The sequence below is a fragment of the Sceloporus occidentalis genome, unplaced genomic scaffold (assembly GCF_023333645.1).
Source record: "Sceloporus occidentalis isolate IW3139 unplaced genomic scaffold, rSceOcc1.0.p SCAF_4, whole genome shotgun sequence".
Classification (NCBI taxonomy): domain Eukaryota; kingdom Metazoa; phylum Chordata; class Lepidosauria; order Squamata; family Phrynosomatidae; genus Sceloporus; species Sceloporus occidentalis.
In genome coordinates, this window is record NW_028316984.1 from 2,784,783 (window position 1) to 3,073,140 (window position 288,358).

At 43.0% G+C, this 288,358-nt stretch overlaps 2 protein-coding genes across 4 annotated transcripts; both read right to left on the reverse strand.

Annotated features, from left to right (window-relative positions):
• Positions 1-246: 246 nt before the first annotated feature.
• On the reverse strand, positions 247-52,136 carry LOC149313426 (opsin-5-like). 3 transcript variants are annotated; one of them, XM_089523196.1, is made up of 7 exons: positions 51,896-52,136; positions 36,753-36,905; positions 16,630-16,749; positions 11,111-11,281; positions 9,436-9,770; positions 4,532-4,776; positions 247-508 (listed from the first exon to the last, which is right to left on the reverse strand). In XM_089523196.1, exons 2-7 carry the CDS (start codon positions 36,889-36,891, stop codon positions 442-444), a joined length of 1,077 nt encoding a protein of 358 aa, XP_089379322.1. In that variant the 5' UTR covers positions 36,892-36,905; positions 51,896-52,136; the 3' UTR covers positions 247-441. The 3 variants fall into 3 exon arrangements, with proteins under 3 accessions (XP_089379322.1, XP_089379323.1, XP_089379324.1); XM_089523197.1 differs by lacking the exon at positions 51,896-52,136 and adding an exon at positions 41,241-41,262; XM_089523198.1 differs by lacking the exons at positions 36,753-36,905; positions 51,896-52,136 and adding an exon at positions 23,355-23,433.
• Positions 52,137-81,883: 29,747 nt separating this feature from the next.
• LOC149313427 (CD2-associated protein-like) lies at positions 81,884-177,415 on the reverse strand. Its single transcript, XM_089519092.1, has 18 exons — positions 177,241-177,415; positions 157,854-158,014; positions 144,434-144,587; positions 140,384-140,484; positions 135,589-135,709; positions 129,229-129,416; positions 126,211-126,319; positions 123,906-124,000; positions 122,416-122,520; positions 120,868-120,904; positions 119,680-119,742; positions 113,740-113,899; positions 111,377-111,519; positions 95,400-95,515; positions 92,797-92,886; positions 92,051-92,223; positions 86,277-86,340; positions 81,884-85,829 (listed from the first exon to the last, which is right to left on the reverse strand). Exons 1-18 carry the CDS (start codon positions 177,242-177,244, stop codon positions 85,788-85,790), a joined length of 1,926 nt encoding a protein of 641 aa, XP_089375218.1. The 5' UTR covers positions 177,245-177,415; the 3' UTR covers positions 81,884-85,787.
• Positions 177,416-288,358: the final 110,943 nt, after the last annotated feature.

The following is a 288,358-nucleotide window of genomic DNA, read 5'->3' on the forward strand; positions in this document are numbered from 1 at the left end:
TCTTCACATCCTACTTCAGCAAATACTAAGGGTGCCTTCCTGTTTATGTGCACATGGCTGTAGTTGAGTGGATTGAGGATATTTGAATAAATGAAAGGTGAGTGAGCAGGCCAGGTGTCAACATTGACAATACGAACAATGACAAACATTTAACACAATTTATATAACAAACTTTATGAGGTTGATTTTCTTTTTTTTTTTAAAAAAAGTATGATTCTTAGAGCAGGTCTTTACATATTTCAGATATCTACAAATAAATCTGTGACATTTTGAAAAGTGTGAATTTTCCAATTAACAGGGAAGCAAATGCATTCTGTGCAACACATCAGAATAAGAAAACAAGAGCAACAGTGAAAAGGAGCTGCCATAATTTAAAATGTACTTGTAAAGGAAGCAATTGAGAAGAAAACAGTTGACTGGTGGGTTAACTGTTGAAGGGTTTCACACACTGTCCAGTTGGGTTTCCTTCATTACCTCAGATTTTTTGTCTGTAGCTATTATATACAGCCTGAGGGAAGAAATAAACACATATTGGTGAACTCAACTTCCTTGAAATTATTAGTCTGTATATAAAATAATATTCTTATTAATTCATACAAATTACATAAAATCTAGTGACTACATTCACTTCTACTACTCTAGTGTTCATACCTTTTATGCAACATTATAAGCAGGTTTGGGGCAAAAAACTTGTCAAACACACCATCTGTTTCTTACTCAAAACTGTATAGTGTAGTGAGCCCTAATCTGAAGATAAGCCTGATTATTATCTTTTTTAGAAAAAAATTATTGGTTAAAATAACATCACATCACATTCATCACATAAAACAAATTGATTGGTCCATAGAGCTTTAAGAAGACAAAAAAGTAAACTACATCTGTTGTTGAGTTTTCTTCTTATCTTCATATTCCGGACATCTCATGCACGTTTACTGGTGTCTTCTTTCATTGTCCTTCTTCATATTGTTCTTATCCTTTCTCAAACCTTCTCCTTACATACTCCAACCTACTTAAAGTCCTTCTTCTCCTTAGCCTCTTTTACTTCGCCTTTTCTTTCTACCATCATCAACTAAATCTCATTCATTCTCTTCCTCCACTCTTACCTTCTTACTATCTTTCCTTTATTTCATTCAAAATTCCTCACATACCAACTTTCTTCTCAAATCTTGACAGTTTCTTAACCTCTGCTCTTATTGATTTCCTAGATTAGTATTATTTGGCTAACTTGTTTTTAATTCTTTGTTTGCTTATCTTTATCTTTTAATGCCACAATTGATATCTTTGCTACTATTGTAAAAGAAAAGAAAAAGGTGGATTATGTCCTTATTCAGTTATATACTATAATTGTATAATCATTTGTTTACATGTTTATTGTAACACAGAAGACTAACTAGACCTATAATTCTTCATCCATCCATACATATATATATATATATGAAAAGTATGTGCTAAAATTCTCTCCCTCATTCTCTTGTAGTTTCTTATGTTTAATTACCAACAAATTCCATTGATTTTAATAGTGATTTTATACTACTGTTTTAATATCTGTCTGGTTTAATCTCTTTTTAATATTACTATGTTTTTATACTAGCGGGGAGGGATAGGGGTTTTAGAATTTTAACTGTATCCTCTTTTATTGTTGTAATCTGCTTGGATTCCAAGTGATTAAGCAGAATATAAATTATTATTATTATTATTATTATTATCATCATCATATTGTTCAAATTTGCAAACTGCTCTTCATTTAATTTTACTTCTTGGAGGTCCTCTATATATCTTTCAATTTTGTCTGTTTCAATTTCCCTGTTTTTTAAACAAATTTGTATAGAAATTATGAAAACATTCCTTTATTTTTTCTTGTTGTGTATGGGTTACTCCTTCCTCTCTGATCCTGTTTCTTGTATGTTTCTCTTCTTCTTTTCTAAGTTTCATAGATAGCCATTTCCCTGGTTTGTTTGCGAGTTCAAAATTGTTTAATCTGGCCTTTTTCAATTTGTTTTCTATTTCGCTAATAAATTCTATGGATATCTTTCTTTGTAATATTTTTATTTCAGAATTGAGATCTTTGTTTTTTGGGTTTCTTTTTAGTTCCATTTTTTTGTTTTAATTCTTAATTTAAGTTTAGTAGTCTCTCTTTTTTCTTCCTTTGCCTAACGGAGTTGTGTTGTATAACAAATCTTTTTATGGCCGCCTTTCCTGCATCCCAAATTGTTGCCATTCTTAAACTCTCATCCATATTTTCTTTGAAATAATTTTTAATCACGTTTTTGGCTTTTAATATAATTTCTTCACATAATAAATTTACAGAGCTTTATAAATAAATAATAATAATAATAACAAATCCTCATTTATCTTCCAATTGTACTCTTTTTTCCCCTTCTCTAAAATCATAACTAAAGGATTATGGTCAGAGAAAGTACATGGTAGTGTTTCAATACTCTTAATGTTGTTTGATAAACTTTTAGAAATCCACATCATGTTTAATCAGGAAAAGGATTTATGCCTATCTGAATAAAATGTATAAGATCATGGAAGTGGAAGCCTTTTATCAATGAAAGTTGAGTAAATGATGAAGAAGCATGTGTGATATGATCCTCAGAAAGGATTATCATATTACAGTACCTGGTTGGCCACATTTTAACTGGACTCCAAGCATGCTAGTTGGTGCTCATTTGTACCATTAGCTGCGCTGGATTGCAAGGTTCCATTTTAAAAAAAATGTAGACCACCCTGATATCTAAATCTTTTTTCCAAAGGATTCCCCAGGGTAAAAATTTTGGGAAAAGGCAAAATAGACTCTCATCTAGTAATACTAAAATGTTTATTCTGCATCTTAGAAGGAAATTACATCTTGATTTCCCCCTGCAATTACTGTTGATTGTTCTATGCACTTTTTGCTTTTAATACCACAGAAATGCCACAGGAAGCCCCTGTCATTCCTGGGGGTTTCCTTTGGCATTTCCATGAATCTGTAGAGGGTTCCCCCCCCCCTCAATTAAAAAAAATGATGGCAAAAAACCTACAGTGATCTAATGAGAAACCCCCACTGGAGGTTCATGTGAATAACATTCTTGTGAATAACATAACATATTGTTATGATGATCCTTGTTTTATTTGTGCAGCACCAGGAATGTACATGACCACCATATATGGTTGCCCTCCCCTCTTTAATCTCAACAAAAACCCTTTAAGACAGGTTTACTGAAACATAGTGATGGCTTAAGATCACCTGGAAAGTTTCATGGTCAAGCAGGAAACTGAATTTGGGTCTCTATGTTCCAACTTCAGCATTATACTATTCTCAGATCAGTAGCAATGATAAAAACAATATTGAAGCTTCAACACAGTGGTAGAAAAAAAAATGCAACACACACACTATTATGCCAGGCAAATTAGATACCTTGATCTGAGGAAATGGAATAAGTCAACCCTACCCACAAAAGAACTCTTATGAAAAGACAATAGATATGTATCTTATGGGAACACACTTCTACAAAGCCCATGTCTTTTCTTGTAGATGGACTAGATGTATCAGCTGGAATGATGGAATTCTTCTCAAAGGAAGCAATGAAGAATTTTAGCTATTTTCTTCCTAAAAGACCTTCTTGCAGCAAGACTATTTACAATTTGGGACTTAGTGTGCATAAAATGTACATATTTTTACACAGAAAACAGCATTTCTTACATAGGAAATAATATAAAATGCTGTTTCCTACATATACAATGCTGCCTGGTTTTTCGCACCAAAATATCATGTGTGAATTTTTTTTACAGAATAAATCCTGAAATGCCAAGATTCTTAGATATAGTCATGTTAGTCTGTAGAATCAGCATGCAAAGGGATCTTGTAGCACTTTTGAGACTAACTGAAAGAAAGAAGTTGGCAGCATGAGCTTTCATAGACTTCAGTCTACTTCTTCAGATGCATCTGATGAAGTAGACTTAAGTCTATGAAAGCTCATGCTCCTAAATTCTTTCTTTCAGTTAGTCTCAAAGGTGCTACAAGATCTCTTTACATGCCAAGATGCTTGTCAGTCCAGGATTCTTTTAGTCAGGGGTGGGTGTTGTTGTTTTTTAAATGAGAAACATGGTTTAACCATTTTTAAAATATTATCTCCATCCCTAATCAGCAGCCATTTTGTGTCAAAAAATAGAACTGTGCCAATCACATAGATGTGAGTGAATGTGAGAAAGATTCTAAAAGGCAAAAGGTACATGGGTTAAGAATGCCTCCTGTCTCCCCTCACCTTCCTACAACTTCTCTCTCTTGTTGTTTTTCCAAGGCACCTCCTCCACCTTGGCCTTTTTTTAATGTCACCTAAGCTGTGACATGAAAAGCATAATCAGCTGGGAGATAAGGGTTTGAGAAAAGGAGCTGCAGAAAGATATGTGCCTGGCGGTATTTTCAATACTTTGCAGTTAAAGTTAGAATTCTATTTCTGAGTGACTGGAACTACCATGATTTCTAGTTCAGTCCTTGAAGACAGGACCATGTTATTTTTGTGTGACATTTCACTCTTAGAAAATATACCTGGATTTCTTCTCAGAGTTTTTCTTTTCTAGTGTCTTGAGGTCACGTGGCCTGCAACAGGCAGATTTGCAGTCAATGACCTGGTAAATAACTGGGTTGTACATAGCTGCTGATTTTGCAAGCAAAGTCGGTATCACTGAAACTTTGATAGGGACTGAATCTGGTCTTCCAAAAGCTGACCATACAGATACTACAGCATATGGGATCCAAGCAATCAGAAATCCTGCGCAGATCAACATTGCCACCTGGTGAGCAGAAGAGGTGGAAAAGTGTTGTTACTTTGAATAGTCAACATATTTCATGCTACTCAGTCTGTTCTGTTTACTATTAGAGATACAGTTACTGCAAAGCAGGGTGCAAAGAATACACACATTCCAGTTATTAATATCAAGCAAACCAACACACATTCAACCTTTTGACATTTACTTTTGCACTGAATCCTACTCGGTATAACATAGATAACCTGTCAACAGATATCTTTCTCTCTCTAAGGCCAGGCCACTTATAGGAAAACAACTGTACAATACAATACACACACAATGTACACACACACACACACACACACTCAAATTCCAAATAGCAAACTTTGGTTTTCCATTTTATATAAGGGACACCATTTTCCTCTGTCATTATATTTATTTTGTTATCCATGAATTTTGTTATCCACAGGGATTCCTGGAACCAAACCCCAGCGGATAAGAAGGTCCCACTGTAATAAGAGCATCCAGCTGCCATTTTGGCTGATTTTTAGGTAGTCCTTGGAGGGCTCTGAAGAGTTGGGGAAAGAAACTGTTACTTCTGGCTGGTTTTGGATTTTAAAAAAAATAATAACCTGCAAATTCTATAAAGGGTTTGACATGCTTTGGAGTTGTCAGGGAGGTTTCACAAAAGTGGGGTGAATGTAGACCTACAGCCTGCACCCCATACAAGCAGTTAGGTCCCACTGATTCAACAGGTCTTGCTCACAGATGAATGTATATAAGACTGAAATTTAAATTACAAAAAGAGATAGTGCAGGTTGGGCAGTGGTGACAAAGAATTAGGAGTGGTACAGTCCAGTAAAGCTTAGAGCCAATTAATACGAAAACTCCTTTTCTGAGGCATAGCTGTAACAAATCACATGATTGTTTTCCAAGAAAATGTCACCCTTCCTAATGACCAAATGGGAAGGAACCACACCATACGTCCCATCCATGCATAATTTATGTGATTTGCGCAAATCCTGGAGCATAATTGTGCAAAATATCCATGCCTTCTGCCTACCTGGAGAGATTGGGCAATATCTTGATATGTAATAATCCTTTATTTTATTCCACCCAGTGACCTGCTAACATAGGTGGCATTTCAAGAGGATTACATCAATAGAGGAGTGCATTTTGTGTGTGTGTGTGTGTTTTTAAATCTATCCATGTGTACAATACTAATTTTTTGATAATGCTAAGAATTAAGTACTAAAAAGAGAAGTGAGGCTTTCTGAAAATAAAATGAGGAAGATGAAATACGGACATGGAATTGCCAGAAATGAGTTCATATGGCAATCAGTATTTTGTATCTGGCCACTGTTTCTATATTATTTTGTTCATTCTCTTGGAACATGAGCAGCTCCAATGTTTACCCTGAAGGCATGTCATTGTTTCAGATGAATTACTGGCTGAGATCCTGCATCACACTGGCAGACTGTAAAGCTCCACCAAGCATAGCTACACGCCTTACATGTGCGCGCACACACACACAAGGACAGGCTCAACCTACCAGTTTTCCAGCTGGGGTGTGAGGAAGGAGAAGGAGCAGTGAGCCAGCTCTGTTCCTAACATGGCAGCCAGCAGAAGGCATTGTCCTGGACTGCCTGAGGACTTCTAGGAGGATGCATTTGCCCTCCTTTGGGCAGCTGTAAGAATGGCTGCTCTTCATCCTGCCTCGCCCCCTCCTACTTGGCCACTGAATGGCTTTGGGTGGGTGTATTCAGCCCAAGAACATGTAGGTGGCTTGGGGATGAAGCTGTAGTAGAGGGCAGTGCTGAATGCCTCCATCTGTCTTGACAAAATAAAGTTAGACATGCAGGTGTAGCTGAGGCATGGTACAGACCTCTCCAGAAGGGTGGCCTGTAGCCGCTCCTTTTTCCTCTGGTTGGTGTTAGGGCAACCTCACCGGCAGCCCTGCAGCCCCAATCTGGCATTTTTCCAGGCCAAAGAGAAGCGGAAAAGGGGTGTCCTTGGGGCTTCATGCCCCTGGACACTTCCGGCGCTAAAGAGGAGAAAGGAGCGGCTGCTGCAGCCCCTTTCTCTGCTGCATTGTTGGGGCAGCTGTTTGGTTGCCACACCAATGATGCACAGGCTGTGCCTGGGGCAGCGCAGAGACGTCATACACATGCCACCCTGTTTGGATGCAGTGCATGCATGCCGTCATTGTTACGTGCCCCATGTAGATGGTGCCATGTAACAATGGCTCTGTCCACATGTACTAGGGTTAGGGAGTGTGGGGTTGGTACACGCTCCCTAACCCTAGTATCATTGGGGGCATGGCACATCTGGGCGGTCTGTACTGCACCCTAGTTATTAGTTAGTGCATGTCACTAACAGGATACCAGCTACTGTTTTTGAGGTGTGGGAAGCATTTGGAAGGGAAATACGGTATAGGTAAATCACAGGATCTAATTTTTAAAACTTTGTACCAGAGATGTCAACCAAATTGAAATGTGCTGGTTTGGAGTATGAATTTTCACATTTGAAATTCTTGTTATTTCCCTCAGAGATTATCTACTATCTGAAATACAGATGGCGGCTGTGTGTGTGACCAAATCCAGGTTTATGTAAGTGGAATAGGGCTGTTGGTGCCATGCAGGCCCACAGCTGCTGCAACCAACTTCTGTGGAAATGCCAAGATAATAAGCGGAAAGCTGAGGTGAAACAAGTCTGAAGCACCAGTCTTGGATGGTACATCTGCATCACCATTAACCTGCTTTGAATGATGCTGCACTCCAGATTCTTCCCAGAAGGACTAGGTTCATTGTCCCAGAACATTCTATCATCTGCCCTTTTCACTAAAATCATTTCTCTGGCTGGCAGCACCTCATACTAGCTGAGGATGAGGCTAGCAAATTACTTCTGTGGCTGACAGTACCTTATACAATAATCACTTCTGTGGCTTTACTAGAATCACATGAATCACTAGACTGAGTAGTGATGCTTCAATCATCCATGTAATAATGTTTGCACTGTTGTTGTTACTGTGTGCCTTCAAGTCATTTCTGACTTATGGCGACCCTATGGCAAACCTATTATGGGCTTTTCTTGGCAAAATTTCTTCAGAGGGGGTTTGCCATTGCCATCCTCTGAAAGAGTGTGCATTGTCCAAGGCCACCCAGTGGGTTTACATGGCCAGGCCAGGATTTGAACCCTGATCTCCATAGTAGTCCAACATTCAAAACACTACACCACACTGGCCCCTTGGTGTTTGTGGAATTGCCTTTAAAAATAATCCAAGATCTTCTGTTGTTCTGGAATACAACAGTGAGATAATAAACTGAAAACTTGCAGTATGAGCAGATAATGCCTCCACAGCTTCATTAGTTCTGGGTCCAATTCAAAGTACTTCTCTATATGGCCTCACCAGATGAAGTGCAGTAGTGAGAACCTGTTTACTGAATGGTCTCCCTGGAGAAAGATACTCCTTTCGTTATGTCAAGGCAAAATACATTTTCTTTAATACACTTTAACATTATGTTTTAGCCTGTTAAATCTGTTTTAATCCACTTTTTATTCTTTTATTTATTTAATTTTTATTTATAAATGATAAATGAGAAGCATATTTTTAAAAGAGTTTGTTTGTTGTTCTTCTTGTCTACATTTTATGCAAATTGTGAGCAAATTCTCAATGTCTTATAGAAAACTTTTATCTCAAAAGGTTTGCTTAGAGGATCATGGCATTATAGGACAGGGAGGGAGTTAGCAGAAACTATAGCAGGAGCTTCTATGTTTGTTTAAAGTGGTGGGATGTTTTCCCCAGAGCTCACTTATGAAGCAAGAATCATAGTTGGAAGAGACCTCAATGGCCATCAGATCCAACTCCCTGCCAGGCTGTGTCACTTCTTTTTCTGGTAGCTTGGGAGCATCACTGAACATCTCTGTAACTCCTATTCGGGTGGTTGGCTTTGTCTTGTGTCAGCAGCAACTTGTCTCCAGGACTTGGGACTAAACGTATAGGACATTTTACATTAATTTAATGCAACGCAAGTAACAATATGAGTTATTTAAGACTATACAAGTGGGAGTTATTTCCCCCCTAAAAATACTGATTCCCTTCCAGAATCATGGTGCAAAGTGCAAGCCAACTGCAATCTTTTGCCATCTACAAACTTTACTTCCCCTGCCTATTGTCCGAATTCACCTTTCCTTTGCTTCTACATCATATATACCGTATATACTTGACTATAAGTCGACCCCATGTATAAGTCAAGGACGGGGGTTTGGGGTCAAAATTATGGATTTTGATATGATTTGTGGATAAAATGAGATTAAAACTTAGGGGCATGTAACAAACAATGCAAAGGAAAATAGTGCCAGAAAGCATACAAAATTCCAGCAGGCATAACTGTTTGTGCTTGTATTAAAGTCTTTGTGTATGGGAGAATATATAGAGGGTATGAGTGTTTCCAGAACAGATGACACTCTTGCCTTTCACCAGGAGATGGTTCCTTTTTAAATAAGAATTAATGTACAGTACAGTATTTACATTGATCCGTGGATAAGTTGACTCAAGTTTTTGGAGTCAATTTTTTGACTAAAATTTTTAGACATATACATGAGTATATACAGTATGCTTTTCTCTATATATACTAAATTGAGCCCCTCCCCTCATGCTTTTGTTCATTCCCTTCTAAACACCACCAGGCTTCCTATACCTACCTTAGTTAACTTCATTTCCAGTACATGTGAGTTTTGAATCCTGGTGTCATAGTGAGCTACTTCTTTGGTGGATGACTTGACTTTTGCTATTATTTTAACATAGCAAAACATAATCACAGCAGTTGGGAGCAAAAGACAGAAGAAAAGGATATTCAGAATAAAAGCCTGTCCAGCCACTGAACCTTGAGCCAGCCACCAGTCCAAAGTGCATGAGGTTCCAAATGGCTCAGGAGCATAATTGCCCAAGCCAGCATATGGTATTGTTGCCCAGAACGTAGCATAAGACCAGATGATTACTAAACAGATGAAAGCATGGTGTCTCTTCAGCCAGGAACCTAGAAGAGAATGAACATATCTCATTGTCAAGTGTAAATGCTACCTACATACATTTAAAAAATCTCACATGCAGATTTTATTCCTAAAGTTATTGTGATGCTGGGGGGGGGGGGGGCAGCCTGGAAAAATGAGGAGGGGGCAAAGCTGACCTGCCTAGGGATAATAATTTTGCTCAGTGGGATTTAGGCTTTCATTCCCCTGCCTGACTTCTCCTGGGAGCAAATCTTCAAAGCAGCCTCCCTAGCAAAACAATAAAGAAACCTATGAGTTGCTTTGCTGGTAGACCAAAAGCCTCTTTAAGCTAAGAAGGTCCTCACACATCTCTCAAGCAATGTGACAGAAATGTTTCTTTGGTGTGAAGTACTGTTCTTATTTGCTTGAAAATTACCAAAATATTCTCAATTCATGGGAAGAAAGAACTCTGGACATTTCTGAGTAACTCCATTACCTATCTCTACACATTAATCGGAGAAGGTATGTGAGGATTTAAACAATGTGTGTATGTGTGCATGTGTGTGTCTTTCCATGCCTCAGAAATCTTCATACACTGATTTTCTAGGAACAATGTTTCTAATAAGAATAACAAAAGGTTTTTGCTTAATTCATTATGCATGAATATGCTCCTTTCGTCTCTTGTGCCATGCCATGCATTTCTGGAAAGCTTAGAAAGTTATGTTTAAAAAGAAAGAATACAGTAACGTTAATTACATTCATGACTGAGCATCATCCTATCACTACTCAGTTATGGGTGGCTTCTGCAAGACATTATTCATTATTTTTAAAAGTATCCTCCCAAGTTCTGCTTCTGGGAATAAAAAGAAATGAGATCTGCATTGAATTCCTTTTTGTCTAGTTATCATATGTAATGCTATGCCCTTACACAATCCATAATTATTCAAGATTCTTGTTGTTGAATCTATAGTGAAGGTGGGCAGAAGTTACTGGTAGTGTATCTTGTTGATATGCAACATATGAGAAAATGGAAACTCAACTTAGTTCTGGTACTTAAATCAAATTTCTGCACTCACCAGCTAGTCCAAGGCATCAGGCTCTTTCCATGATGCCAACAGGTGTACTGGGCTATCTTCCAATATAATCTTGTCTTCTAGTACTAAATGTATTGCTCTATCCATGGCTTTAAAATATTCAAAAAAAGTATAAATTTCAAGTATCAAACCTTGATTTGTCCATTTTATATAAGGGACACCATTTTGCTATGCCATTGTATTTAATGGAACTTGAGCATACACAGATTTTATTATTCACGGGAGTTCCTGGAACCAAACCCCAGTGGATAAAAAGGGCCCACTGTATTATTCTTTTACATATTTTAACTTACCATAGGATAAATAGCAGATTTTGAAATATCTATCCAGGCTTACTGCTGTCATGGTAATAAGACTCCCAATGCCAAAGAAGAACCCAGCCCATCCATACCAACGGCAACCACTCCAACCGAAAATCCAGCGGTGGGAGAAGAAGGCAATGATGCTGAAAGGCTTTCCCACCACTGTAATGAAAAACACAGTCAGGTAAATTTGCTGAACTACCATATCAAAACCATATTTCAAGGAAGCATTTCTTCATATAAAATAATACCTAACAGCTAACTGAACTGAGGGCTATATTGGCCACACTGGAACCCTCTAAGGGTCACATCCCCTCCCCACAAAAGTGTTGCCAGCTGACTGATGATCACAGCTTCACTTAGGAGAGGAATTATGGTGTGTCCAGTCCTTCCTGTAGGAGAGAGAGGAATACCTGTGAGATGGCTACAGGATCTCTCAAGGCTCTATCTTGACCAACATGCTATTAAACATATATATATATAAACCCTCTGAGAAACGTTGTGTGGAGCTTTGCAGTGTGGAAGATTGTACCCAACCCAGGTCTATTTTTCCTTTCCATTTAAAATCTAGAAAGTTGTATGGATTCTACCAGTATCTGGAGTTAGTAATGAACCTGATGAGGGTGAACAAACTGAAGTTTAATCCAGATAACACAAAGCTGCACCTTGTCAATTTAAAGACAGATCAAAGAATAGGAATTCTGCTGGATGGTATTATACCTCTGCTTCCTGAGGACTTATCTTGGGTGTATTCCTGCCCTCAGCCCTGCACCTGAATGCCCAGGTTTTGATAGCAGCCAGGGTAGTGTTTACATAGATAAATCTAGCAAATCCGCTGTGCCCATTTCTGGAGATGTCTTATCTGACCACTGTGGTTCATGCCCTACTTGCATCCTGTTCATATTGCTGTAACATGCTGTATGTTAGGGAAGCCTTAAGAAAGGACTGAGAAAACTGCCACTAAACTTAACTGGGACAATTAACATGGAGCAATTTGACATCTAGAAAAAAAAAATAGATATTGAGACTAGGTCAGTTTACAACTGGCTAACTTGAATAGGGCAGTCTAAATCCTTATTCCGCTTAATTTTAAATTCATTAAAAGCAGACTGTATACTTTAAAATATACACTGATAAATTACAATAGTTGGTTTCAGTTTCTCAGAGGATGCAATTAATACTTCCTACACAGCCAGAGTAGTTGCACTCTTCAATGATGAAGGCCAACATATGGACATGATGAGGAGTTGCAATTGCACATATTGCCCCAAAGCACCAGAAAATGAATGATTTATTGATTGCAGTATTGAAAATGACAGAAATTCTTGATCTGGTCACATCAATTGGCATAAAACACAACTCCCACAGTCGGGCAATGTCTTCTATAAAAAAGATTGCATAGCTATTTTCAAATCAGAATTACACCATAGGGTTAATTTACCACGAGCATATGGATCACATTGTCATTGATAAGAGGGGGGGAAAGGAACCATTGCTTTTTTCCCTGAAATGAATGATTTTTAAATTATGCAAACAAAAAGAAACGTCAAAAAGGCTGATTCCAAAATCACCCAAGGATTACTGTGTATACTCAATTGTTTTGGGGCCAAAGTTATGGATTTTTATATGACCTGTGTATATGTTGAGGATAAAATTTAAGGGCATGTAACAAAGGATCTAAAGGATGACGCAAAGGAAAGCCATGCCAAAGAACTTACAAAATGTCAGGAAGCATAACTGTTTGTGCTCACCCTAAAGACTGGAGGGATAGGAAAGGAGGGGGGGGGGAATTAATGCTTCCAGGACAGATTACACTCTTACCTTTCACCAGGGGATGGTTGCCCTGTTTAATAATAGTTAAGGTACAGTACTTACATTGACCTATGGATATGTTGACTTAGTTTTGGGGAGTCAATTTTTTGACCTGATTTTCTGAATTTATACAGTATTTCAATCAAATAATAGTTGTCATCTGTTTGCACAAGCAAAAGATCGTTTTCTGGTGTAAACGTAAGACTGGGAAAATATATCCACTATGGAAAATTACAATTGCACCTTCTGAGCTATAAACATGGCAGTAAATTTCCTAAAAATCATACTTTCTGACATTCATTTTGAAGAGTGCAGTGGAATGTGATGGAGAATATACAATATCATGTAAGAGTACTTCAGTCTATATTATCAAGTATAATAACATTACCCCAAATGCATGCTTGATTATTTTATATCCTCTATCCAGCCACATCCGTGGTAGAAAAAATTGCCCCTATACTTCTAAGATCACATGAAAAGGCTGCTTTGACTCTTTAAGTCTGAATCAACAGACCTACTTTCTAGGTCTGCCTTTCTTCAGGCTTTTTATCCATTAAAGCCAAGGATTTAACATAGAATATATCTATAGTTAAATAAAAGCCTAAAAATAGCCCATATTTAAATAAAACGTATGGTGTGTAGTGTGGTGTGGTTTAGTGATCTGAGCATCAAACAAAGATTCTGGAGACCAGGGTTCAAATCCCCACTCTGCCATGGGAACCCATTAGGAGACCTTGGGCAGCCTCAGAGAAAGGCAAGGGCAAACCCTCTCTAAACAAATCTTACCCCAAAAAACCCATAAAAGAAAAAAAACACCTTAGGGTTATCATAAGTCAGGAACAACTTGATGGCACATAACATCAACAACAGATCATATGTGAAATCCCACTCGTATCTAAAGCAGGACGGCTTGGATAGGTAAATAGCAAAAAAGCTACAGAATTAGACAGAAACCAAGTAACAGTTCATTAACTGTTTTTACTACCATGTTGTTGTTATTGTTGTTGTTGTTGTTAATAATATTATTATCATTTATATCCCACCTTTGTCTCAATAATGAGGCTGAAAGAAACTAAGCAAATATTTAAAAACAGATTAAAACTATACAAAAACTTCTTTAAAAATATAAATAGAAAAGTTTAAAAACAATTAAATGATAAAGTTAATACATTAAAATCTATTAAAAGAGAACACACAAATCGTAAAACACCCTTAATTGTAAAATAAAAGCCATTTATGTATTTATTCTTAAGGTCTTTTTGTTGACATTACAGATACATTTGTCAGTTGAGATGCAAGTTATATTAGTTGGTTCATTCATTCAGATAGCATCATAAATATGCACTGATGGAGAAATAGTATCTGTATAACACCTTCATAGGAAACAGAGGTGAGAAAGAGAGTAAAAAATAGAGAGTTCATGGGTTTTCAAGAGTTACACAGCTTTTCTTCGCAAGATGTCTCCAAAAAACATAAAAGGAAATAAGGAGGACAATGATGAGTTGAATAACCCTGCATCAGTGCATATAGTACAGGAAGTATTTTAATTTCCCAAGGAAATTAAAAGCATATGAGAGAGAAAAAAAACATTTAGAAAGAGAAGCAAAATGTTAAAATGCACATGACAGAAAAAGATAAGAAACTAGGCAATTATTCTTGAAGCTTGAAAGTAATTCAAAGAGAGAAATAAAAACAGAAGAAAATCTAAGCAGTTTCTGAATTTATGTATGTATGTAATTTTTTTAAAAATTGTCTGAAACAAATATATTGCCATCACAACCAGTACAGACAGCCTTATTGTCTACAAATTGTATTAGGCTATATACAAGATTTTTTAAAATAATAAACCAAAAACAGCTGATACATAACCCAAAACAATCTGAAAAGCATTATTTTCTACACATTCAAATGAGTATGTTGAACAGTCCCTTATCATTAATCAGCAGCAACATTGGAGTTTATCAAACGGAAGAAAATTGGAAGTTTAAACAGAGTTTATTCTGTGAAAATCATGCAACTACCTTTAAATTGCACACACATTGGTCATTATGCCTGGAATAAGCAGGGAATAACCAGGCAATAAACAGCAACAAATCATTCACTGGATTTTCCAGTGAATGATTTGTTCCTGTTTATTGCCTAGTTATTCCCAGGTTAATGGTGCTTTAATTGCTTTTAATCATTGTGTGAATAACTTTATTGCAATTGCACGATTTTTGCAGGTTATTCCCAGGATAATGGTACTTTATTCATGACGTCGTGTGAAAATCTTAATTGCAAATGCACAATTTTCAAGGGATAAACCCTGTTTACACTTCCAATTGTCCCTGAATGATAAACTCCTCTGTCTGTACTCAGTGGCAGGTTATAGTTCATATCCAAGGACGCACCATCAGTTTTTATAGTGGTTGAGATTCCTCATCAGAAATTTTTGAAAAAGCAAAACTGTCATATGAAAACAGATGAAGGTCCCATTCCCACTGGGCAAAAAAGCAGCTTATTTTGCTGCGATTCTGACTCGGATATTTTTTTCCCAAGTCGTAATCGAATCTGACCCATCGTTCCCATTAAAAATGGGTGCAAACAGACCCGGGATTTTTTACCCCTGTTTTCGTTCCCATTGGTATTTTCCCTGTGGTAATTTGAAGTGGGTTATTTTGCTCCCTGTTCCCATTGCCCTTCTGGGACCTCTTTTTTTAAAAGCAGCTGTCAATCAAGCACCTGAGCGCTTGACGTCACAGCCAATCAGCTGCTTAGGCGCATTTCCCCTCCGGAAAAGGAAGAAGGAGCCTCTATTCCCCTCAGATCTATTCTCTGGAAGAGAGAAGTAGCCACTATTCCTCCTAAACCCCTCTGCATCCACGGCTCTTCTGTGTCTTCCCAGACTCCCTCTGGAAGAGAGAAGTAGCCACTATTCCTCCTAACCCCCTTTGCATCCAAGGCTACTCTGTGTCTTCCCATAGTTCCTCTGGAAGAGAGAAAGAGCCTCTAATCCCCCCCAAATCCCTTTGCCTCCCCCATTGTTCCCTGGGCTGTTTGGAGGGCGATCAAGCAGGCATGTACTGCAAAGCCCATCTGCTGCACAGGCGCCCATAGTTTAAAATGGTGTTCAATGGCTCTCCTCACACGCTGGTCTATTAATGTGGAGCAGGGAGGAGGTTGCAGGGGGAGTAATGTGTTTACTGCATTTGTAGCGCGATCGCCTTACCCTGCTTCCCACTCCACCAGGGGAAATGCTATACGAACGGAAGAAAATAGTGCCGGTAATGCAGGGAAGAGAACAAGCGGGTGACACCCCCAGGCCAGCCCCTTGAGCACTGCTCCTCCCATCCTCAAGATCCTGAATCAGACAACCTTTTGTTCCCATTCATTTGCCCCAAATCAGACTTGGGAGGCACAGGAAAACTCGCTAAAAAGCTGCTATTTTTTAAAACCGCTTTATCAACCTATAATTCAGATTTTTCAAGATAAATGAAATCAGATTCGAATTTCAATGGAAACGATAACGGAGCAACATGGATCGGATTCGCGCTCAAATGGAAACGATGCACCCATGATTCACATCCTGATCCGCATTATAAGCCAGTGGGAATGGGGCCGAAGATATATCACTTTGCATACAGTGTCCACCCATACTGACCCACCACTGCTTACCAGTCGCAATATTTTCATTCTCAGCCCATTTGAAGTTAAATTACCTGAAATTCCCAGGTCACACACTGCTAAATTGACAGTCATTATTTCAGCAGGCTTCAGCTTCTTTTTCCGTTGGATAGACATGTATATAACATATCCATTTCCCAAAGTTGACAGGATCCCTGGATTAAAATAATGATATAAATTATATAAACTACATAAAATAACAATAGATGGTGTTAGAATATATCAGAAGAAGATTCCAGACATTTCCTCCCTAATACAAAAGATTGCTGTTTCAGCTCCAAACACTGAAATCCTTAAAAAGAGAGACCAGGACTAAAACATCTGAAAAAGTAACATGTAGAATATGGATGCAGAATATTTTAAAACCTGAAGGCCACAGTCACTTTTAGCTATCTTTGGGACTGAGGAGTGGACAGGATCACAAATCACAGTTTTTGCACACCTCTACACCTGGTTTGTACATACCCATTATTTCTCTCTCTCTCTCTCTCTCTCACACACACACACACACACACACAAAACATACACTGGCACATTACACCTGGTTTATACATACCCATTATTTCTCTCTCTCTCTCTCTCTCACACACACACACACACACACACAAAACATACACTGGCACATTACACCTGGTTTATACATACCCATTATTTCTCTCTCTCTCACACACACACACACACACACACAAAACATACAATGACACATTACACACAGAGAAATACATTAAACTTTTCATTATACAGTATGTAACCCCTTCATTATATTATATTATATACATTATATACCTTTGTACATTATAAACATTTGTACATTATACATTATATGTAAATCCTTCAGTACATTCTTGTCATCCCACAGCATATTCATATAATATATCCAGGTTAAGATCATGACATGGAATCATAGACTTGGAAGAGTCCACAAAGAGTCCACAAGGGCCATCCAGTCCAACATCTTTCTGCCATCCAGGAACTCACAAAGTACCCCCAACAGATGGCCATCCAGTCTCTGTTTAAAAACCTCCAGAGGAAGAGAATCCACCACTCTCCAAGGAAGGAGTGTATTTCACTGTCAAACAGCACTTATTGTCAGGAAGTTTCTCCTTATGTTTAGGTGGAATCTCTTTTCCTGTAGCTTGCTCCATCCTCAATGTGACACCCCTCCAAATACTTAAACAGGGCTATCATATCACCTCTTAACCTTCTCTTCTCTAACCATACCCAGCTCCCTAACTCTTCTTATAGGGTATGGTTTCCAGACCCCTCACCATTTTGGTCGCCCTCCTCTGGACATAATCTCATACCTTCCAGTTGAAACCATACATAGTATAATATCTACAGTTGGATCATAAACATGATACATAACATGGTCCCCCAACACAATAATCATGGCAGGATTAGCCCAATCCTGAAAGCCTTCAGAAGTGTAAACCCATCCAGCACAGTCAGAAATCTCTGCTGCCTGTTCTGCCTTTCTAACCAAGAGCAATTCATCTTGTCTGGATTGTTCACCTTCATCCAATCCATTAATAAACAAGCAGTAATTTAGAACTTCATTGGAGTTACTTGGAAAGTGGTACAGTGGACTTTTACCATCCACAGGTGTTTGGTTACAGGCCTCTTCATGGAGGGCAAAAAACGTGGCTGGTTGTACCCCATGTTATTCAGTGTCAGCAATGTATGCACAGAGAGAAGGTCCTCCCCAGCAGATCTCAGAGCACTGACTCATAAGGGAGACTATAGTCATTCAAATAACCTGGGCCTGAGCTGAATTATGCCTGGAAACAGACTGGCAGCCAGTGGACCTGTTGCAACAAGGGAGTTGTGTAATCCCTGCAGCCAGCCTCAGGTAGCAATATGGCTGTGATTCTTTGGACCAATTGAAGTTTCTGAACACTCTTCTAAGGGAGCCCCATGCAGTGCACATTGCAGTAATCCAACTGGAATATAATTTAAGCATGTCTCACCATGGCCAGATCTGAAGTCTCAAGGAACAGGTGTGTCTTGCGCACAAAATTTAAGTGTGCAAATGGACTCCCAGTCACTTCTGAAACCTGGGCTTCCAGGCTAAAAGATGAATCCAGGAGCACACCCAAGCTGTGAACCTGTGTCTCCTGGGAAAGTGTAACTCCATCTAGCACAGGTTGAATTCCTATTCCCTGATCTGCCTTTTAACAGACCAAGAGCACCTTCATCTTGATTAGATTAAGTTTCAATTTGTTCTCCCTCATCCAGTCCATTACTGATGACAGGCACTGGTTTAGGACCAAATCAACTTCCTCGGCTTGTGGTGGAAAAGAGTAATAGTGTTAGGTGCCATCTGATGGCATTGAACATCAAAGTTTCAGATAACCTTTCCCAGTAGTTTTATCTATATGTTAAATAGAATGGGTAACAGAACAGAACCCTGAGGGATCCCATAGGGCCAAGGGTTTGAACTGAAATCCCCCAAAACCACCTTTTGAATTCACCCAGTGGCATCATTAGGGGGGTGCAGATCACACCAGGTGACACCCAGAGGGGTGATACACCTGAAGGCAACCACCACATGAGACTCGGAGGGCCTTGGGTGGACACTGCCTTCCACGTCCTGCCCAGCAACTGCCATACAAGAATCAGAAGGCCTTGGGGAGTACCTTCTGAGAAGGCCAAGCACCATGGCAGCAAGGTGGGGGCATACCCTTTTGCCCCGCCTTTGGAAGCCTCACCCCTATAAGCCCTGCCCTCTGCATCAGGTGACACCCCAGGTAGGGACACTACTGGGTTCACCCCTCCAGAAAGGAAGCCACTATAAAATAATGCCCCAAGTCCCATTCATGCAAATCAACCCAGAAGGATACCATTGTTCCTGGTATCAAAGGCTGGTGAGAGGTCAAGCAAAACCAGCAGAGACATGCTCCCCGTTGAGCTCCCAGTGTAGTTCGTCCAACAGGGCTACCAAATCTGTCTCTATCCCATGACCAGGCCTTAAACATTAAAATGGATCTAGATAATCTGTTTCAACCACAGAACAACAGGAGTTGAAAGGCTACCATATATTCCAGAATCTTTCCTAAAAGTCAAATACTACAGACTAGCCAGTAACTACCCATAATAGTGGGTCTAGGGATAACTTCTTTAGTAACAGTTTTATTGCCTCGTCCTTCAGGCAAGCCAGAACTCTGCTTTGTTTTAATAAGGCATTAGCTCTGTGCAACCTCTCCCAGCTGTTTATACAGTCATATAGTTGGAAGAGATACAAGGGCTATCCAGTCCAACCCCTGCAGGAATACCCAATTAAAGGATTTCCGACTGATGACCATCCAACCTCTGTTTAAAAAGCTCCAAAGGAGACTCCACTCCATTCTGTGGGAGAATCAATTAGAACGTGTCTATGCGGCTTGAAAGTGCCTGACTAGTTTGTATTTCATATAGAAGAGATGATAATAGAATTCTTGAGTTTCTCTCAACTCCCCAGGGAAGATCTGCCTCACTTCCAGAACCTAGCCACAATAAAACACCAGATTTTTCAGGATGCCAAAATCCTTCAGAAATGGTCTTTATTAATGGAGTGAATTTGGTTCTGTCCTATAGTTTAAATAAGACCCTTTACAGAGTAGCCTGAAAGGCCGGCATGGGGGCAGAGTTGGGGGATAGCATCCTCACAACGCACACCTGACTCCGCCCTCCCGACACGGTGCCCTGATGCTGTGCGCCGCTCCATATGATACATGGTGTCATGGCACATGCTGATGATGCAGCGCCAAAGGAGTGCCATATAGCCGCCGCAGCTATGGCACTCTTTCTAGGGCACAAGAAGGACCAACTTTTTGCAGCTCCTTTTTGTGCCTTCGAAAGGCTGGATCAGGCCTGAGGTTGCCACGGCCCTGATGTGAGGTTGCCACGGCCCTGATCCGGCTAGGAAAAGGGTGGCTGGAGGCTACCCCTTAGGGGCGATCTATTGAGCTTTTAAATCTTAAGGCTGCAGCTGGCTTTGGTTTTGTATGTACCAGTTGTGAGAACAAACAGCACATCATCTTTACACACATCAGCAGGTCACAGTACTAGGAAAAACTATTAATAAAGTCATGAGACATGAGGCTCTACAATAGATCCATTCACATTTTGCATGAAATGTTAAGTGTTTACAGAAGAAAAACTCAACAGGGAATAAAGTCCCGTTAAGTGAAAATGCAGTTTAAATGTAGAAAATTTATTCTCATTTGGTGGTTGTTTCATTCAAAAATTTAGCTACATACTAATGTTTTTCCAGAAAGGGACTGGAAATTTTCACTCTTCATATCTTCTATTCCTATACAGTATAAGATAAAACATGTATATATGTATACATACAGAGAGAATTGTACTACAGTATTCTGATGTACTTCAGGACACAGCTCAATTGCAATCAACTCCAACACATATTCAAATCATAGAAGGAATGCTATGAAAGCAATCCTAGACTTAATCAACATGAATGCCTGGTGCAAAGCAGATCTCAGATGAATGATTCCCCATGGGAATAACTTAAAGACATGATATAAAATATGTCCAAGACAGACAGATAGATGTTAACTATACATGCGTGCATCCATATGCACACAGAGCAAATTGATATGATAGCAATATTGTGGTGCTATGAGCTTCATTTAGTATTAAATGTGTAAATAATATAATTCCAACACTGAAATGCCACCACTGCAGTTGCTTTCCTGGCACAAATCAAAGTGTGGATATTAATCTTTAAAGAGCTAAATGGCTTCAGGTCTGGCTATCTTAGAGACCATCTGACTTGTTATGAATCTGCCCAGCTGTGGAAGTCTTCAGGAAAGACCCTCTTAAGAATACCATCACCTGAGGAGGCTTTCTTGGTGGGTATATAAGAGAGGGATTTCTCTATGCAGCTCCCAAGCTCTGGTATGAACTCCCCATAACTTAGTTATGATTAGTTCTCACTATCAAGGCTTTTAGGAAGGGTGTGAAGGTTTTATTATTTAATTTGTTTAAGTGATGTTGCTGCAACTCCCACTCCAACTTCGCTTTGCTGATGGGAGCTACAATAAATTAAAAAAAAACAAAACCCAAGCAGGAGGCCTCAAATTGCCCATTCCTGCTCAAGGCACATCCAATACATACAGACATCAAAGTGAACCATGATCAGTCAACACAGGTTCACAATTATGCATGCACTAAAGGTCAAAGAGAAAGGTTTTTTCTTGATAAGATAGTCTAGTCATATCTGACTGTAGGGGGCTGTGCTCATCTCCATTACTAAGCCGAGGGAATCAGCGTTGTCTGAAGACGACTCCAGTGGTCAGCATGACTGCAAAGAATGCTGTTACCTTCCCACCAAAGTGGGATGTATTTATCTACTTGCACTTTTACATGCTTTTGAACTGTTGGGTTGGCAGAAGTTGGGACTAGTGATGGGAGCTCACTTCGTTACACAAAGTTTGGGTCTTGAACTGCTGACCTTGTGATCATCAGAGTCAGTGTCTTAACTGCAGAGCCACTATGTACCTTACACTACTTGAAATAAATCCATAACCTGCACTACCTAAAATAAATCTAGCTCATGTTTTTTTCAAAATTATTTTAACCATCAAATTAACATCAGATTTTACTTTAGGAGAAATTTTGTGACAACATTTGTTGTTTTTCAAATAAAGAAATATATGCCTCTTCTTCTAGTGCTTGTGCACCACTCAGAACAGTTCATGACAATTTATAGCAACAATGAGAAGGATGATAGAAGTGAAAAGCCAGGCAACAGATTTTGGTAATAACAGCAGAAATCCCTGATATTATTAAACAGAAAGGGTAGTTTCTAGCATGGGGCTGAGGAGATGAGAACTGAATGCACAAGTACACGGTCCATATAATATGAAGACATGAACAGTGGCATTAAAATCATTCCCATTACAACATTTTAATCATACAATATTTCAATCCTTTTACTTTGAAACACATAATTCTGAGGAACGCATTAGATATCATAAAAGAAATCCTGTACAGCATATCATTTTGAACTGTGAATTGCTTCTGCTATGTAAGCACAATCTTAAAAAACAGTAGCTACAACTCTTTCCCACTAGACAAAGAGGATAAAAATCAGCCAAAAATATACCAAAAGAAGTTTCATAACAGCTGAACATCTTCCATCAAGCTATTTTATTGCCCAGAAGTAAAACAACAAGAGTGCAGCAACAGTCTTGCAATTCGTCTTTTTTTTCTTACTGAATCAAACCATCATTAAAAAATAGAACCTTCTTATTCTCTGAACATAATCAGAACAGTGAATTCGAAGACTGAATGGAGGTAAATTTCAGTTTTTCCATGTATACTTTTTTCCAAAAATAGTTTTACCTCCACAACCAAGTTAAATTTACAAAGTCCTATTTACAAGGAGGGACAAAAGATACTACAATATTTTGAGTCTTTCACACAACCTTTTGAACCTGTAGTGGATGTGGTTTTTGGTCAGCTACAGATCAGCCATTACTGTGGCCTCAAAAGGTCATGTGAATAAGCTCTGGAAACAGTAAAAATAGTTTTACAATAATTTTCACATGTGTGTTTTCCTTTAATAATTTTTGCAGACATTGAGCTTTGGACCCAATGTGCTAAGCTGTTTCAAATTGCACAACTCAAGTCAAGGCAGCTAATAACAAAAAAGAAAGTATCAACCACAAACTGCAAATCAATGTTCCACAAAACCAAAAAAGTTTGGGATGTCACATAGATCCAATATAAGTGTAAATTTGTTTATTTGCTTACTTACTGTATTTATGTCAGGATGGTAAAGCAGACTGAGTTGACAGTTGAAGAAGCAGCTCATCCATACAGGTGCCAGCTGAGTGAGCATCCCAACTGAGGAGGCAGAGAGAGAGCCAAAACTAACAGAGCTGCAGCTTCAAGAAGTGTTTCTTGCGACCATGGCACAGTGGCTCTCTTACATTGGAGATTATTACACACAGACGGGATAGGGACGGGATTGCTCCCCCGTCCCTGTCCCATCATTAACCCATTCACGACTGCAATAGTGCAAAGGGCTTTCAAATTGTAGTGCCAATCCTGCCATTAACCCATTCTTAAAGCAGCATTGCAATAACACAAATCTCTGTTAATACAAAATGCCGGCCAGTGTTACATTAATGATAGGTTAGTGACAGGATCTGCATGATGTCATCTGACAGTCTTTTGTGTGATTGTGGTCAATCACGCTTTTTGGACAGGTTAATGATGGGATCTGCTTGACACATCATCTGAATGTCCTTCCCGTGGTCGCATGGGAAGGATGGGACAAGAACAAGTTAAGGATGAGTGTAGCCAGGAGGGGAATGGGAGGGGTCAGGTTGGTAGGGCTACAGCTCAGGAGACAGAAGAGGAACCCGAGCAGGGAGTAGAGGGGTTACAGGACCCGGGAGAAAAGAAGGAGGTGGAAGCCAAAACTGAGAGCAGGAGGATAAAAGGAGAGGGACAGGTGAACGCGGGGAGGAGGAATCGATGCAGAAGAGTTGGGCAAGGAGAGTTAATAAATAAATAAATAATAAAATTTTTATTTATATACCGCCCTTCCATCAGATCAGGGCGGTTTACAGCAATTAAAATACAATAAACAATAAACATTAAAATCATACAGCAGATACATGAACATAAAAACAAAAGGCCCCAGGTTAGCCAGTCCCGTTGCCAGTGCGGTGGAAGGAGGCCTATAGGAGGACCTTATTCAGGGAATGCAATCCCAAACAGGAAGGTCTTTAAGTCCCGTCTAAATTGGGCCAGGGAGGTAGCTGAGCGGAGCTCTATGGGCAGCGTGTTCCAAAGGGCCGGGGCGGCGATGGAAAATGTCCTCCTGGTAGTTGGGACAGAGACTGTGGTTTGCAGCCCAGGGAGAGACGGCTGGCCAGTGACCCTGCAAAGAGGACGATGTAGACCTAGGGTGGGACCCCACATGGAAGTTTGACTGCAAGACACAAGGTGGGAAGGAAAGCTTCTGGGGCTGAGAAGCTGAAGGTACCATCTCTCCTGGAAGCTTGAGTTTAGAAGGGGTGTGGTGGGACCCAAAAGGACAGATGTGGGAGCAAGGACCCAGCCTGGAAGAGGCTGACTGGGAATGCCTGGAGAAGACCTACACGTGCCCCGAGAGACCCACTTCTAGCCCTCAGTGATGCAACTGAGGAGAATCGGGGGGAGCCTGGCTGTGTGAATGGAGTTTCTTTGGTTGTTGGTTTTAGTTTGTGAGTAAACAGTTAAAAACATTTGACTGGTTGGCGTCTTTTTGGAAGGTAAAGTGAAACTAAGGACACACACAGAGCAGCCGCACCTCTGGGACAAGGATAACCCCTGTGTGATAATCTCTATTATCTTCTTTCTAGAAGGGCACAGGATTTCAGATGGGCCAGATGGGGTAGTCTTGGGCCAGACGGGGTAGTCTTCCAGGTCAAATTCCAAGTTCCCCATACCTGCCCTGTTCCCATCTCCCAGAGTTGCTATCTGGCACGGGGAGAAAACAACCCTTGGCACCAGTGAGAGCTTCCCTTATCTGCCAGAGAAGGGGTCTAGTTTGAGCAACAGATATTCAACAGGGCTGTGATGTCAGAGGAAACTTCTTCTCATATTCACACACATGTGTTTGACTCCTGACTACTGGTTGTTCTTAAAACACAAACACACACACACACACACGTCCAGTGCCAAATTACATCCTCTCTATGTAAGCATGTTTTTTGCAAATCTAATAACAGCTCCTTGTTTGTGGTGTGGGAAGGAAAGGGTTATGTTTATTTATTTTTTTTGTAGGAGCTGTGAAGGGTGAGTGACTATATTTTTGTAAGGAAAGAATGACTATATTTAAAAGTGACTGAACAACATCCAGCCTTGTGGATGAAACACTAAATTACAGTCTTCAGCAATTTCGCCTAGATGTTAAAGAGAGTGGGAGCAAGAGTAGAACCTAGTGGATCATCAGGGTATGATTGCTAAAGGGATGAGTGGTGATCTACATCAAACCCAAACTTTTTTCAAGCTGCCTGAGGAGATTCCTACATTATGAATTACAGTACACACAAGATAAAATTCTAGCTTCTCCTGTCACATCAGATAAGAGATACAGGTATTTCTTGGGTCTTGGATGGAACAAAATGACTCTTCAAAATAAAGGTGGAATTGGAAAACCAGGAGGCAGATAGTAGATTTAGATTTTAAAATAATTTTAAAAAATACACCACATGATTATGCAGGAAAATATATCAGTCTAAAGCTGTTGCTTCAGATTTCTCTTTTTGAAGCAGGAGAGTCATAGCAGTTAACTTTTTCTCAATACATTCATGATGAAAATGTTAGAAAACCCTGGGGCTACTTTGGAGGAACTACATTTCAGGCCATCAGATGGAAACCAGAACTCTTAATGTTATTTTTACTATGTGGGCAAAGTCATTCTGAGAAATTTTAACTCCAGCGTTAAAAATATGATGATGAAGGTGGTCACATTCTGCAGTATCTGTTGTAGATGTTTAAATTATATATGCAGATTTTCAAGATTTGCAATTTTGTATTGCAAAAAAGACACACAGATTTTCTTTAAAAAGTTAACTTCCATCTCTTTCCTTTCTGGGTCAAACTCTCTTTCCAAAGATACACTGAGGCTACCAGTAAAAGTGGCATTGATTAAAGACAGAAACTAAAACAAAAGATCTCCTCAATACAGACTACTCACCCCTACGTAACTTAGCAACTCACCCCTTTAACTAGAAGTATCCAGGGCAATGGTGCTCAACTGCTTCTGCATGGGTTGCATTCCCCCTAAAGTAACAGTCAGGACATGAGGATTGCTCCTAGATCCCACATTGTCAATGGGGGCATATTGCCTCTGTGACAAGAAGCCTCTCTCCCCAGTATCAGTGGCTGCATCAATTGTGACCCTTCCTGGGACCCACTCTATTCTGCTTTGGTCAGACCTCACCTGAAATTCTGTGTCCAAGTCTGTGCACCACAATTCAAACACACTGAGAAGCTGAAACATGTACAGAGGAGGATGACCAAAATGGTTAAAGGTCTGGAAACCATGCCCTATGAAGAGCAGCTTAGGGAACTGGGTGTATTTAGCCTGAAGAAGAGAAGCTTAAGAGGTGACATGATAGCCATCTTTAAATATTTGAACAGATGTCATATTGAAGATGGAACATGCTGGTTTTCTGTTTTTTGCTGGTGCAGAAACTAGGACATGGAGTGGCGGTGGATTCAAACTACAGGAAAAGAGATTCCACCTATATGTTAGGAAGAACTTTCTGATGGTAAGAGCTGTTCAACAGTAGAACATGCTGCCTTGGAAGGTGGTGGCATCTCCTTCTTTGGAGGTTTTTAAAAGAGGCCTGATGGGCATCTGCCAGAGGTGCTTTGATCATGTATTCCTAAACAGCATAGGGTTGGACTGGATGGCCCTTGTTGTTTGGCCCAACTCTGATTCTATACTTCTAGCATTTAAGAGGGCTAAGTCTTGTAAAAACAGTAATTCCAGGTGCAAAGATGTAAGGCAGCCAGTGTAGTGCAGTGGTTTCAGCATATAGCTACATCTCTGGAAACCAGCGTTTGACTCCCTACTCAGCCATGGAAACCCACTGGGTAACCCTGGGCAAGTCACACTCTCTCAGCCTCAGAGAAAAGGCAATGGCAAACCCCCTCTGAACAAATCTTGCCAAGAAAACTTTGTGATAGGTTTGTCTTAGGTCACCACAATTTGGAAATGGCTTGAAGACATACAACAACAATGGTGTTCAGTGAGGTGGGTGTCCCTTTACCTGTATCATCTGGCAGAGACCTTCCAGAAAGACATTTAGAATTTCTTTCTGGATGCCTTGCGAGAGGAAATTGAGGTGGTAATCACCTGCTAGGCATAAATTGCTGCCCTATACTGTGAGCGCTCAGTTTCTAGGCAAAAGGCCAGAGTGAGGCGACTGAAGTTGGGTTGGCTTACTGCCCGTTCCATCAGAAGGTCTGGTGTGCAGTAAAGGAAACTTATGAATTGATAGGGACATTCTAAAAACCAGGACCAATGAATGGGTCACACCTCCCAAAATTTATCAGAAAACCATAGGAAGCCAAACAGTACAGCATTTTCTGCACCTCCTTGCTCCTTTTCTCAAGCAAGACAGAGTAGATGAGCATGCTGTCTAAATACAGGTGGAATTGTATGTGTTTCAGTTGTTGGTGGGCTACTGGATGAACACCTTCAGAGATGACAAAAGGTCTAATGGCAGGACCTTTTACTGGAAGTACTTTTCCTATAGGTGAACCAAATGAACTGCCTATCTTAGTGATATGTTGGTACGCTAATACGTCCATTAAATCTAAGGACGCTATGAAGAAAGCAGCCAACAAAACTTCCAAGATTGTATCTAGTGTCTTCAGTCTGAATTTTTCCGCTAGACAAAACAATTTACTTGTTTCAAATCCAGTATCACCCTTCACTGACCATCCCTGGGCACAATGAAGAAAATTAAATAGTACCTTTAATAACTTTTTGAAGATGGAATAAGACATCCTCTTCAATATGATATCCCTTCAAGTATTTAAGCAGGGCTATCATATCATTTCTTAATCTTCTCTCCTCCAGGCTAAACATCACCGGCTCCCTAAGTCGTTCCTCATAGGGCATGGTTTCAGACCCTTCACCATTTTAATCTCCCTCCTTTGGACACGCTCCAGTTTTTCAACATCCTTTTTGAACTGTGGTGCCCAGAACTGGACACAGTATTCCAGGTTGGGCCTGACCAAAGCAGAATACAGTGGCACTATTACTTCCCTTGATCTAGACCAGTGGTTCCCAACCTGTGGGTCGGGACCCCTTTGGGGGTCGAATGACTCTTTCATGGGGGTCGCCTAAGGCCATTGGAAAACACCTATTTAATTACAGTTATGAAGTAGCAATGAAAATAATTTCATGGGTTTGGGTCACCACAACATGAGGAACTGTATTAAAGGAAGGTTGGGAACCACTGATCTAGACACTATACTTCTATTGATGCAGCCTAAAATTGCATTGGCCTTTTTAGCTGCCGCATCGCACTGTTAACTCATGTTCAACTTGTGGTCTACTTGGACTCCTAGATCCCTTTCACACGTAGTCTCGTTCAGCCAAGTGTAGCCCATGCTATATCTATGCATTTTGTTTTTCCGCCCTAAGTGCAGTACCTTACATTTCTTTATTTTGTTAGCTTTGGCCCAGCTTTCTAGTCTATTCAGGTAATTTTTGAATTCTGATCCTGTCCTCTGGGGTATTTACTACTCCTCCTAATTTGGTGTCATCTGCAAATTTGATAAGTATGTCTCCAAATCTCTCATCCAAGTCATTGATAAAGATATTGAATAGCACTGGGCCCAGGACAGAGCCCTGTGGAACCTCACTGGTCACTTCTCTCCAGGATGAAAAAAAAGCCATTGTTGAGCATCCTTTGGGTTTGGCCAGATAATCCAATACAAATCCATGTAATAGTTACTTTGTCTAGCCCACATTTTACCATCTTGGTCTGTCTAAATTCTGTACTTGCTGTTTTATAGAGTGAGCATATCTCTATTTGATATTTGATCTTAGGTCCCCTATTTTCTCTTGGTTTAATGCAGGAGTGAGAAGAATGGAAAGAGGGCAAGAGTTGCTCTTATCCTCTTTCTTGAGAGGTTGGGCTAAAGCTTTCTTCTTCTTTTCTTTCTGTCAAAACTGGTTCTATGGGGTCACTGAATAGCTTTGTTCTCCCAAAGGGGAAATAAGTCACATTTTTCCTTGCCCTGTCATTTGCCTATTAATTGGAATCACAGCTGCCTGGATCTCAGGTAGAAACTGTATAGCATTCACTGAAAAGACAGTAGGCTTGAGTAATTTGTTGATCTTTTCTCTAAAGTCAACCTCCTTCTGAAGAATCTCAGCCAAAATTCTTTAGCCCACAAAACATAGGCTTGAGCCATGATGGAAGCAGCTGACAAGGCTTGGGTGGCTAGGCACAACATCTCAAGTGATATTACAAAGGTAGACTCTTCTCTTTCATCCTGAATATTTAGGGAAGGAATAGCAAACTTCAGAGGGGAAAGGGGGACGTTTTTGTCTCCATGCCCTTGCCCAGAAGGCTGCACAATAGCCCCTAGACCCCCTAAACAAAACTAAAACAGAACAGGGTGCAAGGAAAGATTCATCCTATCCTATTTCTCATGCTGACTGAACATCTTGGGGGAGGATGTATCTTTATTATAAATTGGTGGTGTGTGTGCTCCAGGATTCTTGTATAGGTCTGACATGGGGGAGAGGGGTTATGGTTATGGGAGGTGGGTTAAGTTTGTCTTTCACTTAATTCTTGAGAGACTGAATGAGCCATGAGTCTCTCTAGAGAAACAAATTGTTTTGTTCATCTGGCAAGCACCGGTTGCATGATTTAGGAATGGGTGGAGAGGAAGGATCTATGACCTTCTTGGTGATACTTAATGTGATGCACTCTCAATCAATCAGATAAGCTGTGGGATCACTGAAGTGCATCATGTCTCTTGAGAGATTGGAGACTATCACATGGGAGAGGAAAGTGTCCTTCTCCCATGCTTAATTCATGTTATTAGCACGATCAGGGGGAAGATTATCACACACACACCACATTTATCCCGTTCTTCTACTGTCTGTAGACAGTAATGGACCTGTCATTGGGTATTGACGTTAATACCCAATGACAGGTCCATTACTGCTCACAGACAGAGAAGAATGGGATAAGTGTGTGGAGGTGTGATTGCACTAATAACACGAATTAAGCACGGGAGAAGGGTGCTTTCCTCCCATGTGATAATCTCCATTGTCTCCATGATGCTGAGCAGAGGTTGGAAATAAACTTGTTCTACGCCAAGGAAAGGAAGAACAGAGAGTCCCTTGACATAGCTGTATTCCCTTCTTCCCTGTCCACTGATTGCTACTGAGAAGTGTGGTCTCCAGCTTTCAAGGTAGTAGAAAGATGGCATGGAGGAGTGTGTGGAGAGAGACAGGCTGAATGAAATATTCAGGGCAGCCAATCAGTATCCAGCTGACAAAAAGTTGGGGGCTGTCCTGATGAGCAGATATAGAAAGGTGGAGGAACACTTGAGAGTGGGAGAGTGTGCCATGATCCTGAGGGATGAACAGCCAAGAAGGCTGGGTGTGACAGGAACGCCCTGTGGAGCAGTTGAGATTTAGGTTCCTAGATAAGGAAGGATAAATTTAAAGAGGACAAGGGAAGTCCTAAGAAACTAGTTTAAAGTAATAAGTTCTGTGAGTAGTGGAGAGCTAGGGAAGTGAAGGCTCAGATGCACAATAGTTTTGAAGAGCTGTGAATTGTGTATAAAGTCTCATATTCATAGGATTCATACTCCAATACAATAGGTTGTAGGGAAAAGTGTATGCAAACAAATATAACACCACTGAAGTGTAACTGAAGATACAGAAAGAACTGAAGCAGTGATAATTTTATAAACCATTCATAGAATTATAGAATCATGGAGTTGGAAGAGACTATAAGGGCCATCCAGTCCAACGCCCTGCCATGCAGGAACTCTCAATCAAAGCATCCCCGACAGATGGCCAACCAGCCTCTGTTCAAAGACCTCTAAGGAAGGAGACTCCACTACACTTTGAGGGAGTGTGTTCCACTGTCAAGCAGCCCTTACTGTCAGGATGTTCCTCCTATTGTTGAGCTGGAATCTCTCTGAAGTAAAACAACATTTTGTAACCACAAGCTTTAAGAACCAGCTGCGAAGAGAAATAATATCATAAGCTCCTTGTGTAAATAAAAACTATTTTTCTTCTTGTTCACAACGCAGTGGCTTGAAGCGACTGTTTAGTAGCAAAAGAAACACACTACCAAGTATTTGAAAACATTTATTAATAAAGAGGGGTAAAGTGTAAAGTTGAGTGTGGTAGGACCCAGGGATAGATAGTAGTTTTTATTTCAATGTTTCATTTTAAAATGTTTTATACACTTTTATCTTTTTAAAATGTATATTATTCTTTTAATAGCTATTCCTTTTTAATAAACGTCTTTTCTATGTTTTTAAATGTATTGTTCTTTTAATATTGTGAAACCACTCAGTTCTGGGAAAAAGAGTGGGATACTAATACTAATAGTAGTAGTAGTTGTTGTTGTTTCTGAGAGAAGAAAAGCCTCAAACTACTTTAGGGAAAACAGTTGAGGAATCCTGGGACACTTGGTCTCCACAAGGGGAAGTAAACGATTCAGTAGAATAAAAATAAAGCAAAAGAAGGTATTTTTGCAGCAAAGAGAGAAAAGGAGGAAAAATGGAAAAGGAGAAAAAAGGCAGAGCAAGTGAAATAAAGTTCAGGACCTAGATAGAGGACAATCTAGTCACGATGGACGTTTTTATGATCTGCCTTCTTACACTAAAGGAAGCCACAAGCAAAATGAAAACCAGTATAAATTAGATTAACCAAATAAATTAGATCATATTAACCAAATATTGACCCGGAACAGACGGGCCAAATGCGCCATGCTGGCGCCGATATTAGGGTTAGGGACTGCACACCAACCGCATGGTCCATAGCCCTAGTACGGCACAGCGGTGGAGTAATGACAGTGTCCTGTCCATACGGGTGCTGTCATTTTGACGTGATGCGCAGCATCCGCACATCGCCGTGTGTTGCTTATGTCATAAGTGTGCCATTGCCGCACTCACAATGTCACTCTGGCGCTGCAAAAAGAACCCGGAAACACCAGGTTCTTTTTACTCTGGAGGGATGGAGCGCGGTTTAAGGGCTGCGCCATCCCACCAGAGCTAAAACAGGCGAATGCAGACCACTGCTCCATTATTAACTAAATAAGTTAGATTATACTCAGACATATATAAACTAATTTCCTCTTGAACATTAGCATTCCAATGGTGTATAAAATTGGCCACTACTCTATAAAATATGAATCTTGTTGCCTGCCTTATCAAATTCTAATTCAGTTCATCAGTGCTACCATACCAAGCCGTGTCCAATATTCTATATATTCAGTCTCCACTGGATATGAATTAGAAATGCATATTTGTGTAGCTGTTTAAAAGTATACAGTTCAGTCTATGACTTCCAGTGAGTCTATTTTAAATGCGTGGCATTTTGCTGCCGTTATCTGCCAAAGTTCATATTGTGTATTGTTTTATTGTTATCTATGCAATCTTTGAATTTTTTGGAAAAGCAACAAATACGTATTTAAATTTAAAATGTAATTAAACAATTGTGTGCCTTAGTTTGAAGAAAAGAGAGCTCATGCATGGAGGTGAGCAGGTTTACCCTAGACATATCATCAACCATGGCGTTGCTAATATTGGTGTCGCCCAGTGTGGGAGGGTGAACTATTTGCCCTCCTCCCACCCACCTGCCCACCCAGAACACTGCTGAGACAGCCACCGTATCCCAAGATATTCAGGGTCCAGTGCAGCTGCAGTTGCAGGCACACTAGACCCTGAAGTCACCACCACCCCCAGTGGCTGCCTCCGCTGAGGGGTGGTGCTGCAGTCCCCAGAGGGCCCATTTAGGATCCAGTGTGGCTGCTGGGGAAGCAAGAATGTGCCCTTTCTCACCCAGTAGCCGGGCCAGTCCCTCTGGGTGTATTATTATTATTATTATTATTATTATTATTATTAACCTTTATTTATAAAGCGCTGTAAATTTACACAGCACTGTACCACCCCACTGGGTAACATCCCGCTCTGGGATGTCACCCTTTGCGGTCTGCGCTCCCCTTGTGACACGACTGGCCATCAACCTTCTGGGCAGTGTTCCCCACAGCTGGCATCTCATCTAAAACTGGACTCTGGCTACTACATTTGCAGCATGAATATGCCAGCATAGTCTGGCCAAAGCCTCAATGCATGGACAGACAATCTAAGCAAATTTAAACAGGACACCTGCCAAACACAGTGCCACATTTATAATTTGTGTGATAATAAATATAATGTTTAAAATGGACCCCAGAGTGTAACCCTTTTCAGATATAGGAGTTTATCACATGGGATGGATCCTGTGCAGAAACTGGATTTAAACTGAAAAAAATTTCAGATGACGTTTGGGGTTAACCTGAATAGAAAGTAGAATAACCCACAAAAGCATGTAGTTAGACCACTCTTTAAAAAGTCCTCCCTGGACCCCCTGGATAGAAATAACTACAGACCAGTCTCACTACTACCATTTTTGAGCAAGGTGATCGAGAGAGCAGTCGCCAATCAACTACAAGCAGTCTTGGAGGAAACGGATTTTCTGGATCCATTTCAAACCGGATTCAGGACGGGATACAGAGTTGAGACTGCCATGGTCGCCTTAGTCGATGATCTCCATCTGGGCATCGACAGGGGAAGTGTGACCCTGCTGGTGCTCTTGGACCTCTCAGCAGCCTTCGATACCATTGACCACGGTATCCTTCTGGAACGCCTGAGGGAGTTGGGTATTGGAGGCACTGCATTGCAGTGGTTCCGGTCCTACCTCTCGGGGAGGTTCCAGATGGTGTCACTTGGGGACAGTTGTTCAGCCAAAAGGGAGCTCAAATCGGGTGTCCCTCAAGGCACGATTCTGTCCCCAATGCTGTTTAACATTTACATGAAGCCGCTGGGTGAGATCATATGGAGACATGGGGCGGGGTGTTATCAGTACGCTGATGACACCCAAATATATTTCTCTATGTCTCGGACTGAAGCAGTGACTAAAGATGGCATCTCTCCTCTGAATGCCTGTCTTGGGGCGGTAATGGACTGGATGAGGGAAAACCGACTCAAGCTGAATCCAGGTAAGACGGAGGTACTCGCTATAGGAACCCCAAATCCAGGAATGGAGTTGTGTCAGCCAGTTCTGGATGGGGTCACACTTCCCCTGAAGGATTCTGTTCGCAGCTTGGGGGTGCTCCTTGACTCGTTGCTCCAACTGACAGCTCAGGTGGATGCGACAGTCAGGAGCGCCTGCTATCAGCTTCGTCTGATACGCCAACTGCGCCCCTTCCTGGAGCCGAGGGACCTGGAAACAGTAGTACATGCACTGGTAACCTCTCGATTGGACTTCTGTAATGCACTCTACTTGGGGCTACCCTTGTGCCAAATTTGGAAACTTCAGTTGGTACAAAATATGGCAGCCAGATTGATCACGGGAACTTCTAGGAATGTCCATATAACACCGGTCTTGAAGTCCCTGCACTGGCTGCCTATTAGTTTCCAGGCAAAGTACAAGGTGTTGGTGATCACCTTTAAAGCCCTACATGTCCTCCCCGCACACTAAAGTCCTCTGGAAAAAATCTACTACAGCCAAAAAAATCTAGGTTAACATCAGTTTCCCAGAGGGCCTTCTCTACTACTGCTCCTAAACTATGGAACGACCTGCTGGAGGAGATCCATCACATTTCCACTCTGACAGCTTTTAAGAAAGCACTCAAGACAGATCTCTTCCGGCAGGCCTTTCCAACTTAGTTACCCTCCCCAGATATAGAGATATTGTCCCCTCATTTTTCTATTCTTCCCCACCTATGTTTCTGCCTTTTTTAAAATGCTTTTAATGTTTTTAATGTTTTTTATACTATTATTGTTTAATTCTGTTTTAGTACTGGGTATGGGGGGGGGGGGCGGTAGGTCTAGGGTTTGATTTTTAACTCTATTGTAATTGATGTATTTTATTGTTGTAACCCGCCCGGATTCTTTGTGATTGGGCAGGCTATAAATAAATCATTATTATTATTATTATTATTATTATTATTATTATTATTATTCAGATGATGTTAGCATTAATGACAATCCTGAAAGTAAAAAGGGGTCGGTTTTGTCACATTAACCTTGTTGTGTACAAAAAAATACCCGCTTTGGTGGTTTTTTCCCCCTGTTTTTTTAAATCCCGTTTCTGCACAGGTGATAAACTCCATAGCCTAAACACATGCAGGACAAAGTGGTGGAGATGGTACACAAAACCCATCACCACCATCTCTGAGCACCTGAAGCTAAGTTAAGAGTCTTATTGCATTTGAAAAGAAAAACGAAAGCCAGCTAGACAGAAAAGGTTTCTGGATTGCCTCCCACATGACATCATAGTACTTCTGTTCCCCCTCCAGAGGGAGCCAGTGGTAAATGCATGGCTTTTGTCAAACAGATATTTCCAGCAGAACAAAAACCATGTATTTACAATGGTCTCCCTTGGCTGTAGAACAGAAGTGTTTCATAAGTGTGTGGGAAGATAAGACAGAAGCTGCTGCTGTCTCACTGGCTTTTGCTTTTCTTTCCAAATGTGATAAGGCACTTAGACGTTTGGATATAGTTCACAAAGCCCTTTAGTAGGATCTGTATTCATGTTTGGCTAAATGCAGGTGGGTGGATAGCCAATCTTACAACTGTACCAGGGTTTACATGTACTTGCAGTGTCCCCAGTTTAAGCCCTATGAGTGTTGAGCCAAAGGGCTGAACAAGGTTAGTGACAAGGAAGCATAAAATGTATTATGACTCCATCTACACTACATTTTGGATTCACTATAGTCCTGTGCGGGTATTCAGCTGCTCACTTGAGGGCAAAACTGGGGACAGGGACACATGTAAGTCCTTGCCACTGAGCATAACTACATGCTCAGTAGCTTCCCAGACTTTCATGTATTCAGTAGTATTAAGTTTGTTCCCTGTGACTGAGTAATAAGCTGTGTAACTATGGCCTGCATTTGTGATGTCATTGTTATGCATGCCATGTGGACGGCGCCACGTAACGATGGCACCCCCCACACATACTAGGGTTAGGGAGCATGCAGTTGGTGTGCGTTCCCTAACCCTAGTATTGCTGGGAGCACGCCGATGTTTAACAAGGCCCTGCACAAACCTTTGCTGTCAATGTACAAAGATCTGAGAAGCTGCTGGGTGTCCAGTAATGGCTGCCACTAGGATAGGATAGGAATTTTGCCACAAAAGTCTCCTCTGTTTAATTATTTAAAAATAAATATTTCTCTCTCTAATGGAAATTCCCTCTTCCATTATTTCTAACACTTTCCTTCTGAACTTGTTAACATTTCTTAATGAACCTTTGGATTAGGATAAAAATACAATTTTAACAACTGCAATCAATTCCACTGCAATGTTACATACATCTAATCCATGCATGTTGGTTTTATATAGATATCCAAAGATAGCACAAAGAAGAACACTCACTTGAAGAATATGTCAATCTTACCAATCACTAATAAATAAAATCCAGCTACTATGTCAGCTTCCTTTGAGAGTTTTGATGCAAAAGGGTCTTCGTCTTGCTGGTAGTGGGGAAGATAATCATCTTGAGATGAGATATTTTGCCTTGGGTCCATTCCAGTCATGCAGAGATTAGTATCTGAGAAGCAAAATAGTATTCAATGAATCACACTTGACACAATGTTTCCAATATTAAAAAAGACCATGATTCATTAAAAAAAAGTAGGAAACACCGAATCTCCATTATTATTATTATTATTATTATTATTATTATTATTCATATCCCAAACCTGGGGTTCACAGCAGCGACAACATTAAAAACATTTTTTTAAAAAAACTACAATTAAAAGTATACAAAAATAGTACATTAAAATAGAATTAAATTATTCTCTCTCTGGCTTTGCTTCGCAAACAAAGATTCAGGAAGGACTCATCCCGCACTTTCTACAAGCGCGTTGGTGACTAAAAAGGCCAATCTGGGATAAACAGAAAGCACAGCGGAAAGTCTCCTTGGGTGATGTTTCCAGGTTGCGGTTCTTTCTGCGTTGTCGTTTCTCTTCGAGACTCATTTGGTGTGAGTTTTCGAAAAAGGCTGCAGCATCGTGGATAGTGCGTCTCTATGCCTCCCGGTGCAAGGCCAGGGCAGACCATTGTTGCTGATCAATTTGGCTGAGCCTGAGATGTTGTTTCAGGAAGTCCTTGTATCTTTTCTTTGGGGCACCCCTCTTACGCTGACCTGTGGTGAGTTCACCATAGAATACTATTTTGGGGAGGCGATGGTCCTTCATCCTAGAAACATGTCCTGCCCAGTGCAGCTGCGTCCTCAATAGCATGGGCTCAATGCTAGTGATCCTTGCTTGCTCAAGGACAGCAACATTTGTCACATAGTCAGTCCAGTGTATATTTAGAATTGTGTGTAAACAGCGCTGATGAAAGCGTTCGAGTCGTAGGTGTTGGCGATAGGTGACCCATGTTTCAGACTCATAGAGGAGAACAGACAGTACAATGGCTCTATACACACTGATTTTTGTGCTTCGCCTCAAGTGTTTGTTACTCCAGACTCTTTTGTGAAGCCTTCCGAATGCACTATATGCCTTTGCTAATCTGTGATCAATCTCTTTATCAATCTTGGCATCTGAGGAGATGATGCTTCCCAGGTAGGTGAACTGCTGGATGGACTTAAGCACAGATGTGCCTACAGTGATGTGGGGATGGTAGTGTTCTTCCTGAGGTGCCAGCTGGTAGAGAACTTCCGTTTTCTTCAGACTGACTTCCAGTCCAAAGAGCTCTGCAGCTGTTGCAAAACAAGATGGAAGCTTCACCAAAGCTGCACTCCAGTCCTTAGGACTGGAGCGTGGCTTTGGTGCGGCCTTTGGACTCTTAGGACACATGTATCATTGAAATACCATACCTCCAAAGTGACTCGAAGCTGCTTTATTTTGGCTGTCTGTAACAGGCCATAGAGTCCTTTGTTCTGCTCTCTACATTTCTCTTGCAGTTGTCTAAGGGCAAATACCATGTCTGTAGTGCTCCTATTAGCTCTAAAGCTAATATTATTACAATATTAAGTATCATGTTAAAAGAATAAAATACAATTAAGACGATTAAAATGTTAATATCCACAGGTTAATGAAAGGTTTTTTTTTTTAAATTAGAGTATTCATATTGCTTTTGTGTTTGTATGTTTCAGGTGATTCAATGTCAGACAGAGTAGGTTAAATGCAGGGTGGAAAATGACTTACAAATGACTTCCAAACTACTTTCACTATGTCCAAAGCCCTAGTACAGTGATGGTGAACCTTTTAGAGACTGAGTGCCCAAACTCAAAGGTGTTCCCACACCAGGTGGGGTGATGGTGGGACATCTGGGGTGGGACTTCCCCGGAGAGGCAGCTAAACTGGCTTCAAACTGGCTTCAGGGTAGGATACAGAGTTGAGACTGCCTTGGGCATCGACAAGGGAAGTGTGACTCTGTTGGACATCTCAGTGGCCTTCGATACCATAGACCATGGTATCCTTCTGGAACGCCTGAGGGAGTTAGGTATTGGAGGCACTGCACTCCAGTGGCTCCATTCCTACCTCTCAGGCAGATTCCAGATGGTGACACTGGGGGACAGCTGCACTTCTAAAAGAGAGCTGACATCTGGCATCCCTCAGGGTGTCATTCTGTCCCCCATGCTGTATAACATTTACTTGAAGCCGTTGGGCAAGATCATCTGGAGAAATGGGGCACCGTGTTAACAGTACACTGATGACACCCAAATTTATTTCTCTATGTCTCCGACTGTTGCGGTGACTAAGGATGGCATCTCTCCTCTGGATGCCTGCCTTGAGTCAGTAATGGGCTGGATGAGGAAAAACAAACTCAAGCTGAATCCAGACAAAACGGAGGTACTTGCGATAGGTACCTCAAGTCTGGGGATGGAGATTTGGCAACCAGTCCTGGACAGGGTCACACTTCCCCTAAAGGACAAAGTTTGTAGTTTGGGAATACTCCTGGACTTGTCACTACAATTGTCATCTCAAGTGGATGCGACAGCCAAGAGTGCTTGGTACCAACTTCAGTTGATACACCAACTGCGCCCCTACCTGGACCAAAAGCACCTGGAAGCAGTGGTACACGCACTGGTAATCTCTCGTCTTGATTTCTGTAACGTGCTCTACATGGAGCTACCCTTGTACCAAGTTTGGAAGCTTCAACTGGTTCAAAATGCAGCAGCCAGATTGGTCACCAGTTCGTCCAGCTTTGACCATATAACACCTGTCCTAAAATCTCTTGCGGGCGCAATATAAGGTGTTGGTTATTACCTTTAAAGCCTTACATGGCTTGGGCCCACGTTACTTGCAGGAATGCCTCTCCCTACCACCCGCACTCTCAGAATAACTGGGAAGAATGTGTTAGAATATCAATCAACTAGGCTCATATTGACTTCCCAGAGAGGCTTCACAGCAGCTGCTCCAAAATTGTGGAACGGTCTTCCGGAAGAGATCCATCTTATTACCTCCTTGGAGGTGTTTAAGAGGGAATTTAAGACAGATCTCTCCCGGCAAGCTTACTCACCTGACCTTATGTAAGAGACAACTTCAGACTATTCTATGAATCTACTGCATTACCACTTGATGATGAGTTAGCTTTTAAGATTAATTGTATTTTTATATGTATTTTATTACTGGTGTATGTGTTTTAGCAGACTGTAATTCCACCTCGATCTATCTGGGAGAGGCGGAAAATATAAATAAATTATTATTATATTATATTATATTACAGTGGTGCCTCGGGTTACGAATTTAATTCGTTCCGCGGCGCCGTTCGTAACCCGATACATTTCGCAACCCGAAAAGCCGCTGGAAAGCCGCTAGCCGCTAGCCGCGCTTTGAATTTCGCGCCGAAACGCGCCGAAAAGATTTTCGTAACCCGAAAAATCCTTCGTAACCCGGAACAGTTTTTTTAAATCTAACTTTTTCGTACCCCGGAAATTTCGTAACGCGGTGAATTCGTATCCCGGGGTACCACTGTATATTATATTATATTATATTATATTATATTATATTATATTATAAAGGCCTGGGAGGATGGGGGAAGAGGAGGAACAGGCATATGCCTGTTCCTCATCTTCTCCCACCCTCCCATTTCTCCATGTGCTCTCAGAAATGGCTTTGTGTGCCAAAGAGGGCATGCATGCCATTGGTTCACCACCATGGTCCTAGTAGCTTGTGCTAGCCAGGCACAACTTCTTTTAGAATTATAGTGCAACAGTGCCATTTTAACTGCTTTTAACAATAGCTCTTTAAACAATTTAAAAGAAGGAAGGAGAAGAGTAGAAGACATCTTTATTCCAATATGTTTCAGAATTAAAAAGAAAATTAGAAAAAGAATAAATATTGCAGTTGGTGTTGGGAATTGCCAGAAAAAAGTCTATGACCAAAGAAATGTTGTTTGGATACTTAAAAAACCATTAACACCAACAATCAAGAACCACAGCAACAAATGCTTAAATCTGTTGACACTCTTGCCCTATCAGGAGGAACCCTATAACTTAAAACAAAAAAATCTCTTACAAACCACAGGGCCTCCTTAGCAACCGTCCTAAGCAAATTCTGGGATTTGTAGCTTTGTGAGACATTTAGACTTCTCTGTGAAAGAACTCTGGTGTCACAACAAACAACAAATCCCTACAAATTCATAGCAGTGAGGCACGGCAGTTAAAATTGTGTCTAACTGGATTATTTCTGATGTGCAGATGCAGCCGTTATGAACGACAATTCCTAGAATTCCATAGCACTGAGCCATGGCAGTTAAAGTGGTGTCAAACTGGACTGTTTTCACAGTGTAAATACAGCCTGAGGCCCAAAAAACAGAGGCAAAATGATGCAGTTTCAGACCATGTTGGGAGCATGCTGTTTAGACAATGCACGCCCTAAACACGGCCTGATGCTGTGCCAACAAAAAATAATGGGGCAAGGAGGAGCAGAACCTGGTAGAAAATCACAGCAGCAGTCTGGATTGGGACCAGGCACAAGTGGTTGCTGAGGTCCAGATGCAAACGACACCAGCATGACCTTGCACCTCTCCTTTGGGCCTGTCTGTTTCAGGCCTTAGTAACTTTTCCAGTGAGCACAATCCTATGCTAGTTCCACCAAACATGCTAGGACTTATCCTGTATCATGTAGCTGAATACATTTAGGAATAATGGCTTTAAAAATAGTTAAAACCTATAGTTGGCCCTCCTTATCCACAGATTTGTTATCCATGGATTCAAGCATCCACAGCTTGAAAATAATCCAAAAAAGTATACATTCCAAATTGATTTTTCATTTTATATAAGGGACACCATTTTGCTCTGCCATTATATTTAATGGGACTTGAGCATCCATAGATTTTGTTATCCACAGGGGATCCTGGAACCAAACCCCAGCGGATAACAAGGTCCCACTGTATTTCTTATTTTCTTTTTATTATTAACTGTCCTCAAGTTGACTCTGTCTCACAACAACCATATGGCTGAGACATCTCCAAGACCTCCTATTTTCCACTAGCTTTATTTTTTTACTGGTTGTTAACCCAGAAGGTTTAAAACTGGAACAGGAATGCAAACCAGAAAGCCTTGTATGAAAGTGTATTCCATTGCCTGTGAATAACTGTACTGTGGTATTGATCACAGATCTGGGTATAGGTTATTTGTGTTGAATGTTATATGTAAAAATACCTGTTTACACATGTAGTAGACCAGGGGTAGGCAACCTGCGGCCCGCGGGCCGGATGCGGCCCGGCAAACTACAAGTCCCACTCCCAAGCAGGCATAGGATTTGAAAGACCACAGGCTCCCCCTTTTGCCAGTGCAAACTACATTTCCCACTCCCAAGCAGGCATAGGATTTGAAAGACCACAGGCACCCCCTTTTGCCACTGCAAACTACAAGTCCCACTCCCAAGCAGGCATAGGATTTGAAAGACCACAGGCTCCCCCTTTTGCCAGTGCAAACTACATTTCCCACTCCCAAGCAGGCATAGGATTTGAAAGACCACAGGCACCCCCTTTTGCCACTGCAAACTACAAGTCCCACTCCCAAGCAGGCATAGGATTTGAAAGACCACAGGCTCCCCCTTTTGCCAGTGCAAACTACGTTTCCCACTCCCAAGCAGGCATAGGATTTGAAAGACCACAGGCTCCCCCTTTTGCCACTACAAACTACATTTCCCACTCCCAAGCCTTCTTAGCAATTCCTCCCTTCCTCCTTTTCCTTGCCTCCTCCAACCCCCCCCCCCAAATTCCCTCACCCCCTCTTTTCCCCCAGGTACGTCTCAACTTAGGGGGGATTTATGGGTCAGATCCCTTGCAAAGTCTTTTTTCTTTTGTAATGGGGGCAAAGCCTTGAGAAGCCCTGGACCCCTGAGAAGAAGAGGAGGGGGGCAAATAAGAGGACTAGAGGCAGGGTTGCCATAAGTCAGAAAGGAGTTGGGCACACAACAACAATAACAACAGCAACAGCAGAGGAGGAAGGGGGAGGAGGAGAAAAAAGGGGAAGGAGAAAGAAGAAAAAGAGGAGAAAGAAGAAGAATAGGAACAAAGAGAAAAAGATGAGGAGAGGGAAGAAAGGAAGAAAAAGGAGAGGAGGAAGAGGAGGAGAAGAGGAGGAGAAGAAAAAACGTAATAACAAGAAGAGAAAGAGTGAAAAGAGAAAGAGAAAGAGGGGAAGAACTAAAAGCAGCTTGCCTGAGTGCAAAGCCCTCCCTCCTTGGAGTTGGAGCAGAGGAAGCAGAGGGCTGGCCAATAGGGGCAGGGCAGAGAGCAACAGACCCCGCCCCCTGCTAGCTCCAGCCGCTGCTGCTTCTCCAGACATGCTGCTCAGCACTGTATGAAAGGGAGGCAGCAGCTCTGGGAGCCCTGAGTCGGGCAACCACCCGGGAATGGAGGGAGGGCGGGGTGGGACCGGGCACGTCCCCCAGGAGGCGGGAAAGTCCCGCCCACTGCCGTGAAATAGCAAGCTTAGGTCAGCATATAGATTGCTTCATTTGCCCATGTTTACCTAGGTACAGACAGTTTGAACTTTATCACACGGGCCCTAGAACGGGCCCATCGCTTTCCAAAAAGAGGGCATGACAAGAACCGGATGGGACGAGGAACACATCTTACTGCGCAGGGGAATGCCGTCGCTGCCGCTAGACGTTCCCATTGCATTCCACATCCATCCAAGAGGGAGCGATTTATGAGAACTGTTCAAAAGCATTGTCAAAAATGGCTCCCTCTGGGACAGATGTGAAACGCGATGGGAATATCTGGCGGCAGCGGCAACTTTCCACTGTGCGATAAGATGCGTTCTTCGTCCAATTTGGTTCTTGTCACTCCCCCTTTTTGGAATGCAATGGGTCCATTGTAGGGCCCGTGTGATAAAGATCTTTATGTAAAAGTACACTTACTTTTGGTCTTGCTTGTTTGATTTGATAAACTGCAGGATCTGTATTGTTTTGGAAGGCACTGTTGGAATAGGCAAGAAATAAAGTGCCAGCAACATTTTAAAACAATCATGGTTAGAATACCTTTCCATTCAGTTTGCTAGCCTTTGTGAGCAAAGGAATGTACCTGGCTTTGCACACCCATTACAACATTATTTACTTATGATATGAATAGCCAGTTAGCCACTACTTGCTGTTCTTTGCCCTTCCTGTAAAATACTGCACCTGATTTTCTGAACATACCAAAATATTCCATGAGTGCATTCCCATTATTAGAATGTAATCATGCTGTATATTTATATATTAAATATTTAAATATTCAAAGCATATAATGTTTGCTAAGAATACTGTCTACAGACAGTACAAACAACCTCCTGGATTCAAAGGAAGAGTAAATTGTTGAGAAAGAATTCATATTCATCCTTGTTTCTATCTCTTCTCCCATCTTTTGGTGAGTCTTTCACTGTTCTGTCTTCCATTGTGTATTATGCTAAACACTGCATATGCCTCATGACAGGGACCTAGTTTTGCATTATGCTGCAAAGTACCAGGCTCAGTGACAGTGCTATAATGATCATACCACAACCACAACCTCCAATCCTAGGACCTGTGGATAAAGTCTAATTGTAATCCACTGTAGGGGGTGGTGCTCATCTCCATTTCTAAGCCATTGTCCGAAGACTGCTTTGGTGGTCATGTGGCCAGCATGACTTCCCTAAAAGTCATGTACCTAAAAGTGGTACCTAAAATAGGTACCACTTCCCGCCGAAGTGGTACCTATTTATCTACTTGCATTAGCATGCTTTTGAACTGCTAGGTTGGCAGAAGCTGGGACTAGTGAAGGGAGCTCACCCCATGAACTATCAGTCAGGCCTCAAACTGCCAACCTGCCAATCTTGCAATCAACAAAGTCAGCGTTTTAACCACTTGAGCATCATCTGTGGGTACTGGGCCATAAACTCAGAGAGCATGATGTTTTTGAATGCAGCTGAGTGAGCCAGTTCCCTAAGGTTGTGGAGTGCTGCAGGTGGAAAATTCACACCTCGCCTGCCCAGGTGGGGACCCTGCTGCTCACCTTTCCTGCCACCCGAGAACTGCAGGTGTCCACTCTCTCTCCCTCAGCCATTTGCCACAGGAGATAGAGGATGCCCCCCAAGAGATGAAGGCAAGGGCACCCATTCCAAAAGGGAAGGCAATACCATGATGCCCCCATTATGTCATCATGCCAGAGGCAGCCTCTGAAACTGGGTATTCCCTGAATATCTGGCACCAAGGATTTTCAGAGCCAGGCTCTCTAGGAATGGTTACCTGGAAAAATCTTTGTTTTCATTGCATTGGTGATGTTTCTGGTACCCTAATAAGGAGCCAGAATCATGTGCTTTGTGTCAGGGACAGCCCTGATATGTTGGGGGTAAAGGAATGCCAAAGTTGTGTCCTCCTCCATGTGGGGCACTACTGTAATCTTCTTCTAGGAAATCATTTTCTGTAGCAGTTGTGTATAGCAGGGAAGGTGAGACAGGGAGTTATCTGATGATACAGGTAGCTCCTCTTCCTGGTTGCCACAGCAGCATCCTGCTGCTCCAACTCTAGTAATTGAGCAGGGAGATTTGTGTGGGTGATGCCATCACACAATCTTTTTTCTTTTTTGTATCAAGGCTGCAGGGAAGGTGGAGGATTACACAATGTCCTCTTCCTTGAGCTGTGGCATTGGTGGATGCAATGCACTTTGGGAGTAGCACTTCACTTCCCACTTCAGGTAGCTGGTAAGCTTTGGTCATTCCTGCATGTGTTTTTATAAAGCCATAGAAATGCACTCATAACTATATCCTGATATCTAGATGCCCCCAAAAGTATCTGCTTTTAAATTTTCTTTAATATCTCCCCCCCTCCCCGGTTCCTGGCTGGTAGGAATTCTTCACCTTAATTTTATATTTCTTACAAAATTCTACATTCTTCACCTTAATTTTATAGGCCCAGGCACCATGTGATGGAGTGAGCTCTCGTCACTAGTCCCAGCTTCTGCCAACCTAGCAGTTCAAAAGCATGTAAAAGTGCAAATAGATAAATAGGAACCTTTACAGTGGGAACAGGGACGTAGCAAGGATGTTAGGAAGGGGGGGGGGGGGTCCAGACTAAGTGCACCATTATAATGGGACTTGGGTGAGGCGGCGCAGCAGCACACACCATTCGTTTTTCTAATGGAAGGGGGGGTCCGGACCCCAAGAACCCCCCCCCCCTTGGCTACGTCCCTGGTGGGGAGGTAACAACATTCTGTGTAATCATGCTGGCCACACAATCACAGAGTTGTCTTTGACAACGCTGGCTCTTCAGCTTGGTAATGGAGATGAGCACCACCCTAGACAATCTTGTCAAGGGACAAACCTTTACCTTTAACCTTTACTGGCATTTAACCACTGTGAGACCAGTGCTCCTACAAAAATTAATATGCTACATAAAATAACTATAAAATAAAGGAGAAAATATATGACTTCCAACTTACTAACTAATGATTATACAGTGGTACCCCGGGTTACGAAATTAATTCGTTCCGCCGCCGCTTTCGTAACCCGGAAAACTTTCGCTAGCCGAAAAGCCCATAGGCTTTAATAGCGAAAGCCGCGATTTCGTGTGAAATCGCGCCGAAAAGCACCAAAAATTTTTTCGTAACCCGGAATAACCTTCGTAACCCGGAAACAATTAATTAACTGGATTTTTTTCGTAACCCGGAAATTTCGTAAGGCGGCGCATTCGTATCCCGGGGTACCACTGTAGTTGCCAAATTATTCTACCTCCCCCACCTTTTGATACCTAAATTTCATGAGACCCTGAGAGGGCACCCACAAATTGAATTCAATGGGGAAGTTCATGTATCTCACTCAATTTGGAGCTGTGAGAGGGCCAGGGTAACACTAGCTGGGATTTTCAGCTTATGTTTACTGGTTCTGAAAAACTAGAACTCCAGAGTATTAAGTACAACTCATAGAATCATAGAATAATAGAGTTGGAAGAGACCACAAGGGCCATCCAGTCCAACCCCTGCCATGCAGGAAATCCAAATCAAAGCATCCCCGATAGATGGCCATCCAGCCTCTGTTTGAAGACCTCCAAGGAGGGAGATTCCACCACACTCTGAGGGAGTGTGTTCCACTGTTGGACAGCCCTTACTGTCAGCAAGTTCTTCCTAAAGTTGAGGTGGAATCTCTTTTGCTGTAGCTTGCATCCATTGTTCCAGGTCCGAGACTGTGTTTGACTAGCAATTGATGGAGTTTTAGCTGGAATCCAACAGCATGTCTTCCTGACTGCAACTGAGACTGGAATAGGAGTGCCCAACCAGGGGTATTGTGGGCCAAACATCACTTGATATAGTTTGAGTTGATTTTCCATTAATCCCCAAAACAACCAGATTCCCACCTGGCTGATGATTTTGACTTCAGAGTTACAAAAGGAATATTTTTGATTGATGACAGTGGCATTGATTTAATCAAGCAGGAATAAGATTGGGGCAACCCCAGGGAGTTTGAGAGAGGATCAGATGTGGGAAAGTACAATAGGGGCTAGCAGAAAGATTGGCTTAGGCTGACAAGCCTTTGTCCTGTGACCTTCAAGAGGAAATGCACAAGGCAAGGTATGGGGAAGCAGCAATATTCTCAGCCATAAAGCTACAGGAGTCCTTTCCACACACCTTCAGGTAATGTGAGCAGTCATCAGTTGACTTAAAGGTTGTGTGACCTTTCCAAGTTCAGGGTCTTTGGCCTCTCTGTAACTGGTATTATAATAAAATATAACAAAATATTTGTACCCCAAAATAATGTAGGGTATGCAGGGTGTGATAACAATATAATGTACTTTTACATGTTATTCCATTCTACTATTCCTCAAATCTTAAAACTGCAATCCCCCCACAAAAAAATATCTTATCATAAAATCAATTGTCAATTCCTAGTCTTTAATTTTTTTAACAGACTTCTGTCTACTGTAATCAAATTCGTCAATTTATCCATCTTTGCAAGATCATACAGTTTTATCAACCATTCTTCCTGTGAGGGGATATTCACATCCTGCCCCTTCTGTGCATAGGGTGCATTCATATGCTGGACAATTCCTCCATATTTTTTCTCTATCTGTTCATCCATCATCCCCAATGAAAAATGTTCTGGCTTCAATTAAGAATTGAAAGTTTAAAATGTTTTCCATAAAAGAATATATCTGAAACCAGTATTTTCTCAGCTTAGTGCAGGTCCACCACACATGATAAAAACGTCTCTCTTTTTGATTACATTTATACATCTTTATACATCTTGGACAATCTCTCTGGTGTTAAATACCATTAACACCTCTTTTTATCAAAATTCTTCTTAAGATCATAATGGCTGCATCAGCACTGCAGAAATAATACAGTTTAACACTGTTTTAACTGCCATGCCTCAATGCTATGGATTTGTAAGGATTTGTAGTTTGTTGTGGCACCAGAGCTCTCTAACAGAGAAAGCTAAATGTCTCACAAAACTACAGTTCCCAGCACTCCATAGCATTAAGCCATGGCAGTTAAAAGGGTGCCAAACTGGATTATTTCTGCAGTGCGGATGCAGCCTAAATCTACCCAGACAGTTCAACTGTTTCGTATTTATTATTAACATTTTTAAATGTAATCAAAATGCTAATGGAAATAAAATCATTTGCTGACAAGTATTTATTTATTGGGAATAACATGTTTTCAAGAAATGAACGGTGAGTGCGCACCTCCAGCTTTTGATCTGTATGAGTGTTTTAACATATTGTTATCATTACATTATTAAATTGGAGCTGGGAGATAATAAAGGTTAAAAAAAATATTGAAAATGCAGGGAATGGGAAAGCAACAGGAATAGTTTAGCTAACCATACAATTTAAGTCTCCAAAGAAAATAAAAAGGGGCAGGAAGGGCCATACACAAGAGGTTCATATAGGGGCTCAGGCCTGGGCCAGAATGCAGTGCTAGGCTTCATCCTGATCTTCTCTAGCTTCAAAGGTGCTGCTGGATGAGGACTGCATTGAGGATATAAGTTGCAGATCCATCCTCTACTGTCTTCTCCAATTGGTACTTTTAATTCATACACTGTTTCTGAATTTTCCTGAGTCTCTTTCTCCAATCTTCCACTCTCCCTGAGACAGGACCTAGACAGATGGGGAGAAAGGGGCAGAGAGACGCCGCCTCTTTCTTCACGGGATGGAGACCGTGCCAACCAAACAGCACGGCCTCGGGGAGACCTAAAAAGAACCCGCTCCTAGCAGGTTCTTTTTAGAGTGCGCCCCACTGGAGAGCAAGGACAGGATAAGGATGGGAGCGAAGCGCGATGCTCCCGCCCTTATGGTGCAATCACACAAAGATTATCAGACACGTTGCACTTATCCTGCCATTATCTAGTCAGTGAAGTGGCATTGTCCCGTCACTTTGGTATTAACAAGACAATCCGTTAATGCGAAATGGAGGTAAATGATTGGAGAATTCCACTTCATTAGCAGGATTAATGACAAGATAAGTGCAATGTTATCTGATATTTGCACGATCACACCATAAGGATGGGAGCATCATGCTTCGTTCCTGTCCTTGACCTCTGTGTGATAATCTCCTCTGTCAGAGAGCTCAGTGCCACAATAAACTAGAATTCCCAGGATTCCCTAGCACAGAGCCTGCCCTGTCTCAAACTGGATTATTTCTGCAATGTGTTTTGGACCATGTAAGCTGTAGGGGGCTATTTGTATAGCTTAATTCAATACGTGTTTATCAACTAGGGCTGTCAAGAAAAATAAAACTACTGTATTATTAATGGTTGAGTAGAAGAGGGAATTTCAGCAGGTGCTGCTTGTATGTGAATTTACTCTTCTACACAACTGTTAAAGATATTTCACCTATCCACTCTATCATCAGTTCACGCATTCATGTGTTCATTTTTGCCCAGGTACAGCTGTTATATTTGATGTGTACTCTGGATTTAAGAGGATTCTTTTCCCTTAGTACAAATCAGGAGCAAACACAGATAGGAGAGATTTTCATAATCACTTGAACATGTAACGTTGAACACACAATGTAAACTGATATGCAATGCAACATGTGAACACCCTTAGAACAGCAGTCTTCAGCATTTTAAAATAATTAATATATGTACATTTCTGAAAGATCAATACAATAATTAGTCTAAAAGTCTCGAAAGGCTTTCTTTTCTCCTATTTCCAACAATTTCTTCTGCTGTTGGCATATGTAAACATCTGAATCATTCAGCTCTTCATCAGAAAAATATTTTTCAACTAAAGAATCTAAATAAAAGATATTTTATTTTCAGGAGGTCAGATAAGTATTGACATAATTCAAATACCAATCCTATTATAATTTATCTGGGAGTAAGTCCTACTGTCAAGAAATCAGAAGAAGACTTGGAAGGGCAGCTATGAATGAACAAGACAAGTTCCGGAAGCGTAAAGATATGTCATTGAATACTGAAGTTAGGATTGTCCATGTCATCTTTCCAATTTCTATGAATGGTTGCTAAAGCTGGACAGTGAAAAGGCTGATAGCAGAAAAAAATCGACTCATTTGAAAAGTGGTACTGGAGAAGAGTTTTATTAATATCATGGATTGATCAAAAGACAAATAAATGTGTCCTGGAGCAAATCAAACTTGAACTCTCCCTAGAAACTGACTAAACTGAGGCTGTTGTATTTTGCCATATTATGAGACAACATGGCTTACTAGAAAAGACAATAATGGTTGGTATGGTAGAAGGCAGTAGGAAAAGAGGAAACACACATTACAGATGGAAACAAGGAAGCCATATCCCTGAATCTGCACAACTTGAGCAGGATAATAGATGACAGAACAACTTGGAGGTCTCTCATTCATAGAGTTGCCACAAGTCAAACTCAACATGAGGACAGTTAACAACAACAAAGGTCTTATTGATCCGGATACTCCAATCGAACTTACCACTGAGTACACACTTCTGGGACTGCCTTTTAAATAAATACAGATTTGAGTCCATGAATCTGGGCTGCCATAAGGAAACTTTCCTGTCCCACGCCTTTCTATGGCTAGGCCTCCAGCTCCCTGCAATCCTACACAGATGAATGGGCAACACACTAAATGGGGTGAACTACATTGCTATGCAGCAGGGATCCCTGAAAATGGAGAAAGAAATTTTCTATTTCTGGAACACAAATCATGACTCTAGCCTAGTGGTACTCAAACTTTTTACCCTTGGGATCCTCCCCTTTATATCTACTTGCGGACGTTGCACATACAGCCTGATGTAGTATATGAATAAAAATATTAGTGTATTTTCTTTTGCACTTGCACATATATTCATATTTTTACATTCTATAAGAAAAAAGGTTCAAATTAGAAAAGGTTTAATTTAAGTAATTTCAATATTTAACTTAATGCATGTGTAAATTTTATACATAAAAAGTTGGGAAAGAAAAGGAGGAAGGGTTCCGCCCTACTATTTGAGAACCACTGCTAGCAAATGATCCTTATTACTACATTTTTTTATCAATAAGCAAGTAAATATATGCATACATATATAACTCTTCATTTAAAGTTGCTTTTCCTACTGAAATCAATTGAGCGCCCAGTTTTGACTGGGCCTCTGCCCATACTCTAAAATTATATAGAAAACAACCAATACAATTTTTTAACATGAAACCTATTTGGGAGCATTAATTCTATTATGCAAGCTTCACAGGGGCATTCATAACATATCAAGAACCCATCAAACTTCAGCTGTCTTCTTGAGTTGCCCTTCTGAGGGATTGTGCAAAGATCATCTATAGAAACACACCTCATTATTGAATTGTTTTAAGAAATACAAACAGTGTTACGTGTAACCTGTGGCCCACTTCCCCACCACCAACAGAGATTAGAATCAGTACTCTGTTTACATTCAAAAACCTTCATTCAATATAAGGGATATGGATTTAATTCCATTATTAACTTTATTGTGCTCCAGTACCCTTTAACCTTCTCAAGGCAAAATAAACACACCTGCTTAAATTAAGACCTGTGGATTGAAACATGACCCAAGTTAGCCATAAAGTGACTTCAATCACACTCCTGGGGGGAAATAAAGTAATCGCTATGCATACTCCCAGAAATTCCCATGTATTGCCTTCAAGACAAAACTTGAACAAGAAACTGAAGTACCTCAGGTCTTGGAGTTTGGTGCAGTACATTCCTTCCAAAGCTCTGTTCTTGATGTTCAGATCAGACTCAATCCATCTGCTGTTGCATCTCCTAAGGGTGGTGGTGTCCTTTGCAGCTACTTGTAGCAAAGGGTAGCTAAATGTAAGAGAGAGGGATTGTTTGGAAGGCTTCTCGAGGCTCAGAATACTGCCCACTGCCTTGAGTCCCTCTTGCTGGCTGCTTCATCCCTTCTCCCTCCTTGTCTGCCTGACTGCCTGCTTGTCTTATGCTGTTGCAGAGAGCCTGCTCTTTTAATGCCTGGAGCTCTTTCCTTTTCTGGATCAGGAGCCAACCCTCTGGAGAGCTCCCCACTTTGGCTTCTGGAAAACCAAGCCCTCCTCCAAGGAAACACAAGGCTGCTGGCAGTGGAAGGAGGGAGGGGATAGATGCTGGGAATCATGTGCTCTGGACAAAAGGACTCTTTTCTAGCTTGTGCTTTGCCAACACCAAACCTTTTTATAAGGACCTGCCTTAAAACCGGGGGGGGGGGGGCAATATTTTTTAATATAAAAATATAGTAGCAATAGCAAGTCCATATCTATACCACTTATCTGTGCACCTAAGCACTCCCTAAGCGATTTACAATGCATACGCTATATAATATAGTAAGACAATTTCTAGCTTTGAAAACTGGTCCTTGCTTTTTCTGCTAGCTTGTAGGCATTTACCGGAGCACACAAGATGCAAGATCAACAAAGTAAAGCACACTTGCTTTATTTATTTATTTTGTTGACCTATATCCTGCCTTTCTCCCAATAATGAGACCTAAAGGAATCAGAATTAAACACCAGACAGAGTCATTAATAAAAGTGTGTGTGTGTGACTTATTTAAAAAGTGATTAAGCAATTTCTAAAGCTAAAACATGTAACATGAAAATTCATTAAGAGGCTACATACAAACCTTAAAAACAGCACTGCCAGTGTGGTGCAGTGCTTTGGGCATTGGGACAAGGGTTTGAATCCCAGCTTGGCCATGGAAACCCACTGGGTGACCTTGGGCAAGGCACACTCTCTGAGCCTCAGAGGGTGGCAATGGCAAACTCTCTCTAAGAAACATGCTAAGAAAACCCCATGATTGGTTGTTGTTATTATTATTATTATGCTTTATTTATATAGCACTGTAGATTTATACAGCACTGTACATACAAACAATAAAATTGATAAAATAAACCTGCCCATGGCGTACAATCTAAGAAGTAATAGCATAATACATATAAATAATACATAAAAATACAGGAAAGGCTACAATAAAGCATGCAACAAATTAAAAACGTCAAATAACAGATAATACTCATGCAATGCCTGGGAACGCTTTTCTGAACAAGATGGTCTTCAACTCAGTTTTGAAACTGGTTAAAGAAATGATGAGCTGAGTTTGTGGGGGAAGGAGATTCCAGGACTGAATTGCCGTAAGTCAGAAGCAACTTGAAAGCACACAACAACAACAACAACAACAACAACAACCAGCATTAAAACCCCACCCCAGTTACCTTTTGAAAACCAAACAGCATAAAAATGTTTTGACTTGAATTTTCTTCTCACCATGCAGTGTTTTATAGACTTTCATCATGCCTACCACCACCATCACCCCAATTGTTTTGCAGGGTTGTCATTGTTATTCCAAGTCCCATGGAAAGCAATGATCACTAAGAGCCCTCTAAAGCAACCTAGAGAAAATGAACAAATGATGCTATGAACAAATGAAGTTCCTCCTTAACTGAGGCAGGTAAGTAGGTTTATAATTTATCAGTGGTTAGAAAGAGGCATATTTTAACCAATAGGTTCCAACAAGAATCTTTTTAAAATGATGGTAGATTTAGCATTCTTGAGTGCTGTAAAATATTATAGAACTTAGTGAAACCTAAGACCCTGCCAGTCTCCCACTCCTTTATTTAAATAATACTAATACTAATAATTATTTGTATGCCACCTCTTCCTGTATTGGATTGAGGCAGGTAACAACAAACAAAAACAATAAAATCAAACATGACTATCAATAGATAAAAGCATAACAGGACATATTAGATCCTAGTTCCCCAATCTCCCTCCTACCCTAAAATACCATTAAAAACAATTCCCAATAAAATGGTTAACAAAATAAATTGAGATCAAGGTCCAGTGGGTATAGCTAAACAAATGGAGAGTGAAAATTCTGAGGAGATCAGTTTAGGAAGGCCTGCCAGAAGAGATCTGTTTTTATTGCCTAGCTTCCACAAAGAGGTGTGTGGTATACCCCTATGCAAATACATTCAGATCACACATCAACCCTCATGCTAATTCTAAACATAGGCATGCTGATGGATCCCCCTTGTATCTTGGCATCTACTCCATGTAAACACTGCAGAATAATCCCAGTAGCCAATTTGCTCCCTACTACAAAGTGCATCACCACTGGTGCAGAAGAGCTTTAATTAAACATAGGCCTTGATAGTGTTAGCATCTACAAATGGCAGATTTGCAGTGTCATCCTATCCACCATATTTACTAGTCTTGTTCAATTTGTCTGTTTTGTGGGAAGGAAGCCTTATTGTGTCTAATGGTCTCAAGTAAGCCAGCTAGGATCTCACATCTGAATATGCAGTAAGGATCATACTCTTTGATTTGAAGGGTCTGTTCTACTATCCGTTCTATTTCTGTTTTCCTGCTCATCTGAGACATTCAGTGACATATTCAGCAATGCTAATGAAAGCAGTGCGTCTTACTCCATGCCCTGAATCCATACTGTGCCTTTCTATTTGTTTCACGGATTATTTCATAAATACTGTGCCACACCACCTGTACACACCACAATCTGGAAAGTAAATAATCCTCCATTTCTGAAGCTGTGAGAGTAGATCAGCACTGAGATATAATGGGAGGAATAACAGTGCACAGTAGGAGAGACTGAGGTGCCCCTCTTATGTTTAGATGAAATGGAAGTTCAGGTGGAATTAGGGACCATGAATGTGCCCATGTTTAGAATTTGCTTGTCCCATAGCTGTGGTAATCCACAGGGCCCATGATAACTTTGTTTTTTGTTGTGTGCCTTTAAATCATTTCCAACTTATGGTGCGCCTAAGGCAAATCTATCCCAGGCTTTTATTCACATGCATCATCAGAGGGGTTTGACGTTGCCATCCTTTGAGGCTGAGAGAGTGTGACTTGCCCAGGCTCCAGGGAGTATTGTGGTCCATGCCCTAGTGGTCTCACAACTTGATTACTGTAACGTCCTCCTGGCTGGGCTTCCTCTTTCTCACCTCCGTCCTTTAATATCTGTCCAGCACTCAGCTGCACGCATTATCACATCCACCTACCGCTCTGACCATATCTCTCTTGTGTTGGCATCCATTCACTGGCTCCCCCTCCCTTTCCACATTCAGTATAAGCTCCTGCTGTCGACATTTAAAGCCCTCCATGGACTGGCCCCTCCTTACTTATCAGACCTTCTTTCTCCTCACCTTCCCACTCGGGCCCTCCGTTCTGGTAGTCAAGGTCTGCTGTCTCAGCCCAGGATTTCCTCTGCCCCATCTCAGATTCGCCCCTTTTCACTTGCTGCCCCTCACTCCTGGAACCTTCTTCCCCCACAAACAAGAGCCATCACTTCTTTAACCAGCTTCAAAACAGAGTTGAAGGCCGTCCAGAGAAGCGTTCCCAGGCCTTGCATTTGATGTCGCTTACTATTTGATGTTCTTTTAGTGCCTGTTTATCGAACCATTTCCTGTATTGCTATGTACTGTATATGTAATATCCTACTTGAGAGTATGTATTTTCCCCAGAAGAAGATTAACCATCCATTATGAAGCCAAGCCCTCCCTCCAGTCCATCTGCCTTGGTCCAGGCCTTGGAGGTAGAGAGGAACTGCTGGACCTCTTACCCTTTCCCTCCACCACTCCCTTTCTCCTTCTGTGTCATGTCTTTTTAGATTGTAAGCCTGAGGGCAGGGAACCGTCTACTTAAAAAGATTGTATGTACAGCTCTGTGTAAATTTACAGCACTTCATAAATAAAGGTTAATAATAATAATAATAATAATAATAATAATAATAATAATGGCTGAACAGGCATTGGAACAGTGCAGTCAAAAGTCACATCCCTAATCAGAGCCAACTTTCAGAAGTGGCCATGGTCAAAGAAAGAGATTTTAGGAGGAGGAGTAAGAGGATCTAGAATTCTTTTAACTCCTTAATGAAAGAATAATTTACCACATAATCCATGAAGCAATTAGAAAGGCACAGCATGTATTCAGGGCATGGAGCAAGACGCATCTAGTTAGGTCAGAATGCTCGTGGGCATCAGTGAACTAAAAGCTGTTCCACATTTCCTATAAAGTCACTGGTGGGGAAAAATCTAGTTCACCTTTTTCCAGCCAATGTATGTTTGTGCATGCGAAGTGAAGCTTGGTAATGCACAATTAAGCTAGAGGGATAGATAGCAAAATGGCAGTGGCATGCAAGAGATGTCACAAATTGTTTAATAACCAACTCTTGAATTAAAATCTGAAATTCTACAAACACTTCAAAGAAGCCCTACAGTTAATCCCAAGGCATGTCGGTTCAGGAAGCTAGCAAATGGATAAAAAGTAGTTCAGACAAATTTACTGCGGACAGGACAAACACCCTGACACAAACATGAACACATACAGGTAGTCACAAAACAGAATAAAAATGCATAGGTATTACAAATAGATAGGAAAGCAGGACTAGTAAAAGTGTTAGCTGGCAATACACAATGCCAGCTAAGCAAGCAACTCCCTGAAAAGGCATAAAACCTATGTCAGGTTGACTTGGGGTGTGTCAATACCAGCCAAAATACTCTGGGATGCTCTCAAAATATTCTGGCCCAGAAACTGCCCTGAATTCCCCCCAATATCTCCACACCTTGGAGTGGTGCCAGGCAGTGGCCTATGCACACATCTTACTGTGCCATCAGGTGCCACAATCTCTGGTGTGAGTTGTTCACTCTGAGGCTGTTAACAAGGTGCCCAGCATCAATCACATGGCTTGGCACTTCATTTTAATGTCAGAGGGAGCAACTTATGCCAGCAGCCATGCTAGGTGGCACAATGGACAACATGTGTAGACAACCACTCAGGATTGCACCAGAGCGCTCCAGGTTTTCCTGGGGGGGGGGGGGGGGGACAGAGTAAAAGATAAATGTTTTTAATCTGTTTTAAGGTGAGGATGAGGCAAATTTGGGGCAGAACTAGGAACAACATTATATGTGAGGGATATTTTCATCAGTGAAGAGACCTTGAAGACAGGTGGAGAGCATCTGGATAAAAATCAAAAGGGAGGGAAACAACAGAGACATTGTTGTGGGAGTCTACGACAGACTCCCAAGTCAAACTGTGGAATTGAATGGTACCTTTCTAGAACAGATGACAACACACTCAGAAAGGAGAGATGTAGTAGTGATGGGTGACTTCAACTATCCTGATATTTTACTGAAAGTCAAACTCAGCCAAATCCTTAAGGTCTAGCAAATTCTTCACTTGCCTCAAAGACAATTTCATTGTCCAAAAGGTGGAAGAGGCAACAAGGGGGTCATCTATTTTCGATCTGATCCTAACCAACAGGGATGACCTGGTTTCTGCCCTTACAATCAGGAAGTTCCTCCTAATGTTGAGGTGTAATCTCTTTTCCTGTAGCTTGCATCCACTGCTCCGGGTCCTAGTCTCTGGAGCAGCAGAAAACAAGCTTGCTCCGTCCTCAATATGTCATCCATTCAAATATTTAAACAGGGCTATCATATCACCTATTAACAGTCTCTTTTTCAGGCTAAACATCCACAGCTAAAATGGTAAAGGGTCTGGAAACCATGCCCTAAGTCGTTCCTCATAGGGCATGGTTTCCAGACCCTTCACCATTTTAGTCGCCCTCCTTTAGACACACTCCAGTTTCTCAACATCAGAGTGCGGCAAAGGCACATTTTAGAACACACTGGGCCCATTTCAGTGCCAGTGCGATAAACTTCATCCTTTCTGAATTGTGGTGCCCAGAACTGGATACAGTATTCCAGGTGGGGCCTGACCAAAGCAAAATACAATGGCACTATTACTTCCCTTGATCTAGACACTGATGCAGCCTAAAATTGCATTGGCCTTTTTAGTGCCACATCGCACTATTGATTCATGTTCAACTTGTGGTCTATTTGGACGCCTAGATCCCTTTCACATGTAGTTTCATTCAGCCAGGTGTCCCCCATCCTATACTGTATCTGTGCATTTCATTTTTCCAGTACTTTTAGCAAAAAAAGAGATCAGATTTGTCTGGCATGACTTGTTTCTCTCAAAACCACGTTGACTTTTTGTGATTGTGGCATTGCTTTCTAGATGTTCACAGACTCTCTATTTAATTATCTGTTCTAGAATCTTTCCTGGTATAGGTGTCAGACTAACTTGATGATAATTGTTGGCATCCTTTTTCCCCCTTTTTGAAGATGTGGACAATGTTTGACCTCCTCCAGTCTTCTGGGACGTCTGTTCTCCAGGAGTTTATTGCCAATGGCTCCGATATTACATTTGCCAGTTCTTTTAATACCCTTGGATGTAGTTGATCTGGTCCTGGAGACATATTCTTTTAAATTAAAAAGGTATTCCTGTACTATCCTTTTACTTATTCTGTGCTGAATTTTCCCCTATTCTGTCCTCATGGTAGATGGAGGGAATACTGTGGATATAGCATATCTTGATTTCAGTAAGTCTTCAACAAGGTTCCCCTTGACATTCTTGCAAACAAGCTTGTAAAATGTTAGCTAGGCAAGGTAACTGTTACATGGATTTGTAATTGGTTGACCGACCGAAGCCAAAGGGTACTCAACAATGGCTCCTTTTCATCCTGGAAAGAAGTGACTAGTGGGGTGCCACAGGGCTCTGTCCTGGACACAGTGCTGTTCAACATCTTTATCAATGACTTGGATGACAGAATTGGGGGCATACTTACCAAATTTGCAGATGACACCAAACTAGGAGGAGTAGCTAATACCCCAGAAGACAGGATCAAAATTCAAAATGGCCTGAATAGACTAGAAAGCTGGGCCTCTTTGTGCCCTTTTCAATTGTCTTCAACCTAACAGTTTCCATATGGTTTGGACTACAAAACCTGCAATTCAGTTGTGTGATGGGGGAAATGGGATTTATATTCCAAAACATCTGAAAACTACTGGAAAAGCTATTTTAAAGCATTGTGTCTATCAAGCTGTCAGTTAAGTTTTGCCTGAAACTTTCTTCTCTCCTTCCCCAGTCACCACTCCTGCCAATGTGCCTGCTGTTTTCTCGCTCATCAAGCTAATGTGGAACATTTGTTTGTATTAAAGAACACTGATAAAGAATTAAGAGGTGAATAAAATTATTGTCCCAACTAGAGCAGACCTATTGAAATAAATGAGGGTAAATTTAACACTGATCCAATTGATTGGGAGTAGCAACTGTCTATACTTCAGTTAGGGGACACTGATCCAGTGAAATATGGAAGCACAACTTATTCTGCTAGATTTCTGCATGCAATAGGGTTTTTTTTTTATTTGTAGGGAAGTATTAGAAAGCAATCTGAAGTTATGTCATCCCAGAAACGGTATCACCATTCTTCTATCCCTCATGAATGAACTATCTCCTGGAGGTGCAGGAGCTGGAATTAAAGCGCAATAATAAACACCACCACCTCTTCAGTTTTACTCAACTGTGTCTATTAACTGAGCCTTGTACTGAGGTTAGATCTCCCCACATTGATATCTCTTATTCCCTTCCCCCTTTCACATTTGAAGAAAACACAACACACAAATATTAAAATACCAAAATGATTTTTGATTTCTGAACAGATAACTGATTTCTGAACAGATTACTGTGAAATTATCTTTGTGGTATCTTTCCTCAGACCTATGGAATTTGTCTTCATAATCACTCTGATATTCATAATCACACTGACATTATAGCCAGTGTAATTTTATAGGATGGATGTAGGCCTTCAATGAAGCAGTGCAATGATCATTAAAGAGAATTTTCAGTCCCTTATACAGTATTAGACTGTTATTAATGAAAGCAAAGTATGCATTCCAGATTTTCCTTCTTACCACCATCCAAAAAACAAGACTGTGTGTATTCTCTGCAAGAGCAGAGACACAAAGACAATTTTCATTATTTTTACGTATACCCTCAAGGCAGCCTGCGCCTTAATCCAATTTAAATTATATCCTACAAAAAATGAACAAATGGTCTCATGTCTTTAAAAACATATTTGATACATAACGTTGTATTCCTACATTATCATATTGTTATATCAAAGCTGTCTTTGTTTAAATGGTCTGAGCCTTCTATTATCTGACAAAAAGAATTAAGCCAAACTGCCTGAGGTTAGATATCAGCTGCCTCTTGTGTTAAAACAAGTGTGAGGATGTACATAGGGTAGTTATTTGGGGAGCTTAAATTTCTTACATGAGCTTTCAAGAAACACTTTGACCCTCAAGACACATGATCTACACATGCCCATCTAGATGTGATGTTTATTGGGTCACTTACAGCAATATACTCACACAGGCCCCATACAGACAGGCCAAAATAAAGCTGCTTTGGGTCACTTGGAGGTATGTGTTTAAATGATGCATGCGTACTAAGAGCCCTGAAGCCACGCCAAAGCCACGATCCAGTCCTAAGGATGGGAGTGTAGCTTTGGCGCAGCTTCCGGACTCTTAGGATGCATGCATCATTTAAATAGCATACTTCCAAAGTGACCCAAAACAGCTTTATTTTGGCCAGTCTGTATGGGGCCACAGAAACCAATTCATGTCTGGGATTATTTGGATTGGGACTACAGTGCATGGAGAGGAAAGGTTTAACCCTGTCCTTCATCCTCAGCAAATAGTCATCTAAAGAAAATTCCCATTGGTTCTAATCTAATAGAAGCTTGTTTTGCTGTTGCTGTCCAGACTGGAGAACAAATTTATTTTCAGTTTGCAGTAATAATAATAATAATAATAATAATAATAATAATAATAATAATAATTATTATTATTATTATTATTAATGTGTACCCCACTCGTCAGCCAAAAAGCTATCAGAGCGGCTGCAGTAGGGATGGAAGGAGGTTACACTCACTCCCTACTGGGAATACCAGGGATGGCCAAGAAGACAAACAAATGGGTTCTAGAACAGATTTTTATATGGCTTCTATAAAAATCCTGCTGGCTGGCATCTTGTGGGGAAGTTACAGCACAGTAATTTGATTTACAGTTGATTTACGATTGTGCAATGTTGGTGTTCTCAAAAGGGAAAACATTGAGGGGGCAAGACTATTGTACAAGCAGGATCAGCAGCATGGCCATTGCAGTAGGTCTCATGTTGCACAACAGAACACTGTATATGGCTCCCTGTTGCACATCATTGCAATTCACTCAAAAGGCTGCGTAATTGTATTAGAGATGTAACTACATCATCATAAAGTTATGCACCATAGCCTCTGATCTCAGCCATTATATGTGAAATGCTGCTGAAAATAAACTACAGAGCTTATCGCTTGGCGTTTTAAATTGGCTCCAGCCTCCTGGACTGCAGCCAGGATGTGGGATGGAGGCGGGGATAACTGCATATTAAATCGCTGCCGAATTACTGGCTGTCATCAGCCCAGGTCCAATCTGCACTCCGCCAGCAGTTTTTAGAAGTCAGAAAGCTTTCCGACATCTAAAAAGTGCTGATGGAGCATGGCTTGGACCCATCTGGGACCCAGGCTGATGGCGACTGGCAATTCAGAAGCGATTTAGTGTGTGATAATCCCTGTCTCCATTCCACGTCTCAGCTGCAGCCTGGGTGGCTGGAGCTGAATTAAAACGCCAAACGATAAGCTCCTACATGAATCCTTCCCATCTGTGGGGATTTGATTCTGGGCCCCACTTGGATGGTAAGATATATATCTGATAAGTATGCAAGAGCTGAAGCCAGTCAAATGCTTGGGCCTCATGTCTGTCTGCTTTATCACACTAGGCAAACAGGATTTAAACGAGAGTTAAACTAGAGAAAACCAGGAAATGCCTGAAGTTTATCACATGACATTTACTGCTTTTCTCTAGTTTAACTCTCATTTAAATCCCATTTGCCCACTAGTGTGATAAAGCAGTAAGTTTGAACAGCCAGGTAAGCACTTTAAGGAGCACAGTAGAATGAAGACTCATCTCTTCACAGAGTGATTTGAAAATCACTTAGTTCGTGGGACGTAGAACAGTCCTCATCTTCTTTGTACAAAAATACATAATAGATAGTATTTTCTCCTTTTGACTATTAGCAGAACCGAAGACTGTACCTTCTCATTGTTTTGCACTACTACAGTGTTAGAACCCTCCCAAGAAATTCCTGATGATCTGACAATATCTACATCAGCTTTTTATTGTGCTGGTTTTCAACCATTGATCCATATCTGGTAATACACAATTTAAAATTGAAATTGAAAAATTAATTTTAAATTTAAAACAATAGTATGTTTTTAATCTATTTGCTAGAATAGATGTATAACTTTTGTAATCAGTATTGAGGAGCGATATGGTTCTATAGTTTGCAGTTAGTTTTTTTAAAGACCAAAATTATTACCTTGCTGTGAGATACATGAGAACCAACATAAGAACCCTTTTGAATATAACAAAATATTACCAAACAAACAATGTAAGAAAGATGGCAATGATGTTTGTAGATGCAGAAAAAACCTTTGACAGTGTAAAGTGGGATTTTATGTTTGAAGTGATGCATAGGATGGGGTTGGGATGGAAATTTATTGCAGAAACAAACCAGATCTAATGACAACAATCCACCCAGCTGATAGTAAATGGAAAAGTAACAGCTGAATTTAAGATAAATAAGGTGACCAGACAAGGCTGCCCACTTTCTCTGCTTTTATTCATCATTACCCTGGAAATACTTAATGCAAATACTTAGATCAGACAAGGTGATTAAAGGAATTAGAGTCAATAGTCATGAACACAAACTAAAGGCTTTCACAGACAATCTTGTCATAATATTAGAAGATCTCTTAGAAAGTATGAAACAACTTTTAAATGAAACAAAAATCTTTGGAAGCTATTTGGGATTTAAAATGAATAAAGAAAAACAGTGATTCTCACTAAGAATATGACTAAATTAGAAGAACACAAACTAAAATCAATCCCAAAATGTACTATTTTAAAGAAGGTTAAATACTTGGGAATCTGGCTAACAAAATGTAGACTTGTATGACAACAATTAAGGCCTAATTTGGAAAGAATCCCAAAGGGATTTTCAATGGTGGTCCAAGCTACATTTATCTTTACTAGGGAAAATATCTTATCTAAATTATTATTTTTTGCTTCTGAACTTGCTACTAAAGGAACAACTTTTTAAGAATGGAACAAAGTACAGTTGGCTCTTCCTTGCTTTCCTTCTGCAGATTGGAGCATCTCAATGACACATTGCACCAACACAGTCACTCACATGTTGCATTGCCATTGAGAAGAATGGGACTTGAAGTCTTGCAGAATTTGCTTTCTGTGGGGGGTCTGAAACAGAATTCCCACGGATACAAAGGGCTGACTGTACTGAGGAAATTCTTGTGGAAAGGGGGAAAAACAAGGATCAAATTGGAAATTTTTAAAGATACAAAGAAAATGGGGCCGCCCGGCTTGAGCGGCCCCAGAAGCCCCAGTGCAGGGCTGCTCGAGCCATGATTGGCTCTAGGAGGGGGCGAGAGGTGGGACTTCCGCTCACACCACTGGGACTACAGGTCCCTGCGGGCCCTGCGGGTGGAAGTGGGGTGCTGCAAGCGATGCGATGTTGCCATTGCGGGGGCATCACCAGCACAGCGTCCCCCGTTGACAAGGGATAGTTAACTGATAATCCCTTGCCATCCCGAAGCTTGGCTGTGACCAAGCACTTTGGTTCATCCACTCAGCACTGGGCTGATGGATGGCAGATCCAGACCTCATGCATTGGAGCCAACCCTACATTTTGTGTTTTGCTCTGCCTTTTTGTTATGCTAATAAAGTTGTGGCCTTTACCTCCAACAAAACATTGTTCTCACTATGTCCGTGGCGGCATCCCTCTTAGCAAAGGGGAGAATGTGCCCTTCCTGACCTTCAATTGTACCATCTGGCTTGTAGCCTTTGGCTACAAGATTGGCTGAAACTAGATAATAGGAAAATGCTGAACTTAGAAGGGTCTTCAGCAATCTTCCCCAGCACCACATTTCAAATGAATTGATTTTCTTCCTATCTGCTTTCTTAACTATCCAGCTCTTGCATCCATACATGATAATAGGGAATAGAATGGCTTGTATGATTCTAACTTTTGTATTCACTTGTATATCTTTACATTTTAGTATCTTTTCTTGTTCTTTCATAGCTGCTCTTCCCATTCCTAATCTTCTTATGATTTCTTGGTTGCAGTCCCTGCTCCAATCAATGTTTGATCCTAGGTATGGGAACTCTTTTACTATTTCTAATTCTTCATTGGCAAGGTTGAATTTGTGTAGATCCTCTGTGGTTATTATTTTTGTTTTCTTTCAGCAGTAAGCCTGCTTTCCCACTTTCCAGACCCTCCACCCTCACGGCTAGGAAAAAATGCAGGACCTGAAGTCCCGTTCTTTTCAATGGGTGCATGTGCATGCCTGCACCCACTTGCACAGCTATGTGCATGCATGACCTTTTAAAAAGCTGGGACTTGCCATCTGAGGAAACTCAGATCCATAGATGACAAGTCCACGATTGGTGCAGGCATGCTGTACAACAGAAACAATATCTGATGCAAAAGGCCTGTGACTATACCAGTGTCACCTTTCTTCTATTGTATGATTTTTTAAACATCTTTTGCTTGATGAAGACGCCAACTGAGTAAAGAAAGCTTGCATGATGTATTTTGTGCATTTTGGTTGGCCAATAAATGTATTGCTGTTTTGTAGATTTTGGGTTTTGTTGTACTTTATTGAATGGCCAATATAGCTGAGTGGCTTGCTTCAGATTGTGTTGGGCCAGATGGGGTTGCCTAGCAGGCCAAATTCAAAATTCCCCATCCCTCCCTAAAGGATTTCCAATAGGGTTGCCAGAGTGAAAACAGGAAAGGGCACCTATACATTTAATGGCTGTGTAAAAGAGGGAATTTCATCAGGCACTGTTTGTTATCTGGTCTCATAACAGTTAGCTCCTGCTAATATTCCTTCTTCTATACAACCATTAAAAGTACAAGAGCCCTCTCTAGTTTTCCCTCTTGCAAATCTACTTTCCAATCTATCTAGCATGGAAGGAAGCCAACCTTGGCACCAGTGAGAATGTCCTCCTCTGCCAAAGGGGAGCTTAAGGGAAAACTAGCAGGGCTGTGGTTTAAGAGCAAAGAATTAACTGCCCCTCCACTGAACCCTCAGTCTTTGCATGCATGCACCATACCCACACATCATATATCATATATTAAACTCTTTTTTGTAAGTTACTCTCAGCTCTTACTTTGTAGTGGTGATGGAGAGTTGTTGTTACACCTATTGCCTTCTGTCTCATTCAGCTGTAGAGCTCCACAGTGCATGCTACACATTTTAGCATTTGGATCAAGATGCTTTAAATCTCCACAGAAATGCTGGGTGCATTAGAGGTTTTACAATCTATTTACTTGAATAGCGTGAAAAAGAGGAACCACTTAGGGAATAAGCTGCCCAACACTTTTGAATGAAGGACCATCAAGTTCTGGGATTCTTTCATAGTTTTTTCCCCCCTTAAAGCCAAGAACTTGATATGTGATAATGTTCAGTCATTTTTTTGTAGTATATAATCTTGATAGTGGAACTGTCTCAAGAATGAAGTTAAAAGAAGACACAGAAACATACCTGGAAAATACAGTGAATATGTGCATGTTAGATTTTCAAAGTACAAAGAACATTCACAAGGTAATTTGTAATTTAAAACTATGATACTTTTTTTCCTCAGCAGTACAAAACGATGATTATGGGTTGTTATTAGCTGGATCTGTGCAGCTGAAACTTTGGGTCAAATATTGACTTCACATTTGTGCAGAGCAAAATTTAATTTCTCTTGTCTGCTTACAGCAGGAAAAAGCAAGAAACTGAGCTATCACAATTAGTAGATTTTAGAAACATTATACCTCAATAATCAAAGGAGAAATTACAAGAATTGGGCTGTCTAATTCTTTACCAGCTTCTAGCAGGTCTCAGAGGTTTCACTACAGATTTCAGATCCAGTCATTGTCTTAAGACTTTGATTTTGCCTATGAATATATGAAAACAAAATTTTTGAAGCTTTTAATTTTGGGGTTGCCAGGTCTGGATCATTCAAGACTATCCAATCTTGTGGCATTCCCTCAGCTTGGACACCCTATTGTCACCAACTTGGGATCATTAAAGCACCAAGTTAAAGCTTGGCTTTATATTGAAGCTTCTGGGTGTAAATGATTTTATCCAGACTTCACATGTCTTATGGTTGTACAATTTAAAATAATTTTAACTGACTGGATTTTAAGTTGCCTTAAGTAAATAATGGTGTAGGGTTCCAGGGTGTATTTTTAATATTTTAAAATTAATATTATTTATTGTTTTAAATTGGATTTATTGGGAGCAGCCCTGGGTAACAGTGCAGAATTTAAAGACTGAGGACCTTATCGCACACACAAATTTAAACGTTCTAGGGACGGGAGGAGGACTCTCGTGTGCACGCGCGGCCGCCCAAAAACGGATTTTATCGCACACAATTCAGTCCTCCAAGAGGCCCCGTTCCGTCCCCCATCGCGCACCTGTTCGCGTCCAGTCCTGATGGGCGTGATTTTTGCCTGACGGATTACCTTCCGTCGGCAAAAAATGGCGCCCGTCAGGACTGGACGCGAATGGGAGAGCGCCGGGGTACGGAACGGGGCTCCTTGGAGGACGTCTGCGTGTGCGATAAAATCCGTTTTTGGGTGGCCGCGTGCGCACACGAGAGTCCTCCTCCCGTCCCTAGAACGTTTAAATTTGTGTGTGCGATAAGGTCCACAGTGTTGGACTCTGGAGACCAGGGTTTGTGTCGTCACTGAACCATGCAATCCAGCTTGGGCACGTCACACCCTCTTAGCCTCAGAGGATGGCAATGGCAACCACCCTCTGAAGAAATGGCAACCTCATGCCGTGGCCCTGCTCGGGCCTCTGGAGCTCCTTTTTGTGCCCTCCAAAGGGCACCATAGCCACGGGGGGGCGGGGGGGCGGGATATGGTGCCCCTTCAGTGCTGCATTATCTGGATGCAGTGCTGGAGGGGTGTCATGACACTGTGCACCATCTGGAGAGACATGTGGCATAATGGCACCCTGGTGGCATCATCAACAGCATGCGTCATCTGGATGCGATGCCCTGAGTCCGCCCCAGGCCAGCACAAAGTGCCGATTTGTACAGGGCCTAAGTAAGAAAATTGTAGCTAACACAAAGAGGTCTCTGCCTCTGTAATGATTCCATAGCAAGCTGGGGTTGCACCCTGCAACTTCCAACAAGCACAAGCCAAGAGCATGCATGCATGGAACCAGCATGATGTCTCCTATATGCAGTAGTAGCCCACACTTTGAAATTAATTGATGCTTGGTGTTTATACCCATATATTTACAGCCCATATATGTTCTGGTAATACTGACACCTGATGTATTAATGGCTGGGCAAAATGCAAGGCCCTGACCAATATGAGGACCTACTTTTTATGTGCTAAAACTCTCAACACTATGTAATTTGTTTCTTAAAACAAAATAATCCCAGTATTTCTTAATACAATAAAGAGTGCCAGAATTTGAAACAAAATAAGTATATTTTAGATAATAGCAAATCGTAATTCCTTAGTGCTCATATTTTGCTTTTTCCACACTCAACAGAAGTGAGATACACCAAGATACACCATGATAAAAGGCGGGAGGGGCATCTAAATTATCTCATTCTTAAAAGGAAAGGTGTACAAAAGAATAATAGTTTCATTGCAATTTACCTGCAGTTTTTTTTTTTACAGGATAAGTAATGGAATTAGATTTTTTGTTCATTCCATATTCGAGGTTCTTAAGAGATAATATCAGTTTTTTAAAAAAGTTTAGCATTACATTTTGCCTGTTACAACAAAATAGAAAGTGTTTCACACAAAAATCTCTAAAGTCATTTTACAAACCCCCAGGGCCAATGCATACTGTCATGAGAGGAAAAACAGCATCTTACTGAAATGACAGTTTGCATTACATTTGCACCTTCAGTGGATGTCTGGAAGAAAACAGCAATGTGTGAATACAAGGAGAGTGTTGACCTTGTGTGTACAAAAAGTGCCTGATCAAGGTCACAGAATAACTCAAACTTTTAAATGAGCACTAATAAATATATGGTGAGCCTGCCATGGTGGTTTGAGCATTGAATTATGACTCTGGAGACCAGAGTCTGCCATGTAAATCCACTGGGTAATCTTGGGCAAATCACACTCTCTCAGCTTCAGATAATGAAGATGCCAGATGCCACAGATGCCGGCGAAATGTCAGGAATAAACTCTTTTAGAACATGGCCACATAGCCTGAAAAACCCACAAAAAACTTTAGTGACTGGGATATTTATTATTTTATTTTAAGTATTTGTACATTGTTCTTCCTTAAAAGAAAATTCAAACTAATGTTTTTATAAAACTTTTGTATGTTTTAAATTTTAACTTTGTAGTGTTTTAATTAGGCTATTTTAATTGTCTTTTTTAAAAATTGTTTTAATGTGTTATTATATTGTGGGACACCTTGGATCTCCTTTTAGGAGAAAGGAGACATAGAAATAAAATAAAATAGCGTACAATTCAAAACAGCAATAGCAACAATACAATAACAACAGCAAATAACAGCAAAAAGACCCAGCAGAGACTTTGAGCCTGTACAGACAGGCCAAAATAAAGCTGCTTCAGGTCACTTTGGAGGTATGCTGTTTAAATGATGCATGTGTCCTAAGAGGCCGGAAGCCACACCAAAGCCACACTCCAGTCCTAAAGACTAGAGCGCAGCTTTGGCACATCTTCTGGTCTCTTAAGATGTGTGTGTCATTTAAACAGCATACCTCCAAAGTGACCTGAAGCAGTCACAAGGAAGGGTAACATTAAAATTCCTCAGAGGTCCACAGTAATTCTTACTATCTTTCTAGAACCTAAAGGAAATGTTGTGCAGGGGGATTTTGTAGTTCCTTTAAGACTCAGGCCCTGAGCAGATGGGTGAGGAAAGCACAGGCTAAGTCCATGCTTTCCTAGTTTGGGTACTAGCCTAGATTGGTCCCCAGGAAGGTGTGGGGATGGATAGCTGTTTTCTTGCCTGCCCATCCCTGTGCCATGTATCCAGTACTGCTGCGCTCCCTTTATCTTACTCTTTCATTGCTGCTAGTGAGGAGACTGCCATTAGTAGTAATACTTAAAGGACATGTGTTTTCAGTAATATATGAAACACATTTTTAAATGTCCAGAAATGTTTAAAAATAATACTTGTGTGCTACATAAAATCTATAAATCACTTTTGTTTTTATTTTAAGAGGTATGTGGAAATAGTGGGTCTCAATTCAATCATATGAGTTTTGAAGATTTCTTAGATATAAAAGCATCCAGTATCCAGCATATACAGTGGCCTCCAACTATCCAGTTTGGGCAGGCACAGTCCCATTGAATCCCCTCTTGTCCCATTTTTTCTGCTGCTTTTAAAATGTCCCATTTTAAACCCGAGCACCAAATTATGTCACCACCACAGGGTTACAAAGGATTCTTCTCCTGTCTTACGACAGTTTGACATTTCTTTCACCTCAGAACTATTTCTCTAACCCTTGGTTCTCTTTATTATTACATGTTTTTACTATCCTTGGTAACTTGTTAACAAAAAGAAAATAACGTTTATTTACGGGAAGAGCTTAGGATGGTACCTCTTTTGATAGTTGGTTCTCAAAGCTTATGTTTACAAAGTGTGTAATACAGTCAGCCCTCCATATCCAGATTCTTTATCCACCGATTCAAGCATCCAAGGCTTGAAAATATTGAAAAGAAGTATAAATTCCTAACAGTAAACCTTGATTTTGCCATTTTTTATAAAAGGCACCATTTTACTATGTCATTATATTCAATGAGCATCCACGGATTTTGGTATCCATGGGGGGGTCCTGGAACAAAACCTCAGTGGATAACAAGGACCCATTGTACTTCACAGGTTACAAATTGACTTTGTTTCAGTTCACTCAAGGACTTCAGTTATTCTTCAACTGTGCTTTAGTTCTTTCCACACACTTTCCACTAAAGCTTATCCAGTAGGAGTATAAATCTAGGAATCTCTAGCTTTATTCATAAATTGAAGTTCTACAGAATAAGGTGGATCTGAGTTTGCCCTGCACTGGCTCAAAGAACTTATCAATTTAAACTGAGTTCACAGGACTTCTTCCATCTTTCTGAACTCCCACCTGCCTATATGGGAATCTGAACCCCCCTCAAAGCTAAACCCTTTGTTCCAACTGCATGCTTGTCAGTTCTAAGGAGCTTATTGCATTAACCAATAAGCCGTCTTACCTCTTCCAGTTTGAATTCAAGATCTGGGATGCCCCTGGATGTTATCGTACCTAAATCGCCACCGATCTAGGTGGGATGCTGCCATCCGGATGTATCCTGAGTCGAAACCTCGCTCAGCTGGCCAATTTTTGAAGTCAGAAGCTCTGCAACTTGGAAAAAGTGCTGGCTGAGCAAGGCTTTGACCCAGATGAATCCAGGCAGAGGCATCCCACCTAGATCAGCAGGATTTAATGGCAATTTAATCACGGGAGGAGGACGCTTGCCTCCCATGTGATAAAGTCCACTGAAGAAGGTATGTACTTGTTTTCTGATGCTGCCCCACAGGGCTTGATCTAATGAGATTAATGTACAGACAGTAGATTTGGGCTAAACATTAGAAGACACATCTTGATGGTAGAAAAAGGGGTGGTTGTCTCTCTGTTGCTCTTTGTTTTCAACCAGAGGGCTGTCAGTCATCTGCTGGGAATACTCTGCTTCTAGATTTTATGCATGTATTCAACAATCTTCAATAGAGGTAGCCAATTTGGCACTTTTCAGATATTTTAGACACCAGGTTCCACCAGTCCCAGTAATGGCCATAGGTCAAGCATAAATGGAATTCTAATACATCTGGAGAGCACCACATTCTTCATCTGTGGCTTACAATATTTTAAAGCCTTCCTCAGTCATCATGTTTGCATCATCACCTCCTACAACAGCTATCAGGTGGTGTATTTTTGTCATGTTTATTTAAATAAAAATATGGGGAAATGGAAATACAGTGTGTTCACAGGGCAACAAGACAGGAAATAAGCAAAAACCTCAGAATGCCCTCGAACTCTAGTGATGGCATGTGTCAATTGTGGAAGCACTGAGTGAGTTTCTAAAGAATGCACTTTCAAATATCTCTCTTATCATGAGACCCAATGTTGATCCATGTTAACTGTCCTCATTTCCTAGGAACAATGAGTGAGTTATTCAAAATCACATTATGCCAACTTCAGCTCATGCATCGGATTCACCATACCAGCATAATATGGGGGTTTGTTTAAGTTCCCTTTTCCAGCCACATGACCCAAATGGCCATGTTTCCAGGAGTACATGATATTCCCCATCACTGGCTTAATAAGCCTGGCAATGTAAATAATGATGTTGTGTACTGCTTGCAGAAGTGATTGTGAGAGTCAGTGTGAGGCAAAGGCAAACCCCTCTGAACAATGCAGTACAGATTTCATGAGGTTTTCAAAGCAGTACAGATTTCATGAAGCTTTGAATGCAGTCATGATTTCAGGAGGTTTTCAATACAGTACAGATTTCAGGAGGTTTCCAATGCAATACATATTCTGGGAGGTTTGATAAGTTGTCTACCAAAGCTCTTAGCAGACACTTGAGCTGCACCTTGTGTCTCAGTCTTGGGGGAAAGAGTAGAAGGTACAAATAAAGTGACAAGATAGATATTTATATGTAAATCGGTGTTGCTTGATGGATTGCATATTCAAGCAGGAACTAAAATCAAAACATAATTTAGCAACAAATTTCCTTTAATTCATTGAGCAACTCATTAATTTGAAAACTTAACCCTTTTCATTTTAAGGGCCTGAAAGATGTAAGTCAAACCAATAGTCACCTTGGGTTCTCTAACACCATGATTGCAGGTGTCTGTGGATTGTGTTCTCTGTGGACTAACTGATTTAAAAACAACTCTGGGATTAATGCATGGATTGGAGTGCAGCTATACAGTAAATCTACCTTTCTGGTGGGGCATGCTAGAATTACAGCCTTGCATGTACATGAAGGAGGTTAAAACCAGACAGAGGAAAAATCATAATTAGGTTACAAAATTCCTGCTTCAGACCAAATCAGTCATCTCCATGAAAGACTACATTTTGACAGGCAGCCATAGCCCAGTGCACTAGCAAGATATTGTTAATGTCCCACGGTAAATACTGTGATCTTTGTGCTGTTGGCAATATAAAATTAAATTTTAAAACTCTACATGATTAACAGTGTCATTTCTCTGTTCAGATTTGGAATCCCCAGTTAAATTTGCACAACTCTACTGTAGTTGTGTTTATGCCTTAAAGACACTGTTTTGTAACAGCTAAGAAAATTGCAAGCCATTAATTAGAACAAAATCTTATCAGTACTCACACTGCACTGTTAAGAAGACACATCAGGGTTGTGCTTATGTGGCATACTTATTCAGTTGGAAATACCACTGCCCTAGGAGCTCCACAGCCTATTTAAATGATGGTAACATTTTGTGTAAATGAAAGAGATAACCAAGCAACACAACCTTTCTGCTTTCCACCCCAGGGGGCAACTTTTTCTCAGATTCCAGTTGTGCAAAGCAGCTGTGAAGAGGATTTTACATCAAAGGTGCTATTTCCTAAAATGGACAACTGACTGATTTATTAAGGTTTATTGGTTTAATTAAGAACCTACAGGCTTGTATAAGAGAGCCAAAGAACAACTGAAGACCAGAGTTGATTTTATATCTCCCATGCATCTGATGAAGGAATAGGACAATTGCTCTCTTCTCTAGGTGAGTGTTACTAACAGCTGGTAAAAGTGGTTTGGGAGCTACTTTCCTATTGGCCACTTACATCTAATTCATTAAAAAAAAACAACCTGAAATTTCTCTCACATCACCTGTTAGGTTGACACTGTTGTTGGACTGTCAGTTGGCCTGTTACCTCCAGTGAAAATAAGATTAAATTATTCAAACTGTACTGTGAAACCAACGGGATGTATCAAAGATCTGAAAGTATTCCAGGATACTTTTTCCCCCCCGTAGTTGACGAGACTACATGTGAAAGGGATCTAGGAGTCCAAGTAGAGCACAAGGAGTCAACAGTGCGATGTGGCAGCTAAAAAGGCCAATGCAATTTTAGGCTGCATCGATAAAAGTATAGTGTCTAGAACAAGGGAAGAAATAGTACCACTGTATTCTGCTCTAGTCGGACACCACCTGGACTATTGTGTCCAGTTCTGGGCACCACAATTCAAAAAGGACACTGAGAAACGAGTATGTCCAAAGAAGGGCGACGAAAATGGTGAAGAGTTTGGAAACCATTCCCTATGAAGAACGACATAGGGAGCTGGGAATGTTTAGCCTGGAGAAGAGAAGGTTAAGAGGTGATATAATAGCACTGTTTAAATACTTGAAGAGATGCCATATTGAGGAGGAAGCAAGCTTGTTTTCTGCTGCTCCAGAGACTAGGACCCAGAACAATGGAAGCAAACAACATTCGGAGGAACTTCCTGACAGTAAGGGCTGTTCAACAGTGGAACACACTCCCTCGGCGTGTAGTGGAGTCTCCTTCCTTGGAGGTCTTTAAACAGAGGCTGGATGGCCAACTGTTGGGGATGCTTTGATTTAGATTTCCTGCATGGACTGGATGTAGTCACTTCCAACTCTGATTCTATGATTCAGTATGTTGAAATTTTACCATGTGATGCATGTCAGAGCAGAGAGAGACAATGGTTTCTACGAACAGAGAGATGGGGTAGCAATGCCCTGTGATAGCAAACGTTTACATGGAACACTTTGAAAAGCAAGCCCTGGAAACAGCACCGAAAAAGCCCACAACTTGGTTCTGATATGTGGATGGCACTTTCACCATTTGGAGCCACAGAGAAGAAGATCTGGCTGTGTTCCTGAACCATCTGAACAACATCCACCCCAACATCCAATTCACAATGGAAAAAGAAAAGGAAGGAACACTGCCATTTTTGGATGTCCTAGTCATCTGCAAACCGAACCAACGTTTGGATCACACAGTATACAGAAAACCCACACATACAGACTGATACCTGCACAAGAACTCCAACTATCACCCAGGACAAAAAAGAAGTACAATCAAAACACTGGTAGACTGAGCAAAATGCATCTGCGAACCCCACTTCTTGGAAGATTAACTGAAGCACCTGGACCGGGCTCTACAGGCTAATGGTTATTCCAGCTCAGACATCAGAAGGGCTGCCAGACCCAGGAAAACCCAGAGGAGTGAAGACAAGCAGCCACCTAAAGGGAAGGTATTTTTACCATACATCAAAGGAGTCACAGACAGAATAGGCAAAGTGGTGAGGAAGCACAACCTTCAAATGGTTTACAAACCAACGAAAAAAATCCAGCAAATGCTTCGCTCAGCCAAGGACCAGAGAGACCCTCTCACAGCTGCAAGAGTTTACCGCATACCATGCAGCTGCAGACAAGTCTACACAGGGACCACCAAACGCAGTGTGCAAACAAGAATCAAGGAACACAAGAAACATTGCAGACTGAAAAATCAGCAGTAGCAGAACTTGCCACAAACCATCCTGGGCATAAAAGACTGTTTGAAAACACTGAAATTCTCGACCATGCCAACCACTACCATGTCATGATGCACAGGGAAGCCATTGAAATCCACAAACACCTGGACAATTTCAACAGAAAAGAGGAAACCCTTAAAGTAAACAAGGTTTGGCTACCTGTCTTGAAAAATAGCAAGATAAAGACTCACCGAATGCAAATGAGAAAGCTCCCAGCAGACAATGAGCACTATCAAGCAGACACTAATCCTCTCTTGCAGACCCTCCCACCCTGAGGCCTGCCATTAGCAACAAAACAATACACATGCAAATCACTCCTGCCTTTCCAGGCAAACATTCTCTGAAGATGCCAGCCACAGATGCTGGCAAAACGTCAGGAAGAAACTCTTCTAGAACATGGCCACATAACCCAAAAAACCCACAAAAACTACAGAACGAGACAGCTTGGTCCTCCCAGTCCTTTCTCCCAGTAGAATGACAGTTTATGTGTCTGGCATGCAACAGTGTGATAGGTTAGGAGAGGAGTCATGGCCCAGTGTGCTTTGGAATAAAGTGCTTAATGCTTTGTGTGCTGAAGGTCCCAGGTTTGATCTTTGGTATCTTCTGGTAATAATAATAATAATAATAATGATGATGATGATAGGTAGGCTTTGCAGACAATTCTGCCTGAAACCTTGGGGCGCTGCTGCCTGTCAGAGTTGACAATACTGGGTTAGAAGGCCTGACTAGTGTCTTATGTCCCTTTGTGCTATAAGGGCTGACATGGAGAAGCATCTTTAAAGTGCCAACCATTGCCTTCCTAGGATATCATTAGTTGGTAACTGAGCTCTTGTAGTCATTTGTTCAGAGATAAATTACCACTGGGAGTGCTTATTCTTAACTATGGGAATATTTATGTATTTGAAATATTTAAATACCCAGCTTCTGTAATTACGACAGCTTTATTGGAAAATAATGAGCTGACAACCATTGTGCCAAATTATCGACTGAGAATGAGAACTGGGAAACCCCCACCCAGCTTACTGTGTATCTGTAAATATGAAGACACAGTTCTTTTCAACAATTATACAGTTCTTCGACAACAATTTAAACATCTAAATATAACATATATTAAATAGAATGTTAACAAATCAGTTTTGGTTGTGTTGCTGAGATGTTGTTTGTGGCTATCTATACAGGCTCACAGATCATTGTAAATACTGTCCCATAAAATGAATAATGTATGACCATGGTAGAACTTCACCACAATAGAAACTTCATTGTTCAGAAAAGTTAGGTGTGAGGAGGCATATGCCGCAAACCAACTTCTTGAGAACTTCTCTTTAGGTTAACAGTACAAACTGAATAATAGTAATGTGTCTTGGCAATACAAAGGTGAGAGAAAATATCCTCCCAAGCCAAGATGTGAAGTAATCCTAGGGCTTCCTTGGTGTATTACCCCTTTGGTAATGTCAGCCTTCATTACAGTTAGCTCTGCTTCCTTCACACTCACATGTAGAAGTATTCTCTTTCATCATCCATGGATTTCCTGCAGGACATCATCCTCAAAACCATCCAGTCTATACTGATCCACATCCCTTGAGTATACCTCAACATTCTCTGCTGCTCTATCCACATAGGAGATCAATATTTTAGGCAGCATCAATAGAAGTATAGTGCTTAGATCAAGGGATGTAATAGTGCCACTCTATTCTGCTTTGGTCAGGCCTCACCAGTGTCCAGTTCTGGGTACCACAATTCAGAAAGGATGTTGACAAGTTGGAGTGTGTCCAGAGGAGAGCCATCAAAATGGTGAATGAAGAGTTTGGAAACCAGGCCTTATGAGGAAAGACTTAGGGAGCTGGGTATATTTAGCCTGAGATAGTTAAGAGGTGATATGATAGCCCTGTTTAAATATTTGAAGGGATGTCAAATTGAGGCTGGAGCAAGCTTGTTTTCTGCTGCTCTAGAGTCTATAACATGAAACAATGGATGTAAGCTACAGGAAGAGAGATTCCACATTAGCATTACAAAGAACTTCCTGACAGTAAGAGTTGTTTGACAGTGGATCACACTCCCTCAGAGAGTGGCGGAGTCTCCTTCTTTGGAGGTCTTTAAGTAGAGCCTAGATGGCCATCTGTCAGATACTTTGTGAGTTCCTGCATGGCAGGGGGTTGGACTGGGTGGCCCTTCTGGTATCTTCCAACTCTATGATTCTTTGATTCTATTAAGAGTATGAGGAGACACGGGATCAGAGCTTGGAAAGATACATTATACAGCCTCAAAATGCTTCATTACAATTTGCACTACAAAAATAGTTTAGTACAGTAAGCCTGCACTCTGGGCCCATCATAGGTGGCTTCCAGCTTACCTGGAAGCTGCTGGGGGATTGGGAGAATGACGTGTGCGCCCGCAGTGTGCTCACACAACCACGCAGCATGCACAAGCCCCATTATATCTAATGAGGCTTGAGCATATGCACTTTCTGCCTTATGCGCGGGGGTGGTGGTTCCGGAACAGATCCCCTGCGTAAGGCAAGGGTGGACTGTAACTCATACTGTTATTTCTTACTTTTTAGATTCTGTAACCCCATCTGACCCCCAGGTTACTGGTGGACATCTAACATGGACCCTTTTACCCCAAGGATCCTTGCTAAAGACAAGTTTGGGCTGAGAGAGTGGGTGTAGTGTGAGTGTCGTCTATTTCAAGTGTTGCGGGGGGAGACAAACACTAGGAGGGTTCCAACACTAGATAAACCTGTTGTGAGTCCACAAAGATTTTTTTCCATCCTTAATGCACATACATTACCTAGGTATATTTGCCAAATACCCATGTCCTATCACACCCAGCAGATAGCTGTAGCACCTCTGAGCTTTTTTTCACTCTCCCTGAAAGTTGCTTGACTATAGTATACCTTTGAGGGAGGCAAACCCCCACACAAATACTGAAACTTTCTTTATTTGACTCACCTTTGAATAGACCTACAATCTTTTAAAATACGCTACAAATGCTGGAGTTTCTTCCTCCATGGCTCAGACTTGGAAAACTTCAGCATTTGTAGATCAATATTTGTATAAGAAGCTTTGATAAATAAGTTGAAAGGAAAACAAGAAAAATGGAATATGCTCTCTAGAATTTCCCTAATGATTGTATTGTGAAACGTAGGATCTGAATTAAAGGCATTTTAAACTGAACACAGTATTTGCCTACACTGGGATGGTGGTCATAAACTAAAAAAAAAAAAAACCTTTCCAAACAATCAGATTTGTCCCTGTTTCAGGCTCAGAATAATCAGCCATATGTTCCAGCCAAAACATTACACTGTAATTTGATACCAAACCCATTGCCACAGCCACTGAGGAAGACCAGCCAAAGCAAAGACCAGCCGGCTCGCCGGTTCCCTCCCCGTTCTGCCCCCAACAGAGGCCAGCGGACATTATTGTTGCTGTTGCTGCGCCTCCAGGACTTGGTTTGTTCTGTCGACCCTGCGCAATTGCAGAGCCTGGAGGACATCTGCCCGGACCAACTGCAACGCCGCAGCTACGCAACTGCGCAGCTGCATAACAGGGATAGGAGGTTGGTGCTTGTTGCTAGCTGGGTTCCATTAACAGGGGAATGACGTTGTTTTTTGTCTTCCTCTGCCTTGGGTTTGTAATGTCGCGGGGGGAGAGATAGCTGGCATGGGGTGCGGATTGCTTGGGGAGGTGGTCGGTGATTGTGACAATGTAATAGGAGCTCCTATTGGAGTAGTGTGGGGCAAGGGGAGATATGGCGGTAGGAGCGTGGAACTACAAGGAAGGTGAGATTGATGCGTAATATCCATCTCTCCTTCCATCCACCCTCCTAACCAAAGAGAACTGAGGGTCAGTCCAACTGTACCACAAACCCTGTCTCTGCTCCTGTGCAATGCCATCTCTGTGAGGAATAAGACACATAATTTATGGCCTTCTAGAGGATAAGAACTGCGACCTGGCTTGCATTACTGAGACTTGGCTGGGGCCTGAGAGTGAGGCAGTGTAGGCACAGGCCCTTCCAGCTGGGTACTCAGTTAAGGACCAGATCAGGTTAGTTGGGTGGGGGGGGGGGGTGTTGCCTTGATCAATAAGAACACCCTTCCCTTAACCAGGAACCATGTCCGGAAAACGGACTTCATTGAGTGTATTTACCTGACCCTGAAGGCTAGGGACAGTCTGGGGATTCTGTTGGTCTACCGTCCACCCCGTGCGCTAACAGACTCCCTGGCCGAGCTGACACATCTGGTCTCGGAACTGGTGTTGGAGTCTCCCAGGCTTCTCGTCCTGGGAGACCTCAACATCCCTTTCGAGGTCAGTCAAGGTCCAACAGGTGTGGCTCGGGAGTTCATGGCTACCTTGACTGCCATGGGCCTGTCCCAATTGGTCTCAGGGCCCACCCATTGCACTGGTAATGCTCTCGATGTCGTCTTTAGTACGGACATGGATACTCCATGGGCAGAGGTACTCAATATCTCTGCCCTATCATGGACGGACCATTTCCTGGTTGAGGCTCGGCTCAAGGCTTCTACCCAAATCCCTCCCGGGGGTGGAGGACCTATTAGGATGGTCCACCCTCGAAGGCTGATGGAACCCAAAAGGTTCCAAGAAGCCCTAGAGGGTTATATGGTTGGAACTGATGGCGACTCTGTTGATGCCCTAACATCTGGGATAAAGATCTCTCCAGGGCTATACACAGTATCGCTCCCAAGCGTCCTTTCTGGCCTGCTTCCAACAAGCAACCCTGGTATACGGAAGATTTCAGGGAAAGGAAGCGGGCTGTCCAACGACTAGAGCGCAACTGGCGAAGACATCATCACTTAGCCGACAAGACACTCCTTGAGTCTCTTTTGATGGCTTACGGAGTGGCAATAAGTGCAGCTAAACATTCGTTTTATGCTGCACGTATTACGTCCGGCAGAGCTGTTCAGGGTAGTGAGGGAGCTGACTCAACTGCCCCCCTCCCTGAACCCGATCTTAGAGCCATCTAAAGCCTGCTGTGATGAATTTAACAACTTCTTCGCGGATAAAATCTCTTGGATAAGGGCTGATCTTGACGCCAGTACTTTTTCAGAACCTATAAGAGAGGTGTCCGGAGCTTCCGTGGACTATTAAACTGGATCACTTTGAGTTTGTGACTTAGCCTGAATCCAGAGAAAACGGAAGTACTAGTGATAGGTTCCCCGGGACTGGGTAGTGAAATCTGTCCACCGGTCCTGAATGGGGTCACACTCCCCTTGAAGGACTCAGTTCGCAGCTTGGGAGTGCTTCTCGATTCGTCGCTCCAATTGACATCTCAAGTGGATGCAACGGTCAGAAGCACTTGTTACCAGCTTTGGCTGATACGCCAGCTGCGTCCCTACCTGGACTGGAGGGACCTGGAAACTGTAGTACACACTCTGGTAACCTCTCGATTGGATTTCTGTAATGCGCTCTACATGGGGCAACCCTTGTACCAAACCCGGAAGCTTCAATTAGTGCAGAAGATGGCTGTGAAATTGGTTGCTGGATGTTCCAGGGCAGACCACATAACACATATCTTGAAAGAACTCCATTGGCTGCCTATTCGCTTCCGGGCCCAATACAAGGTGTTGGTAGTTACCTATAAAGCCCTAATTGGCTTGGGCCCAGGGTACTTGGAGGACTGCCTCTCCCCATATAATCTGCCCCGCACACTCAGGTGAGCTGGGAAGAATTTGCTGAGGGTCCCAATTGTGCAATATGTGGTGACCTCGCAAAGGGCCTTTTCTATTTCAGCCCCAAAATTGTGGAACAATCTTCCCGATGAGCTCCGTTCCACCACCTCCCTCTATCTTTTTTTAAAAAAATCTGAAGATCTTTTTCTTTCACCAAGCTTTCCCTCCATGAGATGTGATATTTCCTTTCCCCCATTTTGTAATGTTTTTTCGCAATGTTTCATGGATTTTTAACTCAGCTGGCTGTGTAATAGTTTTTAATGATATTTTATATATTGTTTTTATTGCTATGTATGTATTTTGATGTTGAAATTTTAATCTGTACGCCGCTTTGATCATCGCGGAAAAGCGGGATAAAAATAAATTATTATTATTATTATTATTATTATTATTATTATTAAAGAATCATAGAATCCATAGACATATTGAGATGGAACAGACATGGACCATTCACTCCAACCCCCTGCCATGCAGGAATACACAATAAAATCACTCCTGACAGACAGCCAACCAGCCTGTTTAAAAACCTCCAAAGGAGGAGATTCCAGCTGAGGCAGCGTGTTCCACTGTTGAACAACTCTTGCTGTCACCAAGTTCTTCCTAATGTTTTGGTGAAATTTCTTTTTCTGTAGTTTGAATTCTAAGATCCAGCTCTATATTTTAATCAGTCATAAGGCTGAGAGCCTCTATCATGCTTCTAAGCCATCTTATCAAAGCTATGGACAGGTGTACGAGGATCTGGGGGTCCAACTATCTGTCCAGGATTCTCCGGTGCCTAAACAGGTGGCCTACCCTGTAAGATGCCAACAGTAACTCTTCACAAAAAAAGTGAAAGGATGTTCATTTCTGCAACTAGCATCAGTTGGACAAATTCAAGATTTTTAATGAATCTTACAAAAACCGGAAGCATATAATTTTCTCAAGGAGTTTATGCAAAGAGTAGGGAACGTCTCCCACCTTAAATCTCATTGTATAAGAAAGGTGGGATATAAAGCCTTGAAATAATAAATAAATAAAATATGAAAATGAATTAACTGACAACAATGCAGCACACAAACCTTAAGATTATGATGCTTTTTGCCACTCCTTTTTTCAATTGCTCTAAATATTTCATAGGGTTTTTTTTTAAAAAAAATATTGTATGCGAGATTTAAATAAGGACAATCACAGCTCCTCTTCTCAAGGGCAAATAAGCACAGCTGTTCAATACTGTACAATGTATTGACTAGGCTGTCATTCCACAAATGATCTACAGTCATTAGAAATTCTATTAAATATATTTATAGTCTTTCACTTTCTCAGCACATCTTACTTACTACAAATATCAGCATCAGTGGTTCGTAAAGGCATCCTTTTTCATGTATGTGCAAATTATTTCCATTTTGCAGTATGGACTTTTAAAAAAATATTATATTTATTCTTTGGAATACCCAACAGAATTATATCAAAGAAGTCTGAATCCTTCCAGACAAAAATACACCAATATAGTAATAACATACAATTTTATTTGTGGAATTTTGACAGCATGCATGATTTTACAGCACCCGTAAACAAGTCGGTGAAGCATATTGCTTGAAATAACTTGTATTCTTTGGAATGTCCGCACACCCTCTCCAATTTCACAATATTAAGACAGATGTCCAGTTAAGAGAGACTTCTGTTGCTAAAAAAAACCCTCATAGTAGCAACTTTCAGGGTTTTTTTTTAAATTAAATCATCATTGCACTTGGTCATTTATTGCTACAGCAAAAAAGGCCATTTAATAATTAACACTTCTGATTTGATTGTCTTGTCCTATTCATCTGCTAGAAGCTTCAAGACAGACAAAACTGGTATGCATCTATCATTAATACCATTTTGCCTGCACTCGGTTGGATAACAGCGAAAAGCACATAAAAGAATAACCTTTGATTAGTCTCAGTTCTTGTTTTGCATAATCAGAGTAAAATTTCAATGAGTTGGTATCCAAGAGGAGCTCTTTCATTGTGCATTCATCCAAGATAGCATATTCTGCTTTTTTAAAAGAAAAATCTGTGAAGCAGCTGAACAATAATAAATTGATTCAATAAATCTACTTCAGTTCCTTACAATATGATGAAGTTCCACACTTCCAGCAAAAGCTCAGCTTGTGGGAAAGAATGTCCCTGGGGAAGAAAGGAAATGCTGCCAAGTGTCAGGAACAGCACACTGCTGCTTCTACACAACAGGAAGAAAGAAGCATCTCCTTTTTTCTTCCCACAGGAATTGCTTCAAGTTGGGTCTTTAGAGGGAAGCATGTCTCGTTGCTGCTGCTTGCAAAACGTAACAGGAAAAGAGAAAAGTCCTTTCTATTATTCCCTAACCTCCACAGTAGTTTCCAATTAATTTTCGTTTCCCATTTCTAAACGTTGTTTTTGCAGGAGAGAGCATGAAGGCAGTCTTGGTGTTTATTGCCTATGTTCAACACAAGTTAGGAAAACATTCTTTCTCCCTTGATAATGAGTAAATAAAAAAAGATGTGCCTTCTATCACACATTATAGTTTTACAAGAAACGTCAGGAGTTCTTTGCTCGTGCTGCCCACCAGAAGGGAAAGCAACAATCCCCCAAAGATAAGTAGTGGGGGAGGGACTGATGCCCTGCCCTGTGTGGATTGTGGAACAGGCAGCGCAAATAACACACTCTAGCATCATCTGCAAAAGCACAGCTTGCAACCACGTTTCCTTCCTTTATCTACCCTGCATAGAGAAAAGCAGACTCTTTCTCTTCCTTCTCCTTGAGCTTTTTGAGGAGGCTACAGTCCCAAGCTTTTCAGAAGACCTTCTCAAAGACAATTACTTTCCTTAAGTCTTTTGTACACACCCTGAGGCAGGGGATTCTCAATGCTGGCACAAGGAATGGTACAGACCACTGACAATTACAAATTAGCATCTGATTTATAAGAGTTATGAGTCTAAGAAATAATAATCTGAAATACATTATTATTAAGCTTACTAAAAGCCTAAATTGGCAGCAAATGTCAGTTGTTAAGCATTCGATTCGTTAAAGGTTTGCCATTTGTTATGTACCAACAACACAGTCTTCATTCTCTATTTTAAATCACTAATCCACGACCAGTATATATCTACAAATATAAATGCAGACCATTTGCAAAATAAGCATTTGTTGGTCTAGCCTGAACCTTAAGGTTATTGTCTTTTTTTTAAACTCGCAAGGACATCTTGCACAGGGAAGAGTGAACAGGCTTACGGGGAGGTATGAGTCCCTTACCTATGTATAGCTACTTGCAAATAAATTAGATAGTAGCTTTAAATGGCACACCAATATCTAACAACAGTTTAACCCTGAGACAAAAAGACTAATGCCATCCAATTTTTGATTTTATATATATATATATATATAAAATCCTGCTGATATATATATATAACAGCAGGAGATGGGGATCAAAACTTTTCACCAATAGTGGTAAAGTCAGCATTTTACTTTATATCACTCTGAAAATAAGTTTCAGGGTAGTAACACAGAAGAGAGAGGATGGGGTTGTATTTTTAGCCTCTGTTTCAGTGCAATGTTCCACAACACTACAATTTCAGCATTTCTCCATCAAATGAAGAAACTGGGGAAGGAGTATAATGAATAACATTCAGTAACTACAGAAAAAAATCTATTCTTAAAAAAACGCTTATTTTAATTTTCAGAGCATGTTGCAGTACTATTGTGTGTGTAAGTGTTGAATATTTCTTTATCAATCTATTTGGGACAGCCCTGTGGGTGATACATACCTGTTTTAAGATTGCATTTAGTGAAAAGGCAAGCAGCTCTTAACATTTCATTGTCACAGGAAAATATTAACAATAATATAGGCGGGATACAGATTGGGGCCTCAGCGGCCACAGCACCAGCCCTGGAGGCCCCGATCCGCCACTTCTCCAGGCCTCGGGGAAGCGGCAAAACACCACTTCCCCGCAGCCTGGAAAGGGGTGTCCTTGGGGCTTCATGCCCCAAGGACACCCCGAAAGTGGTGGGGAAAGAAAGGGGCTGCTTGGCCCCTTTCTCTTCCGTATTGCTGGTGCGGCCGTTTAAAGAGCACGCCAGTGATACACGTGGTGAAAGGAGCTCTGTTTCAGAGCTCCTTTCGGTACTCCCGAAAGGGCGCCATAAGCGCTCTGCAGCAGTGCATGCACATCACAGCCATGCTGTGTTGTTTGACTGCGGCACGGCCGTGACGTCGTAATGGCGGCACCCATGTAGACAGGGCGCCGCCATTTTGACGCCGCGGTTACGAGCTAGGGTTGCAGGGTGTCTGTAAAGGACGCTCCGAGGCAACCCGTAGCACGTATCCAGGCCGGAGCAATGGATACCGCCATAATTAGCACTAAATATTGAAAGCTGCAAGATACTGTAGTGTTGAATTAAAAATTGTGAAAGCACAGAAATTTAACATCTACAGTAGTGATTCTCAATCTTGGTCCTCCAGAGGTTTTGAAGATTCATTTCCAGAATTCATCATCATTTCCCAAGCTGGCAGAGATCTTCTGGGACTTAAAAGTACAAAATAGCTTGAGGATCAAAGGTTAAGAATCCCTGATCTACAGTATATTTAACATGCTAAGCTTTGCCATATTTGGATACAAGGTTAGTTCAAATCTTCTGTCCAGATTTTTTATGGCTTTAATTATGCTGCTTTGATATTCTGTGATCCAAACATAAATCCCTTTTATGAATCCTACAGTGCAAATGACAAAATCCTCTTCTTGAGGAAGTATCTATACATTGTAAGGCTTGGGATTGGTGATTCATCTGCTTCATAGAGACAATAAATTCCCGTGACCATCCTGAACTACAAAATAGTATATTATTAATACCCTCACTGCTGTCAGGCACAACCGTGTAATCCTGGATAGGAATGCAAATGTTAAAAAAAATAGAGAGAAATCATATTCCCTTTAGTGTGGTGGGAAAAGTAGTGACTATAGTGATTACAAGTCTATACTACGTGCCTCTCCCCCCCCCCCCCCCCATAGACTATTTTACAGATTACGTTGCAAAGATATATTGCCTTACTTATAGCACAGGTGTCTTAAAAATTAGACTATAGATATTCAATAAAAAAATCTATTTAGAACCCCTTTTCTCTCTTTTTTTAAATACAGATTCAGTAGTATTTCAAGCAAACCAAGGAAATAATGGTCTGCTATTCCAGCACAGTAAGAAATAAGGCCTCTCCTGTATTGGCAAGAAACAAACAAAAAAAATAATGTATTTTTTTTAAGTCACTGAAGATAAGATTCACTTATTCTCTTTTTTAAAAATGGAATGCAACAATTTGTTGGTTTAAAGTAAAAAGACAAGTTCATTCTTTTTTTTAACTCTGAAGTCCTGGCACAATAAAGATCCACACTCTATGGCTCTTTCAGGTTGTTAGGACCGCTTTCTTGAGTTTTTCAATTTCCACCTATGGAGAAAAAACATATTAAGAGATTAATAACACAATTACAGTTGGCGCTCTGTATTCATGGATTCTGCATCCATGGCTTGAAAATATATATATATATATATATATATATATATATATAATCCCAGTAGCAAACCTTAAGCCTCCCATTGCTTTGTTGTTGTTAACTGTCAAGACAACTTTAACTTATGGTGACTCCAAACAGGACGTTTTATTAATCATAAATGCAAAAATAGGAAACAGTGCAGAATCAAGGACTGTAGGAAAATTTGGCCTAGAATCAAGATGAAGCAGGAGAGCAACTCACTGAATTTTGTGAAGCCAACAGTTTGTTCATCACAAACACATTCTCCAAGGTTGTGAGTGTATACATGGACACCACTTGATAGCCAACACAGAAATCAAACAGACCCATATTGTTCTAATTCTCTTATTCAAGTACATTACCTCTAGGTTACTACGCATCTTCTTCTCTTCCTCCAATTCTCTTTTCAATTTTTCCAGTTCTTTCCTTTAAAAGTTAAAGATAAACCTAATTAATACTATCATGTGAAAATGTTATTATACAGATATTTTAAAAAATTGATCTACAATATGTAAGCTGGGCTTGGACTTCAGGTTAAAAGAAAAGCTAAAAATGAGGGCTGCTCAAATGAGCTAATTAAGAATGGGCCATAGGACAAAGCATTGCTACACTTCCTTCTTCCTCATGAATGACCAGAAAGACCATTCATTTATTCAAATACAGAACGTCCCTAACCCAAAGACATTAAAAGTTTCGTACACTGCATTGTTTCTATCCATGTGATAACTGTGATCTTAGGAATACCAGGTAAGAAATACCTGAGACCTAGGAATGGCCTCTGGTGATAACAGGGATCATGCATCAGTGTCTTTAAAGTGGTAGCATCAACCACACTTGCTAAGAGTGTGTAATTCATATTAAAATACAAAATCTAACAAATAAGAAAGTATTTCTTTGGTTACAAAATCTGGGCATTCCCTTTACATGTGTGTGTGTGTGTGTGTGTGTGTGTGTGTGTGTGTGTGTGTTATTCATTATCCTTGTTTTCCCATAAACTTGATATTGGTTTCCATTTTTCCTTATATTATTGTGAAGTCCTATCATTTCTGAACATAGAAATCATATCCATTGAGGCTAATTCATTTAACTTTAGGCTCCATTCGTCCATAGTTGGAATGATATTGGATTTCCAATATTTCGCGTATACCACCCAGGCAGCTGTGATCATATACAATAAAACACTCAGTTCATCTTGAACCAAATTTTCAGTAATGGTGTCAGTTATATTTAACAAGAATAGCTCTGGAGTTCTTCTTAAGAGTAAAGATAATCTTTTTATTAATCCTTTTCCAGAAAATTTTTGTCTTATAACATAGCCACCAAAGATGATATAAGGTGCCTCCCTTCTGGTTGTACTTCCAACAGTTAGAATTGCCATGACTCCCAATTTTTGCTAGTCTAGTTGATGTGATGTACCAATGGAATAATAGTTTATAATAATTTTCTTTTAAATTATTACATTTCGTAAAACCAAGATTTCTTTTCCAAATGTTCTCCCAGCTAACCAGAGGGATTTCTCTCCCTATATTATGAGACCATCTTATCATATTTGTTTTAACTGTCTCCTCCATCATTTCTATACTCAACAGAAATTTATAAATGTTTTTGATTAATTTTATTCTAGTTCCCTTCACGATTTTATCAAATTTAGTTTCCTTACTTTCTATACCGACTTTAGATTTATCCCTTTTCCAATCCTCTCTTACTTGATAGTATTTAAACCAGTTCCTTTCATGACTATTTCAGAACATCTCTTATTTTTCTTTCAACACTTCTAATTCTCCTGATTTTTTTTTTTAAAAAATTAACCAATTACTTGCATACTTTTCATCATTTTTATGGAAGGTCTCTTGTGAGGACGTCCATCTGGGCAATTTTCTATACAGATATTTCCTGTATTTGTTCCAAATGTTCAATAAGGCATTTTTAACATAGTGCTGTTTGAATTCTTTTAGTTTCCTCTCAGTTCCATAACAAATATAAGCGTGCCATCCCAGGTCTAACCCACAACTTTCTAAATTCATGATTTCATCATTTTCTAATAAGACCCAGTCTCTAATCCATGACAAGGCACATGCATTATGATATAATTCTAAATTTGGCAGCCCCAGGCCACCTCTATCTTTTGAGTCTTGCAAGACTTTAAATATTATCCTTAGTCCCTTGCCTTGTCACAAAAACTTAAGAGATGTCAATACTCTATGTTTTAAAGGGGTTCTTACTGGTTATAATCAATAGAACCTGGAACAGAAATAGTATTCTTGGCAAGATGTTAATCTGAATTGTTGCTACTCTCCCTAATAGAGATATTTGTTGTTTCCCCCACCTTGCTCATTCAGATTTTATAGTATTCCATACAGGTATGTAATTGCTTTTATATAAATCTGAGTTGTTATTTGTCAAAGTTATACCCAAATATTTGGTTTTATTTATCAACTGGAATTCTGTGATATGTTTCATTTCTTGCTCTTCTTTCTTGGTTAAGTTTTTGGTCAGCATACCACTTTTATTTTTGTTAACCCTAAATCTGGCTAACTCACCAAAATTAACTAGGACGTCTTCTAATCTTTTAACAGTTTTTCTTAGATTTTCTAGAATAATTACTAAATCATTGGTGAAAGCTTGGATTTTATAGTTAAAGAGACTTCCAATCCTTGTATTTATCATCAGCCCTGGTGGCGCAATGGTTAAATGCCTGTACTGCAGCCATTCACTCAAAACCACAAGGTTGCAAGTTCAAGACCAGCAAAAGGGCCCAAGCTTGACTCAGGCTTGCATCCTTCCGAGGTCGCTAAAATGAGTACCCAGACTGTTGGGGGCAAATTAGCTTACTTGCTGTTCACCGCTATGATCTTTGGAACAGTGGTATACAAATAAAAAAATTATTATTATTATTCCTTATATTATTATTCAACACTTCCATTATCATTAAACAGAGCAATGGCGATTGTGGGCAACTCTGGCGAGTGCCTTTTCTAATCATAATTGAGTCCGTTTTTTCTCCATTCAAATAAATTCTAGTGAATTGTTTATTATATATGTTCATGATCCAGTTTACAAATCTTCCATTAAAGTTCAATACTGAATAGGAAACAAATATACAAAGCTTCCACAGCTAGGGTACGACTTTGGCAAGCCCTTGACTCTCCATTCAAAGCCTGCATGCCATATTCTCAAAATACACAGACACAGCCAAATCTCTGCTTTGAATGACAAAATGTGCATGCACGCATACACACACACACACACACTTTCCCCAGAGTTGTTAGCTCTTTTGCAATCCCTACTTTAAACATGTGGGAAATGTAGCCCAACCCAAGCAAATTTTCCAAGCAAAAATATTTTTCCAAACTTGTTTAAATAAGTTTAAATAAGTTCTTCCTGTCAACCTGAGAGATGTAGTAGTGATGGGTGACTTCAACTATCCTGATATTTGCTGGAAGTCAAACTCAGCAAAATCCTCAAGGTCTAGCAAATTCCTCACTTGTCTGGAAGACAATTTCATTGTCCAAAAGGTGGAAGAGGCAACAAGAGGGTCAGCTATTTTAGATCTGATCCTAACCAACAAGGATGACTTGGTTAATGGGGTGCAAGTGGTGGGATCATTAGGTGGAAGTGACCATGTTCTCCTGGAGTTTGTTATACAATGGAAAGGAGAAGTCAGGTATAGTTAGACACACATTCTAGACTTTAGGAGAGTGGATTTCAGTAAACTTAGAGAAGTATTGAGGGTGATCTCATGGTCAGGAATACTAAAAGATAAAGGGGTTCAGGACGGATGGGAGTTTCTCAAAAGAGAGATACGGAAGGCATTTCAAACAGTTTCAGTGAGAAAGAAAAATGGGAGATGTCTCAAGAAACCAGGATGGATGACTAAGGAACTTTCAACCGAGTTAAGTTTGAAACGGAACATGTATAAGAAATGGAAAAAGGGGGAAATCACCAAAGAGGAATTCAAAGAAATAGCAAACACATGTAGGGATAAAGTCAGAAAAGCTAAAGCGCAAAATGTACTCAGGCTTGCTAGAGAGGTTAAAAACAATAAAAGGGGCTTTTGTGGATAAGTCAGCAGCAAAAGGAAGAAGAAGGAAATGGTAGGGCCACTTCATGGAGAAGATGGCAAAATGCTAACAGAAGACAAAGAAAAGGCAGAATTACTCAACACCTTCTTTGCCTCAGTCTTCCCAGAAAAGGCAAAGGGTGCTCAACCTGAGGATAATGGAGCAGAGGACAGAATAGGGGAATTTCAGTACAGAATAAGTAAAGAGACAGTAGAGGAATACCTTGTTAATCTAAATGAATTTAAGTCTCCAGGATCAGATGAACTACATCCAAGGGTATTAAAAGAACTGGCAAATGTAATATCGGAGCCATTGGCAATAATATTTGAAAACTCCTGGAAAACAGGAGAAGTGCCAGCAGACTGGAGGAGGGCAAACATTGTTCCCATCTTCAAAAAGGGGAAGAAAGAGGATCCCAACAATTATTGTCCAGTTAGTCTGACATCAATACCAGGAAAGATTCTGGAGCAGATCATTAAATAGAGGGTCTGTGAACATCTAGACCTACATGTGAAAGGGATCTGGGAGTCCAAGTGGACCACAAGTTGAACATGAGTGAAGAGTGCAATGCAGCAGCTAAAAAGGCCTATGCAATTTTAGGCTGCATCAATAAAAGTATAGTGTCTAGATCAAGGGAAGTAATAGTGCCACTGCTTTGGTCAGGCCCCACCTGGAATATTGTGTCCAGTTCTGGGCACCACAATTCAAAAAGGACATTGAGAAACTGGAGCGTGTCCAGAGGAGGGCGACTAAAATGATGAAAGGTCTGGAAACCTTGCCCTATGAGGAATGACTCAGGGAGCTGGGGATGTTTAGCCTGGAGAAGAGAAGGTTAAGAGGTGATATGATAGCCCTGTTTAAATATTTGAAAGGAAGTCATATTGAGGAGGAAGCAAGCTTGTTTTCTGCTGCTCCAGAGAACAGGACCCGGAACAATGGATGCAAGCTGAAGGAAAAGAGATTCCACCTCATCATTAGGAAGAACTTCCTGACAGTAAGGGCTGTTTGACAGTGGAACACAATCCCTCGGAGTGTAGTGGAGTCTCCTTCCCTGGAGGTCTTCAAAGAGAGGCTGGATGGCCATCTGTCAGGGATGCTTTGATTTGGATTTCCTGCATGGCAGGGGGTTGGACTGGATGGCCCTTGCGGTCTCTTCCAACTCTATGATTCTATGAAGCAGTACACCTCATTGACAATATTTTTTCTTTTAAATAGACAAATTGAAGCCTCTCCCTCATTTTCAAAATATTATGTTATTACTACTAATAAAAGTCACCAAATATTTTAGCAATGGGGAGATGAAAATGGCAATAAACCAACAGAAGCAAACCCTGTGGAGTGGGACTCAGACCAAGAAAAGAACTGGTATTATAGGATAGTGTAGAATGAGGCATATGGGAACAGAACTGGAACAGTTAATGGTAAGGTCTCTTTCATACTACACCACTGTAGCATTTTCATACCACTTTAACTGTCATGGCTGCATGCTATAGAATTCTGAAATTTATAGTGGCATGTGGTATTTAGAATTCTCTGCTCTTACACTGCATCAAGCAACAAATCCCTGAATTCCATAGGATGCAGCTAATGGTATTAAACCGCTATAATTGTGCAACGTGAAAGAGAAATGGCAGAAAGCAGCAATATTGCCATATTTGGTAATTAGTGAGGCAGTGAATACTGAAGCAAGAGTATGGTGTTGGTGATTTGAGAAAATTTGACATGGAAGGAGAGAGGTGGCTAAGAGCACATCTCCCCAAAGAATCTACAGTGACTGTTCTGAAGCACTGGACTGCACTGGGGGCCAAAAGTACCATTTTTAAAGGAAAAACATATTTTAATAGCAGTATTCCTGTCCTGAGACTGTTCTCCATGCCCTGAAACCTGGATAAGTGACACAAAGCCCCTAAATTCATTGATTCAAACCATCATTTCACTATTAACCCTTGTGGTATATCACAATATTCCAATAAAAGCATGGTGTAACAGTGATGATGCAGATGAAGTACCTGTGTTGTAAAGGGATAGTGTACAGATCCACACAAGTAAGGTGAAAAGATGTGAACATTTCTTACCCATGTTCTTTTTTCAATGTTTCTACAATAGTTAGGAGATCAAATATCTGAGATTTGAGGTCTTCCAGAGAAGGCTTTCCACTTTCATCTGTTTCTTGTTTAAGTTTCATTTCTCCAGAAACAGAATTTGGTCTTGGTAATGAAGACAGAAGTGGTGGAGTAAATACAAATGACTGCAAAAGGAAAAAAAAATCTAAATAGGAGAGTGATGGGCATTTTTGTCAAATTTGTTTGAAGGAGAAACAAAGTCCCTCAAGCATCTAACATCCCACCTTTGTATAGAACAGCAACATAAAATACTCCTTTGATAGGTAGCGGCTGACTGACAATTATGATTTAAAACAACCCCCCTTTAATGATCACACAGAGGTAAACTGGATTTTTTTTTTTTGAGTGACTTAAGACTGTTTATCCATCTAACATTCACTCATTCCACAAATCACTACAGTAAATGCACTAAAATCATTTGCATGAAAACCAGATGCTAAGTAATATTTTATCTTGGTAACAATATCACATAATTATTATTGAACTACTGAAGATAAGTATGTACCACAGAGAAAAAGGGAGGCCAAATGTCACTTCAATTGGATTGAGGTACATGGTAACCAGGGTCCTGCTGTGGTGCCAATGCAGCCCCCAACCACTGGAAGTTGCCCAACCCTGAAGCATCACTGTATCAGTTATCTTACACCAATGGTGCTGTAAAATCTCTTTTACGTAATATAAGCAAGTCAGCACTGTACCTTTCTACCTTCAGATGGCTTTAGTTTGGCACTTTCATCCTCTTCTTTATGCACCTTCACAGTTTTCTCTGTGGTTAATATCTGAGCAGACTGGAGAAGAAAAAAGAGGTGAAGTAGAAAATCAGTTGTGTCTGAGAAGCGCATATACCAAGTTATCTGCATATTTACTACAAAAGCTATTATGGGTAAAGCACTTCAAGCATTTCACCTGTTTATAACACTCAGCATATTTTGCTTCCATATACTAAGCTGAACGTTCACAAGACTGAGTTAGTTAATCTAATAAGGGACCTTGCAAATTTATTAATCCTCCTTTGACTTTGCTATGTTTTATTGTCTTACCACCTGGAATTAAAATGGATTTAACTGGCATTATTACCATTTGATGTACAAAAGATACTCAACACATGATGTTGCAAAAATATTTTTATTGTGGCAAAAAAATTAAGCAAGCAAAACAACTTGGCACCTGCTTGACATTGTTTGTTGGTGATGAATATTTACACAATCAGAAAGTGAATGTTTGCTTCTGTTTAATTAACATGTTCTGCAATAAAGAAATATTTTGCACCCTTGTCGTGTTGAGTATCCTGCGAACATCAAGAGGTAACAATGCCAGCTGAATCCTATTTCAGTTCTGGGTAGTAACACCATTATCCAACAAGACAGCCAAAGCTGTGTCAACCACTCAACCAGGTCTCAGAGCAAACCACAGTGGATCTAGGTAATTTGTCTCATCCAGGTACCTCTGAACTGAGAGATACTACCACATATTCTAGCACACTGTCCAAGACTGGAATGTTGGAGATTAATCAGGAATTATCCAGAATGACAGCATTCATGGAGGGCCTTTTTATTAAAGTTTTCAACACCACCACTTTTAGACATATAGAGAGTTCTTCATCAATTTCTTTACTGGGCCAGTTCCCCAGTTTCTATTTTTATGAATTAGGGTAGAAATTCTGTCTACATCCTTGGGGCATAAAAACTGAAAAACAACCATTATCATCGGACAGGTAGGGGGCAAAGTTACTTGCACAGGGCCCATAATTAACCTAAGCATCCAAATCAGGATGAATCTGTATATTTTCCCCCCAACGTTTTATAAATTGTTTACATGTTGTTGAGTAGTCTACCCTCCCTTCTTGTGGACTAGAATGTAAAAGGCCTTTGACTATCTGAGAAAGTTTTACTAGACAACTCTGTGTCAATGCAATGATGGCACAAATAATAATTTTCTTCCTGCAAGCACACAAAAACAGTGGGTTCTCAAATGGGTTTTGGCCCAAGTTTGGTTAAATCAGGGGTGGAAACCATGTGGCCCATGAACCACATGTGGTGCCGACCATTATAGGTCTGAAGCTTTCCACCAGTCTTCCTGGAGTAGGGTGTACAGCCCATGGGGATGTCAGGAGGCCTGGCCCCAGTCCTCAAGCAGTTTTCTCATCCCTGGGCTAAACTCATTTCAGGTTTTCTGCCAACGCTGTTCTGGTTGCCATCCCACTAACTTCATTGTCAGTTCTGTAGAAACTATGGGTCTATTTGCCCTCCTCTTCATAGGAAGAGAGGAAACAACCAGGACACTGCTCAGGTGTTTCCTTGTTCCAGAGGTCAGAAAGGGTTATTGACAGAATCACCAGCTAAAGTGACATTCTCTAAGAGCTGTCAGGAAATTATTCTGATCCACCAGTTTATCAGAATCTATCTTAGGGCCTCTACAGACCAGGAAGAAACACCGACATCAAGGTGGAGTGGGGGCATGGCGACTGCTGACCACATGCCCTGACTCTGCCCCAATGTTGGAATCATGCTGCTCGCCTGACCGCATGGTGGGTGGCATTACACCATTTCTTTGCCGCAGCCTTTGGACACACTGCACCAAAGAAATGCCGGCCATGGCAAGGGTGGCTTCTTACTGCTCTAAAAAGGTACGGCATTTTGCCATTTCTTTTTAGAGCAGCAAACTGCCAGATCGGGGCCATGGCATGTGGTTGCTGTGGCCCTGATCTTGTGCTTGTGCAGCGGGACACCGCTCTAATGAGGCTGTCTGTAGAGCCCCTTACTGGTCAAATGCCCAATCATAGTTTTATAGCTTGTTAAGGAGAATGTTCTTATATTTTTATTTGTTGTTGTTGTATACTGCTAGTTTTTGGTAGAAAAATAATATATACTATATAGGTTGAGTATCCCTTATCTGGAATTCTGAAATATTCCAAAATCCAAAAGTTTTCATGCTATGTACCTGTACTATATTTGCAAGGCTAGAGAGAGATGTTGCTGGAAAGAGATGCGAGGATCTGTGAAATGGTGGGAAGCGTGGATTCATGCCAAACACTACATTTAGATTTCCATCATTTATCATATCTTCAGTCTCTCTTCAGCCTCATTATATCTCATTATGTATATGCAAATATAGGTATATACAAAATATACAGGTATATTTCAAAATCTGAAAAAAAAATCATAATACGGAACATTTCTTCTCCCTAACCTTTTGGATAAGTGATACTCTACCTGTTCTACCAAAATAAAAGGACTCATCAAATGAATATTTAGATGAAAACCAGATGCCCATGACTCATCTACAAGGTGTATGTACTCACAGAGTTATCGCCATTGAAACGAGCAGGAAGCCTCCTACCAGGCATCTTTGGCCTACTTGCTGTAGGATGTGACAAGTTTTCTGAGGTAGATATTATATCATCAAAACTTAAAAGGTCTAGAAGAAAGTTGAAAGTAGAGGGCATAATTATAACTCTGAAGATTCCCCTGGCATAGCAGTTTAGATTTTAAAGGTAAGTTATTACATACCATTATAAAATCCAATTATGCTATGAGCTTGTACATTACTGAAAATAATAAAAATTAGCTGTTGCTGTGTGCCTTCAAGTTATTTCTGACTTATGGCAACCCTATGGTGGAATACTACGTGCAGTTCTGGGCAGCAGAAATGAAGAACAATATTGACAAACTGAAATGTGTTCAGAGGACGATGACCAAAATGGTGAAAGGTCTGGAAACCTTGCCCTATGAGAAGTGGCTTAGGGAGCTGGGCATATTTAGCGTGGAGAAGAGAAGGTTAAGATGAGGCATGACAAGCATGTTTAAATATTTGAGAGGATGTCATATTGAGGATAGAGCAAACTTGTTTTCTGCTGCTCTAGACAACAGGACACGTAGCAATAGATTCAAACTACAGGAAGAGATTCTATCTATACATTAGGAAGAACATCCTGATGGTAACAGCTGTTTGGCAGTGGAATATGCTGCCTTGGAGTGTAGTAGAGTCTCCTTCTTTGGAGGTTTTTATACAGAGGCTGGATGGTTAATCTATTGGGAGTGCTTTGATTGTGTATTCCTGCATGGCAAAGTGTTGGATGGGATGACCCTTGTGGTCTCTTCCAATTATATGATTCTAGTCCAATATCCAAACCACTATACCAGAAGTTCCCAAATGTTGGTCCTCCAGATGTTTTGGACTTCAGCTCCCTGAATCCTTGATTGTTGACCAAACTGGCTAGAACTTCTAGGAACTGAAGGCCAAAACACCTGGTGAGCCAAAGTTCAGGAAACACGGCACTATACCATGCTGGCTCTCATTAAAAAATTAGCCATCAATTAGCTAAAAAAAGGTCATATTGATACATGTTGAGCTGACAATGAAAGTGGAAGCAACACAAACCACATTTTCAATTGCTGTTCTTGCATTACTTCAATCAATTTCCAACTTACAGCGATCCTGAAGCGACATCATCACAAGGTTTTCTAGGCAAGATTTGTTCGGGGGGGGGGGGGGTTGGCTTTGCCTTCCTGAGGATGAGAGATGGTGAACTGCCCAAGGTCATCCAGTGGATTTCCATGGCTAAGTGGGGATTTGAGCCCTGGTCTCAAACTACTATTTCACCCTGGTTCCACATTTTCAATCTTAGAGAACATGAAACTACCAAAGGTAGTTCTTTAGTCAGTCAATTTCTTTATCTGCAATATGGCAACCTGCCTAATAATGATGGTGGAAAACAGAGAATTCTGAAAATTGAATTCCAAATATTTTCTTGATGAAGTATTTGTACTTGCTATTATAAGTCACTGGTAGCATCTTGAATTGGGCTTGGACTGCCATGTTAATCTCAATTTATTCTCTCTCTTCCAACCCACATTCAGCAATTCAGGAGAAACGGAGCCAAATGTCATCAGAATACTGGTAGCACTTGACTCCAAATCCTTGGAGAAATCCTCTCTCAGCAGCTTCATTTAAGTTTTTAAAATGTGGTAACATTACTGTCTGCAAGCAGAAGACAAGCCACCATTATCACTGTGCCTCCAGATTCACAAACCAGATAGCCAATGTAGAATAATACGTATAGTGGTTAATTCTATCAGCCAAAGGTCAATGAGGTACCATCAAGCTAATTTAAGTAGATTTCTGTAATGACAGTTAGGCTTGAAACCCATTTGATGGCAGTTCCCATAATAAATCTCATACAAGGGAGCTTTGAATTATATGGGCACCATCCAGCTGAGTATCTTATCCACAAAAGGGATATGAGACTAATCAGTAATTAATACTAAAAAGGCTCTGTAAATAATAAGACTATGCAAAGAGCATCAGGTATTATCCCTCTCTCATAGGAAGGCATTAATTACCTGTCAATTAAACCAATTAACCTATCCAGTGAATTCCCTTTTACATGATGTAACTAAGTAAGAAGGGCAAGGACTGAGGTAGACTATCAATATAGCAAGACTATCAACAATTCAAGCTCTCACCAACGAAATGTATTGCATAAAAGAGAACCAAACGGTGCTCTTTTAACATCTAACAGACAGTACTGCTGCATTTGAACCATCTGCCTTGAAGCAGATACAGGCTATTTTATCTTTGAAGCGTCTTGTTGATAGAATATGGTGAGATGGTCTATAATCTACAAAGTAAGGTAGAATCAAACACTCAGTTTTCCACTATACTAAATTTCTTATTTTAATATTTTCAGTGACTTCAATATAAAGGAACACATACTATTAAGTTGTATCTTAAAATTTACACAACTCCAGGAACAATAATGTATATATTTATATGTGTATACCTTTTTTATGAGGATACTCAGCAGATGCAAACAAAATTTAAAAATCAAAACAAGCAACATCATTAAAATATGAAAAAGAAACAGGAGAATAAAACAAGGGTTGTGCAACCACTTTGGCCTAGTTCTACATAAAAGTCAATCAGCCTAATTTGGCCCATTATGGACCAATCAGATTGAACCAATTCGGTTCTGGGCAGAACAGCACAGTTCAAAGCAATTCAGAACAATCTAGACTTGACTTGAAATATTAGAGGGGGAAAAAGTTAGGGGGCCTTCAACATGAAAATATGAGGAAAATGTCAAGGTGGTGTAATGTAATGTGGAAGGGAGGAGGGAAGCAGTGCTTTGCTGACAGCTCTATCAGGCAATGTGGGACAAGAATCTCACCAGAACTCTCCTATCACAGTACATATGAGTGGGTGGCTGTATGAGGTCACTGAAATTATGGAGTCAAAAGAAGAAGGGAATGGTGGTGTGGAAAGGGATCAAGTCCAGTGGTTCCTCTCTCCCTCTGAGGCCTGGATGATGGCAGATGGACTAGAGGGAGGGCTCTTCTTCTTCAGGACTAGGTCTGATGGAGTTGGGCCCAAAAGGCTTTGATTATAGCCAAGAGTTCCAGGGCACTGATGTGCATCTCCACCTTGGAGAAGGACCAGTGTCCTTAAACTTGCAGATTAGCGTAATGAGCCCCCCAGCCCGTCACAGAAATGTCTGTGGTGACAATCCTGGAAGGCTGTTGGGGCTGGAAAGGCATTCCCCAAATAATGTTTCTAGGAACAGGCCACCAGTGAAGTGAGGCACATACATTTGGAGGGAGGGCTAGCCTCTTGGACTGTCTGTCGTGGAGGTGGTCAAAGACAGAGAGGAACCACTCCTGAAGAGGATGGAACTTCAAATGGGCCAGGCAGGTGACTGCTGTGATTAAAGCCATTAAGCTGAGTAGTTTCTGAATGGCCTGTGCTGGTAGATGACAGAGTTGAAGGATGGTGAGACCAGAGGGACTCTGCTCGATGAATAGGCAGGTAAGCACGAGCCATTACAGAGTCCAGAGATATGCCAATGTATTCTATCACTCTGACTGGTTCCAAAATGGACTTGGAAGGGTTGGCTGTGAGTCCCAAGTTGGTGGGAAGGGAGAAAGTATCATGGACGTCTCAAAACAACTGTGTGCAGGAGGTCGACACTAGAAGCCAATCATCTAAGTAAGTAAGAATGAACTCAGCTAGAGAGTGATCCAAAGAAGCATCTCTTGCAGCGGATGAAAGAGAACTGAAGGTGTAGCTAGATTGGTGGAATTGGGTATACTCAGGACATGGGAGTGGGCAGGCCTTCCACCAATGTACTCAGCTTTTGTGCTTCGAAATGCAGTCTCTGCAAAACCCTACTGTGTGAGGCACAGAGACCACAACAGAGAACCAGGAATGCTCCAGCAACAAACCATTCCTGGGACTTCCCCAGGATAAATCCTGGATGAGCGCAATCTGAGCATTCCTGGATCTTCACAGGAGAAATCCTGGATGAGCGTGATATGTCTGAAAATCTTCACTGCAATTGTGTGATTATGCTGGGAGTGTGCCTTTTACTGCCTGCTCCCCCCCCCTCCATCTGATAATCTCCAGAGTCTTTAATTTCCTGGTCTTTTGTCTTATTGAATAGTTTAACCTATTGCCTTACTTGTTATCTGGAACAGTAATTTCTTTATGAGTCTCTGTCTCTTTTACATAGCGAAGCGTATTCTTTTCCCCATCCCACTCCCACTCCAATTGTCCAGAGTTGTTAGATGATAAGTATGAATCTTTTCTTTGAAAAAATCTCTCTAGTTCTGCGGATAGCAAAAAACGCAGGACCTTAAGTGTCATTCTTTTCAATGGGCACATCACTTGCTTGCACTGCCACATGTATTAAAAAAGCCAGGGCTTGCCTTCAATGGAAGCTCAAACTGCAGATGGCAAGGCCATGGTTGGTGCGGGCACACTGTATTTAATTGATAAAGAACATATATTATTATATTGCAAATTATATTGCAAACATGATTATTTCATGCTTACTGGGGTGAGCAAGTGAACCATGAAATTTAATTTCCACAGATCCCCTGAGCTGTTAAGCATATATAACATATAGTTTTAAGAGTGTTGTTGTTGTTACATTTGATCTTTCATTTAATATAGGAACCATAAGGTATCTCCACAGTAGAAATGTAAATTTATATGATACCTTTAAGGATGGGGGGGGGGGGGGGGTCAGGCTAGTCTACTTTCACCCACAGCAAGACTTGTAGAGCAAGGACAGAGCAAGCTTGTTTTCTGCTGCTCCAGAGAACAGGACAAGGAACAATTGATGCAAACTGCAGGAAAAGAGATTCCACCTCAACATTCGGAGGAACATCCTGACAGTAAGGGCTGTTGGACAGTGGAACACACTTCCTTGGAGAATTCCACCTATGCTCAAGCCCCATTGTAAACAATGGGGCTCGTGCACGGCAGCGTGCAACGGGGGCGCGCGCCCATTCAATTGAATGGGACGCGCCACCCCTTCCGCCCCGCAGCTTGAGCACGTATGCTCAAGCCGCGTATGATGAGGGCGCGCAATAATAATAATAATAATAATAATATTTCCCTAGAGAGGGAAGCCAGTCAGTCTGAGTTACCGTGGAAAAGGCAGAGCATTGTTTGGGATCACTCTTAAGTGGAAATGAAAGCTACTATTCCTATCTGTCTTCACTATAAAGAACGAATAAGCAAGGACATTACAGTACCAGCAGTCTACTCAAGCACCTTAAGAAGCAGCAGCAAGCTGTCTTGCTCAGAAAAGAGGTAGAAAGGTCCTGCAATCAAACAGCAATGAGGAAGCTTTATAAGGTAGGAACAAATGGTGCTGAGTCTCTTGGCACCAGCAGCTGTCTGTTTGGCAATGGCAAAGACTGAGAAATCAACAACTTTCAAATATTGGTTTTGTGTGTTGTTATGGGTTGTGGGTTTTTGTTTGTTTGCTTGTTTGGAAAAACAGGAACTTTACACATGTCCCTCACAAAACTCCCTGAAGCTATATGTCTTAAATTTCTATAGGTTAATCCCTTCTGTAGTGTCTACCATTTCTGTGAATTTTATACAGATCAAACAGCAAATTATAGTTGTATTTTGGCTTGCCAATACAAGTCAGTGGAGGAAGAGGAGTGATCGGGATTACCAAATCGTGATTCGGACTCTGGGTCTGGAGCCGATCTGGTTTGTTCCAAACTGAATCAGGCCAGACCCAAAATGTCAAATCAGGCTCCAGGCTGAAGCAAGGGCCTGATTCACATCTGTACCAAAACACACACACACACACACACTAAAATAATGACTAAGGCAAAGTTTAAATATGCATTTTTGTACTTTTTCTAGAGGTAGTGAGAGTAGAGCCTAATCCAGCATTCAAATAAACTGCAATTTGTTGTTTGGGAGCAGCACAAGAGAAAATAAGGAAGCGCCTACAATTACAAATTATTCTCCAGTATATTAATAATCAAACATTTCAGCTCGTCTAACTATAACATTGGAAACTAGGCAGAGAGACATATGCATATGCCTTAGTCAAAGGTTAGTGTGTTGGCTCTTGCTGGATGCCTCTTCCCCAGCTGCTGCCATAGGGAACATAAAGCACTGGGGCCTACCTATCTCTTTTGTAAACATGCCAAACCCTGTTTGACTAATGAGTAAGGCCTGGTAGAACTTTTTTTCTCGTGTGCCTCCTTAACCTGAGGCTCATGCAAAATATGCATACCAATGTGGATGGCCAATATAATTTGATTAAGCAAGACAAATGGGACAAGATACTCCTGTACTGCTAAAAATATTTTTTTAATGCAATGATGTGTAAAAACCACATTTTATCATTATTAAAACATAGAAACCAAACTTGAAAAAGAAGGGTTTTCAACTACCTTCAAAGGTTACAAGTTAATTCTATTATTAGCTAAGATTCAAGCTAGTACAGAATTAACTTAGATTCAAGATCTCGCATATGGTACAAAGGATTTGGATTGCCATATAGAAAGTTATCTTACCAAAATGGAGAAGGGAAGGGTAATTTCCTGACACGTAAGAAGGGAAACATGTCAAGCAGGATAGGAAACAAAATCTGGAAAGAAAAGTCAAGGAGAGGAAAATCTAGAAAAGATTCTGGACAAAAAAATCTTGCAGAAGAACATTTTGGAGTATCAATTCTATGTTCAGTATAGTAACGTTTCCTTCAGTATATAAGCAGGGCAATGTATTCACTCAAGTAGCTTCATAGATGCATCTTCACTGCAGAAATAATGCAGTTTGGCACAGCTTTGATTGCCAAGGATCAATGCTATGGAATTATGGGATTTGTAGTTTTGTGAAATATTTAACCTTTTCTTTCAGACAGCTATGGTGCCACAAGCAGCTACAAATCCCAGGATTCTATAGGATGGAGTCTTGGCAGTGAAAGTGGTGCCAAACTGCATTATTTCTCCAATGCAGATGCACCCTTAGGATCATCCAAGGAAAGGATTTATGCTTCCCTTTTAAGTGTGGATGTGTACAGTTGTGATTAACCAAAACCCTGGATTTTCTTTTCTGTTTTGTTCCCTTTAGGGAAAAGGGTGTGAACCATGTAGCCTTCTGGGTATTATTGAACTGTGACTTCCAGTAGCAGTAACCGGCATAGACATTGGTGAAGGACACTGGAAATTGCAGTTTGACATCTGAAGGACAACACTATTCCCACCAATTTTATGGGTGCTTTACAATGGAGTTCAGATAAATGCCAGACTATTTTAATTTTCATGTATGTACTTTCTAAATATATTTTCCAAAACCCTGATGGCATGGCAGAAATAAAGTCCCCGTATCTTTTTAATGCCATTTTTGTAAACCTGGGCCTAACAGGAACAAGTATGAGCAAACCTCATGTTTACAGCTTAGTCACAGCTAATGAAACCAGAATATGCAGGAAGACTGAATCATTAGCATTTTGAAGACCGAATCAGTAGTGATTAAAAGAATAAATTAATAGTTATTAAAAAGAAAACTGGAATGAATGTAAAATAAATTGTACAAGGGTATGTGATAACACTGTAAACTACAGAGTAATCTAGGAGTAGGGGTGTCTTTGGATGGTTAAAATTTTAAAACCATGTGGCTCCTGCTGCCCAACATCTCCTTTTGCAACAGCAGCAGCCGCAGCAAATGTAATCATGCCCACACTTGATGGCTGGCTCCTGTTAGGTTCAAACCCCATGGTTGAAAGGGAATATGCTTATGTTATTATTCAGACTATGTTTTGCCCATTGTGACATCCAAACATGGCAGGAGTGGGCAATCAAGCTTATTTCTCCCTCCATGAACTAAAGAAACAAACCTAAAACCACATATTTTTCCCCCTCTGGCTCGATTTGGACATCACAAATAATAAACCATAGGTCATGATTGATTAGCTGCTCCTATTCTGCTGGAGGAGGAAATGTCTTGCAGCTGAATAAAAACACCTTTGCTTATCATGACTTCTGAATGCACCTTTAACTACTGTTCCTTTTATGCTTGTTGCATGCGGAGGAACCTTGGCTCGTCACAACACAGAAGCCAGGCCAATAAATTATTAATTGAACACATACACATTCCCTATTCAGTCACAAAGGTAACTGCCCTGTTCCTCTACATACGCCCACACCCAAAATGAATTACTTGATGTCAAAATAGCAATCTTTTAGGGATGACGGGGAAAGAATGGTTTTGTCTTTTCACAATTTTTAATTTGAATTATCGTTTGGATATTTTGCATTCTCTTCTATATTACCGTTGTGTTCTATTGTACTGCTTTTACATTATCTAAAACCTGGTAGGTTGGAGGTTAAAGGAGAAGAGTAAGTTGTTAAAAAAGAGTGGTGTACTAAAATGGGACCATACAGAAAGTGGAAACCTGCCACTTCTCCACATATTCCTCTTCCTATAAAGAAGAAAAATTTCTCTCCCACTTTAGATGCAAACAGGACAGACCCCACAGAACTTCACCTTCACATCTAAGTTTGGCCCTCAATTAAAAAGGCAAAGGAGTGTTATAGGGCACCTTTACTGTAATAATGAAGGAGGTAGAAAGGAATCCATTCACATGATGAGCAAGATAGAAACCAGAATTCAAACTGACTCAGGAAGCTGATAGGGGATAAGATTATTCTTCTAAACTATCACAACTCATATATTCTTCCTAGCTAAATAAGGTCACTATGGCGCAGGACAGAGCGTCCAAAATGGACGGTCTTCCAGCGCCTAGTTTTGGTCTGTGGGGGAGCTGCAGCCTCCAGACTGCGGGGCTTCCCCACAGACCAAAAAGAACCCACGAAAGGCAGGTTCTTCTTGCGACGCCATTACAACATCGCAATGCACCAATGGTGCACTCACAACATCATAATGGTGCCGTGACATGGGGACGCTATGTGTCTGGCACGTCATAATGGCGGCACCCATCTGTACAGGGTGCCGCCATTTGGACACCCTCGTCACGTGCGAGGGGAGAGGGGTATCTAGAAGTGCCACCCCGAGGCACCCCTCGCATGTGACAAGGGCGTCCTTTTTGGCCCATCAGGACTGGGCCTATATCTCCAATTCAAATGTTACAGAAGTGAATGTTTCTCTAGTAATTTTTCACATACAACACCCAATACAAGAAGAATCTCGTTACATAGAAGACTGTAGATAAACAACTTATTAAAAGCAGTAGTAATGCCACTCAAAACAAATGCCATGTAATTCTTAGATAACTGGAAGACAAATTTTCACATATACGTTACAAAAAAAGAAAGAAAGAAAGAAAGAAGAAAAAAAGAAGTATTTACTGAAAAAATGATGTAACTGATCATTGTAAGAATTAACTTTCAGAACTGATGCCCAATTTTGCTTTTCCTCCCTGCTCTTTCTTTCCTATCCCTTGTTTCTTTTTACTCTGTGTCATTTAGGTTAGAAGCCTGCAGGGAAGGGATAGTCTTTTTAATGATCCTATATAAGTCACTTTTGGAACTTTTTGGCTAAAGAGCCTTGAATACATACACACATGCCTTTAACAGTTCAATCCTACACATAATCAAAGGTATGGGGCTTAGTGCTAAGACAGTGCTTAGTGAAATACTATTTTCACTGCTTCTGCTACACCAGTAAGGATGCTGTAGCATGGGATGAATAAGGCAATCCTTTTAAATGGGGTTCTAGAAGCCAAATGGGGTAGTTCTATATATTTCTAGAGATTTAGGCTGAGAAGCAAGAAGTTTGACAGCAGAAGGGAGCTTCATTTACAAAACTGAGAAAGTAGTGGGGAAATAAGGAATATCTTGAAATTGGCACTTATATGTAGCAAAATATTTTGAATCCCAGATCAGATGAGGATTAGTAATTTTTCCTTAACTATCATCCAGACAGACATCTTTTAAAAATCAATTTTGTGCTTTAATCTGGGGTTTCTTATTGACAATAAGAATTCTGTTGTAAAAAAATGTTCCATGACTACATGAAAGTTTTTGCATTCAGAATCAAATATAGCAACTGGGTATAGTGTGTAATACCCAAACACTCACAGTCAGAAATCACATGTCAACAAGAGATGGAACGGTATTTTGTATAATTCAAAGCAAGATATCAGCTATCCTTGTTACCAAAAACATAATCAATACAAATGATAGTAACTGTTCTGCATAACAAGTGGATAAAACATAAGGATACAGAACATTATCCTGTCCTCTTCACAGGACAGTGTTGTAATTCTCTGGCTGCTTTAACAGAACATGACTTGGGGGAATTAATGGGAATTAAGGGTTTTGGTTTTTTTTAAAGGTTATTGGAATTATTTGTTGCCTGAAAAGAGCCAATTTAGAAATGCACTATTTAACTGTAATTGTTTGGAAATACCAAATCTATCATATAAGCTCGAAAGCTTAGGAGATATTGAGAAAATTAAAAAAGCAAGAATGATAATTAAAGTGTTTTTACAACAAAAGCAAAATCTGGTCAATATGCAAAGGACCTTCAAGATCTATTTTTTAAAAACCCTCTTCTCTTTATGATGTGGACATGAAGCAGAATTGCTCACAGCAAATACCAACTAGCATACAGTGAATCACAAGCACTAGGCCAGAAGCATGGGAATTTCTGGCCTTCTAGAGGTTGCTGGACTACCGGTCTTACACACCTGACCACTGGCCATTTAACAGGCTGCGCCTGTAGGAGGCTGTAGTCCAACAACATTTAGAGGATCACAGGTATTCTGATGTCAAGTCTCTGAGGGGCTATTTATTTCAGATCCCCCCTCACTTATTAGGTGGTTTTAATGTCATGTAGCAGATATGTATCTGCTCTTGCAGAAGGGCCAGCATGCCTTTGGCTTTTCTAGCAGTGATATCAAAGCAAGCTTTCATTTATTTTATTTTATTGACCTCTGTCTAATTTGGATCATCAAAGTAATCAGTTACAGTTTAGCAGCATGACTCACTATACTTAACAGCAAGAGACATTAAAATGAGGATGAATGAGTTTTGCATTGTTCACTGAAGACCAACACTGGACACAGAAACACAAAAAAGATCTGTGTGGGAGGAGAGCCAGCAACAAGACAACAGTACCACTCTTCTCTTAGCAACTTATAATTGTTGGTGAAGCATACTTTTAAAACACACTGAAAACACTTTTAAATGGAGGCAATAACAGACCTCTATAAAATACCCTGCATAATAAATTAAATTAAGCTGAACCATTAAGCTTTTTGGGCTTTTTAAAAACTCTTTAAGGTTCATGAATGGAATCTAATAGTAGTCTGACCTTAGCAGTTTGTTTCATAGTACAGTACCAAGAGGACTCTGGCTTGGTAAAAGCCTATTGCCTGCCTCCTGAAGAAAAAGACCCTGAAGACATGAATACAGTTTGGACTATAGTTTAAACTGTAAAATATCATATAGCAGAAAGAGTTTTTGTGCCCATATCCTATTTTTATAATTTGCAGTTTGCAATTGAACTTTATATTGTTCCAAAGCATCTTGATGTAATCTGTTGATATTAGAACACCCAGAACATCAAAATAAGATAAAAACCTCCTGATTAGACTACTACAATGCACTCTTTGTGGGACTACTCTTGAAGATAACTTGAAAACTGCAGTTAGTGCAAAATACAGCACCTAGACTGCTCACTGGGATTCCATTCAGATGTTACTTAACATCTGTTCTGAAGGAATTGTACTGGCTGTTATTATGTTTCAGTTCTGAATTCAAGGTGCTGGCAATAACATCAGAAGCCTTATATGGCTTGGAACTTCGATACTTGAGGGACCATCTCTTTCTATATATGCTTGGCTGAGAATAAAGATCTACCGGAGGGGCCCTTCTCTATGTCAAATCAGTAGGGGAAAAACATTGAGAAAAGAGGGGAAAAATGGATAAGCAAGGAAATGCTTCAAGCAGTTAAGGAAAGAGGAAATGCAAAAGTAAAGAGAGATAGGAACAGAACCAAAATCATGAATGCAACAGTCCAATGACTAGTGTGCATGGATAAAGAAAATAATAATAATCAATGCAAAGAAAGAAAAGACAAAAACAGAAAAGGAAAAACTAGAGACCTTTCCAGCTCTGCAAATTCAAAGTTCAAACCAAGGGTTGGGATGCGCTATGATAAGAGGAGGAACATAGTACAAGACCAAAATGAAATAAAAAGCCGTTGAATGTAATACATAGAAGAGATATATAAAAGAGATGAAAAAAATGAATGACACATGGAATGTAGAACCATACAAAGATGACCCCAAATTCTAGAAAGCAAGATGGAAGGTGCACTAAGAGAAACTGGAAAGAATAAATAACCAGGAACAGACAATATTCCAACTGAACCATTACAATCCATACAGAAAGAATCAACTCCAATGCTCACTAAAATAAGACAACAAATATGAAAAATATAGCAGTGGCCAACAGATTGGAAATGATCAATATACATCCCCAACCACCTAATTCTGGGACACAGACTACAATCATATATGGAAAGAGAAATCCCAGAGGTGCAAGCAGGATTCGGGAAAGGAACAGGCACTAGGGACTACATTGCAAGATACACTGGATAATGGAGATCACCAAGAAATTCCAGGGGGAAAAGAATACCATGTGCTTTATTGATTATAGCAAAGCCTTTGACTGTATAGATCACACAAAGCTATGGAATGCTCTCAAAGTGCCACTACATCTGATAATCCTGATGAGAATCTGTATTTAGAGGCAACTGTTAGAACAGAATATGGAGAAACAGAATGGTTCTCAACTGGCAAAGGGGTCAGGCAAGGCTGTCTTCTGTCACCCTACTTGTTCTACTTGTATGCAGAAAATATCATATGAAGAGCAGATTTAGACTCAGAAGGAGGAGGAGCAAAGACAGGTGGAAGGAACATTAACAATCTAAGATATGTGGATGACACCATACTACTTGATGAAAAAATCACAGACATGAAACAATTACTAAGCAAGGTCAAAGAAAGAAATGCTAAGGCAGGATTACTCCTGAACATAAAGAAAACAAAAATAATGACCACAGGGGATCTACATAAATTCAATCTAGGTAATGAAGAAATTGAAACAGTTAAAGATTTCCCATACCTTGGATCAAACATCGATCAGAATGGAGACTGCAGGAAGAAATACAATAACTAGGAATGTGTAGGACAGTCATGAAAGAACTAGACAAGATCCCAAAGTATAAAGATATACAACTGAGCATTAAAGTTAGAATTGTTCAAGTCACTGTATTCCTTATCACCATGTAGCAACGTGAGAGCTGGACAGTTAAGAATGTGGATAAGAAGAGATCAACTCATTTGAGATGTGGTGCTGGAGAAAAGTGCTGAAGATACTGTGGCTGATCAAAAAGACAAAGAAATGGGTCCTTGAATAGATCAAGCCTGAATTCTCCCTTGAAGCCAACTGGCATACTTTGGTCACATTATGAGGAGACATGAATCACTAGAAAAAACAAATACTAGGAAACGTAGTAGAAAGAAAGGAAGACCACATGCCAGATGGAGAGACTCAATTAAGGAGATCACGTACCTGAATTTACAGAACCTAAGAAGAGCAGTGGAGGACAATGGGGCCTTGGAGATGTCTCATACACAGGGTCGCTGTGAGTTGGGGTTGACTCAAGGGCAATTAACAACAATAAATATTTTTATAAAAAATAAATAATAAATAAAAAGAACAAGTTTGATGTACATAGTTTGTAAATAGTGTTTTCTCTTTATTGGTGAATTAATATGTTATGTCATACCCTTCTATTGCTCAGTTGCTGTCACTGCATACTTTTGTAAGAATTCTATATAAAGTTGGCTTGTTCAGATGATATTGTGTCATTAAATAAATTGCTTAGTTCAATGTTCTATCAGACTCCATTCATGAACCATAGAGGGGTTTTTTAAAAAAAATCCTCTTCAACCATACACAAGCATTTCCACTTTACCTGCAAGAAAAGAAAAAGCCAAAAGGTACATCAGAACCCCAAGTATCAAAGAAATAACGAGCCAGTGTGCTTCAGTTTGTTATTTTTAATCCTCTGTTTTGCTCATTTGAGCACTACCAAATTTATCTGTCCCTACTAGAGTCCCAGGCTGACATCACGTTGGTGACATACACATTCTTATGTCTCTTTTGGGACAGAGAACAAGAGATGATTATTTTGTGACAACTGTAAGCATTGAGGCATCCCCTTCATAGACAGACAGACAGACAGGCGGGAAATGGTTTAACTATTGAGAGAAAATCAAGCTTTTAGAATACGAGTTCTTCCCATTGGTCACCATTGGCACACAGCTTCGTTATTTCTCTGATACCTGGGATTTGGATGTACCTTTAGACTTTTTTCTTTTCTTACAGGTAACGTGGGAATTCTTGTTTGTGGTTGAATGGGTTATATAGTATTTCTACACAAAATATTGTAATATAAGTTCATAATACTAAAGAGTGATTTTTATTTTTATTTTGAGAAATAGATTATTTCTGTGTTTCCTATGGAGGCCAAGGCCTGGGAACCTGTCTCACTCTGCAAGTCAGAATAACTGAAGACGACAAGCAAGCAAGAAAGAGAGCTGGTTGAGATAGGGACGTATTTCCTAGGGTTGTGAAGGGATAATTAATTGTTGGTAAAAAGATATATGTCACATTTTGGAGGCTGAGGAAAGCCAAAAGGTGACTGCAAGAAAGGAGGGACTGAACTGCAATACTGATAGGAACTTTCAAATGTTGGTGTAAAGGCCCCAGATGTATTATGTAGCACCTTTACATCTGTCTCAGTCCCAGGGGAAGTTATATTAGCAAGTATGAATGAAGTCATCTTAGCAAGATTCAAGGTTATGAATCTATAAATTTTACAATCCATAATTCCCAGAAATCCTGTAAAGTTTAAGAAACTGTAAACTAATTGCTGCTAAACAGTTGCACACATCCAATGACTAGTACCAACCAGAGTACACCCACTGAATCAACTGCAGAATTATTAATTCAGCACTTAGGTAAATCTGTTACTTTGGTGAGTTTAATGGAGGCTAGCCACTGTATTTACTGTATATACTCATGTATAAGTCTAGAAATTTTGGTCAAAAAATTGACCCAAAAAACCTGAGTCGACTTATCCATGGGTCAATGTAAGTACTGCACTTTAACTCTTATTAAAAAAAAAAAAAAGAACCATTCCCTGGTGAAAAGCAAAAACGTAATCCGTCTTGGAATCACTTGGAATCACACACACACCCCCTCTATTTTCTCATCCTTTATTTTAAGCAGAAACTGTTATGGCTTTTGTAAGTTCTTGGGCATTGCTTTCCTTTGCTTCATCCTTTGTTACATGCAACTAGATTTTATCCTCGACTTATCCATGGGTCGTATCAAAATCCACAATTTTGACCCCAAAACTTGCCCTCAACTTATACATGAGGTCGACTTATAGTAGGCCAGTGACTTACTTTCCAGAACTTTTGTAAAACTATTGGACTCACTTCAACAGACTGGATATTCAAGGCATAGCAAAATCACAGAAAATAATAGGAAGACGGAGTTATTTAATAAGAGAAAACATCCTTTTGTTTCAAGGACAAACTCCTCTATAAAAAAATCCCAAAACTATTATGTCTAAAGTGTCTTCATTCTTCCCAATTTTCTACCATTTGCTTGCTTCCAATTTCCAACTTGAAATAAGCACAGTATAGTACACAACACTGTGCAACTCCAGGGTTCTGGAACTTCATATACTGAAGCAATTAAAAAAAAACACACATGGATTTCCAGAGTCCCCAAGATTCAACTGAAGATTTGTATTCCAATTATTCCACAGGGGAAGCCATGTTAGATGGTTGCAACAAAAACAGCAAAGAACAGACTCCAGTCTAAGAAGATTTATAAGTGTCTGACATACTAACATATTATTTGTTCTTCATTCTAATATTACAGAGAAGATTTATCCAATTATATAAATTAAAAATACCTGTTTCTTTCAAATTCTTTATCACAACTGAGTCTACCTCTAGTGATTTGGGTCTCAATGGTAACGGCTCACAGTCTAACTTAGATTTTGCTGTTGGTTCAATTTCAGATTTTGGTCGCCAGGAAGCAACTTCCCCATTTGTCCTGTATTTGTAAAAAGAAAATAATTTATTACTTATTAAATATATAAAGGCATTAAAGCAGAAAAGAAAATGTATATTTGTTCTCTATATAGGCTTACAGACAAACAAATGTGCCACTTCAGATATCATGAACTCAGCCCTTGCTGTGGAGACTCAGGAATATGATTTCATTGGTTCCCATCTCTATTGTTCAGTTTCCTCTAATCACAGTTTGCCATGATGCAAACCATTCGCAAATTATGGTTAATGCTACCTGAAGAACAGTCTGCAAACTGACTTCAAGATATGGTTTCAACCCAAAATTTGATGGAAAGATCACAATTATGACATTAATTGGTAAATTACTGAAAGCACAGAAGGGAACCTAATCATGAGAGGAAATATGAATCCCCACAGCATTCATCCAGTCTTTTGTTATCAGGTTTGTAAAGTTCAATTAAAGTTTTATCCTAGTAAAATGTTGTAAGCCAGTGATGCACAATCTTTTTTAACACAGGGGCCACATTTGGATTTATCTGGGAAATGAGGAAACCATACACAAAGCCCTACCTTCCATTTTACTGCATTCCTATCCTAAGCAAATTCCACTAATGGCTCTATCCCTGTCACTACTAGCAGCTGGTAAACTTAAATCTCACAGAAAAGTGAATAGTATCCTCCCCAAGGTGATGGCCTCCTGTTCCCACCTATAATTGTAGAATAACTATGACCTGGTACAGACGGGCCCTTTGCGGCACGCCCATGACGTGCTAGGGTTACTTGAGGGTGGGGCGTGCACACGCCCCGTAAACCTAGCACATTGTGGATGTGCCGCAGCTGCGGCACGCCCACCAGACGTGGTGCATAATGATGACGTTGCAGCTGTGCCACTTCCAAACGGGGTGGCGCAGTTGCAATGCCATCATGCCATCTCTGGCGCTTTGCTGCATCGCAGCAGCGCCAGAAAAAGGAGCCGCTTCCGGGTGCTCCTTTTTTGCTGCGCGATTTGTTTGCTGCAGCGCTCTTGCGGAGCAAAGAGAGGTGCCGGGGAGGCGCCTCTTTTTGTTGCTCTGTACCACGCCTATAACAGCCTAAACTGCCTTTTAGTTGGCAGTCACCATAATTTAAACCTGTTCTGCACATGAAAAATTTCATATGCAAATACAGCAGTATTATGCTACTGTGACATTCCAAATATAACTTAACAACGAAACAGTTTAACACAGTGGTACTCAAGATTTTTACCCTTGGGATCCTCCTTTACAACTATATGCAGATGTTGCCCCCACCCCCATGTAGTGTATGAATTATAATATTTAGCTTATTTACTGTGCATACAGTTGTCCCCAAGTCTGCGGACTTGAGATCGGCAGACTTGAAAATCTACAGAGGGCAGCCACGATTAATGTCAATGGGGAGTGGGCGCATGGCGCACCCCCCACATGCACGCGCCCCACTCAAGCCTATGGGGCTTGAATATGTGCGAGTTTTAGAACTTGCAGAGGGGTCGGAACAGATCCCCTATGAGTTCCAAGGGCCAACTGTATTTTCATTTGCACATTTATGTGTATTCAGATTTTAACATTTTATAAGGTACTATAATAACAATGTTCAAATTAAAAGCAGTTTTATTTAAGTAAATTCAATATTTAACTCAACACAACACTTACATTATATACTCAATTATAAATAGACCTCATGTATAGGTCGAGGTCAGGTTTTGGGGCCAAAATTATGGATTTTGCCATGACCTGTGGATAGGTTGAGGGTAAAACTTGGAGGCTCCTTCAGTGTGTGTATGTGTGTGTATGGCAAAAAAGACTCTCACTGAGCCTTTTCTTTCAGCTTTCTGTTCAGCCAGACGTGTAAGGGCAGGAGGGGTACTCTTAAACAAACAGCAACATCAATAAATCACCCAGGACTCTTTCTGCTTGGCTCTTTCTTGCTAAACTCCTCTCTGCACAGCATGGGGAAATCTGAAAGAGCTGCTATTACATTTCCATAAATAAGTTGACCTGGGATTTTGGGGTCAATTTTTGGGCATTAATTTTTAGGCATATAGATGGATATATACAGTAATTCAAACTCAAACATAATTTTACACATTAAAAAGTTGGGAAAATGAGGAGGAGAAAGGATCAGGGATTCCAACTCCTTCGAGCAACACTTGCTTCCCACTCAGGGATCCCACCTCACTGTTTAAGAACCATTGGTTTAACATATAAGAAGTAGGTATACTTACTTTGATACTTGTGGCAGTGAGACTGGTTTATCTGCCAATTTTGGATGCAGAATCCCAGATCTTAAAATGCTATTGGCTTTGTTTGGAGGAACAGGCTTTTTGGGAGGTACTTGAGGAGCTACCGGTTTAGATCCTTTCTGATCCAAAGCAGCTTTTTCATCTGGTAAATAAATTAAGAGAAATATTTGTAAGCACTATTAGATTATTCCATTTGGCTAAATTTGGAATTAAATTACCTTAATTGCAAGGAACTGCAATGTTATTATATAGTGTTACTTATACAAAATCACTAGATTAAGGCTAAGGTACTTTGGACATTCCATGAGAAAACATGACCCCCAGGAAAAGACAGTAATTCTGGGAAAAGTTAAAGGCACCAGGAAAAGAGAAAGACTGAATTACATAAGGATTTGTTCATTAAAGGCAGCCATAGCCATTAGATGGCTGTGCTGGAGCAGAGCAATACAGAGGAAATACAGGAGACCAATATGTACTGTATATAGGTATTAACAAATAATAACACAAGACAATTATATAAACACAAAATGAACACATTAATGGAATCCATTATAAGCAAACAACACAAACTACTGCAGTAACAAAAAGTAGGCAGAGATAAGATATATAATACTGAAACCAAGAAATTATCATGCTTTTGGATATCTTCCTCATTTGAAGTAAAATTAGAAGAGCTGTAACTTCGTAAATTGTCAAAACAGATATATGTCTAAATCTATATGCACTCTTCCACACAGATTTAAGACGCTGAGAGATATTTATTCTTTAGTTATAAACACTCACTAACCACCTTACCTATTTTATAAGCCCTGATCTTATAATCACAATTAACAAGATGGAATGTTGGACACTTTCTTCACACAAATTATCATTTTATTCAAAACAAGAAACTGCCCAGAAGCCTGTTACTTGTAAACTTTCTGTTATGATTATCTTGTTCCTCTTAACTTCTTGTTCCTAAAATTCATCATATTGTTTAATATAATTGATCTGTTATTCCTCATTAATACTTATATACAATATACTGATGTCCGACCTATTACATCCCCTCAGTATACCTAATGCTCTATATCATTATTGTAATGTCATGCCTTATAACATCATTTGTGTATATAATAAAGTTATGCAAACAACCGTAAAGCATATACACCCAACTTTTTCCAGGCAAAGCATTCTCTGAAGATGCCAGCCACAGATGCTGGCAAAACGTCAGGAAGAAAATTTTCTAGAACATGGCCACATTGCCTGAAAAACCCACAAAAAAACCATAAAACAATTTATCAGAAGCTTTTCTTACAAACATGTTGCTCTGAACACCGGGCCCCATGTGTGTAGCTCTGCTGGCAGCAATTCCAAACAAGGTTCCCTATTCAAATCAGTACAAAAAACCCAAAACACAACAAGAGCAAGTCCTTAAGAAGCAGGCAAGTTTCCCTTTCCAATCTCCCTTCTCAGATTCAGCAGGCTGTGAAAAAATTTTCCTATGGGAACTGAGCACAGGTACATCTAAATCCAATCCCATATCATAAATTGTAACAAAAATAGTACAAGCAAAACACTGGGGTTAGCACATTAACATTATTAAAGAAAGGCACTTCCTAAGTCATCAGTTTGGTCAATTAGAGCCATGAAAGGGAAACAACCCTTATTTTATACTTTCATACTAAAACAACTTTTTTTTAAAAGAGGAAAGTCAGTTTAGACTTCCTTTTACTAACTATTTATACTACAGACTATGTGTAAATATGTACAGTGTATGTCTATGTATAAACATTAATACGATTTTATCCTTTATGATGTTTATGTGTATGCATTACCATATATACTCATGTAAAAGTCGACCTCATGTATAAGTTGAGGGCAGTTTTTGGATCCAAAATCATGGATTTTGATATGACCTGTGGATAAGTCGAGGGGCAAACACTGGAGGATGATACAAAAGATCTAAAGGGGGGAAAACAAAGCACCACTTCCCTCCCTATATCTCCCTCTCTGGACCTCTCCCAAACATTAGTCTCGGCATGGAAAAGGGGAAACAAACCTCAGTGCGCGTGCACGCGCACACACACACACTTTTCCCCTTACCAGAGGCATCTTCAAGGCTCATGGCTTGCTACTTTTGAATTGAGCGCAGTCACATTGTGTGAGCTGAAGAGTTGATATATTAGATATATACATATACTGAATGTTGGCAGGCCACTGAGGAAGACTGTAGTCGAAACGCGTCTGGCCTTGAGTTTTTATTATTACTAAATCATTTTATTTTCTGCATTTGCATAATTTTCAATGGGGTATTTTTACCCGTTTAGATATTTTACTGGCTTTTCCCCCCAGGGTTCAGTTACTCTGGCCTTGAATTCTGAAATTTGTATTATCATTATATACTCAATTTTTGTATTTGCATACTTTTTAGTGGGGTATTTATACCTTTTTAGAAATGATACTGGCTTTTCTGCTCTAGGCTTTATTTATTCTCTTATTTCTTTATACAATTGCCTTTTTGTAATTAGAAGTGGGATACAAATTATCCTGGTTATCCATATTTTTTGTTAGAACCCTTTGGTTTGTTTTAGTTTTGCGAAAAGGAGGACAGACCCCACTGTCTCTCTGCTTGTCAGCCCCAAGAATCCCAAGGCTCATAGCTTGCAAAAAGGAGGACAGACCTTTCTCTTTCTCTGCCTTTCACCCCCAGGACTCCATGGCTCATAGCTTGCAAAAATAGAGGACAGACCTTTCTCTCTTTCTGCCTTTCACCCCCAGGACTCCAAGGCAGCTTGCAAAAATAGAGGACAGACCTTTCTCTCTCTCTGCCTTTCACCCCAAGGACTCCAAGGCTCATAGCTTGCAAAAATAGAGGACAGACTTTTCTCTTTCTCTGCCTTTCACCCCAAGGACTCCCAAGGATCTGGCCTTGCAAAAATGGAGGACAGACCTCTCTCTCTCTCTGCCTTTCACCCCCAGGACTCCCAACGTTCAGGGCTTCCAAAAATAGAGGACAAACCTTTCTCTCTCTCTGCCTTTCACCCTCAGGACTCCAAGGCTCATAGCTTGCAAAAATAGAAGACAGACCTTTCTCTCTCTCTCCCTTTCACCCCCAGGACTCCAAGGTTCATGGCTTGCAAAAATAGAGGACAGACCTTTCTCTCTCTCTGCCTGTCACCCCAGGACTCCAAGGCTCATAGCTTTCAAAAATAGAGGACAGACCTTTCTCTCTCTCTGCCTTTCACCCCCAGGACCTTCCAGGCAAAACGGAATACATGGCTGGGCAGACATTGCCTCAGCAACAACATGTTAGCTCTGGCTGCGCGGGAAGGCTGAGAGGGAAACAGACAGAGAGAGAGAGAGGGAGGGAGGGAGGGAGGGAGGGAGGGAGGGAGGGAGGGAGGGAGGGAGAGGAGAGCGGGCGCCGGGGCTTCAAACAGGGAGCCGTTACAAGGCTACAGAGAAAGGTGGGCACTTCTTCTTTCAAGAAATTTATTATCATTAACTCATTGCCCCGTATATAAGTCTACCCATGATTTTGGAGTTCATTTTGGGGCATAAATTTTTCGACTTATAGTCGAGTATATAAGGTAATTGTCTTTTACACTCTTTATACAGAGTCAGCATGGTGGAGTAGTTTGAGTGTTCAATTGGGACTAGGATTCAAATTCCTGCTCAACCACAGAAATCTAGTAGGTGATCTGGAGCAAGTCAAACACTCTCAGCAGCAGATTATATTTTGCAAGGGAAACACTGTGACTGGTTTGCCTATATCAGTGATGGCGAACTTTTTTAGGTTTGCGTGCCAGGGGGCAGGGCTTCTGCCCCTTCAGGATGGGGCTGCGTGCTGGGGTGTGGCTTCTGGCCCAGGGGTGTGGCTTCCACCCTCCATGGGCGGAGCTTCCACCCTCTGGGCAGGGCTTCTCCCCTGCCTTTTTCCGGGCCCCCAGCTGTCTCTCAGAGACAGCTGGGCATCAGCAAAGGCCAGTGAGGGGGTGGAGCCATGGGCACGGCCCCAGTCCTCCTCTTCCTGGACCTTTTTTGCCCCAAAGGACTCTCTAGAGCTCTTAGGGGTCGGGGAAAGGCAAAAGGGGAAGAAGAGTAATGGGCAGGCCCCCTCTCTTCCTCCCCACGGACCTTTCCCTGCCCTCCAGTTGGAGGCTGGCAAAGCTCCCTGGGGAGGAGCAACTGGCATGCGGCGGTTGCTCCACCTCTCCCCACCCTTTCGCCGGCCTCTAGCTCTCTTGAAGAGGTAGCTGGAGGCTGGGAGAAGGCTGCGAGGAGGAGCCAGAGGCGCGCTCATCTGGCTCCTTCTCCAGAGCGCCCTTTTCTGGCTTTCAGCTGTCTCCGAGAGACAGCTGGAGGCCAGGAACGGGCAGGGAGGGGGAGGAACGGGCACGCGTGTGCCTCTTCTGCCTTCTCCCTCGCTCCATGCCCGAGGAAATGGCCCAAAGTGCCACTTCCGGCACACGTGGCATAGGTTCGCCACCACTGGCCTATACAGCGGACCCTCCACATTTGCTGGGGTTAGGGACACAGGACCCCATGAAAGTGGAAAAACCACCAATAATAAAACACACTTTGTTTTACCTGAGAGAACACCTCCCTAGGAATCTCTAGGTCCTCCAGGGCAACACTATGGTCAACATCTGCCAGAAGTTGACCATAGAAATGCACTGGTGGAGCTACAAATGCTTAGGCAGTTGTTCTCTCTAAGTATGTACTTCAGTGTGATTTTTGGTGGATGTTGGCCACAAAGTCATGATGAAGGACCTAGAAATTCCTAGAGCCCTACGATCCTCAGAAGGCTTTTTGTCAGTCCCACCACCATCCCAGGCTTGCCTGGTGAGGGCATGAGAGAGAGCCTTCTCAGTGGCTGCTCCCACCCTGTGGAACTCCCTTCCACCGGAGGCTAGGCTGGACCCCTCTCTTCTGGCTTTTTGCTAACAAGCGAAAACATTTTTATTCCAGCAAGCTTTTTAAAATAATGCAGGCCTGGTTTTAAATTTTCTATGTCATATTTTAGAAACTTTTTATTGTTTTCAATGGATTATTTTAATTGTTTTTTAAAGTGTTGTTTTAATGTGTTTATATATACATATACTCAACTAAAAGTCAACATCTATTAATAATAATAGAGGGAATGTATTAATCAAATCTCTAAATAATCAAATCTTCAAAAGTCAGAGCCACAAATGTGGAGGGATGATTGTATATGAGTATAATAAGGTTCTAGTCAGAACAGAGATACACTAGATTTTGAAAGTAAGAACCTCACTTCCATATGGTCTGATTGAGAAACTTCATCTTTCATAACTAGGGCATAGCTGTTTTGCTTTTACAATCATACCTTAAGGCAGTAGTTCTCAAACTGTGTGGCGGGTCACCCGGGGGGGCATGAGAGTTAAGGGGGGAACAAGACATGGAGGCTCTGATTCTTCCCCTCCCCCACTTCTCAAACATTTTTCTGCCTTAGAGAGGAAGAGAAAGGCAAGGAGGGTGCTTGGAGCAGACACCCCTGCCTCAGGGAGGAGGAGGTGGAGATCAAGGGAAGCTCACTGGATTATGGGCTCATCCTGAGCTGCAGCTTCTTCGTCTCCCACCTGTCCCAAAACTGCCCTGGTTCTTTGGAGCAGATCCTACTGCATGAATATATTCATGAGTATACATGAATGTACAAATGAAAATACACACACTAGACAAAATATTTTATTCATATATTACATTGATGGGGGGCACGATGTCTACATGTAGATGTAAAGGATGTTGCAAGGGTCAAAAGCTTGAGAACCACTGCCTTAAGGTATTTGCTAGGAAGAATATTTGGCAATAATCCCTGATTCTTGCAAAGACTGATAGCCATTTCCCATCAGCAAGTTATTTAATTTCCTACCTCCCAAGTCATTGGTACTGTTGTATTACTTTGTCAACTAGTCTTACCTTTTTCTTCATTCTTAAGAAGAGGTAACTTTTTCTCTCCAGATGGAGGTTCTGGCTTTGAACCTGGAATGTAAGGCCATTAATGAATATACAATTTACCTTGCATTTTTGTATTAAGAATGATAATAATTCTTAATAGTTAAGGACAGAACATCATACATCCTCATCAGATCTGTCAAATAAGACAGAAAACACAACACAAAAATATCCTGGGAGGCAGAAATATTCTGAAATAGTTTTAATAAAACAAAAACAATACCACAGCTTAACCATGAAAAACCTTTATATGATTATACACATCAGCTGCTATAAAAAAAAGTTGATATGAAGTGGCATTTGAAAAAATAAACCTGGATACACAACTCAAGGGGGCCTTCTTAGTTGCTGTTCCCAGGTTACGGAACTCACTTCTGAGGGAAGCTATGATTGTGTTGTGAGTTGCCTTGGACCCCAGTGTTGGAAGAAATGTAAGACATTAAACATGTAAACATATGGCTTGAAAATGGAATGTACACTATGATAAAGATTGTCCCCATCTTGCCCTGGGCCACAATCTCTAGCCAGAATTTGGAAAAGTTATTTTCTGGATTACAGCCCTCAGAATGCCCAACTGCTCACGCTGGGTGGTGGATTCTAGGAAAAGATTATAACAAACTCTGGAGTAGAAGGGAAGAGGAGAAATTTTGAGATGAGTGCCCTAAGAATCATGGTGTCAAGCAGATAACAAAAATTCAGATACTCAAGAAGAAGCTGAGGTAATGTTTGATGGCAGAGTCCAAAAGTAGTGTACCATGCCCCCAAAGAAGCCTAAATGCTGTGGAGTCACTGACTGCACTGAGCTTTCTGCGGCTGGAGTCAAGGACACTGTCTCCAGATCCCTTCAGGCCTTCTGATGCAGATGGGCCTTATACAGCTTCTTCAAAGACTCCAGGTGTATCTCTTGGGGACTGAGGGACATGCTTTGGGTTCTTAATCCAAAAATGAATTATCTTGGCTCTAGCCTAGCAAAGACATGTCAAACACAAGCCAAAGTTAGGATGGTAGCTCACAGGTCTCAACCACAGCAACATTTTCTCTCCCATAGTGTTTAATTCAATTTAACCTTGTGTAGTCTATTAAAATGATGGAGAGAATGTTAAAAAGCAAATGTATGTATCTCAGTAAGAAAGAAATAACAGTTTAACATACTTGGACATTTTGCTGGAGGTGCTGGTTTCTTTGGCTTCTGCAAAAAGGACAAAATATTAATAACTAATAATGTTTAGGGAACACTTAAGTGTACTGATAAGCAGCATTGAAATGTACTTGCTATTGCTATTTGATTATTTCACAGTATCACGAAGAATGCTATGCTGAACTGGAACTTATCCTCAGATGTCTCCAACAGCTCCATTCTTTTGCCTGCAGCTGATTTGCACTAGAATAACAAGCAGATCTCCGTGTGTATGTGTATGCTCATGCACGTGTGCGCACATGCACACACAAGCTTCTACATGCACACAAACACCCAGGTTTCTGGATGTGCCCAGGGAGATATTATCAATCCACTGAGAAAAAGAGAAAGAGAAGGAGAGGAATAAAGTGGGCTTGGTTCTCCACTCTCTATTTCCTCTTCCCCCAAAATCTATTAATCTCTTACCCACCATCTTTTTACTCTCCAGAAGGCAGGCTTCTACTCCCTCCTTTGGCAACTATTTGGGGCAATGTGGGGTAACTTTAGTGCCTGCAGTTCAAATAATGCTATATAGAAATAAAATACGTATGTGTGACAGAACATCTATCCAGAATGTCTCCACATTTTCCAGCTTATGTGTTCCTGACACTCATCTGGCCTATTTATTTATTATTGGATTTATATTCTGTCTTTCTCCCAAAATGGGATTGTACTCTCAAGATTGTTCCTTGGATCTGGTACTCAAGCCTCAGGGTGACCAATATACTGAACTGTGTGGATCAGTGGGTTCGGTACGATAAAAGCATTACCTTGTTAATTATTAAATTATTAATAACAATTATTAATATTAATATCCTAAATATCAATATTATTAATCAGAATGGGTAGAACCAACCATAGGAGACTGTCATAGAACTCTTTGGAAGATCTGCCATCTGAATAAAGTATCAGCAGATGAACACATCCATCCATCCATGAATGCATCCATCTTCATGAACGTGTGTACCTGAACATTATCACATGGTATCTGACGCTTGTCCCTCTGAGTGCACAGATTGACAACATAATGAAGGGAGAACAATCCCTTGCAAATGGCGAAAAACTTTGCATAACAGCAAGATGTAGTCTTAGGACTCCTTTGTCGCCATAAGATCCAGAGTTCAATGGCCAAGCACATGCTTTGCACACAAAAGTTGCCAGGTTCATCAAGATACTGGTTTTAATTGGTCTGATGTGTCTCAATTTGGATATGACTCAGGAACCAGAATATTATCTGAAGCTGGAAAAAGATCTACCAGGAACAATCCAAAGATTTGGTTACTGTTTGAAAGACTGTCTTCTGCAGCATCCATTCTGATTGTTTGATGGATGTCCTGCTGAGCCAATCTGCTACAATACTTGACACTCTTGTTAGATGTTCTACTTTGACAGATCTCATGTCAATCAGATTATTTCTGTGGCTTCCCTATCTGGTTATATAAAAATGACTAAGCATTTATTGCTTACAACTAGCTTTAAAAATGTTTATACAGTTTCTATAAATAATCATAGTGGGAACTTACAGGGAGATCTTTATCCAGTTCATTAATCTGAAGGGCAAAGTTGTCTGGAAAAACTCCTTCTTTGCCATTAAGCTCGCCTTTCCACCATCCTGATTCTCCAGTATCCTAGAACAAAGAGAGCTTTTTAAAAGGAAAAAAAATAAAAATAAAAACCCCAGTTGCTGTATGCACAGTTATTTCAGAGAACAACTTTCAAATTTCCCTCTGTCCCCTTAAACAGCATTTATATTAATCCAATACAAAAATATAGGCCTCTGTCCAGTGGAACCTTACTCTCCTTTCTACTCCAAACCCACAGCCTTCTGTGCCAAAGCTAACCTCTGAAAGACCTCATCGCTCCCCATAATTGGTTTTGAGGGTATGGGGAGGAGGCAATGAGGAGGAGAATTCATCTCTCCAATTGCACTGGGACCTCCTAGCCTGCCAGTTATGCATCCTGGTCACAGTTGCTTTGTAAACATTAAGGGGGAATTCTGTTAGGGAGCTAATACAACAGTACATCTCAAAATTCTTCATCAATTTGAGAGAGGGGAACACAGTCCACAGTCCAGAATAGTACCCTAATCATAAACATTTAAGGTAGCACTGAGCACACAAAATAGCCATTAGTACTCTTTGGATAACTCAGGTACACTAGAAGTCTTGATGTCATGTTGGTATGTCCCTTGTTCTAACTAATCCATGTCACTACATTACTATATTAACTCTAGTTCATAGTAATGATGTACATCTTGGTTTATTTTGTTGTTGTATGTAAAATAAAGCATTCAAATTGTTTCTTTCCACTAAGAAGATTTTTTAAAGGAAGAGTTCTTGTCACTTTTTTTTTTGCATTTCAGAACATTTTTAATCAGTATCTTCCAATTTTTCCTTTGCAAAATATGTATTTTTGTGTGAACTATGATCCTTTCTGCCATAAAGTAAGAAGGCACTTTGCCTTTTTACTGTAATACAGAGGTGAAAATTTCATGGTGGTTTTCCTGTTGAGAAACCCTTTTTTGTTGTTGTCAGGAATGAGAAAATTTGCAAAAATCCTTTATATCTCTTATCCATATTGAGGCATTGCTTTCTCAAATGTTCCTCTGCTCCCAAAAAAACCCCTACTCTGATTAGCAACTTCAGGTCAACTCTTGCTTGAACTATTTATATAACTATATAAGCATATGTACAGAGAGAGGGCAGTGGTTGCATGTATTTGTTCACAAGATGGCGCCAAACAATAAATATTACTATTTTTCTGTCTGAATAAATCAAACTTTCAAGGGATGAAATATAAGGAAGTCCCACTGTGAATACACTTTTAATCAAATATCCTATGTGGACTATGAGTATGATACTGTTCAGAACTGAAAGTAGTAATTTCTATTAGTTTAAGAACTCTGTATCTAGCTCCTAGATAGCATCCAGAAAATTTTAATTATGACATGCTTCATTTTGATGTGGCTAGTTTTAATGAAAGAAAATGTTCTGATTAGAACATGGATCCTTACCTTACTTATTAGCTGGATAATATCACCTTCCTTAAAACTAAGTTCATCCTCATTGGTACCTTCATAGGAATACAAGGCTTTGCAATATTCCTTAGCTGAAACAAAATAGTTTGAGTGTCATGCATGCCCTGCACATTTCAAATGTTTTATAAATATAACTGTTCAAAATTTTTCAATAAGACATTTAGGGACATGCCTGTTAACAAGATATGCTTAATTATTATTACAATCTTAAAATGTATATTCAATTTACATTATTTAAACATAAATTAATTTTTTAGAATCCAAAATTTGATATGCTGCTGCTATTTAACACTTTGTTAGCACCAAAGTGACAAGGAATGTAAAGAACATAAAGTGTAAACTAATCAGCTTGAATTGGATAGGCAAGTTAGCACTGCCAGGATTTTAAAAGCCAGGATTTGCTCTGACAGTGGAATATATTGCCTTGGAGTGTGGTGGAGAAAAAAAGGCATACTCCTGGCATAATCGCATGATTGCGTTGAAGATCTTCAGACACATCACACTCATCCAGGACTTATCCTGTGATGATCCAGGCATGCTCTGGCAACTAAACCATTCCCGGGACTTCCCAATGAATGGCTTGTTGCTAGAGCATTCCTGGATTTTCATGGGATGAGCATGGTGTTGTCTGAAAATTTTCAGCGTGATTGTGTGATTATGCCGGGAGTATGCCTTTTACTACCAGCTTTGCCCCCATCTGTTGGGGCTGCTTTGAATGGTGTTCCTGCATAGGAGAGGGTTGGACTCAATGGCCCCTCTGGTGTCTTCCAAGTCTATGATTCTATTATTAATGAGCTGTTCACATAAGACAAGTAGAAGAGCAGCAACAAGCAACAACTAGTCAATTGTGGTTCAAAGTAGATAAGCAAATTTGTTAATACATGTAAACTTTCCTACACTACTGCTAATTTGGAGGAGTTGCTGTGATGACATATTCACAAACTTTCAAATTCCAAAGGGAAAAGTATTGGTAAAACAGTCACCAACCATGCACAGTCTAAAACGAAATGAAAAATAAATTTGTCTGGAAGGATCCACATTGAAGACCTAGGGGCAAGGTGGACCCAGGTGCAAGAACATGTGTGTGCTGCCTGGAGAAAGCAAACGCCTGAAACACACAGGCCAAAAAGTCTGACATCTGGCTGCTTTGGGCATGTGGCATTCAGATAATGCATAGTCCTGGATTGGCTGGAAGTTGCTCTATGGCTGCTTAAGGCAGCCCAAAGCTAGCCAAAAAAGGAGCAGCAAAAGCTGCTCCTTGCTGGCAGCCCATTAAGGACTGTGGTAGCAGCTGGCTTCCGGACCACAGCATTCAGTTGCTTCACTCTACAGAAGCCAGAGTGTTTGGCATGGGGTTATATGGTTTGTTTTTATATTACTGCTTTTTTAAGGATTGTGGCATTTTTATTGTTATGAGGAGTGTAGGATATAATTCTCTGAATGAATGGGTTAAAAATAAGAGACCTATGGAAGAATTGGCCAAAGAGAGAAAGAAAGAAAGAAAGAAAGAAAGAAAGAAAGAAAGAAAGACTACTAACAGATGGGAAACTAGTATGTCAGTAGGTATAAAAGCTTCTAAAGGAAGGATGCAAGAGGCAAAGAGTTAAAGAAAATTGGTGTGTCCTGTGGCTACAGAGAGCTGGAAAATAGCCTCATGGGCCTAGTGCTAGAAAAAGACTGTGTAATGTAGGCAGGTTACAGACCACCATAAAGTACGCGCTCCGCACGTACTAGGGTTAGGAAGGGTCTTACCTTCTTCATGGCCCTTCTTCCTAGTACGTGCGGAGCGCGTCCTTAATGGCAGCGCCCATCCACATGAGTGCCACCATTTTGACGTCTTGGACGCATAGCGTCCAGATGCATCGTGGCGGAAGTGACGCCGCGAGGGCGCGCTTCGCCCCTCGCTGCACCACTTCCGCGTTTTGAAAAGGAGCGCCATTTCAGCGCTCCTTTTTCGCTGCGCCAGGAAGCCTCGCGGTCTGGCCGCTGGGGCTTCCCTCTGCAGCGAATGGCGGCGGCGGGAAAACGGCTGCTTGAGGGCAGTCTGTAACCCGCCGTAGATAGCAAGAATACACAGGACATTTGCTTCTTCATCAAGGAGGAAGAAACTAGCCTACACTATTGAACTCTATGGAAACATGTGAGGGAAAAAAACAAAAAACCCACAAATTATTTTAAGAATAAAAGGATGTGGATCCTTCCAAGGACTATCAATTTTTAAAAATGATTTTATATTGAGAATTACAGAATAAAATGAAGGCATATAATAAAATAACCCTACCTTTCTGTTTGTCTTCAGTTTCGGCTTTTGCAACCTCTGTTGTCACTTCAGATTTCATAATACTGGGAAACTGTGTTATTTTTGGTCCAGATGAATGAGTAGATAATGGCTACACAAGAAATATGACGATAAATAAGAATTTGGATTGATAGGTACATCTGTTTACACGATAGTCAACTATGTGACAAGGTGTGAAGAAATATGTATGGAAAGAGTACCATGTGAGAGGAACTGGAAACTTCTGCACAATGGATTGAATAGCGACCCACCTGCTTCCCTGCTCACCTTAGCTCCAACCAGTGATCAGATTGTTTTATTATTAATCCTCCTCCTTCCCCAGATGTATTGTGAGAAGAGTCCATATGAGTGACTTCTTATGAAGCAGTAATGCAAGAAACTCTTACTCTTATCTTTACTATTAAACTGAGCACAATTTCCATCTTTGCAGATGGAGCATAGGAGATTGTCCCTTGGAGCAAGTAAAAAGCTTTAAATGCCTAAAATACCTAGGGCTAACATTTCACCATAGGGTTCTGTGGAACCATCACAGATCCTTGGTGCTGAAAGGATGCCCGAGCAGCAAATCTGGTATCATAAGATTCTTTCATACCAAGGGGAATTAATTCATACAAATGGCCCTCAAAGTTTTTAATGCAAAGATCACAGCTAAACTGTTATACAGTGCGACCCCGTCATATGCGGGCTCAATATATGCAGCTTTTAGCATATGCTGAAAGCGGCAATGGAAGAAGCGGCACCACACACCAGAAAGAGTAATGGGGCTTGTGCCCATGGTATGTGCACCATCGCACCACCATGGGCATGAGCCCCATTACTTTAAATGGGGCTTGAGCATACACAGAATTTCCCCTATGGGGGGGGGGGGGAGGAACAGATCCACCGCATAAGGGAAGGGACCACTGTATGCAATAGCTATTTGGATTGAAGCTGCCAATTCTGAACTAGATAGTTTTCAAATAAAATCTCTATTGGGTCTTCTATGTGTTGCTGATGTGTCCACAATTCAGTTCTTTTACTAGAGACGGAAGAAATGGCTTCTTTCTACTAAAGCATGGTTACTTGCATTTAAAGTTGGCTCAGAGTAATAACAACAACAACAACAATTTGTATCCCGCGTCTCCCTATATTGGATCGAGGCGGGTAACAACAAACAAAAACAATAAAATCAAACATGACTATCAATGGATAAAAGCAGACCTCCCTTCTTCATACGCAGATGCGCTTTATGTGGCTTTCAGCATATGCTGAAAGCTGCGTGGGGAGGAAGGGGCAGAGTGTCCAATAGGGCCTAGTGGGGCGTGCACCTATGGCGCGCATGCGTCAACGCTCCGCCATATGCACACGCCCCATTCATTTAAGTGGGGCTCAAGCATACGCGGAATTTGCTTTACACAGGGGAGTCCAGAACGGATCACCGCATAAAGCAAGGGCGCACGGTAACAACAACTGGACTAAACATGTCGTTCATAAAGCAGCTTTCATTGGTCTTTCTGAATCCCTGCTTTTAAACCTAGGCCATGAGATGGCATTAAAATCACTGAGACGAAGACTATGGGACATGTCTTTTTGCAATCTCAGGACCACTTCTATTAAATGCTGGTATCCCTGTGCCCTAAATGCTCATTATACAGGAACTTTCTGTCAGCCTTCCTGTCTTAAAAATCTAATGGTTCTGAGGTATCACATTTTGTTCACTGAGGCAAGATACAATGTTTTTCCTTCAAACACTTTTGGCAGATATGCTGGGGTACCCATCTCTGCTAGATTTTGCCCTTGTGGACAACAAGTAGTTAAAAGATTATCACCTATTTTGTTCTCCTGTGTCTTTTATAACCAGAACTGTAACCAACTGATTTCTCCTCTATTGAGTTATAAGTTGGGCCGTTCTGAAATGTTTTATATCAAAATGCTGTTGGAAGACAAATGCACAAACATTACCCTGTCTGTTGCAAACTTCTTGTCTCTAGCCCTTAAAATTAGAGAGAACTTATTATCAAAAAGGGGCATGTCTAATGGCAATATACCCTAGATTTATAATTATATAATCAATAATAAGTCCAGAGTTATAACCCAATCTGATAATTTAATTGTATATAAAATATTTTATCTAACTCATTTATTTTATATGGTTCTATTTTATATGTAACTTTTCTATTTTATATGGTTTTAAGTTATAGCATTCATGCTGGGTCCATTGACTGTGACTAAAAATTGACTTGATAAAGTACCAATGCGTATTAAATTACTGTCTGCCCCCTGTAAAATTCAATATTTTTTAAAAAGAAAAAAATGTGCTTTTTTCACCAACCATAAAATTAACCATATTTTAGGACTGGATAAAATGCTATTTTTTTTCCATAAAGATCTCAGTAGAATATTGCATTGCAGCCATTGCTGCTGAATGATGTTATCTGTGGGGCAACAGTTCTTCAACAGTTTAAGAAAAACTCCTCAGAAACAATTCTGGGAGAAAGGTGGGATATAAATAAAAGTAACAGCATTAACAAGGAAGCTATACATACTGGCCTAAAGTGCGCCCTCATCACGTGCTAGGGGTTGGGCGAGGGCGCACCGCCCATATGTGCCTCACCCCTAGCACGTGACGAGGGCGTCAAAATGGCGGTGTCCTATGCACACGGGTGCCGCCATTTTGACACAACAGACGCTTAGCATCCAGACGTCATGCCCCCATAAAGACATCATGAGTGCACCATTGGCGCACTGCAACGTCCTGATGGCGCCACAGAAAGTATCCACTTTTCGCGGGTTCTTTTTGCTGCATGAGAGAGCCGAGTGATTTGTCCGCTGCGGCTCCCTTGCGCAGCAAAACAAGGCACAGGCAGACTGCCCTTTTTGGGCGGTCTGTATCCCACCTATGTTACATTGGTAATAATGTATGTCACCTGCAAGATACCAGGTGAGATATTGGCTGCTTATAAACAACTGTTGTTAAGTTTAGAAAAATATGACATCTTAGAGAAGAGGGGGGGAAATTACCTTATCTTGCTTCTTCTCTTCTGAATCATTACTGGACAATCTTGTTTTAAGTTTCACTGAACCATCTTTGAAAATATCACCAAATCCCACTCCTCTGATTTTCTTTGGTTGTGCTACTGGTGCAGGTACAGGTTCACTGCCATTTCCTGATGAAGTCAGAGGTAGAGGAGGACCAGCAAAAACAGATTCTGGAAAGTTTTTTAAAAAGTAGATTAAAGATACACTGATAAAGGGAAAATATATTAATATTTGGCTTGAACTAGGACAACTACAGCTGAGCTCCTATTTACTCCTGATTGGTCAGAAGGCCCTGCATGCATACTTTTGTGGTATCACATACTGTGCTCCTTCTTTCTGCCAGGGGTTAGCTCTATATAAACTTGCCAATTTCTGATGCTGCATCTTTAGCCTCCCTCATCATTAAAAAAAGAGGGAGGAGGGAGAGGAGGAGGTGGCAGCAATGGTATAATTCCTTCACAGCAGAACAGGAGGAGAAGCACAATGGCATGCATTTGTGACAGAGATGGGAGAACAGTGATCGTTACAGCAGCACTGGTGATGGGAGGAAGAGGCAGCATGCCACCCTTCATAGGCCTGCTCTGAGACACCTATTTCTTGGATGGCTAGCTCTAAGAGATCTTCAAAATCCAGGCACTCCAGGAGGAGTGATCTGGGAAATTTTTTGTGCCACGGCATAGTGCTTTGGATCTCAGGACCCCCCAGTTCAAGGCACTTAAGCACTGTATCACTCTCTGGTAGGAAACATAAAGCTGGGTGGTTGCTTCCTCCTCTGGAGATGATGAGGACACTTGCTGCTGTTTGTCACAATTGCCACTCTTTCACTTGGACTTGGAATGCACATGAATGCTGAGTCTTTGAAGCAATGAGCTCACTTTGACACTACTGATGCTGGTGTATCTTTTTAAAGACTGAGAAAAATTATGTACTGTCAACAATTGTTTATCTTACAATTAAGTGAGTTCCCACATTGTTTTACTTTTTTCACCAATTTTTTAAAATATAATTTTATTACTGTATACTAAATATATCTTCTACTAGCAACAGATGGTCAGCTGTTAAATGTTATGGGAGATGCTTATAATATATACTTCATTGCTTGCACAATAAGCAATGAAACTATTGTAGCTTTTCTGTTCAAGATTATTACTGCTAATATGTCTCATCTCAATTTAAAAGCTTAGAGTGGTAGTCCGCTGCTCTGCCCTAGGGTTTACTGTGTAGTGCATTCATGCTTATTTTTTGTCCCAACAAGCATTTTCTTCCTAACTTGTGCAAAGCAGCTTTAAAATTTGTTATAGGGTAGGATGGATTAAATAATATCAACAATTCAAAGTTGGACTGATGAAAGACATGGCCTGGGGAGAGTGCAGAGGTCTGAATTATAAGACACGAAAGTCTGCATCTGGCCCACAGGGTGGAAGTTCTTTACTTCTAATTTAATTACTCCTAATGCAGTGATCACCAACATCTCTTCAGGCTTGTTCATCAGAACAGTCAGCACTTCCTAGGCATATCAAGACAAGTATCATAGAATGCATTATGGTAGTCTACTTCCAAACATTTACAGCCAGTTCAATTTGCTTAATTATGGGACATTCTGTACTGGCCACCTTGCTCTATATGGTCCACATCAGGCATTGGGCAACGAGAGTGTATCTGGTTGACTTTGCTGTATTTCACGATAATTTCTAATAATCTCAACCACATTATCTGGATGCATCTGACTGGAATTGCTGGAGGCACTGGTTTACAGGGCTTTGATCCTTCTTGGAGGGGTAGTTAAAAGTGGCAGTGTGCTGGGAAACTACTCTTTCACACATTGTGCTATCCCACAGGATCCTGCCTTGTTCCCCATGCTATTTTAATATAAACTTACAATTTCTGGGTTAATTTGCCTGGGGCTTTAGAATTTAATTCTATCCAATCAGTTTGCTGGCAGTACCCAAGTCTATCTTTCTTTTTGATCTAAATCTAAACAAGCTGATCTTTTCTTTCTTTTTCCTAAATTAGTGGCTGGTGTTGGTAATGAACTGGATGAGGTTGAACAGTCACTTAATCCATGCAAATCAGAGATGGTTGGCTGTAATACAAATCAGAGAACAGGGACTCAGTATGAGCTGACTGTACTCCTACATTCACCCCTGAACACAAAAACCCAAATTTCAGTGGTGGTAAAAAGTAAGTGCACTTGTCTAGCTGAGGCTACTGCACCAACTGTAACCAGCCTCGTGGTGGTCTGATCTTGTCATAGAGGAACACACCTTAGTTATATCCTATTTGGACGATTAATATGTTTACTAGCTTTGAAAAGTGTTTGAAAACTTTAGCCAGTCCAGAATGCTATGTTCAGAATTATGACTGGGCTTGGCTACAGAGAAAACGTAATTCCCTGTAACAACAAATTCAGGAACAGCTGGTTTCCTTCTGACTATGACTCAAATCAGGGCCAACTCTAGGTATTTTGCCACCCTAGGGGAGAAATATTTTGGCACCCCCTGTCGCCCCTTATAATTATTTTCCCCCCCCCTTGATCTCCACTGTTTCGTTTATTACAGCTAAACATAGCATAAAACTTAGGTTCCAATCTCTTGTCACAGTATTGAGAATTAGTCAAAAAGCCAATTAGGGTTTTACAGGTTAAACACTTTTTTAATTGCTGTGATATTTGGAATGGAGACTAATGCATACATATTCCTTTTGCAAGCTGGAAGCATTATTCATTCTAATGATGTGGAAAAATCTGGATCCCATCCCATGAATTTGTGGGGTAGTGGTGGTCCATCTTTGACCCCTAAAAACTAAAAATCTTCACCCAAGGGGCAGAAAAGGGTGTCACAAGAAAAAGAGGAAAACCAGTAGGGTCACCAGGTGAGAAGACTAGGGCTGCTGCCACACTGCACAATTAATGCAGTTTGACACCACTTTAGCTGCCCATGGCTCCCAGGGTGATCAGCTGTCCTAACCGCAAAGGAGGCACCACAAAATGTAGGACTTTCAAGTGAAATGGAGGACACGACCAAGTAAAAGCTGAAACCCCTCATAGAAATATAAATTCATGTGTCTTAGTGATGCTCAAAAGGGAGGGCATTTTTGGAATTCCTTCTGGACAGAAGACTGAAATGTAAGAAATACCCCAGAAAAAGAGGACATTTGATCACCCTGCGGGTTCCATGCTATGGAGCCCTGGGATTTGTAGTTTGTTGTGGCTCCACTGCTCTCTGACTGAGAAGGCAAAATCTCCTACAAAAACCCAAATCTCAGGATTCCATAGCATGGAGCCAGGGCAGTTAAAGTGGTATCAAATTGCATTATTTGTGCAGCGTAGATGCAGCCTATGAAACAAGGATGGGAATGGCTCCAGGGCGAGAAAGAAAAGACACATAGTAGGGACACTATTTACAGCACTTTAGAGATAAATTATAATAATATCAACAACAACAACACCAAGAGTGGGCAAGCCACATTCTCTCAGCCTCAGATGAAGGCCATGGCAAATCTTCTCTGAACTCATATTGCCAAGAAAGCCCCATGATAGGTTCGCCTCAGGCCAGGTCAGACCTCCTCCTCTTCCAGGACATGTCCTCCATTCCAACCTTCTGTCCTGGAGGTTTTCTAAAACATCCTCCATTTTGAGCATGACTAAGAAGCATACATTTACATTTCTAGGAGTGTTTTGAGCTTTTCTTGAATCCTGTCCTCCCATTTTCTTGAATGTCTTTCATGTTATGTTGCTTTCCTTTGCAGTGAAGGCATCTGGACACCCTGGGAAGAAGACCAAGCTTTTAAAGTGGATTGTTGGGTTCAAATCCCAGCTCGGCCATGGAAACCCACTGGGTGGGGGCATCACACTCTCTCAGCCTCAGAGGAAGGCCATGGTGAGCCTCCTCTGAGCAAACCTTGCCAAGGAAACCCCATGAGAGGGTGGCCAGGAGGCAGAAAGGACTTGAGGACACACAACAACAAACAACAACAAGGGGGTCTAGGAATCAGAGAAAAGGGTGAGTGAGTGGGAAGGGAAGCAAAAGTGGGTGGATAGGGAAGGAATAGGGCCAAAGTCTGAGAAGGAAAAGGAGTTTGAGGGGGGGTGGAGAGGGAGAAATGGGGCCATGGAAACCCACTGGGTGACTTTGGGGGAGTCACACTCTCTCAGCCTCAGAGGAAGGCCATGGCAAGCCTTTCCTGAACAAGTCTCTGGTGGGTTACAGACCACCCATTTGGGGCGGGCTGTACCCGCCCCTTTCCCCAGTGTATCAGGGCCTCAGTGGCCAGAACGGCAGATACTGAGGCCCCAATCCACCGCTTTTCAGGCTGCGGGGAAGCGGCAAAACGCCGCTTCCCCGCAGCCTGAAAAGGGGTGTCCCTGGGGCTTGAAGCCCCAAGGACACCCCGCGGCGGTGGGGAGGAGGAGAAAGGGGCCGCTTGTCCCCTTTCTCCTTTGGTCCACTGGGCGCAGCCGTGTGAAGGTTGCGCCCAGCGGACCAAACCAGGAAGGAGCTCCAAAACGGAGCTCCTTCCTGCTCCGTGCTAAGGGCGCACTAGAGGCGTATAGAGGCGGCGCGGTTGTGACGTTCTCATGGCGGCGGCCGTGTGGAACAGCCACCACCATTTTGTGCGCGCTCCACGCGTCCTAGGGTTGGGGGCGTCCGGAAAGGACGCCCCTTTTTAACCCTAGCACGCGCGGAGCACGTACTAAAGTGCCCATCTGTAACGGGCCCCTCTCTCTTGGCAAGAAAGAGAGGGAGAGAGGAAGGAAGGAAGAAAAGAAGGAGGGAGGAAGGGAAGGAAAGAAGATAGAAGGGGGAAAAAGGGGAAAGGTAGGAAGGAAGGAAGGAAGGAAGGAAGGAAGGAAGGAAGGAAAGAAGGGGGAGTGAGGAAAGAAGGAGGGAGCAAGGGACAGGAGGAAAGAAAGAGAGAGGGGCCGCACAACAAACTCCAACTCTCAGAATTCCATAGCCTTGAGCCAGAATAAGGAGGTGCCAAACCAGGTTAATTTTCCAGTGTAGATGCAGCCCAGGAGTTGCAGAGTACAGCAAACATCTTCCCCCCTTCCCTTTTACAAACAGAGCCTGATAAAAATGCCAGGGTTGGGGCCAGTGCCATCGCATGCTGCTCTCTCTCCCTGCTCCTCACTCATAGGCTCTAGGCCAGTGATGGTGAACCTTTTAGAGGCTGAGTGCCCAAACTGTAACCCAAAACCCACTTATTTATTGCAAAGTGCCATGTCCCTCTGGCTTTCTAATAACAAACTCTGGCAAACTCTGTGCTGGGGTGACGGCACATGTGCCCACAGAGAGGGCTCTGAGTGCCACCTCTGGCACTCGTGCCATAGGTTCGCCATTACTGCTCTAGGCTGCTGACGGCTCCGCTCGCCTCATCCTCCAGGCTCCGGCCACTCTCTCTCTCTCTGGCCTCCTGGCTCCCTTGCCGCCCCGCTGGTGCCCCCTACAGGTTGCCGCCCTATATGGACGGCCCAGCCCTAAATCAAATGATATTTATAATCTATATAAGTCCTGCCCTATATGACTTGTGACCACACTGTTTGAAAGACTGTATTCATCCATTCAATTCTAAACCTATCTGGCCTCATGCTATTTAGGGGAGTTCTTCTTCTTCTTGGTCCTGCTAGGATGTACATCAGCAGAAGAAGAGAGGGGGGCTCTCTGGCTGGCTGCTCTCAGACTCCCTGCTGCCTCTTTACTGTCTTTCTGCTATTATTATTCACTGAGGCATCTGCCATGTAAGTTGGTCTACTGCTGAAAGAGCCTAAGTGGTGGGGTACTTGTTATGTCTTTTATAGTTATGTTTTTCATTGTGTTTTCATTGAGTCTGCTTTTATATTGTTTAAACAGGATTTTGTTTTTAGTGTATATTTCATTAGATACATAAGTGCTAACCAGTGCCTGTTTTGACAGAATTATATTAAATAAATAAGTCAGAGAATAAAATCAGAGAAACTTTGAGTCTTCATTCTTCAAATGTTTACACATATGTTTGGATATTAGCAAATTAATTACAACTCTGATTCTAAGAAGTCTACACATATGCTTTAGGTTAAGTTAGACTGTTAGCTAGTAATTAACTCCATTTGGCCTTGTTAGTGATTGGTAGTAATATTGTTGTTGTTTTACTGTCTGTATTTTTAGATAATATTGTATTTTGCATTGTATTGTAGTTTTTATTTTTTGCAGTAATCCTGCCTCGATCCGCAGGGAGAAGCAGGAAATACAAATAAAATGCATTATTATTATATTATTATTATTATTATTATTATTATTATTATTATTATTATTCCTTTCAGTATTCTGCATACTATCTGCTTAGAAACACAGCAAACACTACCTGCATCATCCAGGCTGTCTTGTGTTTCTCCATCATCTATTATTTCTAACTCTTTTACAAAGTTAGAAGGAAAAAGGCCTGATTTGCCATTTAGTGTTCCACTCCACCAGCCTTCTTCTACCTGTAGAGAGAATTCAGCATTACAAAGAGGGGAAAAAACCACAATTGTTATTTGCAGTAACATGGCTATAAACACCAGGAAAGGTTAGGATGATTTCAGAAGGCACTGTAAGTATTAACCCTGAGGATTTGGGGGGGCACTGGAATAAACATGACACTAATTTGCTTTAGATGGAAATTTCTCCTTGTTACTCTGTGATAAGAAAGATGTTTGAATAGAAGGGCAGCAACACACACAACAAATGTATCACTCACAAGAGCTACAAGTGGGAACAATCTCATGCAGTTCATCCATAAATATAACAGACTCCTGTTTCTGTCCAGCCAGCTATCTTGTGCAAAGAAAAAGGAGCAGGTTCCAAGGTTTCCTTTGCCTACAGAGAAATCCTGGCTTATAGTTTATTTATTTGTTTGTTTGTTTTATTTTCTTATATCCTGCCTTTCTCCCAATATAAGGACTCAAGGTGGCGAACAGCAGATTTAAAACAATACAATTTAAAAACTGTATAGCATGAAAATGTACAAATATAATTTTTTTAAAAAACAATTATTCCATTTTAAAAGTTAAAACAGTTATGAGTTAAAATTGAATGTTACAATATAAACCTTAAAATTTTAAATAGCACAACATTCTCATACCTTATCGATTTGCAAAGGCCTGCCAACACAAGAACGTCTTTACCCACCGTCGGAAGGACAGCAGAGATGGAGCCATCCTGGCCACCCTAGGGAGGGAGTTCTAAAGCTTGGGAGCAGCCACTGAGAAAGCTCTCTCTCTTGTTCCCACCAAATGCGCCTGAGGGGGTGGTAGGTCAGAGAAGGGCCTCTCCGGATGATCTCAATACTCTGGTGGGCTCGTACAGAGGGATATGGTCCTTCAAATAGCCTGGACCCAAGCCGTCTAGGGCTTTATAGGTCAAAATCAGCACTTTGCATTGTGCCCAGAAACAGACTGGCAGCCAATGGAGCTGTTGCAACAAGGGAGTTGTATGCTCCCTGTAGCCAACTCCAGTATAACAATTTGGCTCCAGCTCTTTAAACCAGCTGAAGTTTCTGAGCACTTTTCAAAGGCAGCCTCACACAGAGCACATTACAGTAATCCAGACAGAATGTAACCAAGGCATATACCACTGTGGTTAGATCCAACTTCTCCAGGAATGGGCACAGTTGGCGCATGTGTTTTAGCTGTGCAAAAGCACTTCTGGTCACCGCTGATACCTGGGCTTCCAGACTCAGCGCTGAATCCAGAAGTAACCCCAAACTACGAACCTGAGTTTTCAAGGGGAGTGTGACCCCATCTAACATAGGCTGAATCCCTATTACTGGATCTGTCTTATTACTGACCAGAAGCACCTCTGTCTTGTCTGGATTAAACTTCAATTTGTTTGGCCTCATCCAGTCCATCCCAGCAGCCAGACACCGGTTTAGAACAGAAACAGCTTCCTTGGAATTAGGTGGAAAGGAGTGATAGTAGGGTATCATCAACATACAGGTGACACTTTACTCCAAATCTCCAGAAGACCTGTCCCAGCGGTTTCATGTAGATGTTAAAAAACATAGGGGACAGGACTAAGCCCTGAGGGACCCCACAGGCCAATTGTCAAGGAGTAAAACAGGAATCCCACAGCACCACCTTCTGAGAATGCCCCTTCAAGAAAGAACTGAGCCACTGTAGAACAGTTCCTCCAAGCCCCATCCCAGAGAGACGACTCAGAAGGATACCAATGTTGATGGTATCAAAAGCCACTGAGAGGTCTAGTAGAACCAACAGGAACATACTCCCCCTGTCTAGTTCCCTGTGCAGGTCATCCACCAAGGCAACCAAAGAGGTTTCTGTCCCATAGCCAGGTCTGAAACCAGACTGACATGAATCTAGATAATCCATCTCATCCAGGAAACCTGGATGAGGTGGTGGTATTTCGGTAGAAATATAGAGCACAATCCTCTGCCATCAATTCCCCTCTGCACTCTACATTGTAAAAACAGGATAATCTTTGAACAAGACAACAAATGTGACACTAGAAATGGTGACAGTTTAAAAGCCTGTGGCAGAACTTTTTCAGTTTCATTTGAACACAAGTAGCTGTTGTAGAACAAAACAAAAGAAAACGGAAAACTAGAAGTACTGCATATACTCGTCTATAAGTCTACCTCATTTATAAGTTGAGGGCAGGTTTTTGGGGCCAAAATTATGGATTTTGCCATGACCCGTGGATAAGTCAAGGGTAAAACTTGGGAGGCTCCTTAAGTGTGTGTATGTGTGCATACAGCAAGAGAGACTCTAAGTCTGGCTTTTTGCTTCAGCATTTGTTTCACCCAAACAGTGGTGGCCAGTATGGGCGGGGGAGCAAATAATCACTCAAGAGAAAAAGAAACTCTCTTCCTACCACATGGGGAAATCTGAAAGAGTTGCTATCACATTACCATACCAACATGTAAATAAGCTGACCTGGGATTTGGGGGTCAATGTTTGGGCAGAAATTTTTAGACTTATAGACAAGTATATGTGGTAGATATAATATGGGAGTTAATTTATAAAAGAAATATTTATTTTATAAGACACACTGTACTACTGTGATTATAAAGAATTTGCCTTTTGTCTGAGAAGTAGAATGTACATTTAAGTTTTCATTAGTTTAAGAGAAGAATGTATATTAAGTTAGTTGGGGGGGGGGGTATTTCCAGGATAATGCCAACTATGCTTCTGCTGAGGGGAGGGAGGGAGGAGGGGTTTATAATAATGTGGGAAAAGGGAAAATTGTGAAATGTCTAATCTCATAAAGAATGTTATAATGCTTTTAAAAATAACAACAATGGATTCTCACCACAGCTGCACATGTAACATAATAATTCCCCTCAGAAAAATCTCTTATTGAAGGGAAATAATATTTAGATAAGCAGAATATGTTGCTTTCACTAAAAACTAACAGGCCCATTGATTGACAGATTTGCTGCCTATTGGCAGCTGCGTCCGAAGATGAGAAGTAAATGACGGGTGAAACTGGTGATGTTATCAAGAAAGCTTTCAATTCTTGGATTATGATTTGGCTTCCATTATAAAAGATGTCTGGCATGAGATGGCTCGCACCTGATGAGTATTAGGAAGCATGTGTTTGGCAAACCTGGCCCAACTACATCCTGCAATGAGTGCAGTTAAGTTCCGAAAGACACCACGGACAAGAACATGAATAAAACTGGAGTGGGAATATGGGTACTCCCTCCTAACTGCAATGTAGCACATCCTTGCAAATTGCCAAAACAGCACAAGGGAAATGTTGGTCCCAAGTATAGTTGCCCCCTTCGGATATAGAAATATAGAAAACTGGGCATTAATAAACAATAGCAATACAATTTACATTTCTATACTGCTTATCAGTGAACTCGGCACTCTCCGAAGTGATTTACAATCTGTAAGCCAATTGCCCCCAACTCATTTTACCAACCTATTGAAGGATGGAAGGCTGAGTCAACTTTAGAGCCCTGGGATTGAACTCACAATCTTGTGGCTGCAGTGCCAGCATTCAACCACTGCACCACCAGGGCACCTTCACAATGATACATGTAACAATGATACATGTTACTACACAACTGGAATTACTCATGCTTTTAAGACTAAACCAAATTGCTAGTTCCATCTACAGCAGATCAAGTAAACAGATTGCCAAATGGTAAGTCAAAAATTAAAACAGAGGAGTTATATAAAAGAAATGAAAAAATAAATAACACATAGAAAGAAGAACCATATGAAGATGAACTTTGAATTCTAAAAAGTGAGGTGGAAGCTGCCATAAGAGAAATTAGGAAAAACAAATCACCAGGAATGGATGATATTCCAACTGAACTGCTACAATCCATTCAGATAGAATCAACTCTCGTGCTAACTAATATGTGAACGAATATGGAAAAAGAAATACAGGCCAACAGTCTGGAAACCTCAATATACATGAGAGAAAGAGAGAGAGAGAAACAAAAGACTACAGCAACTACAGGACCATAGCATTAATTTCCCATGCAAATAAAATTATACTCAAAATTCAGCAAGACAGAAATTCCAGAGTTCAAGCGGTGTTCAAAAAAGGAAGAGGCACTAGGGACTACACTGCAAATATACGATGGATAATGGAGTGTACCAAAGAATTCCAGAAGAAAATTAGCATGTGCATTGTAGACTAAAGCAAAGCCTTTGACAGTCTTGGAGGTTCTCTTCCATGGAGTCACTATGAGTCGGGATTGCCTCAAGGGCACTTAACAACAAGTTAAAATTTGTGGAAATACCAATTGTCCCTTGTGTTATTAATTGGATTTAGCCCTTAGTTTTGTATTTGTTTATAGTTGTTTGTTGTTAACTATCTTCAAGTTGACCCCGACTCAAGGGGATCCTGTGTATAAGACATCTCCAAGGCATCCTTGTTACCTCTTATAAATACACTATATTCTGAAATATCAGATTTTTTTTTTCATGGGCTGATGTAAATTTCTGTGAAAAGCCATTTCATTTATCTGCCTAAATTCTGTAAAATTACTCACCTCTTCATGAATGTCTATAATGTCTCCGAGCTTCAGCTCTAACTCATCCTCATTCTGAGGAATATACTCAAACAGAATTTTACATTGCCGTTTTTTTTTTAATCCTGTTGAGAGTAGAATATGTGAGCTAAAATGTAAAATTACTCACCTCTTCATGAATGTCTATAATGTCTCCAAGCTTCAGCTCTAACTCATCCTCATTCTGAGGAATATACTCAAACAGAACTTTACATTGCCGTTTTTTTGATCCTGTTGAGAGTAGAAAATATGTGAGCTAAAATGAACGTTTATCAGGGAAACATTTTATAGATACACATTTTAAAGGAGTCTTGTGGTACCTTTAAGGCAAACAAATCTGATTTTAGCATGGCCTTTTGTGGATTACAACCCACTTCCTCAAATGCACAGATGGAGTACGGTACTCAGGTCTCAGGTATATATACCGTATTTTCCGGTGTATAAGACGACTGGGTATATAAGACGACCCCCAACTTTTCAAGTTAAAATATAGATGTTGGTATATACTCGCCATATAAGACTACCCCTGGAAGATGAGAGCAGGCCGGCAGAGATTGCGCCACACCACGGAACAGACCAGGTGTGCGCGCCAGGCCGTGCTGCTCTCTTCTGGCCTTTGTGGAGGCCTGGGAAGGCAGGAGCAGGCCGGGCGCACGCCAGCTTCAGTGAACCTCTGAAGGCCTAGAAGGTGGGAGGAGGTCGGGTGTGCATGCTGGGCCGTGGGGGGCTCTTGCGGTCTGAGCAGGCTGGGCTTAACCCGGCATATAAAATGACCCCTGACTTTTGACAAGATTTAAAAGGGTTAAAAAGTCGTCTTATATGCTGGAAAATACAGTAGTTGTGTGTGTGGCATCAAAATGAAATGAGACATGTAAAAACAACAACCGTTAACACTCAAACCATTTGTAGAGTTTACACATTCTGGGCTCTATGAATTAATGTATAGGTATGGACTGTAATCCACAAAAGCTCATGCAACAATAAACTGCATGGTCTTAAAGGGGGCCAAAAACTCCTTTCATCCCCTTCTCCCTCTTCTTTTTTATACTATAGCATATGCTTTGCTGTCTATAGTCTTTTGTGGTATTATATGAACAAACCAGAGATAAGAACCTAAAGCATTACCCACTCCACTTTTTTCTGCTGCTGCCCCCCCCCCTTTTTTTTTTGGGCAAGGCTGCAAAGAGGAGATTCCGCTTCCTATTTGATATAAATAGGCGTTTCTGTTGAAATAAGCCACGTCAAAAGCAGGGAGTAGATGATTCCAATTTTCCCCTGGCAGCCACACTGGTTTATGGTTGAATCAGGCCCAAGTCTTTCAGATTGGCACAAGACTCTGCTGGCAACAAAATAACAGCTCCCCTTCCCCTTCCAAAAGCATTCTACAAGCTTTTCCTCTTTAGAACATTAAAAAATCCCAAGTGCTCAATGGCACACAACCCTAATGATAAAATAAAGCATCCCGTTAATATACAAGCAAATCAGCATAAATTCACAAGTATAGATATCAATCAACATTAAGTATTACTGTATGTACTCAACTATAAGTCAACCCCATGTATAAGTCAAGGGAAGGTTTTGTGACCAAAATTATGGATTATGTTATGACCCATGGATAAGTCGAGGGTAAAACTTAAGGGCAAGTAACAATGGATATAAAGGATGAAGCAAAGGAAAACAATGCCATAAATTTACACAATTCTGGCAGGCATGGCTGTTTGTGTTCACCCTAAAGGCTGGATGAATGAGGAGGGAATTACAGTAAATCATGGCTGTTTAATGTATGTGGGAGATAACCAGGCATTAGCAGGGCTAAGAGAATGCACACATGTCAAAAAGGATGAAAATGCAAAACAAAGAAAATGGTGACTGCATGGCCTTTAACCATATTATGATTGCTTTGCCTGAGTTTAACCCAGAAATGCTGGCAAACATACGCAAATTCTTCAAAGCCTGGGGGGGTCTCCTTCAAGGTGGAGTGCCAAAGACCTGCCACTGCTGCCATTTTCCTGCCCAGGCATTCAAAAAGGTCAGGAATGGTGCTTCTTTTAGGTTCTCCTGGGAGGGAATAGGCTCTCACTTTTTGTCACTTGACTAAGAGAAGTGGATAGTTTCTTTCTTTCTAAGAGTTAAAAGTACTGCACTTACATTGACTCATGGGTAAGTTGACCCAGTTTTTTTTGGGTCAGTTTTGACTAAATTTCTAGACTTATACATGAATATATACAGCATATCAAACTGTCATCCCATGCTGTAATAGAAAATGGTAACAAGCTTATTTTATAAGATACAAAATTAAACAGTTGTAAAATATATATATATATAAAATGAACAAATAGAAAATATACAAGGGATATGAAAATTACTTCTAATGGGATTCAAGCATACACATTTTCCCCTTATGCGGGGGAGGGGGGTCCGGAACAGATAACCCATGTAAGGGGAGGGCCAACTGTATCACATAATATATGGTGCTTCACTTCCATTCCACTAAGATTAGTACTGTTCTCATATTTTTATAAGGCATCTATGGGCTGATTTTTCTTTTTCATTGGAGGACATGCTGGTGCATATTTTTGTCCATTTATGTAATCTGGTCCTCTATGAATAATTTTCTTCCTTAATAATCATTGAGACATTAATATTCAATATGGTGATTACATTTTAAAAAACTGTCATGTATATGAGGGGAAGAGAAATTTGTTCAGAGGTTTGTTTGTTTTTTGGTTGATTTTCCCAATTTGCACCTCCTGAAATTAACAGTCAGAAATCTTTACATTTCCAAGTCTGCAGTAAATTCCACAAAAGAATAAAAAAAAACCCTATCCAATAATATGCACAAATATTGGGGAAAACACAAACAAAACAACAATCCTAAAATGTTGACACAGTTTTGTCACTGTGAGTATTATATGAAATCATACACATGTGGGAAATGTACACAAATTTGAACATTTGAACAATGTGCACACAGAGAAAAAAAAGTCATATGGAACAGGGTAGAATGGTCTTCATGGTGCAAATCAGAATACTTCAACATCCTCAAGGTTTAAAAGTCTTCTATAGTATTCAAGTTAATTCTAGAAATATATTCTAAAATAAGTTAGTTGTGACACCTGCACCATTTGGTCTCATTTCTAATATAGCTTGTGCAGTTTCTGCTACTGATGTGTCCTTTGCCAACTCTCTCTGTACTTATATGGTAAACTATAATGAATTCAGTTGGTATGTAAAAATGGAAACGTGTTTATAATTGCAGTTTATCTTCCTGTCATATTTTATCAGTCAATCTGACAGATAATCTGCTGCCACTAGCTTTGAATACAGATTTAAAAGGCTATCTGCCAATTTAAGCTGTACAAAAAAATTAATTTCAACTGCTACCTTGCCTTAATACCAGAATAATTAAGCATACTTATACTATTAAGTTTCAAAAGATATGTCATTTTCCTGTGAATTTTCCTGTACGTTTTTCCCTTCCGTAATGTGTTTCTTCCACAATAACTACTTAAAACTATATGTAAATGTATATACAGTTTTATCCAATATGGACAAACTTCCTTTATTGCTTCCTGCTGAATTTTCAGTGCTACTCAGAAACAGCATAGAACAAGTGACTATGTAAGCACAGGCTATACTACGAGAATATTCCCCCATGTGCCTTGATGTTATTCTTTCTCTCCCCTGTGCATTTTGTTCAATCCAGCTCATTTGTTATATAGGTTTTTAATTGGTTTTAGATTGAATGATTGTATGGATTGTTTTTAGAATTTTTGTATTGTTTTTAAATGGTATGGGTGGGTTTTTGTATTGTTGGGCTATGGGTCGTCACTTTGTATTGGTTTTGATGGTGTTTTTGTAAACCGCTGTGATCTACAAGGAATAGCGGTCTAGAAATAAAATTTCATTCATTCATTCAATATTATTTCTATTTTCTTAGAAGAGAGGACACAGACACAGAGCAGTCCCTTGGGATTTTTCTGCAATTAATTGGGAGTTGTTACAGCTCAGAACATCATGGCTTCCGTCTGTTGCTTTTCACACTTATATTAACTTATCATCAAGCAAATGAATGAAAATATATAGTACAACATTTTCCACCCCATGAGAGATCTATTTCCATGCAGAAGCAGCAAAAGAGATAATAGCAAGGGAGTCTTCTAGCTACTAAACAACATACTCCTCCTGAAGCTTTTGCCCTGGGAATGAGGCTGGAATGCTCCTGCTGGAAGACCATAAGTGCTCATACGCTGAACAAGGTTGGCTACATTTCCATGCCTTTCCCTCTTGATTGGCAAAATGTCATCTTTAGATTCCGTCTCTCTCTGAACTTCCTGGTAAAAATAAAACAGGGGAGATTCAATGCTCAAGTCTTAATTATTAATACTATGCTACAAACATGCACTAGAGAGAACTCTTTCCATTCATAGAAACCCACAGGCAAATTCTTGAAAAACTATTCTTAATCAGCAATTTTGCAGAGGGCTAAATCCCATGTTAGTCCCAACTTAATTAAAACCATGAGGGGAAATGGGATTTGTTGGTTATCACGTCCATAAATGCTATGTCTACTTTAGTTGTGATTGATCAAAACAAATTAACAGAAACAACAACAACAATAACAACAATAATAATAATTTTTATTTATCTTTCCCGCCTCTCCCTGTGGATCGAGGCGGGATTATATCAATAAAATAGTAAAATACAAGTATAAAAATACAGATAATAAAACACTAACAATATAATTTTAAATGAAAACATCATCTGAACAACCAGAAACAGCCAAAAACTTATTGTTACTGTATAACCAGAGTAGAGCGTTTTATCTTAAAATCTCCTATAACAGGTCAGGTGGGTAAACCCACCAGAATAGAGTTGTTTTAAGAGCCTTCTTAAAGGCATCTAATGTGGTAATAAGACGATCTCTTCCGGTAAACTCTTCCATAATTTGGAGGCTGCAGCCATAAATGATGTATGAGAAGTTGTTGTTAGCCTGGACTTTAGGTGTTCTAATAAATTCTTCCCTGATATTCTGAGAGTGCGGGGCGGATTGCGTAGGTAGAGGCATTCCTTCAAGTAACTCGGGCCCAAGCCATGTAGGGCTTTAAAGCTAATAACCAACACTTGTACTGTGCCTGGAGGCTAATCGGCAGTCAGTGAAGTGATTTCAACACAGGTGTTATATGGTCCAACCTCGGTATTCTGGTGACCAGTCTGGCTGCCGCATTTTGAACCAATTGAAGCTTCTGAACTTGATACAAAGGTAGCCCCATGTAGAGCGCATTACAGAAATCCAAACGAGAGATTACCAGTGCATGTACCATTGCTTCATACAAAGGTAGCCCCATGTAGAGCGCATTACAGAAATCCAAATGAGAGATTACCAGTGTATGTACCACTGCTTCAAGGTCCTTTTTTTCCAGGTAGGGACGCAGTTGGCATATCAACCAAAGTTGGTACCAAGCACTCCTGACCATCACATCTACTTGAGATAACAACTGTAGAGATGGATCCAGGAGTATTCCCAAACTGTGAACTTTGTCCTTTAGGGGAAGTGTGACCCCGTCCAGGACTGGTTGATAAAGTTCCATCCCCAGATTTGGGGTACCTATCGCAAGCACCTCTGTTTTCTCTGGATTCAACTTGAGTTTGTTTTCCCTCATCCAGCCCATTACCAACCTAAGGCAGGCATCCAGAGGAGAGATGCCATCCTTAGTCACTGCAGCAGTTGGAGACATAGAGAAATAGATTTGGGTGTCATCAGCATACTGATAACACCATGCCCCATGTCTCTGGATTATCTCTCCCAGCAGCTTCATGTAAATGTTAAACAGCATTGGGAACAGAATCACACCTTGAGGGATGCCTCTCTTCCTGAGAGGTAGGACCTGAGCCACTGCAAAGCAGTGCCCCCAATACCTAACTCCCTCAGGCATTCCAGAAGGATACCATGGTCAATGGTATTGAAGGCCACTGAGATGTCCAAGAGCACCAACAGGGTCACACTTTCCCTGTCGATGCCTAGACGGAGATCATCGACTAAGGTGACCATGGCTGTCTCAACTCCGTATCCCATCCTAAAGCCAGTTTGAAATGGGTCCAGATAATCAGCTTCATCCAAGACAACCTGGAGCTGAAAAGCAACTGCCCTCTGACTCACCTTGCCCAAAAATATATCCAGAAAGAATCTTGAGATGGTTTGAAGCTGGTTCTTAGCTCATTATTTGATACTAACTAGTAACAGCAATGTAGCCTGAATAAAGAAATTAAGTTTACACAGCTCTGCACTGAAAGATTAATTTTGGGTCATCCTATATTATATTCTAATTGTTAATATAAAAATAATCAATGCATATTGTTATCTGCCTTCAAATAATTTCTAATTTACGATGATCCAAAAGCAAAACTATCACAGGGCAAGATTTGTTCAGAGGTGTTTGCTACTCCCCTCCTCTGAAGTTAAGAGAATATGACTCATTCATATGGGTTTTCAGAGCTCAGCAGGGATTACAGTCTTGATCTTTGTAGTCTAGTCTAACACGCAAACCACTACACGAGACTGGTTCTAATGATCAATATATTAATTCTTAACAGGAGTATATGCAAAATTCCAATGATTTGGAGGTAATCTTTTTTTATATAAAATTTGAGATATACAGTGTGCCCGTGCCACACGTAGGCGCACTATCCACGACTTTCAGCTTACACGGAAGCTGCATTGCCATTAAAGCAATGGCACATGCGCCGAGCCATGCGTGCCGCCTCGAGCTGTGAGCAAGCACCTCGAGCTGTGAGCATCCGCCTCATTGTTTCCAATGGGGCACGAGCATATGTGGATTTCCCCTTACGCAGGGGGATCTGAAACAGATCTCTTGCATAAAGGGGAGGGTCCACTGTACTACTTAGGTTGCAAAATATATATTTTTTTAGACTTGGGTTCCATCTCCAAGATATCTCAATTTATGCTGTTTTTAAATTATGTTTTAATTTTAATATTATTTAAATATTTTTAACTTGCATAACTAATGTTTTTGTTTTATCTTTTTAAAGTATTGTAAGCCTCCTTGAGGTAGGCAAATGCGTAGCTTGAATCCCATTTTGGGAGAGAGGCAGGATATAAATCCCATAGATAAATAAATAAAGTATGTACAAATATTCCAAAATCCAAAACTCTTCTGGTCCCAAGCATTTTGGCTAAGGAATACTCAACCTGCATTATAAAATCCAAATAACACTTCTAGTATTACAGTCAGCCCTTGGTATACACAGACTTGCCATCCATGGACGACAAGCCCATGTCGTTCCCAATGGCAGAGCAGCCATGCAGCCACACCACCATTCGGAACAACAGGGCTTCTTCCCTACCTCCCCACTGAAGGCCCAGAAGGTCAGAGAAGCCTCTAATAGCTGGAACACAAAAAGTTAACCCAGGGCTCACCGGGCTGCCTCTGCCTTACCTCTGGCTGCCTCCTCTTGCATTCTGCAGTTTGTAGTTCAGTGAATATTCACCTCTCTGGTTGAATATTCTAAATGCCCCTCCCTAAACTGCAAATCCCAGAATGCAACAGGAGGAAGCCAGAGCAGTTAAAGTAGAATAGCAACACTTTAAGAGTGTAGTGTGATAATCTCCAATGGCAGGGAAGAAAGAAAGAATTGCAGTTCTAAAACTGCATGCATTCATGGTGTACATTAGACAGCAGGGAACATTAGGAACATTGCCTATAGGTCCCATCAGATTGTATTCCTAACACTGTCTTCATCCCTCACCAAGTGATTAGTACCTTGCTAAATTCCTATGGCCAAGATCTTCAAACTACTTAAGCAATGGACCAGTACTCAAGTGGTCGGTAGCTCTGCCTCTCACACAGGGACATTCAAGAAGAGGGGTACAAATCAACATATAGCACTCCAGGCAGTTGATACAAATCCATCACAGCAACCATCCATAAAAAGTAATTACAATTTGAAACAGCTCCACTAATTCCCTACAGCTAAGTAACCAGGCTGCCAGAAGAAGACTGGAAGAAGGTTCCGTGTTATTTTTGTATCCAGTGCAGGAACCAAGCAGGCTGCACCAGAGGAGAAACTTTGCCAAAGTACACACAGCATAACACTATCCATGCCTCATCCGCCAGACCCTTTGTTGTTGAATGCTGTCTAGCTGAGTTCAATTCATGGTGACCCTGTGAATGAGAGACTTCTAGGTCATCCTATCAACAACAGCCCTGTTCAGGTCTTGCAGATTCATGGTCATGGCTTTGACTGAGTCTGGAATGTGGTCTTCCTCTTTTCCTACTGCCTTCTACATTACCCAACAACACTGTCTTTTGTGAGTCATGTCTTCTGATAATATGTCAAAAGTATAACAATCTCAGTTTAGTCATCTTGGCTTCTAGGGAGAATTCAGGCTTGATTTGCTGTAAGACACATTTATCTGTCTTTTTAACAGTCAAGAATATCCATAGAACTCTTCTCCAGCACCACATTTCAAATGAATTCATTTTCTTCCTGTCAGCTTTTTTCACTGTCCAGGTTTCACAATCATACACTGAAACTGGAAATATGATGGCGTGAAATATGATGCCATCCTAACTTTAGTATTCAATTATATAATCTATACACTTCAGGATCTTGTCTAGTTCCTTCATAGCTGTGCTGCATATTCATTCTCTTCTGACTTCAAGACTGCAGTTTCTATTGCACTTAATGACTGAGCCAAGCTACGGAAAACCTTGAACTATATCAATGTCTTCATCATCTAAGTTATATAAATTATCTGTGGTCACTATTTTTGTTTTCTTAATGTTCAACTGTACACCTGCCTTTTCACTTTTTTCCTTGACTTTCCTTCATCAGAACCTACCATCAAGTAAAACTGTTTTTACAGACCAGTCACTTTTGTGAGCTTAGTTGCAAGGATGTCCTATACAGAATTGCATTTTTTAAAATACTCAGGCCTCTTACAGACAGGCCAAAATAAAGCTGCTTCGGGTCACTTTGGAAGTATGCTGTTTCAATTATGCATTCATACTAAGAGTCCGGTAGCCACGCCAAAGCCATGATCCAGTCCTAAGGACTAGAGCGCAGCTTTAGCGCAGCTTCCAGACTCTTAGTATGCATGCATCATTGAAACAGCATACCTCCAAAGTGACCCGAAGCAGCTTTATTTTGGCAGTCTGTAAGGGGCCTCAGAATGTCTGAGTATGAATGTCTGTCATGCTCGAGCATATGGTAGTAATGCAGTATAATGTGGTATGATATCCTATTGGTGATGCTGGAAGAAGAAAGTATTGTGTCTCATTCACAGCCTGGGATAATTGGCAGATGTATGGGGAAGAAGTATGAGTTTCTTTCTTTCTTTTGTTGTTTTAAAGTTGCCTTTCCCACCTTGATTCCACCCCCTGTGAACTATAAATCCCACAATATGAGTGTTATTTGAGGACAAAGGGAATTCAATATGGTTGGAAAAAAATCATGTTTGGAAAGGCTTTCAGTAACCAAGGGATTTTTTATCTTAAAACCTATTCAGTTTTCTTTTGTCATTGCTCTCCATTTCTCTCCTAACGAGACACCACCAACATGTACTGTACATACTCAAGTATAAGTCTAGAAATTTAGGTCAAAAAATTGACCCCAGAAACCTGAGTCGACTTATCCACGGGTCAATGTAAGTACTGTATCTTAGAAGGAACCATCCCCTGGTGAAAAGCAAGAGTATCATCTGTCCTGAAAGCATTGACACCCCCTCCCTTTACTCTCTCATCCATCTAGCCTTAAGGGTGAGCACAAAGTATTATGTCTGCTGGAATTTTGTAAGTTCTTTGACACTGTTTTGCTTTGCTTCATCATTTAGATCCTTTGTTATATGCTCCTAAGTTCTACCCTCGACTTATCCATGGGTCATAGCAAAATCCATAATTTTGGCCCCAAAATTTGCCCTTGGCTTATACATGAAGTTGACTTATAGTCGAGTATATACAGTACATTGTTCACTCACTCTTCAAAAACAATGTCTGTGAAAGATTATTAAAGAGTGGCAGTAAGTGTTAGTAAGCAGTGATTATTTTAATTAGATGACACAGACACACTGCAAATGCAGAAACAACTGAATACAATATCTGTCAGTGAATCCAGGGTGAAGAACTCTTAATCAGAAAGATCTTGAGTGCCTCTGAGCATATGCAGACTTTCCTGCACAGTTCAGTCACTGTGTCCTTGTCACTCCCAATTAAAAAATGTGGTATACAAAGATCAATAGTAAAACACAATTTGCATGCAGGAGTCAGAGATCCCAAGCTCCATAAGCGGCATATTGTAAAGATCAATATTAAATGGAATTAAACTATCAAAACCATTTAGAATAGGCTCCGGAACTTTTTGGCTCTTCCCCACAGACCTTTTATCAGTACACAAAGTCTTTTTCTTCCCCTGACAATCATTTGAAAACTAAATGTTTTTACAAACAGGACTTTTAAGAGAGATGCTGTCCTGTTTTATCTATAATTTTTTTACAGTTAACTGTACTTTTTAAAATTACCTTTTATCAGTTTTACCTGAGAAAGTAACAAGAGAGCCATGAGAGTCTAGTCAAGAAGCATAAAATAAGAAGAAATAAAAAGTTATAGGCTCGTGTAGGTTCACTTAACTGAATGGGGGACGAGAAAAGGAAGAATTCAAGATCACTGCAAGGTTTCATGTCCCAAATACAAAAATAAAAGGAAAGAAGGAACTTGCAATACAGGATGTAACCATGGTCTGCAATCCCAAATTGCAGGGAGCACTTAAACTATAGTTTCCCATTTCATGTCTGAATAGAAAACTGTGGTATAAAAGAGGGGTACAAAGGTGGAGGAGAGTTAAAGGGGCATTCGGGTCATTATAGATTCTCACTCCAGTATTTGTTGGATAGAATACTATCTTTTAAAACAGACAGTTTTCACTACCATAAAAATGAACAAGAAACTGGCCCTTTAACACGTCACAGCATTTATTTAAATACCTAAGTTTGGGATTCTTTACATTTTGCTTTGGTACAATGACTACATGAGAGATTTTACTTGAAAACACAGATTTCCATACATTTTAGGCAAAACATACAAAATCATGTGTAAGAACTTTTGCAATGAAAATAAACACAGTGTGGTGAGGGAAAGGAAGGGTTCCTTCAGCAAGAACAGTTATTGTTGGCACTGAACCCCAGATAATCAAAGACTATTTGCTTTCTCAATTTAGCCCAAACTAGAAATTATATACACAGTGTATGGATATCTAGAACAAAGAAAAGAACTGTACCTTGCCCTACAAGCACCACTCCCCAGTGCCTACATTTAAACGAGTTCATCCTGGTGAATTCAGACCATTAAAATGTTTGAAAAGCAGTATCTGAATGCAAACATATAATGAAAATGAACCAAAAATAAACAGGCATCTAAACTTAGGAAATGTCACATAATTTTCAAGCATTGCATCAGACACAGTACCATAAAACTCAATCATTTTTCAAATCAAAACAGACTGAATAACAAAGATTTAACTGAACTCAAATAACCAATCACAAAAATGCTAAAATATTACTTTAGCAAAGAGAGCTTACCAGTTCTGAAGACATATTTGTTTTAACACACCCACGTATGTGTGCATGTTTCCGTGTGTTGAAGGAAGTTTTAAAGAAAGTACTGCAGTGAGCAAAGTTCAACTAATAACTCAACAAGCTTCCTGGTTTTGTTTTACAGCTGTTAAGAGCAGATGCACGCACCTGTAAAGGCAAATCACCACTCTTTTCTCCAACAATGTACTATATTACTCATGTATATCTCTGGTAAAACTCTAATAGGGAGAAGGAGGAGACTATGATGGTGATGATGGATGAAAATGATGACCAACAGACTTCACAACTTCCAAACAGATTTTCCAAACAGATTTTTTTTTACAGACATTGAAATGAAATCAAACTATAACTGATTTTTTACACATTTCAGTAAAATCCTAAGATGTAAAATGCATATTATCTATAAAGAAGTCCCTTATGACTACCAAATATTTTCTATTTATTTTCCTTCAAGTTTTCTTGCAGCTAAAACACACAGAGTTGTTCAGCAAGTTACAAAAAGGCGATAACCTTCTAGTAAAAGCAGTTTCTTGATTATAGCAGGCTGCTAGTTTTAATTTTAAAAAAGTCTTCCACGAACTTTTCACTTTGTACTCATTTTATAAGGAGCACTTCTGTACATAAGAAATGATATTATTCAGCCAAATCAAATTTGAAAGTACATCCTCACAGAAACAGGCACCCGGTGAATCCCAAGTAACTCCTAACCAGTATGGAAGAAATCAGAATATGTACTGTATACTCATGTATAAGTCTAGAAATTTTAGTCAAAAAATTGACCCCCAAAACATGTCTCGATTTATCCTTGGGTCGATGCAAGTGCTATACTTTCACACTTATTTTAAAAAGGAACCATAACCTGGTGGAAGGAAAGACCATAATCTGCCCTGGAAACACTGGCCTCCCTCTGTTTATCTCATCCATACAACCTTTAGTATCAGCACAAGCATTTAATGTGTGCTGGAAATATGTATGTTCTTTGACCTTGTTTTCCTTTCCATCTTGCTTTCCATCCTTTGTTACGTGCTCTTAAATTTTACCCTCGACTTATCCATGGGTCATATCAAAATCCCTATTTTTGGCCCTAAAACCTGCCCTCGACTTATACATGAGGTCGACTTATAGTCAAGTATATACGGTTAGTGTAGTTCAAGAATGAATGTCAAAACTTAGAAATATCTACATATTTAATGGTAATTTTTAAAAAAGACAGTGACATTGAGAAAACTTAGGCGCATTACAGACCGCTGAGAAGCAGCGGTCTGGCTCTGCCTCCGCTCGCAGCGTCCAGGAACCGCAGCCTTTAAACAGCACGGCTCCCAGACGCTGCAGAGAAGGAGCGCAGCAATCGCGCTCCTTCTCAGGCCCCGGAAGAGGCGCCGCGAGTGCCAAAGGGCGCACTCGTGGCGTCACTTCTGGTGCGCCACGTGCAGACACAGAGCATCTGCTACGTCAAAATGGCAGTGCCCATATGAACAGGGCGCCGCCATTTTGTACGGACTGAGTCCGTGATAGGGTAAGAGACATGGTCACAGAGCAGGCGGCTCCTGATCAGGCAGGCAGGAACACAAGGCCAGAGGCAAGCAACTCAGAAAACTGAATTCCAAAGCAGCAGTGATGTACTTTAGAAGCAGATGCAAAGCCAAAGGCAGTTAGTGATCTTTACCTAAAGTACCAGTCAGGACAGAACTCAAGAAAGACAGGTTTTTGAAGCTCCTAAGTTGGATTTTGTGCAAGGGCTTGATAGGGCCTGGTGCATCCTCTTTGACTTGGATATCAATTGACTTACTTCAAACTGGAACTGCAGCCTTGTTTTCCAAAAGACAAGAATGAGGAAACTGTGGTCTTCCCAACGATATTGACTACAACTCCCATGATTTATATGATTTATAACATGTTAATTCCTTTCACTCTTCTTGGTACAAAAAGGAGTCCACTCAGAGGTAATGCTGTCTCTGAAGATGATGTCTTTAAAGTACATAGACCCCAGATATTCAAAGATGTCTTTAAAGTACACAGATCCCAGATCTTAAATGTAAAGATGTTTAAAGAAAGCACAGTAGCAGGCTTTATTGTGCTCAGGCTTGCTTTCTTCAGCGAAAGCTTGATGGTAGCCTTTACCACCACCACAACCACTCCAGTTGCACCTGACTGCTTGTGTTTCTGTGGTCAGTGCAGGCAATGTATGGGTAATCTCTCATTCTCTACTTGATCTGGAGAAAATTTTATTGGTCAGAATTCATTTCCAAACTGGGAATAACAACACTGAACCCTCTTCTCACTTGGTGGTCTTGCCCAGAATCGCCCTTGCCAAAGTTCTTAACACAGGGGACACAGTGGCTTAGCTGACTTCAAGGTCGGCAGGTTGGTAATTTGAGACCCAAGTGTCGTGTAACAGAGTGAGCTCCCTTCACTAGTCTCAGTTCTGCCAACCTAACAGTTCGAAAGCATGTAAAAGTGCAAGTAAATAAACAGGTACCACTTTGGTGGCAAGATAACAGCACTCTGTGCAGTCATGCTGGCAACATGGCTATGGAGTTGTCTTTGGACAATGTTGGCTCCCTTGGCTTAGTAATGGAGATGAGCACACACCCCTTACAGTCAGATACAACAAGACAACCTTCTCAAAGAGGAAATCTTTAACTTTATGCCTTCAAGTCACTTCTAATTTATGGTGACCTAAGGCATAACATATCACGTTTTTCTCTTGGTAGGATTTGTTGAGAGGTGATTTACTACTACATAGCCAAGCAGGGATTCTAACCCTACTCTCCAGAGTTGTAGTCTAACACTCAAACCACTACACCATGCTGCAGTGTATTACCAATATCAAAAGTGCAGAATTAGTGGGAAGATTCTGAAGGTCAACTTGCTCTAACGCCCACATTTATTCTATCTACCAGAAAACATGGAATGCTTAGCAGACAAACTTTTTGATGGGGATTCTGTTAAAGTTCACAGCCTTCTTACTGTCAATAAGTTGGAAACGGCAATCTTTGTTCCCCACCTCCACAAACAATCAGCTGGACAGTGAAGAAAAGTGGTTTTACACTGATCTTATATTCTGTTCTTTTGAGTCTAGCAAGCACCTTGGAGCTACCCAAAAGAATGAATATCATAAGATCTTTTATTTATTATTTATTTGTTAAAGATAATTTTAACTTTCCTTATTTCTTGAAATACTGTTACTCTGACCTAGTATAGTAATTCTTTTAAACCAGATTTTAAAATGACATACAACATGCTTGCAAAATCAGAATAGTTGCTAGCTAATCCAGACAGCTACAAGCACAAATGTGATACACATGGAAATATTACCAGAAAATTTGAAACCATGGGGGAAAATACTGCTGGGGAAGCCAGGGTACTGTTGGGGAAGCCTCAGGGTTCTGTTCTGAGCCCAATGCTATTCAACATCTTTATCAATGGCTTGGATGAAGGAATAGAGGGCATGCTTATCAAATTTGCAGATTACACCAAATTAGGAGTAGCTAATGCCCCAGAGGACAGGATCAAAATTTAAAATGACCTTGAGATTAGAAAGCTGGGCCAAAACTAACAAAATGAACTTCAACAGGGAGAAATGTAAGATACTGTACTTAGATAGAAAAAATGAAATGCATAGATATAGGACACCTGGCTTAAGGAGACTACGTGTGAAAGGGATCTAGGAGTCCAAGTAGACCACAAGTTGAACATGAGTCAACAGTGTGATGCAGCAGCTAAAAAGGCCAGTGCTATTGTAGGCTGCATCAACAGAAGTATAGTGTCTAGATCAAGGGAAGTAACAGTGCCACTCTATTCTGCCTTGGTCAGGCCTCACCTGGAATACTGTGTCCAGTTGTGGTCACTGCAATTTAAAAAGGATGTTGACAAATTGGAGCATGTCCAAAGAATGGCCACCAAAATGGTGAAGGGCCTGGAAACCATGCCTTATGAGGAAAGACTTAGGGAGATGGGTATGTTTAGCCTAGAAAAGAAACAGTTAAGAGGTGATATGATAGCCCTGCTTATGTATTTGAAGGGGTATCACATTGAGGATGGAGCAAGCTTGTTTTCTGCTACTTCAGAGACTAGAACATGGAACAATGGATGCAAGCTACAAGAAAAGAGATTCCACTTTAACATTAGGAAGAACTTCCTGACTGTAAGAGCTGTTCAATAGTGGAACACACTCTCTCACAGTGTGGTGGAGTCTCCTTCTTTGAAGGTCTTTAAATAGAGGCTGGATGGCCATCTGTTGGGGATGCTTTGATTGTGAGTTCATGCATGGCAGAATGGGGTTGGAGTGGATGGCCCTTGTAGTCTCTTCCAACTCTATGATTCTATGATTCTATGATTTTATGAAGCAGCACTTTTTGAAAAATCAAAACTTATGCAATGTTTACCGTATATACTCGGCTAGAAGTCAACCTTGTGTATAAGTTGAGGGCAGGTTTTGGGAACAAAACTATGGATTTTCATATGACCCATGGATAGGTCAAGGGTAAAACTGCGGGGCATGTAACAAAGGATGTAAAGGATGAAGCAAAGGAAAATGATGCCAAAAAACATACGAAATTCCAGCAGGCCTAACTATTTGTGCTAACCCTCAAGGCTGGATGGATGAGAGGAACTATGTATAGCAGCTGTGCGGTGCATGGAGGAGGCAACAAGGCATGGGCAGGGATAAGAAAATACACACCTATCAAGAAGGATAAAAAAGCCAAAGCAAAGAAAATGGTGATGACATTAGCACTGATTATAGCCATTAACATTTATTATGGTAACATTGCCTGATTTTAACCCAGAAAAGCTGACAAACATACACAAACATCTTATTCAAATCCTTCAAGGCCTAATTCCTCTTGGGGTTGTACCAAAGAACTGCCACCATTGCCATCTTCTCACCTAGGCACTGAGAAAGTTCGGAAGTGGTGTCACGGTGGAGAGAACAGGGGAAGGGTTTGGTGCTCCTTTTAAGTGCTCCCAGGAGAGACTAAGCTCTCCCCTTTCACCACACAGAGAAGGAGGTGATTCCTTTTTTGTACAGTACTTAAATTTAGCTATGGATAAGTCAAGCAGGATTTTTTTGGTCAATTATTTGACTAAAATTTCTAGATTTATATATGTGTATATACAGTATTTTCAAATCAAACCTACACACATGTTACTGCTTTAGCAACAGAAGATGCTTGACTCCTAACTTAGTATATGAACTTGTATTATTTTTGAACATTTATGAAATTTTAAAATATAATGTCTTTTATTTAATACAAATAAAATTATGAATATATATATATTAAAGGGAGATCTTCAAACTGATGTAGTCTATGCTATCTAAGCACATCTATTGTAATTTTTGAGGGGGAAAATTAAAACAAAACAAACAGATTTTGTAATAAACTAAAATGTAGTATTCAGACAGCATACTACAAAAAAATCTTCCAAGATTTTTTCTAGGTTTTATCTTCATACAGAAGAGGCTGTCTCATACATGTGTGACCTTCAATAAGTACAAAAGCTTTGTTTTAGCAATCCACCTCTAGTCCCTTGTACACAATCTCATACCCACAGGTTGAGGCCTGACTCAACAGTGTAAAGCAAGAAATATCACTCAAAATAATTTCCGAACTCAGAAAAGTGCATAACAAACTAAAATGAATTCATGCAATGTGTGTCTAGTCCCACCCATAAACCAAATAACAATTTTCTGCTGCCATCACAGGACAGAACCTAAGCTCCAATGCAGAAGTTTGGTAAGAGGCCTTTTGCTAATCAGTTTTAATATTATGCAAAGAATAAACTGGAATAGCTGTTGTTATCTCAAATACAAACTTTTGCTACTTTATACAGTAAGCACCAAGGCACCATTCTAGAGAATTTCACATACGCCACTGTTAAAATAATTTCTATTTTTTGAAGATAAAATTGAGATAACACAGGTATAATTTAACATCTGAAATTAAGCTACAGGTCTAATAAAGAACAGAGATGAACATAAAGTACTTGCCTTAACAAAATTGTCAGGGAACAAGCCTCTTCTCCCATTTAGTTCTCCTTCTAGCCATCCTTCCTCTTCTAGCTTTTTGACATTCCTTATGATTTCACCAACGCGAATGGTCAACTCATCATCATGTACTGCATCATAGTCATACTCCACAACATACTCAACTAGGAGATGGAAAAATAAGTCAGTGTATCATTCAAACATATGAAAATACAAGCTTACTCATAAGGAAATTAATCCATCAGTGATTTACTTCCAAACAAAAATGCTTAAAATAGGGATTTTAAATGTTTTCATTTTGTCATGTTATTCCCATAGAAATGGAATTATATGGAATACGATGTACAAAATGAAATACTGTAGCTCCATTACCTCTCTGTGTTTACATAAAAGCTTTAAGAGGAGCACTTTACTGCCTGCATATGTACAAAATGAACCCTGAGCATGAAAAATGAATTGTTACTTTTTTTGTTTTTCACTCCTACTCTACGGTGAGATGAACAATTCTGCCAAACTAGACACACCAAGTGATTCAGTTTACAAATGTACAAGTCAGTATATACAAGGACATGTCTACCTTGCAATAGTCAGTGTTATATCTTCTATCACAAACTATTTACTTCCTATGCTTTTTGTGTCTGCTTTTAGAATATCAGTACAAGGAAGTTACCTTAGAAATAGCTCACTTGCTTTCTCCTTCCCCAATATTAAATATACAAGTTAACAAATTTGGCATTGAAGTGGAACTTCCCTATTCAGATGCAGAATATCTTTTACTTTTTGTCTACTAGTTGTCACACAATGTACAGATTTATAAGTTATTTGCAAATTTTTTGTTCTCAGTATATACATGTGCAAGATGTAGGCTCTACAAAACTAAACTACTACAAAGCTGTGGCATCCTTTTGAGGGGATAATAAGTGTCAAGGGTCATAATTAATAGAGCTGGGCTTCATCGTCCTGTCTCAAAATGTGGATGAGAAGGTAGCTCATTTTATTATTTTAACATTGTTTACAACAGTACAGTTTATAAGAAATAAGTTCATATTCTCAAGATGTTAAGATGTAAGGAAATGAGCCAATTGCTACACAAGAAAAGATTTGCTTCATTAATGTAAGGTAAAGTAACAAATCAAACAGGTAGAAATATAAGGCTAAAATATAGTAGAGGAAATAGAAGGTGAAGCTTGAACCTTTCTTTAGCCTAAACCCCTGGGCAGTATCTGAAAGAAATGCTTTCAGTTCTTACATTTCAAATAACCTGTACAAGGCTTAATATTTGACTCATTATAGTGTTTTTACTTCAGAGTATTGGTTTATGTGTTTTGCCCTTCTTGTTCTTGTTGGCGGGATACACACCGCCATATAGTACATACTGTATACGTACTAGGGTTAGGAAGGGGCGGTGCTTCCGCACCCCCCTAACCCTAGTATGTATACAATACGTACAAGATGGCGGCACCCCTTCCACACGGGCGCCGCCATCTTTACGTACTGGACGCATAGCGTCCAGACGTGTCGCGGCGCCTATGACGTCGCGAATGCACCAGCGGCGCCTCGCAACGTCATCAATGCGCCGCGAAAAGAAGCTCCGAAATGGAGCTTCTTTTTTGCTCCGCGCGGGAGCCGTGCGGTTTGGCTGCTGCAGCTCCCGCACAGAGCAAATGGCGCCGGCGGGGGAACACCGCAAAGCGGCGGTTTGTATCCCGCCGTTGTGTACCTTCAAGTTGTTTCAGACTTATGGTGACCCTAAGGCAACCTCTCATGGAATTTCTTGGCAAGAATTGTTCAGAGGTTTTGCCATTGACTTCCCCTGAGGCTGAGAGCATGTGACATGCCCATGGTCACGCAATAGGTTTCTTAGCTGAGTTAGGAACTGAATCCTGGTCTCCAGAGATATAGTCCAACACTCAAACCACTACATAACACTGGCCCTTCCAGTTAAAAGCAAAGTCTTGTGTTTCACCTGGCTGGGGGGAAAAATCACTTGTTAAACAAATGCTCAATACATTTCACAGGCTGAATTTCTGCACATTTACTCAGACATAAGCAATATTAAGTGGAGGCTATTTCCCAGCAAGAATGCACAACCAAAGAAAGCAGCTGGAAACAGAAATCAGCAATTAGAACTAAAATATACAGTACATTTTACTTACACACCTATACACACACAACTGAACGAAGGCCTGTTTTTTTAAAGGTGTTTTTTTTTTAATTAAAATTTTTAAAATTAAAACACTGTATTTCAGCTTATGAAACTGTTAACAAATCTGTCAAATCAATATAAGTAGATCTGCATCTTTCAAACTATTGTCCAGTTAACCATTTTCCTATTAGAAATCCTGAAGCCGTATCTGCTTTCTGATGGGATTTTTGTATTATGTAATTTGGTATGTAGTGATTTGTCAGAAATGAACGTATCTTTATCATTCTGAGGGTCCTAAATGAAGGACCTTTCATGACAAAAATGTAGTCTCATTATGAATTTTGATTATGAATTTTGCCCAAGTTACATCATAATTTTAATCAGATAATATCTATATTGATAAATACATGAAAATGGTAAATTATGGTAGGACTGAATTGCACAGCTGGCTAACAGAACTAATTGCTTGGCTGCAAAGCCAGCAGAGACCCATGTTTGTAATAATGAATGAAGGCTGCCTGGTATATTTCCACCTTTCACATAAATCATCAGAGCTGGCTGTACTCCTTACCGAGTCAGACAAAATGGCTTCTTGAGTAAACAGATTTGATCTGAGAACTTCTTGCCCCGAATCTGTACTCTGTACAACATACAGGTGTCCCAGGAGAAGTCTTTGAAGAACAACAAAGATGCCTGTTCCTAGACAGGCATGGCCCCAAACATGTAACTATCCTCCTAACATTCAGCCAACAGCATTCCTCCTTCACAGTCTCAGTAGTAGTAGGAGATTAATTCTCTGACATAAGACAGCATTAACTTTCTGAATGAAAGTGGGACTACGGTGAAAGATGGCCCTCTTCCATCAAAAGTGCTTCCTCAGTTCAAAGGCATAATGTGCTGAAGTCAGCACCATTGGAAAATTTATTTTCAAAAATGAAGCCATTTACTGGCATAGATCTTAGCAATTAAAGGGAGGGAGAATGGGTGGCCTGAACTACTCTATTAAGGTTCCATATGAAGAACAGCTATGGGAAGTTTGAAAGGAGCCTGAAAAACAAAAGTTCCTTTATGAAGACAATTAGAAAAAATTCACACACACACACCCCATTCACCTAGCAGGACTAGAATTCTACAGAGGAGTGAACAACTGCAGTGTGGCCTGGGGGATATTTTCACCTGTATCGTGGGCTGCAGGCTCAGATTTTCAGCCATGATTCAGTCTCAGAAGTGACAATAAGTCTATTTCTGGCTTTCACTTCCAAATTTTTGGACATTTTTCAGATGAAAATTGGGGAGCAAAGCAGGGAAACAAGAAGTTTTAAAAGCTATGACAAATTTTCAGGAGATCTGGGTGGTTCAGGGGTACTTGAGAGCTGTGGGGGAACTTGGGGGCTGCAAGAAAGGAGTGGGGAAAGTGTGCAGCAAACAACCCACATTGTCCTCACTCCAGAGCTAGAAGGTTCCAAAGCAGAGGAAAAGAATGCAGTCCTATGCATATTTACTTGGAAGTACACTCTGTTGAATTTTGTACAAATTAAAGGTTTCAGATGCTATCTATTTACTACGATAACTCTCTATAGTACAGCCAGCCTTCCATATCCACAGTTTTGGCATCTACAGATCCTATCATCCATAGCTTGAAAATATTCCACAAAAAGGAATTCAAAAAGTAAAGCTTGTTTTTGCCATTTTATGTAAGGGTCACAATTTTTCTATGCCACTGTAGCTAATAGGACCTGAGTATCCATGCACTTTGATATCCATAGGGGGGCCTTGGAACCAAACCTCGGCAGATACCAAGGGCCCACTGTAGATCATAGATTCTCTTGATAGCTTGTAAACTGCAATGCAGAACTCCAGACTTAACTTGGCTTCTTTTTCCTGTCTGTCACTTTTCCTCTGCTTGGGCTAAAAATGGCTTCAAATACCCAAACTACCACAAACATTTTCTGCATATGCCAGCATTTCCTGTTTCACCACCAGACAGTGTGTGTGCGCCCAGACAAAGGTCTAGACAAATTTAAAGAGGCCAAAGACATCTTTAGATTTCAATCACTTTAGGAAATAAAACTAGAATCAAATTCAAAATATTAACAACAGCCAGATATGTCACATATTACTCTATGTTGGAGAGAAAGAGTGAGTGAGAAATCCACGAAGATGACAGAAATTTCACATTCTATAACTATTTTTAATTTAATTTTTTTAAATTTAAATACATGTGAAAGAAATGAGATTAATAACAGAAATAACAACAGCACCATGGACTTACAGGATTATAAAAATTACTTTCGTAAACAAATATTTAGTGGAATGTGGAGTAAGAAATACATGATGGAGGCACAAGAGGAAGGGAAACAAAAACAAGTCAGGAGATAATTCCATAAGCATACATGTGTATTAGATGTCAAATAAAGCAATGTGTAACTAGTATATTATTATTTATTACTTTATTTACAAACAAACAGCTTCATTTATATACTACTTCATACTGAACTCACAGTGTCTAAGCGGTTTACAACTGTAAGCTAGTTGCCCCCAACAAGCTAGGCACTCATTTAGTTATGTCCCGCTTTTCTCCCAATATAGGGACTGAAGGTGACACATACAGTTAATATCTATTATTATGAGTGGTTTGTGACTCACAAAGTTGGCTTTTTAGTTTCTCCTTCAAGACAAGGGCACTTTCTAAAACTTTACTCCAGGGAAGGATAACAATGCTAGTTACAAATGTCCAATACAAGCTTCTTGGTGACACAAATTATTTCCAGCAGTTTTAATATCTTTTAAATGATTCTGCACTACAAACTGTATTGTGCAACAGAGTAATCCTACACTTAAACTTTGGCTGCTGGCGGCGGCGGGGTGTGTGTGTGTCATGAAACATAACTGTAGACTCACTGCACTGGTGATACTTGAAATGTTCTACCAGCATGAGAGCTAAGACAGTAAAATGTTCACCCCTTTCAAACAGGTGTCATAAGAACAGAGCAGATCACAAACTGCTGGTCACAGAAGGGAAGAAAAAGAAAGAAGTAACAAATACCGCAAAGGATAAATTTGCAACAACCTCCCACATATGTGAATGCCATGTTTTGTTTTAACAATACACTTTTTCACCCAATAGTGGTGACTAGTGCTCTACACACAGATAAGGCACTCACTCCTACATGCAAGCAACCTCTCAGTTGGCACCATCCAAGCACTATACAGTTGTCCCTTCATATTCGCTAGGGTTAGGGGAACAAGACCCCCGTGAATATGGAAAAACCGCAAATAACAAAAACACTGTTTTTACCTGAGAGGACACCTCTCTAGGAATCTCTAGGTCCTCCAGTGCAACTCTGTGGTCAATGTCCAACATACACTGACCATAGAATGGCACTGGAGTAGCTACAAATGGTTGTTCAGTGCAACCTTTAGTTAAAGTTGACCAGAGTTGCACCGGAGGACCTAGACAGTCCTAGAGAGAACATATTAATGAAATCCGTGAATAATCAAATCCGCAAATATCAAAGCCTCAAATATGGAAGGATGACTGTACTAGAACCACTTTATTTAACAGTCCCTCTCCCACCCACACGCTCTGCTGTCTCAGAAGTGAAGGCTGAAACACTGAAGCCTCATCTTGATTACTGCTTCCCTCTTGCCGCTCACATACACACACTGATGGAGCCTCTGTGTTTTATATTTGATCTATTCACATGTCATGTCAAAATCCAAAGTTTTGACCCCAAAGTATATACGGTACACACACACACACACACACACTTCTAACCAGAGTTTGGGCATACTTTATTCTAGGAGCTGGATATATCTTTAAGATAACAATTCTATGATGATTGTACAACTCTTCAATAAACCTAACAGCTTCCATTATAGATTCATTATTCCTGCAGTAAAGGTACTTAGATTGACTATCAAGTCTTGGCTTAACTAAAACATACCATTACTGTAGTTATAACAAACCTACATGTATCCAACATGCACATATACCAGGGTTGCCACAAGCATTTTATTTTCCGTTTGTCTGAATTATTCATACCGCTTGTCAATATCCTTGGCCACAATAAAGTTTAAATTTTTATGAGCTATTACATGAAATAAAAGATTCATTAAAAGGCTGAAAACTATATAAGTACTAAAATGCGTTTTTGTTATGGCATGAGCTTCAGTATGAGCTTCTTTCAACATTCACTGTTAATAAAAAGAAAACATCTGTTTTGAAATTGTACTAAAATTACATCAAGATGGAAACATCAATACAAATTATCTATGTAGCAAAAGTGCAGCTGTTTTTACAACCTCTGACTATCTCCAGATTCCCTCATACAGCCCTTTTGGGCACAAGGGTTAATTGCCCTTCCTAAAAGCCTCTGGGAGTGGAAATTCATCTTCTAAGGTAAGTTGCAGGTTTCTCTGCACAGTTCAATATAACTCCCACATACCTGTTTTTATAAACCGGAAGTCTACTTCCAACCATCTCCAATACTATCTCCTCACTTTTTGGCAGTCTATCTAGAATGGTTTTGAAAACCACTACAGTAGCTAATTTCTACTTTCAACCTTGTATGTAATCTAAATGTAGTAACAGGCAGGAATGTTTGAGTTCCAGTGGATTGTTTACACGTTGCCTGCAGTTAAATAAAATGTCTTCTGCTGCATGCAGCCACAGGGTTCTCTTAATCTATCCCAGATGGATTTGGAATGCCATCACTCGTCTATTTTTATGCGGACCCCAAAGAGTTTCCAGTAGTCCTTTCTAAATCCATTTCTTTTATCCAACACCACTGTGAAAACACACACTTAACTGTTGGCTTATAAGAGCTTTTAAGAGTAGATACTGTCAGGATGGATGCATCCAGAAAAAAAACGTCCTAGATACAGCAATATGACATAGGTAAAAGGTTATACTGGTTCATGTGGAAGCCATGATGAGTAAGCAGATTGAAGGTGATGACACAAAAGCAGGACATGAAATCACCAGGCTTCAATACTGAAAAGTCATGCCACATGGGGAACAGACAACTGTGTTGCACACCAGTAAGGGGTTGGACTCTTATCTCCATCAGTGAATCCATGAATAAAGAATCCATGGATATGGAGAACCACCTGTACAAGGCCCCATATCACATTTGACCCTTTACTAGACTACTTTAAAAGCAAAATCTTCAGAGACATGTTGGAAGACATAGTATTTGTAGACATAATACTCTCAAAAGAAAATGTGAAAGTATGAATGTGGAATGTGTTTATGTTGGTACATATGTTATGCTGAAGACAGAAGTAAGACGGAACAAGACGAAGAAGAGTGGGATGGGAAGTTAGAAGTAAGAAAAATGGGAAAAGTATGTGTGGAAGGTTAGTGTAAGTAGGTAGTTAATATAGAAGGAAGTTAGTAGGAAGGATGGTAAGAGTAGGAGGAAGAAGGAAAGAACTTTGGGAAGGGTCAATGTAGAATGGGAAAAGTTTGAATAGGGGAAGGGGGGAAGGGAGGGGAGACTCTTCTTTGGGAATGTATAATTTGGATGGGATAGGATGTTGAAAATGGGTGTATGAAACATGTAGAGGTTCATATGTATATGTTTGTATATGTTTATAGATATATGGTTGTTTGTATTAAGATTGTGTGTGTGTGTATATATATATATATATATATATATATATATGGAGATATATATATATATATATGGGGGGTGTTTCCTTTTTTAAAAATAATAATAATTTAAAAAAATCAAAATCCCAAAGAGACCTAAAATATTTTTAGGTATATTAGGGGCTGTACAGGTAGCCCAAAAGGAGTGGCTCTATGCCGCCCCTGGATGTGCGGGGTTGGGGATGACACCATGCCCCTAACCCACCAGGAAAATAAACCCTGAAAAGGAGCTTCTTTTGCTGGCGCTACAGGACAGCCATAAGGGTCGCATCGTGCCCTCATGATGCTCCCAGTGTGTGGTGCTGTTTGGGTGCTGCATACAGCAGGCAGCATTGCGCACCTTGTGTAAATGGCGGTGTGCCAAGATAGCACCCGCGGCGTGAGGTAGGGCTCAGGAGCGTGTGGATGCTCTGCTCTACTGAGCCCTACTTTTGGCCCCAGGCAATAATAATAATAATAATAATAATCTTTATTTCTACCCCGCCTTTCCACAATGTGATCAAGGCGGCTTACAGGTAAGAAGACAATAAAATACAAGTTAAAATATTACATATAAAAATTAAAACATCATCAGAGGAGTAGGGACGGGAAGCAAACAATCAAAATATCAGGGCAAAGATAAGACAAAGCCCCGGTCTGTACCGGACCATAAATTCAAAGCTAGAGAAGCAATGTAGAAGCATTGTATTCCACATGATCACTGAAGCAAGAATGGTTTATGTGAGACAATGGAAAGAACAAGAGTCACCGGGATTGATAGAATGGATATGGAAAATGTATGATATTATAGGAAATGACAACTTGACGCATCTGTTAAGACAGGGTTCAACAGAAATATTCAACAAGGATTGGTTACTGGTTACAGAATTCTTGAACATCTACTGGGAACAGCATACAAAAACAAAAAAATTAACCAATGGAAATTAATAGTGAAATTAAATTCTTAAGAAGAAGAGCCCTCCTTCCAGTCCATCTGCCTTGGTCCAGGCCTCAAAGGAAGAAGAAATGCTGGACCTGATCCCCTTCCCCACCACCATTCCCTTCTCCTTTTGTATCGTTTTTTTTTAGATTGTAAGCCTGAGGGCAAGGAACCGTCTAATTAAAAATAATAATTGTAAGCTGCTCTGATGGCCTTTAGGGCTGAAGAGCAGGGTATAAATACCATAATAAATAAATAAAAATAATCAACTTGATCACTGAATACAATGTGATAGAAAATAAAGTTTATGTAAATATTTTAATTTCAGCCAATACAGAAAAATAAGGCAAGATAGGAGCAGTAGTAGTAGATTAATAATTAATACAAACTATTAGTAACAGGACAAAGAATACAGTACAAAATAACCCAAAATTTAGAAGACCGGAAGTCTTTTTTATGCTAATGTAAGTTATTGTATGTATTGTTTGGTGGGGGGGGGGGGGTTGTCTGGGATGTGCTATCTATTGTTTGAGGAATGTATGTATATTTTTTAAACTCAATAAAGATAATTTTAAAAATTTCTCACAGACTTGAGGTCTGCACTCTTCAATATTCATGGAGGAGTGACCTCGGTAATTGTCGATGGGGCGCACCCCGAACGCTCTCACAAGCATGCACTCCATTCAAGCCTAGGGGGTTTGAATACGGGCAAGTCTCCGTTGTTGCGTGGTGGGTGAGTTCCGGAACGGATCTCCCGTGAAAACGGAGGGCCAACTGTAATAATAAATCTAAATACATGTTCCCTCCGCCCCAAAAAAAAAAGAAAGAAAGAAAGAAAGAAAAGAAGAAACAGTAGCATTTAAAAATAGCTTCCAGTCTGGCAAGAATCCTGACAGAAAGCTATTTTAAAATGCTATTTTTTGTTTTTATTTTTTATTATTATTTTGGTAGAACATGTATTTAGACTAAATTTTTTTTAACTGCAGTTTTGTGAGAAATTTAGCCTCCTCTGTCAGAGAGCTCTGGTGTCACAATAAACTACAATTCCTAGGATTCCTTAACATTGACCCAGGGTAGTTAAAGCGATCTCAAACTGGATTACTTCTGTAGTGTGTTTTGAACCATATATTACAAAGTGTCTCTATTCCAGCTGCAACAGGTACTGAATATCTGCTTTAATCACAATTTCTCTGACCTTTCAGAAAAGTGGTAACCCTGGCATACATATTAGCACAATTAGCCAAAGAATTAGCAGCCTCTGCACAGATAAACAGATGCATCTTTCTGGTGTTGGGATTATGGTGAAAACTGTCATTCAGCCAAATTTCCTTAAGTAATGAGTGTTCTGGAGATTCAGATTGCCTACAGTAAAAGAATGTTCACCAAATTCTCTCTAGCAAAAATGTTACCTACTTCATACTGCTGATCAGTTCAGTCAGTGATAAATACTACTGTAATGTTTAGAATGTTCATAATAGTTTTAGAGGCTACCAGAATTTTTTACTTTAGTTTTGTCTGGAAATACTATGGTTCTCAAGACAAATATAATCCAAATTTGTATTCTCAAAACTTTTTTTTTTTATCCCTTTTTCTGGAACCTGTATTATATGTCATTTCCCACCCTTACTCATGTAGCAAAAACTCTGTGAAAAGGTGGTTATGAAACTACGAGCAGGGCGCTAAGCTAGTCCAACTGGCTTTACTCCCCTGGACAAGTCTCTGTCTATAATCTGCTCTATCCCATAAAGACCAGTCTGGCTGGAAAAAGGGAAACTACAAATGACTATTGTTGATTTGTGTGTGTACCCTTCAGTCCTCTCCTCCATCAGGTGGTGCTCTACCTGAGGTTTACCACTGTCTTGAGAAAGGAACATAGAGAAAGGAGAAAGTACGGCACCTAAGTGGAGAAACAAGGGTGATTTGTACACAGAGGGACTTATGACCCACTAGCTCATCATGCACAGGGAGAGGTTCAATAGCCTTAAAATGCTTCCTCCCTCTGAAGTGATAAGCAATTAAAGTTTATAAACTATCCATAGTCACAGACAGTCTTTTAAGAAAATTAAGCCTTATGTTGCAATTTACTCTTATTTGTCCAGTATGTATTATATATAGATACATTAAATTTGGGGAAAAAATCAATGCACATCCTAAGAAAACTGAGAAGGAAATAGACAGTAACAATAATGAAGAGGCAGAAGTGGGCCACTGAGTACATCTTGCCTGAAGGCCTTGCAGAATTTGAGCTACTCAACCATGGTACTATACATAAGGAAGAAGTATCATTAAAACTGTAAACAAATACAGTCTTCCCTTCCTCCATTCATGTAGACTTGAGATCTGCAGTCTTCAATATTCACTGAGGGGCGATCTCCATTATTTTCAATGGGTGCAGGGCCCACCCCGCATACACTCTTGGGCATGCACCCCATTCAAGTCTATGGGGCTTGAATATAGGCAAGTCTCCATTTTCATGGGTGTGTGTGTCCGGAATGAACCCCCTGCGGGAACAGAGGGCCAATTGTATTTGAAAATATTAGCACTGCTGTTTAAGTTACACTATACAAACTCTTAGGAACTACTCCTGGATACAATTTATGATACGGCGGGGCCTCCCCTTACGCAGGGATCTGTTCTGGATCCCCCCGCAAAAGGGGGAATCCACGTATGCTCATGCCCCATTAAAAACAATGGGGCGTGTACTAAGGCCAATATGTTCGCCAAGGGTACACGTGCCATTACTTTAGTTGGCGCGCGGCTTCCACGTAAGCGGAGGGCCGTGTATAGTGTGCCCCTATATGGCGCGGGTGCACTGTACTTTGATCTAAAAGTCTGCTAGAATTATAATGTTTAACTGTATGAATTTACTACATTATCATGGAAGTCCTTCATGCATCACGGTAAAGAATGAAATATGTGCTACATATTCCATACATCTCCACTTTTCCAGGGAAAACAAAACAGGAAAACAAATCTCAGTACAAGTGGAAACATCTTATTTTTCAACTAAATTCAACTTCAGCATATCTTCTTCCTGTACACCAGAGTGTCAACTAGCAAGGCAAGGGAGCTGTGTTATCCCTCCTTCCTGCAGATTTTGGAGGGCAGTACCCTTTCACCACACCTTTTCCTCACCACCACAAAAAGAGAGATTGAAACTGTTGCCCCTAAATGCTATCTGAGGGTATGGGGGACAATTTCACCATGGTCTGGGACTTTCCTGGGGCCATGTTAAGCCCAGGAGAGGGTTTTCTGTAAACAACAGGAGGTGAGGAAAAGCCAGTGCCTTTCGCTTTCTCTTTCAAAAACAGCATCTCCTGGATCTAAACTGGCTTGTCCTTGCTGAGTTTCCTCAGTGCCCTCCCCCAAGCACAGGTCTGAGAAAAAGGCCAATCATAAGGAAGGAGGGGGGCAGCTTGCTTTCCCTTAGAACAGAAAAAAAGGGGGGGGGGGCAACTGGTTTTTCTTTGCTGACCTTCTTCAGTGCCCACTGCACAGCTACCCCAACCCCTGGGTCAGAAGGAAAAGCCAATTGTTCCTTGTGAAGGAAGGAGGTAGGCAGTCGGCTTTTCTTTGCGGAGATTCCTCAGCACCCCTAAGGAAGAAAGCAGGTGGCTGGCTTTTATTTTTTTAAATCTTTCTATTTATTGTATTTATACCCTGCTCTTTAGAAATGATCTCAGAGCAGCTTTTCCCTCAGACATGCGTGGGGCAAAGGCGACACTAAGAAAACTCAGCAAAGAAAAGATGACAGGTCAGCAACTAACTTTTCCTTGCAGAGTTTCCTCAGTGCCTCATCCAGCAGTCCCTTCCCTCACTCCATCCTCAGCTACAACAGGCTACCCACCACAGCCACCACATGCTTCTCTACCACCTTGGGTTCTCTTGGCCAAGGCAGCTGAGAAGCAGGCAGAGGAGGAGGAGGAGCAGAAGGAGGCAGTGGTGGCAGGAAGTTGCTGCCACCACCCAAAAGCCATCTGGGCAGGAATGGAGGATGATGGCAACAGGAAAGGGAGGGGTCTGTGGCACCAGTGCCGTTGCAGCTGCCGGTAGTCTCATCATACCTGGAAAAGGCTGCCAAGTGGCAGGAGCTGCAGCACGCAGAAGGCCTGAGTGTCACCCGCACTGAGATGTCACCCAGTGTGGTCTGCACCCCCTCATGATGCCCCGTCTGAGAGGGAAAGAGAGAGAAATGGGGGGAGGGATGACTCCACTGACCTTTGGCTCTGGCACTCTGAATCACTAGCACCGTGGTGGCAAACCTATGGCATGCGTGCCAAAGATGGCATGCAAAGTCATTTTTGTGGCATGTAGAGGCTGCCTCAGACCTTCAGCTGTGTCCAGAGAGGCAGTTGAAGGCCGAGGAGGGTGTGTGGGGAGGATGAGGAAAAGGTGACCACCTGTTTCTTCTCTTCCTGGCCATCCCAAGGCTTCAGCTGTCTCTGGAGAAGCAGTAGAAGGCCCGGGAGGGTGGGGAGAAGAAATTCTGTCCCGGAGGTCCCACCCCCCCACCCCCCGGAAGTCCCGTTTTTTAGTTTGGGCACTCGGTCCCTAAAAGGTTTGCCATAACTGCACTAGCATATGATCCCCAAAGATTGCCCCTGAAGAAATGCAGTTGACACAAAACATGTTCTTGTCCATGCACTGTATAAAATGTTAATGTACATAAAAACACATACTCACTTTTAAGAAACTTACCACTGTACTCCATCAGGATATATAAATAAACCCTACCCCATATGTTAAATTGCTTGTTCTGTGCAACAATTAGGAGTTATCTGTCTAAATTAGCATTACTATATACAAACCTACAGAGAGAGTCTGTTTGCTCCATACATCAAGATTGTTTTTGCTTGGATTATCTTCTTATTTCTTCCACCTTACTTCAATATATCACATGCTCCCATATCCATAAGACTTCAGTATCAGATCATGACCTGACAGGCTGTAGTATTAATTTTCCTGATTCTGCCAAGCATGTTCAAATTTGGGGGTCTGGGGCTGCATCCACACTGAAGAAATAATTCAGTTTGACACTTTAACTGCCATGGCTCGATGCAAGGGAATTCTAGGAACTGTAGTTTTGTGAGATATTCAGTCATATGTGTCAGACAAACTACAATTCCCAGAATTCACAGCACTGAGCCATGGCAATTAAAATGGTGTCAACCTGGATTATTTCTGGAGTGCAGACACAGCCAGTATGACTCTCTTCTAAATGGAGAGAACACAGTTCAAATGGACTTCAAACTCCAAGGTCTTTATTACCTATAATACACTCCCTCTCCATTTGTGCTCCCTCTCCACTGGGTGTGATGCATGCAAAGCATACATGAGAGGGAAGATCACAGTACAGTATACGCTTCTCATAGCATGAAGCTATAGCATGAAGCTCAGAACCAAAAAGGGGAAACAATTGAACAACACTGCAGAAATATCGGTAAGCCATGTTCCAAATTGTCCCTCCCCAAATCTTCATAAACTGCAACATGCTAAGCAAGTCTTGAACAACCAATTGTTATCTAAAGTGGAATTTGCATCAATATTTTTGCATCAAATGTACAGGGAGAGTGAGGAGAGATCAAATTAAACTAAAAAATAAAACTAAACAGATTAAAACAATATAATACAGTTTGAGTCTTCCTTATCTGAAATGTTTTGGTGTTTTGGCTTTTGGATTTATTTGGGGTGGGGGATTTTGGAATACCTTTTTTATATTTTCATATGCATACATAATGAGCTATCTTGGAGATGGGACCCAAGTCTAAACACAAAATTCATTTATGTTTTATATACACCTTATACACATAGCCTGAAAGTACCTTTATATACAATATTTTTAATAGTTTTGTGCATGAAGCAAAGTTTGTGTGCACTGAAAGCAAACATGTCACTATCTCAGCCACCCATTAAAAAGTTTTGAATTTTAGAATATTTTGGCATTCCTGATAAGGGAAACTCAACCTGTAAACCAATACATTGTAAGATATACAGTTGGCCCTTCTTATACATGGATTTTTTATACATGGATTCAAGCCTCCATGGTTTGAAAATGTTAAAAAAAATACATTTCAAATATCAAACCTTGATTTTCCATTTTTTATAAGGGATACCATTTTGCTATGTCATTATATTTAATGGGACTTGAGCATCCACGGATTTTGTTATCCACGGGGGATCTTGGAACCAAATACCAGCGTATAACAAGGGTCCACTGAATAAGCTTATACTGGGGCTGGTGTCCTCTGCATTTGCTCACTACATATGGAAAAGTATCTCCTCGCTAATAATTACATACAAGCACTAATTATGGCATAGCGGTTTGAGTGCTGGACTATGGCTCTGGATCCCAGCGTTTGATTCCCTGCTCGGCTATGAAACCCAATAGCAACAGCAATAGCACATACATTCCTATATTGCTTATCAGTGAACTAGCACTCCCTAAGTAGTTTACAATGTGTAAGCCAATTGCCCCCAACAAGCTGGATGCTCATTTTACCGACCTACGAAAGGATGGAAGGCTGAGTCAGCCTTGGAGCCCCCCTCTAGGATCGAACTTACAATGTTGTGGCTGAAGTTCCAGCATTTAACCACTACACCACCAAGCCTCTCTTCACTGAGTGACACTGGGCAAGTCACATGCTCTTAGCCTCAGGGGAAGGGAATAGCAATAGCAAGTACATTGGCAAACCTCAACAAAACAAAGCAATGGCAAACCTCAACAAAACTTATCAAGAAAATCCCATGATAGGGTTTTTTAGGGTTGCAGTAAATTAGAAACGACTTGAAGGCATACAAAAACAACAGCAAACCAATTATGAAGGGAAGGGATTTAAAAAAAGAACTCACGATTAAAATGTCTGCCTGCCATGGCTGGACTGGGCTGCCAAGGCTGTCAAAGTACTAGAAGAGCTGCCACTTCCATCTCCCGTCACACAACAAAGCACCTAACGTTCTTTAAGAATGTAGTACTAATGTTCGGTCTCTCTGCACCAGATCAAACATACCAGTTCAGTTCTAATGCAGTGGTGTGTTGCTACATGAGGTCTGGGAGGTATAAAGAGAGGCATATGTTGTACATTGGAGTGCTGCCCTTCCAATTGTTTTATTTTAAAAAGAAAACTTTAAAAAAGAAGTGTTACATAAAATAATATCCTGCATCCCCTGGAAGGCATGGGGGCATTTTGCCATGTTTCTGGTCCCCTCTCCAAAGAAAGTAAATAATGACCAATTAATTATGTTAAAAAGGCTCTGTTGGCCCTCAAACAGCACATGTCAAAATTACCCTCCAGACTTCTAGGAGTTTAGGAGTTCTTTTAAGTAAAACAATTCTGCCAACACGGGGAACATTTTGGGCCTCAAAAACAGTCTTGAAGGCTTCATACAACCCACACCCCTGATCTCATAGAACATGATTTTATTGACCCCTTACTTTCTACTAAAACCATGCTAAATTAAGATTTTGAAGTAAACAAGATCAACAGCATTAGTTATACAAAAGCAGTATATATTTACTGTGAGACTTGATGAACAGGTTTAAATGCATTTTGAAAGTATTTCCTAATCAGCAAATATTTAGAGTACTATAACCACTTCTATATACCTAGGTGTATGTATACAACAGAACATATTTTGCAACTCTCAAAAAAATCTAGGCCCACCTTCTCCTGCAGGCATTACCACAACACTACAAGAGCAATCCATATGAGAAAAAACAAGTTTCTCTTGGTAAGTATAGACATGCTCATAAACATGCAGGCAGCCACTGCAATGTATGTATAAAGAGCTCTAGTAGACGTTTAGGGTCTTCGGTTGATAAAGGTAACTAGTATTACCTTAGAGACAAGTGATAAAAGAAACCTGTATGCACTCCTTACTGCAGGGAAAGAGTATAGTTGTAGACAAAATATAAAGGAAGATTTTTTTTAATTCTCAATAATTTGTTGTATACAGTATATAGGCATTCTTTGCTGCACTATGTGTACATCTATAATGTACCGCTGTACTCTTAGGCTTTATTTTATTACCTGCCAATTTACAAGCAATCAAATAGAGCAAGACTTAGTGACAAACCACACATTCTTCCTAATGGGAAAAATAAAAAAAGCATTATTAGGCTCCATACAATGTATACAATCTTTTATTCCACGAAAAAACCCAGTTACTCCAGAGCTAAGCTTAGAGGAAATGCAAAAAATCAAATCAGGATTTAGGGTCTAGACAGCCATTGACCACTTCCCCCAATTATTGCATTGCCAATGCTTTGTTCTATGGAACTAAATCAGGAATTTTGTATTCAAATCTAAAATCTGAGTTCTCTTTAAAACATATTCTTCTGCATCCTAAGACTACTTTTCATCAGCTTTTCAATGCAGAACTTCCCAAATATTCTCCCTACCTCTATGTGTTCTTATTTGACATTGATATATTCTTTGCTTTTATTATTTTCAGAAGTTTGCATCATTCAACAAGTGTACAATGCATATATCTTTGCAGCTGGAATGTTTCATAGGCTTCTTTCTCCATAATCAATGTACTTATCTGCAAGTATGTCCCACTGGGCCAGGTGATTTTTAGTCTAAAGATTGTGACCACACATGTCTTGCCTGAAGCCTCTAACAACCTCCTGCAACTTTGATCCCACATTAAAGGAACCAATGAAAGTCACAGTATCACCCAAAACAAAACAAAAAACAAACACAGTGATACCTATATATTGGGCCAACCAAAGTGCACATTAGACATGTTGCAAGTTTACACCTGCAAGAAGACAGGAATATATTAGTCCTTTAATATCCAGCAGCACAACTTTGGAATCTACCTATACTGTACTTTGATTATAAAGAAAAGTTTGTCCCAGTGGGTCAAAATTGCAGCAAGCATCTGAACTGTAATCCAAGTAGGATTAGTGGGATTTCTCTGATAACTCTCTTTGCTTTCTCAAACAACCATACTTTCCAAGCGTACTGCAAAATGAAACACAAGGTGCTGAAGTAGTACTATTTACCCCCACTTTAACACAACTGGTAATGAGGTAAACACATCACATATCCATTGGCAGCAAGCCCAGGTGGTGCAGTGGTTAAGTGCCTGTACTGCAGCCATTCACTCACAATCCGCAAGGTTGTGAGCTCAATAGCAGCCATGGTTGACTCGGCCTGGCATCCTTCTGAGGTTGCTAAAATTAGGACCCAGACTGTTGGGGGCAATTAGCTTATACTTTGTAAATCACTTAGTACATTGGTAAGCAGTATAGCAATGTACTTGCTGTTGCAGTGACCATCTCCTGGGAGTAATGTCTTGCTTACTTCTCAAAAGCAGGGGGAAGAGATATGGTCACCAGCCATTTAACTCAAACTCTGTTTCTTGCACCTGAAGAATTGGGTGGTAAAGGCCACAAAGGGAGGACAACCCAAAAGAGGCAACCCCAAAACCCCCCACCCCCACCTCAAAGAAGGCTGGGTTGTCCAGAGGGACAGAAAGAGGCCACTGTTTCACACTCTCTCAGCCTCCTCTGGGGAGGAATGAGGCAAACCTTCTCTGAACAAATGGCAAACCCCCTCTGAACAAATGTTGCCAAGAAACCCCCATGTTAGGGGTTGTCATAAGTCGGAAATCACTTGAAGGCAAACAACAAGATGAAGAAGTTATGGTCCAGTGCAACACTGAAATTCTCCTCTCTTTGCTAGAGTTTCTACATGGAGTCAGGTTTCCTGTTTTCGGGAGGAAGCATGAATAAATGTGCAATTTGACACCAGCAATCTAAACACAGGAAAAAGGAAACAAAAACAAAAACCAGGACATGGTTGGAAATGACCAGAAGGCACACAACAACAACAACCACCAATGCAATTTTAGGCTGCATCAATAGAAATATAGTGTCTAGATCAGGGGAAGTAATAGTGCCACTCTATTCTGCTTTAGTCAGGCCCCACCTGGAATATTGGTCCAGTTCTGGGCACCACAATTTAAAAAGGACATTGAGAAACTGGATTGTGTCCAAAGGAGGGCGACTAAAATAGTGAAGGGTCTGGAAACCATGTGCTATGAGGAATGACTCAGGGAGCTGGGGGTGTTTAGTCTGGAGAAGAGAAGGTTAAGAGGTGATATGATAGCCCTGTTTAAATATTTGAAAGGATGTCATATTGAGGAGGGAGCAAGCTTGTTTTCTGCTGCTCCAGAGAACAGGACCCAGAGCAATGGATGCAAGCTACAGGAAAAGAGATTCCAGCTCAACATTAGGAGGAACTTCCTGACAGTAAGGGAGGGCTGTTCGACAGTGGAACAGACTCCTTCCTGGGAGTGTAGTGGAGCCTCCTTCCTTGGAGGTCTTAAAGCAGAGGCTGGATGGCCCTGTGTCCCAGGGGATGCTTTGCCTGAGAGTCCCTGCAAGGCAGAAGGGGGCTGGGCTGGAGGGCCCTTGTGGCTGTTAGAATGGTAGAGGTGGAGGAAGCCAGAAGGGCCCTCCGTCCAGTCCACCCCCTTCTGCCATGCAGGAACTCTCAATAAAAGAGTCCAACTCTAGGCTTCTACAACTCAGAGGAGGAGGAGGAGGAGGAGGGGCGGCCCAGTCCCGTCCAGGAGAGAGACCGGGGAGGGAAGGAGGGAGGCTATCCCTTGAGGAGGAGGAGGAGGAGGGGGGGGGGAGAGGGAGAGGGCCCTTCCTTACCCATGCTGTGGAAGCTTGGCCTCTCGGCCCCCGCCGCCCTCGCCTCCTCTGCCAAGCTCAGGCCGGGCGCAGGGGCGCTTCCATGAGGGTGGCTGCGGCGGCGGCGGAAGGAAGGAAGGCCTCTGGACGAGCAAGGGCCCTCCTCCTCCTCCTCCTGCAGCCTCTGAGGCCTTCCTTCCCAGGGAAGAATGGGGCCTGGTCCGGCGGGGCGCGAGGGCCGCCAGATCCCGCGAGACCCGCCCAGTGCCCGCGCGCCCCCCCTCCCTGCCCCCCCCCAGGGCTGGAGAGGAATGGGGGGCCCTCGCAGGGAGGGAGGGACTCCACTGCAGGCCCTGCCCCCCCCCCCCCCAAACGAGGCTTGGGTTTACGTTTTGTGTATGAGAGTGTTTTGAGGTTTTGCCTGTCCGTGCCCTCAGTACTTCCTGGGGGGCTCCATCCTGAGGGGGCTCCCATCTGGCCCCCGGGAAAGTGCCTCCCAAAGGCAGAATAAGGGACACGTCCCACACACACACAAGGCACACACACACAGGTCAACAACATACACAACACCTATGGACTTTGGTTGGTATGTCTACATCTGGGTATATACATATGTGTGTGTGTGTGTGTGTATAGGTACATATATGTTTGTCTGTATATATGGGTGTGTGTTTATAGATACATTTATGTTTGTGTCTATATGTGCGTGTGCATGCATATATATTTGGTTGTGAGTATATATATGTGTGTGTGTGTGCATATATGTTTGTGTATGTATATGTGTGGGTGTGCATGCCTATATATATGGATTGTGTGTGTGTGTGTGGGTATGTATATGGATGGGTGTGTTTATAAATACATATGTTTGTGTGCATATGTGTGTGTGCATGCCTGTATATATGGATGTGTGTGTGTGTGGATATGTATATGGATGTGTGTGTGTTTATAAATACATATGTTTGTGTGCATATGTGTGTGTGCATGCCTGTATATATGGATGTGTGTGTGTGTGGATATGTATATGGATGTGTGTGTGTTTATAAATACATATGTTTGTGTGCATATGTGTGTGTGCATGCCTGTATATATGGATGTGTGTGTGTGTGGATATGTATATGGATGTGTGTGTGTTTATAAATACATATGTTTGTGTGCATATGTGTGTGTGCATGCCTGTATATATGGATGTGTGTGTGTGTGGATATGTATATGGATGTGTGTGTGTTTATAAATACATATGTTTGTGTGCATATGTGTGTGTGCATGCCTGTATATATGGATGTGTGTGTGTGTGGATATGTATATGGATGTGTGTGTGTTTATAAATACATATGTTTGTGTGCATATGTGTGTGTGCATGCCTGTATATATGGATGTGTGTGTGTGTGGATATGTATATGGATGTGTGTGTGTTTATAAATACATATGTTTGTGTGCATATGTGTGTGTGCATGCCTGTATATATGGATGTGTGTGTGTGTGGATATGTATATGGATGTGTGTGTGTTTATAAATGCATATGTTTGTGTGCATATGTGTGTGTGCATGCCTGTATATATGGATGTGTGTGTGTGTGGATATGTATATGGATGTGTGTGTGTTTATAAATACATATGTTTGTGTGCATATGTGTGTGTGCATGCCTGTATATATGGATGTGTGTGTGTGTGGATATGTATATGGATGTGTGTGTGTTTATAAATACATATGTTTGTGTGCATATGTGTGTGTGCATGCCTGTATATATGGATGTGTGTGTGTGTGGATATGTATATGGATGTGTGTGTGTTTATAAATACATATGTTTGTGTGCATATGTGTGTGTGCATGCCTGTATATATGGATGTGTGTGTGTGTGGATATGTATATGGATGTGTGTGTGTTTATAAATACATATGTTTGTGTGCATATGTGTGTGTGCATGCCTGTATATATGGATGTGTGTGTGTGTGGATATGTATATGGATTTGTGTGTGTTTATAAATACATATGTTTGTGTGTATATGTGCATGCATATATATATATATATATATGCATGTATGTGTGTGTGTGTGTGTGTGTATATATATATATATACATATATGTGTGTGTGTGTGTGTATATATATATATCTACAGTGCACCTTTCCCTTACTCGGGGGATCCATTCTGGACCACCCACCCCCCACATAAAGGAAATACCACATATGTTGGAGCCTCACTGAAAACAGTGGGGCTCATGCCCGCAGTGTGGCACATGTGCCATTGCTGCTTCTGGCACACAGCTTTCAGGATAAGCTGAAAGCCTCATTTGACGTGTGTGTGTGTCTGCCACACTGCAGCATTAATACAATTTGACACTACTTTAACTGTCATGGCTCCATCCTATGGAATGTGAACTACAATAATTGTTCAGTACTTCTCTGACTTGTCAACCATAGATGATACATGGCCCATGTATATAAACTTCACACATGTTTGTCCAATGGTAATGGATTATTTTCTGTTTGTACAGCCTGAATATATGGTCAAGATCTTTGAACAGGGCTTGACCATTGCCCTTCCTGCTTCATAGAAGAAGCTGGTGGTGGTGCACAAGCAGGTCAGCTCCCAGTTGGATGCACTGATTGAGTGGATAACGGTCTATAGAGAGACGCAGTTTTAACATCCCTTTTTAAAAAGGCAGTAATAAAGTTTGCCTTCAATCCCACCATTTTGGTAATTACCAGGTAGTTTGCAGGATGTAGTTCTTGAGCATGTTGCACAACATGTGGTGAGATGTTTCAGTCCCAGGTTCGATTAATTAGCTAGGTGTGTTTCAATCTGGTTTTGGCCTGATTTGGGAATAGAGGTGGGTTCTGTCTTAACCAGCATGCTATTCTATATGTACAAGTAACCACTGGGAGAAGTGTAGAGTTTTGCAGTACAGTACCACCAACGTACCATTCACTTCTGTTTTGTATTTCCAGCTGAATCCAAGGAAATTGTAAATGAGTGTCAGATGCCAGTATTGAACTAGAGAGGGTGAACCAACTAACACAGTTCAGAGAATACAGTGGTGCCCCTGGTCAGTAAAAATGCAGATCAAGGACCAGGAATTCAACTTCTGCTGAACGTTCTGGAGAAGTTTGGTCTGGCCATCATTACATGTACCTTGGTTACATCTGATCTGGCATACTGGGTATGCCATACAGTAACATGCTGTATATAGGGCTGTTTTTTTACTTATAGATACTAACAATTAAATAGCCTTGTTGAGCAAGGTAAATTACAGACCGTACACAAGTATTTTGTTACAACAGCTTCACTGTTTCCAGGTTATGATCTATAAAGCCCTAAAAGAACAGTATTTCCCAAAAGTGCCCCTTCAAATCTTTGCATGGCGTTTCTGAGGAATGTCACGGTTCCACCACACTCAGAAACAGATATGATGGGGACATCAATCCATCCTTCTCAGCAGCCCTTATGAAGGACATCCACACACCAAGAAATATCTCCAGGTCAGATTATCACTATTCTTGTCTGTTCATCTTGGGCCATGATAATCCCAAATTTTAACTTAAACTGTCAGGCAACAAATATTGGAATCTAGGCTAAAAACCAAAAAGCTAGCAGCAAGTGAAACAAATGGTCAGGCACTAGATTTAGTACTGAGACTGCCAGATATAAGAATATACAGAACTTATAGTAAGGGTACATTTTTAAACATAAAGAATCACAAAAGAATAATGGTGGAAGCATGTACTAAATAAAGTTTAGAATAGCCCCAAAAGTAAGACACATAAAACAATGTGAGTCTCACCATAGGTTTCAGAACCTATTTCACAGTCTTTATTCATAATCGCTTAGAAGAGTCTTAGGATGAAGAGCTAAACTTTTTAAGATTTAATGTCCGTGGTGGCTTCATCAGAACCAGCCTTAGCAAGTGGAACACACTCCCTCAGAGAGTGGTGGAGTCTCCTTCATTGGAGGTCTTTAAACAGAGACTGGATGTCCATCTGTCAATGGGGATGCTTTGACTGAGAGTTCCTGCATGGCAGAATGGGGTTGGACTGGATGGCCCTTCGGGTCTCTTCCAACTCTATGATTCTAAGTTACTGTAGTTGACAAAAAGCCATTTTGTTATCTTTGAAGTCCCCCAAGCTCTTGATAAGGCCGGTGCTTGATGCATTAGCTCATCTAATTAGCAATAGTAAGTATGAAATAATTGCTGGGAGTGGGAAGAACTACAAACCGCTTGAAGCCCTCAGGTCTAGTGAGATAAGTAAAATATTTTTTACTGGTCCAAGCTACCAAATGTCCTTATAAACGAAGTTGGGTTGCTCTTCTCCAGTTTTGGTGGTCTGTCTGCCTTTGATATTGCTTTTTGTTGTTTTGTTTTTAGTATGGCAGTTTTTGTCTTAGTATTAAAACATTGTCTTTTTATCTGAATCTGTTTTTTAAATTCTGATAGGATACGGGCCGACTCCTAGTTTTGGGGAAAAGGCGAGATACACTGTTTGAGGATCAACAATATTTTGAGGCCTCTTGACAGAAATGGGGCCTAGATATTGAAATAAATAAATAATTGAAGATGGGGTCTTCCACTCTATAAGCTATATATAAGCTGTAATCATGATATTATCTGTTTTAAAGTGCATGGGCAGTTATTGTGCAAAACACTGGAGTTGCTCCTTTAAACCTGACTATAATGTTACACTCCACTAATTTCATGATGGTGCACATTTTCAGGATTACAGTATTCCATAATACAGTATATCTGTTTTAGTGCATTGTGAAAGTTGCTTAGAAGTCTCAGCTCAGGAATATTTTGAATATGGATACATCAAAATATTTCCCTATTCCCTTTTCTGATGCCATTTTTCCTGAGTGAAAATACCTTACTATTCTAGAATTACTGTCTCTGGAAATTCAGTACTTACAAGTCAACAAGGCTGTAAAGCAGAAGACAATCCTTAGTAGTATCAGGGACTAAAATGAGAACAAACAGGAGTACAGGACAAATAGGGTGTGGTAGTTATTTTTCCTTCTATTCCTCTCATCTCTCCATTTTCATTTCCAGATTTCAGAAACTGCACCTAATTTCTTTGCCAGCTCAGCTAGTAGGACTACTTTTGTCTGACACTGACATCAAAGTGTTTCTGTAACACAATTTCCCCAGAGGCAAAACTTGTTATATTTCAGTTGATAGTGCACAGAGGTGGGAGGAATGTTGCTGAGTGCTAACTACCTGTTGGGAGGGGAGGGCAGGAAAAATGTACTTTGTACACAAAACATTTCATCTCTTCCCAATAGGATGTTTTTTTGTCCATGTCATCCAGCTGAAGACTGCTCAGAGTTTATGAGAAATAACATCTTTTGATAAACTCTCATGAGGAGAAGTTACTTCAGAAATTAAACAGGCCTTCTGAGGATTGTTCATGTGGGAAACTACATATTTATTCATAGAATCAGAAGGTTCTTCAATTACAGAAGCACTGGAAAAACAAATGAAAGAGTCCTTGGATAAAGTAGCGCTTTTCAATTACTAAGCCTCCTCTTTGGCAATTGACAAGATAAAAAGACATGGAAAGCATCACAGATGTTCTGAAGAGTTATGTATACTTCATAAGTCAGTACAGGTAAGCATAAACAATGGTCTAAAGTGGCCTGAGTTACTGAATAAGGGCATGTGGCTGAAGCAACTCTTGTCACAAGAGTTTTGAGTCCATAACTTTTAGATTGTAAGCCTGCGGGCAGGGAACCGTCTATTATCCCCTCTGTTGTAAACCGCTCGGATTCCCAGTGATTGGGCGGTATATATATATATATCCTATTATTATTATTATTATTATTATTATTATTATTATTATTATAACAGCATGTGTATGCATAAACACGTGTGTGTACCTGTCATAGCTCCAAGCCCGTTAAGCCTAGACACCTGAAACTTGGCATGTATACTAAGGGAGCCCCACAGTATATAACTCAGGGTTACCCCACACACACACACACACACACATTAATTAATTTAATTGGTTTAAATATTGCCTATAGATGACAGTACCAAGTTCAGTCTACAGGCAAATCAAGCTCCTACTGAAAAAAGGGATCAAGCTGAAGCCACAGTAGGGTAAGAGTGTGCCCAGATCTGGAGATCAGAGAAGAACTAGAGCAGAAATGGCTGGAGTCAGAACCCCTGCTGCAAGGGAGTAGAAAACTACATAACAACCATGTAGCCCATCAGATGTTGCTCAACTGCAGTTCTCATTGTTGGTTGTGTGTGCCAGGATGGCAGTCCAGCTCCAGAGAGAGGCACTATTTCCACTGTTACTCCATATATTTCTGCATTCCAGCAAGCGTCTAGTTTGCTTCTGGCATTGGTTTGGTGTCAGCATCTGGCACCCACTGCCATGCTACCAATTAGAAAGAAGAACCTTCAAGGATATGTTATGTACAAAAGTCATTTGCCCCAAATCAGCCACACCTGTGAAAAGCATATCAAGAGGAGGTAAGAGGCATGCCTAAAGTTCCAGCAGTCCATGACTTGACACACACTGAACAGAAATATGATGACCAACTCTGACAGCTCCTTGACACTGATGGAAGCTTCTCATATATCATATAGAATAAGGGCTATTCTAAAGCCAGATACCTCTGTTTGCAATGTATCTTTGCAGGCTTTCACTGAGATAGCAATTGATTTTTGAATACACAGTACATGTGGCCAGTATAAATAATAATTAATAATTATAATTTGTTTTATTTATATACCGCTATTCCAAAGATCATAGCGGTGAACAGCAAGTAAGCTAATTAGCAAGTAAGCTAATTTGCCCCCAACAGTCTGGGTACTCATTTTAGCGACCTCGGAAGGATGCAAGCCTGAGTCGAGCTTGGGCCCTTTTGCTGGTCTTGAACTCGCAACCTTGTGGTTTCGAGTGAATGGCTGCAGCACAGGCATTTAACCACTGCGCCACCAGGGCTTAATGACTACACAATAACTTATTTTCACTCTCTGATGTTACTATTGACTGAAATTTAATCTCCTTTTTTATTCCATGTATTTTTCAGTATTCTATGTATTTTCCATATCTCCCTGAATAGCAGCACTTTCAGATATGTCAGTGAAACAGTAGCTTTTTCTGCTGGGAAATGAATTGCTCTGATTTATGAAGTTCAAAATAGCACCAGGTGATTCAGCCTGTGAAGAGAAAGAAAAAGTTGCTCCAGGTTTGTATCACAGCTACTCAACAGCTATTCTCAGCTTCAGCTATTAAGTGGTAAAGCAATTAAAGAAACTAACTTTGGAATGACTGAGCTAGCATCTTCAAAGAAATATATTTCATTGATGAATTGCAAAATTTACTGTACTACAGAGCTTAGAACCATTGGATGAGACTTAATGCCACAGGAGAAAAATCATAAACATTTTTTATTCAAATGAATCTTGTATATCTCCTTGATTGTATTTAACAATTTTAAATGGTTACATTAATTGATTGTATTTAATAATTTTAAATGGTTGCATTAATTCATATACACAGAGAAAAAAGGGTTGAAATAGGTTTATAATTATAAAGTATAGTGCTTTGAAGCATAATAAAGTGTTTGAACTTTGAGGAAATGTCTAACAAACAGTTTGTGACAGATAAAATATTTCCAAACTATAATTGCAGTACAGAACATTTTTGTTAGAGGGTAGAGAATGTGGCTATGTCAAAAGGAAAATCTTACTCCATAATAATACTTCACTAGTTACGTGATATTGGACTCTAAATAGATTGTTAAATATTTAAGAAATCACAAGCCTGGCATTCATGAGTATTGGGCTCTCTCAAATTCATGGAATAGTACAAGAAAATTTGTTGAAATATTAATTTCTGATTTTATAATCTGATTTTTCACTGCAATATCTCAGCTTTTGATTTTAGCAAGCAACTATGTAAGAAAGTGTTTAGATTCTTTCAAGAATTCCTTACTTCTACCAATCTCTTAAGAACTTGTCACTTCGTCAGGATTTGCTTATGGATATTTACACTGCTAATGGACTCATCAGAGTGGTGGTTTATGTAGATTTGCATTGCACGATTTAACTTTACTCCTTGAAGCTTCTTGAAGCTTAATTGTACTTCTGGCTTTTCAGAAAGGTTGAATAGAAAGATGACAGGTTTTGGGTCCTTTGTGGATGTTTTGCTTGTGATGTAGGTTGCGAGAATAGATATGGGTGGTCCCAGCCTCCTCACATCTCTCACCAGATGTGTTGAAATCTTTACATGGTTTCTCTGCCACAATGCCTCTTAAAAAAAATTTAATGACTCAAGAAGCATAGTGCTGAATTAGAAATAACATGATTTCTGTGTCTCCCCTGCCCTCCAAAAATGCATATACACTCCCTGTTCTCTCTATAGACTGTCTCCTCCAGTGCCTCAGTTTATACAGGGAGTGAATAGGGGAATCTTGCTCCAAATAGCATGTCCCCTTTGCTGTTCTTTGTTGGAGGAGACTGGAAGTAGTGTTTTGGAGTCCCACAGCCCTGAGTGTACCTTTTTATGTCCCTGGTCATCATCTCTGAAAAACAGGTTTTGAAGATTATTGCAATACTTAAAACCTAGGAAACATTTTTAACCAAGGAAATCAGCAGACGAAAATAAGCAAATGTGCCTCTTACAGGCTTTGTGCATATCTATTTTGTGCTTCACTGGGCTCCCTTTACACCTGTATCTCCTTTTTGTTTTGCTTTTAATGTACGGTTACTTTCTTTATCACCTTACATCCTTAGACAATATCATTTATTTATCCATTCTTTCATTCATTTCCCCATCTTTAAACTAGAAATAGTATCAAACCTCCTCTGAAGAAACTCACTTGGCCATGAAACCCACTGGGAGACCTTGGGCAAGTCACACTCTCTCAACCTTAGAGGAAGGCCATGGAAATCCCCCTCTGATGAAGCTTGCCAAGAAAACCCCATGATAAGGTTGCCTTAGGGCCACCAGAAACAACTTGAAGGCACACAACCCCCCAGGTCACATTCTCTCAACTTTAGATGGCAATGGCAAACCCTCTGATGCAACTTGCCAAGAAAATTCCGTGTTAAAGTCGCCTTAGGGTCACCAGAAACGATTTGAAGGCACACAACACACACACTCACCCAAGTCTGGGAGGAGGCGGTGCCTTGAGGGTGGGACTTCCCATTGGAAGGGGCAGGACTTCCTGCTGGAAGAGCAGCGCACCATCCCTCCTTGTTAGGGATCAGTTTTCTGCAGGAGAACTGGGCTTCGGTAAGGAGCTGGGCCAGCCCTGTGTGCCTCCCTGCCCCTCCTGTGGCCGCCACATGCCCTCAATAATGGCTTCACATGCAAGAGAGAGCACATGTACCATAGGCTCGCCAACACAGGCATAAGTCCACACTATAGGCCCTCCATATGTAAGGATTCCTTGTCGAAGGATTCAACCATCCATGGCTTGAAAATATTCAAAAATAAATAAATTCCAAAAGCAAATCTTGATTTTGCCATTTTATATACAAGACACCATTTTACTATGCCATTATATTTAATGGGACTTGAGCATTCAGAGATTTTGGTATCCATGGAGATTCTTGGAACCCAACCCCAGCGGATACCAAAGGCCCATTGCCTCTCCCTATATCAGCCTCCAAAATTTCGAGATCTTGAGGTAAGCGGCATTTTTGGGGTTCACTGTCATCACAGGCATATCTGGAATTTATTTATTTATTTATTTATTTATTTTTGTATGCTGCTTTTCTTCCAGAAGGGACTCAAGGTGGCTCACAGATAAAAAAAAAATTAAAAACATTGCAATAAAATTTAAACAGTTAAAATGCTCTGAAAACAGTGTACTGTATATACTCATGTAAAGTCTAGAAATTTTAGTCAAAAAATGACCCAAAAAACCTGGGTTGACTTATCCATGAGTCAATGTAAGTATTGTACTTTAACTCATATATACAGTAGAGTCTTGATTATCCGACGTAAACTGGCGGTCCCATTGGTCGGATAGCCGAAAATTTCGGATAATCCGGAGGGTCATAGGAAAAGCCTAGCAATCACTGTGAAAAGCCTTGAATCACTATGAAAAGCCTTGCAATCACTATAAAAAGCTTAGCAATCCCTATGAAAAGCCTTGCATTCACTATAAAAAGTGCGCTTGGGGCCTGGTGGTGCTTACTGCCGCACTTGGAGCCCTTTCTGGCTGGGGGCGTGGTAAAGGCTCCAAGCCATGCCCACTGACTTATCCGACGTCGGATAATCCGGAATGTCGGATAAACGAGACTACTGTATACAGAGAGAGAGAAAGCCATCCCATTTCTCTGAATAGAGTGATAAAAGGTGAGAGCTTAGTCCATCCTGGAGTACCAAAAAGAAGCATGGACCCCTCTATTCTGTCGCCCATCCAGCCTTTAGGATGAGCACAAACAGTTATGCCTGCCAGAATGTTCTTTGGCATCATTTTCCTTTGTATCATCCTTTACATCCTTTGTTACATGCTTGTAAGTTTTAGCCTCAACTTATCCACGGGTGTGGGCGATCTTGGCATGGGCAAACCTCCGGAAGGTTCCATGGGCGTCGGTGAACAAACACACACGTGAAAGTGCAGTGCAATGCTCTATTAGAGCAACTTTTACTATGCAACAAAACTGAAAGGCCTAACCAAAGTCCCACAACACAAAATCATAGACCCACCGGGCCTGTCCTCGTTGTTCCTTGACGCTCGTGCCATTTCTTGGCTTCCCTTTTGTCCAGGAGACGCTCACACCTCGGACTCTGCACCGGTTCGCTTGAAAACCTCCTCAGCCACTTCCTGCTCAGCCTTTTCCCACTCCTGTGGAAGGGGCTCATACTCCCCAGCAGTCCCCTCTCTTGTCCCACCAGCGACCCTCTAGCTCTCCCTCACTCCACTTCGGCCTGATGCCCCGCTTGGCACAGTACCTTTCTTCCAAGTCTCCTTCCCTCTGGGGGTCTGGCAACTTGACTGCCAGGTGAGGCCCCACCCGCGGCCTTCTGTGGCTACTTTGCAGCAAGATGGGACACCCCTGGCAGGCCGAGAATACCACCGCCCTCCTTTCCTCAAAGAGTCCTTCACTCGCCACACCCGGTTTCTCCTCCCCCTCCGGGGTTTTCCTTCGCCCCTTATATGGGCTTCCCCACTCCCTCTCTCCAGCTGAGGCTCCTCTGGTCCCTCCCTAGTGCCCACCTGTCGCTCCTCTCCTAACTCTGCCTTTTCCTCTCCCTCTGGGTCCCCCAGCTCCACCACCTCCACTCCGTCAGCCCTCCCAACCTCCAATCTCCTACAACGGGTTATATCAAAATCCATAATTTTGGCTCCAAAACCTACCCTCAACTTATACATGAGGTCGACTTATATTCAAGTATATATGGTAATTCAGGGGAGAGCTTCTTTGTGGCTTCTCCCAAACTGTGAAACTCCTTTCTGAGAGAGGCTTGGTTTGCAAGCCTCTGCTCATTTTTCACCAGCAGGCAAAGACCTCCTTCTTTAAGAAAGCCTTCAGCTTTTAACTGGCTGGAGTAGTACCACAAATATCTATTTTATGTTGTTGTGTGCCTTCAAGTCATTTCTGACTTATGGTGACCCTAAGGTAAATCTATCACAGGGTTTGCTGAGACTGAGAGAGTGTGACTTGCTCAAAGTCACCCAATGAGTTTCCATGGCTGAGCTGGGAATCAAACCCTGGTCTCAAACCAATACACCATGCAGGCTCTCACAACAAAAATACTGTTGCATAATATGTAGAACCAATACTCATCAAAACCAAAAAAAAAAAAAAAGAAAGCCTTACCTTCTCTACCCAAAAGAGACAACAAACGATCTTCTCGTCAGGGACAAGGCTCCTTTCATCCATACAAAGCCAATTCCTTTTGTTCCAGAGACAACAGATCCAATAGATCACAGGGATCCGACTGCAAGTCCTACGGTTGACAGCAATATCAGTTCCGAGGATTCAGAAAAAACAAAACCAAAACTCATCCAGACAATGACTGGCCGATACACACGATGGAAGGCAGACTCCTACACTTCTCCCACAGATGGGAAGAATTGACATTGAATTGAGTCCGGCCAGAGAGAGGAGAAGGAGAGGAGCTGCTTGGCAGCCATTTTGAGACCGTGTGCTCGAGACCGTGTGCTCGTTGCTGAAGGGGCGGAGCTTCTGTGAGTCACATCTGTGAGTCACAAGGGGCGGAGCTAGCAGACTAGCTTTATATACCAACTTCCAGAGCCTTCCAGAACAGTCCGGCCAAAGAGAGGAGAAGGAGAGGAGCTGCTTGGCAGCCATTTTGAGACCGTGTGCTCGAGACCGTGTGCTCGTTGCTGAAGGGGCGGAGCTTCTGTGAGTCACAAGGGGACGGAGCTAGCAGACTAACGGCGCGCGAATTTTCGTTTTCTTTAACTCAACAACTCTGCTCAAGTGGCATCAGGTTAGAATCAGATATTGAAACAGAACCTTCCCTTTAAGTGTAAGATAGCAGCCAGTACTTACCTTTAAAGAAGTATTCCCAGTAGACTGACTGTTATATTTATTACTAAAGACTTTGCAGTATGGACAACGAGGGATCTGCTGCAGTCACCTGCAACTCTTGTGGGATGTTTCTCTTCTTGCCTACAGAAGTGGAGAACTTCACATGCACCAAGTGCAAGTTGGTAGCACTCTTGGAGGAGAAAGTGCAGCAGCTGGAGTCCAGAGTAGCTACACTTCAGCATATTAGGGAACAAGAGGATTTCCTGGACTCAATAGAACTAACTATCTTGGATGAGTACCACGCAGAGGAAGATGCTAGGGTGGAAGAGGTCACTTGCCAAACAGAGGAGGCAGACAGCTGGAGGAATGTCACAAAGAGAAGTAAGCCAAGAAGGAATTGTTTGGGGAGCTTGCAGCTAGAGAATCGATTCGAAGCTCTTTCCCTTATCAAGGAGGATGAAGAAGAGCAGCCTGGACAGACTTCTGGGACAGAGCAGGGGAGCCTGAGAGTCCCACCCAAGGGAACAGTCGCTGCTAAGCCTCGGAGGAGGCGTGTGGTCGTAGTGGGGGACTCCTTGCTGAGGGGTACCGAAGCAGTGATTTGTAGGCCTGACAAGAGTCTCGAGAGGTGTGTTGTCTCCCAGGGGCAAAGATCCGTGATGTGACAGAGAGACTGACAAGACTGGACAAGCCTACTGACCAATACCCCTTCCTCTTGGTCCACGTGGGAACTAATGATACTGCAAGACACAGCATTCAGAACATCAAAAGGGATTACGAGGCGCTTGGTAGGAAGCTGAAAGGAATGGATGTACAGGTGGTCATCTCGTCTCTTCTGCCAGTTGAAGGGTCCAGGAAGGGAGAGGAAAATAGCGGATGTGAACAACTGGCTTCGCAGATGGTGCCGCCGAGAAGGATTTGGATTCTTCGATCATGGGCTGCGGTTCCATGAGGAGGGACTTCTTGCAACGGATGGGTTGCATCTCACGCCAGTTGGAAGAAATGTCTTTGCCAACAGTCTCAAGAACTTGATCAGGAGGGCTTTAAACTGAGTTCCGAGGGGAAGGGAGACAATATTAAGGAAGGCGAAAGGGCTGGAGAAAATAGTCAAACAGACATAGAGGTAACAACAAAAAAAGTGCAAGGACCCAACAGTGGGAAGCAAAATAACTTGCACAAGCAGCAAGAAAATGGGACCCGTGATCTGCGATGTCTCTACACTAATGCACAGAGCATGGGAAATAAGCAAGATGAACTTGAACTCCTAGTACAGCAAAGCAAATATGATATAATAGGCATCACTGAAACCTGGTGGGATGAGTCTCATGACTGTAATGTGGAAATAGAGGGGTATAACCTTTTTAAGAGAAATAGGCCAAACATGAAAGGAGGAGGAATAGCACTATATGTCAGAGATATTTACACCAGAGAAGAGATCCAGGACATCAATCATGGAAGCCAGGAGGAGAGCATCTGGATAAGAATCAAAGGGGAGGGAAACAACAAGGGTGTTACGGTGGGAGTCTACTACAGACCCCCAAGTCAGACGGAGGAATTGGATGATGCCTTTCTAGAACAGATGACCACACACTCAGAAAGGAGAGATGTAGTAGTGATGGGCGCCTTCAACTACCCTGATATTTGCTGGAAGTCAAACTCAGCCAAATCCTCAAGGTCTCTCTAGCAATTTCCTCACTTGCCTGGAAGACTATTTCATGGTCCAAAAGGTGGAAGAGGCAACAAGGGGGTCAGCTATTTTGGATCTGATCCTAACCAACAAGGATGACTTGGTTAATGGGGTGCAAGTGGTGGGATCCTCAGGTGGAAGTGACCATGTTCTCCTGGAGTTTGTTATACAGTGGAAAGGAGAAGCCAGGCAGAGTCAGACACACATCCTAGACTTTAGGAGAGCGGATTTCAGTAAACTTAGAGAAGTATTGAGGGCGATCCCATGGTCAGAAATACTAAAAGATAAAGGCGTTCAGGACGGATGGGACTTTCTCAAAAGGGAGATACTGAAGGCACAATTTCAAACAGTTCCAGTGAGAAAGAAAAACGGGAGGTGTCTCAAGAAACCAGGATGGATGACTAAGGAACTTTCAACGGAGATGAGTTTGAAACGGAAGATGTATAAGAAATGGAAAAAGGGGGAAATCACAAAAAAGGAATTCAAAGAAACAGCAGGCATGTTTTGGGGTAAAGTCAGAAAAGCTAAAGCGCAGAATGAACTCAGGCTTGCTAGAGAGGTTAAGAACAATAAAAAGGGCTTTTTTGGATCTGTCCGCAGCAAGAGGAAGAAGAAGGAAACGATAGGGACACTGCGTGGAGAAGATGGCAAAATGGTAAGAGAAGACAGAGAAAAGGCAGAGTTACTCAAGACCTTCTTTGCCTCAGTCTTCTCATAAAAGGCAAAGGGTGCCTAACCTGAAGATAATGGAGCAGAGGACAGAACAGGGGGATTTCAGCACAGAATAAGTAAAGAGATAGTAGAGGAATACCTTGTTAATCTAAATGAATATAAGTCTCCAGGACCAGATGAACTACATCCAAGAGTATTAAAAGAGCTGGCAAATGTAATATCGCAGCCATTGGCAATAATAGTCTTTGAGGACTCCTGGAGAACATGAGAAATCCCAGCAGATTGGAGGAGGGCAAACGTTGTCCCCATCTTCAAAAAGGGGAAGAAAGAGGATCCCTACAATTATCGTCCAGTCAGTCTGACATCAATCCCAGGAAAGATTCTAGAGCAGATCATTAAACAGAGTCTGTGAACATCTAGAAAGCAATGCCATAATCACAAAAGTCAACACGGGTTTCAGAGAAAGAAGTCATGCCAGACAAACCTTATCTCCTTCTTTGATAAAATTAGCCGTTTGGTAGATGAAGGGAATGCTGTGGATGTAGTAGATCTTGATTTCAGTAAGGCCTTTGACAAGGTTTCCCACGACATTCTTGCAAACAAGCTTGTCAAATGTGGGCTAGACAAAGTAACTGTTAAATGGATCTGTAATTGGTTGACCGGCCGAACCCAAAGGGTGCTCAACGATGGCTCTTTTTCCTCCTGGAGGGAAGTGACCAGTGGGGTCCCACAGGGCTCTGTCCTGGGCCCAGCGTTATTCAACATCTTTATCAATGACCTGGATGACAGAATTGGGAGCACACTTATCAAATTTGCAGATGACACCAAATTAGGAGGAATAGCTAATACTCCAGAGGACAGGATCAAGATTCAAAATGATCTGAATAGACTAGAAAGCTGGGCCAAAGCTAACAAAATGAAATTCAACACGGAGAAATGTAAGGGCAGAAAAATGAAATGCACAGATATAGGATGGGAGACACATTGCTGAATGAAAGTACATGTGAAAGAGATCTAGGAGTCCAAGTAGACCATAAGTTGAACATGAGTCAGCAGTGTGATGCGGCAGCTAAAAAGGCCAATGCAATTCTAGGCTGCGTCAATAAAAGTATAGTGTCTAGATCAAGGGAAGACATAGTGCCACAATATTCTGCTCTGGTCAGGCCCCACCTGGACTATTGTGTCCAGTTCTGGGCGCCACAATTCAAAAAGGACATTGAGAAACTGGAGCCATGTGTCCAAAGGAGGGGAACCAAAATGGTGAAGGGTCTGGAAACCATGAAGCCCTACGAGGAACGACTCAGGGAACTGCTGGGGATGTTTAGCCCGGAGAAGAGACGGTTAAGAGGTGATATGATAGTCCTGTTTAGATATTTGAAGGGATGTCATATTCAGGAGGGAGCAAGCTTGTTTTCTGCTGCTCCAGAGAATGGGACCCGGAACAATGGATGGAAGCTACAGGAAAAGAGATTCCAGCTCAACATTAGGAGGAAGTTCCTGAGAGTAAGGGCTGTTTGACAGTGGAACGCACTCCTTCCTCGGAGTGTAGTGGAGTCTCCCTCCTTGGAGGTCTTCAAACGGAGGCTGGATGGCCATCTGTCAGGGATGCTTTGATCTGGATTTCCTGCATGGCAGAATGGGGTTGGACTGGATCAGGGCCCTTGGGTCTCTTCCAACTCTACGATTCTATGATTCTATGATAATACAATTCAGCAGAAACGGAGACCTTCCCCAGGCCCACTGCCCCTTCCTCCCCAGAAAGGACATCCCTTGACCAACATCTAGGCAGGTACCTGCAGGTCCTTCTCCTTCTATGGAGCCCTGGTCAAAGGGGTCTTCTCCTCCTTCCAGACGGGAGATGAGATCTGGTTTGCGATATTCTGCCAAAGAAAACAGTTAGGACTCTGTCAAAGTCCTTAGGCCTTCCAAGGGAGCTCCCCCAGACCCAGGCTTTGCCCGTCTGCTCCGATTTCTCCCTCTCCACCAAGAAAATCCTAAGATTAGAGAAGTGTCCCTTGCTATATCTCCTGAGAAGGAATGGAAAAGGCGTTTCAGGGCTGGCCCTGTCCTTCAGCTCGCCCAGGAGGCAGAAGCTGGGTCTTGGGGGGATGCCTCTGTTTGTGGGGTGGCCTGTTGCCCACTTGTTGCCCATTGCCAGATCTATATACATGGAATAGGAGTGGGAGCCATCTTGGCCATCAGCCCCATGGCTTGGCCTGGCTCTCTCTGGGATGCGAGTGCAGATGACCCCAGGGAGGAGGACCTCTTCCCAAGGGGGCTTTCCCTCCCAAACCCTAGGGAACCAGCAGGAGGGGGATGAGCCGGGATGCTGCCTCACAGTGCAGTGACTGGACATCAGAGTGGACAATGTCCACCAAAGAGGAGTCTGCCCCTGAAGGCGCAAGGCATCCTTACCCAGAGAGGCCACGTTCCCATAAGTCTCCAGCATGACCTCCTTTTAGAGAGTCCGCTGGCCCCGATCCCGGAGGTCCCAGTCCCCCTTGGTGAAAACCACGGCCACCTCCTCAAAGGAGACCCAGGCTGGAAAAGAGGAGGGAAGGACAGCATGAGGCCGATCTAGCACAAATCTAGAGCGATGGAGCTGTGTCCGGATGATGCTATGCAACCCCTCTGGGGAATTGGGGGCGTAATCGCAGCAGATAAGGATCACCAATTAGCAGACACTAATCCTCCTTTGCATGTCCTCCCACCCTGAGGCCTGCCATCAACAGCAGAACAATATAGAGATGGAATTCTTCAGTCTGTCTGTCTGTCTATCTATCTATCCATCCGTCTATCCGTCCGTCTATCTGTCTGTCTGTCTTCTATGCCAACATTCTCTAAAGATGCCAGCCAGAGATGCTGGCGAAACGTCAGGAATAAACTCTTCTAGAACATGGCCACAGAGCCCCTGAAAAGCTCACAAAAAACTAACGGTGAAAGAGCCAAGTGGAACAGAGGTAACCGATAGGCGACCGAATACACAACGCATGGCAGATGCCCATCCATGCGCCATGTGCCATAGCATGCGCAACGTGACACAGACGTTCCCCACCAGAGTGAAGAGACAGGCGGAAAATGAGAAGGTGGTGGGGAAGGGAAGGGGGAACGGAAAGGCAAGGCGATGGGACTCACCTGCTTCTGGGGCCGCTCTCTGTCGCCTGGGCCCCCGGTTTCTCCCGGGCTGCCATGCCTTCGCAGGTATCTGGGAGAGGAGAGGGGCTTCTGCCGTCAAAGCCCACCCTGGTTGCCTGATCCCCATTCTCCCTTCGGACCCCTTCGGAGGTCTGGACTCCGGCTGGGGCTGGTGTCCCAGGCCCTGATCCTCTCCTTCAGCACAAGGCGACTCAAGCTTGCTCTCTCCTCCGTACGACATGCCTTCAAACACGGGAGTCCCACACAAGGGCCAAACATTGAGAAGCCGAGGCTAGCCCCACCCTCTTCTGTCGTGTAGGAACGCTCCATCGAAGCACCCCGTTTTGACAGATGGCCATCCAGCCTCTGTCCAGAAACAGCCTGCAAAGAGGGAGCCTCCCCCAAAATCTCCAAACGCTCCGTCTTCCAATGTCAGAGAGCTCTTACTGTCAGGAAGTTCCTCCCGATGATGAGGAAGAATAGCTCTTTTCCTGGAGCCGGCATCCATTGCTGCGTTGTGTCCTGTTCTCTGGAGCATCAGAAAACAAGCTTGTCTCCATTTGAAACTGTGGTGCTTGTTGTGTTTTCCCTCTTGGTTTTATAATCCTCCTGATCTCTGTCCATATCTTGTTGGGGTTTTCCCCACCTTTGGTTCTTTGCAGATACTCTTCCATAAATTGCTTTGCTTCTTCTACATTTGTTCTCCTAATTCTCTTATTCCTTCTGGTACTTCCCATCTATATGGTCTTCCATCTTGTCTCAATTGTGTTGTTAAGAACTGAGAGTCTTGTTGTTTTCAAAGTAATCTCATAGGTATCTCTTTAAAAAATGTCATGCTTTCCCTTGATCTGTTAACGGAGATTCGTTTTGACTTTGAAGTAGTGTATGTCTTACGCTTCGACGTATGAAATAAACAACAACATCTCTCGGCAGATCTCTTTGTGCCGCAACTTGAGAGTTCGCTCGGAAAGATCTATCAATCTCGTCATGCTGTCTTTATCTAGAAACTATCCCAGTATTATCGGTGCTAATTTACACATCAAGTCTTCCTCTTTCTCCTCAGGGAGACCTCTAATCTTAATGCATTTCTCCCGAAATTTCAGTTCCCAGATAGCCTTTCCGTCGAGGTCCTCTTCCTTTCTCCCTCTTAACTCTTTCAATTCTTCTTCTGCTTTTTCCGTCTGGTCTTCTAGTTTATTTAATCTCTGTTTTGTACGAACAATTTCTGTTGACAGTCTTTCCATAGAATTGTTTATCTCCTTCAAATCTGTCCTTCTCTCCTGGAGTCTCTCTGTCTGAAAGTCTCAGTTCCCTCCGTGTTTCATTTAGCTCTGTTCTCAGTTTCTTCGCCTCTTCCAAACCCATTCAGTTAGAACCAGCCTTCTCAGCTGTTGTGGCCTAGGCCCTGCCCTGTTCCCTCTTCCGGAAGCCATGTCTTCTATTAGCTGTCTTCCTCAGGGATCTCTTCTCCAACAACCTCCATTCTTCAAAGCATAGGTTCAGAATTTTACAATACAAAACTGAGTCTATATCACTGAGTCAACTGTTATTCTATACGTACAATTTCTAGTACTTTTTAGTCTTACTCTATTTACCTTCCATAAAATTAATCAGTTTATATCTCTAAGTTTTAAATTCATTGGGAGAAGAAAGAAAGAAAAAATATTTAAATATAAAAGAGTAGAAATGTCAAATTATTTCACGTCGTCAGTAAAGAGGACATAAAAAGAAGGCCTATTTTTGTCTATTGATCAATGTGTAGATCTGTGTGTCTCTATCTAGTAATACTAGTCATACTAGTTTTACCCCCTTCTCCTCTCTCCCGAGTTAATGCTCTTCAATCAACTTGCAGTTCAATCAATCACTTGAGGATCTGGATCACTTTCTAGGTTCTGATGTTTCTTCTCCCAATGTTTGTTGCAATTTGAATTAAACACAAAACAAGAGAATTAGCATAGACTACTAATAGATTGCCAGAAAACCCATCAACTTCTCTCAAAATAGCAATACTTCTCAAGTTTTCCTTAGAAACATCGTCAAAAAAGACTTCTGAACTACAAATCCCATCAAGCTTTGCTCTCTTTTTTTTTTGCATGCTCCAAAGTCAGACACCTGCCCCTTCACAAAATATCGTCTTGAATCAGCCTTTCAAAACTACATTTCCCAGAGTTCCCGGGTGGCCGTGACGTCGCTTCTTTTATCAAGTCGTCTTAAAAAGTCCAATTTGGGGCTATAAATCCACCTTGTTTTACAATATTTACAATTAGACTCGATAAAAGATAAAAGATAAAAGAAAAGCCAGTGTATCACTTTAAAAATTCCTCTTGGGTTGGAGCGACTTCTCTGCCTACAATTCCCAGCAAGCTTTGCGAAGCTGTGAGTTCCAGGCTGCACCAAGTGTGTCTTGCTTTATGTCATTACTTTCCTCCTCCTTTCTTTTCCGCGTCGTCCTTCTTCCTCCTTCCATCCTCTTCCCTTCCTCAGCTTCCTTCCATTGCAAACCCTCTAATCATAATCCCAATTAACCCTTTAAAAAGCAACCAAGAACGAGGGAAGGGAAAGGATTCATTGGGAGAAATAGAGGGTTTGCAAGGGAAGGAGGCTGAGGACGAAGGAGGAAGAAGAAAGAGAAACGGGGGCATTATTAAAAGCAGCTGAGGAAGTGGGAGGTTTTAGAGGGTTTGAAGAGAAAACACAGCCAAGTGTATGGACACAGAAGTTACTACTCAACATAAGGGTTTATTATTACAAAATCCATTAAAACAAAGGTTCAGTAATAGCTGCTGTAACAAAGGGCTAGCAGCAGGGAGTGACCCAGTCTAAACATTCAAAGTTACACTAATTAAAAAGGCTACTATACCAAACAGATGCAATAATAACAATCACAACAATAAAAGAACACTAAACTAATGCAATACATCAAATAAGATAATACTTTTAAAAACTATAAGAGCAGTAGGCCATTTGGGCTCTGCTGCCTCCTCCTCCTCCTCCTCCATTGATGGGAGCCTGGGCTGGTTTTGCTGGCCTTGTCCCACTGGAAGCTAGTTCCTGCCATTCTCTGGAGATGGCCAGGTGGAAGGAAGGAAGGAAGGAAGGAAGGAAGGAAGGAAGGAAGGAAGGAAGGCAGGAAAAGGACATTTCCTCCTGAGGCTGGAGCTGCCTGGGCAGAGAGGAGGCGTGTGTGCCATGCCAGACTCAGGGGCAGCAGAGACCCCCGTCCCTTTGCTTCTGGCTCCCAGAGTCCTGGGTCTGGGGTCTTCCTCTTCCATGGGAAAGGGACCAGGATGGAGGGAGAGGGGAGGAGGAAGGGGAGGGGAGGGGAGGGGAAAGGGGAAGAAGGGAAAGGGAAAAGAGGAAGGAGAAGAAGGGAGGAAGGAAAAAGGGAAGGAAAGAGGGAAGGAAGGAAAGAGGGAAGGGAGGGAGGGAAGGAGGAAAAAGAAAAGCGAGAAAAGAAATAAGAGGGAAGGAAATAGGGAAGGAAGCAAGGGAGGAAGGAAGGAGGGAAGGAAGGAAGGAAGGAAGGAAGGAAGGAAGGAAGGCAGCAGAAAGGAAGGGAGGGAGGATAGAAAGAGGGAAGGGAGGAAGGAAGGAAGGAAGGAAGGGAGGGAGGGAGGGAGGGTAGAAAGGAAGGAAAGAAGGAAGGAGGGAGGGAAGGAAGGCAGTAGAAAGGAAAGAAAGAAAGAGGGAAGGAAGGATGGATGAAAAGAAAGAAGGAAGCAAGGTAAGGAAGCAAGGAAGAGAAGAAGGAAGGAGGGAGGGAGGGAGGGAGGGAGGGAGGGAGGGAGGGAGGGAGGGAGGGAGGGAAGGGGAGGGAAGAAGGAAGGAAGGAGTGGAGGAAGTAAAAAGAAAGGCAGGAATGAGGGAAGGAAGTGGATGGAGAGAGAGAAAGAAGAAGGATAAGGAAGGAAGGAAAGAGGGAGAGAGGGAGGGAGGGAGGAAGGAGGGAAGGAAGAGAGGGATGGAGAGAGACAGAGGAAGGAAAAAGAAGGAAAGAAGGGAGATAGGGAAGGAGGAAAGAGGGAAGGAGAATGAAAGTAAGAAAGAGGAAGGAAGGAAAGAGGTAATAAAGGAATGAAAGAAAAAAAGGAATGCGAGAAGGAGGAAATAATAGAATCATAGAGTTGAAAGAGACCGCAAGGGCCCTGATCCAGTCCAACCCCCTTCTTCTGCCATGCAGGAACTCTCCATCAAAGCATCCCCATTGACAGATGGCCATCCAGCCTCTGCTTAAAGACAGCCTCCAAGGAAGGAGACTCCACTATAATCTCCGAGGAAGGAGTGTGTTCCACTGTAAAACAGCCCTTACTCTCAGGAAGTTCCTCCGAATGCTCAGCTGGAATCTCTTTTCCTGGAGCTTGCATCTATTGCTCCACTGGGTCCTATTCTCTGGAGCAGCAGAAAACAAGCTTGTTTCCTCCTCAATATGGCATCCCTTCAAGTATTTAAACAGGGCTCTCATATCACCTCTTAACCTTCTCTTCTCCAGGCTAAACATCCCCATTTACCTAAGTCTCTCCTCATAGGGCTCCATGGTTTCCAGACCCTTCACCATTTTAGTCGCTCTCCTTTGGACACATGGCTCCAGTTTCTCAATGCCTTTTTTGAATTCTTTCCCCCAGAACTGGACACAGGATTATTCCAGGTGGGGCCTGACCAGAGCAGAATAGAGGGGCACTTTTACTTCTCTTGATCTAGACACTATACTTACTGATGCAGCCTAAAATTGCATTGGCCTTTATTAGCTGCTGCATCACACTGTTGACTCATGTTCAACTTATGGTCTACTTGGACTCCTAGATCCCTTTCACACGGATAAGTCTCTCATTCACCCATAATCCTATATCTGTGCATTTCATTTTTCTGCCTTTAATGCAGTACCTTACATTTCTCCCTGTTGAATTTCATTTTGTTAGCTTTGGACCAGCTTTCTAGTCTGTTCAGGTCATTTTGAATTTTGATCCTGTCCTCTGGAGTATTAGCTATTCCTCCAAATTTGATAAGTATGTCCCTAATTCTGTCATCCAAGTCATTGATAAAGATGGGACAGCTGCTCCTCTAAGAGAGAGCTGACATCTGGCGTCCCTCAGGGCGCCATTCTGTCCCCCATGCTGTTTAACATTGACACGAAGCCACTGGGAGAGGTCATCCGGAGACATGGGGTACGCTGATGACACCCAGATCTATCTCTCTATGTCTCGGACTGTTTCAGTGACCAAGGAGGGCATCTCCCCCTGAACGACTGCCTGAGGTCAGAAATGGATTGGATGAGGGAAAATAGACTTCAGCTGAATCCAAATAAAACAGAGGTACTCCTGATAGGTAACCCCAATCCGGGTACGGAGATATGTTCGCCAGTTCTAGATGGGGTTACACTTCCCCTGAAATACTGCGTCCGCAGCTTGGAGGGTCTCCTGGATTCGTCGCTTCAACTGTCTTCTCAGATTGATGCGACAGCCAGGAGTGCCTGCTATCGGCTTCGGCTGATGCGCCAGTTGCGCCCCTCCCTGGAGCAGCGGGACCTAGAAACGGTCGTAGATGCTCTAGTAACCTCTCGCCTTGACTTCTGGAATGCGCTCTACACGGGGCAACCTTTGTGCCACGTCCGGAAGCTCCAACGGATACAAAACATGGCAGCCAGACTGGTCGCCGGAAAATCCAAGTGCGACCACATTACACCTATTTTAAAGTCACGACATTGGCTGCCTATTAGCTTCCGGGCTCAGTACAAGGAGTTGGTTACCACCTACAAAGCCCTACATGGCCTGGGTCCAGTCTCCTTGAAGGAACGCTGCCTCTTCCCATACAATCCTTCCCACACGCTCCGATCCTCTGGGAAAAACCCCTTGCAATCTAGAAAGACCAGGCTGGCGGTGAAATTCCCGGAGGGCCTTCTCTGCCTCCGCTCCAAAAGCTTGGAATGACCTCCGGAAGAGAGGCTTTTTAAAAGGCAACAAAAACCTTCCTCTTCCGGCAGGCCTTCCCCGATGGATAAGGTCCAGGACCAACTGAATCCCCCTCCTCTTATTATTTTTCTTAGTTGTGGCTTGTCTTTAATTTTGATGTATCGTTAGGTACTTTTTAACCCTGTTTTACTGTCTGATTTTATAGTTGGGAGGGAGGCTTGGGCCGGGGTCTTCTGGGGCTTGTTGTTTTTATTGTTGTATACTGTATTAACTCTGCTTGTTACCCGCCTTGATCCTCAAAGCGGAAGAGGAGGGATATAAATAAATATTATTTATTTGTTTGTTTGTTTGTTTGTTTGTTTATTGTGTTGAATAGCCCTGGGCCCAGGAGAGAGCCTCACTAAACACCCCACTGGTCACTTCTCTCCAGGATGAAAAGGAGCCACGGCTGAGCACCCTTTGGGTTCGGCCGGTCAACCAATTACAAATCCATGTAACAGAAGGAAGGAAGGAAGGAAAGAGTGAAGGAAAGAAAGAAAGAAGAAAGTAAGGAAAGAAGGAAGGAAGGACAGCAAGAAAGAGGAAAAGGAAAAGAAAGAGGAAAGGGAGGGAGTTGAAAGAAAGGGGCAAGGGAAAGAAAGAGAGAAGGAGGGAGGGAGGGAAGCAGGAAGAAAGGGGTGAAGGAAAGGAAAAGGGAATGAAAGGAAAAGGGAGGGAGGGGAAATAGAAAGAGGAGAGAACAAAAGAGAGGAAAGAGGAGGAAGGAGAGGAAAAGGGAGGAAAGAGGAATAAGGAGATGAAGGGGAGGAAAGAGGGAATGGAAAGGAGGGGGAGGAAAGAGGGAAAGGAAACAAAGGGGAGGAAGGAGGGGAAGGAAGAGGGGGAAGGGGAGAAAGGAGCTGCTTCAGGGAGCCTGGCTGACTTACCAGCAGTGGCAGGAAGGGGATGGTGGGCAGGGGCTGCTGGGAGATGTAGTCCTCTCTTCCTTCCTCCCTCCCTCTGGCTTCTTTCTTTAGCAGAGTAGCTATTTAAACCCAGCCAGTGCTCAAACCACCTGGCCAGACTCTGGGAGTTGAAGCCCCCGAGCTCCATCCAGACGGGGCTTTGGGTGCTAGCGGTTACTGCCACTGGAACCTGGGACAGGCGGCTTGGCCTTGATGGGACATTTTAACCCTGGGGGGAACCGGGATTGTCCCACCCCAATGGGGAAATGTCCGTAACCAGCGTCCGAGTGGCGGCAGCGTGGGAAGGCCGCATGATGGCATCCTTGCCTTCGCCCAGAGGCAGCAGGGAGTCCTCAGGGGAGTCTTCTGGGACTTCTCAGACCTCGGCCAGAGGCTGGAGATGGAGGTCCTTTCGGGCGGAGCCACGGTGCAGGTGGAAGCGAAGGTCGTTCGGTCCTGTGCGGGGGAGGAGAGATGCCTTTTATTTGTGAGTCTTCCCTTTAGAAGGGAAAGCCATCCCCCAGAGAGAGAGAGAGAGAGATGGAGGGAACCCAGACTCACAGCATTCATACGGGGCAGAGTGTGAGCTTCATGCTGTGCACCAGGTCCAGTCTCAGGAGCAATATCGCCAAGATATCAATGGCTTCCCTGCAGGAAAGAGAGGGGACAGAAGAGAGGGTTGGTTCAGGGCTGGTTTGTATCACTGCATCCATCCCACTGGCCACTCCTGCCCCAGCCCTGCCTTGCAGCCAACTCACCCTGGGACCAGGTACATTTTGAGCTTGCTGCTGGTATCCTGCTCCTTGGGGTGGAACTGGCTGACCAATACGTTGGCCAGGGTCACAAAGTGGTGCTGCAGCCAGTGCTTCAGGCCCTGGATGTTGCTGATGTCTGCTACAATGACCTTGATTCCACTGAGCGCCTTCACCTGAGGAGCAAAGCAGGTTTTCTGGTAAACAACCCGGAAGGAGGGAGTGTCACCCACAGGTGGGGAACTACCTTGGGTTTCCTGCCTTGCGGATGAGCCATGCGAGGGTCAGCCCCTTACCTTGGCCCAAGGTAGTTCCTCGCTGTTCTGCATCTGATACTCATTCAGTTTGACGATGAAGTGATTGAGGCAGATGTCTAGGTTGCCCTTGGGTGAACGCAAGACAGCATTCATCAGCTGATCACAGGCCCTAGAGAAAGGGAAGGAGAGCCAATGGCATCCCTGCTGGACCCCAGCCCCCGGGAGGGAAACGGGACACATCCTGGGAGGAGAAAGCTGCCTACGTTTCTTTTGATTCCAGGAAATGCTCCAGCATCATGTCCAAGTGGTTGAATGCAATGCCATCTGCAAAGTCCCACCTCTCTTCTTTGGATAATTTGTGGAACGTCTTGCACAGCAGATGTAAGTGTTCCTTTGTCTGTCGGAAGAGGAAAAGACAGCAGGGAAAAGGAGGTGACTCCCGTTTGTTGCCGTATGTGACAAGCCTTGGGAACGTGTCCTGCTCTTTAATGTGGATTTTGGGTTGGATAACTTTTTAAAAAAAAGGGGGGGGGGAACCTATTGTCTCTTGAAGGTTTTAATACTCATTTCGGTTTCCACGCTTACCTTTGGTCTCAGAAAGACAAGCTGCATAAAGAATTCCCAGACCATTATATTAGGAAGCCACTGCAGGGGACTTGCAGGAAGTGTCAAAGCAAACTGTTTCCGAAAACCCCAAAGCGGGTGTCCAGCCATGTGGCCTTTTTAAGGAGAGGAGCCTAACTTCCAAAACATGGGTGACTTGTAATAAAGAAGTGTTGACAAAAACCCCAATGCAGGAATATACAAAACCAAAATCAGAGAGGAATTAGCTGAAGAGGGGCTCCTCTGTCCCTGGTTTCCTTACAGACAGTTAACAGAGAGGTTCAGAATGGACCCGAAATTAGAGGGTTTGGAAGAGACCAGTTTCTCTCTCTATTATGAAGGATGATGAGAAAGAGCTTCAGGGACAGAGCAGGGGACCCTGGGAGTAGCACCAAAGGGAACAGCCGCTGATAAGCCTCAGAGGAGGAGGCAGCCTGTGGAGGTCATAGTGGGGACTCCTTGCTGAGAGGCAATGAACCAGGGGTCTGTGGCCCTGAGAAGAGTCTTGGGAGGGGTGCTGTCTCCCTGGGGCAAAGATCCGTGACGTGACGGAGAGCCTGACAAGACTGGTCAAGGCTACTGACCATCACCACTTTCTTTTGGTTCATGTGGAACCAATGATACTGCAAGGCACAGCCTTCAGAATATCAGAAGGGGTTAAGAGGCATTGGGTAGGAAGTTGAAAGATTGCAAACACAAGGATAACTAGGGGGGGGGTGTGCAGACAGTGAAATAAGCAAATGTTTCTTAAACAGTCTCCTTCCTTCCTTACCGGGGAACAGTTAAATTCAATCTCATCAAACTCCTGATCACTGGCCTTTTCATCAGAGGGTCTCCCCTGAGGCTCTGGGACCCTGAAACGGAGCAGGAACAGGCCATGAAACAAAACAGGATGAAGCTACAGAAAGGCTGCTTGCGAGGACATTGTCATGCGCCCATCATTTGGCCGTTTGGAGAGACAAACTTACCTGTCTGACCTGGGCCCAGGATCAGCCTCCGTGGGACAGGGACTGGCCTCTTTATCCTATAAACAAACAGAGGGGGGAGAGAAGTGAGAGGGAGAACATGGGGTTCAAGGGGAGGTTCTTGGGGTGGCCCTTTTGTTTCCCATGAGTTGAAAGAGTTCTTCAGAGTTCTTTAGGCTGGAAAAATAAAACACACAAATATAAGATTATGGGGTTCGCCTGGATGAATGTGTTAAAGGGATCTAGGAGGCCAAGTAGATCACAAGTTGAACATGAGTCTACAGTGTGATGCGGCAGCTAAAATGGCCAATGCAGCACTAGGCTGCATCAATAGAAGTATAGTGTCTAGACCAGGGGTAGGCAACCTTTTTGACCCGGGGGCCGGGTTGCTGTCCCTCAGACAACTGGGGGGGGGGAGGGGGGGGCGTAGCCAAAAAATAAATAATTAAATAAGGTTTTTTAAATTATATAAATAAATAAACCGGGACAAATGTCGGACAAAATTTTCAAATGGAGGAAACTTTTTAAAAATGGAGGGCAAGCGAAAAAACTTGCTGATTTTTTTAAAAATGTTAAGATAAATGCATGTTTCTGAGGCTTCTATAGACAATTGCCCCCCCCTTGCCCGCCGCTTGCCCGCCTCCTCCTGATAGGCCAAAGGCCCTGGCGGCAATCAGCAGCAGGACTGGGCTGGGGCCGGTCCCAAGGCCTCGCCGGGACGGATCAGGCCCCCGGGCCATAGGTTGCCTACCCCTGGTCTAGATCAAGGGAAATCATAGTGCCACTGTATTCTGCTTTGGTCAGGCCCCAAATGGAATGATCCTGTGTCCAGTTCTGGGCAAAACAGTTCAAAAAGGACATTGAGAAACTGGAGCCACGTGTCCAAAGGAGGGGAACCAATATGGTGAAGGGTCTGGAAACCATCAAGCCCTACGAGGAATGACTTAGGGAGCTGGGGATGTTTAGCCCGGAGAAGAGAAGGTTAAGAGGTGATATGATGATAGCCCAGTTTAAATATTTGAAGGGGTGTCATTTTGAGGAGGGAGCAAGAAAAGGACACAATGGAGCAATGGATGGAAGCTGCAGGAAAAGAGATTCCACTTAAACATTAGGAGGAATTTCCTGAGAGTAAGGGCTGTTCGACAGAGGAACACACTCCTTCCTCGGAGATTTTGGTGGAGTCTCCTTCTTTGGAGGCCTTTAAACAGAGGCTGGATCTGTCATTGGAGATGCTTTGATGGAGAGTTCCTGTATGGCAGAAGAAGGGGTTGGATTGGATCAGGGCCCTTCTTGGGGTCTCTCCCCACTCTAGGATTCTATGATTCCCCTCCTCCCCATCTTTTTATTTCCCTGCGGCTAACGGTGCTTCCTTAACTTCATCTACCTTCATCATCATCTTATGAAGATAACAGAAACATAGATTTGGACAGAATTTGGATAGAAAAGGGGGGAATGTCTCTTTAATTACCGTTGAAGAGGAAAGGCTCTTTGCTGCAAGAGTCTCAGGGATGGTCTCCTCTGCACCGGTCACTTGCGGTTGTGACAAACTGAAACAGGAACAGGAAAAGATGAAGAAGATGATGATGATGATGATGATGATGATGATGATGATGATGATGATGATCCCTCAATCACAGTAGCAAGAAAGAGGAAACGAAGGAAGGGATAGACAGAAAGAGGGAAGGAAGGAAGAAGGAGAGAAGGGGAAAGAAGGGGAAAGAGAGAGAAAGAGAGGGAAGCAGGGAAGATGGAAGAAAGGAGGGAGGGAGAGAAGGATTGAAGGAAAAGAAAGGGATGGAAAGGAAAAATAAAGGAAGGGAAGAAAGGGAAGAAAAATAAAGAGAAGGAGGGGGGGAGGGAAAAGAAAGGGAGAGAGGGAAGAGGTGGAAAAGGAAGGAAGGGAGGAATGAAAGGAAGGAGTGAGGTAAAAAAGAAGGAAGGAAAAGAGAAGAAGGAAGGAAAGAAAAAAGGAAGGAAGGAAGGAAGGAAGGAAGGAAGGAAAAAGACCATGAAATAACTGGGGCCAGGGTGATGCTCTGGAAAGGCCGCTTGTGGGGACATAAGGACTTACCCATCTGAAGTGGGCCCAGGATTAGGTTCTGACTCCGCAGGACAGGCATCATGGCTGCCCAAATCCTATAAATACAGAGAAGTGAAAGAGAGGCCATGGGCCACAAGGGATGGCCTTGGGCTGCCCTGACCCTAAAAGCCTCTCCCCCATGAGTCCAAAGAGTCATTCACCTTCTCCCCATCTTTTCCTTTCCCTGTGGCTTCCTTCTCTTCATGGTTTTCCTGTTTTCAAGGGAAACAAAGAATGAGTTTGGACATTCCCCCAATAAAGAGGAAAAAAAAGGGGGGGGGAGGACTCTATTACATTACCAACAAAGAGGGAAGGCTCTCTGCCTCAAGCATCTCAGGGATCCCCTCCTCAGCATAGCTGGTCTTGACTTCTGGGAGACTGAGAGAGGGACAGGAGAAGGAGATGAGTATTATTGACGATAAGGATATTATTATTTCCTTGCCAATAGAGAAACCATACTTGGCCATAAGGAATCATTGGGCAATATTCGCCCATTGGGAATCACTGGGGAACACGTAGCCATAAAGAAACCATACTGGCCCATAGGGAGTCATTGGGAGATATTTTCCCTGATAGGGAAACCATACTTGGCCACAGAGAATCATTGAAAAGTACTTGCTATGGGCAAGTATATTGTAACGGTTGTCTATGGAAGGCATGGTTTCTCTCTGGGCAAATACAGTACACTCATTTGTTTTAGTATGCCCCAAAAGGAAGGAAAGAAAGAAAGACAGAAAGACAGAGGACAGGAAGCAAATGAGCAAGGAAGGAAACGGGGCCTTACTCTGGACAATCGTCCTCATCCTTTTGGCGCTTTACGCATTGGAACATCCAACGGAAAGGTTTCGCAGCGGCCTGGAAGCAAAGGAAAGAGATGATGAAGGAGAGCCAGGGGAGAAGAAGAAGGGGCGCCCTGGCTGTCCTCCCACCGCTTGGCCTCTGCCCTTCGGCCCTCACTCACTTCCAAGCAGCCCTTGGGGTCAGGCTTGGTCCATGTAGGAGGCTTGATATGTTTCCTGAAGGCCTGGAAGCAAAGGAGAGAGACGATGAAGGAGAGCCAGGGGAGAAGAAGAAGGGGCGCCCCGACTGTCCTCCCACCGCTCGGCCTCTGCCCTTCAGCCCTCACTCACTTTCATGCGGTCCTTGAAGCCAGGCATGGTCAATGGAGGAGGCCTGAGTCCTGAGTCCAGGCCAAGGAGCCTCACAGAAAGCAGCCACTGGTCTCCAACGGCCGGGTTCCAGAATGGAGTCAAGCAGGTTCCAGAGCAGATACGGAACCTTTGTCCTGTGCAGACAGCTGTAGGAATGTCACTAAGAGAAGTAGGCCAAGAAGGGATTCTTCAGGGAGCTTGCAGCTAGAGAATCGATTCGAAGCTCTTTCTCTTATCAAGGAGGATGAAGAAGAGCAGCATGGACAGACTTCAGGGACAGAGCAGGCAAGCCTGAGCGTCCCACCCAAGGGAACAGCTGCTGCTAAGCCTCGGAGGAGGCGTGTGGTCGTAGTGGGGGACTCCTTGCTGAGGGGTACAGAAGCAGTGATTTGTAGGCCTGACAAGAGTCTCGAGAGGTGTGTTGTCTCCCAGGGGCAAAGATCCGTGATGTGACAGAGAGAATGACAAGACTGGACAAGCCTACTGACCAATACCCCTTCCTCTTGGTCCACGTGGGAACTAATGATACTGCAAGACACAGCATTCAGAACATCAAAAGGGATTACGAGGCGCTTGGTAGGAAGCTGAAAGGAATGGATGTACAGGTGGTCATCTCGTCTCTTCTGCCAGTTGAAGGGCATGGTCCAGGAAGGGAGAGGAAAATAGCGGATGTGAACAACTGGCTTCGCAGATGGTGCCGCCGAGAAGGATTTGGATTCTTCGATCATGGGCTGCGGTTCCATGAGGAGGGACTTCTTGCAACGGACGGGTTGCATCTCACGCCAGTTGGAAGAAATGTCTTTGCCAACAGTCTCAAGAACTTGATCAGGAGGGCTTTAAACTGAGTTCCGAGGGGAAGGGAGACAATATTAAGGAAGGCGAAAGGGCTGGAGAAAATAGTCAAACAGACATAGAGGTAACAAGAAAAAAAGTGCAAGGACCCAACAGTGGGAGGCAAAATAACTTGCACAAGCAGCAAGAAAATGGGACCCGTGATCTGCGATGTCTCTACACTAATGCACAGAGCATGGGAAATAAGCAAGATGAACTTGAACTCCTAGTACAGCAAAGCAAATATGATATGATAGGCATCACTGAAACCTGGTGGGATGAGTCTCATGACTGTAATGTGGAAATAGAGGGGTATAACCTTTTTAAGAGAAATAGGCCAAACATGAAAGGAGGAGGAATAGCACTATATGTCAGAGATATTTACACCAGAGAAGAGATCCAGGACATCAATCATGGAAGCCAGGAGGAGAGCATCTGGATAAGAATCAAAGGGGAGGGAAACAACAAGGATGTTACGGTGGGAGTCTACTACAGACCCCCAAGTCAGACGGAGGAATTGGATGATGCCTTTCTAGAACAGATGACCACACACTCAGAAAGGAGAGATGTAGTAGTGATGGGCGCCTTCAACTACCCTGATATTTGCTGGAAGTCAAACTCAGCCAAATCCTCAAGGTCTCTCTAGCAATTTCCTCACTTGCCTGGAAGACTATTTCATGGTCCAAAAGGTGGAAGAGGCAACAAGGGGGTCAGCTATTTTGGATCTGATCCTAACCAACAAGGATGACTTGGTTAATGGGGTGCAAGTGTTGGGATCCTCAGGTGGAAGTGACCATGTTCTCCTGGAGTTTGTTATACAGTGGAAAGGAGAAGCCAGGCAGAGTCAGACACACATTCTAGACTTTAGGAGAGCGGATTTCAGTAAACTTAGAGAAGTATTGAGGGTGATCCCATGGTCAGAAATACTAAAAGATAAAGGCGTTCAGGACGGATGGGACTTTCTCAAAAGGGAGATACTGAAGGCACAATTTCAAACAGTTCCAGTGAGAAAGAAAAACGGGAGGTGTCTCAAGAAACCAGGATGGATGACTAAGGAACTTTCAACGGAGATGAGTTTGAAACGGAAGATGTATAAGAAATGGAAAAAGGGGGAAATCACAAAAAAGGAATTCAAAGAAACAGCAGGCATGTTTTGGGGTAAAGTCAGAAAAGCTAAAGCGCAGAATGAACTCAGGCTTGCTAGAGAGGTTAAGAACAATAAAAAGGGCTTTTTTGGATCTGTCCGCAGCAAGAGGAAGAAGAAGGAAACGATAGGGCCACTGCGTGGAGAAGATGGCAAAATGGTAAGAGAAGACAGAGAAAAGGCAGAGTTACTCAAGACCTTCTTTGCCTCAGTCTTCTCATAAAAGGCAAAGGGTGCTCAACCTGAAGATAATGGAGCAGAGGACAGAACAGGGGGATTTCAGCACAGAATAAGTAAAGAGATAGTAGAGGAATACCTTGTTAATCTAAATGAATATAAGTCTCCAGGACCAGATGAACTACATCCAAGAGTATTAAAAGAGCTGGCAAATGTAATATCGCAGCCATTGGCAATAATAGTCTTTGAGGACTCCTGGAGAACATGAGAAATCCCAGCAGATTGGAGGAGGGCAAACGTTGTCCCCATCTTCAAAAAGGGGAAGAAAGAGGATCCCTACAATTATCGTCCAGTCAGTCTGACATCAATCCCAGGAAAGATTCTAGAGCAGATCATTAAACAGAGTCTGTGAACATCTAGAAAGCAATGCCATAATCACAAAAGTCAACACGGGTTTCAGAGAAAGAAGTCATGCCAGACAAACCTTATCTCCTTCTTTGATAAAATTAGCCGTTTGGTAGATGAAGGGAATGCTGTGGATGTAGTAGATCTTGATTTCAGTAAGGCCTTTGACAAGGTTTCCCACGACATTCTTGCAAACAAGCTTGTCAAATGTGGGCTAGACAAAGTAACTGTTAAATGGATCTGTAATTGGTTGACCGGCCGAACCCAAAGGGTGCTCAACGATGGCTCTTTTTCCTCCTGGAGGGAAGTGACCAGTGGGGTCCCACAGGGCTCTGTCCTGGGCCCAGCGTTATTCAACATCTTTATCAATGACCTGGATGACAGAATTGGGAGCACACTTATCAAATTTGCAGATGACACCAAATTAGGAGGAATAGCTAATACTCCAGAGGACAGGATCAAGATTCAAAATGATCTGAATAGACTAGAAAGCTGGGCCAAAGCTAACAAAATGAAATTCAACACGGAGAAATGTAAGGGCAGAAAAATGAAATGCACAGATATAGGATGGGAGACACATTGCTGAATGAAAGTACATGTGAAAGAGATCTAGGAGTCCAAGTAGACCATAAGTTGAACATGAGTCAGCAGTGTGATGCGGCAGCTAAAAAGGCCAATGCAATTCTAGGCTGCGTCAATAAAAGTATAGTGTCTAGATCAAGGGAAGACATAGTGCCACAATATTCTGCTCTGGTCAGGCCCCACCTGGACTATTGTGTCCAGTTCTGGGCGCCACAATTCAAAAAGGACATTGAGAAACTGGAGCCATGTGTCCAAAGGAGGGGAACCAAAATGGTGAAGGGTCTGGAAACCATGAAGCCCTACGAGGAACGACTCAGGGAACTGCTGGGGATGTTTAGCCCGGAGAAGAGACGGTTAAGAGGTGATATGATAGTCCTGTTTAGATATTTGAAGGGATGTCATATTCAGGAGGGAGCAAGCTTGTTTTCTGCTGCTCCAGAGAATGGGACCCGGAACAATGGATGGAAGCTACAGGAAAAGAGATTCCAGCTCAACATTAGGAGGAAGTTCCTGAGAGTAAGGGCTGTTTGACAGTGGAACGCACTCCTTCCTCGGAGTGTAGTGGAGTCTCCCTCCTTGGAGGTCTTCAAACGGAGGCTGGATGGCCATCTGTCAGGGATGCTTTGATCTGGATTTCCTGCATGGCAGAATGGGGTTGGACTGGATCAGGGCCCTTGGGTCTCTTCCAACTCTACGATTCTATGATTCTATGATAATACAATTCAGCAGAAACGGAGACCTTCCCCAGGCCCACTGCCCCTTCCTCCCCAGAAAGGACATCCCTTGACCAACATCTAGGCAGGTACCTGCAGGTCCTTCTCCTTCTATGGAGCCCTGGTCAAAGGGGTCTTCTCCTCCTTCCAGACGGGAGATGAGATCTGGTTTGCGATATTCTGCCAAAGAAAACAGTTAGGACTCTGTCAAAGTCCTTAGGCCTTCCAAGGGAGCTCCCCCAGACCCAGGCTTTGCCCGTCTGCTCCGATTTCTCCCTCTCCACCAAGAAAATCCTAAGATTAGAGAAGTGTCCCTTGCTATATCTCCTGAGAAGGAATGGAAAAGGCGTTTCAGGGCTGGCCCTGTCCTTCAGCTCGCCCAGGAGGCAGAAGCTGGGTCTTGGGGGGATGCCTCTGTTTGTGGGGTGGCCTGTTGCCCACTTGTTGCCCATTGCCAGATCTATATACATGGAATAGGAGTGGGAGCCATCTTGGCCATCAGCCCCATGGCTTGGCCTGGCTCTCTCTGGGATGCGAGTGCAGATGACCCCAGGGAGGAGGACCTCTTCCCAAGGGGGCTTTCCCTCCCAAACCCTAGGGAACCAGCAGGAGGGGGATGAGCCGGGATGCTGCCTCACAGTGCAGTGACTGGACATCAGAGTGGACAATGTCCACCAAAGAGGAGTCTGCCCCTGAAGGCGCAAGGCATCCTTACCCAGAGAGGCCACGTTCCCATAAGTCTCCAGCATGACCTCCTTTTAGAGAGTCCGCTGGCCCCGATCCCGGAGGTCCCAGTCCCCCTTGGTGAAAACCACGGCCACCTCCTCAAAGGAGACCCAGGCTGGAAAAGAGGAGGGAAGGACAGCATGAGGCCGATCTAGCACAAATCTAGAGCGATGGAGCTGTGTCCGGATGATGCTATGCAACCCCTCTGGGGAATTGGGGGCGTAATCGCAGCAGATAAGGATCACCAATTAGCAGACACTAATCCTCCTTTGCATGTCCTCCCACCCTGAGGCCTGCCATCAACAGCAGAACAATATAGAGATGGAATTCTTCAGTCTGTCTGTCTGTCTATCTATCTATCCATCCGTCTATCCGTCCGTCTATCTGTCTGTCTGTCTTCTATGCCAACATTCTCTAAAGATGCCAGCCAGAGATGCTGGCGAAACGTCAGGAATAAACTCTTCTAGAACATGGCCACAGAGCCCCTGAAAAGCTCACAAAAAACTAACGGTGAAAGAGCCAAGTGGAACAGAGGTAACCGATAGGCGACCGAATACACAACGCATGGCAGATGCCCATCCATGCGCCATGTGCCATAGCATGCGCAACGTGACACAGACGTTCCCCACCAGAGTGAAGAGACAGGCGGAAAATGAGAAGGTGGTGGGGAAGGGAAGGGGGAACGGAAAGGCAAGGCGATGGGACTCACCTGCTTCTGGGGCCGCTCTCTGTCGCCTGGGCCCCCGGTTTCTCCCGGGCTGCCATGCCTTCGCAGGTATCTGGGAGAGGAGAGGGGCTTCTGCCGTCAAAGCCCACCCTGGTTGCCTGATCCCCATTCTCCCTTCGGACCCCTTCGGAGGTCTGGACTCCGGCTGGGGCTGGTGTCCCAGGCCCTGATCCTCTCCTTCAGCACAAGGCGACTCAAGCTTGCTCTCTCCTCCGTACGACATGCCTTCAAACACGGGAGTCCCACACAAGGGCCAAACATTGAGAAGCCGAGGCTAGCCCCACCCTCTTCTGTCGTGTAGGAACGCTCCATCGAAGCACCCCGTTTTGACAGATGGCCATCCAGCCTCTGTCCAGAAACAGCCTGCAAAGAGGGAGCCTCCCCCAAAATCTCCAAACGCTCCGTCTTCCAATGTCAGAGAGCTCTTACTGTCAGGAAGTTCCTCCCGATGATGAGGAAGAATAGCTCTTTTCCTGGAGCCGGCATCCATTGCTGCGTTGTGTCCTGTTCTCTGGAGCATCAGAAAACAAGCTTGTCTCCATTTGAAACTGTGGTGCTTGTTGTGTTTTCCCTCTTGGTTTTATAATCCTCCTGATCTCTGTCCATATCTTGTTGGGGTTTTCCCCACCTTTGGTTCTTTGCAGATACTCTTCCATAAATTGCTTTGCTTCTTCTACATTTGTTCTCCTAATTCTCTTATTCCTTCTGGTACTTCCCATCTATATGGTCTTCCATCTTGTCTCAATTGTGTTGTTAAGAACTGAGAGTCTTGTTGTTTTCAAAGTAATCTCATAGGTATCTCTTTAAAAAATGTCATGCTTTCCCTTGATCTGTTAACGGAGATTCGTTTTGACTTTGAAGTAGTGTATGTCTTACGCTTCGACGTATGAAATAAACAACAACATCTCTCGGCAGATCTCTTTGTGCCGCAACTTGAGAGTTCGCTCGGAAAGATCTATCAATCTCGTCATGCTGTCTTTATCTAGAAACTATCCCAGTATTATCGGTGCTAATTTACACATCAAGTCTTCCTCTTTCTCCTCAGGGAGACCTCTAATCTTAATGCATTTCTCCCGAAATTTCAGTTCCCAGATAGCCTTTCCGTCGAGGTCCTCTTCCTTTCTCCCTCTTAACTCTTTCAATTCTTCTTCTGCTTTTTCCGTCTGGTCTTCTAGTTTATTTAATCTCTGTTTTGTACGAACAATTTCTGTTGACAGTCTTTCCATAGAATTGTTTATCTCCTTCAAATCTGTCCTTCTCTCCTGGAGTCTCTCTGTCTGAAAGTCTCAGTTCCCTCCGTGTTTCATTTAGCTCTGTTCTCAGTTTCTTCGCCTCTTCCAAACCCATTCAGTTAGAACCAGCCTTCTCAGCTGTTGTGGCCTAGGCCCTGCCCTGTTCCCTCTTCCGGAAGCCATGTCTTCTATTAGCTGTCTTCCTCAGGGATCTCTTCTCCAACAACCTCCATTCTTCAAAGCATAGGTTCAGAATTTTACAATACAAAACTGAGTCTATATCACTGAGTCAACTGTTATTCTATACGTACAATTTCTAGTACTTTTTAGTCTTACTCTATTTACCTTCCATAAAATTAATCAGTTTATATCTCTAAGTTTTAAATTCATTGGGAGAAGAAAGAAAGAAAAAATATTTAAATATAAAAGAGTAGAAATGTCAAATTATTTCACGTCGTCAGTAAAGAGGACATAAAAAGAAGGCCTATTTTTGTCTATTGATCAATGTGTAGATCTGCGTGTCTCTATCTAGTAATACTAGTCATACTAGTTTTACCCCCTTCTCCTCTCCCCTGAGTTAATGCTCTTCAATCAACTTGCAGTTCAATCAATCACTTGAGGATCTGGATCACTTTCTAGGTTCTGATGTTTCTTCTCCCAATGTTTGTTGCAATTTGAATTAAACACAAAACAAGAGAATTAGCATAGACTACTAATAGATTGCCAGAAAACCCATCAACTTCTCTCAAAATAGCAATACTTCTCAAGTTTTCCTTAGAAACATTGTCAAAAAAGACTTCTGAACTACAAATCCCATCAAGCTTTGCTCTCTTTTTTTGCATGCTCCAAAGTCAGACACCTGCCCCTTCACAAAATATCGTCTTGAATCAGCCTTTCAAAACTACATTTCCCAGAGTTCCCGGGTGGCCGTGACGTCGCTTCTTTTATCAAGTCGTCTTAAAAAGTCCAATTTGGGGCTATAAATCCACCTTGTTTTACAATATTTACAATTAGACTCAATACAAGATAAAAGATAAAAGAAAAGCCAGTGTATCACTTTAAAAATTCCTCTTGGGTTGGAGCGACTTCTCTGCCTACAATTCCCAGCAAGCTTTGCGAAGCTGTGAGTTCCAGGCTGCACCAAGTGTGTCTTGCTTTATGTCATTACTTTCCTCCTCCTTTCTTTTCCGCGTCGTCCTTCTTCCTCCTTCCATCCTCTTCCCTTCCTCAGCTTCCTTCCATTGCAAACCCTCTAATCATAATCCCAATTAACCCTTTAAAAAGCAACCAAGAACGAGGGAAGGGAAAGGATTCATTGGGAGAAATAGAGGGTTTGCAAGGGAAGGAGGCTGAGGACGAAGGAGGAAGAAGAAAGAGAAACGGGGGCATTATTAAAAGCAGCTGAGGAAGTGGGAGGTTTTAGAGGGTTTGAAGAGAAAACACAGCCAAGTGTATGGACACAGAAGTTACTACTCAACATAAAGGTTTATTATTACAAAATCCATTAAAACAAAGGTTCAGTAATAGCTGCTGTAACAAAGGGCTAGCAGCAGGGAGTGACCCAGTCTAAACATTCAAAGTTACACTAATTAAAAAGGCTACTATACCAAACAGATGCAATAATAACAATCACAACAATAAAAGAACACTAAACTAATGCAATACATCAAATAAGATAATACTTTTAAAAACTATAAGAGCAGTAGGCCATTTGGGCTCTGCTGCCTCCTCCTCCTCCTCCTCCATTGATGGGAGCCTGGGCTGGTTTTGCTGGCCTTGTCCCACTGGAAGCTAGTTCCTGCCATTCTCTGGAGATGGCCAGGTGGAAGGAAGGAAGGAAGGAAGGAAGGAACGAAGGAAGGAAGGAAGGCAGGCAGGCAGGCAGGCAGGCAGGCAGAGGACATTTCCTCCTGAGGCTGGAGCTGCCTGGGCAGAGAGGAGGCGTGTGTGCCATGCCAGACTCAGGGGCAGCAGAGACCCCCGTCCCTTTGCTTCTGGCTCCCAGAGTCCTGGGTCTGGGGTCTTCCTCTTTCATGGGAAAGGGACCAGGATGGAGGGAGAGAGGAGGAGGAAGGGGAGGGGAGGGGAAAGGGGAAGAAGGGAAAGGGAAAAGAGGAAGGAGAAGAAGGGAGGAAGGGAAAAGGGAAGGAAAGAGGGAAGGAAGGAAAGAGGGAAGGGAGGGAGGGAAGGAGGAAAAAGAAAAGCAAGGAAAGAAATAAGAAGGAAGGAAATAGGGAAGGAAGCAAGGGAGGAAGTAAGGAGGGAAGGAAGGAAAGAAGGCAGCAGAAAGGAAGGGAGGGAGGATAGAAAGAGGGAAGGGAGGAAGGAAGGAAGGAAGGAAGGAAGGGAAGAGGGAAGGAATGATGGAAAGAAAGAAGGAAGGAAGGAAGGAGGGAGGGAGGGAGGGAGGGTAGAAAGGAAGGAAAGAAGGAAGGAGGGAGGGAAGGAAGGCAGTAGAAAGGAAGGAAATAAAGAAAGAGGGAAGGAAGGAAGGATGGATGAAAAGAAAGAAGGAAGCAAGGTAAGCAAGCAAGGAAGAGAAGAAGGAAGGAGGGAAGGAAGGAAGGGAATAGAAAGGGAGGGAGGGAGGGAGGGAGGGAGGGAGGGAGGGAGGGAGGGAAGAAGGAAGGAAGGAGTGGAAGAAGTAAAAAGAAAGGCAGGAATGAGGGAAGGAAGTGGATGGAGAGAGAGAAAGAAGAAGGATAAGGAAGGAAAGAAAGAGGGAGGGAGGGAGGAAGGAGGGAAGGAAGAGAGGGATGGAGAGAGACAGAGGAAGGAAAAAGAAGGAAAGAAGGGAGATAGGGAAGGAGGAAAGAGGGAAGGAGAATGAAAGTAAGAAAGAGGAAGGGAGGAAAGAGGTAATAAAGGAATGAAAGAAAAAAAGGAATGCGAGAAGGAGGAAATAATAGAATCATAGAGTTGAAAGAGACCGCAAGGGCCCTGATCCAGTCCAACCCCCTTCTTCTGCCATGCAGGAACTCTCCATCAAAGCATCCCCATTGACAGATGGCCATCCAGCCTCTGCTTAAAGACAGCCTCCAAGGAAGGAGACTCCACTATAATCTCCGAGGAAGGAGTGTGTTCCACTGTAAAACAGCCCTTACTCTCAGGAAGTTCCTCCGAATGCTGAGCTGGAATCTCTTTTCCTGGAGCTTGCATCTATTGCTCCATTGGGTCCTATTCTCTGGAGCAGCAGAAAACAAGCTTGTTTCCTCCTCAATATGGCATCCCTTCAAGTATTTAAACAGGGCTCTCATATCACCTCTTAACCTTCTCTTCTCCAGGCTAAACATCCCCATTTACCTAAGTCTCTCCTCATAGGGCTCCATGGTTTCCAGACCCTTCACCATTTTAGTCGCTCTCCTTTGGACACATGGCTCCAGTTTCTCAATGCCTTTTTTGAATTCTTTCCCCCAGAACTGGACACAGGATTATTCCAGGTGGGGCCTGACCAGAGCAGAATAGAGGGGCACTTTTACTTCTCTTGATCTAGACACTATACTTACTGATGCAGCCTAAAATTGCATTGGCCTTTATTAGCTGCTGCATCACACTGTTGACTCATGTTCAACTTATGGTCTACTTGGACTCCTAGATCCCTTTCACACGGATAAGTCTCTCATTCACCCATAATCCTATATCTGTGCATTTCATTTTTCTGCCTTTAATGCAGTACCTTACATTTCTCCCTGTTGAATTTCATTTTGTTAGCTTTGGACCAGCTTTCTAGTCTGTTCAGGTCATTTTGAATTTTGATCCTGTCCTCTGGAGTATTAGCTATTCCTCCAAATTTGATAAGTATGTCCCTAATTCTGTCATCCAAGTCATTGATAAAGATGGGACAGCTGCTCCTCTAAGAGAGAGCTGACATCTGGCGTCCCTCAGGGCGCCATTCTGTCCCCCATGCTGTTTAACATTGACACGAAGCCACTGGGAGAGGTCATCCGGAGACATGGGGTACGCTGATGACACCCAGATCTATCTCTCTATGTCTCGGACTGTTTCAGTGACCAAGGAGGGCATCTCCCCCTGAACGACTGCCTGAGGTCAGAAATGGATTGGATGAGGGAAAATAGACTTCAGCTGAATCCAAATAAAACAGAGGTACTCCTGATAGGTAACCCCAATCCGGGTACGGAGATATGTTCGCCAGTTCTAGATGGGGTTACACTTCCCCTGAAATACTGCGTCCGCAGCTTGGAGGGTCTCCTGGATTCGTCGCTTCAACTGTCTTCTCAGATTGATGCGACAGCCAGGAGTGCCTGCTATCGGCTTCGGCTGATGCGCCAGTTGCGCCCCTCCCTGGAGCAGCGGGACCTAGAAATGGTCGTAGATGCTCTAGTAACCTCTCGCCTTGACTTCTGGAATGCGCTCTACACGGGGCAACCTTTGTGCCACGTCCGGAAGCTCCAACGGATACAAAACATGGCAGCCAGACTGGTCGCCGGAAAATCCAAGTGCGACCACATTACACCTATTTTAAAGTCACGACATTGGCTGCCTATTAGCTTCCGGGCTCAGTACAAGGAGTTGGTTACCACCTACAAAGCCCTACATGGCCTGGGTCCAGTCTCCTTGAAGGAACGCTGCCTCTTCCCATACAATCCTTCCCACACGCTCCGATCCTCTGGGAAAAACCCCTTGCAATCTAGAAAGACCAGGCTGGCGGTGAAATTCCCGGAGGGCCTTCTCTGCCTCCGCTCCAAAAGCTTGGAATGACCTCCGGAAGAGAGGCTTTTTAAAAGGCAACAAAAACCTTCCTCTTCCGGCAGGCCTTCCCCGATGGATAAGGTCCAGGACCAACTGAATCCCCCTCCTCTTATTATTTTTCTTAGTTGTGGCTTGTCTTTAATTTTGATGTATCGTTAGGTACTTTTTAACCCTGTTTTACTGTCTGATTTTATAGTTGGGAGGGAGGCTTGGGCCGGGGTCTTCTGGGGCTTGTTGTTTTTATTGTTGTATACTGTATTAACTCTGCTTGTTACCCGCCTTAATCCTCAAAGCGGAAGAGGAGGGATATAAATAAATATTATTTATTTGTTTGTTTGTTTGTTTGTTTATTGTGTTGAATAGCCCTGGGCCCAGGAGAGAGCCTCACTAAACACCCCACTGGTCACTTCTCTCCAGGATGAAAAGGAGCCACGGCTGAGCACCCTTTGGGTTCGGCCGGTCAACCAATTACAAATCCATGTAACAGAAGGAAGGAAGGAAAGAAAGAGTGAAGGAAAGAAAGAAAGAAGAAAGTAAGGAAAGAAGGAAGGAAGGACAGCAAGAAAGAGGAAAAGGAAAAGAAAGAGGAAAGGGAGGGAGTTGAAAGAAAGGGGCAAGGGAAAGAAAGAGAGAAGGAGGGAGGGAGGGAAGCAGGAAGAAAGGGGTGAAGGAAAGGAAAAGGGAATGAAAGGAAAAGGGAGGGAGGGGAAATAGAAAGAGGAGAGGACAAAAGAGAGGAAAGAGGAGGAAGGAGAGGAAAAGGGAGGAAAGAGGAATAAGGAGATGAAGGGGAGGAAAGAGGGAATGGAAAGGAGGGGGAGGAAAGAGGGAAAGGAAACAAAGGGGAGGAAGGAGGGGAAGGAAGAGGGGGAAGGGGAGAAAGGAGCTGCTTCAGGGAGCCTGGCTGACTTACCAGCAGTGGCAGGAAGGGGATGGTGGGCAGGGGCTGCTGTGAGATGTAGTCCTCTCTTCCTTCCTCCCTCCCTCTGGCTTCTTTCTTTAGCAGAGTAGCTATTTAAACCCAGCCAGTGCTCAAACCACCTGGCCAGACTCTGGGAGTTGAAGCCCCCGAGCTCCATCCAGACGGGGCTTTGGGTGCTAGCGGTTACTGCCACTGGAACCTGGGACAGGCGGCTTGGCCTTGATGGGACATTTTAACCCTGGGGGGAACCGGGATTGTCCCACCCCAATGGGGAAATGTCCGTAACCAGCGTCCGAGTGGCGGCAGCGTGGGAAGGCCGCATGATGGCATCCTTGCCTTCGCCCAGAGGCAGCAGGGAGTCCTCAGGGGAGTCTTCTGGGACTTCTCAGACCTCGGCCAGAGGCTGGAGATGGAGGTCCTTTCGGGCGGAGCCACGGTGCAGGTGGAAGCGAAGGTCGTTCGGTCCTGTGGGGGGAAGGAGAGATGCCTTTTATTTGTGAGTCTTCCCTTTAGAAGGGAAAGCCATCCCCCAGAGAGAGAGAGAGAGAGATGGAGGGAACCCAGACTCACAGCATTCATACGGGGCAGAGTGTGAGCTTCATGCTGTGCACCAGGTCCAGTCTCAGGAGCAATATCGCCAAGATATCAATGGCTTCCCTGCAGGAAAGAGAGGGGACAGAAGAGAGGGTTGGTTCAGGGCTGGTTTGTATCACTGCATCCATCCCACTGGCCACTCCTGCCCCAGCCCTGCCTTGCAGCCAACTCACCCTGGGACCAGGTACATTTTGAGCTTGCTGCTGGTATCCTGCTCCTTGGGGTGGAACTGGCTGACCAATACGTTGGCCAGGGTCACAAAGTGGTGCTGCAGCCAGTGCTTCAGGCCCTGGATGTTGCTGATGTCTGCTACAATGACCTTGATTCCACTGAGCGCCTTCACCTGAGGAGCAAAGCAGGTTTTCTGGTAAACAACCCGGAAGGAGGGAGGGTCACCCACAGGTGGGGAACTACCTTGGGTTTCCTGCCTTGCGGATGAGCCATGCGAGGGTCAGCCCCTTACCTTGGCCCAAGGTAGTTCCTCGCTGTTCTGCATCTGATACTCATTCAGTTTGACGATGAAGTGATTGAGGCAGATGTCTAGGTTGCCCTTGGGTGAACGCAAGACAGCATTCATCAGCTGATCACAGGCCCTAGAGAAAGGGAAGGAGAGCCAATGGCATCCCTGCTGGACCCCAGCCCCCGGGAGGGAAACGGGACACATCCTGGGAGGAGAAAGCTGCCTACGTTTCTTTTGATTCCAGGAAATGCTCCAGCATCATGTCCAAGTGGTTGAATGCAATGCCATCTGCAAAGTCCCACCTCTCTTCTTTGGATAATTTGGGGAACGTCTTGCACAGCAGATGTAAGTGTTCCTTTGTCTGTCGGAAGAGGAAAAGACAGCAGGGAAAAGGAGGTGACTCCCGTTTGTTGCCGTATGTGACAAGCCTTGGGAACGTGTCCTGCTCTTTAATGTGGATTTTGGGTTGGATAACTTTTTAAAAAAGGGGGGGGGGGACCTATTGTCTGTTGAAGGTTTTAATACTCATTTCGGTTTCCACGCTTACCTTTGGTCTCAGAAAGACAAGCTGCATAAAGAATTCCCAGACCATTATATTAGGAAGCCACTGCAGGGGACTTGCAGGAAGTGTCAAAGCAAACTGTTTCCGAAAACCCCAAAGCGGGTGTCCAGCCATGTGGCCTTTTTAAGGAGAGGAGCCTAACTTCCAAAACATGGGTGACTTGTAATAAAGAAGTGTTGACAAAAACCCCAATGCAGGAATATACAAAACCAAAATCAGAGAGGAATTAGCTGAAGAGGGGCTCCTCTGTCCCTGGTTTCCTTACAGACAGTTAACAGAGAGGTTCAGAATGGACCCGAAATTAGAGGGTTTGGAAGAGACCAGTTTCTCTCTCTATTATGAAGGATGATGAGAAAGAGCTTCAGGGACAGAGCAGGGGACCCTGGGAGTAGCACCAAAGGGAACAGCCGCTGATAAGCCTCAGAGGAGGAGGCAGCCTGTGGAGGTCATAGTGGGGACTCCTTGCTGAGAGGCAATGAACCAGGGGTCTGTGGCCCTGAGAAGAGTCTTGGGAGGGGTGCTGTCTCCCTGGGGCAAAGATCCGTGACGTGACGGAGAGCCTGACAAGACTGGTCAAGGCTACTGACCATCACCGCTTTCTTTTGGTTCATGTGGAACCAATGATACTGCAAGGCACAGCCTTCAGAATATCAGAAGGGGTTAAGAGGCATTGGGTAGGAAGTTGAAAGATTGCAAACACAAGGATAACTAAGGGGGGGGGGGTGCAGACAGTGAAATAAGCAAATGTTTCTTAAACAGTCTCCTTCCTTCCTTACCGGGGAACAGTTAAATTCAATCTCATCAAACTCCTGATCACTGGCCTTTTCATCAGAGGGTCTCCCCTGAGGCTCTGGGACCCTGAAACGGAGCAGGAACAGGCCATGAAACAAAACAGGATGAAGCTACAGAAAGGCTGCTTGCGAGGACATTGTCATGCGCCCATCATTTGGCCGTTTGGAGAGACAAACTTACCTGTCTGACCTGGGCCCAGGATCAGCCTCCGTGGGACAGGGACTGGCCTCTTTATCCTATAAACAGAGGGGGGAGAGAAGTGAGAGGGAGAACATGGGGTTCAAGGGGAGGTTCTTGGGGTGGCCCTTTTGTTTCCCATGAGTTGAAAGAGTTCTTCAGAGTTCTTTAGGCTGGAAAAATAAAACACACAAATATAAGATTATGGGGTTCGCCTGGATGAATGTGTTAAAGGGATCTAGGAGGCCAAGTAGATCACAAGTTGAACATGAGTCTACAGTGTGATGCGGCAGCTAAAATGGCCAATGCAGCACTAGGCTGCATCAATAGAAGTATAGTGTCTAGACCAGGGGTAGGCAACCTTTTTGACCCGGGGGCCGGGTTGCTGTCCCTCAGACAACTGGGGGGGGGGGGGGAGGGGGGGGCGTAGCCAAAAAATAAATAATTAAATAAGGTTTTTTAAATTATATAAATAAATAAACCGGGACAAATGTCGGACAAAATTTTCAAATGGAGGAAACTTTTTAAAAATGGAGGGCAAGCGAAAAAACTTGCTGATTTTTTTAAAAATGTTAAGATAAATGCATGTTTCTGAGGCTTCTATAGACAATTGCCCCCCCCTTGCCCGCCGCTTGCCCGCCTCCTCCTGATAGGCCAAAGGCCCTGGCGGCAATCAGCAGCAGGACTGGGCTGGGGCCGGTCCCAAGGCCTCGCCGGGACGGATCAGGCCCCCGGGCCATAGGTTGCCTACCCCTGGTCTAGATCAAGGGAAATCATAGTGCCACTGTATTCTGCTTTGGTCAGGCCCCAAATGGAATGATCCTGTGTCCAGTTCTGGGCAAAACAGTTCAAAAAGGACATTGAGAAACTGGAGCCACGTGTCCAAAGGAGGGGAACCAATATGGTGAAGGGTCTGGAAACCATCAAGCCCTACGAGGAATGACTTAGGGAGCTGGGGATGTTTAGCCCGGAGAAGAGAAGGTTAAGAGGTGATATGATGATAGCCCAGTTTAAATATTTGAAGGGGTGTCATTTTGAGGAGGGAGCAAGAAAAGGACACAATGGAGCAATGGATGGAAGCTGCAGGAAAAGAGATTCCACTTAAACATTAGGAGGAATTTCCTGAGAGTAAGGGCTGTTCGACAGAGGAACACACTCCTTCCTCGGAGATTTTGGTGGAGTCTCCTTCTTTGGAGGCCTTTAAACAGAGGCTGGATCTGTCATTGGAGATGCTTTGATGGAGAGTTCCTGTATGGCAGAAGAAGGGGTTGGATTGGATCAGGGCCCTTCTTGGGGTCTCTCCCCACTCTAGGATTCTATGATTCCCCTCCTCCCCATCTTTTTATTTCCCTGCGGCTAACGGTGCTTCCTTAACTTCATCTACCTTCATCATCATCTTATGAAGATAACAGAAACATAGATTTGGACAGAATTTGGATAGAAAAGGGGGGAATGTCTCTTTAATTACCGTTGAAGAGGAAAGGCTCTTTGCTGCAAGAGTCTCAGGGATGGTCTCCTCTGCACCGGTCACTTGCGGTTGTGACAAACTGAAACAGGAACAGGAAAAGATGAAGAAGATGATGATGATGATGATGATGATGATGATGATGATGATGATGATGATGATGATGATGATGATCCCTCAATCACAGTAGCAAGAAAGAGGAAACGAAGGAAGGGATAGACAGAAAGAGGGAAGGAAGGAAGAAGGAGAGAAGGGGAAAGAAGGGGAAAGAGAGAGAAAGAGAGGGAAGCAGCGAAGATGGAAGAAAGGAGGGAGGGAGAGAAGGATTGAAGGAAAAGAAAGGGATGGAAAGGAAAAATAAAGGAAGGGAAGAAAGGGAAGAAAAATAAAGAGAAGGAGGGGGAGGGAGGGAAAAGAAAGGGAGAGAGGGAAGAGGTGGAAAAGGAAGGAAGGGAGGAATGAAAGGAAGGAGTGAGGTAAAAAAGAAGGAAGGAAAAGAGAAGAAGGAAGGAAAGAAAAAAGGAAGGAAGGAAGGAAGGAAGGAAGGAAGGAAAAAGACCATGAAATAACTGGGGCCAGGGTGATGCTCTGGAAAGGCTGCTTGTGGGGACATAAGGACTTACCCATCTGAAGTGGGCCCAGGATTAGGTTCTGACTCCGCAGGACAGGCATCATGGCTGCCCAAATCCTATAAATACAGAGAAGTGAAAGAGAGGCCATGGGCCACAAGGGATGGCCTTGGGCTGCCCTGACCCTAAAAGCCTCTCCCCCATGAGTCCAAAGAGTCATTCACCTTCTCCCCATCTTTTCCTTTCCCTGTGGCTTCCTTCTCTTCATGGTTTTCCTGTTTTCAAGGGAAACAAAGAATGAGTTTGGACATTCCCCCAATAAAGAGGAAAAAAAAGGGGGGGGGAGGACTCTATTACATTACCAACAAAGAGGGAAGGCTCTCTGCCTCAAGCATCTCAGGGATCCCCTCCTCAGCATAGCTGGTCTTGACTTCTGGGAGACTGAGAGAGGGACAGGAGAAGGAGATGAGTATTATTGACGATAAGGATATTATTATTTCCTTGCCAATAGAGAAACCATACTTGGCCATAAGGAATCATTGGGCAATATTCGCCCATTGGGAATCACTGGGGAACACGTAGCCATAAAGAAACCATACTGGCCCATAGGGAGTCATTGGGAGATATTTTCCCTGATAGGGAAACCATACTTGGCCACAGAGAATCATTGAAAAGTACTTGCTATGGGCAAGTATATTGTAACGGTTGTCTATGGAAGGCATGGTTTCTCTCTGGGCAAATACAGTACACTCATTTGTTTTAGTATGCCCCAAAAGGAAGGAAAGAAAGAAAGACAGAAAGACAGAGGACAGGAAGCAAATGAGCAAGGAAGGAAACGGGGCCTTACCCTGGACAATCGTCCTCATCCTTTTGGCGCTTTACGCATTGGAACATCCAACGGAAAGGTTTCGCAGCGGCCTGGAAGCAAAGGAAAGAGATGATGAAGGAGAGCCAGGGGAGAAGAAGAAGGGGCGCCCTGGCTGTCCTCCCACCGCTTGGCCTCTGCCCTTCGGCCCTCACTCACTTCCAAGCAGCCCTTGGGGTCAGGCTTGGTCCATGTAGGAGGCTTGATATGTTTCCTGAAGGCCTGGAAGCAAAGGAGAGAGACGATGAAGGAGAGCCAGGGGAGAAGAAGAAGGGGCGCCCCGACTGTCCTCCCACCGCTCGGCCTCTGCCCTTCAGCCCTCACTCACTTTCATGCGGTCCTTGAAGCCAGGCATGGTCAATGGAGGAGGCCTGAGTCCTGAGTCCAGGCCAAGGAGCCTCACAGAAAGCAGCCACTGGTCTCCAACGGCCGGGTTCCAGAATGGAGTCAAGCAGGTTCCAGAGCAGATACGGAACCTTTGTCCTGTGCAGACAGCTGTAGGAATGTCACTAAGAGAAGTAGGCCAAGAAGGGATTCTTCAGGGAGCTTGCAGCTAGAGAATCGATTCGAAGCTCTTTCTCTTATCAAGGAGGATGAAGAAGAGCAGCATGGACAGACTTCAGGGACAGAGCAGGCAAGCCTGAGCGTCCCACCCAAGGGAACAGCTGCTGCTAAGCCTCGGAGGAGGCGTGTGGTCGTAGTGGGGGTACAGAAGCAGTGATTTGTAGGCCTGACAAGAGTCTCGAGAGGTGTGTTGTCTCCCAGGGGCAAAGATCCGTGATGTGACAGAGAGACTGACAAGACTGGACAAGCCTACTGACCAATACCCCTTCCTCTTGGTCCACGTGGGAACTAATGATACTGCAAGACACAGCATTCAGAACATCAAAAGGGATTACGAGGCGCTTGGTAGGAAGCTGAAAGGAATGGATGTACAGGTGGTCATCTCGTCTCTTCTGCCAGTTGAAGGGTCCAGGAAGGGAGAGGAAAATAGCGGATGTGAACAACTGGCTTCGCAGATGGTGCCGCCGAGAAGGATTTGGATTCTTCGATCATGGGCTGCGGTTCCATGAGGAGGGACTTCTTGCAACGGACGGGTTGCATCTCACGCCAGTTGGAAGAAATGTCTTTGCCAACAGTCTCAAGAACTTGATCAGGAGGGCTTTAAACTGAGTTCCGAGGGGAAGGGAGACAATATTAAGGAAGGCGAAAGGGCTGGAGAAAATAGTCAAACAGACATAGAGGTAACAAGAAAAAAAGTGCAAGGACCCAACAGTGGGAGGCAAAATAACTTGCACAAGCAGCAAGAAAATGGGACCCGTGATCTGCGATGTCTCTACACTAATGCACAGAGCATGGGAAATAAGCAAGATGAACTTGAACTCCTAGTACAGCAAAGCAAATATGATATGATAGGCATCACTGAAACCTGGTGGGATGAGTCTCATGACTGTAATGTGGAAATAGAGGGGTATAACCTTTTTAAGAGAAATAGGCCAAACATGAAAGGAGGAGGAATAGCACTATATGTCAGAGATATTTACACCAGAGAAGAGATCCAGGACATCAATCATGGAAGCCAGGAGGAGAGCATCTGGATAAGAATCAAAGGGGAGGGAAACAACAAGGATGTTACGGTGGGAGTCTACTACAGACCCCCAAGTCAGACGGAGGAATTGGATGATGCCTTTCTAGAACAGATGACCACACACTCAGAAAGGAGAGATGTAGTAGTGATGGGCGCCTTCAACTACCCTGATATTTGCTGGAAGTCAAACTCAGCCAAATCCTCAAGGTCTCTCTAGCAATTTCCTCACTTGCCTGGAAGACTATTTCATGGTCCAAAAGGTGGAAGAGGCAACAAGGGGGTCAGCTATTTTGGATCTGATCCTAACCAACAAGGATGACTTGGTTAATGGGGTGCAAGTGGTGGGATCCTCAGGTGGAAGTGACCATGTTCTCCTGGAGTTTGTTATACAGTGGAAAGGAGAAGCCAGGCAGAGTCAGACACACATTCTAGACTTTAGGAGAGCGGATTTCAGTAAACTTAGAGAAGTATTGAGGGCGATCCCATGGTCAGAAATACTAAAAGATAAAGGCGTTCAGGACGGATGGGACTTTCTCAAAAGGGAGATACTGAAGGCACAATTTCAAACAGTTCCAGTGAGAAAGAAAAACGGGAGGTGTCTCAAGAAACCAGGATGGATGACTAAGGAACTTTCAACGGAGATGAGTTTGAAACGGAAGATGTATAAGAAATGGAAAAAGGGGGAAATCACAAAAAAGGAATTCAAAGAAACAGCAGGCATGTTTTGGGGTAAAGTCAGAAAAGCTAAAGCGCAGAATGAACTCAGGCTTGCTAGAGAGGTTAAGAACAATAAAAAGGGCTTTTTTGGATCTGTCCGCAGCAAGAGGAAGAAGAAGGAAACGATAGGGCCACTGCGTGGAGAAGATGGCAAAATGGTAAGAGAAGACAGAGAAAAGGCAGAGTTACTCAAGACCTTCTTTGCCTCAGTCTTCTCATAAAAGGCAAAGGGTGCTCAACCTGAAGATAATGGAGCAGAGGACAGAACAGGGGGATTTCAGCACAGAATAAGTAAAGAGATAGTAGAGGAATACCTTGTTAATCTAAATGAATATAAGTCTCCAGGACCAGATGAACTACATCCAAGAGTATTAAAAGAGCTGGCAAATGTAATATCGCAGCCATTGGCAATAATAGTCTTTGAGGACTCCTGGAGAACATGAGAAATCCCAGCAGATTGGAGGAGGGCAAACGTTGTCCCCATCTTCAAAAAGGGGAAGAAAGAGGATCCCTACAATTATCGTCCAGTCAGTCTGACATCAGTCCCAGGAAAGATTCTAGAGCAGATCATTAAACAGAGTCTGTGAACATCTAGAAAGCAATGCCATAATCACAAAAGTCAACACGGGTTTCAGAGAAAGAAGTCATGCCAGACAAACCTTATCTCCTTCTTTGATAAAATTAGCCGTTTGGTAGATGAAGGGAATGCTGTGGATGTAGTAGATCTTGATTTCAGTAAGGCCTTTGACAAGGTTTCCCACGACATTCTTGCAAACAAGCTTGTCAAATGTGGGCTAGACAAAGTAACTGTTAAACGGATCTGTAATTGGTTGACCGGCCGAACCCAAAGGGTGCTCAACGATGGCTCTTTTTCCTCCTGGAGGGAAGTGACCAGTGGGGTCCCACAGGGCTCTGTCCTGGGCCCAGCGTTATTCAACATCTTTATCAATGACCTGGATGACAGAATTGGGAGCACACTTATCAAATTTGCAGATGACACCAAATTAGGAGGAATAGCTAATACTCCAGAGGACAGGATCAAGATTCAAAATGATCTGAATAGACTAGAAAGCTGGGCCAAAGCTAACAAAATGAAATTCAACACGGAGAAATGTAAGGTACTGCACTTAGGGCAGAAAAATGAAATGCACAGATATAGGATGGGAGACACATTGCTGAATGAAAGTACACGTGAAAGAGATCTAGGAGTCCAAGTAGACCATAAGTTGAACATGAGTCAGCAGTGTGATGCGGCAGCTAAAAAGGCCGATGCAATTCTAGGCTGCGTCAATAAAAGTATAGTGTCTAGATCAAGGGAAGACATAGTGCCACAATATTCTGCTCTGGTCAGGCCCCACCTGGACTATTGTGTCCAGTTCTGGGCGCCACAATTCAAAAAGGACATTGAGAAACTGGAGCCATGTGTCCAAAGGAGGGGAACCAAAATGGTGAAGGGTCTGGAAACCATGAAGCCCTACGAGGAACGACTCAGGGAACTGCTGGGGATGTTTAGCCCGGAGAAGAGACGGTTAAGAGGTGATATGATAGTCCTGTTTAGATATTTGAAGGGATGTCATATTCAGGAGGGAGCAAGCTTGTTTTCTGCTGCTCCAGAGAATGGGACCCGGAACAATGGATGGAAGCTACAGGAAAAGAGATTCCAGCTCAACATTAGGAGGAAGTTCCTGAGAGTAAGGGCTGTTTGACAGTGGAACGCACTCCTTCCTCGGAGTGTAGTGGAGTCTCCCTCCTTGGAGGTCTTCAAACGGAGGCTGGATGGCCATCTGTCAGGGATGCTTTGATCTGGATTTCCTGCATGGCAGAATGGGGTTGGACTGGATCAGGGCCCTTGGGTCTCTTCCAACTCTACGATTCTATGATTCTATGATAATACAATTCAGCAGAAACGGAGACCTTCCCCAGGCCCACTGCCCCTTCCTCCCCAGAAAGGACATCCCTTGACCAACATCTAGGCAGGTACCTGCAGGTCCTTCTCCTTCTATGGAGCCCTGGTCAAAGGGGTCTTCTCCTCCTTCCAGACGGGAGATGAGATCTGGTTTGCGATATTCTGCCAAAGAAAACAGTTAGGACTCTGTCAAAGTCCTTAGGCCTTCCAAGGGAGCTCCCCCAGACCCAGGCTTTGCCCGTCTGCTCCGATTTCTCCCTCTCCACCAAGAAAATCCTAAGATTAGAGAAGTGTCCCTTGCTATATCTCCTGAGAAGGAATGGAAAAGGCGTTTCAGGGCTGGCCCTGTCCTTCAGCTCGCCCAGGAGGCAGAAGCTGGGTCTTGGGGGGATGCCTCTGTTTGTGGGGTGGCCTGTTGCCCACTTGTTGCCCATTGCCAGATCTATATACATGGAATAGGAGTGGGAGCCATCTTGGCCATCAGCCCCATGGCTTGGCCTGGCTCTCTCTGGGATGCGAGTGCAGATGACCCCAGGGAGGAGGACCTCTTCCCAAGGGGGCTTTCCCTCCCAAACCCTAGGGAACCAGCAGGAGGGGGATGAGCCGGGATGCTGCCTCACAGTGCAGTGACTGGACATCAGAGTGGACAATGTCCACCAAAGAGGAGTCTGCCCCTGAAGGCGCAAGGCATCCTTACCCAGAGAGGCCACGTTCCCATAAGTCTCCAGCATGACCTCCTTTTAGAGAGTCCGCTGGCCCCGATCCCGGAGGTCCCAGTCCCCCTTGGTGAAAACCACGGCCACCTCCTCAAAGGAGACCCAGGCTGGAAAAGAGGAGGGAAGGACAGCATGAGGCCGATCTAGCACAAATCTAGAGCGATGGAGCTGTGTCCGGATGATGCTATGCAACCCCTCTGGGGAATTGGGGGCGTAATCGCAGCAGATAAGGATCACCAATTAGCAGACACTAATCCTCCTTTGCATGTCCTCCCACCCTGAGGCCTGCCATCAACAGCAGAACAATATAGAGATGGAATTCTTCAGTCTGTCTGTCTGTCTATCTATCTATCCATCCGTCTATCCGTCCGTCTATCTGTCTGTCTGTCTTCTATGCCAACATTCTCTAAAGATGCCAGCCAGAGATGCTGGCGAAACGTCAGGAATAAACTCTTCTAGAACATGGCCACAGAGCCCCTGAAAAGCTCACAAAAAACTAACGGTGAAAGAGCCAAGTGGAACAGAGGTAACCGATAGGCGACCGAATACACAACGCATGGCAGATGCCCATCCATGCGCCATGTGCCATAGCATGCGCAACGTGACACAGACGTTCCCCACCAGAGTGAAGAGACAGGCGGAAAATGAGAAGGTGGTGGGGAAGGGAAGGGGGAACGGAAAGGCAAGGCGATGGGACTCACCTGCTTCTGGGGCCGCTCTCTGTCGCCTGGGCCCCCGGTTTCTCCCGGGCTGCCATGCCTTCGCAGGTATCTGGGAGAGGAGAGGGGCTTCTGCCGTCAAAGCCCACCCTGGTTGCCTGATCCCCATTCTCCCTTCGGACCCCTTCGGAGGTCTGGACTCCGGCTGGGGCTGGTGTCCCAGGCCCTGATCCTCTCCTTCAGCACAAGGCGACTCAAGCTTGCTCTCTCCTCCGTACGACATGCCTTCAAACACGGGAGTCCCACACAAGGGCCAAACATTGAGAAGCCGAGGCTAGCCCCACCCTCTTCTGTCGTGTAGGAACGCTCCATCGAAGCACCCCGTTTTGACAGATGGCCATCCAGCCTCTGTCCAGAAACAGCCTGCAAAGAGGGAGCCTCCCCCAAAATCTCCAAACGCTCCGTCTTCCAATGTCAGAGAGCTCTTACTGTCAGGAAGTTCCTCCCGATGATGAGGAAGAATAGCTCTTTTCCTGGAGCCGGCATCCATTGCTGCGTTGTGTCCTGTTCTCTGGAGCATCAGAAAACAAGCTTGTCTCCATTTGAAACTGTGGTGCTTGTTGTGTTTTCCCTCTTGGTTTTATAATCCTCCTGATCTCTGTCCATATCTTGTTGGGGTTTTCCCCACCTTTGGTTCTTTGCAGATACTCTTCCATAAATTGCTTTGCTTCTTCTAATTCTCTTATTCCTTCTGGTACTTCCCATCTATATGGTCTTCCATCTTGTCTCAATTGTGTTGTTAAGAACTGAGAGTCTTGTTGTTTTCAAAGTAATCTCATAGGTATCTCTTTAAAAAATGTCATGCTTTCCCTTGATCTGTTAACGGAGATTCGTTTTGACTTTGAAGTAGTGTATGTCTTACGCTTCGACGTATGAAATAAACAACAACATCTCTCGGCAGATCTCTTTGTGCCGCAACTTGAGAGTTCGCTCGGACAGATCTATCAATCTCGTCATGCTGTCTTTATCTAGAAACTATCCCAGTATTATCGGTGCTAATTTACACATCAAGTCTTCCTCTTTCTCCTCAGGGAGACCTCTAATCTTAATGCATTTCTCCCGAAATTTCAGTTCCCAGATAGCCTTTCCGTCGAGGTCCTCTTCCTTTCTCCCTCTTAACTCTTTCAATTCTTCTTCTGCTTTTTCCGTCTGGTCTTCTAGTTTATTTAATCTCTGTTTTGTACGAACAATTTCTGTTGACAGTCTTTCCATAGAATTGTTTATCTCCTTCAAATCTGTCCTTCTCTCCTGGAGTCTCTCTGTCTGAAAGTCTCAGTTCCCTCCGTGTTTCATTTAGCTCTGTTCTCAGTTTCTTCGCCTCTTCCAAACCCATTCAGTTAGAACCAGCCTTCTCAGCTGTTGTGGCCTAGGCCCTGCCCTGTTCCCTCTTCCGGAAGCCATGTCTTCTATTAGCTGTCTTCCTCAGGGATCTCTTCTCCAACAACCTCCATTCTTCAAAGCATAGGTTCAGAATTTTACAATACAAAACTGAGTCTATATCACTGAGTCAACTGTTATTCTATACGTACAATTTCTAGTACTTTTTAGTCTTACTCTATTTACCTTCCATAAAATTAATCAGTTTATATCTCTAAGTTTTAAATTCATTGGGAGAAGACAGAAAGAAAAAATATTTAAATAGAAAAGAGTAGAAATGTCAAATTATTTCACGTCGTCAGTAAAGAGGACATAAAAAGAAGGCCTATTTTTGTCTATTGATCAATGTGTAGATCTGCGTGTCTCTATCTAGTAATACTAGTCATACTAGTTTTACCCCCTTCTCCTCTCCCCTGAGTTAATGCTCTTCAATCAACTTGCAGTTCAATCAATCACTTGAGGATCTGGATCACTTTCTAGGTTCTGATGTTTCTTCTCCCAATGTTTGTTGCAATTTGAATTAAACACAAAACAAGAGAATTAGCATAGACTACTAATAGATTGCCAGAAAACCCATCAACTTCTCTCAAAATAGCAATACTTCTCAAGTTTTCCTTAGAAACATTGTCAAAAAAGACTTCTGAACTACAAATCCCATCAAGCTTTGCTCTCTTTTTTTGCATGCTCCAAAGTCAGACACCTGCCCCTTCACAAAATATCGTCTTGAATCAGCCTTTCAAAACTACATTTCCCAGAGTTCCCGGGTGGCCGTGACGTCGCTTCTTTTATCAAGTCGTCTTAAAAAGTCCAATTTGGGGCTATAAATCCACCTTGTTTTACAATATTTACAATTAGACTCAATACAAGATAAAAGATAAAAGAAAAGCCAGTGTATCACTTTAAAAATTCCTCTTGGGTTGGAGCGACTTCTCTGCCTACAATTCCCAGCAAGCTTTGCGAAGCTGTGAGTTCCAGGCTGCACCAAGTGTGTCTTGCTTTATGTCATTACTTTCCTCCTCCTTTCTTTTCCGCGTCGTCCTTCTTCCTCCTTCCATCCTCTTCCCTTCCTCAGCTTCCTTCCATTGCAAACCCTCTAATCATAATCCCAATTAACCCTTTAAAAAGCAACCAAGAACGAGGGAAGGGAAAGGATTCATTGGGAGAAATAGAGGGTTTGCAAGGGAAGGAGGCTGAGGACGAAGGAGGAAGAAGAAAGGGAAACGGGGGCATTATTAAAAGCAGCTGAGGAAGTGGGAGGTTTTAGAGGGTTTGAAGAGAAAACACAGCCAAGTGTATGGACACAGAAGTTACTACTCAACATAAGGGTTTATTATTACAAAATCCATTAAAACAAAGGTTCAGTAATAGCTGCTGTAACAAAGGGCTAGCAGCAGGGAGTGACCCAGTCTAAACATTCAAAGTTACACTAATTAAAAAGGCTACTATACCAAACAGATGCAATAATAACAATCACAACAATAAAAGAACACTAAACTAATGCAATACATCAAATAAGATAATACTTTTAAAAACTATAAGAGCAGTAGGCCATTTGGGCTCTGCTGCCTCCTCCTCCTCCTCCTCCATTGATGGGAGCCTGGGCTGGTTTTGCTGGCCTTGTCCCACTGGAAGCTAGTTCCTGCCATTCTCTGGAGATGGCCAGGTGGAAGGAAGGAAGGAAGGAAGGCAGGCAGGCAGGCAGGCAGGCAGGCAGGAAGAGGACATTTCCTCCTGAGGCTGGAGCTGCCTGGGCAGAGAGGAGGCGTGTGTGCCATGCCAGACTCAGGGGCAGCAGAGACCCCCGTCCCTTTGCTTCTGGCTCCCAGAGTCCTGGGTCTGGGGTCTTCCTCTTTCATGGGAAAGGGACCAGGATGGAGGGAGAGGGGAGGAGGAAGGGGAGGGGAGGGGAGGGGAAAGGGGAAGAAGGGAAAGGGAAAAGAGGAAGGAGAAGAAGGGAGGAAGGGAAAAGGGAAGGAAAGAGGGAAGGAAGGAAAGAGGGAAGGGAGGGAGGGAAGGAGGAAAAAGAAAAGCAAGGAAAGAAATAAGAAGGAAGGAAATAGGGAAGGAAGCAAGGGAGGAAGTAAGGAGGGAAGGAAGGAAGGAAGGCAGCAGAAAGGAAGGGAGGGAGGATAGAAAGAGGGAAGGGAGGAAGGAAGGAAGGAAGGAAGGAAGGAAGGAAGGGAAGAGGGAAGGAATGATGGAAAGAAAGAAGGAAGGGAGGGAGGGAGGGAGGGAGGGTAGAAAGGAAGGAAGGAAAGAAGGAAGGAGGGAGGGAGGGAAGGAAGGCAGTAGAAAGGAAGGAAATAAAGAAAGAGGGAAGGAAGGATGGATGAAAAGAAAGAAGGAAGCAAGGTAAGCAAGCAAGGAAGAGAAGAAGGAAGGAGGGAAGGAAGGAAGGGAATAGAAAGGGAGGGAGGGAGGGAGGGAGGGAGGGAGGGAGGGAGGGAAGAAGGAAGGAAGGAGTGGAGGAAGTAAAAAGAAAGGCAGGAATGAGGGAAGGAAGTGGATGGAGAGAGAGAAAGAAGAAGGATAAGGAAGGAAAGAAAGAAAGAGGGAGGGAGGGAGGAAGGAGGGAAGGAAGAGAGGGATGGAGAGAGACAGAGGAAGGAAAAAGAAGGAAAGAAGGGAGATAGGGAAGGAGGAAAGAGGGAAGGAGAATGAAAGTAAGAAAGAGGAAGGGAGGAAAGAGGTAATAAAGGAATGAAAGAAAAAAAGGAATGCGAGAAGGAGGAAATAATAGAATCATAGAGTTGAAAGAGACCGCAAGGGCCCTGATCCAGTCCAACCCCCTTCTTCTGCCATGCAGGAACTCTCCATCAAAGCATCCCCATTGACAGATGGCCATCCAGCCTCTGCTTAAAGACAGCCTCCAAGGAAGGAGACTCCACTATAATCTCCGAGGAAGGAGTGTGTTCCACTGTAAAACAGCCCTTACTCTCAGGAAGTTCCTCCGAATGCTGAGCTGGAATCTCTTTTCCTGGAGCTTGCATCTATTGCTCCATTGGGTCCTATTCTCTGGAGCAGCAGAAAACAAGCTTGTTTCCTCCTCAATATGGCATCCCTTCAAGTATTTAAACAGGGCTCTCATATCACCTCTTAACCTTCTCTTCTCCAGGCTAAACATCCCCATTTACCTAAGTCTCTCCTCATAGGGCTCCATGGTTTCCAGACCCTTCACCATTTTAGTCGCTCTCCTTTGGACACATGGCTCCAGTTTCTCAATGCCTTTTTTGAATTCTTTCCCCCAGAACTGGACACAGGATTATTCCAGGTGGGGCCTGACCAGAGCAGAATAGAGGGGCACTTTTACTTCTCTTGATCTAGACACTATACTTACTGATGCAGCCTAAAATTGCATTGGCCTTTATTAGCTGCTGCATCACACTGTTGACTCATGTTCAACTTATGGTCTACTTGGACTCCTAGATCCCTTTCACACGGATAAGTCTCTCATTCACCCATAATCCTATATCTGTGCATTTCATTTTTCTGCCTTTAATGCAGTACCTTACATTTCTCCCTGTTGAATTTCATTTTGTTAGCTTTGGACCAGCTTTCTAGTCTGTTCAGGTCATTTTGAATTTTGATCCTGTCCTCTGGAGTATTAGCTATTCCTCCAAATTTGATAAGTATGTCCCTAATTCTGTCATCCAAGTCATTGATAAAGATGGGACAGCTGCTCCTCTAAGAGAGAGCTGACATCTGGCGTCCCTCAGGGCGCCATTCTGTCCCCCATGCTGTTTAACATTGACACGAAGCCACTGGGAGAGGTCATCCGGAGACATGGGGTACGCTGATGACACCCAGATCTATCTCTCTATGTCTCGGACTGTTTCAGTGACCAAGGAGGGCATCTCCCCCTGAACGACTGCCTGAGGTCAGAAATGGATTGGATGAGGGAAAATAGACTTCAGCTGAATCCAAATAAAACAGAGGTACTCCTGATAGGTAACCCCAATCCGGGTACGGAGATATGTTCGCCAGTTCTAGATGGGGTTACACTTCCCCTGAAATACTGCGTCCGCAGCTTGGAGGGTCTCCTGGATTCGTCGCTTCAACTGTCTTCTCAGATTGATGCGACAGCCAGGAGTGCCTGCTATCGGCTTCGGCTGATGCGCCAGTTGCGCCCCTCCCTGGAGCAGCGGGACCTAGAAACGGTCGTAGATGCTCTAGTAACCTCTCGCCTTGACTTCTGGAATGCGCTCTACACGGGGCAACCTTTGTGCCACGTCCGGAAGCTCCAACGGATACAAAACATGGCAGCCAGACTGGTCGCCGGAAAATCCAAGTGCGACCACATTACACCTATTTTAAAGTCACGACATTGGCTGCCTATTAGCTTCCGGGCTCAGTACAAGGAGTTGGTTACCACCTACAAAGCCCTACATGGCCTGGGTCCAGTCTCCTTGAAGGAACGCTGCCTCTTCCCATACAATCCTTCCCACACGCTCCGATCCTCTGGGAAAAACCCCTTGCAATCTAGAAAGACCAGGCTGGCGGTGAAATTCCCGGAGGGCCTTCTCTGCCTCCGCTCCAAAAGCTTGGAATGACCTCCGGAAGAGAGGCTTTTTAAAAGGCAACAAAAACCTTCCTCTTCCGGCAGGCCTTCCCCGATGGATAAGGTCCAGGACCAACTGAATCCCCCTCCTCTTATTATTTTTCTTAGTTGTGGCTTGTCTTTAATTTTGATGTATCGTTAGGTACTTTTTAACCCTGTTTTACTGTCTGATTTTATAGTTGGGAGGGAGGCTTGGGCCGGGGTCTTCTGGGGCTTGTTGTTTTTATTGTTGTATACTGTATTAACTCTGCTTGTTACCCGCCTTGATCCTCAAAGCGGAAGAGGAGGGATATAAATAAATATTATTTATTTGTTTGTTTGTTTGTTTGTTTATTGTGTTGAATAGCCCTGGGCCCAGGAGAGAGCCTCACTAAACACCCCACTGGTCACTTCTCTCCAGGATGAAAAGGAGCCACGGCTGAGCACCCTTTGGGTTCGGCCGGTCAACCAATTACAAATCCATGTAACAGAAGGAAGGAAGGAAAGAAAGAGTGAAGGAAAGAAAGAAAGAAGAAAGTAAGGAAAGAAGGAAGGAAGGACAGCAAGAAAGAGGAAAAGGAAAAGAAAGAGGAAAGGGAGGGAGTTGAAAGAAAGGGGCAAGGGAAAGAAAGAGAGAAGAGGGAGGGAGGGAAGCAGGAAGAAAGGGGTGAAGGAAAGGAAAAGGGAATGAAAGGAAAAGGGAGGGAGGGGAAATAGAAAGAGGAGAGGACAAAAGAGAGGAAAGAGGAGGAAGGAGAGGAAAAGGGAGGAAAGAGGAATAAGGAGATGAAGGGGAGGAAAGAGGGAATGGAAAGGAGGGGGAGGAAAGAGGGAAAGGAAACAAAGGGGAGGAAGGAGGGGAAGGAAGAGGGGGAAGGGGAGAAAGGAGCTGCTTCAGGGAGCCTGGCTGACTTACCAGCAGTGGCAGGAAGGGGATGGTGGGCAGGGGCTGCTGGGAGATGTAGTCCTCTCTTCCTTCCTCCCTCCCTCTGGCTTCTTTCTTTAGCAGAGTAGCTATTTAAACCCAGCCAGTGCTCAAACCACCTGGCCAGACTCTGGGAGTTGAAGCCCCCGAGCTCCATCCAGACGGGGCTTTGGGTGCTAGCGGTTACTGCCACTGGAACCTGGGACAGGCGGCTTGGCCTTGATGGGACATTTTAACCCTGGGGGGAACCGGGATTGTCCCACCCCAATGGGGAAATGTCTGTAACCAGCGTCCGAGTGGCGGCAGCGTGGGAAGGCCGCATGATGGCATCCTTGCCTTCGCCCAGAGGCAGCAGGGAGTCCTCAGGGGAGTCTTCTGGGACTTCTCAGACCTCGGCCAGAGGCTGGAGATGGAGGTCCTTTCGGGCGGAGCCACGGTGCAGGTGGAAGCGAAGGTCGTTCGGTCCTGTGGGGGGAAGGAGAGATGCCTTTTATTTGTGAGTCTTCCCTTTAGAAGGGAAAGCCATCCCCCAGAGAGAGAGAGAGAGAGATGGAGGGAACCCAGACTCACAGCATTCATACGGGGCAGAGTGTGAGCTTCATGCTGTGCACCAGGTCCAGTCTCAGGAGCAATATCGCCAAGATATCAATGGCTTCCCTGCAGGAAAGAGAGGGGACAGAAGAGAGGGTTGGTTCAGGGCTGGTTTGTATCACTGCATCCATCCCACTGGCCACTCCTGCCCCAGCCCTGCCTTGCAGCCAACTCACCCTGGGACCAGGTACATTTTGAGCTTGCTGCTGGTATCCTGCTCCTTGGGGTGGAACTGGCTGACCAATACGTTGGCCAGGGTTCACAAAGTGGTGCTGCAGCCAGTGCATCAGGCCCGGGATGTTGATGATGTCTGGTAAAATGACCTTGATTCCACTGAGCGCCTTCACCTGAGGAGCAAAGCAGGTTTTCTGGTAAACAACCCGGAAGGAGGGAGTGTCACCCACAGGTGGGGAACTACCTTGGGTTTCCTGCCTTGCGGATGAGCCATGCGAGGGTCAGCCCCTTACCTTGGCCCAAGGTAGTTCCTCGCTGTTCTGCATCTGATACTCATTCAGTTTGACGATGAAGTGATTGAGGCAGATGTCTAGGTTGCCCTTGGGTGAACGCAAGACAGCATTCATCAGCTGATCACAGGCCCTAGAGAAAGGGAAGGAGAGCCAATGGCATCCCTGCTGGACCCCAGGCCCCGGGAGGGAAACGGGACACATCCTGGGAGGAGAAAGCTGCCTACGTTTCTTTTGATTCCAGGAAATGCTCCAGCATCATGTCCAAGTGGTTGAATGCAATGCCATCTGCAAAGTCCCACCTCTCTACTTTGGATAATTTGGGGAACGTCTTGCACAGCAGATGTAAGTGTTCCTTTGTCTGTCGGAAGAGGAAAAGACAGCAGGGAAAAGGAGGTGACTCCCGTTTGTTGCCGTATGTGACAAGCCTTGGGAACGTGTCCTGCTCTTTAATGTGGATTTTGGGTTGGATAACTTTTTAAAAAAGGGGGGGGGGGACCTATTGTCTGTTGAAGGTTTTAATACTCATTTCGGTTTCCACGCTTACCTTTGGTCTCAGAAAGACAAGCTGCATAAAGAATTCCCAGACCATTATATTAGGAAGCCACTGCAGGGGACTTGCAGGAAGTGTCAAAGCAAACTGTTTCCGAAAACCCCAAAGCGGGTGTCCAGCCATGTGGCCTTTTTAAGGAGAGGAGCCTAACTTCCAAAACATGGGTGACTTGTAATAAAGAAGTGTTGACAAAAACCCCAATGCAGGAATATACAAAACCAAAATCAGAGAGGAATTAGCTGAAGAGGGGCTCCTCTGTCCCTGGTTTCCTTACAGACAGTTAACAGAGAGGTTCAGAATGGACCCGAAATTAGAGGGTTTGGAAGAGACCAGTTTCTCTCTCTATTATGAAGGATGATGAGAAAGAGCTTCAGGGACAGAGCAGGGGACCCTGGGAGTAGCACCAAAGGGAACAGCCGCTGATAAGCCTCAGAGGAGGAGGCAGCCTGTGGAGGTCATAGTGGGGACTCCTTGCTGAGAGGCAATGAACCAGGGGTCTGTGGCCCTGAGAAGAGTCTTGGGAGGGGTGCTGTCTCCCTGGGGCAAAGATCCGTGACGTGACGGAGAGCCTGACAAGACTGGTCAAGGCTACTGACCATCACCACTTTCTTTTGGTTCATGTGGAACCAATGATACTGCAAGGCACAGCCTTCAGAATATCAGAAGGGGTTAAGAGGCATTGGGTCGGAAGTTGAAAGATTGCAAACACAAGGATAACTAAGGGAGGGGGGGTGCAGACAGTGAAATAAGCAAATGTTTCTTAAACAGTCTCCTTCCCTCCTTACCGGGGAACAGTTAAATTCAATCTCATCAAACTCCTGATCACTGGCCTTTTCATCAGAGGGTCTCCCCTGAGGCTCTGGGACCCTGAAACGGAGCAGGAACAGGCCATGAAACAAAACAGGATGAAGCTACAGAAAGGCTGCTTGCGAGGACATTGTCATGCGCCCATCATTTGGCCGTTTGGAGAGACAAACTTACCTGTCTGACCTGGGCCCAGGATCAGCCTCCGTGGGACAGGGACTGGCCTCTTTATCCTATAAACAAACAGAGGGGGGAGAGAAGTGAGAGGGAGAACATGGGGTTCAAGGGGAGGTTCTTGGGGTGGCCCTTTTGTTTCCCATGAGTTGAAAGAGTTCTTCAGAGTTCTTTAGGCTGGAAAAATAAAACACACAAATATAAGATTATGGGGTTCGCCTGGATGAATGTGTTAAAGGGATCTAGGAGGCCAAGTAGATCACAAGTTGAACATGAGTCTACAGTGTGATGCGGCAGCTAAAATGGCCAATGCAGCACTAGGCTGCATCAATAGAAGTATAGTGTCTAGACCAGCGGTAGGCAACCTTTTTGACCCGGGGGCCGGGTTGCTGTCCCTCAGACAACTGGGGGGGGGAGGGGGGGCGAAGCCAAAAAATAAATAATTAAATAAGGTTTTTTAAATTATATAAATAAATAAACCGGGACAAATGTCGGACAAAATTTTCAAATGGAGGAAACTTTTTAAAAATGGAGGGCAAGCGAAAAAACTTGCTGATTTTTTTAAAAATGTTAAGATAAATGCATGTTTCTGAGGCTTCTATAGACAATTGCCCCCCCCTTGCCCGCCGCTTGCCCGCCTCCTCCTGATAGGCCAAAGGCCCTGGCGGCAATCAGCAGCAGGACTGGGCTGGGGCCGGTCCCAAGGCCTCGCCGGGACGGATCAGGCCCCCGGGCCATAGGTTGCCTACCCCTGGTCTAGATCAAGGGAAATCATAGTGCCACTGTATTCTGCTTTGGTCAGGCCCCAAATGGAATGATCCTGTGTCCAGTTCTGGGCAAAACAGTTCAAAAAGGACATTGAGAAACTGGAGCCACGTGTCCAAAGGAGGGGAACCAATATGGTGAAGGGTCTGGAAACCATCAAGCCCTACGAGGAATGACTTAGGGAGCTGGGGATGTTTAGCCCGGAGAAGAGAAGGTTAAGAGGTGATATGATGATAGCCCAGTTTAAATATTTGAAGGGGTGTCATTTTGAGGAGGGAGCAAGAAAAGGACACAATGGAGCAATGGATGGAAGCTGCAGGAAAAGAGATTCCACTTAAACATTAGGAGGAATTTCCTGAGAGTAAGGGCTGTTCGACAGAGGAACACACTCCTTCCTCGGAGATTTTGGTGGAGTCTCCTTCTTTGGAGGCCTTTAAACAGAGGCTGGATCTGTCATTGGAGATGCTTTGATGGAGAGTTCCTGTATGGCAGAAGAAGGGGTTGGATTGGATCAGGGCCCTTCTTGGGGTCTCTCCCCACTCTAGGATTCTATGATTCCCCTCCTCCCCATCTTTTTATTTCCCTGCGGCTAACGGTGCTTCCTTAACTTCATCTACCTTCATCATCATCTTATGAAGATAACAGAAACATAGATTTGGACAGAATTTGGATAGAAAAGGGGGGAATGTCTCTTTAATTACCATTGAAGAGGAAAGGCTCTTTGCTGCAAGAGTCTCAGGGATGGTCTCCTCTGCACCGGTCACTTGCGGTTGTGACAAACTGAAACAGGAACAGGAAAAGATGATGATGATGATGATGATGATGATGATGATGATGATGATGATGATCCCTCAATCACAGTAGCAAGAAAGAGGAAACGAAGGAAGGGATAGACAGAAAGAGGGAAGGAAGGAAGAAGGAGAGAAGGGGAAAGAAGGGGAAAGAGAGAGAAAGAGAGGGAAGCAGGGAAGATGGAAGAAAGGAGGGAGGGAGAGAAGGATTGAAGGAAAAGAAAGGGATGGAAAGGAAAAATAAAGGAAGGGAAGAAAGGGAAGAAAAATAAAGAGAAGGAGGGGGAGGGAGGGAAAAGAAAGGGAGAGAGGGAAGAGGTGGAAAAGGAAGGAAGGGAGGAATGAAAGGAAGGAGTGAGGTAAAAAAGAAGGAAGGAAAAGAGAAGAAGGAAGGAAAGAAAAAAGGAAGGAAGGAAGGAAGGAAGGAAGGAAGGAAGGAAGGAAGGGGAGGAAGGAAGGAAGGAAGGAAAAAGACCATGAAATAACTGGGGCCAGGGTGATGCTCTGGAAAGGCCGCTTGTGGGGACATAAGGACTTACCCATCTGAAGTGGGCCCAGGATTAGGTTCTGACTCCGCAGGACAGGCATCATGGCTGCCCAAATCCTATAAATACAGAGAAGTGAAAGAGAGGCCATGGGCCACAAGGGATGGCCTTGGGCTGCCCTGACCCTAAAAGCCTCTCCCCCATGAGTCCAAAGAGTCATTCACCTTCTCCCCATCTTTTCCTTTCCCTGTGGCTTCCTTCTCTTCATGGTTTTCCTGTTTTCAAGGGAAACAAAGAATGAGTTTGGACATTCCCCCAATAAAGAGGAAAAAAGGGGGGGGGGGAGGACTCTATTACATTACCAACAAAGAGGGAAGGCTCTCTGCCTCAAGCATCTCAGGGATCCCCTCCTCAGCATAGCTGGTCTTGACTTCTGGGAGACTGAGAGAGGGACAGGAGAAGGAGATGAGTATTATTGACGATAAGGATATTATTATTTCCTTGCCAATAGAGAAACCATACTTGGCCATAAGGAATCATTGGGCAATATTCGCCCATTGGGAATCACTGGGGAACACGTAGCCATAAAGAAACCATACTGGCCCATAGGGAGTCATTGGGAGATATTTTCCCTGATAGGGAAACCATACTTGGCCACAGAGAATCATTGAAAAGTACTTGCTATGGGCAAGTATATTGTAACGGTTGTCTATGGAAGGCATGGTTTCTCTCTGGGCAAATACAGTACACTCATTTGTTTTAGTATGCCCCAAAAGGAAGGAAAGAAAGAAAGACAGAAAGACAGAGGACAGGAAGCAAATGAGCAAGGAAGGAAACGGGGCCTTACCCTGGACAATCGTCCTCATCCTTTTGGCGCTTTACGCATTGGAACATCCAACGGAAAGGTTTCGCAGCGGCCTGGAAGCAAAGGAAAGAGATGATGAAGGAGAGCCAGGGGAGAAGAAGAAGGGGCGCCCTGGCTGTCCTCCCACCGCTTGGCCTCTGCCCTTCGGCCCTCACTCACTTCCAAGCAGCCCTTGGGGTCAGGCTTGGTCCATGTAGGAGGCTTGATATGTTTCCTGAAGGCCTGGAAGCAAAGGAGAGAGACGATGAAGGAGAGCCAGGGGAGAAGAAGAAGGGGCGCCCCGACTGTCCTCCCACCGCTCGGCCTCTGCCCTTCAGCCCTCACTCACTTTCATGCGGTCCTTGAAGCCAGGCATGGTCAATGGAGGAGGCCTGAGTCCTGAGTCCAGGCCAAGGAGCCTCACAGAAAGCAGCCACTGGTCTCCAACGGCCGGGTTCCAGAATGGAGTCAAGCAGGTTCCAGAGCAGATACGGAACCTTTGTCCTGTGCAGACAGCTGTAGGAATGTCACTAAGAGAAGTAGGCCAAGAAGGGATTCTTCAGGGAGCTTGCAGCTAGAGAATCGATTCGAAGCTCTTTCTCTTATCAAGGAGGATGAAGAAGAGCAGCATGGACAGACTTCAGGGACAGAGCAGGCAAGCCTGAGCGTCCCACCCAAGGGAACAGCTGCTGCTAAGCCTCGGAGGAGGCGTGTGGTCGTAGTGGGGGACTCCTTGCTGAGGGGTACAGAAGCAGTGATTTGTAGGCCTGACAAGAGTCTCGAGAGGTGTGTTGTCTCCCAGGGGCAAAGATCCGTGATGTGACAGAGAGAATGACAAGACTGGACAAGCCTACTGACCAATACCCCTTCCTCTTGGTCCACGTGGGAACTAATGATACTGCAAGACACAGCATTCAGAACATCAAAAGGGATTACGAGGCGCTTGGTAGGAAGCTGAAAGGAATGGATGTACAGGTGGTCATCTCGTCTCTTCTGCCAGTTGAAGGGCATGGTCCAGGAAGGGAGAGGAAAATAGCGGATGTGAACAACTGGCTTCGCAGATGGTGCCGCCGAGAAGGATTTGGATTCTTCGATCATGGGCTGCGGTTCCATGAGGAGGGACTTCTTGCAACGGACGGGTTGCATCTCACGCCAGTTGGAAGAAATGTCTTTGCCAACAGTCTCAAGAACTTGATCAGGAGGGCTTTAAACTGAGTTCCGAGGGGAAGGGAGACAATATTAAGGAAGGCGAAAGGGCTGGAGAAAATAGTCAAACAGACATAGAGGTAACAAGAAAAAAAGTGCAAGGACCCAACAGTGGGAGGCAAAATAACTTGCACAAGCAGCAAGAAAATGGGACCCGTGATCTGCGATGTCTCTACACTAATGCACAGAGCATGGGAAATAAGCAAGATGAACTTGAACTCCTAGTACAGCAAAGCAAATATGATATGATAGGCATCACTGAAACCTGGTGGGATGAGTCTCATGACTGTAATGTGGAAATAGAGGGGTATAACCTTTTTAAGAGAAATAGGCCAAACATGAAAGGAGGAGGAATAGCACTATATGTCAGAGATATTTACACCAGAGAAGAGATCCAGGACATCAATCATGGAAGCCAGGAGGAGAGCATCTGGATAAGAATCAAAGGGGAGGGAAACAACAAGGATGTTACGGTGGGAGTCTACTACAGACCCCCAAGTCAGACGGAGGAATTGGATGATGCCTTTCTAGAACAGATGACCACACACTCAGAAAGGAGAGATGTAGTAGTGATGGGCGCCTTCAACTACCCTGATATTTGCTGGAAGTCAAACTCAGCCAAATCCTCAAGGTCTCTCTAGCAATTTCCTCACTTGCCTGGAAGACTATTTCATGGTCCAAAAGGTGGAAGAGGCAACAAGGGGGTCAGCTATTTTGGATCTGATCCTAACCAACAAGGATGACTTGGTTAATGGGGTGCAAGTGGTGGGATCCTCAGGTGGAAGTGACCATGTTCTCCTGGAGTTTGTTATACAGTGGAAAGGAGAAGCCAGGCAGAGTCAGACACACATTCTAGACTTTAGGAGAGCGGATTTCAGTAAACTTAGAGAAGTATTGAGGGCGATCCCATGGTCAGAAATACTAAAAGATAAAGGCGTTCAGGACGGATGGGACTTTCTCAAAAGGGAGATACTGAAGGCACAATTTCAAACAGTTCCAGTGAGAAAGAAAAACGGGAGGTGTCTCAAGAAACCAGGATGGATGACTAAGGAACTTTCAACGGAGATGAGTTTGAAACGGAAGATGTATAAGAAATGGAAAAAGGGGGAAATCACAAAAAAGGAATTCAAAGAAACAGCAGGCATGTTTTGGGGTAAAGTCAGAAAAGCTAAAGCGCAGAATGAACTCAGGCTTGCTAGAGAGGTTAAGAACAATAAAAAGGGCTTTTTTGGATCTGTCCGCAGCAAGAGGAAGAAGAAGGAAACGATAGGGCCACTGCGTGGAGAAGATGGCAAAATGGTAAGAGAAGACAGAGAAAAGGCAGAGTTACTCAAGACCTTCTTTGCCTCAGTCTTCTCATAAAAGGCAAAGGGTGCTCAACCTGAAGATAATGGAGCAGAGGACAGAACAGGGGGATTTCAGCACAGAATAAGTAAAGAGATAGTAGAGGAATACCTTGTTAATCTAAATGAATATAAGTCTCCAGGACCAGATGAACTACATCCAAGAGTATTAAAAGAGCTGGCAAATGTAATATCGCAGCCATTGGCAATAATAGTCTTTGAGGACTCCTGGAGAACATGAGAAATCCCAGCAGATTGGAGGAGGGCAAACGTTGTCCCCATCTTCAAAAAGGGGAAGAAAGAGGATCCCTACAATTATCGTCCAGTCAGTCTGACATCAATCCCAGGAAAGATTCTAGAGCAGATCATTAAACAGAGTCTGTGAACATCTAGAAAGCAATGCCATAATCACAAAAGTCAACACGGGTTTCAGAGAAAGAAGTCATGCCAGACAAACCTTATCTCCTTCTTTGATAAAATTAGCCGTTTGGTAGATGAAGGGAATGCTGTGGATGTAGTAGATCTTGATTTCAGTAAGGCCTTTGACAAGGTTTCCCACGACATTCTTGCAAACAAGCTTGTCAAATGTGGGCTAGACAAAGTAACTGTTAAACGGATCTGTAATTGGTTGACCGGCCGAACCCAAAGGGTGCTCAACGATGGCTCTTTTTCCTCCTGGAGGGAAGTGACCAGTGGGGTCCCACAGGGCTCTGTCCTGGGCCCAGCGTTATTCAACATCTTTATCAATGACCTGGATGACAGAATTGGGAGCACACTTATCAAATTTGCAGATGACACCAAATTAGGAGGAATAGCTAATACTCCAGAGGACAGGATCAAGATTCAAAATGATCTGAATAGACTAGAAAGCTGGGCCAAAGCTAACAAAATGAAATTCAACACGGAGAAATGTAAGGGCAGAAAAATGAAATGCACAGATATAGGATGGGAGACACATTGCTGAATGAAAGTACATGTGAAAGAGATCTAGGAGTCCAAGTAGACCATAAGTTGAACATGAGTCAGCAGTGTGATGCGGCAGCTAAAAAGGCCAATGCAATTCTAGGCTGCGTCAATAAAAGTATAGTGTCTAGATCAAGGGAAGACATAGTGCCACAATATTCTGCTCTGGTCAGGCCCCACCTGGACTATTGTGTCCAGTTCTGGGCGCCACAATTCAAAAAGGACATTGAGAAACTGGAGCGTGTCCAAAGGAGGGCGACAAAAATGGTGAAGGGTCTGGAGACCATGCCCTATGAGGAACGACTTAGGGAGCTGGGGATGTTTAGCCCGGAGAAGAGACGGTTAAGAGGTGATATGATAGTCCTGTTTAGATATTTGAAGGGATGTCATATTCAGGAGGGAGCAAGCTTGTTTTCTGCTGCTCCAGAGAATGGGACCCGGAACAATGGATGGAAGCTACAGGAAAAGAGATTCCAGCTCAACATTAGGAGGAAGTTCCTGAGAGTAAGGGCTGTTTGACAGTGGAACGCACTCCTTCCTCGGAGTGTAGTGGAGTCTCCCTCCTTGGAGGTCTTCAAACGGAGGCTGGATGGCCATCTGTCAGGGATGCTTTGATCTGGATTTCCTGCATGGCAGAATGGGGTTGGACTGGATCAGGGCCCTTGGGTCTCTTCCAACTCTACGATTCTATGATTCTATGATAATACAATTCAGCAGAAACGGAGACCTTCCCCAGGCCCACTGCCCCTTCCTCCCCAGAAAGGACATCCCTTGACCAACATCTAGGCAGGTACCTGCAGGTCCTTCTCCTTCTATGGAGCCCTGGTCAAAGGGGTCTTCTCCTCCTTCCAGACGGGAGATGAGATCTGGTTTGCGATATTCTGCCAAAGAAAACAGTTAGGACTCTGTCAAAGTCCTTAGGCCTTCCAAGGGAGCTCCCCCAGACCCAGGCTTTGCCCGTCTGCTCCGATTTCTCCCTCTCCACCAAGAAAATCCTAAGATTAGAGAAGTGTCCCTTGCTATATCTCCTGAGAAGGAATGGAAAAGGCGTTTCAGGGCTGGCCCTGTCCTTCAGCTCGCCCAGGAGGCAGAAGCTGGGTCTTGGGGGGATGCCTCTGTTTGTGGGGTGGCCTGTTGCCCACTTGTTGCCCATTGCCAGATCTATATACATGGAATAGGAGTGGGAGCCATCTTGGCCATCAGCCCCATGGCTTGGCCTGGCTCTCTCTGGGATGCGAGTGCAGATGACCCCAGGGAGGAGGACCTCTTCCCAAGGGGGCTTTCCCTCCCAAACCCTAGGGAACCAGCAGGAGGGGGATGAGCCGGGATGCTGCCTCACAGTGCAGTGACTGGACATCAGAGTGGACAATGTCCACCAAAGAGGAGTCTGCCCCTGAAGGCGCAAGGCATCCTTACCCAGAGAGGCCACGTTCCCATAAGTCTCCAGCATGACCTCCTTTTAGAGAGTCCGCTGGCCCCGATCCCGGAGGTCCCAGTCCCCCTTGGTGAAAACCACGGCCACCTCCTCAAAGGAGACCCAGGCTGGAAAAGAGGAGGGAAGGACAGCATGAGGCCGATCTAGCACAAATCTAGAGCGATGGAGCTGTGTCCGGATGATGCTATGCAACCCCTCTGGGGAATTGGGGGCGTAATCGCAGCAGATAAGGATCACCAATTAGCAGACACTAATCCTCCTTTGCATGTCCTCCCACCCTGAGGCCTGCCATCAACAGCAGAACAATATAGAGATGGAATTCTTCAGTCTGTCTGTCTGTCTATCTATCTATCCATCCGTCTATCCGTCCATCTATCTGTCTGTCTGTCTTCTATGCCAACATTCTCTAAAGATGCCAGCCAGAGATGCTGGCGAAACGTCAGGAATAAACTCTTCTAGAACATGGCCACAGAGCCCCTGAAAAGCTCACAAAAAACTAACGGTGAAAGAGCCAAGTGGAACAGAGGTAACCGATAGGCGACCGAATACACAACGCATGGCAGATGCCCATCCATGCGCCATGTGCCATAGCATGCGCAACGTGACACAGACGTTCCCCACCAGAGTGAAGAGACAGGCGGAAAATGAGAAGGTGGTGGGGAAGGGAAGGGGGAACGGAAAGGCAAGGCGATGGGACTCACCTGCTTCTGGGGCCGCTCTCTGTCGCCTGGGCCCCCGGTTTCTCCCGGGCTGCCATGCCTTCGCAGGTATCTGGGAGAGGAGAGGGGCTTCTGCCGTCAAAGCCCACCCTGGTTGCCTGATCCCCATTCTCCCTTCGGACCCCTTCGGAGGTCTGGACTCCGGCTGGGGCTGGTGTCCCAGGCCCTGATCCTCTCCTTCAGCACAAGGCGACTCAAGCTTGCTCTCTCCTCCGTACGACATGCCTTCAAACACGGGAGTCCCACACAAGGGCCAAACATTGAGAAGCCGAGGCTAGCCCCACCCTCTTCTGTCGTGTAGGAACGCTCCATCGAAGCACCCCGTTTTGACAGATGGCCATCCAGCCTCTGTCCAGAAACAGCCTGCAAAGAGGGAGCCTCCCCCAAAATCTCCAAACGCTCCGTCTTCCAATGTCAGAGAGCTCTTACTGTCAGGAAGTTCCTCCCGATGATGAGGAAGAATAGCTCTTTTCCTGGAGCCGGCATCCATTGCTGCGTTGTGTCCTGTTCTCTGGAGCATCAGAAAACAAGCTTGTCTCCATTTGAGACTGTGGTGCTTGTTGTGTTTTCCCTCTTGGTTTTATAATCCTCCTGATCTCTGTCCATATCTTGTTGGGGTTTTCCCCACCTTTGGTTCTTTGCAGATACTCTTCCATAAATTGCTTTGCTTCTTCTACATTTGTTCTCCTAATTCTCTTATTCCTTCTGGTACTTCCCATCTATATGGTCTTCCATCTTGTCTCAATTGTGTTGTTAAGAACTGAGAGTCTTGTTGTTTTCAAAGTAATCTCATAGGTATCTCTTTAAAAAATGTCATGCTTTCCCTTGATCTGTTAACGGAGATTCGTTTTGACTTTGAAGTAGTGTATGTCTTACGCTTCGACGTATGAAATAAACAACAACATCTCTCGGCAGATCTCTTTGTGCCGCAACTTGAGAGTTCGCTCGGAAAGATCTATCAATCTCGTCATGCTGTCTTTATCTAGAAACTATCCCAGTATTATCGGTGCTAATTTACACATCAAGTCTTCCTCTTTCTCCTCAGGGAGACCTCTAATCTTAATGCATTTCTCCCGAAATTTCAGTTCCCAGATAGCCTTTCCGTCGAGGTCCTCTTCCTTTCTCCCTCTTAACTCTTTCAATTCTTCTTCTGCTTTTTCCGTCTGGTCTTCTAGTTTATTTAATCTCTGTTTTGTACGAACAATTTCTGTTGACAGTCTTTCCATAGAATTGTTTATCTCCTTCAAATCTGTCCTTCTCTCCTGGAGTCTCTCTGTCTGAAAGTCTCAGTTCCCTCCGTGTTTCATTTAGCTCTGTTCTCAGTTTCTTCGCCTCTTCCAAACCCATTCAGTTAGAACCAGCCTTCTCAGCTGTTGTGGCCTAGGCCCTGCCCTGTTCCCTCTTCCGGAAGCCATGTCTTCTATTAGCTGTCTTCCTCAGGGATCTCTTCTCCAACAACCTCCATTCTTCAAAGCATAGGTTCAGAATTTTACAATACAAAACTGAGTCTATATCACTGAGTCAACTGTTATTCTATACGTACAATTTCTAGTACTTTTTAGTCTTACTCTATTTACCTTCCATAAAATTAATCAGTTTATATCTCTAAGTTTTAAATTCATTGGGAGAAGAAAGAAAGAAAAAATATTTAAATATAAAAGAGTAGAAATGTCAAATTATTTCACGTCGTCAGTAAAGAGGACATAAAAAGAAGGCCTATTTTTGTCTATTGATCAATGTGTAGATCTGCGTGTCTCTATCTAGTAATACTAGTCATACTAGTTTTACCCCCTTCTCCTCTCCCCTGAGTTAATGCTCTTCAATCAACTTGCAGTTCAATCAATCACTTGAGGATCTGGATCACTTTCTAGGTTCTGATGTTTCTTCTCCCAATGTTTGTTGCAATTTGAATTAAACACAAAACAAGAGAATTAGCATAGACTACTAATAGATTGCCAGAAAACCCATCAACTTCTCTCAAAATAGCAATACTTCTCAAGTTTTCCTTAGAAACATTGTCAAAAAAGACTTCTGAACTACAAATCCCATCAAGCTTTGCTCTCTTTTTTTGCATGCTCCAAAGTCAGACACCTGCCCCTTCACAAAATATCGTCTTGAATCAGCCTTTCAAAACTACATTTCCCAGAGTTCCCGGGTGGCCGTGACGTCGCTTCTTTTATCAAGTCGTCTTAAAAAGTCCAATTTGGGGCTATAAATCCACCTTGTTTTACAATATTTACAATTAGACTCAATACAAGATAAAAGATAAAAGAAAAGCCAGTGTATCACTTTAAAAATTCCTCTTGGGTTGGAGCGACTTCTCTGCCTACAATTCCCAGCAAGCTTTGCGAAGCTGTGAGTTCCAGGCTGCACCAAGTGTGTCTTGCTTTATGTCATTACTTTCCTCCTCCTTTCTTTTCCGCGTCGTCCTTCTTCCTCCTTCCATCCTCTTCCCTTCCTCAGCTTCCTTCCATTGCAAACCCTCTAATCATAATCCCAATTAACCCTTTAAAAAGCAACCAAGAACGAGGGAAGGGAAAGGATTCATTGGGAGAAATAGAGGGTTTGCAAGGGAAGGAGGCTGAGGACGAAGGAGGAAGAAGAAAGGGAAACGGGGGCATTATTAAAAGCAGCTGAGGAAGTGGGAGGTTTTAGAGGGTTTGAAGAGAAAACACAGCCAAGTGTATGGACACAGAAGTTACTACTAGGGATGTAAAGAATATTCTCCAAAATTCGAAAATTAGGAGAAAAATGGCAATTTCGAACATTTCTATTACAATCTGGAGAGGAGGAATTCTGAATAATTCTCTATCAATGAGTAAGAATATTGAGGCTAGTCATTTCGAAATGAGAGGGAGAGAAGAATCCTTCATCTGAATCTCGATAGCCACTATTTGCATATTTTGTGTAAGCAAAGCTACCATTCATCCTGGAGGCTATTTCTTTTGTTAGGGTGATTTGCTCCAACTTTGCTTAATCACAGCAGCTTTGCTTTGAAAAACAAAAGATAACAAAAGGTGAGGCTTCTGCCCTTTATGCCATGCTCTGACATTCAAGTTCTCACAGAACAGAAGAACTTGAAATCTCAAAACTTATTATCAGGAAAGGTCTTGGCCACCGTTTTTTGGAGTAAGACAGGTATTTTGATGATAAAAAAAAATGACTAATCACTTTGATGAAATACAGTTACATCACTATGATCTGGAGATTACCTTGCAGTGGAGACATTGATTTGGGTTCTCCAAGGCCAAGAAATTCAAGTACATACACACACACACACACACACACACACACAATGCAAAATAAATGTAGGTTTGCCTTAGCATCACCTTGAGAGAGCTGGAGAGAGAGGTTTGTCATGTCCTGCCTCTGAGGCTGAGAGACTGTGCCAATTATTATTATTATGATTGCATGACCTCTTAGCATCACCATGGGAGAAGTGCAGAGAGAGAGAGCAGGGATATGTCTAACAATATGTAAGCTGCTCTGATAGCACCACAGACTGCTGGGAACTGCAGTCTAATAAGGCTGCAGTGCACACTGCAGAAATAATCCAGTTCGACAATACTTTAATGCTATGGAAACTCCTGGGATTTATAGTATGTTGTGCCACCAGAGCTCTCTGACAAAGAAGGCTAAATGTCTCACAAAACTACAATACCCAGATATTGTTGTTGTTGTTGTTTTCTTACATCCCTGGCACAGACTCTCAGCCTCAAAGGGAGGCACTGCCCTCCCCCAACAAGCCTTGCATGCCAGGAGAGTCCTAAAAGTCACAACACACGACAACAGCCATGTTTCCAAGAGGTCATGGAGAAAGGGAGCTCAGGGCTTGGATGGCCATAGGAGCCCTCTGGGAGGCCTTGGGCAAGTCACACTCTCTGGGTCTCAGAGGAAGACACTGGCATGTCCTCATTGCAAGAGCCCTCTAAACACACACAAAACCCACAAACCCCCCCCTTCTTGCCCCGTTTTGCCAGGGTCCTCCCAAAGCACTGAGAGTGCTCACCAGAAGGCAACAAACATCAACAGCCAAGTGGGTCACACTGTCTCATCAGGATGACACTGGAAGATGGGACAAACCGAGGGTTTTATTGGCACAAAGAGGAGTTTTGTCATGGGATGCCCCTGAAGCTGAGATAGTGTGACCCTCACAGATGAGAAGGGGAGGGGTCGGGTGCCAAGTGGCAATGCTCTTCTGCCAAGCAGGAATCCTGAAGAAGGAGCAGAGTGGGGGGAGATGGCAAGAGTTCTGCCATGAATAAAGCCTACCAGGAAGGAATACTTAGGAGTTGAAGCTGAGAGGATGTGACTCGCTCAAGGTCAGCCAGTGAATTTCTATGGTGAACTGGGAGGCTAGAGTTGGGGTACCCTCAAGGACCATCCAGTCCAACCCCCTTCTGCTATGAAGTAATACATAGGAATACATGGCATACTAGAGGGCATGTAGTCTGACCCCTGTTCAACATCAGGAGGATGACACTGGAAGATGGGACAAACTGAAGGTTTTCTTGGCACAAAGAGGAATTTTGCCATGGGATGCCCCTGAAGCTGAGACAGTGTGACCCTCACAGATGAGAAGGGGAGGGGTCGGGTGCCAAGTGGCAATGCTCTTCTGCCAAGCAGGAATCCTGAAGAAGGAGCAGAGTGGGGGGAGATGGCAAGAGTTCTGCCATGAATAAAGCCTACCAGGAAGGAATACTTAGGAGTTGAAGCTGAGAGGATGTGACTCGCCCAAGGTCAGCCAGTGAATTTCTATGGTGAACTGGGAGGCTAGAGTTGGGGTACCCTCAAGGACCATCCAGTCCAACCCCCCCTTCTGCTATGAAGTAATACAGGTCAGCCAGTGAATTTCTATTGTGAACTGGGAGGATCCCTGCTCAGCCATATAAATCCACAGGGTGACATTTGCACCCAAAAGAATATATAAATAAATAAATGGTAACTTTATCATTTAAAGAGGCTTTGTTTAAAGAAAGAACCATGCCATGACAAAGCAGTAGAATGAAAGGCACCCTCCCCCATGATGGATCACTTCACACCTTTGTTCTGAAAAAGAAAGGAGAAGAAGAAGACTTTAGCAGCTCTCAGACTCTGGTCTCCAGTGTTGTTCTGTTTATAACAATTAATCCAAAGGAAAAAAGGTCACTTAGGTCATCATCAGAAGTAAGTTACTTGGAGCTGGATACACACAGCACAACTGGGAGAAACAGACAGCAGAAGCAGAACACCATCAAGTGCCTCTCTTCTTTGTAAGTGTCTAATAATTTATTCATTGTTACATACAGTAATTCTTCCTAAGTTTTTTTTCCAGGCCTAACAGTCTCTCCTGAAAAACTCTAGTGTGTTGTTCATTTTGTTGGATTTGGAGAGGGGGGATGGGTTACAGTTAATTGTTTTTTAAAAATATTTTCACTCCCTTCCTTCTCTCTCTCTATATATATATTCAGATGAGATCTGGGATTTCCTCATTGATTGCAAATAAAGCAGCAGGCGAGGAAGCCAGGTTTTCCCAGAGTTTGTAGCCCTATGGGGTGGATTGAGCACCCTGCTCCCTTTCAGAGGAGTATATTTAAAAAAAAAATCCTAGATTGGAAAGTACCGATAAGGACAATCTAATTCAACCCCTCTTCCATGCAGGAATATATAATTAGAGCATTCTTAAAAGTTTACTACATAATCAATACAACACAATGCTTTGCTCATCAGATTGCAGATTGCCATGGAATGTGCTCTGCTGAAAAGAGCTCTATATTCCACCCTGAACAGGGGACCAAAAACATATCAAATAATGATTGGGGAAGGGGGGCACATTTTTTGACAAATCTTGTTATGCACACACATGTAAGATTTTAAAGTGAGTTGTACAGGGCAATTGTTCATTTTAATCTGCCCATACTTTTGTGTCTGAATTCTGGCCCCTGTAGAAACCTATTATTTTTATTAACCTTTAAAGTGGCAAGAACTATTGGTTAGTCCTAAATTACCATAGTAGATCTATTAAATCCCATGAAATGCTGCTCCTTCCATCTCTCTCTCTCTCGCTCCCATTTTCTCTCTCTCCCCCAGTAAAGGGAGGGAATAAATTTCTGTTTCTCTGTGTTCTGTTCTGACAATTGCCTTTTGTTTTCCATATCTTGACAAATGTTGGTCAGCACTACAGTTGATTCTGTCAGTGTGAATTGCAGCAGTTCAACTGGAATATGATTTGTTCCTGGTAGTTTGTTTCCCCCTATTTCAGGTATCATGGAGGGAAATTAATGCTGGCAGGCCCTTCCTCCTTCTCGCCTTGTGGGTGCCCAGGAAATAAAAATTAAGTTTCATTCAATAGCAAAATACAACAATGCTCCTCTTGAGATCTAATCTGCCCCCAGATGATTCTATGGCCAAGACAAGAGAATGTATTTGAACTTAGAATCATAGAGTTGGAAAAGACCCCAACAGCCATCCTGTCCAACTCCATTCTGCCATGCAGGAACTCTCAATCAAAGCATTCCCATTGACAGTTGGCCATCCGGCCTCTGTTTAAAGACCTCCAAAGAAAGAGACTCCACCACACTCAGTCAGAGGGAGTGTGTTCTATTGTCGAACAGCTCTTACTGTCAGGAAGTTCCTCCTAATGTTGAGCTGGAATCTCTTTTCCTGTAGTTTACATCCATTGTTCAAGGTCCTAGTCTCTGGAGCAGCAGAAAACAAGCTTGCTCCCTCCTCAATAGGACATCCCTTCCAATATTTAAACCAGTGTATCTTTTCTCCAGACTAAACATCCCCAGCTCCCTAAGTTTCTCCTCATAAGGCATGGTTTCCAGAACCTTCTCCATGTTATTTGCCCTCCTTTGGACACAAACCAGCTTCTCAACATCATTCTTGAATTGTGATGCCCATAACTGGACACAATATTCTAGGTGAGACCTGACAGAAGCAGAAAATAGTGGCACTATTATTTCCCTTGAACTAGACACTATACTTCTACTGATGCAGCCTAGAATTTCATTGGCCTTTTTAGCTGCCGCATCACACTGTTGGCTCATGTTCAATGTGTGGTCTACTAGGACTCCTAGATCTCTTTCACATGTATAAGTCTTGTTCTGTCAGATGTCCCCAATCCTATATCTATGCATTTTATTTTTTATTTTTGCCCTAAGTGCAGTACCTTAAATTTCTTTGTGTTGAAATTAATTTTGTTAGTTTTGGCCCAGCTTGGACCTCATGAGAATCATCTTTTTGCTTTGCTAATGTTTAAATTTTATTTCCTTCCATAACACCTTAAATGAAAACAGTTACATCTTGACAAAAAGCAGGCCTATGACTCATATTCTCATATTTCCACCCCACTCTGATGGTGACCTCTTGTCCTTGGCACAGATTCCTCATCAAGACTATCAGATATAGTGTGGCACCCCCATGTCTTACAGTGCATTCCATAACTTACAGTATTTGGGGTTATTTGCTTTGACAAATAAAAGTATTGCATTGTTGTAAGACAATGCAGAATCCAGACTGCCTTCTCCACTTTTCCTCCATTCTTTTACTTTTGAATTTTAAGTTACAACTCAGAGACCAAAGATTAAACAATAGATTTCTCATGGTGGTGTGACTGCCAGTGTATTGGCCCCTTAATTTCTCATGCATGACAATCAGAGTAATTTGTCTAAAATTGATATCCAGGGGTAGCCCTATTGGCCATACAGCAAAGTCCAATAATATTCAAAATCCATAGAGCAGTAATACTGTTTGCGGGCCAAACAAAATGCACAAAATACTTAATGCAAGCTTTCGAAGCTCCACTGCTTCTTCATCAGGCAAAGCTGTTAAAAATCAAACAGATGAGGAAGTAATTACTGAAGTTGGAGCCGTAAACTTTCATTTTATTTAATGTTTGCTTGAGTGGCTTCTCCAAGATTTCCTTTTTTAATCTTAATTTTCAATTTAATAAGAGCTTTGAACATCTAAAGATTTGGTTTTGAGCAGGATAATTTCCTCCCTCCACCCAAGTGAATTGCAATCAACTTCACTATAAAATAGAAGCCTACTATTGTGTTTTTTTATTCCATTCTTTCTTGAAAGAGTTCAAAGTGGGATATATGGCCATCCCTCACTGTATCCCCACAACCACTGTATGTGGTTTATTTGATTATGAGAAAGAGACTTTCTCAAGGTTAACCAGAAAAGATATCCAGAGGTAGCCATGGTGGCCATGTACCAAAGTACAATAATATCCATATTCCACAAAACAGTGATAACTTTATGGAAGGTTTTGAGGCTTCAGTGGTTTCTTCATCAGGTAAAGATGTCAAAATCATACAAAAGAATTTTTTTCAATGATCATGATGAAAAATAATGATGATGTGAGTCAAAATCCTACATCTTGAAGATGTTGCCATTCTTAGCTCAGGTGTACTGGAAGGACAATAATACAGACTGCTCCTACCTCCAGATAAAAGGTATCACTGTTCTGTGGATTTTGGATGTTATTGTACTTCAAGGTTAACCAATACTCTATAATAAATTGTGCTACACTTTACAATTTACACAATTTTCAATTATCAAAGGTTACTGTATAGATGAAATATGCTCCTTGACATCTTTTTCAGAGCTAGAAATCAAGATTGGTTATCATTAGTCTTGGTAAGTTTACCATAACAGAAATGTTTGCCTTTCTTGGATAACAACAATTTAAGAACTCATACTCTGTTGCATTATTTATGGAAAGGTGTCTGTATTTCATAAAGATGAAGTACTAATTTGCATTTTCTCTTTTTCAGCACCCTACTTTGCAGCCCACGTCCATCAGCCATAAGGGATTCATTTAATTCCACATCTCTCATTCCTTCAACATAAAAATATAAAATATGTCAGTGAATGCTAAGAATGATACAGCAAATACTTCTACCAATGCAAGCAAAAATGTTGGAGCAACAGCACTTCGTCCCACAGATCGGAAACTGTACCCTCTTCAGACTGCCTTCAAACTGTTCGGCCCAGGTGGCACAACGAGATATTGGTCTGAAAGTGACAACAACCATGGCGACACTGATCTGGGAGAGACTGAACCAGAATCTCCTCCCATATACCACCACAATGAGGAAAGGAAGAAAGAGTTATTAATACCCACTGATGGCCATGAACCCACCCAATTATATTATGATGAAGAAGCAAATGGAGAAGAAAAATCTGGAGAGAATGACCTCAGCTTTTATAATCAAGACTCCATTTACATTATTCATAAGCAAGAACAAACTGATTTTTCTCCTGCATCTCCAAAGAGGTCTCAAGAAACATGTCATGCTGATGATGTCACCACCATAAACCTAGTATCCATGCATGCATCAACTACCGAGGACTGTGAGGAACAGAATGCATTGGATATTTCTCCACCACAGAAGCGCCAAAAATCAAGTGAGGCAGCAGACAATCCAATAGATACACAACGTACTGTGACATGTACAGAAGAAAAGACAAACCTCACACCAAACACTCTTTCTGAACTGGAGCATCCAGGCAGCAATGTGAAACGAGCATCATTTGTGTGGAAACACTTTGATAAAATTTCAAATAACCCACACATCACCATCTGTCGGTACTGTAGAGCCCATGTCAAGATTGGAAAGCCAGGTGGTTGCAAAAAGGTTGGGACAACTTCAATGATAAAACATCTGCAACACAGGCATTCGCTGATGTCTCCACCAACTAAGAACAAATTACTTTCTCCTCCAAAAGCCTCTGTGCAAAAAGTCACATTGTTGACCACACCCACCATTGCAACCATAGGAGGGGAACAACATCCCAGTGAATTTGGAGAAGTAATACCATCTGCACGCAAGCAATTGTCCATCCAGGAGTCCATTGCCATGTCTCAAAAGTTTCCTCCTAAAAGCATCAAAGCAATTAGATGTAATACTGCAGTTGCACGTTTCATTTCATTTTTGATGTTGCCTTTTTCATTAGTTGAGCATGAAGAATTCCACCTGTTGCTCCATGAGATGTGCCCTAGATATGAGGTACCCACACGACACTTTCTTTGTGACACTGCTTTTCCAAAACTAGAGGAAGATATTTCCAAATGTATCAGCAAAGAATTGTGCCTAGCTGTTGGTAGTGCTGCACACTTTACCAGTGACTGCTGGACCAGCAATCAGAACAAATCATACCTATGTGTCACTGCTCACTGGGTTTCAAGTAACAATGAGAACACCCTGATGAGACACCAGGCAACTCTCACCCTCACTCTTTTTTCAGAATCACATACAGCTTCAAACATTTCTGAAAAGCTACAGGCTGTCACTGACAAGTGGCTTACACCTTTGCAAATTGAATTAGGATGCCTGGCTACAGATAATGCAGCCAACTACCTGAAATATGTTCGTCAAAAGGCTGTGAGTCATGTGCCATGTATTGCACACTGCATAAATCTAATCATTCGGAATGCATTCAAAGGTAAGAACAATGCTGCTGTGCAGGAAGCAATAGATGTGGCTCAGCAAATCTGTTCCCACTTCAGAAGCTCATCTGCAGCAACAGAAGCCATCCGTCTGTTGCAGAGGAAGAATGGTCTCCCAGAGCACAAATTTCTTGTGGATGTTCCTACTCGCTGGAACAGCACTCTGAACATGCTGGAGCGCTTCTTAGAGCAAAAGACAGCAGTGATACAGTACATACATGAGCGAGTCTCAACAAAGTTGAATGTTCAGCCAATGCAGTGGTCCATAATGCAAGACCTGGTCGATATATTGACCATATTCAAAGAATGCACTACTATACTTAGTAGTGATGATGCTTCTATTGCATGGGTTTTACCAGCTCTTGAGATAATGGAGTATGCACTCAAAGAATTTCTGGACAAGAGAAAGAAACCATCCACCTCTGTTGGCAATGGTGAAGTTTTACCATCTGTGGCTTTTGCAAGCTATCTACTTGACTCCCTCCATGGCAACAAACATATACATGTAATCCGTCAGGACCTAAAATACCATGCAGCAAGTCTCTTTGAACCAATTTATCGAGACAGCACTCTTGAAAGGCTTCGGGAAGGAAAAACAATGGACATAAACATCAAGGAAGTTGAGGATTATATTCTTCAGCATGGAGTGCAGTTGTACAAAAAAACAAGCAAAAAAGTACAACAGCTACACTCAGAACAGAATGAAAGCACAGCCACCCATAGCATTGCTGGGAGTGAAAACACCTCAGTACATCTAGGCAATGAGCCCAGCTGTTCTAAAGAGACCTGTTCCAAAGATACCATGCAGAGTGTTACACCTGTTGGCTCCATGTTTCAACGCATAATGTACTCAGCACGGCTGGCTCCGACAGGCCAACCCACCAATAAGCAAAAGACACCAAAGAGAGCATCAGACCATTTGGCTCTTAATAGAGTGAGGCAAGAACTAGAATCTTATATCAGAGAAATTCTACCACTACATTTTGTCCAACCAAAAACAAGTTCCCTTTCCTACTGGGAACAAAAGTTGACTGTGTGGCCATCCTTGTCTAAAGTTGCAATATGGCACCTTTCATGTCCAGCCAGTAGTGTATTTTCAGAAAGGCTATGTTCTGAGGCTGGAAATTTGGTAACAAAGCTGAGAAGCAGGCTCACACCTGCGCATGTCTCCCAGATGGTCTTCATAAGGGCAAACAGGAAATGGCTTCCACATCCCAAAGGATTCAAAATGAGAAACCAGAACTATGGATGTGAATGGATTGATGCTGAAGAAACTGACTTCAGTCTGTCACTTAGTCAGCATGATGACTCTTACTCCATTAAAGAATGAATAAAAGTAAACAAAATCTTCCCCAATATCAATGGGGAGTATGGATCTATTGAGTGCCATGGCCAAAGCTATCTTTTAATACTTTTATTAATAGTAAAATTTATTGTATGTTCCATCCTTTTCATTTATTACTTAAGCAAATTAGGGTCTAGGATATCATATGACAGGATAAGGCTAAATTTGCCATTTCACAAAATCATTGTTTTAAATTCATTTGTTTCCCTAGGTTTCTACTATTTCTGTTCCTATGATGTGATCTTTCTGCATGTTATGCATTCTTAATTATTTTATTATTTTGTTACTTCCCATGTTGTGCCTGAGAAGTCAAATCTCTTCATGGGTATGGTTTCTTAGCTGTTGAAATTGATTCTAATAAAGCATTTCTGTTGTTCCACACACCACTGTTTACTACTCCTGTGCCTGCTGTTTGCACCCCTTACAGTCTCATTACATCACATTATACCTTCTCATGTGATGGTGGCATGTTAGATTAAGTGAAATATAGTATTGTCATGAGCAATGTGTATTCTAAAAAATGCATTCTGTCTGAGGATGAAGAGAATAGTTATACTGGTGAATACAACATATTTGGAAGTCCCTCTACTGTGGAAGTTGCTAGACTTTTATCAATGTCCTTAAATGGATTTGCTGGCAGCTTTTTAAAGTCAAATTTTGGTGAGTCCTTGGATTTCCAAATAAACAATTTACCTTATAAGCTAAAAAATTAATCATATCCTGTCTCAAAAGTCTTCTTAGCTATTAGCTAATCCCTCATATGTATACAGAATACTTACGCTATTTATTTATTTATTTTTACCCCTCCCCTCCCCAGGAATGGAGTTTTCTTTTTAATAGCTTTCCCCAGGGCTGAAGAATCCTGTTATGCTCTTGCACACAGCTTTGACATAAAAGGGGACTGGACTTTATTTCTCCATAGACAGGCATGCGAAATATTACTTTAGCAAACTGAGTTTTCTTTGGATTAATTGTTATAAACAGAACATTATACTGAGGAGACCAGAGAGAGTCGAAGCATTTCCTGCTTGTCTTCTTCTCCTTTCTTTTTCAGAGCAAAGGTGTGAATGTGAAGCGATCATCAATCATGGGGGAGGGTGCCTTTCATTCTACTGCTTTGTCATTGCTCTGTATTTAAACAAAGCCTCTTTAAATGATAAAGTTACCATTTATTTATTTATATATTCTTTTGGGTGCCAATGGCCTGTTACAGACTGCCAAAATAAAGCTGCTTCGGGTCTCTTTGGAGGTATGCTATTTAAATGATGCATGGGTCCTAAGAGTCCGGAGGTCGCGCCAAAGCTCCACTCCATTCCTAAGCACTGGAATGCAGCTTTGGTGCAGCTTCTGGATTCTTAGGACCCATGCATCATTTAAATAGCATACCTCCAAAGAGACCCAAAAGCTTTATATTGGCAGTTGGTAACAGGCCAATGTCACCCTGTGGATTTATATGGCTGAGCAGGGATCCTCCCAGTTCACAATAGAAATTCACTGGCTGACCTGTATTACTTCATAGCAGAAGGGGGGGTTGGACTGGATGGTCCTTGAGGGTACCCCAACTCTAGCCTCCCAGTTCACCATAGAAATTCACTGGCTGACCTTGGGCGAGTCACATCCTCTCAGCTTCAACTCCTAAGTATTCCTTCCTGGTAGGCTTTATTCATGGCAGAACTCTTGCCATCTCCCCCCACTCTGCTCCTTCTTCAGGATTCCTGCTTGGCAGAAGAGCATTGCCACTTGGCACCCGACCCCTCCCCTTCTCATCTGTGAGGGTCACACTGTCTCAGCTTCAGGGGCATCCCATGGCAAAATTCCTCTTTGTGCCAAGAAAACCTTCAGTTTGTCCCATCTTCCAGTGTCATCCTCCTGATGTTGAACAGGGGTCAGACTACATGCCCTCTAGTATGCCATGTATTCCTATGTATTACTTCATAGCAGAAGGGGGTTGGACTGGATGGTCCTTGAGGGTACCCCAACTCTAGCCTCCCAGTTCACCATAGAAATTCACTGGCTGACCTTGAGCGAGTCACATCCTCTCAGCTTCAACTCCTAAGTATTCCTTCCTGGTAGGCTTTATTCATGGCAGAACTCTTGCCATCTCCCCCCACTCTGCTCCTTCTTCAGGATTCCTGCTTGGCAGAAGAGCATTGCCACTTGGCACCCGACCCCTCCCCTTCTCATCTGTGAGGGTCACACTGTCTCAGCTTCAGGGGCATCCCATGACAAAACTCCTCTTTATGCCAAGAAAACCCTCGGTTTGTCCCATCTTCCAGTGTCATCCTCCTGATGTTGAACAGGGGTCAGACTACATGCCCTCTAGTATGCCATGTATTCCTATGTATTACTTCATAGCAGGAGGGGGTTGGACTGGATGGTCCTTAGCAGCATCACCTTGAGAGAGCTGGAGAGAGAGGTTTGTCATGTCCTGCCTCTGAGGCTGAGAGAATGTGCCAATTATTATTATTATGATTGCATGACCTCTTAGCATCACCATGGGAGAAGTGCAGAGAGAGAGGGCAGGGAAATGTCTAACAATATGTAAGCTGCTCTGATAGCACCACAGACTGCTGGGAACTGCAGTCTAATAAGCCAAGCAGGAATCCTCAATTAGGAGCAGAGTAGTGTGTGATGGCAAGAATTCTGCCATGAATAAAACCTACCATGAAGGAATACCTAGGAGTTGGAGTTGAAGCTGAGAGGATGTGACTTGCCCAAGGTCAGCCAGTGAATTTCTATGGTGAACTGGGAGGATCCCAGCTCAGCCATGTAAATCCACACTCTCTCATTCCTGGAAATTCTGCACTCTCCTTGCCAATAATAATAATAATAATAATAATAATAATAATAATTATTATTATTTATGCCCAGCTCTTCAGCCAAAAGGCTATCAGAGCAGCTTACAAATGACTAGATATTTCCCTGCCCTCAGGCTTGCAATTTAAAGGGACAAGAGACAAAAGGAGAAGCAAATGAATGGCAGGGGAAAAGTTCAGCAGCTCCACAGTTTGTCTGTGTGTGTGTGTGTGTGTGTGTGTGTGTATATATATATATATATATATGTGTGTGTGTGTGTATATGTATGTATGTGTGTATATATATATATATATACAAACACACAAAGATGTGCAGTGTAAGCATATACATGCAGCATTACACTTTCAGCAGCTCCACAGTTTGTGTGAGTGTGTGTATATATATATATATATATATATGCGTGTGTGTATATGTATATGTATGTATGTATATATATATATATATATACAAACACACAAAGATGTGTGTGTAAGCATATACATGCAGCATTAAACTTTCAGCACCTCCACAGTTTGTGTGAGTGTGTATATATATTTATATATATATATATGCGTGTGTGTATATGTATATGTATATGTATGTATGTATGTATGTATATATATTTACAAACACACAAAGAAGTGTGTGTAAGCACATACATGCAGCATTAAACTTTCAGCTGCTCCACAGTTTGTGTGTGTGTGTGTGTATATGCGTGTGTGTATATGTATATGTATATATATATATATATACACACACACACACACACACACACACACAGAAAGATGTGTGTGCAAGCATATTACATGCAGCATTACACTTTCAGCTGCTCCACAGTTTGTGTGTGTGTATACACACACATACACACACATACAGACAGCTATGTATGTACACATATAAATACGGCTTCACACTTTTGGCAGTAACACTATAAGTGTGTGTGTGTGTGTGGATATTCTGCACTCTCCTTGCCTATTATTATTATTATTATTATTATTATTAGACCTTGGCATCAGCATGGGAGGAGAGGTGCAGAGTTGGATCCCATATATTCCTTCATAGCAGAAGGGGGTTGGACTGGATGGTCCTTGAGGGTCCCTTCTAGCATTTCTTGTTGAGGCTGGGCTTTTTTCCCCTTTTGTGTGTGTGCCTTCAGGGTTTTTAAGCATAGGAATGTGCTTTAAACCTCTGCCAAACTTCCTTTTGAGATGGTAATTGAGTTTGAAATGCAAAGTAATTAGCGTAATTATTCTCCTTGTCTTTTATTGTCATTGAGAGAGAAATCTGTGAAAAATATTTCGCTGGCTGCTGAAAAGGAGAGAAGAAATCACCATTTGAAAGGGAGAATTGTGGGAAGAATATTTTTTAAAAAAATTCTCCTCAAAGTTTCTCTGACCGAGAAGAAAAACATGGGTTTCTCCAATCACTAGTTACTACTCAACATAAGGGTTTATTATTACAAAATCCATTAAAACAAAGGTTCAGTAATAGCTGCTGTAACAAAGGGCTAGCAGCAGGGAGTGACCCAGTCTAAACATTCAAAGTTACACTAATTAAAAAGGCTACTATACCAAACAGATGCAATAATAACAATCACAACAATAAAAGAACACTAAACTAATGCAATACATCAAATAAGATAATACTTTTAAAAACTATAAGAGCAGTAGGCCATTTGGGCTCTGCTGCCTCCTCCTCCTCCTCCTCCATTGATGGGAGCCTGGGCTGGTTTTGCTGGCCTTGTCCCACTGGAAGCTAGTTCCTGCCATTCTCTGGAGATGGCCAGGTGGAAGGAAGGAAGGAAGGCAGGCAGGCAGGCAGGCAGGCAGGCAGGCAGGAAGAGGACATTTCCTCCTGAGGCTGGAGCTGCCTGGGCAGAGAGGAGGCGTGTGTGCCATGCCAGACTCAGGGGCAGCAGAGACCCCCGTCCCTTTGCTTCTGGCTCCCAGAGTCCTGGGTCTGGGGTCTTCCTCTTTCATGGGAAAGGGACCAGGATGGAGGGAGAGGGGAGGAGGAAGGGGAGGGGAGGGGAAAGGGGAAGAAGGGAAAGGGAAAAGAGGAAGGAGAAGAAGGGAGGAAGGGAAAAGGGAAGGAAAGAGGGAAGGAAGGAAAGAGGGAAGGGAGGGAAGGAGGAAAAAGAAAAGCAAGGAAAGAAATAAGAAGGAAGGAAATAGGGAAGGAAGCAAGGGAGGAAGTAAGGAGGGAAGGAAGGAAGGAAGGCAGCAGAAAGGAAGGGAGGGAGGATAGAAAGAGGGAAGGGAGGAAGGAAGGAAGGAAGGAAGGAAGGAAGGAAGGAAGGAAGGGAAGAGGGAAGGAATGATGGAAAGAAAGAAGGAAGGAAGGAAGGAGGGAGGGAGGGAGGGAGGGAGGGAGGGTAGAAAGGAAGGAAAGAAGGAAGGAGGGAGGGAAGGAAGGCAGTAGAAAGGAAGGAAATAAAGAAAGAGGGAAGGAAGGATGGATGAAAAGAAAGAAGGAAGCAAGGTAAGCAAGCAAGGAAGAGAAGAAGGAAGGAGGGAAGGAAGGAAGGGAATAGAAAGGGAGGGAGGGAGGGAGGGAGGGAGGGAAGAAGGAAGGAAGGAGTGGAGGAAGTAAAAAGAAAGGCAGGAATGAGGGAAGGAAGTGGATGGAGAGAGAGAAAGAAGAAGGATAAGGAAGGAAAGAAAGAGGGAGGGAGGGAGGAAGGAGGGAAGGAAGGAAGAGAGGGATGGAGAGAGACAGAGGAAGGAAAAAGAAGGAAAGAAGGGAGATAGGGAAGGAGGAAAGAGGGAAGGAGAATGAAAGTAAGAAAGAGGAAGGGAGGAAAGAGGTAATAAAGGAATGAAAGAAAAAAAGGAATGCGAGAAGGAGGAAATAATAGAATCATAGAGTTGAAAGAGACCGCAAGGGCCCTGATCCAGTCCAACCCCCTTCTTCTGCCATGCAGGAACTCTCCATCAAAGCATCCCCATTGACAGATGGCCATCCAGCCTCTGCTTAAAGACAGCCTCCAAGGAAGGAGACTCCACTATAATCTCCGAGGAAGGAGTGTGTTCCACTGTAAAACAGCCCTTACTCTCAGGAAGTTCCTCCGAATGCTGAGCTGGAATCTCTTTTCCTGGAGCTTGCATCTATTGCTCCATTGGGTCCTATTCTCTGGAGCAGCAGAAAACAAGCTTGTTTCCTCCTCAATATGGCATCCCTTCAAGTATTTAAACAGGGCTCTCATATCACCTCTTAACCTTCTCTTCTCCAGGCTAAACATCCCCATTTACCTAAGTCTCTCCTCATAGGGCTCCATGGTTTCCAGACCCTTCACCATTTTAGTCGCTCTCCTTTGGACACATGGCTCCAGTTTCTCAATGCCTTTTTTGAATTCTTTCCCCCAGAACTGGACACAGGATTATTCCAGGTGGGGCCTGACCAGAGCAGAATAGAGGGGCACTTTTACTTCTCTTGATCTAGACACTATACTTACTGATGCAGCCTAAAATTGCATTGGCCTTTATTAGCTGCTGCATCACACTGTTGACTCATGTTCAACTTATGGTCTACTTGGGCTCCTAGATCCCTTTCACACGGATAAGTCTCTCATTCACCCATAATCCTATATCTGTGCATTTCATTTTTCTGCCTTTAATGCAGTACCTTACATTTCTCCCTGTTGAATTTCATTTTGTTAGCTTTGGACCAGCTTTCTAGTCTGTTCAGGTCATTTTGAATTTTGATCCTGTCCTCTGGAGTATTAGCTATTCCTCCAAATTTGATAAGTATGTCCCTAATTCTGTCATCCAAGTCATTGATAAAGATGGGACAGCTGCTCCTCTAAGAGAGAGCTGACATCTGGCGTCCCTCAGGGCGCCATTCTGTCCCCCATGCTGTTTAACATTGACACGAAGCCACTGGGAGAGGTCATCCGGAGACATGGGGTACGCTGATGACACCCAGATCTATCTCTCTATGTCTCGGACTGTTTCAGTGACCAAGGAGGGCATCTCCCCCTGAACGACTGCCTGAGGTCAGAAATGGATTGGATGAGGGAAAATAGACTTCAGCTGAATCCAAATAAAACAGAGGTACTCCTGATAGGTAACCCCAATCCGGGTACGGAGATATGTTCGCCAGTTCTAGATGGGGTTACACTTCCCCTGAAATACTGCGTCCGCAACTTGGAGGGTCTCCTGGATTCGTCGCTTCAACTGTCTTCTCAGATTGATGCGACAGCCAGGAGTGCCTGCTATCGGCTTCGGCTGATGCGCCAGTTGCGCCCCTCCCTGGAGCAGCGGGACCTAGAAACGGTCGTAGATGCTCTAGTAACCTCTCGCCTTGACTTCTGGAATGCGCTCTACACGGGGCAACCTTTGTGCCACGTCCGGAAGCTCCAACGGATACAAAACATGGCAGCCAGACTGGTCGCCGGAAAATCCAAGTGCGACCACATTACACCTATTTTAAAGTCACGACATTGGCTGCCTATTAGCTTCCGGGCTCAGTACAAGGAGTTGGTTACCACCTACAAAGCCCTACATGGCCTGGGTCCAGTCTCCTTGAAGGAACGCTGCCTCTTCCCATACAATCCTTCCCACACGCTCCGATCCTCTGGGAAAAACCCCTTGCAATCTAGAAAGACCAGGCTGGCGGTGAAATTCCCGGAGGGCCTTCTCTGCCTCCGCTCCAAAAGCTTGGAATGACCTCCGGAAGAGAGGCTTTTTAAAAGGCAACAAAAACCTTCCTCTTCCGGCAGGCCTTCCCCGATGGATAAGGTCCAGGACCAACTGAATCCCCCTCCTCTTATTATTTTTCTTAGTTGTGGCTTGTCTTTAATTTTGATGTATCGTTAGGTACTTTTTAACCCTGTTTTACTGTCTGATTTTATAGTTGGGAGGGAGGCTTGGGCCGGGGTCTTCTGGGGCTTGTTGTTTTTATTGTTGTATACTGTATTAACTCTGCTTGTTACCCGCCTTGATCCTCAAAGCGGAAGAGGAGGGATATAAATAAATATTATTTATTTGTTTGTTTGTTTGTTTATTTATTGTGTTGAATAGCCCTGGGCCCAGGAGAGAGCCTCACTAAACACCCCACTGGTCACTTCTCTCCAGGATGAAAAGGAGCCACGGCTGAGCACCCTTTGGGTTCGGCCGGTCAACCAATTACAAATCCATGTAACAGAAGGAAGGAAGGAAAGAAAGAGTGAAGGAAAGAAAGAAAGAAGAAAGTAAGGAAAGAAGGAAGGAAGGACAGCAAGAAAGAGGAAAAGGAAAAGAAAGAGGAAAGGGAGGGAGTTGAAAGAAAGGGGCAAGGGAAAGAAAGAGAGAAGAGGGAGGGAGGGAAGCAGGAAGAAAGGGGTGAAGGAAAGGAAAAGGGAATGAAAGGAAAAGGGAGGGAGGGGAAATAGAAAGAGGAGAGGACAAAAGGGAGGAAAGAGGAGGAAGGAGAGAAAAAGGGAGGAAAGAGGAATAAGGAGATGAAGGGGAGGAAAGAGGGAATGGAAAGGAGGGGGAGGAAAGAGGGAAAGGAAACAAAGGGGAGGAAGGAGGGGAAGGAAGAGGGGGAAGGGGAGAAAGGAGCTGCTTCAGGGAGCCTGGCTGACTTACCAGCAGTGGCAGGAAGGGGATGGTGGGCAGGGGCTGCTGGGAGATGTAGTCCTCTCTTCCTTCCTCCCTCCCTCTGGCTTCTTTCTTTAGCAGAGTAGCTATTTAAACCCAGCCAGTGCTCAAACCACCTGGCCAGACTCTGGGAGTTGAAGCCCCCGAGCTCCATCCAGACGGGGCTTTGGGTGCTAGCGGTTACTGCCACTGGAACCTGGGACAGGCGGCTTGGCCTTGATGGGACATTTTAACCCTGGGGGGAACCGGGATTGTCCCACCCCAATGGGGAAATGTCTGTAACCAGCGTCCGAGTGGCGGCAGCGTGGGAAGGCCGCATGATGGCATCCTTGCCTTCGCCCAGAGGCAGCAGGGAGTCCTCAGGGGAGTCTTCTGGGACTTCTCAGACCTCGGCCAGAGGCTGGAGATGGAGGTCCTTTCGGGCGGAGCCACGGTGCAGGTGGAAGCGAAGGTCGTTCGGTCCTGTGGGGGGAAGGAGAGATGCCTTTTATTTGTGAGTCTTCCCTTTAGAAGGGAAAGCCATCCCCCAGAGAGAGAGAGAGAGAGATGGAGGGAACCCAGACTCACAGCATTCATACGGGGCAGAGTGTGAGCTTCATGCTGTGCACCAGGTCCAGTCTCAGGAGCAATATCGCCAAGATATCAATGGCTTCCCTGCAGGAAAGAGAGGGGACAGAAGAGAGGGTTGGTTCAGGGCTGGTTTGTATCACTGCATCCATCCCACTGGCCACTCCTGCCCCAGCCCTGCCTTGCAGCCAACTCACCCTGGGACCAGGTACATTTTGAGCTTGCTGCTGGTATCCTGCTCCTTGGGGTGGAACTGGCTGACCAATACGTTGGCCAGGGTTCACAAAGTGGTGCTGCAGCCAGTGCATCAGGCCCGGGATGTTGATGATGTCTGGTAAAATGACCTTGATTCCACTGAGCGCCTTCACCTGAGGAGCAAAGCAGGTTTTCTGGTAAACAACCCGGAAGGAGGGAGGGTCACCCACAGGTGGGGAACTACCTTGGGTTTCCTGCCTTGCGGATGAGCCATGCGAGGGTCAGCCCCTTACCTTGGCCCAAGGTAGTTCCTCGCTGTTCTGCATCTGATACTCATTCAGTTTGACGATGAAGTGATTGAGGCAGATGTCTAGGTTGCCCTTGGGTGAACGCAAGACAGCATTCATCAGCTGATCACAGGCCCTAGAGAAAGGGAAGGAGAGCCAATGGCATCCCTGCTGGACCCCAGCCCCCGGGAGGGAAACGGGACACATCCTGGGAGGAGAAAGCTGCCTACGTTTCTTTTGATTCCAGGAAATGCTCCAGCATCATGTCCAAGTGGTTGAATGCAATGCCATCTGCAAAGTCCCACCTCTCTACTTTGGATAATTTGGGGAACGTCTTGCACAGCAGATGTAAGTGTTCCTTTGTCTGTCGGAAGAGGAAAAGACAGCAGGGAAAAGGAGGTGACTCCCGTTTGTTGCCGTATGTGACAAGCCTTGGAAACGTGTCCTGCTCTTTAATGTGGATTTTGGGTTGGATAACTTTTTAAAAAAAGGGGGGGGGGGACCTATTGTCTGTTGAAGGTTTTAATACTCATTTCGGTTTCCACGCTTACCTTTGGTCTCAGAAAGACAAGCTGCATAAAGAATTCCCAGACCATTATATTAGGAAGCCACTGCAGGGGACTTGCAGGAAGTGTCAAAGCAAACTGTTTCCGAAAACCCCAAAGCGGGTGTCCAGCCATGTGGCCTTTTTAAGGAGAGGAGCCTAACTTCCAAAACATGGGTGACTTGTAATAAAGAAGTGTTGACAAAAACCCCAATGCAGGAATATACAAAACCAAAATCAGAGAGGAATTAGCTGAAGAGGGGCTCCTCTGTCCCTGGTTTCCTTACAGACAGTTAACAGAGAGGTTCAGAATGGACCCGAAATTAGAGGGTTTGGAAGAGACCAGTTTCTCTCTCTATTATGAAGGATGATGAGAAAGAGCTTCAGGGACAGAGCAGGGGACCCTGGGAGTAGCACCAAAGGGAACAGCCGCTGATAAGCCTCAGAGGAGGAGGCAGCCTGTGGAGGTCATAGTGGGGACTCCTTGCTGAGAGGCAATGAACCAGGGGTCTGTGGCCCTGAGAAGAGTCTTGGGAGGGGTGCTGTCTCCCTGGGGCAAAGATCCGTGACGTGACGGAGAGCCTGACAAGACTGGTCAAGGCTACTGACCATCACCGCTTTCTTTTGGTTCATGTGGAACCAATGATACTGCAAGGCACAGCCTTCAGAATATCAGAAGGGGTTAAGAGGCATTGGGTAGGAAGTTGAAAGATTGCAAACACAAGGATAACTAAGGGGGGGGGGGTGCAGACAGTGAAATAAGCAAATGTTTCTTAAACAGTCTCCTTCCTTCCTTACCGGGGAACAGTTAAATTCAATCTCATCAAACTCCTGATCACTGGCCTTTTCATCAGAGGGTCTCCCCTGAGGCTCTGGGACCCTGAAACGGAGCAGGAACAGGCCATGAAACAAAACAGGATGAAGCTACAGAAAGGCTGCTTGCGAGGACATTGTCATGCGCCCATCATTTGGCCGTTTGGAGAGACAAACTTACCTGTCTGACCTGGGCCCAGGATCAGCCTCCGTGGGACAGGGACTGGCCTCTTTATCCTATAAACAAACAGAGGGGGGAGAGAAGTGAGAGGGAGAACATGGGGTTCAAGGGGAGGTTCTTGGGGTGGCCCTTTTGTTTCCCATGAGTTGAAAGAGTTCTTCAGAGTTCTTTAGGCTGGAAAAATAAAACACACAAATATAAGATTATGGGGTTCGCCTGGATGAATGTGTTAAAGGGATCTAGGAGGCCAAGTAGATCACAAGTTGAACATGAGTCTACAGTGTGATGCGGCAGCTAAAATGGCCAATGCAGCACTAGGCTGCATCAATAGAAGTATAGTGTCTAGACCAGGGGTAGGCAACCTTTTTGACCCGGGGGCCGGGTTGCTGTCCCTCAGACAACTGGGGGGGGGGGGGGAGGGGGGGGCGTAGCCAAAAAATAAATAATTAAATAAGGTTTTTTAAATTATATAAATAAATAAACCGGGACAAATGTCGGACAAAATTTTCAAATGGAGGAAACTTTTTAAAAATGGAGGGCAAGCGAAAAAACTTGCTGATTTTTTTAAAAATGTTAAGATAAATGCATGTTTCTGAGGCTTCTATAGACAATTGCCCCCCCCTTGCCCGCCGCTTGCCCGCCTCCTCCTGATAGGCCAAAGGCCCTGGCGGCAATCAGCAGCAGGACTGGGCTGGGGCCGGTCCCAAGGCCTCGCCGGGACGGATCAGGCCCCCGGGCCATAGGTTGCCTACCCCTGGTCTAGATCAAGGGAAATCATAGTGCCACTGTATTCTGCTTTGGTCAGGCCCCAAATGGAATGATCCTGTGTCCAGTTCTGGGCAAAACAGTTCAAAAAGGACATTGAGAAACTGGAGCCACGTGTCCAAAGGAGGGGAACCAATATGGTGAAGGGTCTGGAAACCATCAAGCCCTACGAGGAATGACTTAGGGAGCTGGGGATGTTTAGCCCGGAGAAGAGAAGGTTAAGAGGTGATATGATGATAGCCCAGTTTAAATATTTGAAGGGGTGTCATTTTGAGGAGGGAGCAAGAAAAGGACACAATGGAGCAATGGATGGAAGCTGCAGGAAAAGAGATTCCACTTAAACATTAGGAGGAATTTCCTGAGAGTAAGGGCTGTTCGACAGAGGAACACACTCCTTCCTCGGAGATTTTGGTGGAGTCTCCTTCTTTGGAGGCCTTTAAACAGAGGCTGGATCTGTCATTGGAGATGCTTTGATGGAGAGTTCCTGTATGGCAGAAGAAGGGGTTGGATTGGATCAGGGCCCTTCTTGGGGTCTCTCCCCACTCTAGGATTCTATGATTCCCCTCCTCCCCATCTTTTTATTTCCCTGCGGCTAACGGTGCTTCCTTAACTTCATCTACCTTCATCATCATCTTATGAAGATAACAGAAACATAGATTTGGACAGAATTTGGATAGAAAAGGGGGGAATGTCTCTTTAATTACCGTTGAAGAGGAAAGGCTCTTTGCTGCAAGAGTCTCAGGGATGGTCTCCTCTGCACCGGTCACTTGCGGTTGTGACAAACTGAAACAGGAACAGGAAATGATGATGATGATGATGATGATGATGATGATGATGATGATGATGATCCCTCAATCACAGTAGCAAGAAAGAGGAAACGAAGGAAGGGATAGACAGAAAGAGGGAAGGAAGGAAGAAGGAGAGAAGGGGAAAGAAGGGGAAAGAGAGAGAAAGAGAGGGAAGCAGGGAAGATGGAAGAAAGGAGGGAGGGAGAGAAGGATTGAAGGAAAAGAAAGGGATGGAAAGGAAAAATAAAGGAAGGGAAGAAAGGGAAGAAAAATAAAGAGAAGGAGGGGGAGGGAGGGAAAAGAAAGGGAGAGAGGGAAGAGGTGGAAAAGGAAGGAAGGGAGGAATGAAAGGAAGGAGTGAGGTAAAAAAGAAGGAAGGAAAAGAGAAGAAGGAAGGAAAGAAAAAAGGAAGGAAGGAAGGAAGGAAGGAAAAAGACCATGAAATAACTGGGGCCAGGGTGATGCTCTGGAAAGGCCGCTTGTGGGGACATAAGGACTTACCCATCTGAAGTGGGCCCAGGATTAGGTTCTGACTCCGCAGGACAGGCATCATGGCTGCCCAAATCCTATAAATACAGAGAAGTGAAAGAGAGGCCATGGGCCACAAGGGATGGCCTTGGGCTGCCCTGACCCTAAAAGCCTCTCCCCCATGAGTCCAAAGAGTCATTCACCTTCTCCCCATCTTTTCCTTTCCCTGTGGCTTCCTTCTCTTCATGGTTTTCCTGTTTTCAAGGGAAACAAAGAATGAGTTTGGACATTCCCCCAATAAAGAGGAAAAAAAGGGGGGGGAGGACTCTATTACATTACCAACAAAGAGGGAAGGCTCTCTGCCTCAAGCATCTCAGGGATCCCCTCCTCAGCATAGCTGGTCTTGACTTCTGGGAGACTGAGAGAGGGACAGGAGAAGGAGATGAGTATTATTGACGATAAGGATATTATTATTTCCTTGCCAATAGAGAAACCATACTTGGCCATAAGGAATCATTGGGCAATATTCGCCCATTGGGAATCACTGGGGAACACGTAGCCATAAAGAAACCATACTGGCCCATAGGGAGTCATTGGGAGATATTTTCCCTGATAGGGAAACCATACTTGGCCACAGAGAATCATTGAAAAGTACTTGCTATGGGCAAGTATATTGTAACGGTTGTCTATGGAAGGCATGGTTTCTCTCTGGGCAAATACAGTACACTCATTTGTTTTAGTATGCCCCAAAAGGAAGGAAAGAAAGAAAGACAGAAAGACAGAGGACAGGAAGCAAATGAGCAAGGAAGGAAACGGGGCCTTACCCTGGACAATCGTCCTCATCCTTTTGGCACTTTACGCATTGGAACATCCAACGGAAAGGTTTCGCAGCGGCCTGGAAGCAAAGGAAAGAGATGATGAAGGAGAGCCAGGGGAGAAGAAGAAGGGGCGCCCTGGCTGTCCTCCCACCGCTTGGCCTCTGCCCTTCGGCCCTCACTCACTTCCAAGCAGCCCTTGGGGTCAGGCTTGGTCCATGTAGGAGGCTTGATATGTTTCCTGAAGGCCTGGAAGCAAAGGAGAGAGACGATGAAGGAGAGCCAGGGGAGAAGAAGAAGGGGCGCCCCGACTGTCCTCCCACCGCTCGGCCTCTGCCCTTCAGCCCTCACTCACTTTCATGCGGTCCTTGAAGCCAGGCATGGTCAATGGAGGAGGCCTGAGTCCTGAGTCCAGGCCAAGGAGCCTCACAGAAAGCAGCCACTGGTCTCCAACGGCCGGGTTCCAGAATGGAGTCAAGCAGGTTCCAGAGCAGATACGGAACCTTTGTCCTGTGCAGACAGCTGTAGGAATGTCACTAAGAGAAGTAGGCCAAGAAGGGATTCTTCAGGGAGCTTGCAGCTAGAGAATCGATTCGAAGCTCTTTCTCTTATCAAGGAGGATGAAGAAGAGCAGCATGGACAGACTTCAGGGACAGAGCAGGCAAGCCTGAGCGTCCCACCCAAGGGAACAGCTGCTGCTAAGCCTCGGAGGAGGCGTGTGGTCGTAGTGGGGGACTCCTTGCTGAGGGGTACAGAAGCAGTGATTTGTAGGCCTGACAAGAGTCTCGAGAGGTGTGTTGTCTCCCAGGGGCAAAGATCCGTGATGTGACAGAGAGAATGACAAGACTGGACAAGCCTACTGACCAATACCCCTTCCTCTTGGTCCACGTGGGAACTAATGATACTGCAAGACACAGCATTCAGAACATCAAAAGGGATTACGAGGCGCTTGGTAGGAAGCTGAAAGGAATGGATGTACAGGTGGTCATCTCGTCTCTTCTGCCAGTTGAAGGGCATGGTCCAGGAAGGGAGAGGAAAATAGCGGATGTGAACAACTGGCTTCGCAGATGGTGCCGCCGAGAAGGATTTGGATTCTTCGATCATGGGCTGCGGTTCCATGAGGAGGGACTTCTTGCAACGGACGGGTTGCATCTCACGCCAGTTGGAAGAAATGTCTTTGCCAACAGTCTCAAGAACTTGATCAGGAGGGCTTTAAACTGAGTTCCGAGGGGAAGGGAGACAATATTAAGGAAGGCGAAAGGGCTGGAGAAAATAGTCAAACAGACATAGAGGTAACAAGAAAAAAAGTGCAAGGACCCAACAGTGGGAGGCAAAATAACTTGCACAAGCAGCAAGAAAATGGGACCCGTGATCTGCGATGTCTCTACACTAATGCACAGAGCATGGGAAATAAGCAAGATGAACTTGAACTCCTAGTACAGCAAAGCAAATATGATATGATAGGCATCACTGAAACCTGGTGGGATGAGTCTCATGACTGTAATGTGGAAATAGAGGGGTATAACCTTTTTAAGAGAAATAGGCCAAACATGAAAGGAGGAGGAATAGCACTATATGTCAGAGATATTTACACCAGAGAAGAGATCCAGGACATCAATCATGGAAGCCAGGAGGAGAGCATCTGGATAAGAATCAAAGGGGAGGGAAACAACAAGGATGTTACGGTGGGAGTCTACTACAGACCCCCAAGTCAGACGGAGGAATTGGATGATGCCTTTCTAGAACAGATGACCACACACTCAGAAAGGAGAGATGTAGTAGTGATGGGCGCCTTCAACTACCCTGATATTTGCTGGAAGTCAAACTCAGCCAAATCCTCAAGGTCTCTCTAGCAATTTCCTCACTTGCCTGGAAGACTATTTCATGGTCCAAAAGGTGGAAGAGGCAACAAGGGGGTCAGCTATTTTGGATCTGATCCTAACCAACAAGGATGACTTGGTTAATGGGGTGCAAGTGTTGGGATCCTCAGGTGGAAGTGACCATGTTCTCCTGGAGTTTGTTATACAGTGGAAAGGAGAAGCCAGGCAGAGTCAGACACACATTCTAGACTTTAGGAGAGCGGATTTCAGTAAACTTAGAGAAGTATTGAGGGTGATCCCATGGTCAGAAATACTAAAAGATAAAGGCGTTCAGGACGGATGGGACTTTCTCAAAAGGGAGATACTGAAGGCACAATTTCAAACAGTTCCAGTGAGAAAGAAAAACGGGAGGTGTCTCAAGAAACCAGGATGGATGACTAAGGAACTTTCAACGGAGATGAGTTTGAAACGGAAGATGTATAAGAAATGGAAAAAGGGGGAAATCACAAAAAAGGAATTCAAAGAAACAGCAGGCATGTTTTGGGGTAAAGTCAGAAAAGCTAAAGCGCAGAATGAACTCAGGCTTGCTAGAGAGGTTAAGAACAATAAAAAGGGCTTTTTTGGATCTGTCCGCAGCAAGAGGAAGAAGAAGGAAACGATAGGGCCACTGCGTGGAGAAGATGGCAAAATGGTAAGAGAAGACAGAGAAAAGGCAGAGTTACTCAAGACCTTCTTTGCCTCAGTCTTCTCATAAAAGGCAAAGGGTGCTCAACCTGAAGATAATGGAGCAGAGGACAGAACAGGGGGATTTCAGCACAGAATAAGTAAAGAGATAGTAGAGGAATACCTTGTTAATCTAAATGAATATAAGTCTCCAGGACCAGATGAACTACATCCAAGAGTATTAAAAGAGCTGGCAAATGTAATATCGCAGCCATTGGCAATAATAGTCTTTGAGGACTCCTGGAGAACATGAGAAATCCCAGCAGATTGGAGGAGGGCAAACGTTGTCCCCATCTTCAAAAAGGGGAAGAAAGAGGATCCCTACAATTATCGTCCAGTCAGTCTGACATCAATCCCAGGAAAGATTCTAGAGCAGATCATTAAACAGAGTCTGTGAACATCTAGAAAGCAATGCCATAATCACAAAAGTCAACACGGGTTTCAGAGAAAGAAGTCATGCCAGACAAACCTTATCTCCTTCTTTGATAAAATTAGCCGTTTGGTAGATGAAGGGAATGCTGTGGATGTAGTAGATCTTGATTTCAGTAAGGCCTTTGACAAGGTTTCCCACGACATTCTTGCAAACAAGCTTGTCAAATGTGGGCTAGACAAAGTAACTGTTAAATGGATCTGTAATTGGTTGACCGGCCGAACCCAAAGGGTGCTCAACGATGGCTCTTTTTCCTCCTGGAGGGAAGTGACCAGTGGGGTCCCACAGGGCTCTGTCCTGGGCCCAGCGTTATTCAACATCTTTATCAATGACCTGGATGACAGAATTGGGAGCACACTTATCAAATTTGCAGATGACACCAAATTAGGAGGAATAGCTAATACTCCAGAGGACAGGATCAAGATTCAAAATGATCTGAATAGACTAGAAAGCTGGGCCAAAGCTAACAAAATGAAATTCAACACGGAGAAATGTAAGGGCAGAAAAATGAAATGCACAGATATAGGATGGGAGACACATTGCTGAATGAAAGTACATGTGAAAGAGATCTAGGAGTCCAAGTAGACCATAAGTTGAACATGAGTCAGCAGTGTGATGCGGCAGCTAAAAAGGCCAATGCAATTCTAGGCTGCGTCAATAAAAGTATAGTGTCTAGATCAAGGGAAGACATAGTGCCACAATATTCTGCTCTGGTCAGGCCCCACCTGGACTATTGTGTCCAGTTCTGGGCGCCACAATTCAAAAAGGACATTGAGAAACTGGAGCCATGTGTCCAAAGGAGGGGAACCAAAATGGTGAAGGGTCTGGAAACCATGAAGCCCTACGAGGAACGACTCAGGGAACTGCTGGGGATGTTTAGCCCGGAGAAGAGACGGTTAAGAGGTGATATGATAGTCCTGTTTAGATATTTGAAGGGATGTCATATTCAGGAGGGAGCAAGCTTGTTTTCTGCTGCTCCAGAGAATGGGACCCGGAACAATGGATGGAAGCTACAGGAAAAGAGATTCCAGCTCAACATTAGGAGGAAGTTCCTGAGAGTAAGGGCTGTTTGACAGTGGAACGCACTCCTTCCTCGGAGTGTAGTGGAGTCTCCCTCCTTGGAGGTCTTCAAACGGAGGCTGGATGGCCATCTGTCAGGGATGCTTTGATCTGGATTTCCTGCATGGCAGAATGGGGTTGGACTGGATCAGGGCCCTTGGGTCTCTTCCAACTCTACGATTCTATGATTCTATGATAATACAATTCAGCAGAAACGGAGACCTTCCCCAGGCCCACTGCCCCTTCCTCCCCAGAAAGGACATCCCTTGACCAACATCTAGGCAGGTACCTGCAGGTCCTTCTCCTTCTATGGAGCCCTGGTCAAAGGGGTCTTCTCCTCCTTCCAGACGGGAGATGAGATCTGGTTTGCGATATTCTGCCAAAGAAAACAGTTAGGACTCTGTCAAAGTCCTTAGGCCTTCCAAGGGAGCTCCCCCAGACCCAGGCTTTGCCCGTCTGCTCCGATTTCTCCCTCTCCACCAAGAAAATCCTAAGATTAGAGAAGTGTCCCTTGCTATATCTCCTGAGAAGGAATGGAAAAGGCGTTTCAGGGCTGGCCCTGTCCTTCAGCTCGCCCAGGAGGCAGAAGCTGGGTCTTGGGGGGATGCCTCTGTTTGTGGGGTGGCCTGTTGCCCACTTGTTGCCCATTGCCAGATCTATATACATGGAATAGGAGTGGGAGCCATCTTGGCCATCAGCCCCATGGCTTGGCCTGGCTCTCTCTGGGATGCGAGTGCAGATGACCCCAGGGAGGAGGACCTCTTCCCAAGGGGGCTTTCCCTCCCAAACCCTAGGGAACCAGCAGGAGGGGGATGAGCCGGGATGCTGCCTCACAGTGCAGTGACTGGACATCAGAGTGGACAATGTCCACCAAAGAGGAGTCTGCCCCTGAAGGCGCAAGGCATCCTTACCCAGAGAGGCCACGTTCCCATAAGTCTCCAGCATGACCTCCTTTTAGAGAGTCCGCTGGCCCCGATCCCGGAGGTCCCAGTCCCCCTTGGTGAAAACCACGGCCACCTCCTCAAAGGAGACCCAGGCTGGAAAAGAGGAGGGAAGGACAGCATGAGGCCGATCTAGCACAAATCTAGAGCGATGGAGCTGTGTCCGGATGATGCTATGCAACCCCTCTGGGGAATTGGGGGCGTAATCGCAGCAGATAAGGATCACCAATTAGCAGACACTAATCCTCCTTTGCATGTCCTCCCACCCTGAGGCCTGCCATCAACAGCAGAACAATATAGAGATGGAATTCTTCAGTCTGTCTGTCTGTCTATCTATCTATCCATCCGTCTATCCGTCCGTCTATCTGTCTGTCTGTCTTCTATGCCAACATTCTCTAAAGATGCCAGCCAGAGATGCTGGCGAAACGTCAGGAATAAACTCTTCTAGAACATGGCCACAGAGCCCCTGAAAAGCTCACAAAAAACTAACGGTGAAAGAGCCAAGTGGAACAGAGGTAACCGATAGGCGACCGAATACACAACGCATGGCAGATGCCCATCCATGCGCCATGTGCCATAGCATGCGCAACGTGACACAGACGTTCCCCACCAGAGTGAAGAGACAGGCGGAAAATGAGAAGGTGGTGGGGAAGGGAAGGGGGAACGGAAAGGCAAGGCGATGGGACTCACCTGCTTCTGGGGCCGCTCTCTGTCGCCTGGGCCCCCGGTTTCTCCCGGGCTGCCATGCCTTCGCAGGTATCTGGGAGAGGAGAGGGGCTTCTGCCGTCAAAGCCCACCCTGGTTGCCTGATCCCCATTCTCCCTTCGGACCCCTTCGGAGGTCTGGACTCCGGCTGGGGCTGGTGTCCCAGGCCCTGATCCTCTCCTTCAGCACAAGGCGACTCAAGCTTGCTCTCTCCTCCGTACGACATGCCTTCAAACACGGGAGTCCCACACAAGGGCCAAACATTGAGAAGCCGAGGCTAGCCCCACCCTCTTCTGTCGTGTAGGAACGCTCCATCGAAGCACCCCGTTTTGACAGATGGCCATCCAGCCTCTGTCCAGAAACAGCCTGCAAAGAGGGAGCCTCCCCCAAAATCTCCAAACGCTCCGTCTTCCAATGTCAGAGAGCTCTTACTGTCAGGAAGTTCCTCCCGATGATGAGGAAGAATAGCTCTTTTCCTGGAGCCGGCATCCATTGCTGCGTTGTGTCCTGTTCTCTGGAGCATCAGAAAACAAGCTTGTCTCCATTTGAAACTGTGGTGCTTGTTGTGTTTTCCCTCTTGGTTTTATAATCCTCCTGATCTCTGTCCATATCTTGTTGGGGTTTTCCCCACCTTTGGTTCTTTGCAGATACTCTTCCATAAATTGCTTTGCTTCTTCTACATTTGTTCTCCTAATTCTCTTATTCCTTCTGGTACTTCCCATCTATATGGTCTTCCATCTTGTCTCAATTGTGTTGTTAAGAACTGAGAGTCTTGTTGTTTTCAAAGTAATCTCATAGGTATCTCTTTAAAAAATGTCATGCTTTCCCTTGATCTGTTAACGGAGATTCGTTTTGACTTTGAAGTAGTGTATGTCTTACGCTTCGACGTATGAAATAAACAACAACATCTCTCGGCAGATCTCTTTGTGCCGCAACTTGAGAGTTCGCTCGGAAAGATCTATCAATCTCGTCATGCTGTCTTTATCTAGAAACTATCCCAGTATTATCGGTGCTAATTTACACATCAAGTCTTCCTCTTTCTCCTCAGGGAGACCTCTAATCTTAATGCATTTCTCCCGAAATTTCAGTTCCCAGATAGCCTTTCCGTCGAGGTCCTCTTCCTTTCTCCCTCTTAACTCTTTCAATTCTTCTTCTGCTTTTTCCGTCTGGTCTTCTAGTTTATTTAATCTCTGTTTTGTACGAACAATTTCTGTTGACAGTCTTTCCATAGAATTGTTTATCTCCTTCAAATCTGTCCTTCTCTCCTGGAGTCTCTCTGTCTGAAAGTCTCAGTTCCCTCCGTGTTTCATTTAGCTCTGTTCTCAGTTTCTTCGCCTCTTCCAAACCCATTCAGTTAGAACCAGCCTTCTCAGCTGTTGTGGCCTAGGCCCTGCCCTGTTCCCTCTTCCGGAAGCCATGTCTTCTATTAGCTGTCTTCCTCAGGGATCTCTTCTCCAACAACCTCCATTCTTCAAAGCATAGGTTCAGAATTTTACAATACAAAACTGAGTCTATATCACTGAGTCAACTGTTATTCTATACGTACAATTTCTAGTACTTTTTAGTCTTACTCTATTTACCTTCCATAAAATTAATCAGTTTATATCTCTAAGTTTTAAATTCATTGGGAGAAGAAAGAAAGAAAAAATATTTAAATATAAAAGAGTAGAAATGTCAAATTATTTCACGTCGTCAGTAAAGAGGACATAAAAAGAAGGCCTATTTTTGTCTATTGATCAATGTGTAGATCTGCGTGTCTCTATCTAGTAATACTAGTCATACTAGTTTTACCCCCTTCTCCTCTCCCCTGAGTTAATGCTCTTCAATCAACTTGCAGTTCAATCAATCACTTGAGGATCTGGATCACTTTCTAGGTTCTGATGTTTCTTCTCCCAATGTTTGTTGCAATTTGAATTAAACACAAAACAAGAGAATTAGCATAGACTACTAATAGATTGCCAGAAAACCCATCAACTTCTCTCAAAATAGCAATACTTCTCAAGTTTTCCTTAGAAACATTGTCAAAAAAGACTTCTGAACTACAAATCCCATCAAGCTTTGCTCTCTTTTTTTGCATGCTCCAAAGTCAGACACCTGCCCCTTCACAAAATATCGTCTTGAATCAGCCTTTCAAAACTACATTTCCCAGAGTTCCCGGGTGGCCGTGACGTCGCTTCTTTTATCAAGTCGTCTTAAAAAGTCCAATTTGGGGCTATAAATCCACCTTGTTTTACAATATTTACAATTAGACTCAATACAAGATAAAAGATAAAAGAAAAGCCAGTGTATCACTTTAAAAATTCCTCTTGGGTTGGAGCGACTTCTCTGCCTACAATTCCCAGCAAGCTTTGCGAAGCTGTGAGTTCCAGGCTGCACCAAGTGTGTCTTGCTTTATGTCATTACTTTCCTCCTCCTTTCTTTTCCGCGTCGTCCTTCTTCCTCCTTCCATCCTCTTCCCTTCCTCAGCTTCCTTCCATTGCAAACCCTCTAATCATAATCCCAATTAACCCTTTAAAAAGCAACCAAGAACGAGGGAAGGGAAAGGATTCATTGGGAGAAATAGAGGGTTTGCAAGGGAAGGAGGCTGAGGACGAAGGAGGAAGAAGAAAGGGAAACGGGGGCATTATTAAAAGCAGCTGAGGAAGTGGGAGGTTTTAGAGGGTTTGAAGAGAAAACACAGCCAAGTGTATGGACACAGAAGTTACTACTCAACATAAGGGTTTATTATTACAAAATCCATTAAAACAAAGGTTCAGTAATAGCTGCTGTAACAAAGGGCTAGCAGCAGGGAGTGACCCAGTCTAAACATTCAAAGTTACACTAATTAAAAAGGCTACTATACCAAACAGATGCAATAATAACAATCACAACAATAAAAGAACACTAAACTAATGCAATACATCAAATAAGATAATACTTTTAAAAACTATAAGAGCAGTAGGCCATTTGGGCTCTGCTGCCTCCTCCTCCTCCTCCTCCATTGATGGGAGCCTGGGCTGGTTTTGCTGGCCTTGTCCCACTGGAAGCTAGTTCCTGCCATTCTCTGGAGATGGCCAGGTGGAAGGAAGGAAGGAAGGAAGGCAGGCAGGCAGGCAGGCAGGCAGGCAGGAAGAGGACATTTCCTCCTGAGGCTGGAGCTGCCTGGGCAGAGAGGAGGCGTGTGTGCCATGCCAGACTCAGGGGCAGCAGAGACCCCCGTCCCTTTGCTTCTGGCTCCCAGAGTCCTGGGTCTGGGGTCTTCCTCTTTCATGGGAAAGGGACCAGGATGGAGGGAGAGGGGAGGAGGAAGGGGAGGGGAGGGGAGGGGAAAGGGGAAGAAGGGAAAGGGAAAAGAGGAAGGAGAAGAAGGGAGGAAGGGAAAAGGGAAGGAAAGAGGGAAGGAAGGAAAGAGGGAAGGGAGGGAGGGAAGGAGGAAAAAGAAAAGCAAGGAAAGAAATAAGAAGGAAGGAAATAGGGAAGGAAGCAAGGGAGGAAGTAAGGAGGGAAGGAAGGAAGGAAGGCAGCAGAAAGGAAGGGAGGGAGGATAGAAAGAGGGAAGGGAGGAAGGAAGGAAGGAAGGAAGGAAGGAAGGAAGGAAGGAAGGGAAGAGGGAAGGAATGATGGAAAGAAAGAAGGAAGGGAGGGAGGGAGGGAGGGAGGGTAGAAAGGAAGGAAGGAAAGAAGGAAGGAGGGAGGGAGGGAAGGAAGGCAGTAGAAAGGAAGGAAATAAAGAAAGAGGGAAGGAAGGATGGATGAAAAGAAAGAAGGAAGCAAGGTAAGCAAGCAAGGAAGAGAAGAAGGAAGGAGGGAAGGAAGGAAGGGAATAGAAAGGGAGGGAGGGAGGGAGGGAGGGAGGGAGGGAGGGAGGGAGGGAGGGAAGAAGGAAGGAAGGAGTGGAGGAAGTAAAAAGAAAGGCAGGAATGAGGGAAGGAAGTGGATGGAGAGAGAGAAAGAAGAAGGATAAGGAAGGAAAGAAAGAAAGAGGGAGGGAGGGAGGAAGGAGGGAAGGAAGAGAGGGATGGAGAGAGACAGAGGAAGGAAAAAGAAGGAAAGAAGGGAGATAGGGAAGGAGGAAAGAGGGAAGGAGAATGAAAGTAAGAAAGAGGAAGGGAGGAAAGAGGTAATAAAGGAATGAAAGAAAAAAAGGAATGCGAGAAGGAGGAAATAATAGAATCATAGAGTTGAAAGAGACCGCAAGGGCCCTGATCCAGTCCAACCCCCTTCTTCTGCCATGCAGGAACTCTCCATCAAAGCATCCCCATTGACAGATGGCCATCCAGCCTCTGCTTAAAGACAGCCTCCAAGGAAGGAGACTCCACTATAATCTCCGAGGAAGGAGTGTGTTCCACTGTAAAACAGCCCTTACTCTCAGGAAGTTCCTCCGAATGCTGAGCTGGAATCTCTTTTCCTGGAGCTTGCATCTATTGCTCCATTGGGTCCTATTCTCTGGAGCAGCAGAAAACAAGCTTGTTTCCTCCTCAATATGGCATCCCTTCAAGTATTTAAACAGGGCTCTCATATCACCTCTTAACCTTCTCTTCTCCAGGCTAAACATCCCCATTTACCTAAGTCTCTCCTCATAGGGCTCCATGGTTTCCAGACCCTTCACCATTTTAGTCGCTCTCCTTTGGACACATGGCTCCAGTTTCTCAATGCCTTTTTTGAATTCTTTCCCCCAGAACTGGACACAGGATTATTCCAGGTGGGGCCTGACCAGAGCAGAATAGAGGGGCACTTTTACTTCTCTTGATCTAGACACTATACTTACTGATGCAGCCTAAAATTGCATTGGCCTTTATTAGCTGCTGCATCACACTGTTGACTCATGTTCAACTTATGGTCTACTTGGACTCCTAGATCCCTTTCACACGGATAAGTCTCTCATTCACCCATAATCCTATATCTGTGCATTTCATTTTTCTGCCTTTAATGCAGTACCTTACATTTCTCCCTGTTGAATTTCATTTTGTTAGCTTTGGACCAGCTTTCTAGTCTGTTCAGGTCATTTTGAATTTTGATCCTGTCCTCTGGAGTATTAGCTATTCCTCCAAATTTGATAAGTATGTCCCTAATTCTGTCATCCAAGTCATTGATAAAGATGGGACAGCTGCTCCTCTAAGAGAGAGCTGACATCTGGCGTCCCTCAGGGCGCCATTCTGTCCCCCATGCTGTTTAACATTGACACGAAGCCACTGGGAGAGGTCATCCGGAGACATGGGGTACGCTGATGACACCCAGATCTATCTCTCTATGTCTCGGACTGTTTCAGTGACCAAGGAGGGCATCTCCCCCTGAACGACTGCCTGAGGTCAGAAATGGATTGGATGAGGGAAAATAGACTTCAGCTGAATCCAAATAAAACAGAGGTACTCCTGATAGGTAACCCCAATCCGGGTACGGAGATATGTTCGCCAGTTCTAGATGGGGTTACACTTCCCCTGAAATACTGCGTCCGCAGCTTGGAGGGTCTCCTGGATTCGTCGCTTCAACTGTCTTCTCAGATTGATGCGACAGCCAGGAGTGCCTGCTATCGGCTTCGGCTGATGCGCCAGTTGCGCCCCTCCCTGGAGCAGCGGGACCTAGAAACGGTCGTAGATGCTCTAGTAACCTCTCGCCTTGACTTCTGGAATGCGCTCTACACGGGGCAACCTTTGTGCCACGTCCGGAAGCTCCAACGGATACAAAACATGGCAGCCAGACTGGTCGCCGGAAAATCCAAGTGCGACCACATTACACCTATTTTAAAGTCACGACATTGGCTGCCTATTAGCTTCCGGGCTCAGTACAAGGAGTTGGTTACCACCTACAAAGCCCTACATGGCCTGGGTCCAGTCTCCTTGAAGGAACGCTGCCTCTTCCCATACAATCCTTCCCACACGCTCCGATCCTCTGGGAAAAACCCCTTGCAATCTAGAAAGACCAGGCTGGCGGTGAAATTCCCGGAGGGCCTTCTCTGCCTCCGCTCCAAAAGCTTGGAATGACCTCCGGAAGAGAGGCTTTTTAAAAGGCAACAAAAACCTTCCTCTTCCGGCAGGCCTTCCCCGATGGATAAGGTCCAGGACCAACTGAATCCCCCTCCTCTTATTATTTTTCTTAGTTGTGGCTTGTCTTTAATTTTGATGTATCGTTAGGTACTTTTTAACCCTGTTTTACTGTCTGATTTTATAGTTGGGAGGGAGGCTTGGGCCGGGGTCTTCTGGGGCTTGTTGTTTTTATTGTTGTATACTGTATTAACTCTGCTTGTTACCCGCCTTGATCCTCAAAGCGGAAGAGGAGGGATATAAATAAATATTATTTATTTGTTTGTTTGTTTGTTTGTTTATTGTGTTGAATAGCCCTGGGCCCAGGAGAGAGCCTCACTAAACACCCCACTGGTCACTTCTCTCCAGGATGAAAAGGAGCCACGGCTGAGCACCCTTTGGGTTCGGCCGGTCAACCAATTACAAATCCATGTAACAGAAGGAAGGAAGGAAAGAAAGAGTGAAGGAAAGAAAGAAAGAAGAAAGTAAGGAAAGAAGGAAGGAAGGACAGCAAGAAAGAGGAAAAGGAAAAGAAAGAGGAAAGGGAGGGAGTTGAAAGAAAGGGGCAAGGGAAAGAAAGAGAGAAGAGGGAGGGAGGGAAGCAGGAAGAAAGGGGTGAAGGAAAGGAAAAGGGAATGAAAGGAAAAGGGAGGGAGGGGAAATAGAAAGAGGAGAGGACAAAAGAGAGGAAAGAGGAGGAAGGAGAGGAAAAGGGAGGAAAGAGGAATAAGGAGATGAAGGGGAGGAAAGAGGGAATGGAAAGGAGGGGGAGGAAAGAGGGAAAGGAAACAAAGGGGAGGAAGGAGGGGAAGGAAGAGGGGGAAGGGGAGAAAGGAGCTGCTTCAGGGAGCCTGGCTGACTTACCAGCAGTGGCAGGAAGGGGATGGTGGGCAGGGGCTGCTGGGAGATGTAGTCCTCTCTTCCTTCCTCCCTCCCTCTGGCTTCTTTCTTTAGCAGAGTAGCTATTTAAACCCAGCCAGTGCTCAAACCACCTGGCCAGACTCTGGGAGTTGAAGCCCCCGAGCTCCATCCAGACGGGGCTTTGGGTGCTAGCGGTTACTGCCACTGGAACCTGGGACAGGCGGCTTGGCCTTGATGGGACATTTTAACCCTGGGGGGAACCGGGATTGTCCCACCCCAATGGGGAAATGTCTGTAACCAGCGTCCGAGTGGCGGCAGCGTGGGAAGGCCGCATGATGGCATCCTTGCCTTCGCCCAGAGGCAGCAGGGAGTCCTCAGGGGAGTCTTCTGGGACTTCTCAGACCTCGGCCAGAGGCTGGAGATGGAGGTCCTTTCGGGCGGAGCCACGGTGCAGGTGGAAGCGAAGGTCGTTCGGTCCTGTGGGGGGAAGGAGAGATGCCTTTTATTTGTGAGTCTTCCCTTTAGAAGGGAAAGCCATCCCCCAGAGAGAGAGAGAGAGAGATGGAGGGAACCCAGACTCACAGCATTCATACGGGGCAGAGTGTGAGCTTCATGCTGTGCACCAGGTCCAGTCTCAGGAGCAATATCGCCAAGATATCAATGGCTTCCCTGCAGGAAAGAGAGGGGACAGAAGAGAGGGTTGGTTCAGGGCTGGTTTGTATCACTGCATCCATCCCACTGGCCACTCCTGCCCCAGCCCTGCCTTGCAGCCAACTCACCCTGGGACCAGGTACATTTTGAGCTTGCTGCTGGTATCCTGCTCCTTGGGGTGGAACTGGCTGACCAATACGTTGGCCAGGGTTCACAAAGTGGTGCTGCAGCCAGTGCATCAGGCCCGGGATGTTGATGATGTCTGGTAAAATGACCTTGATTCCACTGAGCGCCTTCACCTGAGGAGCAAAGCAGGTTTTCTGGTAAACAACCCGGAAGGAGGGAGTGTCACCCACAGGTGGGGAACTACCTTGGGTTTCCTGCCTTGCGGATGAGCCATGCGAGGGTCAGCCCCTTACCTTGGCCCAAGGTAGTTCCTCGCTGTTCTGCATCTGATACTCATTCAGTTTGACGATG

Excerpts from the sequence above, each read along its gene's own strand:
- LOC149313427 (XM_089519092.1), bottom strand. Across the intron at positions 135,710-140,383 it reads TTATAGACATTCATGAAGAG|GTAGAAGAAGGCTGGTGGAG; the intron begins GTGAGTAATTTT and ends TTCTCTCTACAG. Across the intron at positions 85,830-86,276 it reads AGATGCGTAGTAACCTAGAG|GTGGAAATTGAAAAACTCAA; the intron begins GTAATGTACTTG and ends TTTTCTCCATAG.
- LOC149313426 (XM_089523196.1), bottom strand. The coding sequence starts at position 36,891 with ATGACTGGAATGGACCCAAGGCAAAATATCTCATCTCAAGATGATTAT. Across the intron at positions 9,771-11,110 it reads AATCTGCTATTTATCCTATG|GTTCCTGGCTGAAGAGACAC; the intron begins GTAAGTTAAAAT and ends ATTCTCTTCTAG. Across the intron at positions 4,777-9,435 it reads TGGAAATGAAGTTAACTAAG|GTGGCAATGTTGATCTGCGC; the intron begins GTAGGTATAGGA and ends TCTGCTCACCAG.